Source organism: Pogoniulus pusillus, chromosome 18, assembly GCF_015220805.1.
Source record: "Pogoniulus pusillus isolate bPogPus1 chromosome 18, bPogPus1.pri, whole genome shotgun sequence".
Taxonomy (NCBI): Eukaryota; Metazoa; Chordata; class Aves; order Piciformes; family Lybiidae; genus Pogoniulus; species Pogoniulus pusillus.
The window spans coordinates 23,918,451-24,194,172 of record NC_087281.1 but is presented as its reverse complement, the minus strand read 5'-3'; the positions used below and the strand labels follow the sequence as shown (position 1 = coordinate 24,194,172).

The 275,722-nt window shown below is 52.9% G+C and overlaps 7 protein-coding genes and 1 long non-coding RNA gene across 25 annotated transcripts; 3 read left to right on the top strand and 5 right to left on the bottom strand.

Moving 5' to 3' along the window:
- Nucleotides 1–8,493: 8,493 nt before the first annotated feature.
- Nucleotides 8,494–21,308, top strand: NFKBIE (NFKB inhibitor epsilon). Its single transcript, XM_064158823.1, has 6 exons — nucleotides 8,494–8,961; nucleotides 18,930–19,032; nucleotides 19,511–19,742; nucleotides 19,914–20,002; nucleotides 20,305–20,553; nucleotides 20,843–21,308. The coding sequence occupies exons 1-6, from the start codon at nucleotides 8,627–8,629 to the stop codon at nucleotides 20,906–20,908; spliced, it is 1,074 nt and encodes a 357-aa protein (XP_064014893.1). The 5' UTR covers nucleotides 8,494–8,626; the 3' UTR covers nucleotides 20,909–21,308.
- A 1,592-nt stretch (nucleotides 21,309–22,900) lies between these two features.
- On the top strand, nucleotides 22,901–29,894 carry SLC35B2 (solute carrier family 35 member B2). Of its 4 annotated transcripts, none has more exons than XM_064158820.1 (5): nucleotides 22,901–22,987; nucleotides 23,524–23,716; nucleotides 25,823–26,016; nucleotides 26,317–26,477; nucleotides 27,787–29,894. In XM_064158820.1, exons 2-5 carry the CDS (start codon nucleotides 23,697–23,699, stop codon nucleotides 28,723–28,725), a joined length of 1,314 nt encoding a protein of 437 aa, XP_064014890.1. In that variant the 5' UTR covers nucleotides 22,901–22,987; nucleotides 23,524–23,696; the 3' UTR covers nucleotides 28,726–29,894. The 4 variants fall into 4 exon arrangements, with proteins under 4 accessions (XP_064014890.1, XP_064014889.1, XP_064014891.1 ...); XM_064158819.1 differs by having other exon boundaries at nucleotides 25,820–26,016; XM_064158821.1 differs by lacking the exon at nucleotides 23,524–23,716 and having other exon boundaries at nucleotides 22,905–22,987.
- A 4,640-nt stretch (nucleotides 29,895–34,534) lies between these two features.
- SLC29A1 (solute carrier family 29 member 1 (Augustine blood group)) lies at nucleotides 34,535–70,496 on the bottom strand. Of its 6 annotated transcripts, none has more exons than XM_064158813.1 (13): nucleotides 70,300–70,496; nucleotides 42,705–42,787; nucleotides 41,536–41,617; nucleotides 41,116–41,276; nucleotides 40,762–40,901; nucleotides 40,419–40,553; nucleotides 40,160–40,257; nucleotides 39,740–39,830; nucleotides 39,553–39,644; nucleotides 39,305–39,413; nucleotides 37,979–38,064; nucleotides 36,083–36,282; nucleotides 34,535–35,545 (listed from the first exon to the last, which is right to left on the bottom strand). In XM_064158813.1, exons 2-13 carry the CDS (start codon nucleotides 42,731–42,733, stop codon nucleotides 35,434–35,436), a joined length of 1,335 nt encoding a protein of 444 aa, XP_064014883.1. In that variant the 5' UTR covers nucleotides 42,734–42,787; nucleotides 70,300–70,496; the 3' UTR covers nucleotides 34,535–35,433. The 6 variants fall into 6 exon arrangements, with proteins under 6 accessions (XP_064014883.1, XP_064014881.1, XP_064014886.1 ...); XM_064158811.1 differs by lacking the exon at nucleotides 70,300–70,496 and adding an exon at nucleotides 58,575–58,666; XM_064158816.1 differs by lacking the exon at nucleotides 70,300–70,496 and adding an exon at nucleotides 58,314–58,376.
- A 1,438-nt stretch (nucleotides 70,497–71,934) lies between these two features.
- LOC135183612 (uncharacterized) lies at nucleotides 71,935–91,299 on the bottom strand. Of its 9 annotated transcripts, none has more exons than XM_064158802.1 (33): nucleotides 90,470–91,299; nucleotides 87,438–87,545; nucleotides 86,005–86,160; nucleotides 85,178–85,309; nucleotides 84,871–85,062; nucleotides 84,706–84,789; nucleotides 84,472–84,590; nucleotides 84,246–84,360; nucleotides 83,887–83,973; nucleotides 83,464–83,579; nucleotides 83,163–83,307; nucleotides 82,849–82,955; nucleotides 82,660–82,741; nucleotides 82,364–82,492; nucleotides 82,161–82,292; nucleotides 81,654–81,910; nucleotides 81,370–81,493; nucleotides 81,001–81,213; nucleotides 80,561–80,716; nucleotides 79,859–80,079; nucleotides 79,376–79,553; nucleotides 78,938–79,084; nucleotides 78,332–78,730; nucleotides 77,851–77,970; nucleotides 75,323–76,771; nucleotides 74,869–74,949; nucleotides 74,559–74,645; nucleotides 74,352–74,443; nucleotides 74,040–74,125; nucleotides 73,402–73,471; nucleotides 73,115–73,278; nucleotides 72,704–72,838; nucleotides 71,935–72,482 (listed from the first exon to the last, which is right to left on the bottom strand). In XM_064158802.1, exons 1-33 carry the CDS (start codon nucleotides 90,890–90,892, stop codon nucleotides 72,247–72,249), a joined length of 6,342 nt encoding a protein of 2,113 aa, XP_064014872.1. In that variant the 5' UTR covers nucleotides 90,893–91,299; the 3' UTR covers nucleotides 71,935–72,246. The 9 variants fall into 9 exon arrangements, with proteins under 9 accessions (XP_064014872.1, XP_064014875.1, XP_064014878.1 ...); XM_064158805.1 differs by having other exon boundaries at nucleotides 81,001–81,195; XM_064158808.1 differs by having other exon boundaries at nucleotides 82,412–82,492.
- Nucleotides 91,300–97,863: 6,564 nt separating this feature from the next.
- Nucleotides 97,864–111,578, bottom strand: CAPN11 (calpain 11). The gene is made up of 22 exons (XM_064158818.1): nucleotides 111,502–111,578; nucleotides 108,330–108,612; nucleotides 107,676–107,745; nucleotides 105,704–105,822; nucleotides 105,428–105,561; nucleotides 105,083–105,251; nucleotides 104,446–104,529; nucleotides 104,274–104,359; nucleotides 104,007–104,081; nucleotides 103,450–103,610; nucleotides 103,204–103,373; nucleotides 102,969–102,980; nucleotides 102,479–102,690; nucleotides 102,343–102,382; nucleotides 102,006–102,071; nucleotides 101,608–101,665; nucleotides 101,467–101,531; nucleotides 100,283–100,351; nucleotides 100,075–100,153; nucleotides 99,552–99,668; nucleotides 99,418–99,476; nucleotides 97,864–99,189 (listed from the first exon to the last, which is right to left on the bottom strand). The coding sequence occupies exons 2-22, from the start codon at nucleotides 108,573–108,575 to the stop codon at nucleotides 99,163–99,165; spliced, it is 2,118 nt and encodes a 705-aa protein (XP_064014888.1). The 5' UTR covers nucleotides 108,576–108,612; nucleotides 111,502–111,578; the 3' UTR covers nucleotides 97,864–99,162.
- Nucleotides 111,579–115,316: 3,738 nt separating this feature from the next.
- Nucleotides 115,317–164,637, bottom strand: TMEM63B (transmembrane protein 63B). Of its 2 annotated transcripts, XM_064158798.1 has the most exons (24): nucleotides 164,482–164,637; nucleotides 133,645–133,843; nucleotides 132,983–133,062; nucleotides 131,269–131,307; nucleotides 128,068–128,158; nucleotides 127,247–127,284; nucleotides 126,371–126,513; nucleotides 126,081–126,132; nucleotides 125,716–125,824; nucleotides 125,132–125,202; nucleotides 124,003–124,083; nucleotides 123,752–123,875; nucleotides 123,530–123,663; nucleotides 123,266–123,403; nucleotides 122,850–123,003; nucleotides 122,475–122,581; nucleotides 121,629–121,715; nucleotides 120,252–120,317; nucleotides 119,953–120,115; nucleotides 119,684–119,789; nucleotides 119,364–119,531; nucleotides 119,107–119,222; nucleotides 118,790–118,870; nucleotides 115,317–117,768 (listed from the first exon to the last, which is right to left on the bottom strand). In XM_064158798.1, exons 2-24 carry the CDS (start codon nucleotides 133,819–133,821, stop codon nucleotides 117,604–117,606), a joined length of 2,490 nt encoding a protein of 829 aa, XP_064014868.1. In that variant the 5' UTR covers nucleotides 133,822–133,843; nucleotides 164,482–164,637; the 3' UTR covers nucleotides 115,317–117,603. The 2 variants fall into 2 exon arrangements, with proteins under 2 accessions (XP_064014868.1, XP_064014869.1); XM_064158799.1 differs by lacking the exon at nucleotides 131,269–131,307 and having other exon boundaries at nucleotides 164,482–164,636.
- A 73-nt stretch (nucleotides 164,638–164,710) lies between these two features.
- Nucleotides 164,711–175,212, top strand: MRPL14 (mitochondrial ribosomal protein L14). The gene is made up of 3 exons (XM_064158801.1): nucleotides 164,711–164,756; nucleotides 172,306–172,399; nucleotides 174,586–175,212. Exons 2-3 carry the CDS (start codon nucleotides 172,326–172,328, stop codon nucleotides 174,950–174,952), a joined length of 441 nt encoding a protein of 146 aa, XP_064014871.1. The 5' UTR covers nucleotides 164,711–164,756; nucleotides 172,306–172,325; the 3' UTR covers nucleotides 174,953–175,212.
- A 54,758-nt stretch (nucleotides 175,213–229,970) lies between these two features.
- Nucleotides 229,971–230,895, bottom strand: LOC135183318 (uncharacterized). The gene is made up of 2 exons (XR_010305511.1): nucleotides 230,714–230,895; nucleotides 229,971–230,351 (listed from the first exon to the last, which is right to left on the bottom strand). It is a non-coding gene; the product is annotated as an uncharacterized LOC135183318 (long non-coding RNA).
- Nucleotides 230,896–275,722: the final 44,827 nt, after the last annotated feature.

The window sequence follows — 275,722 nt, the reverse complement described above, 5'->3', positions numbered from 1 at the left end:
GGGATGGGGATGGGGGCGCGGCGGGATCCGGTGCCCGCCCGTGTGGGGCGGCAGGTGACCTTGAGAGGCCGGCGACAGACAAGCACGTAGAGAGCCCGGTGCGGCCGCTCCTTGAGAGCCCCACGGAGAGCGAAGCTGCCGTCCGGGCTCTACTGCCGCTCCCAGCCCCGCCTTGGGGAGGGTCAGGCTGCTGACGGGGAGGAGAGGGGTCCCGGGAGTTTGCCTCCCCTCGGGGTGAAAGCTCGGAGGAACGGGGCCGTTGTGCCGGTTTTTCTAATCAGCGGGCAGCTCCAGCTGTCCTCGGGGGGGTGAGGCTGACCACCAGCAGTAATGGCCGCACTCGGGCGAAACCTTAGGGTTGGGGCAGTTTCTGCGCTCTACGAGGCTCAGGGTGCTCGGCTAGGTATTACAGGGCTGACTGCAGCGCCTTGCACCCATAGACCTAACGTGCCTGGCTGCAGGGAAAGTCAGTTCAGAGCCTCAGTCCCAGTAGCATCCTCAGAGGACACACACAATGCTCAGAAAAGGTCCAGACCTGCCTAGACCCGGACACTGCAGGCAGAGCCTGGCTTCCCTGACCATCTGTGAAATCAAGTGTGCCTGCGGGTACTTTCTCAGATCTGAAATGGGCAAAAGCACAAGCTGCAGAATTTGCTGGAAATTGCTTCACTTTTTCTGAGCTCCGAGGCTCAGCCTTGGCGTTGGAGTGAGTGGCTTGCCCTTGCCCATTCTGTTGCCACGGATGGGGAAGGGATGGTCCCTAGCCTGATGTTCTCACTCAAGGAGATGCACCCAAGGGGAACTGTCAGCGGGGATAGGTGTGGCAGCCGGGGGTGCTGCTGAAAGAGCTCGTCTTCAAAGAGGCTGTGGATGCGTTTCCTCTCGCCTTTCCCGTTTCCATGGGAACAGCAGCAAGCAGGAGAAGCCTGCTCTGAATTTCACTGCCTACTGCTCAGGCACCCCCTCCCTGCCCAATCCTTTACACAGGGTTCGTCTGTCTGAGGTTTCAGAACCATCCTCATGTGATGGATCTCATGCCTCCAGGGAGAGCTCACTGGTGTGCTTGTACCATGGCAGATCATAGGCCCAGACCTGCCAGGATTTGTGAGGCAGCACCCAGTGCTATTGCCTGGACACTAACAGACAGTCGCAAATAATTTGCATATGTATGCACATTTCTGCTTTTTATAGTGCCGGGGATTCCCGGAGGCAGTGACCTCGGCTAGATCAAAGGGTACCTGTGGGATGATCACCCTCCAGGAGCATCTCTGATTTTCTCTCAAAGATGAAAATGTCACCCAAAAAGAGCAAAGCAGAAGAGTGGAGGGGAAGAAAACAACGATATGAGTTTATGTCTTCGCATTGAATAGCCCATAGGCTTGTTGTCCAGGGGTTTTATCTATTCACTTTTGAAATCATGTTATCTTTGGACTTGTAGAAGCTGTGTGTGTTCTGTGGCAAGAAGTTCCACAGGTCACCCACAGACTCAAAGGGTGGTTTCCTTCGGTGAGCCCATTTTGGGTTTGTCGTCTAGCAGGACTAAGCTTTGGGAAGCAGGATGCCTCCACCCCTGTGGAGCCAACCACACGGAGCCCTGCAGTTTAATCTCCACCAGTGAATCCAGTAGTTACTGGTGATCCATGAATAGGGGGTTTCTGGTACTGCAGTATTTTTCCTGTGTCTTGGAGAAAATAGTGCCAAGCACATCACCATTTTGGAGCTGAGGTGTCACAAGGAAGACCTGTGCCCTGCTCCATCCAAACTTAAGCTGTACAAATTCTCAGCCTTTTGACGGGAAAAAGGCACCTTTCAGCCCTTGAATAGGAACAGAAGGGCGTGGCTGATAATGTGTTACAAAGAGCACAAGAGTTCTCCAAGCATGGGAGAAATAAGGCTACACAACACATACACCATTGGGAAACTGAAGCAAGAAAGCCAGCATTCAAGATTGTCTTCTGTGACACCATCACAGAGAGGACCCAGGAGTCCTAGTTATACCACAGTACCCTAAACACTCAATCCCTCTTTCTCTTGAGCACAAAGGACAAAACCATCTTTGCTTTAGTATGAGACAATTCCCCCCATTTTTTCATGTAGGTTTTGGGATGCTCTCCTGTTAGATCCTGTTAGAGAGTGGGGCATTGTTAGTACTGGGGCCCTTCTGATGTGACATAATGGTTAGAGGTAGGGAGGCTTTTAAGAAGACAAGGCAACTAATGTAGAGGGGGAGCCCTTACTGGGATATCAGTAGGTTTATCCCTCAGATACCCTTTCTCTGACACCTTGAAGAGACAGTTGTTTCTGTTCCAAGTAGATGTAAAGCACTAGGTCACATTAGTGGTATTCTCCATTCATAATGTGTCAGGCCAGAAAAGGTCTCATACTTCTGCCTCTGGCAGTTACAGAAAATAGCCTTTTAGCTCCTGGTTAAGTATGGGTTTAGCTTTTACCCAAGTAGTAAACCCATGTTCCTTTTTCTGGGAAGATTTTGCCAGATACTGCATTTTAAACTAGATGACCATAAATACCTATCCTTGGGCTGGTAATCATAGCCTAAACATTTAAAAATGGATTTTGAAGACAATTTCTGCATCATCCTATAGATAACACTTGGCTTAGCTTTATTTTGTCCAATTGGCCAAGTGTGACCAAATTTTAGTCTCTGGAAGCAATAACTGAACTCTAGCAGTCTGTTACTTTTTCTCTCTTCAGAAGACACGTAGCAGAGACTCTCCTCATGATGGATGCAGTATTCTCTGAGCTGGGAAACTAACGCCTGTCATATTTATAAATTTCAAGGATATTTTATGCTGGCTGCCTGAGCCTTCCAGAATGTGTTGATCCAATTAAATTACTCCTTAATAATGCAACAAGGGGAGTGTGAGTGAAGGAAAGTGCTTCTTGCTCGATGGAACAGCAGCCCTTTGCCAGTGCTGGCCAGCCACGCTGACTGCACCGGCACCATTCACCCCTGCAATCATTGTCCTCGAGGAGATCTGTGCCATTAGTTACCTTTTCCTGGGCTGCACTCAGACTTCATGTCCTCTGGGAGATCCAGGAGTGCCCTTTTTTTATTGTGGGAAGGAAACTCATAGGGGTCACTAATTTGTGACTGGGGCATGAGTTTCTGTTCAGCATCACTAGATGCATCTTCATGCACAATGTGTCCGTGTGGGGTCCACAAATGTGAAAAGTCTTAATGCTTCATGAAGTGGGTCTGTAGCTCCTGCTCTGAAGTGTGTTTCACAGATGAGAACTGCTACCACTGGAAACTTCTTCCTCCCTGCTCTTATCCTTCCCTCTCCAACAGGCTGCCTGTGTGCAGCTTGCTTGTTTTTCATCCTGCCCCATGAGAGGCTATTTCTTCATCACCAGTATTACTTTTGAGGCTCCACAGAGGTTTCTGGCTCAGGTTAAATTGGTTTTGTCTCTGCAGCAGACCAGCAGGATACCAAGGGCCCTTTCCTCACATCCCCCCTGGAAATGAAAAGCAGATTCAGAGTCACCCAGATATTATTTGACAGTCCTCAGAACTCTCTCTCTTCTCTCTTGTCCAAACCAGCTCTGGAGCAGTAGCAACCACCCCAAGTGCCTGGAAATTCAGACAAATCCTACACTGCCAATTGTTTTGTTCTGCCTGAGTTTTTTGGCCCATCACCCCCCCAGAAAGGAATAAACCATGGAAATTAATGGCTCAGAGAATTTATCCTATCCCTAATCACTTTCCTGGGAGTCACTCTCTAAAAGCAGAAATTGTGGTTTTGTTACAATTTGCCTCCCCCACGCTAAGACACATCCTGGTCTGGAGAAGCACCCAGCTCTCCCAATGGACCTGGGCAGGTGGGGAAAAAAGCCTGCCACATGACTGCATTACTTAGGGCACATCACACTGGCTGGAGCTGAAGATGCTGGGGAATGGCTGCGTTTCCACTTCCAGTGTGCCAGGGGCGCCTGTTACCTGGGCAACATGGATTTGGCCATCACTTATTCATGGCAGCAGGGCTCCTCCATCCCAGAGGACAGACACCTGCCCTCTGCATGCCCTGTGCTCCTGCTCAGCACCTGAATATGTCAAACGGCTTGCTCACCCCCACCTCCCCTCCCTGCCACCCTGGGCCAGTGATCCTGCTCACTCTTCTCTCCTAAGCCGTCCTGGGTTCCACACTTGCTTACAAGAGTGTGACTCCACCATGCCTGTTCCCAAATCACTCTGATGCAATCACGCAGCGACACAAGCTCTAATTCAGTCTGGCAGCTGGGAGTTTTACCTCTCCTGAGAGCCGAGCCAAGCTTGCATGAGTAATACCTCTGGCAGCACTGTGCAGTTTGATAGGGACCAGCAGAGTAGCCACTTGGAGCACTGTTAGGGGGCAAGAGCTGGGCTAGCAGGTGGGCTTCAGGGCTGTAGTGATAGAATGAGGTGAAGCAGGAAGCAACTCAGAAACGAAAATCACTCCATCCTTCTTTCTAGCAATCATCAGGTCCCGAGTGCGATTCTGAAGCCCAGGATGCAGCATTGGCAGCATCTGTCCAGCTCTCTCTGGCAAAGTGAGCTGGTGGATGTTTGGCTGGGTCGAGGTTTTGGTTCTGCCTTAGGTAGTCCTGCTGGATAAACTATGCTTAGAGAATCATCAGTAAATGATGGCCCAGCGGTGGAGCACTGCCATCCACAGCTGTTCTGTGATGTGGCTACACAGAGCTTATCAGAGCCTGAAGTGAGTTTGTCTCTCTACTATCTATTGAGGGAACCCCAATGGTGAGATTTCTCACCTAGGGCTAAGTTTCACCACCTCTTTAAGCATGGGTTTATTACCAGTTAGCTAAGACCATCTGCCATCCTCTCCCCATTCATAACCACACCTGCCATCTCCTTTGGGAGAGCTCTGAGGGCACACAGCTGCACACACACAAACAAATACACGCCAAGGCCTTCTCAGCCTTTTGTTGGCTCAGATGTGAGCAGAGTATTGCTGCTGCAGCCACCCGCTGACAGGAGTTACACGAGGAGGATCTGATTTGAAATGAAACTTTGTTGCAATGTCTCAGGGGTTTGTTTATTTGCTTTGTAAGCTCCAGGATTTTCAATGTGTCTTTGTATCAGCGATCACATTCTGCTTGTGAAAGCCAATACTGCAGACCAAGAACTGCCAATTCAGTTCAAAGAATCAGTTATTCCTCCAAGTCACGCCTCTTAAACCCCATACGCGCGTATACACAAAGAGAGGAACAGAAGGAGCCTGCGATCGCCCTGCTCAGCGCGGGAGCGGCAGCAGCGGGGGCGGCGTGTCCTTCTCAAGGAGCGCACTAGCAGGGCGACCTGCCAGCAACCCACCATCGGCAGACGAACCGAATCTGCTCCAGGTGGTGTTCCCGTATTGGCGCGACGGGTCCCGTATCCAGCAGAAGGGTGAGAGGTATCGAGCATGGACTGCGAGGAGGAAAGCTCCGGCTGGGGTGAACCGCTCAGCGCAGGAGCGAGCAGGCGGCGGGAGCGGCCGCCCTGCAGCGGCTCAGCAGGATCGCCACAAGAGGGCAGCAGCGCCTGCTGGGCTGATCACCCCAGAGGAGGGGTACCGGAGAAGGAGCTGCCCTGCACCGACCCGTTGGGAAGCTCGGCCACTCTTCTGGACGCTGACCCTTTAAAAGACACGTTGCTGCTCCACTCTGCTAGGCCAGAAAGTAAAGTGAGCCGGTTTGGTGCACTGGAGAGCTGATTCACTGTCAGATACGTGAAGCTGCCGTCAGAAGAGAGAGCCCGTTATTTTTCCTCAGACCAGACACAGATTTGGCATAAAGTCCCTTTCTCTATCTCTCTCAGCTTCATCTTACTCATCTAACCCAGTTAATAGCCTGAGGACCAGCAGAGAAGATGCTTGGTGCCAGGCCCAGGCTACAGATGTTACAAGCAGAGCGTGAGACCAAGAAGCTGGGTGCAGAGAGCTGGGTTTCGCTTAAAAAATTAGGGGGCAGTATTTGAAGGCAGACCATTATCAGCAGGCAGGGTCAGTCATGAGGAGCCCTTCCCATTCCCAGGCTCTGCCCTGCTGCTCCAGACAGCACAGTGTGATGGGAGTGCCTTCCTGAGCTGCTTCTTGCCAGAGAAGCGGAGTGGCGCTGGGTGGCACCGAGCGGCATGTGCTGGCACTGACCTCTAGTGGGAACAGATCACTGTCTCTGGAACTTCCCCCTGCAACTTAAACCATTTCCTGACGCATCTTGGAGGGGCATGGGGAGGGGCCAGGATTAGAACGTCAGTTTTAAACTCCTCAAAAGCAGGTCAGAACATCAAGACTGGCCTCCACCATGACCTGCCAATACATTACCTATCTATGATCGATATCTAATGTGTATGTATATGTATGTGTTCAGCTCTATCTAAAGCCTCTGAAAATAATGGAAGTCAAAACCAGCATGGCCAGGCTGAAAAGCTCTCTGTTGGGCAGAGAGCAGGAAACAGAGCCCAAGCCCTGCTGAATGAGTGACAGAAGGCAAGTAACAGGACAGATTGGTCAAGTTCATCTTTCAGACCTTCCAGTCAAACTGTCCAGAGAGTTAACAGAAGCACACCCAGCCAGATTATAACTTGGAGAATTACAGACTCACAGAAACATTCTGCTTGGAAAATACCCTCAGGGTCACCAACTCCAAGTGATATCCCTACTCTATAAGGCTCACCCTAAACCATATCTGCAGGCACTGCATCCAAACAACTTTTACACACACCCAGGCTTGGTGACAACCACCTCCCTGGCCAAGCCATTTCAGTGCCTGACCTCTGAGAAGAGAGGATGAGTGGGTGGCATAGCTGATTGTAGTGGAGAGTGCCTGATCTCCACAGCTCAGCTACAGCAAACCACTGAACTCAGTCCTGGGAGACTACCAGCCAGCTCAGGAAAGTTCAAGGCTTACTTTAGGGAAGCTGCAAGACCACTAGCTTCAGCTAAGCAGAGGAGAGGCCATCTCCAGGGTCTGCTTGGTAGCCAGATGGTATAGACAGCTTGCAGTGCCATGTAGCCCTAAGTGGTGGATCTCAGAACTGCCTTCCTGAAGAGCTGGGCAAGGATTTATTAGCTTAGGCTCTGTGCTTTGGCAGAACTGCTTCTGAACCTGTGCTAGCCCTGGAAGCAGGCTCTACATCAATGCCTCAACTGGAGCAGGACATCACAAGATAATCAAGGAGTGACTGCCACTTGCCACAACACCAAGCAGCAACTAGTTCACAGAAAGGTGAAAAGTACAGCACCACAGTTTTGTGCTGATTTGACCAAGGTCGACTGCTCTCAATACCTGATTTTATCCATACAGGACGATGTTATGATGGAGTCACCTCTCTAGTAACATCTAGTATGTTACTAGGAAAAAAGGCAAAGGCCTTTTGAAAGATACTTGATGGCAAATCTAGTAGCAACTGGGTACAGAAAGCTGAAAGAGCAGAAATTCTGTGTGGGAGTCAAATGCACAGGGAGCTGGGATGCAGCCAGTGCCATGGTACAAGAGTGAGTGATATGAATATATGGACAAGATCCCTGCCCTGGACAGAACTGGTGAGATGTGGAAAAAGCTTATTTCTCTTAGCAGCTGCAGTCTTGCAGACTGACAGTGCCAGGGACACAACTGGAGATATGGAAACAGATCCTGAGCATGGGAAGAAAACTTATGACTGGAAGTTATTGATGCCAACAGAGACTTCCCCTGTCTGCCTCCTGCTGCCCTCACACCCCAAAACCTTTCTTCTTGCCTGGTCAGAAGCACTTTACACTGCTTGGGACACTGTAAAGTAACTAGGTGAGATCCTGAGGAACAGAACTGGATCATTTTGATGTTGGAAGGAGAGAACTAAAATGCAGCTTGGTCAGTTACTCACAGGCAAAGAGAAGGGCTTTTGTTTCAGCTTCTACTTTCAGCTTTCATCTCTGTGTCATGGCTGCTCTTGTGTGAATCCTAGCAGCCACTCTGGGCTTTGGGCTATTTGCAACACAGAAAGGTGGTGGGAAGCAGCTGGACCAGGTGACTTGTACAGCCAACTGTGGTGACTACCTGGCCTTTTCCCTAGCCTGTACTGGCAAGACAGACAAAAAGTTGTCTCAGTGGGTGAAAGGAGTTGAACCACGCACGGGAGGAGCAAACATCTCGTTCATACCTATCTCTGCTACCAGTAAGTGACATCCACCCTATCATTTCCCACAGAGCCTGCAGCTTCGGTCCACACCTGCACACGCAACAACATCCTCGCCCACACACCGCCTGGTTTGACAAGGTCCCTCTCCCGTCCCTGGCAAACCTGCCTGCTGCTTAAAGAACCCAAGCAAGCAAGGCAGTGGAGGAGGCATCTCCAGGACACACCGGCTCGTACTCCCCTGCGCTGGACCTGGCCCACATGTGCCGTGCCCACAAGGAGTTTTTTCTCCCTCCTTTCACCATCGGGCAAAGCCTATTTAGAAGGTGCGGGAGGGGTGGGGAGAATCCCGGGCAGGCGGGGGCGGGCTCGGCTGACTCAGTGCGGGGAGGAGGAGTCGCTGTTGCGGAGCCTGTGTGCAGGGCACTGCCCGCTGCCTTTCCGGCCATGAGACCCCTGGCGCTGAGGCTGGGCTCGGGGTCGCGGCGGGCGGGCAGGGGGCGCTGAGAGATGTCGCGGATGGCGGGCGGCGACTGCCGCAAGGAAGCGGCGGGCTGGGAGGGCGAGGACGGACAGTGTGACTCGGGCATCGAGTCGCTGCGCTCGCTGCCCGGCGGGAGGGACACTCCTGTTGCCGCAGCTGCCGAGGCGTCTCCCGCCGCCGAGACCGAGACCTTCGCCGAGGCTGCCGAGGAGCGGCTGGACTCCAGCTACGGCTCCGGCGCCCTTCCCGAGCCTTTGCCCGGGCCGCCGGCCACCTTCCGCGACGAGGAGCCGCCGCCTCCCGAGAGGTTCAGCCGGCAGCAGCTGGAGGCCCTCACCTATCTTTCGGAGGACGGAGACACGTGAGTAACTGTAGCCCCGGCCTCCCCTCCGTCCTCCCTGGGGGCGGCTGGCAAGCATCGGACCCCCGCCAGCCCCTGGCTTGGTGCCCCTCGCTCGGCCGGTGCTTAGAGGCAAGCCGTGCTTTGTCTGCGCTGGTCCCAGCCCTTTCCCGAGCAGCTCCCGTCCAGCCGGCCTTGAGGGGCTCCGTGAGCCCTCGCCCCAGGAGCCTCCTGCTTTGAGTTGCACAGGGATGCGTGGTTCGAGCGGGCGACAGTGGGGGAGCAGCAGGTCCAGCAAAGAGAGGCAGCGCAGGCAGTGTGACCAGGGAGCCGACCTGCGGCACGAAGCCCATCTTGCGTGGAAGCTGGCCACCGATACAGCTCAGCCAAGCGACCCAAAAGCTATTGGTTCTCGAGTGGAGGTGGCCTTGCTTTGCCGGCTGGCCTGCACAGATGTAACTGCCAGCTTGGTTGCAACAGCAGCCCACTATGGGCCGACTGTCTTGAGCCTCTGTGACAGAGATGAGTGTTTCTGTTAATGAAAGAAGGCATTCCACGTACGTAATACTCTCTCAAGGCAGGGGCATCGTGCTGGTTTGGCTTCTAGTACCTTCCTTCAGCTATTTGCAGTGCTTTCCCGTTGCACGTTTCCTCTTCAGGAGTGCACGCACAGAGCGTGAGTGGTTTGCTCACAGCTGGGAAGGGCAAAGCTTTACCCCGAATCCAGGCTGAAGTTTAACACTGAGTAACGGCTGCAGGAAGAAGAGAAACTAAGAGGCACTGACATGAGCAAGCAAAAGTTCTCAGTAATAGGAGCAGCAAGAAGGCTCTGTCCTTGCCTGGCACAGTGCATTTTCCTCTCTGGAGCCTTTCAAAACCTGCGTGGATGCGTGCCTGTGTGGCCTGCTCTAGATGATCCTGCTTTGGCAAGGGGGTTAGATTCAGTGATCTCTGGGGGGCCTTTCCCACCCTTAACATTGTTATCTTGTTCTGAGGCTGAAGACAAGCTGGAAGCCAGCCCAAGTGTTTACTTCCAGTTTGGAAGGAGCCTGTGCATCTGGTAATTGGTTCATTAATGCTCATTGTAGATCTGCTCTGAGGATTGCCTGGAAGTCTTGTGGCAAGGTTAGATTAAACCCAGCCTCCCACACTCCCCAGCCAGGCACCCGGACAGTGCTTTTTCTAGTCCTGTGCTATCTACAGGCTTGCTCTGGGACTCCTCAGCATGGGTGAGCTTCGTCACCTTTCCCAGCTGTAATGTCAGAGGCAAGGTGCTCATGGAGAGCGCCAGGAGACTTTTAAGGTAGATCTCTGGAAGTTAGTGCCTCAGAAAAGCCCAACAGGCTAGTCTGTTAGAGTGTACCGAGGGCCCCCTGCTTGCTTTTCTATAGCAAGCCAAGCAGCTGCACCTGCTTGGAGATGCTTTTGTGGCTCGGAGCTGTCTTGTAGGGTATCTGAGCCCTTCACTTGTCAAACTTGGAGAAACCTAACATGAGCATCTAATTAACTGAGGAAACAATCAGTGGTGCCTTGGTTACTGTAGGCAGGAGAGGCTCCTGGAGAGCTCTCCAAAGCGTTGCAGTTACTCTCTCTTTTTTTTCTCACTCATAGTGCAGTTCAGAACAGGAAGTCTGTAAAGAACGACAAAGGGAGCAAAGAGGCTGTTGATGGGCAGCTCATGCAGCTCCAAACTGGCCATGTCCTGACATCTGCTCCCAGTGCTTGGAAAAAAACCCGTTCTTGTGGTCTGAGTGGCAAGACTGTGGATATCTGTTTCTGCTATTCCTGTCTCTCTTCCTGACCCTGTGGCAGAGGTAGGCAGCATTTATATTTAGAAATGCTGAATGTCCACTGCTCAGTTTATGCAAATGAGCACTGTAAGCACCCAGTGACTCTCTGAACTACCACCAGTTTCATATGCAAAACCAAGTCTAGGCTGATAGTAATGCTAAATTCTATGGAGCAACTTCTCGTACAGTGACAGGAGGTCTTGGGAGAAGAGGGGTCAGATGGCCACAAGCTGCATCCCTTTCATCTCGCCAGACAAATCCACAGCTGCCTTTTCATCTCTGTCAGTGGCGCATTTCCTGGTGTGCTTTGTTTGAATGCCTGTTGCAACACAGCTCGAGGCTGAGAGTTAGAATCACACTATCATTATATTTCAGAAGACTTGGGCAACAGCACTTTCCTGTGATTGTAATTCTGAAAATACAAAAACTTCAGGGGTTTTGGTCAACTGGTTCGTGTTCCCCTAGATGCCCTGGCTGCAGGTAAGTGGAGCACCAGGCTTGCACTAAGAGCTGGAAAAGGTTTTGGCTCTCCATCTGACAAATATCTTGTCTGTCCATAGTTTCTCTAGCTTTTCCACCCATGCCTTCTTGATGTATGCCCATGAGGGGGTTGTGATTGTCAGCCTGATGCTCATAAGGAAGTAAAGGAAGTGGAGACAGAGGAGAGGAGAGCATGTTTGAGTGATTGGAGCATCAGCAGGATCCTTCCTGCTCACCTCTGTGGGAGAAGAGCATTAACCTGGGCAGGGTGAAGCAATGGGACTAAAACTGACTCTTCCCTCCCTCAAAATTAGGAGTCCTGCTTCTGCAAGAAGGAAATTGGCCAAGAGGGTAGATGTGGGTGTGATGGTCAGTGAAATGTGTGGGTACCACCTTCCAAGAATCATTGCCCGGGTGTTAGCCCTCCTCACACCTTTCCAGTGCCACTGGCCAGTCTCTCTGCCTTGAAGTCAGAGCTGCACTGGACATCAGTCCTTGAGTGAGAGAGGAGCAGAGTTGGTGGCCAAGGATGAGGAATGGGGTGACAGGCAGAAGATGATGGTTGTGCTTAGGGCAGTGATATACATCCAGCTTATTCTGCGTCTGGGTAGAGAGCAAGTCCTGTGTGCTTAAGCGGTCACCTCCGGGTATCTGTCTTTGTCTTGTGAGCCAAGCAATCTCCTCCAAGCATTTGTGTTTTCCTTGTAAACCAGCTCCCTTTCTGCTGAATTGAATCCTGGTGGGACTGCTCTGGGTGGAAGCACAGAGAAGGGCTTTCAAGTTGCAAGCATGGCTAGCTCTGAGCAGACTGCAGGTAGCTTTATCACTGTGCCCCCACCTCTGGACAAGCTCAGGCTTTGTTAGGCTTCAGAGAGGAAACCCCTTACTTCCCTCACCTTGCCAAGCAGATTCATGAGTACAGTATCCTGGAAAAGGGCTGAGCGTAGGGATCAGCCCCTTCAGAGTGGGGTGGGTCTGCTGAAATTGCCTTTTGTATTCTAGCACAAGGGAAAACCTCTTTGTTTGCTTGGGCATGTAGCAGCCTCTGTCAGCTCTGGAGAGGCAAGGTTGATTCATCAGTGTAGGAAATTAGGCAGAGCTTCCTTGCTCTAGAACTAAATATTCTGTTTTAAAACGTTTCACTTCCTCACCATTCTGGTCTTTGTGCCACACACCAGTTTATGTCACCAGTACCTGATGCCATGGTGATGAGTGCCTTGGGCATCTGGGTGCGTGCAGTCTTGCTCTGGGCTCTCTGTCCGTGTGGTGCTGCAAAAGCCACTCTCCTGTGCAGCTCCCAGCCTGTCTTCTGCATGGGCTCTACGTGCAATGCAGCACAGTTTGTCTGCAAGGGGAAGGGTTGGGAGACCCCAGCTCAGTCACAGCAGAGAGATCTCAGCCTCCTCAGATGGCAAAGGGAACCGACTGATTTGGCTCGGGTGCGTGGTTCTGAGAGGGAAAGAGGGAGGGGAGAGGAGGAAGCCTGACTTCCTCCTTCCACCGAGACAAGTGCTGCCCTATCTCCTGATAAGAAATCGCATGCCAGTGACTTGTGGGCTGAGATGCCTTAACAGGGGCTCAGGCACAGTTACTCGAGTGAAGCTGGGGCCCCGTGGAAGCTGGTGTTCTGAGCTCTCCTCCACATGAGAGTAACGAAGGGGCCTTCCCTGCTGAGCTCTAGCCTGTGTGAGTAGGCACAGCATGAAGACTCAGCTAGCAGGGCCAAGAGCCACTTCTTCAGCATGTGCCTGTTGTAACCCTCCCAACTCCTGTAGCCCTGTGCTAGAGATATTCACTGTGCAGAGAGCAGATGTTATCCCCATTCAGGCTCTGGTGTAGCTGCTTGCTCCGTGCTTGCCCTGCTGGACAGGGGCATTGCTGAACCTCCATACCCAGGGATCCCAGGGTGCGTGCCTCAGGAAATGCTCAGCATGTGACAGCCAAAGGAAATGACTATGAAAGAAGAAAAGAAGAAGCGGAAAACTAGCGAGCCCCGGGTTTAGAAGAATTAAAGAGGTCTGATGCAGAAAGCACTCTGTTTGCTGGTTGAGCTTGGAGCTCCCCTGCTCAGCTGTTGCTGGCTGCCCAGCAGCAGGATGGCCATAGTGAATGGGAAGCAGAGGTAGGTGCTCCTGATTTTCCAGGGGAGCTTTAGTCCAACTGCTTGTGCCTGTGCTCCTGGCTCTTTGTATGTGCTCAGGAGTTTGGAGAGAGGGAGGAGAGCTTGGTGCCCTTCCAGATGAGTGCAGGCAGCTTTGCACAGGCTCCTTTGGGATGCCCTAGAAGTTGCTGGCTGCTACAGGAGTCACACATGTACAGCCTTGATGCGAGAAGCGTAAGTCCTGGCAGCCCTCTGAGACTCTGTAGGCATGAAGAGATTTTTTTCCCCCCCTGTTCAGATGACATCAGCCTCTCCTGGAGGAAGTTTCTTCAGACTTTCCACCTTGGAGCTGGGGAGAGGCACAGGGAACTTCAACACAGAGGAAAGGAAAGAATGGCTGGAAATTTCCATGTCCTGGAATGCAGAAGCCTTGATGCCTGATGGTAACAGAGTAGTCGAGGTGGGAAGGGAGAGGCTTGAGCTCTGCTAAATTAACAAAGAAAGTCTTTGGTTTTGCTGATTAGAATATTATTTTTAAATACAGTGTGGGTAAAAGGGGTCAGATGTGACTCTTTAGAAGAAAGAGAGGCTGTGGGATCTGAGCTGTGAGACTGCTTACTGGGTGCCTCCCAGGGAGCTAAGATGTTCTTTGCATCCCGAAGACGGAAAGCCCCTCTGAGGCAGATGCAGGGCTGAAGGGGGGTGCTGATCTATCCTAGACCCACAGCTAATGCCTCATTAAAAGAAAGTTTTGAGGCAGTGAGGACATGTGTGAAGCTTTGAATGTCTGGTAGGGTGTATTGTACAGGCTCTGGCAAAGTCTGGGCACTGTCCTCTTGTAAGAGGCTATTATGACTTCAAGGTACCTCTAGGTGGAAGGAAACTGTGAGAGAATGTGTTTGCCTCCTGGTGAGTGAGAACCTGAATTTGCTCAATTTGAACTGGAGCTGCTGCTTTTACTGCAATTGTTCATCCTGCTTCTCAGCCTGCGACTGGGCCACCCTGGGCTGGGCTAACCTGCTTTCTGGCTTGGCCTATCCCTGCAGGATGGTGGTGTGGTACAGATCCCTTGTTTCACATGGAGCATTCTGCTTGCACTTGATATTTAGTGCATCTGCCGTTCCAGACCCACCATCTGCTCAAAACTGGAACAAAATGCTCAAATGTGTGGGTGCAGAGTCTAGAGGATATGAGGCTGGGGTACTCTGTGCAGTTGAATAGGGGCACCTTCATCTCCCCACCTCCTCCTCCCCCTTTCCACTGAAAAATAATGTAGCCACAGCTGCCTTGCAGTGCTTCCCCAAAGTCAGCCTCCAGCATCCCTCCTCTATCAGCACCCAGACCAGACCCTCTACAGAGCACCACGGGAAAAGGGGAGGCTGTCAACCCTTCCCTTTGGCCCCAGAAGCAGCAGGCTGGGAAGCAGCTGCTGCCAAGACTGGAGGCCAGGAGGCTGAACCCGGTGGCTGAAGATGTTTTGCCCAGGGAACAGGAGAAGAAACCTGCAGAATAGGAGAACCAGGGTGGAAACAAAGGACAAGGATGAGCCCACAGCTTGCTGGGACCTGTTGCTTCACTGGAGCTGCCAGAGGGCAACAGCTTTATGGAGCCAAGTAGTTCCGTGAGGAGGAATGGAGCCAGGCTGGGCTGTTGGAGGGCTGCAGGGCAGGATGGAGCTGTGCTTGCTGAGCCTACTGGCAGAGGTTCACGTTGGTGGCTGAGGAAGTGGTTAACAGTGCAGGTTATAGGGCTGGAACAGGAGAACAGGGTAAGCACAAAATTCCCCTGCTCTTTTCCTCTTCCCATACTTTGCTTTCTGTTGCTTCTGGGGCCATTTCCTCCTCAGAACAAGTTTCTCTTGCGTGAGTTGTTCGCAGGCTTTCCTACTGCTCTACTCGGCCAAAATAAGGAGGCAGGAACAAACAGTTCCTGAAGCAGGTCGGGACCTTAAAGAGAGAAAAATTGTCAAAGCACATTCTGCTGAGTGCAGGATCCCTTGTCCTGTGTGCTTCTGGGAGAAATGGTGAAGGAAGAGGCTTCTCTGCAGACCAGGTGTCATGCTGCAGAAATGGGATGACCTGCATGGTCAGTCTCTTTTCTGGAGGGAGAGAGGGAAGGAGGATAGTCAGAGAACTGGCGGGATTTCATCAGTTCAGCTTGCATGTCACAGCTGGGTGTCAACCTTGCTCTGTTCTCCTGCCTCCCAATTCCTGGGTGTGGACACTTTTCCTACCAGGTGCTTGAGGTCACTCAGTATAGAAAAGGGTGCTCTCATGTGCCTAAACTAGGACCATCTTGGACATGGCATGTTCAGAAATTGAGATGCCCCCAAGAAAAGCTGTGACCCCTCTACTCTATGTTTGCTATCTGTGAGGTGGTGAGTAGATCACCCTGTGCCCATGAGGCCTTTGCAGTTCAGAGCACTGGGTCCTCTTGTGCCAGGATTGAGCTGGTGAGCAAGTGGAAAAGCTGAGAGTGAGCCCAGCAGTCTGTGCTCCTAGACTGGCTACATTTCCCTTGCCCACAGCTCCACCATCCCCTGGCCTTTCCAAAAGTCCCTGCTGACCACTCACCCCCACAGGAGTGTGGTAAGGGAGGGAGCAGGCAAACAGAGGAAGGCAGAGGAGACGCATGCAGGAAGCTGAGGGAAGGGCAAGGGTCTGAGCATGGCAGAGCAGAGAGGTGCTTTGGGGCCATGATTGGGTGAGGGGTGTCTGGGAGCAAGCAAGTATCTGCATCACTGTGCCCTGGCTCTGGGCCTCAGCTGTGAGCACTGTGTGCCAGCATGCAGCAGCCTGTCAGCAGCTGGGTGGTGTGGTGCCATGGCAGAGGCGTGCCTGCAGCCGTGGCTGGAAGAAAGTGGAGACTGGCATGATGTGTGTGCCTGAGGTCACTTGGGTGTGGGAGGTGCCACAGCTTAGCAGGAGATGGTCACACTCCTGCCTGGCATCACTGTCCGTGGCACAGAGTGCTTTGGTACACGTGCTCTGGGGGGCTCATCCCAGCCCAGTGGCTTCTCCGTGTTTCCCCTGAGCTCTTGCAGCCATTTCAGGAAGCTGAGGCCTGGCAATCAGGCAAGAGGGGAATGAATACAGAAATGAAAGCACAGGAAGAGGCTGCACCTAGGTGGAGAAGGAAGAGGGAGGTGGAGAAAGGAACTCTTTGCAACAGGTAAATCCCAGCTTTGAGCTGAAAGCCTGAGCTCTGGCTGGGTGGAGGTGGTTGTCCCATCGTCTCCATGGCATAGGTGCCCAAACTTGCTTGGTGCCAGCCCATCTCTGAGTGGTTTTGCCAACGTGGCTAGCTGCAAAGCCGCCCAGATTAGGAAGAGTGAGGTGCAAGTGGCAGCAGAGGGCTGTCTGGGGTTTCCATCTCCTCTGGGTGACTGCCTCGTCCGTCCCCAGTGTGGCATGGTGTGGGTTGTAGTGGAGGGGCCAGGGAGATTCCTGGGGGTGCGGGGGCTGGCTTCAGCAGGGCACAACCCCGGGCACTGCTGTCTCCCCCAGGAGCCTAAGGCAGCACTGGAAAGTGAAAGCAGCAGAGGTCTAAAGTTCGAGCTGAATGGCCTGGGGAAGTCCCCTGTCTGACAGTCCTGCCTCTGTCATACCTGAAGAAGGCAGACCCCACAGCCTCCTCCAGCACGGGGTGCCATGGAGCCAGTCTGGAGAAAGAGATGCTGCCTCTGCGAGAGGGCAGAGGGCATTCAGAGCAGCTGCTGCCACAGGGACCAGGTGGCTAGTACCTGGACCATCTCCAGGCTGGGGCCAGCAGGAACCCGCTGAGCAGAGAGGTGTTTTTGCAGCTGGTGCCCCAGCTCTGCCATTCACTCTTGCCCCTGCTGGCCTCGCTTGAGCTCCTTGGCTGTGCTCCTGTCCCATGGTCTGCCAAGGGCGGCCAGACCCTGCCCATGGAGCCACCTAGCCCTGCCTTGCAGCCCCCTCCCCAGGGAGTGCTGGTGGTGAGGGGACACTCCGTGGCAGTGCAGAGGCAAGTGTGGGTGCCTCCTTCCCGCGGGGAGTTCCCTGCCGTGGTGTGACCTGGGGCATCCCCAGAGACGCAGCCTCGTCTGTTGGCCCAGCCTCCGAGAGCAGGATGAAGAGGAACTGGCCTTAACTGCCAAAAATGGCAAGCAGCTGAGAGTGCCTGAGGTGCCAGATGCTGGCCCAACCCTCTGACAGAGTTTGGGAAGAGGTGGCTTAAGGATGCTTTGGGGGACTGACCTCTGGGCTTCTCAGCACATTGGTGTTGCCCCTGCAGCTGGTGAGAAGGCAGCCCCAGCCCTGAATCTCAGAAGCAGTGTTTTAAGGCCAGGTCTTGGCTTTGCACCTGCAGAAGGATTCTGTCCATCCCTCACATTACAGGTGGCGTCCCAAAACTGGGCTGCCTGATGAGAGGGGTGTCTTGCCAGGGCTGGCACAATTCTCACCCTCCATCCCTCAGCCCTGCCTGCCTCCACCAGACAGTGTTGGTGGCAAGAGCCCATTTAAAGTCCAGCCTCCATTTTTGGAGCTGATCTCTACCAAAGATAACATCCTACCCAGGGGTCCAAGTGCAGTGTTGAAGAGGTAGCAGGAGGCTCAGCTCATGCTCTGTAGAATGGGAACTGCTTGCCTGCTCCTTGCTGCTGCCTGCCACGGCTGGAGCCTGGCCCAGGGTGTCTGCAAGGGGAGGTGTGAGGGGGCTGTGTCAGGGGGACAGTGTGTCTTCACAGGACAGCCTTGGAGCGTAGGAGTTGGTCAGAGGGGACTGGAAATTCCACCTCGATTCAGGCTGTCATGCTCTCACGTTCTGCCTGCCCTGGGGCCATCAGCAGTCCTCATTGGGAGTAAAACTTCCCCTCGGGCTGGGCAACTCTGGGCTGCCAGACCACCCGATGGCTGCAGGCACCACAGGTCAGCGGACCAGGGCTCATTGCTGGCCACCAAGCTCTGATGGCTGCACCTCTGATTCCCTGCTGTTCTGGTGAGCTGTGTGCCAGTCCTGCCATGGCAGTGCTGAAAGGGAAAGATGTGGAGGGAAGAAGAGTAAATTTGTATGTGCCAACAGATTGGCTGGCACAGAGACTGTGCCCTGCAGGTGATCTTGGACTGGCACTGGGCTCCTGCCTGGCTCTCCTGCCTGCCTTCTTGGAGGGGAAAGCAGAAGTGCAGTGTGCAGCCAGCAGCAGGGAACTGGAAATCTCCAGGCAGCTGGCAGAGCCTAGACTTTGCAGCTGCCAGACTTGGTCCTTGGACTCTGCAAAATGCATGTCAGGCTCTCTGGACCTGCACCAGTTGGAGGCCTGGCTTTGGGCAGTGCTAAATCCACACCCTGCAGATGCTGTGAGGCCTGAGGGAGAACCCTGCAGTGCTTAGTGGAGATGAGAGGGACTGTTCCCCTTGGGGATTAGAGTGAAGGACTGCCCCAGGGAGCCTCAGGCCATGTTCCTGCCTTGCCCTGCTGCTGAGTTTCCCCAGGGAGACAGCAAGATGGAGAAGCTCTGAGCTGGTGGGACAGGGATGGTGGGAGGCGAGGAGGTTATTCCTCCATGCAGCAGTAGAGAAGCTCTGCTCCTAAGCATGGAACTTGGGACTCATTTTTCTTTTTAACTCTCCCCATTGCCTTTATCCCCTCTGCAGGTTGGTTCACCTGGCCATTATCCACTGTGTCCCAGCTGTAGCACTCTACTGCATTGCTCAACTGCCCAGAGAGGTGCTGGAGATTCAAAATGATCTTTTCCAGGTACGTGAATGTGATAGGCAGAAGATGGGAGGAAGGCAGATGCCACAGGCTGCTCCCTGGATAAACACCTAATCCATTTGCTCATTCCCCAGCCCCCCTCACCTGCTTCCTCCAAAGAGTGGTGAAGACCACTTTTCAGCGAGGGGAAGAAGGGTATGGGAGATACCCTGAGAGGTGTGACAGCTCCAGCACTGAAGGGTAAAAGGGTCTTTTGTGAGGCCCCAGGGTGTCAGAGCCCCAGAGGGTGGAGCAGGCACAGGGTAGTTAACCTGGGAGAGTGAGATCTGCCCCTTCAGGTGATCCTTGTGCTGAGGTGCAGGGAACATCAAGCTGTTTGTGCTCCCCAGTGCCAGCCACTCCTAACCCTTGGACAGGGACAGGTTCCTGCACAGCATCCTGTCTGTGCCACCGAGCTGTCTCCCATAGACTCGTGTGGCATCCCTCACTTTCCTAATTACAGTCTTCATCTCTTCTCTAGAGCCCACTTCACCTTGCTGTGTACCTGGAGCAGCCCAGTGTGATCCAGGCATTGATCCACAAGGGAGTGAACCCTGGACTGCAGGACCGCAATGGCAACACCCCTCTGCACCTGGCTTGTGAACAGCAGCACCTGCACTGTGCCCAGCAGCTGTTGCAGGGCACAGCCCCACCAGAGGGCACAGCCCAGCCTCCTGGGTACCGCCAGGACCTGCAGCTCCAGAACTGGCAAGGTGAGACCTGGTGGCGGCTCAGTGCAGAGCTGGTGTCCAGGTTGGTGCAGAGACCATGCACTGTGTATGTAGGGATCTGGGAACACAGCAGTGTGTGCATGGAACAGGAGGTGGCATGCCTTGGAGTGGTCTGGGCTGACTGTGGTGCTCCCTTCTGCCTTCCCACCCCAGGCTTGGCCTGTCTGCACATCAGCACCTTGAAGGGGAACATCCAGATGATGTCTCTGTTGCTGGAGAGTGGTGCCTATGTTGATGTTCAAGTAAGGCAGGGGGCATGGTGAGGTGTTTGGGTGATACTGGGCCTGGTGTGTGGCTCCTTTGGGCACTCCCTCTGGCCTTTGGGCAGGCAGTGCTGGGTGGTGGCAGTACTGCTGCGGGGCTCTGAGGCACAGACCTTTTGAAGGGGAAGAGAGGAAAGGTTCATGTGAGGCTGTTGGGTGCTGTGAGTGCAGTCAAGATGGGGACTGCACCCTTTGAGCTCTGTCAGAAGGACGTGGGGGGGTGCCGCAGAGCCCACGTGAAGGGGCTCTGCACCCATGCCCTTGTGGTCGGCGGGTTGCAGGAAGGCACAAGCGGGAAGACCCCACTGCACCTGGCCGTGGAGTGTCGCAACTGCAAGGCTGTCCAGTTCCTGCTGCACAGCGGGGCTTACGTGGATGCCCAGATGTACAACGGGTGCACCCCGCTCCACCTGGCCGTGGGCCGCAGGGACAGCGACATCGCTGCCATCCTCTCGCACTCGGGGGCTGACACCTTGTTGAGGAACATGGAGAACGAGACAGCTCAAGACCTGGCTGACGGCAACGACAGTGTGAGTCTCTGAGGGGAAAGGCCTGGGGCTCTGCAAGTGTGTCGAGGGGTGCAGCAGTTGGACAATTCAGGTGGAGCTCACAGGAGGAGTCTCTAGCTGTGGACCTCCTCCCCAATAGGGTGCAGACTGTGTGGGTGTGTGAGGTGACTGCCTGTTGCCTCAAGCCTTAGGGAAAGCCCAGACAGGGTTCTTTGGCGCTTCCTTGGGGAGGTGGGAGTCCTTGGGGCTGGGAAGGAAGATTTTAGCCTCTACCTAAACCTGATGGAGACATGATCCTTGACCTTTGCAGCTCCTCGCCTTGCTGCCCTTCGATGACCTAAAGATCTCTGGGAAGCCTGTTGTGTGCACTGAATGAGCGGCTGGACTGCTTCGGCCCGTCAAGCTGCCTCCTTGCTCTGCTCTGCTGCCCACTGGGATCTTGTCTGCCTGCAATTCAGTGGGAGCAGAGCCACTCTGGGAGACTTGGGAAAAGTTTCGTTGGCCTCAGGCTGCCTTTCCAAGGGAAGAAGGTGGCACTATGAGCACTACAAAAGAGGCTTCTTTTTTAGTATTTGTGCCTCGCAGCGAGACTGAATTTCCCCTCCCTGCCATCTATTTGATTTAGGAAGGTCTTCAACTTGCACAAAGAAGGAGCAGGAGAGGACTGGTTTTCACACTGGACAGTGGATGGAGCATCCTCTGTCACCCCCAGATGCCTTCAGGATAAGTGTGGGGTGAAGAGAGTAACGCTCAATAATAAACCTTTGTTCGTGCTGCGGGTGCTTGAGGTCTCGCATGATCTAACCTGCTCCACTCCCTCACGGCAGTGAGAGGCTCAGCATTGCCACGGGCACCCAGCATGTGAAGGCTACAGGGGCTTCCCTGGCCTGCCTGCTCCCTTGGGTCCTTCACATGGCATCAGGTGAGTGTGAGCACAGGGGCTTCCCCACTTGAAGAGTCATTCCAGTGCTCAAGGCTGAGTCTGGAGGGACTGTAGCGTGGCACTATCTCCTTGCTGCCTGTTTAACAACTTGAAGGCTGAAGAAAGAGAATAAGAACTGCTGGAAGAACAGGCTGCAGATCACTGCTTCTGCTCTTGTGCCTGACATCTTGCTACTGTGCTCTGCTTTGCTTTGAGAAAAAGAGGGTGAAATAATCCTGCCCCATCTCCTGGCTTGGGACAGTGTTCTAAGCATCAGAGCATGAGTCTCCCTTGGGTGTTAGATTCCTCCAGCCTGTACCTCCTCCTCCCTTCGGCTCCCCCCTGCCCCGCCTGCGAGCCCCAGGAGCACATGCTGTGCACTGGGGAGCCACAGCCGTGAGTGCTGCGGGAGTGGGGACAGGGACCATGCCTGACCCCTCCTCAGCCAGGGCCTTCCCCGCTTGCTGCCTGGAAGCAGCTGCTGTTTGGGGCCAAAGCTGCATGCATGGCACAGTCGTGTGAGGTGCTCTGCCGTAGCTGTTACTCCCTTGGAAAGACAAAGCGAGACTGCTGCCAGAAAAGCAGCATGGGCTCCCCAAACCCTGGCTTCTCTGGAGCTTGCTCGGTCTTTGCATGAGCCTGAGGCTGGGTTGCACCTATTCCTTTGAGCTTTTGCCTCTCGCCTTCCAGCAGGGCCTCAGCCCTATTGCAAATACGCTGCATTCTGCTTATGGCCCTTGGCCAGTACCATCCAGCAGCTGGTGCCCACTGAGCCTGCTGCAGGGCCACTCCCAGGGAGCAAGTGAGCCCCAGGGGGCGCAGTACAGAAGCAGTGGGCGCTGCAAGGTGGAGCGGCAGGGTGGCACCGGCTCTGAGCCGGGCAGGAAGGGAAGAAAAAGGCAGACGCAGGTGGGGGGCACATTTTTATTATTGTTTTTAATAAAGTATTTTTTTTAAAATAAAAAACCAGTGTCTTGTGAAATGTTACCGGCTGGCCGCCTGCAGCCCCGCCTGGGCCGGGAGGGGAGCGCAGGGCTGCCGGCCGAGCGCAGCCGGGGCTCGGGTGAAGGCCTGCCACCCTCGGGCGGAGCCCTGCCCTTGTAGCCCAGGGCAGGCCTGGGAGTCCCTGGGGAAGGAACGGGGGAGCTCAGGGATGAGGGTCGAGGACTTCCGTACGGCAAGAAGGGTTCTTCTCCCTGGTCAGGCTTAGCTGGCGCTGAGCAGTGGGGCGGTGGGAGGGGCCGAGTCCAGCGCCGAGGCTGGAAGCCGCTTCTGACGCCTGTCCTCGGCCCGCTGCTTCCCGTCCCCGGCTCGGTACCTCCTGCTCCGCAGCACGGGGCCGGACATGCAGGCCGCTTCCCTTCACGCAGCCGCCCAGCCCCGCACCGCCATGGCGGGGACCGCCCCTCGGCCGCGGCCCCTCCGCAGCAGCAGGGGGCGCTGTGGGGGGCGCCGTGCGCCCTGCGAGCGGTGGTGCTGCCGCCGCTGCTGCCGGAGCGGAGCCGAGGGGAGCCGGCCCGGCCCGGGCTGCAGGTGGGTGATGCGGGCGGAGCGGGCGTAGGATGCGGGTCGGATTGTCGCTCGGCGAGGGTGGGTGCCGGTTGCCGCCGCGCTGCCGGCTCGCTCCCTGCGGACGTGGCCGCCGAGCGCGGGGGCGTCTCCGGTCCCATGCTCGTCCCTCATGCGGCCGAGCGCTGTTTCTCTCCGGGCCAGTCTCCGGGTAAAGGCCGCTGGCGCTTGGGCCCTTGGGGGAGAAAAGCCTTCGTGCGGGAAGCGGGGTCCGCCAGGCCCTGCCCGTGGCGGAGGCTGCCCCTGCGGCCGGCAGGAGAGGATCCAGGAGCCCAGCAGCCTCTGCTAGCAGCCCTTGGGTGGAGACGGCAGCTGGCCCGGGCGGACACCGCAGGCTGTCCCTGCGACCCGGCCCTGGGCCGGCGGCAGCGCAGGGGCTGTTAGTGCGGGGCAGTAGACTCCTAAGCTCCTGGCTTGCCTTTGACGTCGACCCTTCAAAGTATTTGGGATGGGCTTCAAGAGTAGCAAAGCAGCAGGCAAGGATTTTTTTTTCCTTTCAGACTAGTCCAGGAGCCACATTTTGCATCACAGGCAGAGGGATGAGGCCCACCGCGTCCCTGGGGCGCTGTTTTTGAGCTGACCCTCCCGTGTCGAGGGGAACAGTACCGGAGCCTGTTCTCTCGGCTTTCAGGCTGTTCTGCAGGCCCCGGACTAAAGCTTCTTTCATGCATCGATGTGCTGCCTGCTCACCCTGTACGGCCTCCTCCTTTTCTACCTGTAACACTGGCAGCCCTGTTCCTTCCCAGCCTCGTTGGGGAGGGCAGGGCCTGCTGCACTGAGTCAGCTCTCGGGGCCTGGGAATTGCCAGGGCAAGCATAGAGAGCCATTGTCCCCCATAGCCTCCTCTGCACAGTCGCTGTGGGTGAGCAGAGATGGTTTGGCTCCCGTGGCAGTGCTGAGTGGGCAGTGAGGTAACAGCAGAAACAGCCACGCTGAACTGAGCTGACTGGCTGTTGGTCTCTGTCACGCTGAAGGGATGCATGGCCATGAGTGTAGCAAGCAACACTGCCACTTATATCTAATGTCTGCAAAAGTAAATGACATTTCTGCACCCTTTTCATGGCAAGAGGGCTACAACAATTGACCAGCATTGCGTAATGTGGGCAAATTTAGGAGCTTATGGTCCCTGCACCAAGCCTTGTTCTTGCTTGCCACAGCATCCCTGGGGTTTACAGTGATGCTTCTGCAGCAAGATTGGTGATGGGTGGAGGTGTCAACTGCCTTTTCTAAAGTGGAGAGCAAGAGCGGGAGTGTGAAATTGGAAGCAGGCACAGAACCCCCCTTGCCAAGCTGTTTGCATTTCTTCTAGACTGGGAATTTCAGGATCCTTTAAGTCACAGAAGGGAGATTGCAGTGTGAAACACAGCCTTGGTTTAGGTCAGGTCCTTGGACTTGGGGTCCTGGCCACAGCAACTGGGGCCAGTGGCTGTGAGCATAAGAAAAGTCCCTCAGGCCTTTCCCAAGGGGACAGAAGGTAATGGGGAGGGCTTGTTCATTAAATGGCAAGGGACCTTCTCACCTTTAAAGCTGTAAGTTAGTAGGTTGGAGTTTCATGTGAGGGCTAACAGAGATCACAGTTGTATTATGTTGGAGCCAGGTACACCTCACAGAGCTTGCATTCCTGTGACTCAGTTGTTTAGGAGGAAGGAGGAATTAATGTCTCTTGCCCTTTTTGTCACAGGAGCCTCTGGTGCATGTTTATGTAGCCACCTCCACAGCGCACTCACCTATTTCTCTAAAGGCAATCAGAAGGCTTTTTGTACTGGAGAGGCTGAGGCAGGGGTGGAGCATGGACCAAGGAAGCCTACCCTGATGCAGGAAGATGCAGTGAGATGCAGCAAGATGCATCTTCCTGAGTGAGGGGAGGATGCAAGTAGCCTTGCACATAAGGAGTTCTTGCCTGCTTGTTCATTCTGTTGTGTACCTGGTGCTCTTGCTCTTTTCACGGCCCCTGAATATCAAAGGTTTGCTTTTGTGAGGCAGTGGACAGTGGAGGGAAGAACTCCTTCGAGGAGTATTTAAGCGAGTTTGAATCTGGCTAGGTTACCACTTTAGGACTATAGCTGAAGAATATCAGCTAATCCTTCTCAGATAGGCCTGGTAAAGTCCCAACCAGCCAGCTGGTAGAAAAGTTCCTTCCCAGCCTTGCTCTCTGGCTATTGCTTGCCAAGTGGTTGAGACCTGGTAATTTCCTCTGAGCTGTGGGGAATGCCTTGGCACAATCCCTATCAAGGCTGCGTGGGGGGTGGGGGAGGCTAGCAGCTGGAGCCCTCCCCATTTCTCACCTGGTGCAGCCAGAGGGGGAAGTTCTGAAGTGTTTATTCTCAGAGGAAGGCTGCTCTGGCCGTAGGCTTGAAACATGAGCTGCTAGGTGGGAGTCACTTTTTCCATTCAGTGACCTTTTCTTTTTCTACCCAAGAGCTGTGTTAAAGTTTGACCTAAAACAGGTGAGGTGCAAGGTGTTCCTTGAATTTGGAGTAAGTGCGTTGTCAAAACCACATGGTTACAGCAGTGTTCAAACATTCTCTCTGGTCCTGGAAATCCAAGTTTCTAAGTCCACGTGTCCTATGCCAGAGCAAACACATCTAGTAGAAACAAACATTAACGTCTGGCATGTGCTTTTCAACTCCAGAGGGCTTTTCCTGTTCTCTGTGCTGTTGATGTTGCTCTTCTCACTGGGATGGGATCTGAGTGCTGCCTGCAGGCATACAGCAGGCAGGGCAGTGGGTGGTACAGGCATGTGAAGCAGAGCTGGCTTTGTACCAGTAGCCCACCACCTCCCTCTTTCTCTCTCAGCAGATTTTGCCTTTCTCTTGTGCTGGCTTCTCTCCCTACGATGGCTACTGGTGAACAGATCCTCCCTGCCCTGCAGGACTCATGGGGGGACTTCTGGCTCTTCCGTTTCTTTGTTAATGCTGCTGGCTATGCAAGTATTGTGGTGCCAGGGTTCCTCCTCATCCAGTACTTCAAGAGAAGGAATTACCTGGAGACAGGTAAGGGCAGGAGCATCCCTTCCACATCCTGCCTCCTTTTGAGCTCTCTACACCCCCTTGGTCAACCATGTTCATCACTGACAGCTTGTTTTGCCATCCTGCTTTGTCAGGTCAGGCTCAAGATACTTGCAGAGCTGCTTCACAGAGCTGTCTAGGTGTTATCCTCAAATAAATTTATTTAAGACCCCTGCACCAGTAGATGTAGGAGCTAGTAAAGAGGGAAGCTTCACCTCTCAAGCTGGTGCAGCGTATGGTGCCCAAGCTGTGGTTAATTCTGTCTCCATGCTCTACCTCGTTCAGGCCGAGGCATTTGCTTCCCTGTCATCAAATCGTGTGTGTTTGGCTCTGAGGTGAAGCCTGTGCACCAGGAGGATGGCTCCCTGCCACCCCGAGCAGAGCCCACAGAGTCCTCTACAACCCGACAGGTCTTCAAGCTGCTCTTCTGTGCTGCTGGTCTACAGGTAGGAGCCCTTTGCACATATGTGCAGCCAACCCGCTCTAGGAGGAGGTGACTGGTGGCTGCAGCACTGTTCTTGATCGGAGCGGGGTTGCAAGTTAAGGCACAGCCTCTCAAGCAGGATAGCCCATTAGCACTGCTGTATTGCCTCTAAGGGCTGCAGAGGTCAGTTTAATTTATGTCCTCTGGGCTGGGGCCATCCTGTCCCTGTGACTGCAGTCTTCTGCAGCCATGGATAGGGATAATTCTGTGATTCAGCAGATTGTTAGGGCTGCTTTTATTCTGGCCCTCATGTCAGAGCAGCAGTTTGTTTGAGTTCTCTTATCTCCCAGGTTCTCCTCTGGGCCACCCTTTGGGGCTGATGCATGCTGCCTTGATAGATTGGATTCAAATACAGGAGAGAAATACTGAATTCAGCTACAGATAAACAGGATTTTTTAATCTGAGCTTCCTTAATTCTCAGCTACAGCCTGAGTGTCACCAGGAAGGGCATCTTTTTGGGTCATGATCACTGTGATAGAAAAGCCCACACCTCCTGCAGCCAGTTGAAGACACCCACTCTCTGGCCTGCTCTCCTAGCCTATCCAGGCCTGCTGCAGGTCACAAGTCCTGCCATCTCTCGGTGCTGCAGTTTCTCAGGAGGGGATGTGTGGTGAGAGGAAATCTGTGTTACTTCTGCGAGGAGCTTGATACTGTGGCACCAGGGCTGGTGAGAGGAAATGTGTTACTTCAGTGAGGAGCTTGATAATGTGGCACCAGGGCTGCTGAAGTAGTGGAAGTGACAGCCAGAACAGTGATCATCCCTGGAGGACAATATCACCTGATGGGTTTGAAACTAGAATTGATTTGGATGGAAAAAATGAGCCTAGGGAGCTGGAAGTGAAAATCAATGCAGAGGCCACTGGGAAAACTGTGAGGACTTGTTGCAGGGATCTGGCTTCTGACCCATAGTTGTGCATCTATAAGGTTCCCTGATCCTGTTGGTCTGGTTCAGCAGTGTAAAGTGTGATTGCTTGCTGCACACCAGGATGTTTGCTTTGTGGGGTTCTCTCCCCTTCAAGAAGCTGTAAACTGAGCAGGTTTTGTTTTGGATGGCATGTTCCTGGTTGTAACCACACAGGACAGTGGGTTCTCTCAGATGGGTGGCGGAGCGGGTTGTGACCCCATCTCCCAGTGTGTCAGGGAAGCATTGCCATGCAGAGGGTGAGGCAATGCTGGGGCAAGCAAGGTTCTCTTGGGGTGTGTTCTTCCTGGGGTTACTTGCAGCTGCCATTGCAGGCCCTGACTCTTTGTGTGCTGCTCCTGTTTCACAGGCCTCCTACCTCACATGGGGTGTTCTCCAGGAGCGTGTGATGACAAGAACATACGGTGCCACTGAAACAGACCCTGGTGAGAAGTTCACGGACTCTCAGTTCCTAGTGTTCATGAACCGCATCTTGGCCTTCACGGTGGCTGGTCTGTACTGTGCTCTGACCAAGCAGCCACGTCATGGGGCTCCTATGTATAAATACTCCTTTGCTTCCCTCTCCAACATCCTCAGCAGCTGGTGCCAGTATGAGGCACTCAAATACATCAGCTTTCCCACCCAAGTGCTGGCCAAAGCCTCCAAAGTGATCCCAGTGATGATGATGGGCAAATTGGTGTCACGTAAGAGTTACGAGTACTGGGAGTACCTCACTGCTGCCCTCATCTCTGTGGGGGTCAGCATGTTCCTGCTCTCCAGTGCTCCTAACCGGCATGTGTCCACTGTCACCACTTTCTCAGGCGTAGTTCTCCTGGGTGGCTACATAATCTTTGACAGCTTCACGTCCAACTGGCAGGATGCCCTCTTCACCTACAAGATGTCTCCTGTGCAGATGATGTTTGGTGTCAACGTGTTCTCCTGCCTTTTCACGGTGGGCTCGCTGCTGGAGCAGGGCGCCTTGCTGGAGTCGATACACTTCATGGCCCGCCACTCAGAGTTCACGGCCCACGCCGTGCTGCTCTCCGTGTGCTCTGCCTGTGGCCAGCTCTTCATCTTCTACACCATCAACCAGTTTGGGGCAGCCGTCTTCACCATCATCATGACACTCCGCCAAGCCTTTGCCATCCTCCTCTCCTGCCTCATCTATGGGCATGCTGTCACTGTTGTGGGTGGGTTGGGTGTGGCTGTTGTCTTTGTGGCCCTCTTCCTCCGTGTCTATGCCCGCAGCCGCATGAAGAAGCGCAGTAAGAAGCTTCCACCAGGCGAGACCCCCGTGCAAAAGGTCTAAGGAACTGGTGCTATGGCATCTGAGCCATGCCTGTTCTCCTGCCTTCACTTGGGGGTACTTGCTTGATTTCTCAGAACCTACTGAGGAGCAGGATGGGGTATGGATAGGCTGGACCAGTGACTCACTTTTCCACCTGCTTTTCCTGGGAAAGGGGCCAGAACAAGCCCAGGAAATACTCTGGGCTCCCACAGCTCCAAACCTTTCCGTTTGCCTTAATAGGTCAAAGACTTCCAGATGAGGCATGGGCCTAATGTCTTGCATCCTGGGGCAAAACCAGCATGGGGCTGCTGGTACTCCTAGCCCTCTTCTGTCTCATAGCTTCTCTCCAAAGTCACTGATGAATAAGGGGAGCTCTTTTCCCTGGCACCGTCTTGCCTCTGGCTAATGCTTCTCCATTTCTATCATTACTACAAAACTCTGCAGGAGAAAAGGGCAAGCAAAACACTGGCTTGCTTTTTGATATGCCTCCAGTGCAGCAAGTCCCTTGCTGAGCCTTGCCCGAGGTCTTAGCACTCCTCCCAGGAGGTGCTCAAGGTAGGACCTCCAGCCTGTCCTACCTCAGGTCTGTATATGCTTTGGAAGGGCATGCTGCAGTGAAAGCCAGTACTTCCCCATTTGTTTTTGTCAGTTCTTGCCTTGGCTCCAAGGCACTTCCCTCCCTGAGCCCAGGCTGATTTTTATGCAGAGGCCGAGGCTGGCTGGTGCAGCTCCCAGGGCTTGCATCCGCTGCTGTTACAGGCCAAAGGCTGCGCTGCCCAGAAGCCCCAGCGTCGCCTTGGGGTGTCTCAGTGCCATGGTTTCTGAGCTTTGCAGCTGCCACTCAGAGAAGCACAATAGCCCCTCTTCTTCCTGCCCACTGCAGGCATCAGCCCTAGCTTTCCTGGGGCCGAGCCAGAGTCCCACTGTGCCTGGAGGGCTGAGAAATGGGGTAGTCTACTTGCAGTGCCTTGTTCCTGCCCCCCAGGCAGCAGGGGATGGAGCAAGTGGGCACCTGCTCCCCAGGCAGCAGAGGACAGCAGTGGAAGCTGCTCCTCTCCAGGAGCCTGGGTTTTAACTGGTCAACCTTTTTCTCTTCAAGACAAACTGGCTGACAAAGAGCAGGTTTTGGTACTTTTGAAAGGCAACATTTTTCTTATTTTATTAAATTAAAAATGATGCTGCATAGAGTGCCCTGGGGGTAAGTGTTCTTGTAAGTGTTCTTTTAAATGTTGGGTTATTTCTCCCACATCCCTGGAAGGAGGGGAGGGAGAGGTTTCCCAGCCCTTCCTGTGTCTTTAGGTTCTCTGTGTCAGGGAAGTTGTCTTTTCTTTCCAAATACAGGCGCCGCTGCTTTTGCCTAGGCAAGTATCAGGCAGGGATGCTCAGGCATACCCGGAACTCCAAAGCCTCACAAGATCCTTATGGCCACAAACGGGAAAAGGAGACAGTTTAATGTTGGTGTCACTTTTCCCTCACAAACCCTAGGGGTCACTGTAGCCATGGATGACAAACCCCTCTCATGGAGTGTGAGCCGAGTGCGAGGGGCATATGAATCCGGGGTTGTCCCAGACGTCTCTGTCATCTGGGACACAGGCAAAAGGCAGGGGGTGGACAGATGCTGCCAAACCCCTTAGGACTGCAGAAACCCAGAAAGGGCAGGGTGTACGTAGGAGAAAGGGAGGAGCATAAAGCACAGAGTCTTGCCCCAGGAGCTGAAAAGGAATAGGTCCAACTCCAGTCCTGAGCTGTCACCCTGCCCCCAGCACTACAGTGTAAGGGGACAGGTGCTGCATTCGCAGCTCCTGCCCTCAGAGGCCCTCTGATTGGGCCATACAGCAGCAACACAAGCTCAGGTCCTGGCAAAGCTTGTCCAGCAGATGGCAAAGGTTTGTTGGTTTGTGGGGCACGCAGCACTCTAGGTGAGGAGCTGCTGCACACTGGAGATCAGCCTACCTGCACAGCAAGGCATGTCTTTCTAGCCAGTGTATGGTGCCTGGGCAGAGAAGGCATAGAGATCACTTAAAGCAGGGCTTTGAAGCACAGGACGGGAGAGACCAGCAGCCTGGTGTGACACAGTTTGAGAACCTTTCCTCCATATGGTAGACGTAAACCACGTTGAAATCACATTCTTCCATGCTTCAATTTCAGTGGAACAAAACAGCAGACAACAAGAAACAAACCTGGGACAGCTGCACTGGGTCCCTCTGCAATGCTCTCAGCTTCATCTTGTCCACAGTCTCCTTTGTGAGCTTGCAGAGGGTCTCAAGCTTGGCCTTGCTCTCCTCCATCTTTTTTTCCTCCTCATCCTCGGGCAGCTCCAGCTCCTCTTTGGTGACTGGTACCAGGGTTTTGCCACCAAATTCCTTAAGCTGCTGCAAACAGTACTCATCAGTGGACTCTGCTATCTACACTGCCTCAAAGCCACCCTTCTGCACATGCTCCACAGAGGCTGAGTCGGCAACCTGCTGCTTGCTCTGTGTTGGTGAAGGGTAGAAATGAGATGTCACCAAGATGTAAGAGCTTGTTACAACCAGACAAACAGCATCAGTCACTTGGAATCCCTAGCACATAAATGGCTGCAGCAAGAGCTCTAAGCCTGGTGGGCTTTCCCCAGAGATGGGCTATGATTCAACACAGAAGGGCCTGATGGAAAAAATGTGCTTTAAGTCAGGGGTTGGTAGGCAGTAACCTGCCTGCACCTAACTAGGGCACGTAGTTCTGGCTGACCTGGTATGTAATAGATACTCCCCTGGGTCTCCATAAAGGACATAGACTCTGAAGTCTGCTTATTACCTGACTGAGGCATGTAACATAGCAGCTCTGAAAGGCTCTTTCAATTGTTTGCATTCTTGTGGATGCCCAAGTAGGGGCAGAAGGTATGTGTGAAGCCTCCAGGACTGGACTTGCAGCGCATTTGGCTGCTCCTGAGGCACAGCCATCTGCCTATCCCCTGATTGTGCCTTTGGTGTAGGGCAGCCAGAAGGGCCAGCTGCCCACAGAGGCTCTCTGGGGCACTCACAAGGTGATCTCTTACCCTAGCACCCATACAAAGAGGACACGGCGCGTGAATGAGATTGCTTCTCAAGCAGATGGGTCACGGCTTCCTCCCTCCTCCAGGTCCAGGGTACTCAGCATACTGTCAGATTCCTGGGAAAGGCCTAATCAGATTTCTTCTATTCTCTGTCCTCTGACAGCTCTGAGAAGAGCTCCAAGCATTTTGTCACAATATGTTCATGGATCACCTGGAGGATCTTGATCTGCTGGAGCATCTCATTGGAGCTACCCAGTCTTCTGAGTCTACTGCAGCCCAGATAAAGGCTGAGAAGGGTAAATGAAAACAGGAGTCAGGGTAAGAGTTCTGAGTTTCATCAGAGGAAGAAAAGTGCTGAGACACTGACTGCTGTGCACTCAGACCAGCTAGCTTCGTACTGGGAGCAGCACCACAGGCTGTGAGGGCCCCAGCCTGTGAAAAATGAGAGACATTGACAGGTGAAGAGACAGGAGATGTCTGTAATGGATTCACAGCAGCGAAGAATTATGTCAGCATGCAAGGAAAAAGGCACAAGTGCCAACAGGCAGCCAGCCCCACCCTCAACTCCTCCTTTCTGCTTGAGAGGTGGGGAAGCACACCTGAGTAGGCCAACAGCTCCCACTGCAAAACAGCCAGGCTACACCCAGTGAAATCCTGTAGCCCATGCCCTAGGGATGTCATGCAGCCAAAGGCAACTCACCTGCAGTGCTTCAGTGAAGGCCTTGGTCTCAGATTTGGCAATAGTGCCTGCATTGTTCATGATCTGCTTTTGTCATCCCAGCACCCGTGTCCACCACGGTGAGCATGAGGCTCTGGGGATTTGGGACCACGTCAATCTTGAGGACAGGCTCTCATATGGGATCTTACCCAGTGTGTCACAGGCCACCCAGGCACCAGCCTCTCCCTGGGCATCCTCCATGGGACCCCATGCCTCCAAAAGCCCCACGGTGGGCCATCGTGTGCTCCCCTGGAGTCCCTGGCAGAGGAAGGTGACCATCCCTGTGGTGCAGGCTCACTTCCGAGGCATTGGAAATGAGCTCCTGCTGCATCTCCTTGCTGGGGTAGAAGGTGTTGCTGATGAGCAACATGAGCTGGGCAACCTTCACCAGCAGCCCCAGCCCGGTAACCTTACCACGTCAGCAGAACTGCACCACTGCAGCGCCCATATCCTTCCACCCTAATCCCCCTCCCAACGCCATCAGCCCTCCCCGCGGGCCTTGTCCAGTCCATTCGCCCTCTCTGCCCTGGCTGCAGCCTCCACGGGTCTGTGCCGTCGCCCGGGGAGCCGCGGCGGGACGCCGTGTGGGGTCTCGTAGCGTTGCCGTTTAACGGAGCGGGTTAGTGGCGCTGCCGCCCAGAGAACTCCTTCTCGCACTTCACAACTCCCCCGACACCCTCTAGCCCAGGGCTCCGGGCAGGGAGCCGAGAGCCGTGCGTCCCGGCAGCCGAGTCCCAGCTTCAGCCCGCGCTGCTCCCGAGGCTGAGCCGTGCTTCGCAGCTCCGTGAAGCAACTCTAACCAGTAGCCCTGTGGATGAGCAGGGTCCGAGATGGTGCTGACAGCCTGTAGAGATCGTGCCAGGGTCCCAGAGCAAAGCAGGCCTGTTTTCTCCAGTGGAAGACAGCACTTGGGTACGCTCTTTTTAGTGTCTTAGGACATTAAGATAGAATAGAATAGAATAGAATAGAATAGAATAGAATAGAATAGAATAGAATAGAATAGAATAGAATAGAATAGAATAGAACAGAATAGAATCGACCAGGTTGGAAGAGACCTCCAAGATCATCCAGTCCAACCTAGCACCCAGCCCTAGCCAGTCAACTAGACCATGGCACTAAGTGCCTCATCCAGGCTTTTCTTGAACACTTCCAGGGATGGTGACTCCACCACCTCCCTGGGCAGCCCATTCCAATGCCAATCACTCTCTCTGCCAACAACTTCCTCCTAACATCCAGCCTAGACCTCCCCTGGCACAGCTTGGGACTGTGTCCCCTTGTTCTATTCTTGGTTACCTGGCAGCAGAGCCCAACCCCACCTGGCTACAGCCTCCCTGCAGGCAGCTGCAGGCAGCAATGAGCTCTGCCCTGAGCCTCCTCTGCTGCAGGCTGCACCCCCCCAGCTCCCTCAGCCTCTCCTCACAGGGCTGTGCTCCAGGCCCCTCCCCAGCCTTGCTGCCCTGCTCCAGACACCTTCCAGCACCTCAACATCTCTCTGGAATGGAAGAGCCCAGAACTGGACACAGCACTCAAGGTGTGTCCTGAGCAGTGCTGAGCACAGGGGAAGAGCAACCTCCCTTGTCCTGCTGCCCACACTGCTGCTGACACAGTGTGCTCCCGCTGGGCGCTCACCTGACCGACCGTGGGATCTGAGGGTGGGATAAGGGAACGCAGGCCCCACAGCTTTCAGCTGTGAGCGCCTGAAGTGCCGAGAGGATGGCTGCGAACGACGTGCGGCGGCGGCCGGGTGGCAGGGGCTGTGGTTCCCCCCAGGAGCAGGGGGTGTGCTCCGGCTGTTTCCAGGCCCAGAAAGGGGCCAGGCCCGCATGCTGCAGGCCACCGCACCCCAAAACGTGCCGGTGCGCCTCCCGTGTCAGACATGCCAGTGGGTCCCTAGCGCACCCCAGAGGCAGCACCCCTTCCCCTGCTGGCCCTGTGTCCACAGAAGAGAGCTGCAGACCTGGCTTTGCTGCCTGATGCTGGCTACGGGACACCCTGAGAACACCCAGGAAGTGCCACTTCCGTCAGCCCTTGCTCACCCCGTAGCCCTTCCTCCCATGGTGATGGAGACACATACCCAAAAGGGCATTTAACTTCTTTTATAGAAAACAGCCACTGTACAGACACATTTACACAGATGAGGGATGGGAAAAACAAGGAAGAGGTCAGGCCCTCCCCTACAACACAGGCAGACAGGGAAGGCAGCCTAGGTGGGGAGCTGCTGCCTCTCGCAGGAACAGTGCACACGGCTGGACCTCCTGTCACACAACTAGGAAGCAGAAATAAAACTAGGGGAAAACTGCAGGGAACAACAGCAATGAGAGCAGGAGAAGGTGGGGTGCAGAGACCTCAACCCAGCCATGGTGTTGGGTAGGACTCAGATGTCCATGTGTCCTTGGGATGCAGTGTGGAGACCTCACTGCCATGGTATTGGGTAGGACTCTGACATCTATGTCCTTGGGATGCTGTTCACCTGGCAGAGTAGAGATGACAAGGCTTGGCTGGAGTCTCCACTGTTTACAAGTTTTACCAGCAGAAGTTGTGTGGGATGATTCCAGGTCCTCTGGAAGGAGAGAACAAGTGTCTGTGTGGGATAGGGACAAGGGTAAAAGAGGGAGTAACACTGGATACCAGCCCTCAACTCTGTCAGAGAGAAGGCCGAGAATGGCTTTTGGCCACAAGCTGGGGAAATAAAGCAAAATGGGAGGCAGTTGGACTGCTGTGAGATGCCAGGGGTCTCTTGCACACACACGACACGGGGTAGGAGAAGGCACATAGGCCTGAAGGCATCACACAGCTGAGCATGGCAGGAGCCAGGCCAGCCCTGTAGAGTGGAACCGTCCCTGGGTGTAGCATCTGCCATGGCAGTGTGACTTCGCAGGGGCAGGTGCGAGGTGTTCTGTCCCCATGATGCAGAGGTGTCCAGGGCTTCAGAGGATGCGAAGCTGCCTCTCAGTGTCCCTGCGCCCTCCAGGCGCCTCTGCTAGATGAGCATGCGGAACAGAAAAGAGATGCCAGCTCCTAGGGACAAGCCCAGCGCCAGGAAAAAGGTCATGACAGCTCCAGCCGTCTCTGCTTCGTGGGCAAGCACTTTCCTAGGGGAGAAACAGGTGTCAGAACTGTCCCTGGGGATGAGTTCAATGGAGAGAAGCAAAGTGGCCAAAGAGGAGTCAGAAGCTGTGCTCATCCACAGCAAGAGCAAATTGACTTTGGCTCCGAGACCCTGCCTCTGCATTAGGGGCTTGTAAAGAAAAAGTGCACCAGATGAGCTGCTCTGTTCTGCACCAGACACACCCTGCCCAGACTCCTGCCCCCATGCACTGCAGCTGCTGCATTGGTCAAGGCTGCCATGCTGTGCTCCCCTTCATATCCCTGCTGTGTCCAGCCCCTTCCCCAGCATGGCAGATTGGGCAGCCCAAACAACAGGTTCATCATCTCTAGGATATGGAAGCAGAAAGCTGGAAGATGGGAAACAGGAGTTGTCTTCCCTGAGGTGGTGTGGTGATTTGGCTCTGCACCTGCATACCCTTCTCCAGATGCCAGAGCTGGGCAGAGCCAGGCTCCAGGAGTCATGCTAAGGCTGGCACCTGGACGTATAACCAAGCCTTCCCATCCCCAGAGCTTTTACTCACTTGGGCCCAAAGCACATGCAAAGGCTGGCCAGGTAGCCATTGGAGATCGAGAAGATGATCATGAAGATGATGTACCAGGCGTCATGAGAGAATACAACAGGCAGGTAGTCACGGGGTTGTACGTTGCACAGCATGAAAAGAGGGACAAAGATGACACGGAGGGCCACCAACACTGGCAGGAGGCAGCTATCCTTCCCAGGCTGGAAGAAAAACACAGCCCTGAGCAACTGAAAAGTGGACACTCCCCATCCCATGGCATGCTGGCAGGGGCTGCACAGAGGCTGTCCCTATTGTGCCAGGGTTGTGGAGCAGCCACAGAGACAGCAAAGCTGATGAAAGACTTTCTGCTACAGCAGACCTCAGTATTACCACCTGCTGTGGTAAAGAAGGACTACTAGGTCTGAATGTCCTGTTGCAGATGACTTGGAGAACAGCAGCAGTACAGCCAAAATACTGAGCTGAGCTTGTGGGTGACTGCTAAGCCCTTGCTGGAAGTAACAGGCAGGCAGGAGAGGCTTGTGCACGCTCATGCAGTCTCCTCCTGCAGTGAACCACCATGCAGGACAAGGCTGGCTGAGGTAACTCCTCTCTGGCACCTCAGAACCTGCAAACTGGGCTTTAACCACCAGCTCTTCAGCCTCCTACGCCACCCCCCAGCCAAGCGGGGAAAGACCCAACAATCTGGGTATTATGTTGGAGCTGTTTCAGATCCTGGTGGGAGTGGCACAGGGAGTTACAGTCTCCTTGGATCCTAAGAGGCCTGGGCACATGAGGCTGGGACAAAGGAGGAGGCACTGTGCCCGTGTTGCCCCTACAGCTGAGACTTCAGCAGTCCTTCATACAAGATGTGCCTGGCTCTGTCTGGGATCCCCTTGATGAGGTGCCAGTGCTGCAGATGACTGTCTCCATGATCTGACATCAGGAGGGACCCACAGCTGCCTTGGGAACTGACAGGATACCAAAGCCACAGTACCCTTTGTGAGCATGGAGGGAAGCTGAGATTAGGCCAGCTGCTGTGCTGGTGGGCAAACTGGCAAAAGCCTCTCCTGCTTGAGGAGGATAAAAGAAGTGAGTGGGGCCCCAACCAGGGAAGTGAAGTTTAAACCACAGGCAGTCAGACTTTCCACACAGCCTTGTTTTAAAAACGTCTCCTGCTGGGTCATCCCACCATAAACGTTGTGGCCTGGACACCAGGCAACATGGCTCATGGCCAAGCCAATAGCAGCCAGCAGTGATGGCTAGGGGAGAAGTGGCTCCAGGCCATGGGGAAGCCAGGCTCCGACACAGCCCACAATGCATGGTGCTAAAAAGCTTCTCTAAACAAACAGCCTGAAAAATACAGGGGGAAATGATGCTTGGGGGACTGGTAAAGAGGCAGAAAGAGACACAGACAGGGAGAACTGCTTTCTTTGCCCACCCCCAACACAGCCCACATCACTCAGCCCCAGTGGCTATGAGCCAGGCAGAGAAGATGGGAGCAAGGGAACAACGCTGTGTCCCATACAGCATGGCTCTGCCCCACTCCCAGGACAACATTCTTCAAAGCAGCTGTGTCCTGTGCAAAGGCCAGACGTTTTATTTTGGGCTGCCCTGTCTTTCACCCTCTTTCTCTGCTGCCATCCTACCTTGCTGTTTGCATAGCTGGAGTGATTTGTTTACAAAGAGGCCTCATCCAAGCCATGGTGAAAGAAGGGCCAACCCTTGGAGGAGGACAGGACAACGTTGTGGTTCTCAGCTCTGACCCATAAATCTCTACTTAGGTCCTAAAGCCAGGGCAGGAGTAAACTCTGCACCTCCTTCCTGCTCCAAGCCATGGATAGCATCCTGAGTGAAAGCCATGGCCAAGGGCCTGAGGATGGAGAGTGCCTGGGCATTTTCTCCCTGTCCCATGCTTACCCATGTGAAGAGGGCAGTGAAACTTCGTCCTGTCCAGTCGCAGACATTAAAGAGCAGGAAGCAGGAGACAGGGATAAAGTAGAGACCTGCAGAAAACAGAGGTCACTCATGAGCCCAGGGTGCCCTAGGCTCTCCTGCCAACTACACAGAGACAGTCTTTCAGGTCTAGGTCCTCCTGGTTTCCCATTAAGCGCTGGAACAGTTTCTCAGCCAGGCCAGTGTCCACACCGAAACCATCAGGCACACTGATTTCCTCTTCCCCTCAGGCGCTGGCTTTGTGTGGCAAGGTTATGGTAGTGGGGGGCTACAGGGGTGGCTTCTGGGAGGAGAAGCAGCTTCCCCTATGTGTGATGGAGCCAGTGCCAGCTGACCCCAGGACAGACCTGCTGCTGGCCACAGCCAAGCCAGTCAGTAACAGTGGTTGTGCCTCTGTGTTAGTGTATTAAGAATGAGGTAAATAACCCAGAACTATGCAACTGCAACCAGGAGGAGTGAGAATACTTCAGAGAAACAACTCTGCAGGCACCAAGGTCAGTAAAGACTGAGGTGGAGGTAGGTGCTCCAGGCACTGGAATAGAGCTTCCCCTGCATCCTGTGATGAAAACCCTGGTGAGGCACAATGTCCCCTTTGCAGCACGTGGGGCTAACACTGGAGCAGATATCCACCTGCCACCCATGGAGAAACCCACACCGAAACAGGTGGATGCCTGAAGAAGAGCGTAACCCCATGGGAAGCCCATACTGGAGCAGACTCCTGATAGGATCTTTGGACCCATGGAGAAAGGAGCCCATGCTGGAGCAAATTTGCTGGTAGACTGGTGGGGGACCCATGCTCTGTTCCTGAAGGACTTCACCCCATGGAAGGAACCCACATTGGAGCAGTTCATGAAGAACTGCAGCCTGTGGACAGGCCTGATGTTGGAGAAACATCAGTTGTGGAGGACATCCATCTCATCTACGCTAGGTGGGGGAGAAGGCAGAGACATCGGGGCTAAAGTTAAGTGCAGGAAGAAGAGAGGAGTTGGGGGAGGTGGTTTTAAGATTTAGGTTTTATTTCTCATTACCCTACTCTAACGTGATTTGTAATAAACTAAACTTATTTCCCCGAGTTAAATCTCTTTTGCCTGTGATGGCAGTTTCTGAGCTCCCTGTCCTTATCTCAGTTCCTGAGCCTTTTGTTTTCTTTGCTCTTCCCTGTCCACCTAAGGAGGAGAGTGACAGAATGACTTTGGTGGGCACCTGGCTACTCAAAGCACCGCTTTCTTTGCTCCCATGAACCTTGGTTTCAGTTTCCTCCTACACTACTCCATCCCTGGCCACACTTACCCCATTTGTTTCCGTCTCCGAGGACAGTGGACACATTAGCTGTGATGGAAGGAAAGACGCCGATGGTGACAGTGAAGACGAAGCAGACAGACACAGCCATGACCCAGAGCTAGACAGGTGAAAGAAGGAAGATGGTACCAAACACAGCGCAAGAGACCAGTGCAAGGCTGGTCTCCTCTCCCCATGCTCCCCTACACCTGTGTCTATCCCCTGATATGAGGGGCAGGGCTTGCTGGCAACTCACAGACCTTCTTGAAAATAGCAATGACCGAGGGCTTCTCATCAGGGCTGTGGACAGGGATGATCTTCGAGTTATTCTGCTCCATCCCATTGGGCTCATCTGCAGAGAGACACACAAACAGCACAGCACACCTCAGAAAGCTGCGACCCGATTCAGTTCTTCTGTCTGCCTCCTCCTCTCAGCTCTTCCCATACCTTTCTTAATCAAGTCTCTCTTGGTCTCCAGCTCTGCGTTGTACACGTGGTACTCTGTCTTGTCCTTCATGGAGTAGTATCGGAAGAAATCCTGCAGAGAGACAGCCACAGAGAACTCTTTCACGTGTGAGGGAAGAAGGCTGCCAGGGGCTGTGTGGTGATAGCAGGTTGGGGCAAACGCAATAAGGACAAAGTGGTCCTTCCACTTATGTCGAATGCTGATGCTTTTCTGCTCAGCCAGTGGCTCACTTCCACAGTACCCCAACAATATTGTTTGAGGTGGGAAGTATCCCAGAGACCTCCCTTAGGACAAAGATGCTCAGTAGGAGCCAAGGCTGGGGTGCTAGTGGGCCACAGTCTGTGGATGTGCAAAGGTCCCACGGCCCCACACCATTCCCCATCAGGACAACAAAGTCTCACCATACGAGGCAGAAGGATGTAGGAGAAGATTGCCAGCACAATTGCCACACAGGCTGTGGTGAAGTAACCAATGAAGCTCTCGGGTTGCTGGGCACCAACTGGAAGCACAGGAAGGGAGAAGACGGCAGGGGAAAAGACAGAAGATGATGAGGGTTGAGAGGAGTGAGGCTCCCTCCTAATGCTACAGCATGGCCCCAGCAGATCCTGTTGATAGCAGTGCTCTGGGAAGGCTGTCACCTGCAGAGCAAGGATTACTCACTTGCAATACTGAAGATCATTGCCAAAGCAGCAAAGGTGCCTGCCAAGCCCTGCCCACTCATGATGGGAGCTGTGTAGCTGGCAGGCAGGAGTCCTGCCAGCCCAAAGAGGCTACTCTGGAGGATGGCACCAAAGGCTGTGAAAAGGAAAGAGGAGCAGAAATGAGGAATTGAAGGCAAGATGGACTGTACCTCTGTGGGGAGCCAAGAGCCCTGCACAATGAGGCAAGGCAGGTCTCCCTCCTCCTTGGCTCTCCCACAGCAAAGTTCATGCTTTTCTCCAAGAGAGATTATTCTTAGGACACGGGACTGTGTCCTTTTCTTTCCCCCTGCTGCCTCACTCACAGTTGATGAAGACAATGCTGATCATGGTGAAGACAAAGAAGGGAAGAGGTTCCATGGCAACCTTCACCATAATGGCAGTGACTAAAAACACCAGCCCAATGGCCACCAGGCTGCCTGATATGCGGATCTGCTGAGGAATCCTGCAAGAGAGGGTTTCAGTAAGGAAAAGTCTGTGAGGCTGCATTCAAGCTCTCCCACAGGAATCCCAGACAAACCCCAGCACAGGACACAGGTGTTTTTGCTTTTCACTTGACGGAAAGGGCTGTGGCTTGGCTTAGTGCTAGGGCAAGAGGATGTGCCAGGGCTGTGTGGCCCTGTAGGGGCTAGCAGGGTCAAGGACAAGGCAAGGCTCACCGCTCGTGGATGAAGGAGTTGAGGCAGGTGAAGATGAGGAGGGGCACCATGGCGCAGAGAGTCATGAAGTTGTCAAAGATGGACTGCAGGTAGGAGGGGGAAAAGGTCGTCTGGTTGGAGGAGCGGCTCATCTCCGGGTCTGCAAGGCGGCTGATGAAATACTGTGAGGGAAGAAGCCTGGTGGAGCCAAGGTGCTGTGAGGCCTCCTCCCAGCACGCTCAGGTCACCTTTGTCCCTGCTCCAGCCCCATGGCCAGCCACCTCAGCACCACTCATCCCACCAAGGTCACCCACACATCTGTCTCACGAGTGCAAACACAGGAGCTATAAACTGCCCTGTGCTGCCACACCTACAGCATGGGCCCTAGACATGAGAGAGGACAATGAGTATTATGGGTGGCAGCAAGAGGGAAGTTCTCACCTCCCTGGCAGTCATGAAGAAATTCCATGGCAGCAGTGTTCCCAGACCAAGAATGAAGAAAATCAGCCAGACAGCCTTGTACCTGCAGAGGGGACAGAACGGTTCAGAGCACAACATGGGGCAGGGCAGCAGAACAGCATCACTTCTGACCAGGAAGGCCAGTGGGATCCTGGGGTGTATTAGGAAGAGTGTGTCAGCAGATCAAGGGAGGTTCTCCTCTGTCTCTACTCTGCCCTGCTGAGACCTCATCTTGAATACTGTGTTCAGTTTTGGGCTTCCCAGTTTAAGACGGACAGGGATCTGCTGGAGAGGGTCCAGCGAAGTGCTGCAAGGATGATGAGGGGACTGGAGGGCATGGCTTATGAGGAGAGGCTGAGGGACCTGGGGCTGCTTAGTCTGGAGAAAAGACTTAGAGGGGGTTTGATAAATGTTTATAAGGATCTGAAGGCTGCCAGGAGAGGGGGACAGGCTCTGCTCACTGCTCCCTGGGATAGGACAAGGAGCAATGGAGCAAAACAGGTTCTGCCTCAACACAAGGGGGAACTTCTTTGCTGTAAGGGTCACAGAGCACTGGCACAGGCTTCCCAGAGAGGTTGTGCAGTCTCCTTCTCTGGAGCCTTTCAAGGCCTGTCTGGATGTGTTCCTCTGTGATCTGTGTTAGATAGGATTGTCCTGCTCTGGCAGGGGGGTTGGACTTGATGATTTCCTTGGGTCTCTTCCAACCCCTAATATCCTGTGATCCTGACTGTCTCAGATCCCACAAGAGGTAACATCAGACTGAGGAAGGAGAATGAAATGTATTGCCCTGTGCCAGCTCTACATCCCCTGCTAGCCTGGGCTGACAAAGGAGATGTGGCACCACAGAGGGGCTATGGGAGGCTTTCCCTGGGAGGGTAGGAAGGTGGGTGGAGGCTGGCTGCTCCTCACCATGTTGCAGCCAGCTGCAGAGGAGCCATTGCCAGAGCTGTAAGTCATGCTCCCCAGGCATGTCCCAGTGCCAGGGACAGCTTGCAACCTGTTTTCTATGGAAAAGCTGATGGAGAGAGCATCTCAGGGATGTTACAGCTCAGCAGCCCAGTGAGCATGTAGGAGAGGGAGTCCCATAGATGCTGGATACCCCTGTCCTCTCAATAACCTAGATGTGCCCCTACACCAGAGCCCAGCATTACCTATCTTGGGGCCCGTCTCTTGCTGTCATCTTGTGTGGCAGGAGTCAGTACAGGTCCCAGCAAGTCTTGTGGCTGATCTCCGTCTGGAAAGCAAACAGGATTTTATGGGGAAGTGAGGGACTCGAGTCAGGCGGAGGCAGTGCTGCTTTTAACCCCCGGCCATGCTGCCAGGTAACCATTCCACAGTACTGGAAGCCAAACAGAACCAGCAAATAGCAAGAGCATAGTGCAGCAGCTTTGGAACCTGTGGCTCAGAGTCCGCTGGCCGTGGCACATGGCCTTATTTTGCCGGACGGGGGCCACCAAGCGCTCGCTCCGAAACGGAAAGCCTTGCGGTGATGCGCAGGCTGCTCAGCGCCGCCTGCCAGCTGCTCCGCAGCAGCTCTTACAGGATTTGTGAGCTCGCAGGTCTCTGTCCCCAATCCAGAGGCTGTAAGCCTTCGCTCCCATAAGCGCAGCAGCCCAGCCTCCCTCCGGCGCCCGGGGCACGGCGCCACACAAGCCACCTTTCATCCAGCAGCCTCTCCGGCCAGAGCCGCGCAAACCCTCCATTTCCGATTCCCCTTTCCCTGGGTCACCTTGGAGACCCAGGGCGTCTCCGGCACCGCAGCCTGCGCCCCAGCACCCGCCGCTCCCTTCGCTCCGTCACCACCTGCCCAGCGCCCTGCCCGCCTGGCGCTGCTCTCCCCGCAGGCAGCCCCGAGAAGGACCCTTCCCTCCCCAGTCCCCCCCAGCTCTTCCTGGGGCACAGCGGGATTAGCTGCCTCGGAGACACCGCAGGCCTGCCTTGTCCTTTTCCAGCCCGAAGGGTACAGCATCGGGTGCTCCGGCGCCCCTCCCAGGGCTTCATCTGCAGCGAGGCTTCCGGCGCTGGCTGCCCGGCGCCCCGGGGCATGCCGTTCGGCTGCCCGCGCCGCGGCCGCGGCTACCCCATCCCGACCCGCGGCCTGCGCCCCGCACGGGCGGGCCCGGAGCGCATGCTGGGAGCTGTAGTCCCCGCGGGGCGCGGAGCGCGGCCGAGCCGCCCCTCGCCGCGGGTCCTGCGCCGCCTCGCCTCCTTCCCCCGGGGCGGTCTTCTGGGAGGGGGTGGCCGTGGGAACGAGCCTGCGGCTAGGATGGAGTCGACACACAGCCGGTGACTGTGGAGAGCGATTTGGGAACCCGTTGGCTTCTTGGCAAAGCCAGAGCAGGAGAACAGGTGTGTCTGCCTGGGACCGAGTCCCAGCGACCTGGCAAGTGCCACCCCATGACTCTGAAGCCGCGTGCAGTGCTTCTACCGAGTGTTGCAGTGCAGCGAGTTCAGGGTGTGAGAGCCTCTGCCTCGAGTGAGGCACTGGAGCTTCCCGAAAAAGCATCCCGAAATCCCCGCCGGGCAGCCCGCCCGTGCCTCCGCAGGCAGGGAACGCCCCGAGCCCTGGCAGCGGTTTAGCAGCGACACCTGCGAGTTGCTGCCGCCACGTTACTCACAGAACCCCCTCTGGCGCACCGCTCGCCCTCCAGCAAACAGATCTCACCCCAAAGCAGAGGGACGAACCCCAGCCTGCCCCACAGCTCCCCAGCAAGCTTTCGACAGTCTGCCCCTTGCCCAGCCAAGCTCTCTGCCCCATCCCAATCTCCCAGCAGGTTACGCGGGTGTCCCAAGAAACCAGGGCAAGAGCGGACCCCACAGACACAGCTGGGGATGCGGGAGCCGCGGAAAGCCTGGCGTTCAGCGTGTTTTATAGCAGCACAGTTCCCCCTTTTCCGCACTGCCCTGCCCTTGGGGGTGAGCGCCAGGCCCCGGCTCGAGTCACGGGGGCTGGGCCATGTGGCTATAGTGGCATCTGTGGAGGAGGTGTCAGGTACCACAGCTGGCACACGGCCCAGGTCCCACCGTCCAGGGAAGGGGGTACGGGAAGAGTGGCATGGGGGAGTGGCAGGCGCCAGGGCCAGCAGGGAGGAGGTGAAACGATCAGAGACTGGAGTGTCCTGCGGAAGGGCACTGTGTGCTGCTTCACCATGCTGCTTTCCTGGCCACCTCCTGCTTCCGTCTGCACAGTCCCCGCATCCCTGTGTCTGGAGCCTGACCTCCTCAACAGGCGCTGCCTGGCTGCAGCCTCCTGCCGGCTTTGTTTGTTTTCTGTCTCACTTCACTAAATGCCTTATTTTTTTTCCCACAAAGAGCTGGTGCCTGCCAAGGGGCGCACAGGTCAGCATTTATTATGGCAGGAAACGTCCAGCTGCCAGCTCTTACAGACAGACTTGCAACAAACAGAAAAGGTCACAGAAACCAGCACCAGCAACAGGCGGCAGCAATGCTCCTACCTGACAAGAGCAGCCCTACCATAAGGGACTGGAGGACAGGCTCCAAACATCAGGCTGGCACAGCACAGATCTAACCACCTCCTGGAGGAGTCCACTGATGTTTAGCCTGGCTACCAGCTCAGCGACAGCACAGCGCTGGGGCAGGGAAAAGGAAGAGGGATACAGAGCCTTGGTGTAAGAACGTTCACTTTGTCCCTAGCAGTACAGCAGTTTTGTATCTCCTCAGAAGCAATGAGTAAATGGAAGGAGCAAGATAACATGGAGTGGGCTTAGCAAACCACAGACTTATCACCTCTGAGCAGGTACAATCAAGAGATGGCACAATTTTAACTGTCCATTCACAATACACAAAAGGCCTTGACAGATGCTAAGTGGATACATGTGGCATTGAGATACATGCAATCACATTGCCAGCCAAGCCCAGGGAGCCCATCTCAGAGCCAGCTGTCACCAAAATTGCCTAACCTCTACAGAAAAACTTGCAGTGCAGGACAGCCAGGCCTGCAGGCAGCCACTTGTCACTGGGCAGCAGAGATTTTGCCACCTCTTGCTTCCCACACGCCACCTTTTCATCTGCTGCTGCTGCCTTCACTGAAGGTGAGCACGGGTGAGCACAGCACACACTTGGCTTTCCACTCCAGAGTGATTTCACAGTGCCAGGTAGGCACGTTACAGGTTTATACACAGAAACCACAGCTCTTCAAAGTACAGACTTCTACACCACACTGAGCATAGCACCATCCTCACAGTCCTTAGATAAGGGGCTGCTGAAAATCTTGGGTAAGCATGGCATAGGCACAGACTTAACTCCTCAGCTACTTCCCCAGCCTCTGAGCTGGGAGGGACGTGCCAGCATTTTGCACGAATGCAGTTTGCAGCCCATGGTAGGTTTCACTTCTGTGAAATCCCTGCTTCCTCTTCCGTGGGAGCCTCTGAGCAAGGACAGCATCTCTCTCTGCATGCAGGGCTCCAGCCAGGGCTCCCTCACTGTCAAAGAGCAGATGAACATTGGAGTGGTTTCCCCATGCCAGCCACAGCTTTACAGGCCTGGACTGTATCCACCCTACAGCACGTTTCCCATTCTATCTCGCTTAGTCATCCAGACACAGCTCCACGCCTTCAGTCCTTCTTGTTGCTTTCCTCCCAGCCTTCCCTGGCTCCCCTCAACCCTTCCAGAGACATGGGGGCTGGGGCCATGCAGGGAACTACACGAGAGTGAGATGCCAATTTGAAAAGCAGTGCAAGGTCTTTCTGCTTTGTCACTCATACAGATGGTTTAATGTGTTTTTCTGCACACCAAGCCATCAGAAACAGCACCAGGCCTTGCTGCAAGTGGTCAGCCAATTTTGTCATCTTGTTTGCAGATCTGGAGCTTCTCCCCACTTCCTTCTCTATCACTTCATATTTATCTAAACTGAATTTCATATGCTTACTGCCTGACGTTCTAATGGTCTCCTGTAGTCTTCTTGGCTGGCATTTGTCCCCATGAACCTGAGTAATCTAATCACTTTGGCAAGCCCTCTCATCCCATTGCTCATTCCCTTTTCTAGGTCACTCACAAACATGTTGAGAAAACATGAGACCCAAGGCAGCAATCCCTTTCCACCAAAAAAAAAACCAACTGACCACTGACTCCTACACCCTCCTTCCTGTTTTCATACCAGTTATGGAGCCATATGAGGACCTTCCCTCTTGACCAGCCAGTTCCCTTAAAAACTGGGCTGAAAGCCCTGGCTGAATGCAAGCAGCACAGGGGCCACAAGCCCAGAGCCCCTACGAAGCGCTGCCTCAGTCTGGGGGCCCCTCAGCAGCAGCCTCCCCATCTGTCCACAGACTCCGTGCCGGTGCAGTCACCCAGGACACGCAGCTGGTCAGCTTTTGCCTGAGGTTCCTCCGGCCCTTAGAAATGAAGGTCACACCTTCCCCCTCTCCCAGTGCCCCGGAGCCAAGGCAGTTGTGGATGAACGACTCTAATCACACATGACAGCCAGGCGGTTCATGCTCCGCTCCTTCTGGTGAAGATCGCCTTGCCCTAGCAACCTGTTGCTGTTTAGCTTTGCTTTCTAACCTCAGATGCTCTGAGAAACCCCCCAGAAGGTGGAAGAAACTGCTCAGGCTTTTCTGGAGTGAAGAGGCAAAAGTTTCATTTAGCTTTTCTGTTATGGCCTCTCTTCCTTTGACCTCCCCATCCTTCCAAAGAACGATAGCAGGCATTTTCCATCAGAGAGCTGATACCTCTTCCTAGAATTCTTGTTCTTCTCCTTCTGAGCCTTGCCTCTCAGCAGACAGGCTAGCTGCATTATCTGCTCCCCCAGTGCTGCTTGTGCCTGTGTCCTGAGCAGGATGGGGATACTTCTGCCTCCTCCCTTGCCTTCCTACCTGCAGACAAGTCTCTCTGCATTGCCAGGGCTTGGAAGGCAGAAAAAACCTCTGTAAGGCAGCCCATGCAGCACCCTCAGCATGCAGAGGTGAGGGTACCTGGGCAACATTTCTGATCTGCTTTACCTTGCCGCTCCCATGGACACCATAAGAGGCAGCTCCAGACTCTTGCTGCTTTCAGGCTTGCAACGAATTCCTCAGGCAGCTGGAGCTGCAGAGGCCGTCCCCACTCCCGGCACTGGCTGCTGGCTGTTATCTCAGCTGCCGGGTGGCACAGGGAGGCACGGGGGGAGCACTTAGCCCTGCGCTGTGTTTTCAACTCTGCATACCAGCCATCTGCGAAGGTCCTTATCTGAGGAGTTCAAGGAGCCTTGAGAGGCTCCCCAGGGGCCCTTGCCCCAGCCAGGTGAAGTAACCCGGTTGAGTGGAAAAATCCCCAGGGCCCGGTGAGACTCCAAAGCTGTCCCAGAAAGGCTTCCCACCAGGGAGAGGGAAGAGGGCAGTGACAGGGCCAGAGCCACCCCTAAAACTACCCCAGGTAATACAGCTGGGACTCTTCCACTTATCACAAAGTCCCATTAGGCTGTAGACATCCACCTCACCACTGGGGCTTCTGAGCAGGTTTTCATCTCTGACATATCACTGGCCAATATCAACAAGGGGCCCCCAGCAATGGCAGCCCCACAATGAACACACAACCGTCCTCAGCACATGGTGAGCCCACACAGATCTGGTCGCCGGCCAGTAAAAAGCCCTCCAGGCACCCACACGACCCTCTCTCTATCCTGGAGCAGACGGGCTTTCCTGCTCAGCATCCCATCAGATGTTGCAGGGGGACATTATAATGTCACAGCAAGAAGCTTACCAGAAAGGCAAGTTGGTCCCAGACCCTTGTTCCTGGTCACCTCAAGCCACAGGGCTGTGGAGGCAGCACAGCCTTGCGAGAAGAAGGAAAAGTCCCACAGATGGCAGAGCAGTTGTCAGTGGTTTGGGGGCGCAGAAGGAGACTGAGCTCCCGGCAGGGCAGGAGGTGAGGGAGGACGTCATTGCTGAGGAGGTGTCGGAGGGGGAGAGATAAGCTGCTCTGGGGAGCCTGTTTGCAGAGGCACGATTAGTAGCAGCTCTTCTGAGGGGCTGGTTGTCCTGATGGCACCCACTCAGGCCACTGTCCCAGAGCAGAAGACCATGGCCTTCAGGCCACAGCCCTGACCGCTGTCTGCCAGGCTGGAGAAGGAGGTGTGTTTCCCCAGAGCAGGAGTGTGTTTCCCCAGAGACCCACAGCCAGGTTCAGCTTCTTTCTGTTGGAAATGTTGAAAAACAAAGATCCTTTCTCCCGAGGGCAAAGGGAGGGATTTACTCAGGGCCACGCTCAGTGCAGCTGTGTGGTGCACAAGCTTCCAAAACCAGGCAGAAACAACCTGGACAGTGCCACCAGGCAGCTTTCAGCACCTCCAGGGGCTGCCTGGAGGTGGGGAAGGGCAGGCTGATGATCTGCTCCAGGCAGACACAGCAGCTCACACCAAGCTTATGTCAACTAGCCATGGCTTCCTATGGGACCACCCTGAGTTTAAGAAGACACCAGGAATGCCTCACCCCAGAGATTCATCTTTGACCAGCATCTTCTGCAGCTGGTAGTCCTCAGTAGCCCATGTCTGTAAGGCTATTCCAAGTCCCTTAAGGTGATGATGGGGACTGAGGCGGGAAGAGGCACAATGGGAGGAAGCCACATTTCCGCTTCCCAGTGGAGAAAACCCTAAAGGACCCCTGGGGAGACCAACCGGACAGCACTAATGTAAAGATCATCTGGGAGCACACGGAGCAGCCAGAGGCAGCCCCAGGCTGGGAGCAGGTCCTCCATGCATAGAGGTGTCTGGGGCTTGGTGAAGTGGTGGCACAGGCACAGAACCAGAACAGCCATGCATGGAGGACAGAGGCAATCCCAACCGCGGCACAGCACAAGGCACAGTGCTGGTTCCTGCATGCAACAGCCCAGCTGTCCCACAGGCATGTGATACTCCCTATTCCCACCCTGGTGGGCTGGGGCATGGCTGCCACATGCTTCATTTTTGCTTTAGCAGATTCCCCTCAAGTCATGCTTGGACTTGCTCAAGAGTAACCCCTGTCTGTACAGATGATATCTTGGGCAGCAGCAGGTTGGAGGGATGGGCTGAGCCTACGGGAGCATGGCCCCGTTTCCTCCTTCATGGCTGCGGCTGCAAGGAGCGAAGGTGAGACCCATAAAGAGAGAGCACACAGCAAAACAGCACAAGAACAAAACAGCTCATGGCCACACAAAGCTGAAGATAAACACTCCATGAATGCATGGGAAGAAACCTAGGGGATAGAGTCCCACAGCTGGGGAATGAAGGAGGGGCAAGAGGAGTTTCTCCATATCCTGCTTCATCCTGGGCTTGGTAGAAGCCATATCTACCAGCAACACGTCTACCTCAAGATCACAGCTAGAGCAGCAGGGCAGGAATGCAGAAAGCCACCTGCCAGTGGCGGCCCCCAGAGCATTGGGATAGATATTGGAGAGCACTTCTCTTTCGTTGCTTTGTGTTTCTGGCCCCAGGACTGAGCTCAGAACTGGAAGACTCAGAAAGGAGTCTGGCCAGGAATGACACAAGGGAGCTGAGTGCAGAGCAAACTGTGGTGAGGGGCTGGGGCAGAAGGATGGGGACAGCTTATGTTCTAGGTCCTCAAAACAGCATTGCAGTGAGGAGCAAGGTGGGAGGGGGCTATGGGATCATTGAAAAGTTCAAAAGCCCCTGTAAATCCTTCCCCATGCTATCCAAGGAGCTCTCTCTATGCACAGATGCCCCTGGCAAAGGAGGCTCAGAGGGCTGAGTTCAACCCCAAACATGTTTGTTTCACCCCAGAAGCCACTCTGCACTTTGCAGTGGTGGAGAGCCCAAGTCCAGGGCTAGCTCACTCATCCACAAAATGGGGCTGCTTCTGGAAGGACAGGAAAAGCTGTCAGTTGATCAGCAGCAAGAGACCTGCCCATAGCAGCAACCTGCCCACTGCTGCCCAGCCACCTCCTGCGCACCAGGGCATGTTTTCCTCCCAGAGGAGAAGCTCTGTGTCCTCAGGGCATGTCTTCCTCCCAGAGGAGAAGCTCTGTGTCCTCAGGGCATGTTTTCCTCCCAGAGGAGAAGCTCTGTGTCCTTCCAGCTCTGGCGCCTTCCCGTATGGAGCTGGTGCTAGATACAAATGCATGGAGCTGGCAGCTGGCTGGACCCTCAGCCTACAAGAGCTGCTGAAACACATCCCTGGGCTAAGCTTCCCCCAAGCCCAAACCCCCTGAGCAGGTGGAGGAACATCCCTGGGGCTGGATGGAGTAAGCTTTGCACCTGCACCCAGGGGATTTTGTGGAGGGGCTTTAGCAGCCTGCCAGCTCTGCCATAGGAGTGGCACAAGGGCAAGCTCATTTTGCCCCCACTGCAATTTTCTGGAGGCTGTTCCAGGCTGCACAGTTACTTCCAGTCTAGAGGAGGGGAGCAGAAGACTGAAAACAGTGCCAGAACAGCACAATCTTTCCCAACATCTCTATATCCCCACCTCCCAAAACTTGGAGGGCCCATTCCACCCCACTGACCAGCAGCCTCTTGGCAGAGACTGGGATGGACATGTGGGGGACAACTATCACTGTGCCTGTGATGGGTTGAGGCTGGCTCTGTCTTCCACATGTCAGCTGTGCCCAGCAGCTGGGACAAAAACACAAGGGCTATTTTGGGTCCCCGCTTGTAGGCCAGCTCAGGAACAGGCACCCAGGCTGAGCACTGCTTTTGGCATGAAATGTCCACAGCCCTAGTGGGAAAGGGATGGCGAGAAGGGAAGCAGGTTTTGGCATCAGCTCTAGTCCTGTGCACTCTTCCTGCCAGCTGCCTGTCCTGCCAACATCCTGCTTGCTGCCTGGATGGCCACAGCACCTAACAAACCCCAGTCTGGCTTCAGCTGCTAAATGAAGCTAATTCACAATGAACAGGAGATGGGGCATGTCTGTCTCCCCCTCACCACCTTTGTCCCAGCCAAAGCACACCCCACAATCCCCAGGAAGGAAAAGGGATGGATGCCCTGGCTAGGTCTGCTTCTGTGGGCCAAAAGCTAGTCACTTCCCAGATCGCAGCAGGACAAAACCATCCCCCCCAAACCCTAGGAGCTGGGGGGGACACTCCCAGAGCCACAAGACGCCTGCACATTTCCCAGCTGATTTTAAATCATGCCTAGAGAGCGATGCTGCCTGCCGAGAGCTGGACTTGCCACATCCCTGCTCCACGGCAGCTCCGGGAGAGCCATATGGGCAGCGCATGGTCTGTGAACTGAGGCAGGGAAAGCCAAGGCGGCAGCATGGGCGTGTAGCAAGCAAAGGACTTGAGTAAACACCCAGGGTGGACACGCCACCTCTGGCACCCTCTTCCCTCCTCCCTGAACAACTCAGCTTCCCCAAACACCCTGACACGACTCAGGTTTCAGACGCGGAGCCAGAGCAATCCCTGAGGCAGACACCTCCTTAGGAGGCGCTCAGATCTCTCGCTTTCAGCACTGGCCTCAGCTAACTCGCAACAAACAGGAAAGCCTTTATGCCAGTAGGATCAAGCAGGGAGAGCCAGCCTGAGAAGAGCTCAACCCTGTGTGTGGCCAAAACCTGGCAAAACGGTTTCCCACATGACTGACAATAATAAGCCCAGACACAAGTCAGGAAAGAGCAAGTCACATCCCCTCCAACTCCCAGCCCGCAGGCACTGCTGCATCTGTGCAACTAACCACCACCTGGTGTGCCACAGCCACAAGGCTGCCTCGAACTATGAGCATCCTCAGGGAAGCCTCAGGGCAGCATGGAGAACCCAGTATGAGAACGACCAAGAGCTCTGCTCATGTGGAAATAGCAGTTTGCAGACACTGACGTTGGCTTGCAGGCTCCACCAGCCTCACAACCTCCCCGGTGTTAAGCTGGGTATCAGAGGAGAAGAAGGCAGATCTGGGACCTGCTCTAGTGGCAGGTGTCCCTGCCTACAGTGGGGGGTTGGAGCTGGATGATCCTTGAGGTCCCTTCCAACTTAGACCATTCTATGAGTCTATGATTCCATGACTACCTGCTGAGAGACCTGAAGGCATCGTAGCCTCTGTCAGAGTGGCAAGACATCCTGCTGCAGCTTGCCCAAGTACCCGAACACACTGGGGTCCTGACATCCCGCTGAAGCAAACCTTTTCTGGCACACCGTGTCCCTGTTTAAAGCCACGAGAGACGGAAAGGAGGATCAGACAACTTGTGTTTGGGTCTGCTCAGCCTTTGTTTCTGGTCAAAAGGCTCCTCTTGAAGCAAGCCCAGCTGCAGAGCCCAGGCAGGGTAAGTGTGGGACCCTATGGCAGCTCCATTCCCCCCCATGAAGCACAGCTCTTCCTCTCCATCACCTGAGCATCCCATTCCTGCTGCCTCCAGGGTAACAACCCCATCTGGGAACAAGCCAAGAGATCAGTACCCTGGTGTGGCTCACCGTGCGGTCACACCGGCCATGTCTTGCCAAGAGCAGCAAGTATGAAACTGGAAAGAAGAAGCTGCAGGGGAGGTTGGATCACTTCTTAATAACTTGGTTGCATTGCTGTTGGTCTGCCTCCACCTGTGGTTGATGGGTAACACTCCTCCTCTCATCAGGACAGCACAGAGACCTACTCAACACCACTGGCCTCAGCCACAGCCCAACAGCTACAAACTTGGATAGGCTGAAAGCTCCTCACATACACCCTGCAGCAGTGGGCTCCCCAAGGGGGCAGAGCACACATCTGGAGCAAATACTATCGGAGTGCTCATCCACAGCACCAAAGGAGGATATCTCAAGCAAAAAAAATGGATCTGCCTCCAACTTGGTCCTGAGGCTGGGAAAAGACAAGGCTTTCTGAAGGCAGGGCAGGCAGCTCCTTCAACCCTGAGCTGCTGTCCAGGATCAAGAAAAAAGCTGTGCCACTAGTCCACCCTGCTTCTCCAGGGGTAATGCCCAGGATGAGAAGGAAGGAACTCATTTCATGGGGTTTCTCAGAAACAAACCTGTAGCAAAACTCAAACAGAGCTTCCCATCTCAAAGCCCTTACTACCTTTGAGCTCCTCCAGGTGAGCCAGCCCTCAGCCATAGGAGTAAATTGTCTCCCTGTCTCTGCATGGTGTTGATGGGATAGGTGTGAAGAACCAGGCAGGGGTGAGGACCATACTCAGAGCTCCAGCTCAGGAAGCAGTGGAAGAAAGCAAGTGGGGGTCTCCCAGATGGGATACCACTCTCCCCAGCAGCCTTGCAGCCATTCAGGTTGATGGCATAAGTTTGGAAGGAGACACGGTCTTGCTGCCATGACTCAGCCTCGGTATGTGGCCAGAGTGGGAGGCTGACTGCATGCACCTCAGATCCCACTGCTACTCCCAACTGAGCCATACCGCTCTCAGCCTTGGTCCCCTCCACCTCCAGCCCCTGCCTGCCTCCTCCCTTTGTGACTTCCTGGACCACTCTGCATTTCTAGCTGGAAATGTTGCAGTGAGGTCCTTCCATCAGAGAAGTGCTAAAGGAAATGAACTAAGGCAGATCCCTGTAGCAGTGGTATGGAAGGGAAGAGGCTCTGTGGAAATCTGCCCGATTTCCTGATGGCTGCTTCTGCATGAGACAGCAAGCAGTCAATAGGTCTCTGTTCCACTATGATCTCCTGCAGATGAAGTCTGACTCTACTTACCCATAGCTTAGTTATGAAACTAAAGGGAATACTCAAGCACTGCACCCAGAACACCAAGCTCACCAGTTTTTGTTGGGGTGATGTATGACAACTGTGCATACCCAGTACTTGGAACCTCCACTTTCTCAGGGATCAGTGAGACCAGCAAAAAGCCTGCTCCAAACTGGAGCAAGATGAACATGTCAGAACAATTACGTTCTTCACATCACCCAAGCATCAGAATGAAGTACAAGGGGCTAGCACTATCACTGTGCAACAGCTTCCCTTGCTCCATGACAGAGACAACCCTCATACACTTTCCTCACACAGCACCACAGCTGCTGTCCTGCACAGGGACCCTAGAGCCCATGTACAGCCAATTCCCTAGCCAAGTCTGTGGGTAGGGTCTGGAGTGGGAGGTAGAGTGTGGTGCTGCACTGCAACCTCAGCTAGGGCAGTGGGGTCCCTCCAGACCGTACATCCTGATGTAACCAAACCTGTACAGGCTCTGCCCTTGCTCTGCACATTTGCTTCCCTGTCTCACATCTTGCACACCTTTAACCTAGGATGCACTTAGTCTTTGTCACTCCTCTTAATCAAACCCTAATAACTGTGTGGCTGTTGAAACCCCAACTCCTGCTCCTGTGCAGATGCCTGCAGCTCACCCTGCACATTGCTTTGCACCTGAGCTTGCTGGCAGCTGAGTATGAGTTAGCATGGAGATGTGACCCCAAGAGCTCGCAGTCCTGCAGCCTCAGCAGCACCACTCATAGGGCAGAGCTAGGTGCTGTGGGTGCTCTGGAAGACACTGGCAAGTGAGCAGAGTTTGCACTGTGGAATCAGTGCTGAACTGGCAAGAACCACAAGCAGATGATCTGAATGAGATGATCTTGGGATAATCTGATGATCTGGACGAGGGGATTGGGTCCAGCATCAGTAAGTTTGCAGACAACACCAAGCTAGGAGCAGGTGTTGATCTGTTGGAAGGTAGAAGAGCCCTGCAGAGGTACCTGGACAGACTGGATGGGTGGGCAGAGGCCAATGGGATGAGATTGAACAGGGCCAAGTGCAGGGTTCTGCACTTTGGCCACAACAACCCCAGGCAGCACTACAGGCTGGGGACAGAGTGGCTGAGAGCAGCCAGGCAGAAAGGGACCTGGGGGTACTGATAGATAGTAGGCTGAAGATGAGGCAGCAGTGTGCCCAGGTGGCCAAGAGAGTCAATGGCATCCTGGCCTGGGTCAGGAGCAGTGTGGCCCAGGACAAGGGAGGTTATTCTGCCCCTGTACTCAACACTGCTCAGGTCACACCTTGAGTGCTGTGTCCAGTTCTGGGCCCCTCAATTCAAGAGAGATGTTGAGGTGCTGGAAGGTGTCCAGAGAAGGGCAACAAAGCTGGTGAAAGGCCTGAAACACAAACCCTATGAGGAGAGGCTGAGGGAGCTGGGGGTGTTTAGCCTGGAGAAGAGGAGGCTCAGGGGTGACCTCATTGCTGTCTACAGCTACCTGAAGGGAGGTTGTAGCCAGGTGGGGTTGGTCTCTTCTGCCAGGCAAAAGCAATAGAACAAGGGGACACAGTCTCAAGTTGTGCCAGGGGAAGTATAGGCTGGATGTTAGGAGGAAGTTGTTGGCAGAGAGAGTGATTGGCATTGGAATGGGCTGCCCAGGGAGGTGGTAGAGGCACCGTCCCTGGAGGTGTTGAATCAAAGCCTGAATGAGGCACTTAGTGCCATGGTCTGGTTGACTGGCTAGGGCTGGGTGCTAGGTTGGACTGGCTGAGCTTGGAGGTCTCTTCCAACCTGGTTGACTCTATGATTCATGATTCTATGATTCATGATACTCTGCTGATAAAAGCAGCTGCTGCAGCTTCCTTGACACTTGCCAAGGACCTTGGCGTTATGATGGACGAAAACAACTGAGATTTACAGCTGTCCTAGAGAAAGCAAAGGAGGCTGCCTTTTAGCTTCCCAAAACAGATAGTCAGGCCTTCCCATCTAGACTGGGCAGGTGGGTGCTCCTAGGCTCCCTCTGGCCTGATCAGCCAGTCTCCTGCCCTGCCTCTGTCAGCAGAGCTGGGAGTGAAGCCAGGCACAAGGAAGAAGGTGCAGCGTGGGAGTGGGTCAACGGATGCCTTGTCCTCTGTGCCCTGGTTTAACCCCCGAGCACAACAAGCAGGGAGACAGGTCAGGCCATGGTAAGAACAAAGCCCATGGTTCATCTTCAAGGAGGAAGGAGGCTCATTAACACCTCCCAGCCCAAGATAATGAGAACAGGGATGCCACGATGGGGAAATGATGCCAGTAGCTAATTACACATCTTGAGGAAAGAAAGAGAGGGACAACTTCAGGTGCCACACCACCCTGTGTGCTGTCACATTTGCGGTTCCAGACCTGGCACAGGATGGGGCCTTGCCTCTCATTTCTGCTAGGTGTGCAGAACAGCCTCTCTGTGAACCATCTTCTGGGCCCTGTGTCACATCCCGTGGTGTCATTGGGAAAGCACCTCTGCTCTGTGAAGTTTTCCACTGAGCCAAGAGCAAGCCTACCTCCTTTGGCAGGAGCAGAAGGCAATGGTAGGAGCAGGAGGACACGTGTGGTATTGGCACTACGCTGGCACTGTATCACAGAACAGAACCAAAGAATCATTTCGGTTGGAAAACACCTTCAAGATCACAGAGCCCAGCCATTAACCCTGGTCTACGAAGTCCAGCACTAAGCCATATCCCCACACATCCAGGGATGGTGACTCAACCACCTCCCTGGGCAGCCTGTTCCAATGCCTGACAATCCTTTCAATGGATTTGGTTTTTCCTATATCCTCCCCTGGTGCAGCTTGAGGCCTGTAGTTTAAAACCATTACCCCTTGTCCTATTGCAAGGGGCCCTGCTAAAAAGACTGTCATGATCTTTCTTACAGCCCCGTTTAAGTGCTGAAAGCTGAGTAAGGTCTCCCCAGAGTCTTCTTGCTGTGAGGACTCCAGAGCTGGACACAGCATTCCAGGCAGGGTGTCACCAGGGCAGGGCAGAGCAGAGGGGCAGAAACCTGAGAAAACTGTATTGAAGGCAGGCCCAAGGAAGCCCAAGGCTGAGCAGCAGCTCAGAGGGGCTGGCGAGCAGAAACGACACTGCCAAGCTGGGATGTGCAGAGAGGAGTGGGATTTCCCACGGCGGCCTTCGCAGAAGCCTCTCAATTGTGCTAACTCGCAACAGGCAACTGAGGAGCTGTTGGGCTGCTTCCTGCTCTGGAGTAGCCAGGAAGCACATCCAGCTGTGGCCAACAGCTGCATAAATTCCTCCTGCAGCCCCTAACCCTGGGGAATCTACTAGGCTCAAGGATACAGGCTCACTTGTCTGTGATCCCACAGCCTCAGGGCTTGGCTGCTGTTGCCTTCCCACACAGCCCACAGCTCCACAGCCAATTCCCAAGAGGCCAATGGGAATGTTGGTGAGTACAGGCAGGGACTGTGTTGGTCTGGCAGTATCAGCACCTAGCAGGGACATGAGGCTCAGATTTAGCTAGACACTCAGATTTAACCACAGGAGTGGGGAGGACAGCACATGGCACTCTTGGTGCTCCCTCCCAGACCAGGCTCTCCGTAAACACAGATGGTTTGCTCAGGAACGGAAAGAAACGCTGACTGAAATCTTCCACAGCATCCCACAGTCAATTGGGAGCATTTTCTTGCGCAGGACCTGGAGCAACCCCCAGCCCTGCAGCGTGCTGCCAGCCAAGGGACAGCAGCACATGGCACCCAGCCCATGCGTCCTCCAGTAGGGCCCCGCGGCGCCCTGCACACACACGAGAGGGGGAGCAGAGAGGCACAGCCCTGGGTGCGGAGGAACTCTCAGCGAAGGCCGGCATCGCGGGCATCAGAGCATCACATCGCCCAAAACACACGCTGGCTGGTCTGCCTCGCATCCTCAACACCGCACGGTCTCCCTCCCGGCACTAGCTGAAAACAGGGGATCTGGAGTTGCCATGAGAGACAGCGAGGAAGAGAACTCCCCCATCCCCAAAAGCAGTAGCGAAGCATCACTCTCCCTGCCCGAGCCGCGACCCACACTGCGGCGCCGGATCTTGAGCTTGCAGCTGCCCCACCGCCCCCGGCTTCCCCCGCGGCTCCCTGCAGCGTGCCAAAGCTGCCAGGTGAGTGGGTTCCGGCACCTCGGAAACGCTGCTGTGAGCCGCGGGGGGAGAGGTGAGGGGCTGCAAACTCAGCGACTTTGAGCCAATACCTGAAATCGGAACGCCCCCGCTTCTTGCCGGCTCCGGCGCCTTGGGTCCCCGACGCGATGGGAAACCGCCTCCCTCCCAGCCGCCCTCCCGGCTCCGCTAGCTCCTCCTCCTCTTTTTGCCGCCTTCAGCACCACGCGGCTCCGGCGTGGAGGGGCGGTACTCTTCCCTCCTCCCCCCTGCCTGTCCCCCAGCCTCCATCTGGAGAAGAGGTACCGCAGCCTCCCCGCGGGCAGCGGTACCCACGGCACGGGTGAGCTCACCTGCCCCGCGCTGCGCCGCGCCCAGCCGCTCACCGGCCCGCGCCCAGCCGCTCACTCGCCCGCGCCCTGCCTCCCTTCTGCGCTTCTCCTCCCTCCCTCTGGGCTCGCCCTCCCCTTCCTCCACCCCCTTTCCGCGCCTACTCTCATCCCCACGCCCCGCAGACGCCGGGGAAACCCTCGGCCCTCCCCTCCTCCCTCCCAGACGGGGTTCGACTGGTTCAGCGAAGCGCAGCCGTGCTGGGACGAGAGAAAAATCCGCCCCCCGACGCTCCAGGGCTGCACTCAGCTCCGGGTTTGCGTGGATACCCCAACATTAGCAAGTATTATAGCTCTAAAGGGAGCTGTACAGTATATTACGGCTCGAAATGGCCTGTAAACTGTCCTCGTTCACTGGCTGCATTCCTCATCCCCCCACGCTGCAGCCTAAATCTGGACAAAATCCCTCTCTACTGGCAGTCACCACTTAAGGGTGTGAGCACACAGCATAGAATCATAGAATATTTTGGGTTGGCAGTCACTTTTAAAGGTCATTTAGTTCAAATTCCCTGCAGCGAGCAGGGGCATCTTTAACCAGATCAGGTTGCTCAGACACACATCCAAGCCAACCCTGAATATTTCCAGGAATGAGGCAATTACCATCTCTCTGGGCAACTTGTTCCAGTGTTTCACCACCCTCACTGTAAAAGTGTCTTCCTTATATCCAGTCTAAATCTCTCCTCTTTTAGTTTAAGAACGTTACCTCTTGTCCTATTGCAACAGGCACTGCTAAAAATATTGACCCCGTTTCTTTTTACAGGCCCCCTTAAATATTGAACGGTCACAATGAGGTCTCCCTGGAGCCTTCTCTTTTCCAGGCTCAACAGTCCCAGCTCCCTGAGCCTTTCTTCATGGAGGAGGTGTTCCATGACTGTCTGTAGATATTTATGTCAGGTTACAAAGAGGATCGATGGCCACCTCTCGGACTGCACAATCACGATGGTGCTACCAAGGATGGCAGGTCATGTGCCTAGCCCTCTGAAATTTTGCAGCTCCTCTGTACCCAGAAGATGTAAGCATCCCAGGAGCAGTGGTGGCCTCCTAAGCTGTTGTTTGTCCTCCAAGCTGCTTCTGCCTCTCTGGAATGGGTGTCTACTCAGCTGTGATAAAAGCTGTTTTGCTTAAGTGCCAAGGTGAAGAGGCACTGTGGGTACTTTGTCCCCAGCAAGGGGAGTGTACCTGAACTCAGCCTCATATCTGGGCAGTTAGACGGTCTGCAGAGCTCTTATTTATGTAGCTGGGTGTTTCAAGGTGCTTCCGCCAGCAGCACGGGGCCCTCCCTCTCCCTGCTTCCCCCATGCTGCGTGGTCACAGGCGGCGGCACCCGGGAGGCCCTGCAGCAGCTTTGACTTTAAAAGCATTTGCTGCATTAATAAGCAGCCTCGGAAAATCAGTTTGGGTTAGAAGTTAAAACCAGAAGTTTGAACACCCCTCCCCCCAGTGCTCTGGCGGGTTCCCACCTTCACGACCTCTCAGCAAGATGATCCCTAACGCACGTCTCTCAGAATCCAAGCACCCCTGTTACGGGGCATTTCAAACTGCCTGCCGCGCCTCTGTCAGCAGAGGTTTGAATGGGCGAAGAGGAAGCCACGAAATTGCCTTCCCCTCCAGGGGAAAGGGTTGAACAGGGCAAGCAAAAAGTGCCCTTCACTTCCCACTCCCACACCTGTACTCACTTGTGGGAAAGCTCACGCTGGAAGCTGGGATTATGATTGGCTGGATCCTTTGCACCCACTGTATATTGGCACTGGACATACTGTCTAGGAAGGACTCTAAATGGAGTGATGAGAAGGCACACGCAGGTCCCTCGGGTCCATTTTGGTCCATGCCAGAGAGTTGCCTGTGCCGGACCTGGCTTCTCCTCGTACCGGCACATCCTGTCAAATTAGACCTGAAAAATATCACTGTGTAAGCCAAAAGTCCCCAAAGTCTAAATAAAAGGCAATGGGGGAAGAGTTGAGAGAGCTATCAGCGCTTTCTGAGACCCAGTAATGACACCATCACCCTTAGGAAGTGACTTTGCTGTCCTGCTCAGTAGCAGCCTCTGTAGCAGTCGCTGCTGCTGGATGTCTCCCTCTGTGTAAGTGGTAGACTTCTGTTGTCGTTATGGGTTTCTGGGCTCAGATAGTGGGATGCATTGACAGCATGAAGCGAGCAGCAGGCATTGTTGTCAGATAACAAGACAGGAGGCAGTTGTCTCAAATGTAAGATTCATATCAGATCAAATTAAATTTAAAAGCTCCCATCTCCAATTAAGCTCCTGCTACATCTAACAGACAATGATGGATCCAAGCCCTGGGCCTGCCTTTCTTCAGCTTACTTTCCCAAAGCCTTTCCAAGCTGGAAAGGTTTTTTTTTCTGAGTGAGCTCTCCCTTTCCCTCATTCCCAGCCTGGGAAAGGAAAAGCTTCACACCTGCTCTGAATGTTGTGAAAGCTGCAATAAGCCCAGACGGGAACAGAAGTCACTAACTAGATGCTTTACCTTTTCCAAGTGAAAATGCAGCCTACTTTCCCTCTCCTTCTCCCTTTCCTTCTCCCTTCTCCCTCTCCCTCCTTTTACCCCAGCATAAATCATGAACCAAGACCAGTTCAAAACAGGCTGGGGGAAAAAGTCAAAATGGAAGAGCAGGTCAACTGCTTTGGGATGTCTCACCTCCTCTCTGGCTTTGCGATGTGCTGTGCTGTCACCTCTGGAGCCCGACTGGTCCCCGCAGCTGTCCATGGGCTCACAATGCCACAACTTGAGTCCTTTGTTTTCCCTCAAGATACACACCCTGACCGCTCAGCAGCATCGAGCTGGAATTTGAACATCCTTACACTTTTGTTTTTCTATAGAAGCTCCAGCTTTAGTGTAGGCTAAAAGCTGCAGGAATTGACTCCTCAGGGACTTCCAAGTGCAGGGTCCAGACTGGTGGAGCCCAGATGAACCACTGCTGTTGTTAGAGAAGCCAGGACAAGGCTCTCAGCACCATTAGGAGCCCCGGCCCTCATCTGGAGGAGAAGCGCCACAGAGTTTGCCTTTGGGTGGATATGCCAGGAAGTGCCTGCTTCGCGATGGGGTGGGTGTAGCTGCTGCCTCACCTCTAACTTTCATCAGTGGGGTGCCCAGCACTTACCATCTCCCAATTACAGGATTAAATGGTCTCTAATTCATAGCTCTGGTCCTGTCCACACAGCCCCACCCAAGTGCTACAGAATCAACATCTCTCGACAGAGCTATGTCTCAGTGGAGATGGGGGTTTGAAATCCATTAGCACCAAGCAATGTCTGACCGCAGGCAGACAGGAGGCCGGCAGATATAACCAAGGGGAGGAGGCGAGGAGAAAGGCAGCTTCCAGTTCATCAGCACAGCATGGGCTGCTGTCTGCTTCTCTGCACAGATCTGTGCACCCACCCACCACCAGCTTGCAAGATGGGCTCTGCTTCCTGTAGGCAAGGAGACCCAGAGCAAGCAAGACAAGACACCGTGGAGGCAAAAAAGTTAAGGCCGGGACAGAGCATCCATTACAATCTAGCCCTGGCTGGTGCGGGACAGAAGACAGTTCAGCTATGGGTCTTGGAGAGGCACTCAGTCCCCTGGGGAGCACATCAGTCCTCAGTCTTTGGTCTGTGTGATGCCAATGCTGGTCTCAGGAGGACAACACCTCCTCTGTGAGGGAAGGTGACAAACCATGCAGCTAGTAACAGCTCACTTATTGCCCTGCTAACACGAGCCTTTGCAGAAGGACCAAACTGTCTTGCTTCATCTCAGCAGGATGAGTTGCCTTTGCAGAGGCCTCTGCTCCCAAGTGCCTCTCATGTTATCATCTTTGCCTTTGTAAGCACAGTAACAAGCCTGTCAGAAGAAGCAAACAGCTACAGAAATGGTTTCTGCTCACATCTGGAAACACCTGGGTCTTTGCCCAGCACTGGTACTAGGTGTACAACATCAGCACAACACACAGACCTAGATGTTTCTCTCTTGTGTCACTTGGGCAAGAAAAAAGGCAGCCTCAAGCAGGGCCTGGGGGCTTCTTGCTCTTCCACCCTCACCATCCCTGAAGCAGCAGCCTGGTGCCAAAATCCGCTGCCACTTCTGGCAGGCTGCAGCACTCCCCAGAGCAAAGGGGGAAGGTGGAGGCAAAGCCTCTTCCTTACCTGGGGCCAGCAGCACTATGGACATGCTTCCCAGGCTCAAGCTGTCCAGCCCTTTGATTTTCTTTCTATCAGATGTATCAGATATGTGTGGTAAGTATCAGATGTGTGCCACAGGCACTGCAGTGCCGTTACCTGGAGTCCAGTTTGTACACTCTGCTCAAAAGCAGCGTGCAAGAGGCAGAGCAAAGAAGCCAAGTGCCCTCCCTTCAGAGGCACTTGCTGCCAAACCTTTCACAAAAGCTGCCTTTTTTTTCCCCCTGTAGTAATCTCCTGCTTCAGCTAAAGCAACAGAATCCAAAAGGGGAAAGCAAACAAACAGCTGGTTTGGAAAGCAAGAGCAAAAGGGAAATTTATTCCAGGCTATGGGTAATGCATGATATGAGCTGAAGGAATATTTTCCATGCCTCTTGGACAATATCTGAATTTTAGAGCCTGAGGATCTAGGCAGCATTTGCAGGCAGCTAGTGTTTACAGGATCCTTTACACTTGGCACCCATGTTCACTGCTTTCCTTGGAGATTCGCAAGCACTTTGCAACCTTACATTAACTAACACACCAGCCCTCCTCTGCAATGAGATTTCCCTTTCCCTCACATGTGCCTGTGCTGGAGGCAGGGGAAGGTGAGGCACAGTGAGGTTATCAGCTTGCAGCAGGGCTGAAGCCTGAGAGCTGCATGCCATCCAGCTCCCTTTTCCATTACAAAACCACCCTTTCTTTTGCAAGCTTGAACGATAGTGAGTGTTTCCCTCCATTAGGTGCTGCTCACCCTGTCCCAGAGGATGGCACAGGTGGCTCAGCTCAGAGGGCCTCTGTGCCAGCCCTCAGTACCACAAAGCAGAGGAAGAGAGAGGCAGCGTGTTTAAAAGGCGGAACAGGGAGGCAGGAGGGGGGTGGCAAGCAGATTAGCAACCATATCCGATTCTCTGCACGTGTGACATGGCAGTGGAACACAGCTGAGTTGGGAAAGGAGGGAAGGGGCATTTTAATCAGTCACATGGAGCGAAACACAGAAGATGCTGGACCACTGTCAAATGCCAATGCGAGGAGAAGTCTACAGACTCCTGGGAACCCAGTTATAAGGAGACTGCAATGAGCCAGGATGATTTGGTAGCATCTCAGCCTTTACTGAGATCAGCGAATGTCTCAAGGAGCAGTTCAGTTTTGCTGTTCCTTCACGGGCCCTGGCAGACCCTGGAGCAGGGCCCTGACTGCAGAGCTGCTGACAGACACCTTTTGGAGTGCGAGTTCTCCAGTCACAGCTTACAAGGTTCCTAATGGTTACCCTGCCCTGTGTTTTGAGATGAGAGGTGGCAGGGCAGAAGTGGTGCTTACCTGATGGCCTGAGCCTGGCTGGGATGAGGTGGGGGAGAAGCAGGCTGCAACACTCTCTTACGTTCTCCCTGTGGCACAGAGATCCAGCTGTGCATGTCACCACTCACAGGGAGCCATGCAGATCTCCCGTGTGCTGCTGTCCCTCTGCTTCATCGTATGAGGTTCCTCCCTCAAGCTGCCAGGATAAAGTCAGGCAGCTGCCTATGACTTCTGCATTAGTAGGCTGAGGGCAGTGGGAGCTAACTGCCAGCAGAAAAACCTGCAAGAGGCCAGGCAGAGGGAGGTACTTAATTGCCAGCTAATCCCAGATCTCCCCATGCCCAGCATCTTCCCTCTCTATTAACTCCAACGGGCAATGGGGTTACACCACAACTCCCAAGGCTCGTATCTCCAGTGAATGAATGACTTGAGGAAGCAGCAGGGAAGGGCCTTGGCCCCAAGCACCTCCAGCCTGGTGGCAGGGCCATAGGTGTTTTCCAGCTGGGCAAGCAGAAACAAATCCCATTGTCTGCCAGGTAGCTGCAGCTCAGCAAGGGGCCTAGGGCACCCACAGTGCTCCCAAGAGCTGGCATGGTGTTGGGGTCAAGTCAAGCTCCAGCCCCTCTCAGACTGTCAGAGAAGATGGTCTGGTGTCCCACGGGGCAGCAGCATATGTGAGACAGAGCATGTCCTAGCTGGCAGGCTGAGGACACACAACCCTACTCAGGCCACTGCTGAGGGTCTCCCATCCCCATCACTTTCTGGGTGCAACCCTCCCTTCATGCCTATGCTTCTGCCTCTCTCTCTGCACCCTGAACATCTTCCCTTCTTCCCCGCACCACTGCTGCCCTCTTTTCAGCACCAGCTGCCCGTTTGCTTGCTCTTACAAGCATTTACTGTCTAATGACACCAATTAGCTGTAGGGTTGCTGGGCGGCTAGTTACTGAGTGACAGCCACAGAACCACTGGCCAAGGGTGAAATGTTTCCCCTAGAGCAGGCAGTTTCCACCTGACAGGGGCTAAGCTGAGATCTGGGTAAATGCAAGACACACAGTGTAGGCTCCTACTCTTACTGGGGAGCCAGGGTTAACCCCTCACACAATGGTGAGCAGGAATGCCCTGCAGCATTCAGAGATGGCAGCCCTGGGACATGCATCCCTCAGAGCAACCAGTGTCACCCTGTCACAGTCTCACACCATGTGTTCTTGGCAGAGGATGGAGCTGGCATGGGCAGAGTGAGCCACACTATAGTCAAGGTCGTCTAACCCACTGAAGCAGTGATGGAAGGACGTCCCACTCCTTGGCACAAGAAGGCACAGCCATTGAGGAAAGAGCTGGCTGGCATCCAGACACTCTTGTACAATGCCATGAGAAACCTGTGGTCAGCTGGGAAAGAAGGAACCTGGCAGGATGAAGTAGGTGAAAGCCGCTGTGTGGTCCTCTTCACCCCTCCCATCCTCCTACAAAGCACATCCATATCCCAGTGAAGCCAGCAGCTTCAGCACCTCCCAGGACCCCCAGGCACCACCTAAAAAGGTGAGAAGCAGCCTTTCTGGAGGTGGCTGAATCACAGCCCCAAGGGATAGCCCCATCAGCCTCCCGTAAGTGGGCAGAGACATGATGTGACTCTCAAGAAGCACAGGCATGGGCAGAGGCTGCCCACCCTGCCTGCTCTGCATACGGGCTCTGCAGCCACCAGCACCACAGGCACCGTGGCAGAGGGCCACAGCAGAGGATGAGGGCTCGAGACACATGTCCAGAGGCTCTCCTGGCCACGCTGGCCCGGATCTGTGCCTGGCCCAGCAGACGCTGGCTGGCGTGGAGGAATTCAGCTCTGTGTAAACGTCTGGCACATCTGACTAAATCCTGCTTGGGGACCTAGCCAGCCTCGTCATTCTTTCCCCCTTGGGCGAAGCGGCAGCGGAGCTGTGGCTGAATGCTCACAAATGACCCCCAGCGAGGTCTGCAGGGGGGCCCTTTCCCACAGCCTCTAACAGTAGCAGCCATTCACCACCTCCCCTCTGTACCAGTCATGCTTCGGCAGGCGCCCAAGCCAAAACGCAGCCCCCGGGCCACTCACCGAAGTGCACCCATGAGACGTCAGAAGAAAAACAGGCCGAGCCCAAGACCCGCAGCTCGGCACCGGGCGGCACCCCAGCGCCTTCCTCCCTCGCCCAGCCCCCCTGCAAAGCCGAGGGCCCACCAGTGGGCAGAACAATGAGCTGACATGGCCCAGGGAGAGGGAAACCCTCAGGAGGGAGATGTCCTGCACCACTCATTCACGGGGTCGAGGGACACCACCAGGAGCCTGCAGTGCCTTGTGCCCCTGCTGCTGGGAGCACCCCGGCAGAACGCCACTGTCCCTGCAGGGGAAGCGCCTGCTTCTGACCCCTGCCTGCTGCTGCTGCTGCACAGCCGTCTGACCTGAGAGCGGCTCCGCCGCTGCCCGCCTTGGGCTGATGGCAGCGAGCCTCACCGGCTGGTGCTGCCCCCTGCTGGCCGCAGCCCCCGCAGCCCCCGCCCCGGGGCCCCACCGCGGGGAGAGCAGGGCCACGGGGAGCCCACGGGGAAGGGCTTAGCCCGACTGCTGCAGGCTTAAGTGGCCCCGCGGCATGCGGCAGGGAGGGTGGGAAAGCAGAGACGGGGCGCGCAGCGCCGGCGTACCCCCGGCTGCGGGGAGCTGCAGGCTGGTAGGAGAGGCTCTGGCTCTTCCTGGCCGGGGAGCATTGCGAGGTGCCCCTCGGGCAGGAGCTGAGGCCCAATCGCTGGGACCCCAGGCACACAGAAAGGACGAGCCGGCAGTGGGCTGGAGCAGGGCATTATGAGCATCACCATCACTGAGAACTGAGTGCACACAGTGGGACCAGGCACCCCAAAGTGTGGGTTTGGCACTTGTCTTGTGCTAACCGAGGGCTGTGCCACAGAGAAGAGGCTGGGGTTTGAAGCGAGAGCCAGGAAATAGAGGCAATAATCAGAGAAGTCCAAGGGCAGAAGCTCCAGTTCTTGGTCTGAAGGCAGAGTAAAGAAGCAGGCCAGCATTTGCATGGAACATACACAGAAATGTGATGCTTAGGGACATGGTTTAGCACCAGACTTGGTGGAGCTAGAAAATGGATGGACTTGGTGATCTTAAAGGTCTTCTCCAGCTGAAAGGCTTCTGTGATCCTATCCCATGCACGGAGAGTATTAGGAAACAGATTTCTGGGTCCTGTTGTCAGCCAGGATGGATCATAAGAGAGCACAATACACTGACAATCACTGAACACAATACCTGTCCTGTGGAGTTGTGCTTGTAGCTCAGATACAGGGCACAAAGAAAGGGGTCCTGGATGGCCCTCTGAGAGTTGTGAATCTTGCAGGGATGGAACAAGACAGGACAGGACAGGATGGGTTGGGATTGAATAGGACGGGATGGGTTGTGATAGAATAAGATAGGGTGGGGGAGAGCACAAGGCATACCTCCTCGGACAGCTCACTTCTCCCAGAACTCTGGGCTATAAGGCAGCCAGGAGCATCCTTGTGCCACTGAGAAGTGCCTCAAGGACAAGAGGGGCTTCTGGTGCTACCTTCTCAGAAGCTCATGACCCAAAGCTGATTTGACACAACCATCCTTAGCTGATAGGAAATCAGCCTGGTCTGCTAACACTGTGACCCACTCCCAGTAAATCTCCTTTCTGGCAAGACAGAGGGCAAGTCAGCCCTGGCAACAGCAGTGGCTAGCTTCCCACAACGACCCTCCTGAGAAGAAGCTGCAGGCATCACCTACTCCCTGCCTTCTGCATTCTTTCCAAAGGATCTGCCATCTTCTTTTGGTGCAACCAGTGGAAAAGCCTCACATGGCTTTCACTAGTGCTCTGTTGTGGGATGGAGGGCAGAGTTGGAGAGCTTTGTGCAGTGCCTGGTGATGCTGTGCTGCTGCTGGCCCTGCTTTGTAGTAGCAGTCATGGAGGTGCAGAGATCCCTGCAAAAATCCAAGTTTCTTGAGGAGGAAAAGAGCTCCATGAATTTCTGCCCAGTAAGTCCTGTACTGGCTCGTTGCTGGCAGCAGCTCAGGTGAAGACTGTTCACTCCAGTGCAGGACAGGCTGTTTTGCTGCTGTTGCCTGCATCCTCCATCCCACTGCTCCTAGTGCCACCCAGCCTGTTTTCAAGGATGCTCTGGCTGCTCTTAGCAAGGATAAGGGGCTCCTTATAGGTCCATGCATGAAACAGTCAATGCAATGCAAGCAGGTCAGCAGCAGCACATGGTCATGCTCCTCTACTGTATCCTCCCTCATCTTCCCTATGTGGGTCTGGGGGGGCATGGCAGATGAAATACCTTTCTCAGCTACTACCTGTCCATGCCAGCTTCCCTCATTCTCTACCTTTCCTGATCCACTTCAGCCTTTACACCATCCACTCCCTCCTTGAGGCAGCACTAGGGCATAGAGAAGTGGCAAGAATCCTCCTTTCTTACCTCTCACACAAGACCTTTATCGAGTCAGCAGGGCAGTGCCCTGACCTGAGAGGCACCACAACTGCAGGAGCAAGGGCCATGCCATGAACTCTAAGCTGCCTGTACCTTCATCTCTCTACCCTGCACACGAGGTCAGGCTCCTGCAAACAAACCTTGGGCTAAGCCACAGGCTTGGGAGCAGCTGGGACCTCTGCACCAGGCCAAGTCATGCTGTGGGCAGCTGGGACACCACGTCTAGGGAAGAAGGACATGGGCAGAAGGTAGACTCCTCGCAATCAGACTACAAATAGAGTCATGGGAGAGTGCCTGGCTCCAGAGTGGATGGGGCTGCAGAAAAAGTCCAGGAAGGGAGACAAGATGCAGCACAGCCCCAGGGCCTCTAGGAACAGGAAGGACTCCCCAGCAGCATCACTTGCTGTGCAGGCTTACCCTGGGCATTACAGGAACATATGGGACTGGCAGGGCTGTGAGGAAGTCGTCGCTCAGAGAGGCTAAGACTGGCACAAGAACATAACAGGGACCAATAAATGGCGGCTATGCAGTCCCGGGATGACATCCCCACAGGCAGGCTATCCAAACACCATACCCAGCTGGCTGATGCTGAGGGTTTGGCGGGGTGGAGGGGAGGTGTTTGCTTATGGTGCTGTCCTGCTGCCAGCCATATCTCCTAGCACGGGTCCCCTGCCCAGCCTCATGAAGGGCACCGGATAAGGAGGGGAAGGCAACGGCATTCACTACATGCAGGAGCACAGGACCGAGCACTGTTGGGGTCAAAGCACCCGTCGGACAGTCTGCCATCTCCTCAGTGCCCCAACACCAGCTGCCCTGCACTGCCACGGAACAGATACCAGGGCTTCCCCGAAGCGCTGCCGGGATGCCCGCTCTGCCCCAGCACCCGCTGACCCCCTCCCGTCGCAGCAGCACCAGCCCTTCACCCCGCGCCCTGCTTCCGCCCGGCCTGCAGTGGCCTCGGGGCACAGCCACGCTCTCTTACATGTGTTTTTTCCGGAGCTGGCAGGCTCCTTCCCGCGGTGCTGCCGGCTGGCAAGGCAGGATCCGCACCGCTCAGGCAGAGCTCTGCCAGCAATGCCTGCCTGGGTCCCGCCAGGTCCTAGCGCGCTGCCTGCCACGTCAAGGACACAGGGCAGAAGGGTGCAGTACAGCCCTCAGCCCCAGCCGGCGACGGTCCCGGTGCCGCCGGCGCGGCCCCCGGTGCTTCTGAGCCTGCCTCGCACTCCGCTCTGCCCCGCTGGAGCACCCGCCGCTGCGAGGGGGGTGCTGCTGGGGCCACCGCGCTGCTGCGCGGCACAAGGATGCCCCCTGCTTTTCCCAGTGTCTCCCCTCCTCCTGGCCCTCTGAGCCGTCCGGGGAGCCCTGCCCCAGGAGCGGGCATCGCCGCGCTGCGAATTTGCCGTGGTAAGGAAATAAGGGTCCCGGCAGCCAGCCCCACCACTTGCACTGCCCCCGACAGGCTCTGAAACCGCCCTGCGGCCACAGGACTGGAAAGCCTCAGATCCTGGTTAGGGTCCCAATGCGCTGCCTCCCCGGAGTGGAGGAGTGAGGCAGCGGGTGACGGCTCCGGGAGCTCAGCGCAGGCCCCCGGCTGCAGGGTGACCTTGCAGCAGGACTGCTCTGCAGCCACAATAGGGGTAAGTCCTCAGCTCAGCAGAGAGGGGCTTGGAGCCGCCTCCCCTGTCTGGTACCCAGGGGGACAAAGCACGACAGGGACAGTGCTTCCTCTGCTCTCCGTGCTGCGCCTGCACTCTGCCTACACCCTGCCCTTACCTTGAGGGTTCAGCAGTTCTGGTGCCAGCTGATGCTGCCTGCAGCCTCCTTGCTGCCTGGTACCAAGCAAGGTGGGGGTTTCTTGCTGCAGCGACACCGGGGTGTGGAGGCTCTGCTGCCCGGCAGACTGCAAGCAGAGCGAATTTCAGAGCTCGGGCGCTGGCTGGGGCCGGCTGAGCACGGCTCCCGCTGGCTCAGCAGGTGGAGGCTGCATGCACGGGCGGATTAGCGAAGGGAGGGAAGTGGCTTCTGCCATAGGAACTGGAAGCACGATTCGTCAGTGAGTTGTAGCAAGGCCAGACCCCCGACGCCGGGAAGGAGGGAGGGTAGGCTGGAAGTTGCTAACCACCCCCAAAGGAGACAACGCAGCCCTTGCAAGGAGGGCAGCCCTGGGCACCAAGAGTGGTGCTGCAGGTGCCAGAACCATCTCTAGGATGAGGACACCTCTCTGGTGGCACACATCACATCACACTGCTGTACTGGACTTTGGCCATAGCGAGATGCTTGCTAAGCCCCCACCCAGGATGGGTTGGCAGAAGAGCCCTCAGCAGGGTGCCCTGCCTCCTCTGCCCCCTCCAGTGGGCCCCTCAGCTGCTCAGAAATGAACTGGCGCCTGCCCACCAGCTGCTCTGCTGCTATGAGTGTCTCGGCCTCCACCCCAGTCCAGCTGGAGGTGGCCCCCTCCCAGGGCATCTCCCCTGCAAGTACTGCCATCCCTCTCGTCTCTTCCCATTAAGGCAGTGCAGGCAGCTGAGCTTTTGCTGCTGGAGGAAAACAAGTGCTGAAGCCAAGAGCAATGGAGCCAAATGAAGGGTGGGAAGGCGCAGGGGGAACACAGAAGGCATATTCCCTGCCTGCTCGGCAGCACCCCTCGCCGGCATTTCCTCTCAGTGGAAGCACTGAGAATGCTCCTCTGCTGGTGCTACTGTTGTGCCCACCTCCACCTCACTGCTTGTCCCCAGCTCCAGAGACTGTGCGGGGTGGGGAGACAGGGTGGTGGGAGCATTTCTCCTCTCCCAGTCCCTGCTGCAGAGCTGGGCTGCAGCCAGAACTTCTATTTTAAGATCCACAGTGTGCATGAGAAGGCGAGGGGTGTGTGTGGCCAAGCCTTGCAGTCTGCTGAGGAGAGGCTCTGCTGCCCATGGGCCCAGAAACTTCCCTTTCCCCCTCCAGGGCTGGTGCATGTTCAAGGCAGCTTCTTTTTCCCCTTCGCAGTGAAGGCAGGCACCTGCCCGGTGTACACTGGCTGAAGCTATGCGAAATGCCTGGGATGCGGAAAGCCCTGAGGGTCCAACCACTCCTGTGACCCTCTCCATGGCACAAAGCACCTGCCAGTGACCTAGGTCTGTGAGAGAGAACGGCTGAGGAGGCCAGGCAGGGCTTCACAGGCAGGAGGATTTGCCCTTTAGGCAGCAGCTTCCCTGCTGAGCTCAAATGTCAGGGAAAAGGGGCTCAGCTGCCTCCTGGGATTAGCTGGTCTGGGTGTAGGCACAGAGGAACCAGATGGCTCAGGCTTCTCTTCAAGCAGGACTGAAGCCTTCTGCAGTGGTCCCCTACATCTGGTCACTTTGCAGAGAGCCCCTCTCCTCCGTCACTGATGAGTGCAACTGGAGGAAGAAGCTCTCGGACTAAGCATCTGTTCTGTTTTTTTAATAAAAACAACCCCCCCCACCCCTGCTTGTGCTGTGTGTTGGCAGGATGCCGGGGGAGCCAGTGGCACCCTGGGAGAGCACTTGGCGGGTGGGCAGGAGTGGGGCTCAGCACCAGGCTGAGGCTGGGGTGTTGTGCAGCCCTGGGGCAGGCTGGAGTGGAGCCACTTGCCACTGCCTGTCTCCCCTGGGGAGGTGGTGAGCAGTGAGCTGGTGCTGGGAGTGCAGATCATGCCAGGATGGCACCCAAGAGAAGGGTAAAGAGAAGGATGGGGCATTTCTCCCCTTCAGATGTGGCTCACTCCTTTTTCCCAAAGAACTTCTTGAAGACAGATTTGTTCTTGGGGCGAGGAGGTGCAGGGGTCTTCTCCCCTGGCACATCTCGTGGGCTCCCTGGCTGGGCCACGAAGGAGTGGCAGCGTGCCCGGGGCATGACTGGTGTTTGCTCCCCAATATACAGTGTGACTGAGTAGCTGCTCCCGGCCTCCACTGGCTCCTTGGGCACAGCCACTGGGGTAATCTTCCGGTAGGTGGCTGCAAGAGGGAGCAGTCAGCAGGGGGGCAGGGTGCCAGAAGGTGCTGCCAACCGCCCCCCCACCCCGACCCCTACCCAAGTGGAGGCAGCAGCTGAAGGTGCAGGGATGTGGGAGTCGGTGAATGGATGCTGGAGTAGCATCGCACCTGCCCTCAGGTTTCTGCAGGGACAGGAGCAGGGGTGCCACCTCCTGGCAGTGACAGTGAAACCAGAGCCATACCTGAGGTGAAGGAGTAGGACCTCCTCTTGTTAGCCACCAGCCCATAGTCATCTTCCGGGCAGCTGCTGTCCCACAGCCCAGGAGAACCCCTGGGTGACCACTGCTGCTTCCTGTGCCCAGCCCCATGAGCATCCTCTGAAGCAGAATGGAGACATATCACAAGGAGGCCACCAAAGCACAACCCCGTATCAGCCCCAAAGGGGACAGGGACATGTGTGGTTACCCGAGTAAGTGAAAAGAGGTAACTATGCCTTCCCCCAGACCCTACGCCTGTTCCAGGACTTCTGGCCCAGACACCACCTAGTTCAGAACTGACAGCTTTCAGCTTCCCCCAGTCAGGTCTCTTGCACCTCTCTGGGCTGGGGAGAAGAGTCGGAGCACAGGAGGAGCCCAGACAAGCAGGACATTCACCTGCTGCTGCCACAGCCCCATCTTCTGTGCCATCCTGGCTGCCCAGAGACCGCTGCAGGTGGGTGTTTGAGCGAGGTAGCACTACGACCTCTTGGCTCTTGGTGGTTGTGACCTGATGTTGTCCTTGGAGGTGGGAGCTCCTGGGGCTAGGGACCTTGCTGAAACTGGAAAGCAGCAGATTTAGCAAACCAGACTGTCCAGCCAATAGCCTGCTGGAACGACACACACCAGCAAGCATGGGAAGCAGCTGTAACCAAGACCCGGCTAGCGGGCTCCTAGCTACTCACCCTCCAGCACCACCAGCGCCCTCAACACACTGTGCTGCTGCTGCCTGGAAGTAATCCACTTCTGGGAATCCTAGGGGCACAGCAAACATCCTGCTGGGTGCTGATAGCACACAGGACTGTACATACCATAGAGCCAGCCCCAGTTCTGGATGCCTGTCCTTCATGACTAGCTCCCCTGATCTTCTGCTGTAGCGCCTGCTCTTGGTCATGAGAACCAGCCTAAGATTTCATGGTGAAGGCTACACACCTCTGAGTATGGGCAGAAGAGCAAGAAGGCAAAGCAGCATTACAAGTCTTCCTGCCTAGAGGGCAGGCAAGCAGTTTCCAGACCCCACACAGCAGAGGAGGGAAGACCAAGGCAGAATTACAGTTTTCCTGACACTGGCTTTTTGCTGCTGAAGCTCCACTGACGTCAGTCGTGCTATTTCTGATAATTGTGTATGTGGTGTGAAAACAAAGCCTCCCGATCCTGCCTGGCAGAGAACCGTGGTTCCAAAGCAGGTTAGGAGGATGTCTCTACCAGACAACGCTGTGCCACTTCTCTCTTGACCCCCCCCCTCCCAAGTACCAGAGGGCTTGGCAGGGGCTGTACACCCACGGTGACTGTATAGAGCCATCTGCCAGCAAGGGCTGCTCACCTGAGTTTTGCTGCAGCTTGAAGACCCATTCATTCATGAGGGTCTGGGAAGGAGCTCTCAAGAGGTACTCAGAGCCATCTCGCAGCCTGTGGGGATAAGAAGTCAGCAGTGAGACGGACATGAGGTGCAGACACCACAGCCCTGACCAGCTTGGGGATGAAGGGATGCAGGTGAGAAAAGGAAGAAATCCTCATCTGAGCACTCAACCCAGCTAGCTCTGGCCGGGGGTACTGACGTGTCTGACCCAGCAGGGGCAGATTAGGGAGGGCTGTGGCTCTGAGATCCTGGCTGCCCTAGGTTGGCATGACTTACTGAAGCCTGAAGCAGTTGGTCTTCTTGGTGTATTCAGCATCTGGGGTGCAGACCGCCCCAGAGAGGTTCAGGGGAAGGGCCACCACGGAGCTCTGTGCCACAGGGAAAAAGTAACAGTGAGGCCAGCAGGCTTTGTCTTCCCTGGCTGCTGAGGCAAGGGTGCCCCTGCTGCCAGTCCCTCGTGTCACCCACTCTCCTCCGCTGCACCTTGAGGCTGTCCCTGCGGTCCTGGTAGAAGCACAGTGTCTGTCGCATCAGCACAGCATGAAAGAGGCCCCAGGCCCTGCAGCTGGCCTGTTAGACAGAAGCAGGGGATAGCTGTGATGCCAACAGGTTTGGAAGAAGACAGGCCTGTCACTCAGGATGTCCCTCAGCTCTACCCACCCAGCACGGCTATCAGCACTGCTGTGCTAGTGTCGGCAGTGAAGGGAGGCTTCACTGCTGCCCCAAAATCTGGATGCCCCTTGCCACGTTCCAGCACCTCAGCCCCAAAGGACTCGCACAGACACACATGTACCTTCCTCCCTCCTGCCTGCAAGACGTGCTTCCTTTCCAGTGACCCCTCCATCATCTGAAACTCTGCTTTACCAGGAGGGACCTGCAAGAGGACAGAGGGGAGTGAAGCAGTGCTGGGGGCTCAGCCCTGAGACACACAGGGCCCATGTGATCTGTTCCCAGCAAATGATGCCAAAGTGGAACAGGAGAACAGGGGCTGGGCTGTTTTCAGGCTTTTGGGGTGAAGTGCTGCCTTGCTGAGGCTGAGGGCTGGCAGGGGAGTGCACGCTGCAGGATCTCCCAAATGCAGTACCTCACTCTGCATCACCCTGCCAGCTGGAGCAAGAGGGCCACTGGAGTCAGTAAGTCCCCAGACACAGCTCATCTCTGCTGGAGCAAGGAAGCCAGCTGCTGCCTAGCATGTCCCCCAAACCCCTGCCTGACCCCAAGGATGTCCCCCAGCCCCTGGCTCTCACCTTGTTGTGCTCTCTTTCCTCTTCCCCATGCCTCCGTTGATCCGAGGAGCCAGGGCCATCCAAGGGGACTGTGGACACCAGCTCCTCCACGCATGGGGACACGACTTGCCTGCTGGGGCTGCCACTACCACCGTGCCCCACACGAGGGCTCTTGTCTCCCAGTGGGCTGCGGAGGAGCTGGGTGGTGCTGGGAAGACTGAACTGGGCTACTAGCATGTTGTTGGCTGAGGAGAGAATGAGGGGCCTGCTGGTGGTGGCACTGGGGCTGCCTGCTGGCGGCCTGGGTATCTGTTGCTCCACTGCTCCATCCCAGATGGCCTGCAGCTCCTCCTCCTCTTCCTCAAACTGCCGGTGGGCAGGATGGCAAACACTCTGGGTGCTTGACTCAGGGCTGGGAGGCTCTGGGGACTCCAGTGCCCACTCAAAAACAGAGACCTGAGTGGGAGTGTCAGGGGACACTGAGGACCCTCCAGGCTGGCTGCTGCCATTTGACTGCTGTGTGCAGGCAGTGCCGAGAATGGCTTCTGCCCTGCCTGGGATGCCAGCAGGGGATGGACCAAGCTCTATCTGAGTGGCTTCATGATGCCTGGCCCTGCCATCCCGGCCCAGATGGGCAAACAGCTTATGCCCTTCCTGCTCGTGTGGCACACTGACACAGGACAGCTGTCTTGGCCTGAAGTCCAGGAGGTTTCCACTGGCACATCTGGGGTGCTCCTCCTCAGTGCAGTGTGCCCTTTGCTGGCTGTAGCTGGGGTTGAAACTCACCTCCTCAAACCATGTCCCTTGCCCGCTCTTGGAGGACTTTCCCAGCCTCTCATCAGGCTGTGGGGAGCTGTGCCCATCCACATCTACCTCCTCCTGCCATCTGGCTCCATGCTCACCTGTGGGCTCCCATGGCTTCACTTCCCTGCCCTGCTTCCACTCCTGCCCCTCCACCTCCTGCCACTGGGCCGTGGCCTCTTGGTGACACCCCAGGACCACTATGTCCCGGGGCAGCTCCAGGCTGAGCACAGAGCCCAGAGAAAGGTGGGGACAGGTAGTTTTTGGGCCAGGGACATGGGGACCCTGGGGGGCTGCCCCACACTCAGCATCGATGTCCCGCACCAGCGGGTTCCTGATGTAGAGCAGCAGCTCCCCAGGCAGAGGAGCAGCAGCAGCCGGCCCCTCTCTCCTCCGGCCGCACTTCTGCGGCCACGTGTTGCTGGGACCGCGGTGCTCCTCCAGCGTGGGCTGCGCGGAGCTGGCGCCCATGATGCCCTGCAGCGTCAGCAGCTGGGCCTGCTCAGCCCTCGCTCGCTCCCGCCGCTGAAGGCTGTTGAAGAGGGAGCCGGCGCCAGGCTTGGGCAGTGTGTGGGAGGCAGCTGGTGTCCCGCTGCTGGATGCTGGGGCTTGGCGGACAACAGCAGGAGGCCGCTTTGCACCGCAGCTTTTCCCAGTCTCTGCCTCTGCCTGGGGACACAGGGGAGAGAAACGTGACTCCCGCGGCCAGAGCCTCTGCCACCCCGCAGCAAACACCCTCCATGCTATGCCAGGGCCTCCAGGGAGCCAGGGCTGGGCTGCAGTCAAAAACACTGATGCACATGCAGAGCTGGAAGCAGCATGATTTCACCTCACCCCCGCCAGGAGCTGCTCCCACCTCAGTGCAGGCAGGGAAGAGGCAGACAGGCAAGGAAACCACTGCTCACGGTCGAGTCGCCTAGGTGCTCCCCCTGCCTGTGCCACACAGCTCTCCCCTTGGAGACACCGCTTGAGGGTGGCTCCTGACACAGCAGTCACTACTGCCCATCCCTGCCAGCCTTGCACCTCTCCAAGGCAGCACAGCAAGAAAATGCGAGGGCAGGGTCTGAGCGCAGTCCCTTCCAGCACTTTCTCCAGTTCAGTCACAGCCCCTCTGCTGCAGCTGCAAGGATGAAATCAAGGAGCTTTCCCTGCAGCCATGTCCCACTCTACCTCTGAGGAGGACTTAACCAAGCTCTGTTAGACCCTCACCCTGCCTTGATGTCCTTGAGCCTCTTCAGGCCCCTCTTGTCTGCCCTGGGCTACCCATCCTTGATGCCCAGCCACTGCTGCCCTCAGGTATTCTCATACACAGCCCTCTGTGCAGGCTCTCAGGCAACAAATGCAAGCCCCAACAAAATCCTGGGCTCTCAGCCTCAGGGTTATGAACCATGCAACCCAGAGTGAGCCCTCCCCTGAAACATGCACTCTCACAAACCCCCTTGGACCCTTCAGTTGGCTGCACAAGGAACTGCAGCTGTCTACCAGAAATGGGCACCAGCTCACCATGCCTCCCATGGGCACCAAAACCACTTACTTGAGGGGCTAAACTGCAGCCAGCCCTGTCTTGAGCTCCCTCCTCACATGCCCCATCACCCACACTCTGGAGACCACAGCACTGGGAGGGTTTTCCCTCTCCCAAGGAACTACCATCAGTAGGGCACAGTGGCACACCCAGGAGGGTTGGTAGCAGGCGGGTTCACGCCATGCAGCCGCTCTGCCCGGCATGCAGCCTCCACTGAGGACATTACCTCTTCCAGTGGCTGGTGAGGTGGCTTTCTCTTTCGCTTTAAACTACCCCAAGTGGTTCCTAAAAGGCCCTGGCAACGCTTCCAAAATGTTTTACAGCCTGAGAGTTTAGTGGAGGGGAGCTGAGCAGGGCGAGAGAGAGAGAGACAGAGAAAGTTGAAGGCAAAGTGAGCAAGAAGCCAAAGCAGGAGAGCACAGGCAAAAGGGATGGTACAAGCTTGTCCTCCGTCCTTGGGCATCGCTTGGCACTGGCACAGACAAACGTCTCTCTCCTGAGATTGACACAGCCCCATCAGATTGCTTGGAAATGGCCTGGGGAAGGTCTCAGTATGAGGGCTGCCCCACACTCCTCAAAGCCTGCTGGTCTGCATGGAGGCACAGCTCTGGGAAGCTGCCTTGGCTGCACAGCAGTGGCTGGCCCTGGGACAGGCACTAGGTGCTCCCCCATGGTTCTGCTCAAGGCACTTATCATGCCCCACGTACCGTCTGCAGTGTATCCTCTCCTGGCCACCCACTGCTGGCCACTGGCTGCACCTTTTTCTTCTCCCCCTTCTTGCCAATGCTAAGGATGAAGTTGACTGTCCCTTCCAGCCCACTGGGGCTCCGTGGGGCCAGCAGCAGCCTGGAGGTCTCAGCAGGATGCCAGATGATACCCTCCTTGGGTGGTTCCACACTGTGAGGTGTTGAGCTCCTGGGCTCCCTCCAGCTATGCTTCACCCCCGCTGGGCTGTCTGAGAGGGGTGACGCTGGTGGGAAAATAGCCGTTCTCACTGGCAGCTGTGACTCTGGTCTTTGCATGGGCTTGAGGAGGGAGCAGGCTGTGAACTCCACTGGACTGTGGACACTCTCCAGCTGCGGCTGAGCACGTGGGGTATGCTGCTCCTGAGGAGCAAGGCAAGAAAGGCAAGGTGGAGAAAAGGCTGCCAGAGCCAGATGCTTTCTCAGAATCATCTTCCCTTTGCCCTGCCAGAGCACCCCAAGGTAGTGGTACACATTCCTCCCCTACTTCTGCACAACCCACTCCACCTGGTGCCTCTGCCGCGAGACTGGTGCTGCTCCTCAACAGTCTTAACGTGGCTGGGTACTTACTTGCCTGCTGAGGGATGCACCCAAGGGGCTCTCTGTGTTCCTTCTGTCATCCTGCTTGCTTCCTGGGTCACGCTGGTACCTCTGTGCTCGCCAACGCACCAGCACCCAGCCCAACATGTTCTGCAGCTCTTCCAAGCGCTCCTTTATCTGAGGAGAGGAGAGATGCTGGGCATTTGAAAGGACTCCTGGCCCAGGAAAACTGGTCCTATCAGGGCACCTCTCTATTGTAGGAGGCTGTTTGGAGTGGGACACAGTCGACTGACTGACAGGATTCAGCATCTATTGCTGGGTGAAACCCCTTCCTGCCCTGAGCAGCTCAGGGCAGGCATGGCTGGGCTACTGCTCTGCATCTGCCCTTTGCTCCTCTCTAGTGACTCTCCCTAGAGGATTCTGGTGGGGTGCTGAGAGTTTCCCTGATTCCATTTCCCCTGTCCTTACTGTTGCACTCAGGTAGTGCTCCTCAGACACCAGCTGCTGTCCCGATGCTGCCAACATCTCAAACTCCTTGAGTTTCCCTTCAATCCTCCTCTCCAGCTCTTCATGTGGAGTCTCTGTGAGGCCGTGACTGCTTGGGCTTTCGGAGAAGATCTGAGCCCGTGTATCCTCCGTCCAGGAGCTGTGGGCATGTGAAAGGTGGGCTGAGAGGGCTTAGGAGTGATTCAGCCCCTCCTCAGCCCTGCAGGCCCAAGAGAAGCCATTCTCATGCTTAGAGATGGCTGGAAGCAGCTACTGGGGCAGCAGCAAGTCTGGCAAGATGCTGTGGGGCGCACTACAGCAGACAGCCCTTTGTTCCAGGCTCCCCGTGGTCTTGCCTGCCTGCAGCTCCAGTGCTTCCCATGTACTGGCCAGCAGCCACGCTCTGACAATGCTGTGCTCTTACCAGCTCCCTCCCATCCACCACAAAGGCTCATGGCCACTTACATCATGGCTAAGTAATCCTTGAAGAAGTGCCGTAGCTGGCTGGCCTGCTGCACTCGGGCCTGGGTCTCCTGCAGCAGCTCCTGCAGCTCTGCCCAGGCCCGCAGTGTGTCCTGCACCTCCTGGCTGATAGGGCACAGCTGAGCGGGGCAGAGCTCTTGCAAGTGGGCATCTCCCCTCTCCAGTTCCTTCAGCTGCCCCTGCAGGGTTTCTGACACCATACGCTAAAGATCACAATGCAGAAAAGGTTCAGGAATCATCCAGCTCCTCTGCACCAAGGCTGGGCTCCTGCATTCTAGGATACAGGGATGGAGAGGAGCATGCAGGATGGAGGGAAGTATGTGGGCACAGGGGCTGTGGGAAGCAGGGAGGGCTGGCAGAGTGGAGGGCTGCCTTGTTTCCCTGCTCTGCTCATATGAGTCACCTCCCCACTGGTAGGAAGATGAAGTGAGGTGCTGGCAGCTGGGAGCTGGCACACGTGAGATGATGCAAGCTTGCTCCCGTGGCCTGGCCTGTGCTGGCAGAGTGGAGCAGAGCAGGACAGGGCTCAGCTCCACTGGAAAATTCCAGCCCAGCCTCCTGCAGAATGCCAAGGCTTATGATGCCTGGGCATCCAGGACCCGGTGTCTGCCCAGGACAGCCCTAGCCAGCTGGGACACCTCCTCACCACCGACATGGCCAAGCACTGCACTCCTCAGGTCTCACCTCCATCTCCTGCTGCTGATTCAGCAAGCCCTGCAGCTCCTGGAGGTCCTTTTCACTCTTCACTGCAGTGAAGCCTCTCTCTGCTTGGGCAGTGTCATGAATCAGTGTCTCAGCTCTGCAGCGAAGAGCCTCCAGGAGTGGGGACACCTTTGCTACCTGGATGAGCAAGATGAGGAAGAGAGATAAACCCTAGCATGGGCCCCCCTGTGCCACCACTCACCATGTGGCTTCAGATGCACCTACAGAAGGGCAGGGCAGGGAGCAATGGCCACAGGACAGAGCAGGACAGCAGCCTCACACAAAGCGATCTCCACATATCCCAATGCCCTCATGTGCCGCTGGCACCAGGCAAAGTGCGGGCCCCATCCCAACTAGCCAACACGTCCAGCTCTAGCTGGATTGCCCAAATGCATCCCCAGATTCTCCTCTACATCCCCTACCAGGTGCTCCAGGTTTTCTGCCTCTGCTGCCACCTCCATGACTCGCTCTCGTTCCTTTGCTGCATCGTTTAGCATCTCCACAGCCTCCTGCAGTTCTCCCAAGGGGTGGCTTATGTCCTTGCTGCTTGGCAGCTGTCCAGCCTCGGCTGAAAGTGGGGGAAAAGACCCCTGGAAGCTGCGACGGCCACTCCTTGGCTGAAGCCAATAGAAACACTGGGCATGAACGAGATGGGAAGCAACTGCCTAGGCAGCTGGGCAAGAAAGGGGAACGTATGGGGTCCTCCAGCCAGTCACAGACCAACCCTTGGGCTGATCTCAAGTGCTGGACAGTCCTGAGACCGATGAGAGATGCCAGATCCCTCTGCTCACCGCTGCAGGTCCCTGCTGGCTCCGTGCTTCCTCCTCTTGCAGGTCCTGCAGGAACTCAGACAGCACCAGGGAGTCACGCAGGTCTGCTGCTCGGCGCTGCAGGGCTGTCTGCACGTGTGCCAACCTGTGGGGACACGAGCCTGTCATGGGTGCTGACACAAGCTCTGCACCTCCCTGGGGCAAGCATCCTTCTCCCTGCACCTCTTTGAGTGCATCCTTGGGATGAGCATCCTCTTCCGCACCCACCCCAGGGACAAAAGGGGGAACCTTCCTTTCGGACTCACTTATCCTCCACCATCTCCACCTTCCTCTGCATCTTCCTTGCTCCCTCTGGCTCAGCGGGTGGCTCACCCACCACCTCCTCCCGCAGTGCCCGGAGTCTGAGGCCGCACAGCAAGAGCTGCTTCTCCAGCTGGTCTGTCTCTTCCAGGTCTCTACGCAGCTCCACTGGGCTCCTCATGGTGGCTGGCTCTGACAGCGACTCAGCCACGGCTTGCAGCCACCGCTCAGCTTTATCCAGCTCCCCCACCAGCCTCAGTGCCTGTGGAGAACGTGGGGAGAGCATGGAGCCCATCGGCCTGGCTCTGAGCCACTCACGGCAGGAAGAAGCCATGCAGCCACATCTCTGCGGGTAGCTGGGCCACCAGTAGCACGAGGCCAGGCAGAGATGCGGCTGCTAAAGCTGCAGCTCTGGTCGCCACGGCCACCAGCCTCGCTGGCCTAATTCTCAGCAAGCAGCCACAAGTGGGGCATGCCTCTGTGCCCATCCCACCAGTCCTGCCTCCATGTACCTTATCAATTTCCTGCAGCACGGCACCATTCTCCTGGTGCTTCCTCTGCAGGTCTTCCCACAGCTCCCCCAGCTCCTGCAGCATGGCCTCCACCTGTGGGTTCCCTGGGCCCTGTCCTGGCATTGGTCGCTCCTAGGAGGCAGGATGGGCTGTTAGGACAGGCCTTACCTGCTGTATCCCCGCTCCTTCCCAAGGGGGCTCACCAAGAGCACAGCCCTGGCACTGGAGCTGGGATCCCGCTGTGAACGTACCGCCTCCAGGCTCTCCCCGTCCGTCAGTGGGCACGGAGGTACTCTGGGACCCATGCTCTCCTTGTGCAGGAACACAGTCTGCTGAGGAGCAGGGAGGAGATGATGCATTAGCACCCAGATCACAGATGGGCACGAGTGCACAAGCATGCATGCCCACGAGCAGCAAGAGCAGGTCAGGGAAGGAGTCCTCCCGACGATGGCTCCCCTGGCCAGGCTGGGAGCCAAGGGGGCTCTTGTGGAGACATTACTGTGTTCACTGCCTGACAGACGTCCTGCACCTGGGCCTCTGTCTGCTGCATCCTCCTTTCAGTTTCTGTTTCTCTCTTTTGCCTGCGGAGAGGGGGACAGTCAGGACTGCCATGTCCCCCTTACACAGAAGATCCTCCTTGCCCTCTGAATCCATCCCACTCCCTACAGCCATCTCCACAAGTCAGTACCTTCTGCTGTGGTCACTACGAGGGGGCTGCCCTGATGCTGTGGAGCCAAGGTTGCTCTTCTCCTCTGTCCTGTGCTCCACCATCTTCTCTGGCACATTCTTCAAGACCTATGGCAGGAAGGTTTCCATTCCTCCTTTGCCAGCTCAAATTGTGCATTGCTTTGCCTCAGGCCTGGCACTTATCACCTCCCATAACCAGTGGGGTGAGACATGCACAGCTTGGGCTCTGCCCAGCTACCAGACCCCTTTCTCACAAGCTTCCCCATCTTCTTGAGGCAGAGGCACCAGAGATGCCCAGAGAAAGGCAGTACTTACTGTGTTCCTGAGGTCTCTTGTCCGTTTATCTTTTGATTCCTTCCCCACAGCCCCACAACCACTATTGTCTCCTCCTGGCTCCGCACTCAGAACCGCAGCTTTGCCTGCTGGAGAACTGCTCACCAGTGGTGGGACCTTCTCTGACCTGGGACAGAAGAACAAGGGAGGCACAGGGGAGTAGAGGATGGGGAAAAGAGTGACCTTAAGTAGAGTTAGTGCCTCAGAGAGCCTGACAGATGCTAATCCAGGTCTTTCTCCAAGCCTCCAGCTCTAGCTGGGCTCATGATGGGCCGTGCCCTACCTCAGCACCTGCTGGAGCTGCACCCAACTCTCCTTAACATCTCTGTGCTTGGAAGTGACTTGGGCTGCCAGGCTGGGCTGCAGGCTGAGGAGCTGGGACACAGTCACATCCAGCATCTGGAGGAGAGAGAGCAGCCAGGGAGCAATGACAGGGCTGACAAGGAATGAGTCACTGCGGACATGGTCTGAGTGTGTGATGGCAACCCACCGTCACCCCTGCAGGGCATGAGAGGCAGCAGATGACAAGCTCGATCCCCTGCTGCACCCAGGGAGGTTGCTCCAGTTCATCACACAGGCTTGGACAGCACATATGGCTGTGGGGTGCTCAATGAGCCCCTAGCCCTGCTAGTGCCAGTGCTGACCCGAGAAGCTACACATCCTCATTCAGTTGGGCTCAGAGGACAAGACAGAGCCTTGCACTTACCATCACCTGGCTGGCTATGTCTCTGACATCCCGATCCTGGCACGGCTCACCCTCTCCTGGCTTCTCTACATCACAGACACTCCTCTGCTGTAAGAAGAAACTGCAGTCAGCAACAGAGGAGGACAGGGCCCCACTCTCCCTTCGGGCAGAAAGGGACACTTCAAAGCTGCACTTGTTGCCTCGGCTCCCCTCCTTACATCAGGCTTTATTCCCTAGCTCCCTCCCCAAGGCCTGTGCTCAGGGTGCTAGGACCACAGCAGCCCCCACACAGTGGGTGAGAACGAGGTGCTGCCTGTCTGGTTTTGCTCTGGCCATGCAACTGCCCCACAACAGGCTGACCCTGGCTTCAGTGCTGGTACCTTGGCATTGATGGCCCTGAGTAGGGTATCTGCTTGCTGGAGAAAAGCAGTCACCTCCAGGGCCAGCTGCAGAGCCTCATGGTGCTCCTTTAGGGTGCCCTGCAGCCGCAACCACCTGTGTGTGTGGAAATGGAGAGGTGGAAGGGCAGCCTGTGCAGAGCTGGGCCAAGGGGAAGCAGGTGGGAGGTTTAGTGTCCTGTTCCCAGCCCATGCACCCTCCACTCACGTTTTGTTGAGGTGCTTGCGCCGGGCTGCAATGCTTCGGCCCTCGCTTTTGCCTTGCTTCTCCAGCTTCTGGGCCAAGCTGTTCAGCTCCTTGTGCAGACTCTGGAACTGCTGCTCCTCCTGGCCCAAGCAGAGAGATAGACATCAGCATCACACCTCAGGAACCTGCTCCAAGCCACAGGTCCCATGGGGTTTGGGGTCTGTGGCACAATAGCAGCTTCCAGCAACCTCTCACCTGCTTCAAGTCAAGGATGCGGCGAGTAAGCTGGATCTTGTCCAGGCTCTCCTGCAGAAGGGCTGCTAGAGAGGGCTTCTTCTCCTGGGCCAAAAGAAGGCATGAGAAGGTGGGAGGACAGCCAGCCTGTCCCACTCTCCAGACCATGCTCCCAGCATTCCATACCTGGTGTCTGATCCATGCCTCCAGCTGTTCAGCCTTCTTGTTGAAGTCCTGCAGGCTCCGCAGACCCCCTAGAGCTTTGCTCTGGTTGGCAGCTGTCTGCTTCAGGAGCTGCCACTGGTCCCGCAACGCCAGCAGCTGCCTCTGCACCGCCTCGGCACTGGGGCTTGCCTGCCACATCAGCTGCTCACCCATCTGTGGGGCCAAGGGTTCCACTCAGAGTCAGGGGCTCCCAGAGACCCTCCACTGTGGAGAGCCCGGGGAGGTGGGTGCTGCAGGGAATGAGAGCCACGATGCCAACCAGCCTTACCTGGTTGAGCTTTATCAGCGTGTTCTCGAAGTCCTTCATGTCCCGCTGCAGGGTCTGACCCACCTCCTCCCAGTCCTGCAGGCTGCAGCCGTCCTTCAGGTCCCACAGCTTGCCTCGCACCCAGCCCTCTGCCTGCAGCGGGGGAAGATCCACATGGCCAGGCACCTTTGCCAGAGCCCCAGAGGCACAGCTTCAGAGACCCAAGCCCAAGCCCCTCCAAAGCTGCAGAACGGACCAGAGGAGACCTTTCTGACTGACAGCTCTGCTGCTCCAAGTGCCAACGGGCCAGCAAAGGGGCTCAGGATGGCATCAGTGGTCATGGAGATAGGAAGATGAGTGGCATCTCACCTCTTTCTGGCATCTGCCCAAGCCCAGCAGGAGAAGCCAAGGCCCCCCAAGGCAGGCCAGACTGGGGGTGTCTGGGTGAGATGTCCCTGCATGACACACCTTTTCTCCCTGCTCTCCAGCGTAAGCACCCATGCACCCTCCCCAGCATGGCATGGAAGCAGTCACCCGTGCCATCCCGGTTCCCACGCCGCTGGGGAGGGCCAGGGGCTGGGAGGAGAAGGATGTGAGATGGGAGGAGCATGTGCACGTGGGGAGGAAGCAGGGCCCTGGTGCGGGCTGACCCCCTCTCCCTGGGGCCGACAGCCAGGGAGAGGCAGCCAAACATGATCTCATGCCACAACCATGGCTTCGCTCGGGGCCGGGAGTTCAGCCCTCCCTGACGCACACCCCACCCCAGAGCTCACAGGAAAGGCTGCTTGTGGCCTCCCCCAGTGCACTCCCCATGAAGATCTTTGGGTTGGCAGCCTGGCTGGCCTGACCTGCATCATCTCCCGGTTGAACTGGGCTACCAGAGGGCTTGGGTCGAGGAAAGGGGCTGCTCCCGCGCCGCTTCGCCTACTGCTTCTTGGTGCTGCGGTGGGCTCCTTGCTTTTGGGGCTCTCTTTCCGAGGTGATGGAGCCAGGGGTCCTGCCAGCTGGGGCAGGCAGAGGTGAGGGGTCAGTGTGCCATCCCGGGAAGCCTGCCCGTCGCCTCCCAGGAGCGCTTCACAAACCCAAATAAAGCATGTCAGCCCGCCTCACCCCACTCCTTCAGAGACATATTTGGGCTTCTCTCCCAGCATGCCAAGTCATAGCTCTGCTCTAACAAGACCCGGGTTGCCAGAATGTCTCTCATCCCTAGGTCATTCCAGGAAGGCTGGATGGCACCTGGCACCTAGGCGGGTCCCTGTGCCCACTTTGGAGGTGGACGTGGCACTTGCTGCCTCTACAGCCTGAGGCTTTGTGTCTCTGCAGGGGACAGGGGGACCTCAGGGCAGGTCCTCAATGAACTCAGCCTGTCAGTCCTTCAAGGGCACTTGGAGATACCCATTTCCAAGCAAGTGGTGGTGGAGGGGCAGAAAGCTCAGCATCTCCCCCAGGACTCAGCCTCACAGGTGGCCCGTGCTGACAAAACTCTGCACCAGGGCTCCTGCTAGGGGTGACAGTGAAGGTCAGCCAGTGAAGGAGTTGGCTGCTCTCCAAGTTCAGCCCCTGGTGCAGTAACACAGAGCCAAGGAGACAGCACAGCCATCCAGAGACTCACTTCCTAACCTGCTGCCCAGGAATGGGCATCTGACCGCATAGTAACTGGTGGCAAACAGGAGCCTGACCATGCTCAGGGGAAACCCGAAGGTGCAGGGTTCACTGCTTGCTCTCATCACGCAGAAACTGCTTGTGGGGATAGCCTAGGGGCAGCCCTCCCACCCCGAAGGGGCTGGGTGTGAGCTGCCCTGAAGGCTCCCAGGCACCCTTGAGCCCACCAGGGCACAATTTCCCAGACGCCTGCAGAGCAATGGGGCTTAGGCTCTCTAAGCACTCTGGCATGAGCTGCCCTGCTGACAGCATGGCAGTTGCTTCTCAAGGCCTTTCTGCCTAACCACAACAACTGCAGAAATCCCCTGTCTCTTCTTTCTTTTTCTTTTCTCTTTTCTAAATAGCAGTGCAGATTCTCAGGCCCTTCTGAAGCTCTGGAGTCTCCAGCCTGGTGCCATGGCCAGGGCAGGGTGAGTCTGCAATCCGCTTTCCTTAGAAGTGATGGAACCTCGGGGGGCTGACCCTGCCGCCCTCTCATGCCTGGCTTCTCCCCTCTCATTTAAAGTGACAAGGTTCCAGTCATGCCCAGGCAGACCACCAGTGGCTGCCCTTGTTTTGTCAGCCGCTTGCTGTGCCCCTGGGTCAGAGCCTCCTCAACAGAGAGGGCAGGGGGACATACCATGTAGGAGGGGGAACCTCTCTCCACCGCAGAGCAGAAACTACCAGCCCGGGGGCTCCCAGCCTCCTGATGCTTGTTCTCCACATCCACATCCTTTCTGAGGAAGACCTAGAAGAAGGCATAGCTGTGAGCCTGAAAGTGTTTGACCATCCCAGCAGCCAAGGGGGTGGAGGAGTATGCATCTGCTTCACCCTTGGCCAGAGGAGGCTGCTGGCAGTACCCAAACACTGCCTGGCCAAGCTCTTGTAAATCCCTCCTCATGCATCCAGGCCAGGCACCTTTGAGCACCATCGGCAGCTCCTGCCATTTATTGAGCAAGAGGCAAGAGCTCCTATGCTTGCTTTGCTCAGCACTTTCTCCATTTTAGGTCACACACTCATCCCCTATCTTCCCCCCTCCAAAATCAGCAGAAACTCATTCAGTAATCACCACTGGCTTCTGGTCATCTAAGGATGCTCAGGGTGAGAGACCTTGCCCTCCTCCAGAACAGCACATCAGAGGCACAAGGCCCTAGGAGGATATTAACTCCACCAGCAAGAACCTCAGTCACCTCAGCTGCCAATCTCTGACCTTGGTATAGCTGGAAGGCAAGAGTTAAGGAGGTAGCTGGCTCACAAGGAAGGGCTCCCAAAGGATGGCAGCAGGAGAAGGGTGGTCCAGGTGATGTAGCCAGGCACAGGGAAGAGGTCCAGCATGAAATCCATGTTACCTTATCCTTAATGGAACTGAGCCCCAGGAGGAGAGGTGCATGAGATTGACAGGATCATCCACAAGGGCAGTCATTCTCATACTCTACAGATGGATCCTTTCTTGGACTGTCAGATATAACTGGCCAGTTTTAGGACCTTCTTCCACTCCCACCTGTGGCCACCTTGTCAACAGCTGTCCAAGCACGGACAAGGCATCATGAAGCAGTGGGCAACATATACTGTTCTGATACCCCCTCCTGTGAGACCATAGCAAATGGGGTGGTGAATCAGCCACAGGCAGACCCAGCCTACCAACACTCAGACCACTTCAGAGTGGGGACAGTGTCCAAGAAGGAACCAACCTAGGCAAAGTAGGACTCCACCTCTACAGGAGTGCAGAAGAGTGCCAATGTGGATTGCAGCCCCAGCACTAGAGCTGCTGTCCCCAGAGAGGTCCACAAACACCTGACAAACATAATCCCTGGAACAGCAGCACCGCTGCACCCTTCCAGGTGCCTGCAAAGCCTGTTGGAAGGCTGCAGGGGACAGACCACCACAGCATGCCGTGGTATCTCATCCCGAGCAGGAAGAGTGGGACAGGGAGTGAGGCTGAGCGGGCACAGCTAGAGCCAGAAGGCATTTTCCTGCCTGACTGCACGTGAAGGAGGTTGAGACGTGTGGATGCCCCTCTAGGGAACAGTGGGAAGCTAAAAGTAAGCTGTTTATAAGGCATAAGACCCTAAGAAGCTTCTCCTCTAGGCAGCAGTGTCCCATGCTGACTGCAGCCCACAAGACCCTGCCCAGGGCCAGCCACGGGAGACACACCTGCAGGTGACATGGAGCTTTATTTTAAGTCTCCATCTCATGATCCATCAGCTGCATGAGAACAGGACTGCTGGCATAAGGATGACTTCATCCTTCCCACAGAGCAGTTCCACTGGGACTGCCCCCACCCCCAGTCCCTCTGACTGGAGTTGGGTCCTCACTCCAGCAAAAAACATTTGCAGAACCCAAGGGCTGGGAGAAGCAGCACTGCCTTCCCGGGGATCTGTAAGGGGCCATGTCAACTGCTTCCCTGGGCAAAGTCACGCATGGAATGAGTACAGCTGCTTCCTCCGGGAACGCTTCTTTACCCTGCTAAAAGCAAAACCAGCACAGCACACATGCTTGCCACGTTCCCATGAAAGCGCAGGTGCCAGTGATTGCCCATCAGCAAGACGAGTGGGGGCAGCCTCCCGGGTTGCACTGTGTTCACGAAGGACTCCCTCACTCCTGCAGGGCAGGAGCCGGGGCAGAGGCTGTGGCCCCGCTTGAGAAAGTCCTCACGTCACCTGCCCGGGGGACAGTATCCCCTTCTCTCTTCTGGCTACCTTCCTACCTAACACACGTGGCCCTACGCGTCCTCTTCCTCCCAAAGCTCCACCTTGCAGCCTGCACCCCTCCCCACTTCCAGCTCTAGCACCCACCCTCCCATCCCCCCCCAGGCCGGACAGGCAGGATGGGCCAATCCTGGCAGCCTCCCAAGAGCCCCGCACCAAACCACTGTGCCTAACCCTCACAGAAAAGAGGGGACCCTCATTCCGACGATGCCCCTTGGGCTGCGCAGGCTCCGACCGCCCAGCGCGGAGGAAGCGGCAGCCCCAGCGAGGCCGTGCCTGGCCTTTATTGGCAATGAGGACGAGGGTTTGGCAGCAGACAGTGAATCTCTCTCTAGCGGCTATCCCGCCGGGAAACCAGCTGTTGCGGGTCAAGGTTAGACCCCAAGGAGTTCCTGCCTGCTCTTGCCAGGAACAGCGAGGTCTGCGAGCTGCCTTCCGCCCCATCCCAGCCACACAGGGGGTCTCCCGAGCGCCAGCACTGACGGATTCAGGCTTTTGTGCCTGAGCGCTCAGATGTGGAGAGTGGGGTGCTGGGAGCCCTGGATCCTGCTCCTAGCCTTATCCCAGCTCTATCTGGCCGTGTGGCCCTTCATGAGTCACTTCCTTTCTCCCGGCCTCGGTTTCCCCTCTGGTAAACGGGAGAGCAAGTTCCCAGCTCCCCGCACATAACGGCATTACTGCAGGCGTCCCGAAAGCTGAGCCTGTCACAGCTGGCTTCTGGGGCAAAACTTTTTTGGCTTATTTTAGCGCCAGGCAAACCTTCAAAGACCTCCTGCCCTCCAGTCTGACGGTACAGAGGAGTGCGTGGGGGGAGGCCGGAGGAAAAGCGGCTGTAGCGAGTGCTGCCTGGAGGGCGCGGGGAGAAGGCAGCAGGGGTCCCCTGCCCAAACGCTGCCTCACCAGGAACGGGGAACTGCAGGGAAGACCGGGGAAAAGCACGGTGCAAGGGAGGGGAAGCACTTACCTTGAACTGAGCTTTCCCTGGCCTGCTGTTATTGTTGTTGTGGTTCCTCTGATCGCCGGTTCGGGCAAGGTCCCCAGGTCCCCCCGCGTCCCCCGCGCCAGCATCCCCATGCCAGTTGGACAGCGTGATCTTCTTAATGGAACGGGCGAGAGAGTTGCGGGTCAGCTGCTCCTCGTCGGTCCCTTCATCGTCGCTGGGGCTGCGGGGCTGGCCCTCGGGAGCGGCAGGGTTGGCGCGGGTTTGAGCCAGGTAGAGGGAGATACGCTCGTTGAGGCTGCGGCGGAGGCCGCGTTGGCTGTCCAGAGCAGAGGCGAAGGCGATGCCAGGGCAGGCGTCTCCGGAGAAGTCAGCGGCACACTTGGGCAGCGAGAGCTTGGTGCTGATGGTGAAGGGCTGCACTTTCCTCGCCGTGCTGCCCGACATCCTCGCCCTCCCGCCGCCACCGACGGCCAGAAAGGCAACCAGGGGCCCCGGCTCGGGTACCGTGGGGCGAAGCAGCAGCGCGGGGTCCCCGCCTCACCAGACCGCGGGTGATGGAGACCGCCCGGGAGACGCCGGCTCCTTCCCCAGGGCGGGCGGGCGGCGGGGCCACCCTTTGCCGCAGGGGCGCTCAGCGGGGCGGCCCCGCGGCCGGGGGCAGCGAGGCAAGCGGCAGCAGTCCGGCTCCCATGGCCGGAGCGGCGAGGCGCGGGCAGCCGTCGGCTTCGGCTGCCTGGGCGGACCCTCCCGCCCCCGCCGGGGCGCGTCCCCTCCCCTGCCCGTGTTCCTCCTCTCGCGGCGGGCAGGGGAGGCGGCAGAGAGCCCGGGTGCTCTAGCCGTGCCCTTCTCCCCTCCCTTCCCCGGCCGGTTTCAGTCGTCCACCTTCTTGCGGAGGTTGAGAAGGCAGAGCAGGCAGGTGAGCAGGGCCTGGCGGCTCTCCCGGGAGCGTAGTCGGCGGCCCAGACGGCGGAGCGGCGGCAGGAGGCGCTGGCGGGCCAGCGGCAGCAGACGGGCGAGCAGGGCGGCCAGCAGCGGGGCGGGCAGCGGCGGAGCGGGCATGCTGCCCCCCGAGCCTGTGGGAGCACCGTCAGAACCCTCCGAACCCCCGCCCTGAGGCGCTTTGGGGGATCGTGTGGTGCCCAGGGGCTCCTCACACTTCGAATCTTTCGACCCGAGTGTGGTGCTCGAGGTGTCCGCATACCTCTGGGAGCGGGGGGTGGGGGTGCGCGCAGGGAGAAGCACTGAAGGGCACCGCTCTCCTCCCCACCTCTTTCCTTGGTCATTCTTACCTTGCTTGGATTTATTCCCGCTCCGGGAGGCTGTTCAGCTCTTTCTTCCAGAGGAGCCTGTGCTGCTCAGCTTCTTCCACGTGGATCTGCCACTATCCTAAATGGCAGGACCAGCTCTAGGGCAAGGGACAACAACAAAACCCCAGCTGCCCATTTAAATGCCCCCTCCTCCCAGGCCAAACACATGCTCCCTGTAAGTGATACTGCTTCGTAGCTCAGGACCCCATTTGCTGGGGTAGCAGGGCTGGACAAAGAAGGGGGGTGAGGGAGGAACAACACATGCCCACCACAGAAATATGGGCTGGCAAGACAGTGTCCTGCTTCACTACAAGGCTTTGCAGAAGCCCCTGAGCAGATAGACAGGTCCAAAATATGCTTGCTTGTCATTGTCTGCCAGTGTAAGCAATTGCCACTCTGCTTCCACAAGGGCCAGGAATGCAGTCCAGACAGACTGACAAGGAGAGTGGGCAAGGGATGCCCCTAGGCATGGAACACTGAGGAGCAGATGGGCATTCCCATGGGGAAGAACTGCAGTCTGGCTCCATGCAGGGTTCCAGAGCAGCTAGTAGCCAATGTCCCATTCTCTCCAACTGTGCTCCCAAGCTGAGCCTGCTGGGGTCAAGTGGCCAGGGTTCTCCAGACCAGCAGAACACAAGCTAGCCAGCATGAGTGGGCAGGCAGGAAGGTCCATGGCTCATGTCTGTGCCCTTCCGTGACTAACCTTTGTTTTGTTGTGGTCCTGGTGACTGTATTAATTTCCTCCCCTTGTTGTTCCCTTCAAAAACCCTGTTAGGGCCCTACACTTGGCTCCTGCCAAGCAGAACTTAGGAGAAAGAACACACACAAGGGACTGAAAGCTGCTATTCTGTCTCCCAGCCTGCCTGATGCAAGCTGCCCCATGCCCAGTAAATCCCACCCAAGGGCAGTTAGTTCAGCCAGAGTGACCTTTCCCAGCCCTGTGGATTCCTCTTGGGGAGCCAGCCATAGACAAGGAAAGTGGGCTGGCTGTGCCTCATCACAGAGACACCATGTACAGAAACCAGAAACAGCTCCTTGAGGGCTCAGCTGCAGACTCAGGAGCTGCAATGGCCCAACACTGATGTTAGCTACTTGAGATAGACCTGCAGGAGCCTCCAGGGCTTTGGGTCTACTGCCACCAGAGGACTTCAGCACAGCTGCACCACTCTACTGAGTGCTGCCACTATGGGGAATGAGAAGAACCTGGGCAAAGGAACCAGGAGCCAAAGGCTTGCTACAGCTCTGTTAGAGTTTATACTTCCCTGGGAAGGAGCTTTCCCCCTTTTATCAGGAAGGCAGTGTCTGGCCTGCTCTTGAGACTCCTGGGTCTGCTGTGTTGTGTTCAACCCTGGAGAAGTTGTTGCCTCATTTAGTACCTCAATTTTCCCAGCAGTACAGACCCAGTGGGAATAGCCTCTCCCTCTGCAGAGGGCTCTTGCAGTGTCCCACCTCAATGGCCGGGGATGAAAAGTGTAGTGTCACTGTTCAGTGATACTGACTGCAGTGATGGAGAAAAGTGGAGATCTTATTCCCCAGGGAGTCTTACTGGTCCTTCAGAAAAGGTCTGGTTGAGCCAAGAGAACTGCATATCCCACCATACCCCTTGGGGGAATCACAGGGAGCAAGAGGTGGTGGCCAGGTGCACAGGCATTTCGGCAGAGGTGTTGCAGCATGTTTCTGGGGGAATTGCATCTGTGCATTTTGTGGCAGAGATGCACAAGGGAGGCGATGGAAAAGTCCCTTGGGAACAGAGGGACTTCACTGTGTAGCCTCTGCAGAGATCTGCTCTTTCCAAGGGAGTAAGCACAGGTAAGGGCAGGAGGGGCTGTCCTGCTGTGAGAGCCAGGTGCTTGCAACATCTCAGCAATGGATGGAAAGCAGGGCAGGGCTTGTTTGCCAAGCTCTCGGGATCCATAGTGTTGCCTGTGCCAAAATGCCACACATTACCAAAGGTCAGGGGTTTTAGTCTCCTTTCAGAGCTGGGCAAAAGCCTAGGGAGCTGAAGTGACTTAACTCTGCTCCTCTGGTGTTTCAGGCACAGAGATGGGAAGAGAATACCACCTCAAAAGAAACAAAATCCCTCCGGTATCTACTTGCAAACCCAAAACTCATGGCACTGGAGTGCTGTGTGCCTCAGTGTTCCCTGGGCCAAGGTCAGTGCTCTGCCTCTTAACTCTTTCTTGCCTGTCCATCTCTCTTCACCAAGGAGTGCAAAATCCCTCACCAGGTGGCTGCTCCTTTTTTTGCTGGGTATGTATCAGGGCCACTTCCCTTCAGTCGTGCATTTGCGTTACTGCACTGATTGCACAACCACATATCCCCTGTCAAACTGCCAGGGAGGGCTGAGGTACACTTCCCAAGGCCAAGCTGGGACTGCATACGCCTCTGTAGCACTTGTGTGGCTCAGGTAGTCAGTCAGCAGCAAACAAGTGGCAGGATACGCTCCCAGTCAGCATAAGGTGGGTGCAGCATCCCAGGAAGCCTGCAGAGCACCACTGACAATGGGAAAGCCTTGGTTGAGGCAGCCGAGCTGCAGGGTCTGTCCTCAAGGTGGTGGCAGGACTACGCAGAGCTATCCTCTTGTTCTCTCCTCCCTACGGTCCCAAACTCTTCAGGATTCGGCTTGCCGAAAGCCCAGCCCCTTCCTCCTTGCTGCTGAGCTGCGGGTGAGCTCACGGGCCACACATCCTCTGGGCAGATCCGGGGGCTGGAGCCGGGGCATCTCTGGGAGAGGACAACACTCTGGAATGCCACCTCAGAGGAGGCACGGCTGGAGGATCAGGCGTCTCGGACCTCCAGCTTTGGGCAGGATACGGCTGTTCTGCCTCCTGGTATGACCCTTGTTGGTTACTGCTGCCTATCAGCCGGGGAAAGTCCTTCTGAGCATCCCTGTGACCTCCAGCCCACAGGCAAAGCTGGCGTGGGCTTTGAGAGTGGGCCAGATCTCTGGCCGCTGCTTCAGGAGCACCCAGTCTGTTCCTAGGACAGCACGTCTGCTTTTGTGGCTGGGCAAGGCCCTTGTGCCACTTCGGAGGCAGGTGCCAGAGACAGAGCGAGCATCGGCAGCTGCCCACGTTAAGTGGCTGTTGTGTGGTGGAAGCTGCCCAGGGCTAGGAGGGAGCTGGCGCGCTGGGAGGAGGGCGCAGCCTCCGGGCATCCCTGCCACAAAGCCTGCAGGATTCGCTGCAGTTCCTGTGCCGGGCGTGGCACTGGCAGCTGAGGGGAGCGGGGCGGGGGCATGAAAGGCAGCCCAGAGTCCTCTCTTGGAGGAGATCCTACCCATCCGGCAGAGACCTGAGAGAGTGGTGGTGCTGGGCACAGCAGTGGCACCTAAGCACCCGTGGCCTCACAGGAGGAATGCACCACTCCTGCCGGGGAGGGACGCAAGTGCTATAAATAGTTTGTTTGACATCCTGCGGCCAGGCGCTGGAAAGCCCCAGCCTGTGCACATTCCCTGCGGCTGGCACTGGGACAGCAGCTGGTGAAAAAGGCCAAAGCCAGCAGCTGCTGCTCAGTGCTCTTGTGCCCCCCTCGAGTCCTCCCACTCCTCTTACACGGTAGCTGAGCCTGTGGCATCTCTCGGCACTCATGCCAAGCCTGGCCAAGTAGGTGCCAACTCTGCACTGGTGTTGGTACTGTTTTCTGGGCCAGTGGTGTTTGCAGGATGCTTCCACTGCCTGACTGCTGGAGCCGGAAGGGCGAAGAGGATGGGGAGGGGTCTTTTGTCTGCGGTGGCCCTTACAGCAGCAGGAGCTCTTCCAAGCTTGTCTGCAAGCTGCGAGGCCATGCTGGTGGCAGCTGCTGTCCATGTACGTGCCCTTGGCTGGAGCTCTCCCCAGACATGGCTGGGGATGCTGAGCTGAGCCACAGCCCCCCACCTGCTGGTTCTGCTCACACAAAAGCTCCTTGTGCCTATGGGACTGACATTCCTTCAGCTTCAGGCCTGGGGCACAGTGAAGCACAGAGGAGGGGGAGATGGGGCCAGGGCCCAGCTGCCAGAGCAGCTGTTGGGGCCAGGTGTGGATGGGCTGCAGTCCTGGCCCTCCCTCCCCCATGCCTGGAGAACGGACACCAGCAGCTGGTGGGAGAGGGGGAACACCCACGGTGGGCAGGTGGCTTCAGGCTGCAGGAGGCAAGAGCATAGGGGATGGAGTGAAGAAGAGGACACTGTGGTACGGGGGAGCAGGAGCAGTGGTGCTGTGCACTCACAGATGCTGCCTGCCCATCTCACGCACGTCCACCCAGTATGGACCTGTGGGAAAGGTGGGAGCTGGCTGGCATTTACTAATGCCATCGCAAGGCAAACTGAATTCAAAGAGCAGTTTTGGTCCTATGTGCCCTCCAGTCCCTCTTGCTGGTATTTAAGACTCTTCTGGACCTCCTCCTTTACAACGAGGGGAACAAGACAGGCTACTCTTTGTGGCATTAGCTGGCAGCTGGGGACCCCTTAGCTGCTACTCTCCCTGTGATACTGGCATGCCAGCAGCTGGGACCAGTGAGAAAGGGATCTGCCAGCTGGTGCCTGGGGCAAGGCAGGGGGCTTCTGGTAAGGCTAGGCTGTGGGCACCTGTCATCCCCAAGCCAGCTTGTCAGTGTGCCCTACAATCAGGCCTGTGTGTGCATGATGAGGCCTCACAGCTGGGAAGCAACGACAGCTCTGCAAGCTTGATCCTGTGTCCCATCCCCACCTGAGCCCTTGTTTACCAGGGTCTTTGGGGCTGTAGGAAGGAGTGGGGAGCCTGAGCTGGCAAGCCTAAAGGTACACCCCATTCCACAGGAGGTAGCTCAGTTCATAGGTAGCCAAGAGTATTAACAGCTCACCTCCATGAGGCCCTGGCAAGCCTCCAGAGGGGTGGCTTGGGGATTGCTCCCTCTTGCCATTGCACCTCAGCTCCCCTCCATGTTCTGAGACAGGTCAGCTTGCCCCAGAGCTGAGTGTAGCCCCACTGTGAGGAAATTGGTCCCAGAGCTGGGCTGGCACAAAGGATGTTACCATGAGGGATACTGAGATGCTGAGAGGGGCTAAGTTGTCCTAGGGCACTCCTCTTCCAAATGCTGAGCACCCCTGGGGCCATCTGGGCTGGTGCTGTCCTTCAGGGGTGTCAGCAAGGGGCAGGATGCACACAGTGACAGGCAAGCCCTGCTGTGAGCCATGTAGTCACTACCTGGCTCTCTGCTTGTTTTCCTGGAAGCCTTTGGCCTCCAGCTGTAACTTGCATGACCACAAAGGAAACAGGGAGAACCCTGACCTCCCGCAGCCCCTGCCCAGGGTCACATACCTCCTGTGGTCCCTTTCCTAGGCTCCAGAGCTCCAGGCTGCCCTCCACTCCCACCTGCCCCATGGTTAACTCCATCCTATCCAGGCAGACCTATTTTCCTGCCCCCAGCCTCCCTAAGATGAAACTTTTCTGTAAAGGCAGGCCTTGGCTCTGCAGTCAGCAGAGGCACCTTGGCAGGAGGCCACTCAGGGCAGCAAACTGCGACCAGTGTGAACCTACCCCAGAGCAAAGTTTATCAGGCCAAACCCAGCCTCACTGGCTGTCTTCAGCTGCTGCCAGGCCACTGGCAAGGCAAGGGGATAGCCAGTTTAAACTCCTCTAGATGTCTGCAGAGCAGAGGCAAATGGCAGTGCCCTGGGGAGTCCTTTGGGATGCTGTGGCCAGACCCAGGGCTGCCCTAGCTAAGCAGGCATATGGATGCACTCCAATTCCTGGGGCACAGGATGGAGTGAAGCTGCCTTGGGTCCCGTGCCAGACCAGCACTAACAGTTCTCTTTCCTCCAACACCATGAAGCAAGCATTGGCATTTTCTTCACTACAGAGAATCACTGGGATCACCAAACAGCCCTGCTAACATCACACTACTTGCTCTCAAGGCCTTGCTCTCTTACCATGCGAGGTGTAACACATCTGTGTGTTGGCATGAAGACCCACTTCAAGAGAGGTGACCTTTGTAAAATTCTAGGACGCATGGACCTGTACCTGGTGCTGCTCTTCCTGTGGCTCAGACTGGGCAAGCAGCATGCCTCAGCTTGGCTCATATCCCATTCCCCCAGCCCGAGCCATGGAGAGAAGGGCACAAACACCAAGTGATTGCCCAGACCACAGGTCCAACAGATCTCAGTTTATTCCCCGAGTGCACAGTGAGGAAAGCGGAGGGTGAGGAAGCCGAGCTGCCAGGCAGGCAGCAGTGGTTATTGCTGCAGGTGTGCCCTCCAGCGATGGCAGGGGCCTGGGGGAAACTAACTGCCTGCCAACCTGCTTCTACAGGGCGAGGAATGGGTTGTTGCCACCACCAAGCTGGAGCATCCCTGTTCCCACAGGTGGTGGTGAAGGGAGCACAGAAGCACAGAGAAGCACTGGCGCTGAAGCCTGTCTGCACTAGGCGAGGAGCCCGAAGGAAAAGGATAGTGCAGTGTAGGGTGAGGGAAACAGGGAAGAACTCCCAACCATGTGCAGAACACCCCCTAAAACCACCTACCCCTCCCTCTCTAGGAGAAGGCATCACTTCTTGGATACTGGCCCCCTCCCATCCCTGCTGTGGGCCATAGGCGGGGGCAGTGGATGCCCCAGGAGCTCCCAAGGATGGGAGGGTACACCAAGCCACTATGACAGTGGTGGCATTGCTGTGCCACATGGAAGAGTAGAGCTTCTGCTGCACTGAAGGATGTCACATGTTCACAAGGCAGGGGAGCCCCCAAACATTCAGTGCTTAAGTTGCAGGGCTTCACCCAGTAGTGGGGCAAAGGCAGGGGCATAAAGGCAGGAGGGATGTGTTGAAGGCCACGCAGAAAGAACAAGTGGGCTCTACACTTTGGTCGTGCTTAGTGGTGCTGAGTACAGTGCAAGGGCTTCGAGAGCAGCTGTATGGCCTTTCCTCTCTCCAAGTGGGCCATTCTGACTCCCCAGGAACCTGCTGCCTCTGCCTGAGCAATGCAGTATGTGCTGATGCTCCCAGGCACGTGCAGAAATAGGCAACATGTTCTGGCAGGGATGGGACAGCACTGGAGCAAGTGATATGGGTACCTCCTCTCTCCCCCTGCAGCTCCTTCCTCTCTCTGCTACACATCCAGCTCCCAGCCCAGTCCTTCACTCCTGCCAAGTTCAATGTAGGGATGCACAGGCAGCCCATGCTGCTTGCCCTCCTCCTCTTCTGGAGTGGGGAGAGAGAAGGGGTGGAAGTGAAAAGAAGCCCAGCTCAGAAAAGGAGAAGAGTAACCCCTGCCTGCCTTGGCCCCTGGTACACCAGAGAGGGCGGTGTGAGGCTTGCTGGGAGGCAGGGCTGGTGGCTCAGCATGTGATGAAGTAAGGAGGGAAGAGTATCCTGTGACCACAGATCCAAGGGGAGGCACTTGGAGGGGCCTGGCCCAGCTGGGTTGTCTCAGCCACAGCAGATCTGTCATGGCTCCTAGCCGCACATTGTTAGCAGCAGCCACTGTGAAGGAGAAGAAGGGATGAGCAGGGACTGCTGCGTTTTTGACACCCCCTTGTGTCAACTTTGACAGCCCTCCAAGAAACAGCAGCAATCCTGCTTCCTCTTCTCGATCTTTTAGGTGTTCTTTCCATACCTAAGGGCCTGGAGGGCTTCCCACCATTCACCCCAAGTGCCCTGCTCCTCCTAATGCATTGTCCCCGTGTCCCTCCCACTGGGCTGAGATCTTACCTCAGAGAGGTTCATGACAGCAGTGCCAGTGCCTTCAGGGTCCATGCTGTAGAAGAACCCTGCAAGGGAGTGCAAACAACATGCGCAGTGTGTCCCCCTGTCCCTGCCCTCCCTGCCCCAGAGCCACCACTCACTGAACATGGCCTCCAGCTTCACAAGGCAGCAGACAAAGTTGTCGAAGTCCACACCCATGTCTGCATCTGCGTAGCGGGCCACCACGACTTGCTGCAGCTTGTTGTTCAGCTTGAAACCTGCAAGGCAGAGAGCACTCAGCACTCCAGGGAGGCAGAAGAGGAGGGTCATGCCTCTGCCTGAAGGAACCACCAACCCACCCAAGCAAGGACACCATGTCCAGCCTCATCAGGAAGAGCATAAGCTCTCCCTGGAGCCATGTGATTAGTTATCTCGGATCCACCTCTGCTCTGGCAGTGTGGGATCCTGCAGCTCAGAGAACACATTGCATATATCCCTAACTCTGAGGCTCCAGCAGCTGGCTCAGCTAGGATGGAGAGAGTCCAGCACAAACATAGGCCACATCTCACTACCACATTGGCTCCAAGTGTCTTAATGTAGGCTGGTTTCACTTTTCTCCAGCTACTTGGTACAGGGCTCTGACAGCAGGAACCCCCTCCCCAGCTCCATCCTCTCCAGCCCTACCAGCTGCCTCTAGAGCCAGGCGCATCTCGTAGGAGCTCATGGTGCCCGACTTATCCAGGTCGTGCTGGCGGAAGATCGTCTGCAAAAACGTGGAGAGGGTGAAGGGCAGGCTCTCCTGTGGCTTCCAGCCTGCCTGTCCCCTCACCCTTCTCCCTCAGGAGGGGTGCTGTCCTCAAGCAGTGTGCCACTCTCCCCTGCTCCTCCTCACCAGCCAGTTCCGGATCTTGTTCCACAGGATCTGGAACTCCACCAGCCCAAGGCGGGCACTGCCATCTTTCTGGAGAGTAGAGGGTCAAGGAGAAAGCAGCCAACAAATGGTGTGGTGTAAAGGCAAAGACATCAGATCCCAGACTCCTGGGGTGAGAAAAGCTTGGCCACACTTGGCCTGCTCACTACTCCCCCGCAACTTCAACTTCCCCTCTCTCTTGCAGATCAGAGCCTGCAAGCCAGCAGAGACAGTACACCACTTAAATTAACTGCTGAGCCACCCCTGGGAGCAGCTGCCACGCTCCTCCAGGAAGCACTTTCACTGTGGTGTCCTTGGAGGAAAACTGGGCTGGCCTGCAGCAGAAGAGGATGCTTCCACGCCTGGCTAGGGAACGGCTTGGAGCTGCTCTGCCCTTGCCTGACCCCCTCAGCTGCATGTCCTTATGCAAGCAGGAACATAAGCCATGGCTCCTGTCACTTCACATGCCTCAAAGGCTGGGTGGAATCACAGCATGTCGGGCTGGAGTGACTGCAGGGAAGGGAAGCACAGGCAGCTTCCTTCTGGAAGGGATGGCTGAAGGTGTGAATGGGGCTGGGCTTCTCATGGCTGAGCCAGGGCCCAAAACAAGCATAGGAACCGATGGCCCTTTACAAAAAGAAGGCTACAACTACCTGAAGGGACATTGTGGTGAGGCTGGTTATGGTCTCTTCTTACAGGTAGTTGGAGACAGAGCAAGCCTCAAGCGGACGCTGGGGAGGTTTAGATTGACTATTAGGAAAAAGTTTTTCATGAAGAGAGTGGTCAGGGACTGGAATGAGCTGCCCAGGGAGGTGGTTGAGTCACCCACCCTGGATGTGTTCAAGGGACGTTTGGATACGGAGCTTAGGGCTATGGTTTAAGGTGAATCTTACAAAGTAGGGTTCTAGGTTGGGCTTGGTGATACTGAGGGTCTTTGCCAGCCTGGATGTTTCTGTGTTTTCTGTGAAACAACCTGCTGCTAAAGCCCAGGGGTGTGGGGCAGGTGGGCCTGAAGCCACGAGGACCTTTTTCCTCCTTCCTGCCCCTGGCTGAACAGCCTCAGGAGGGCTAGGGAGCCAAGCCTCAGTTCCCACCGAATAAGTCCTGCTGCTGGCAGGCTGAGCACCAGGGAAGCTGGTCCCTGGCCTGCAGTACCAACAGGATACATCCATTAGGTTGACCATGTTGCGGCAGGAGTCCAGGCTGAACCCATCTGTCTTCAGATCTTTGTCTGAAGGAGAAAGTTGAGCACATGCATCAAAACCCTGGGCTGCAGGCAGCAAGGGATGGGGAAGGGCAGCACTTACGTCTAGCAATGACTCTGTTCAGAATAGTCCGGAGCTCAAAGACGCTGATTTCCATGTCCTGCAGCAGGAGCAAAGTTAGCAGTACCCGATGCCTGCTCTCCACCCTACTTGTGAGCATTCCCTTGCTCCTGCCTAAACATCTCTGCCTTAGTCACAAAACACCAGGGTGCCATTGTGTTTCCTGCATCACCAGAAGAGTGTGGGCCACAACTGAATGCCCCTTCCCCAAATCTGCTCCTATTGCACCAGCCCTGGGGACAGCTGGGCTGAGCTGAGATGGATCTGACTGCAGGATGGGACTGAATGAACATGGAGTGGGCTGCAATTCTTAAGGGCAGGGATCCCATCCCCTTTCCAGGCCAGGAGACCCCCCCAGAGCTTGGCACAGCCATACCCACCTCCCCTGCCAGCTGCTGGAACATATTCTTGAAGCCGTCCTCTATGTCATCCTCAGTTATTTGCTCCTGGGGTGACACAGGCCAGAAACAAGATGTCAGTAGTCAAACCTGGGCTCTGCCCTGATCTCCAGACTCAGCAAACCCAAACTGGAAGGGAAGTTCTTCTTTGTTCTTCTCACCTTTGTTAATTCCCGCATCCCAATCTCCTCAACCCTGCCAACCCCTCTTCAGTCATTACAATGACATCTCAAACCCTGGCAACCACCCCACTGCCTGCAGCTCCCCCTGCCAAGTCCCAGAGCCTCAGCACCAAAAGAACCAAAGCAGCAGCTCCTACCTCATCTGCCAGATCTGCTGAGATCTCCTCATCCAGCTCCCTGGAGGCAGAAAGGAAACCAAAGCAATGAGTGGGGTCCCCACTTAGCAGGGCGCTTGTGACAGGGAAGTGCTCCCTGGCCAGGCAAAGGACTCACGCTGTGTCTGACTGCTTCTCAGTGAAGACCCGCAGGACAAAGTCGGCCTCCTTGTGCGGCTCAAAGGTGGAGGGCACAATGATGTACTCGCCAGGGGGCAGCCGGATCTGGTTGCTCACCTCCCGCAGGTTGATGAAGGTCTCAGACCGTGCCCGCGACTGGTTTCGCAGGAAGAAGTCCTTCTTCAAGTGCACGTTCTGGCTGCCCTGGGCCTGTGAGAGTGCACATGCTTGTGGACCACAGCAACAGGGGGGACCCACAAGGAGCAGTGGCACCAAAGCCAGCTCTGCCAGAAGGGACATCCCTGCCCATCCCAGCAGGAGCCATCCCTCTCTCATGGGGGTGCCCAGCATCTATTAACACCATAGCACAGTGGGAGTTACTGTGCCACTTCGTGCACATGTCCATGCATGTGTGTTAACCCATTCCTGCTCACTCTTGTGCTCCCCTCCAAGAAGGGGTAGGCTCTGGTGGCTCACTCAGGACATACCTCCTCAGGAACCTGCAGGGAGGAGAAAAATTAAAACCCAATAAAAATCAGAATCCCAATACCTGTCCCCATCCCTTACAACTGCAGCGAGCATAGGATGTGTGGGACCTTAACCCACAGACTGGCCAAAGCAGGTGGGAAAGGTTTCCTTGAGGACTGGGGTGTCAGGTCAAGGTGAGACTGGCAGGGCTGAGCTTGTTCCCAAGCAACCATCACTGGGGCAGGCAAGAGTTACCTCGTAGACAGCAAAGCCGATGGTGTGCATGTCACCCCCAACCCGCCGCTCCCGCCGCCGGTGCTTCTGCATCAGAGCCACCAGGAAGCTGCAGGCCACCTCATCGTCACCGGGGTCATCATCCTCTTCCAGCAACTTGATCTTAAACTGGGGGTTGATCCAGAACGTGGCTGCGAGGAAGATTTGTAGATGAGACACCTGGGTCAGTCACACTGCCAACAGTGGAGACGTGGAGAGGAAAAGTACCTGGGTGATTCCTGCAGCCCCCAGCAGTGCTTCCCCGGCGCCATGTGCCCTCGAACACTTGTGTGTGCCATCTACTGAGCTCATCCTTGGTGAGGGCATCAGGGGTCAGATTGCAGATCTCCAGCCTGGAGAACTCCCTCATGAAGTCCCGGAAAGACATCCTGTGGGAGGCAGGCAGGGGCTGAGGCCAGGGCACTGCTCAGGGAGCAGAGCGCAACCAGCCAGCGGTTTGGGAGAATTAAGTGACAACAGGGGCTTTTACCCTGAGCAGCTACAGCTCACTTAAAGCCCACTGCTGGGTTTGGGGAAGAAGAAATGTTTGCTCTCCCTAGAAGCTTATTTAACATTCAGTTGGGCTCAGTTTCCCTGAAGGGAGGAAAATCATTAACTCGGTCAGATGAGAAAACACTAGCAGGCTTGCCGGTGCTGGAAGCCCAGCTCATAAAGCCAGGCCACGCGTTTCAGGTGAAGCAGGACTTTGAGATCTCTTCTCAGTGCCTGTGCTTCTTCCCAGGCTGGATGCTGAAACAGAACCCCCACTTTGCTCTGGCACTCACCAGAACTCTCCGTCCTCCATCTTCAGCTGGAGCTCTTCCCTGTCACTAGGATCAATGTTGTTCCACTCAGAAGATCTGGAGTAGCAGGAGAGAGGTAATTAGATGAGAACTACTCAAAGTGAATTCAGAGCAGTTCAGAGCTGGCCCTCAGCTGCTCCCCTTCCCGACAGGAAGGGCACTGCGTGCAGCAAACTTCCCTCAGTGGTGCCATGCACTCCACTGCTGGCCTGCCAGTGGTGAGACCGAAGCCACAGCTGTCCAACTCACCCGTCACTCCAGGCGCCAGTCCACTCCACCTGACCCCAGGGGTTCCTGATTCGGATGAGTTGTTCCTGCTGGCCCCGGTAGTTCACCTGCCAGTCACCAGATACAAGAGGTTTAACCCATGCCACTGACCAGGCTATTTTATTGTTATTAAAATCTCACACAGCAAACTCACCTCTCTGAAGGCTGTGACAGAATAGGCATGGCCCTTCACCAGCTTCTTGAAGGTCACTGCTTCCATATCAAAGGCACTTGTGATCTGAGTGACATGGACAAAGCTCACAGGAATATGACTAAGTTCACATGGAGAATTTCCCTTGCTTTGTACTGCTCCAGCCAAGAGAAGCAGCAGATACCAGCACCCTCTGCTAAAAGGCTGCTGGCTGAGCACAATGTAAAGACAATTTCCCAGCCAGAAAATCCTGAAGATCCATCTAAACCAAGGAACCACCTAAACTTCTGAAAGCGAGAGAAGGAGCTCATGAGAGAACCCTGCTCCAGATAATCCTTTGATGCTGACACAAAACAAGGCCAGAGCTATAGACAGACCCTTGATCAACAGCCCATGCTTGGGATGGACATTCCTGCTCCATCCCAAGGATACCATTCACAGCAGCTGGGCTGCAGTCCCATGAGCTGTGCACCAGGGCCACCATACTGGCTCTAGAAAGCGTGCTTTGCTAAGAAGAGAAAGGAACAACCTCCCATCTGGTATCCCAGCAAGGGGACTGCTGATCTAGTCTGGTGCTGCAAGGCCTTACTTTGGCCACCACTGGGCCATAATCTGTGGCTCATCTCAGTACACCACTTACATCAATGGAGCAGCCCAGCAGGGACCCCCTCTCCAGAGCCTTGCGGATGATGTGGCCCATGTTGCGTGGTGGCCGCTTCAGGTCGTACATCTCTGCCACCCCACCAGTGAAGTCTTCAAAGCCCTCGGTGGTACTGCCCCCTGAAAGTGCCTCGTAGCAGCCATTCAGCCTGAGTGCCAGACAGCAAGAAGGGTACACGAGGTGACAAGGACGCAGCACACTGCTGCTCCCCAGACATACAGCACAAGCAGGGCCAGGGACAGAAAAGACCCTCCCCGCTCTGCCCTGCACAGTGAGATGCCTTGTCCCATCCCCCACCCACATGCCCATCAAGACAGTACCCACTTGGCATAGGCCTTCTCCAGCAGAGCACTCCAGAACTCAGTGCACTCTGCTGAGTGCACAAAGAGAAGCTCCCCGTCTTTGGTGGGCAGCTGGTCATCCACCACCACATCCACCCACTCTCCAAACTGCCAGATCTGTGGGGTCAGGACAGAGTCAGGTGAGCGCAGAGCATCACACGACTTGCAAATCCCTATCCCAGAGGGATGCCTTCAACCCCCTACCCACCCTCCCACCACCAACCGACCATCTGTGGAGGGCCAGGAGCTCCCAGCACACCTGAAAGTGGAAGATGCCAGCATAGTCCTCCTGGAAGCTCTGCCCATGGGGCACCACACGATGCAGGAGCTCCTCATTGAGGGTGAGAGAGCCGATGGCAGCTAGCAGCCAGCAGTCACCTGGAAAGGAAGGCAGTGTAAGCACCCTCCCCCCTCCTAGTGAGGACGCTAGTGGGGACAGAAGCTACTCCAGCCCTTCCCAAAGGAGCAGAATGGAAACGCTGCACAGAGGACTGGGAGCTAAATGGAAGCACTGCTGACAGGCGCGCCGCAGTGCGGAGCACACAGCTCACCTGCACCCTCGGCCTGCTCCTCCAACCTGGGCCCTTCCACAAACCTCACCAGGCCAGAGCCTTCCAGAACCCTCCCCCAGCCAGGCCAAACACCAGGCCTCAACACCCCCCTTCCATGCCTCCCTGTTTCCCCCCCATACCAGGCCTGAGTCGCACAGCAAAAGTTAGCTTTGCCAAGGCTGCAGAAGGCTGCAAACCTCCCCCACACTGCAGGAGAGCTGGGACCAGAGAGAGGGAGAAAAGGGCAGAACAGGCACTGATGTCCCTTTATACAGAGGTGCAGGCTGATGGGAAGGGAGTAACAAAGATTACCCTTTCCAGTGGCCACCCCTTGTACTCTCTGCTACTTCTGGAGGACTTAACAACCTCTATGCTTCTTAAACACATAACACCTAGCTAGAGAGGGGTAGGCAGTAAATGTGTAGGAGCCTGCAAAGTGCTTTCCTTGCAAACATTTTGGGCTCCTCAGATCAAAAAGCACATGGAGAAAACAGCAGACAAAAGGAGCTCAGAGAGCCAGGCTCATTCATTCAGCCTTGTAGAGAAGTATTCACTCAAGGATCCTGGCTTGGAACCTGTACCCAGACCACCACACACAGTCACCACCAACAGCTCCCTCCTGCAGCCATTTATCTAGACCTGGGACTCCTTTGTATGCCTGCTCTCTGCATCTTGGTGAGCTCTGCAGCAGAACTACACTTTGCACTAAGAAGCCAAACATTCTAGCAAGTGAGAGGTTTAACGCTGCTGCCACAGCTTCTCAAATTGTGAGCAGCGCCACCGCACTTTTCCTTCCAAGTGCTCTTAACCACAAGCGCTGCTCCAGGCCACCACTGTGCTTTAAATTCTTTCCCTTGGTTCCCCTTTCTCTTTTGCCTTTGAAGCCTGTCACACCTTAGCCTTGAGCCTGGATAACCCATACGGGATGTGGTTTGCCAAAACATCATTTCAGACTTTTTAATAACCAGATGAACACAATGCTCTGGGCTGTTACATGCTCCCATTGCCACCTCAGATTGTGTTCTAATTACTGGATGCACTAAATATGGTCAGCCCTGAAACCAGCATGCCACGTGTGCTGAAGTACAGGACACTCCCAAGCAAGTGCCCGATTCCATTTGGATCAGTTAGTACTCTTGGGGGTACCTAGATGTGGTTCTGGAGAAATGACAGATCACCACTTGTACTCTGCTAACTCTCCTTGTAATTCCCTCCTGCCAATCCATGTTACTTCACAAGCACTTTGTCAGGACCAGCATATCCTGGCTTCATTTTATGTTACTGTCATCCAGCTGCCATCCCTCACCATTTACCAAAGCAGGGAGCTGCCTGGAGCAGCTCTTGGCATTGCTGTTGACATGTACCTGACATGGATCCATCTGACACTACCCCTGATCACCATGGCCAAGCTGGGCATGTATCAAGCCATTTTCATGAAGCCTTAACCAGGATGCACAGGGGTCCCCTGCTCTCCAGTTTTCACCTCACTAAATGGGAAGGGAGCCTTTGATACAGAGAAGCTGTGCAGAGTCTGGCACGACGGTGCACTGCACAGGGGGAAAGGTGATGTGAAACTGGTCCACCCTCAAGCTTACACAAACATCTCTTCTCCAGCTCTGCTAGCCTTCTCCAGCAACTGCTTTCCAGACCAAGGTCCAGGGACAGAGTTCCAGCACTCACCCAGAGCCCCCTGACAGATGTCTGTTCGGGTTGCACCGCCAACAATGAACTGAGGATCATCCACTAATTCCTGCAGGAGGAGAAGAGAATTAGATGCTGGTGCTAGATCTCAGCGTGGCCTAATCTTCTAGGGTGATGGCATCCTTTGCAGCTCTGACTTGGAGGGAAGATAGGTGGTGCCTGAGAGATGCACCACACCTCCCCTCTGCCAGGGAAATCTGCTTGATTGCAACCTTAAGACCGTAATAGTAAGACAAGGCATGGTCTGCTGTTGTAGCCGTAGCAGGACACATCTAGACAGACTGTGCATGCCCTTGCACTCATGGCCTCAAGGCTCTGAGGTGCAAATGCTCCAGTGACCAGGGGTGACACATCCATGCCACCATGCCTAGAAGCAGTTGCATAGCCCACCCACTTTTAAGTGCATGATCTGCTGCCCAGAAGGAGCAGGGTCTGATAGACACAATCCTTTTTTTGAGCAGACAGTCATGAAGCATTGCTCTAGACCCTTGGGAAAGAGGGCTATGAGGCACTTGAGAGACTTTGAGCACTGAGATAAGCAGAACAGGGACAGGCTGTAGCTGACTAACCAAAACAGTGCAGACATTGCAAGGTGGGGATGTCAGCCCATGGAGAACCAGGCCTAGCACTTACTGATGGACGCTTCCACTCCACCCCCCGTGTCTTGCTGGAGTGTGGCCCCAGTTCCTTGAATCCAAGGGCAGAGGGTCCAGCGGGGAACTGGGGGTCCCTAAACAGAGTGCCACTCTCAATGCACTCCTGTTTGAGGGCCTCATAGTCCTGACCGAGGTACTTGATGGCGTTGTTGTGTTGGCCAACCCCCTCAGCTCTCAGGCGGTCTCTCTGCAGACGGGCAGCCATCCCACCAAAGGGCATCATGGCTGGGCACCGGCAGTGCTACCTCCAGCTCTGCTCCCTGCAACAAAACAGACACGGCCACGCGTGAGACAAGGCCTGGCACCTGCGTGCCCTGCTGGGGACATCGGCCATTTCACACAATGCAGACTCAGAGGCCAGATCCCCAATTCCTCACCACCTCCACAGCAGGAACTTTATCCCTCAGCGCTGCGCCAGGGGCAGCAAGTGCAGCTGGCACAGAGAGCAGCCCCAAGTGTGCGCCCATGCACCAGGAACACCTACCCTAACCTCCACCTCGGGCAGCAGCCCCGCTCTGAGTCCATGGTCTCCAGCCCGGCTGTCTTTAGGAGACACTGAAGGCGCAGAGCGGCTTGGGGGACAGCTGGAAGGGGGCAGGCTGTGTGCGGCCAGACCGCAGCTCTCCCGCCCGGCTCTGAACAGCCCTGGGGACAAGCAGGCGCTTTCCGCCCCCTTCCGCCCCCGGCCGCCTCTCCTCCTTCTGGGACCTTCCGTGGTCCTGGCTCCTCCTCGCCCGTCGCAGCGCGGAGGGCGTCAGCGGCCGTCCCGCGGCTGCCTGAGCCCTGAGTCAGTGGGGCCGGGCAGGGAGCGGCGTGGCGCGGCGCGGCGGCGCTGCCTGCGGGCCGGCAGGGCACGGGGGAAGCGAGGGGGCAGGACGGGGCGGGACGGCCGTTCCTAGCGCTCACACGCAGGGTGACTCGAGCCTCGCCGCGGCCAGCGGAGCCGCCTTCGAGGAGGCACCGGAGAGGGCATGTGGGGTGCAGCGTTGCACCCTGGCACCAAGGGACCGCCGCTGCCCTGGCCTCTCTTCCGCGGGTTTAACCGGCAGCTCCCCGGCGGGCACTCCGAACTAGCACGACACTGCTGCCAGGCATGCTGGGCCCTGCAGCCCAGCCCCGCAGCAGCGCTGCGGCAGGACAAGCCTCAGCTCCCCGCCCTGCTCAGGCACCAGTGCCAGGAAGCGGTGCTCACAGCGACCGCAGCAGCCCGGCGGCGAGGGGCTCTGGGGCTTAACTCCCCATGCCAGCAGGGTCACCTGCAGCACGGCCACGGGGCAGGAGCTACGGCCATGGGCCCATCGAGTATTTGCAGCTTACTCTGCCCCACTTATCAATCTCAGCTCCTGCTTGGCAGGCCTGATGCTAAATACTGACAGTCTTTGTCCATGCAAGGCAGCAGAGCAGTCTGTGGGTAAATATTTCAGAAGTCAGCAACCCACTCAGGGCATTGGGCTAGAATGCCAGTGCTGCCCTGCTGCCTCCCCAGTGCCTAGTCCCAGGGAAGCAGGGTGCAGCCTGGTTCTGGAGAGGCAGCTCTCCTTGTGCTGGTGTGCAGTGACAGCTAAGGAAGGCAGGCAATAGTGAAAAGGTTGCAAGCACATGGCATGTACAAAGGGCATAAACCTGAAAGCTAACTCAAGGGGCTGCCCTAACCAAAAGCTTTTCAGGAAGAAAATCCCCTCTATATCACTCTGCCTGCCCTGCGATGCTATAAACCTACAATCCGTCTCCAAGGCAGTACCAGCCCTTCTCTACAAAGGCCACAAACCTACAGAGCTCCGCCCTTTTTTTATCCTCTGCTCCCTCCAACTCCAGCCAGGCAGCCTCTCCCATCATCGATGCACTCGGGGACTGCAGAGCTGGCAGCATGTTTCCTCTGGTCCAAGCCAATGCCTGGAGGCCAGGGGGGGCTCCGTGAGAGTAGGAATCCCAAATACGACAGCCTGCAGCTCCTGCCTTGCCACCACCCCAGCACTCACCCCACAGCCTGCCAAAGTCTGGGGAACTCGCCCTGTCTGCAGCCCCTGCCAGGCTCCCTGTACCCTCTCCCACCCTGCTTACCGCCACGGGACATGGCTGCGGACTCGGGAAGCTGCCTCCGACCCAGACACAGGCACCATGTGAGTTATTATTAGCTGTGTGGCTCAAAATACTCAGGAAGGTTGTGCTTGGTGACAGATGGCTGTCACGCAAGCGCAAAGCGAGAGAAAGCACTTGAGACCCCAGCATGGGACAGGAACAGTAAAGATCCTTAAGCAGTGGGGTGGCTGCTGACACCTTGCCTCAGGCTGATGTTGATGGACTCTGCAGATCTTCCACGGAAGGAAGGAAGGAAGGAATGGGTGTGTAGAGACTGGTCAAGCCTCCCGGGCAGCTTTCCACATCAGGCAACATCCAGCCACGATATGATGCTTTCAGGTATCGGAGGCACCTTTGAGCCCTCCCAGGTGGGAGCAAAAAGATATGCAGGTCCCTGCGGGGTCCTTGATACCTCATGCACCATAGTGCATAATAAAAAGCCTCATGACAGCATCACTGCTGAAGACCTGCCAAAAAAAACCCCAGCTCTGCAGACCTCTAGCTCTCCAGCTGCTCTTAGAGATCAAAGAGGGATCCCCCTTCCTTAAAACCAACCAGGCCGAGCCCAGATGCTGCATCCTGCCGTGTAGTGAGCTCGAGGCAAGGAGCCTAGGGTCCTACACTGCACAAGCATCTCTCAGGCCCATCCCAGCCCTCCAGACAATAAAGATCCTCATTTCCTACTTCCTCCTTTGTATGTTCCTGCATCTACTAGACGGGAGCTTGGCACCGCATCCTGGGGCCGCTGCGGTACCCACTTTACTTGCTGCCCTGATTGAGACGCCTCTGGGATACTCTATGATTGTGTTATCCAATACAAAAATCTCGTCAGACAAAAAGGAGATGCGGGGGGGACAGGAAAGCCTGGAGCAGCTCTGAACCCTGGGTAAGCAGCCGGGAGGAGCTTTCGCCGACGAGCGGGCGGGGGACGCCGCGGCGGACCCCTGCTCGTCTGTTGGCAGCCTTCCCTCTCCTCCCTCGCCCCTCTCTCCCCGCTTCCCGGTGCTAACCTCATGCTGAGGGTCAGATGAGGGTGACGATAGGGATGAGGAGGGAGAAGATGGACTTACGGAAGCTGCCGTTACCGCCGCCGCCCTGCCCGCTTCAGCCCAGCCCAGCCCGGCTCGGCTCGGCACGGCCCCGGGGAAGGTGGGGTTTGGGCGGGCAGGATGTGCTACCAACGCCTGGAAGGGCGGTAGGAGGGGGAATTAAAGGCGCAGCGACCGTTCACAGCTGGGGAGGGGACGTTTATCCTGACTCCTGCCACCCCCTCGCAGTTTTCGTCACCGAATTCCTTCCGCCTTTACTCCGCGCAGAAGGATCAGTGCACATGGACAGGGGGCTGGGACGAGAAGGGGAAGCAGCTTTCCCCTGGGAAAAGGTTTAGTGGTGACACTGCACTGCCCCACGATGCTGGCACCCCAGCTCACGTGGGTGAAGTTCTGCACTGAGCCTTGTCCCCGGGCTTGTTGCCCTGGTACCAGGGCTGAGAGCATGGCGATCCCAGCTGGTAGCAGTCACTCCGGCGTCTGTCAAACAAAGGCCGAGGCTGGACCAGCCACGAAGCTAGGGACAGATACTCTTTAATAAAAGTCATCTCCTGTCTCAGGAGGGGAAGAGAACGGAAGCACAGAAGAGAGACTTACAGGCTGGAGAAAGTGCCTCTGAAGAGTTTTAATGAAACAGTAACCATAAAAAGACATTAAATATATACAGACCAAATATTGACCCCCCCCCAGTCCAGTCTGGACTCAGCAGAAGAGCTAACTGGATTCAGAAAATCACAGACAGGGATTGAAGACAGAAGAATAAGCAGAGTCCTGTTTGGATGCCAACCACTGAAGATGAGAGCTCGACCCTTGTGATGCCTCAGCCTGACACTGTTTATAAATGCATATGGAATGGATTACCTTGTTGGTCAGGTTTGGGGCACCTGTCCTGCCTGGTTCTTCCTGCAAGTGTGACTTTTTAAACTTAGGACTCTTTCATTTACAGCACCCTAATGTAAGATTTAGCAATGATCGTGGCTTCTGTAGGAGCAAATATGAGCAAGAGCCTTTCTGCATGCCAGTCCTAGAATCAGTCAGGGTTGGACAGGGCCACAAGGATCATGTAGTTCCAACCTCCCTGCCATGGGCAGGGACACCTCACACAAGATCAGGCTGCCTAGAACCTCATCTAGCCTGGCCTTAAACACCTCCTTGGTAGTAACCAGAAACATCAAGTGCTATTGCTTCTAGAAGCAGACACTGCGTCAATGTGCTGTTAACTTCAGAAAGAGCAGTCACTTAGAAGAGAGTGAGCTGAAAAGTATAATAATTGAACAGAGAATTGGTTCTGGTTTAGCTCAAACAGGGACAGGGTCCCTGCTCCTTTCCTCATGCCTCAGAAGGCTGTGCCTGCACCTCAGTCCTGCTCGCATCCACCCCACCAGCTGCCCCATGCTGCTGGGTGCCAGCAGGGCCCACTTCAAGCAGGTCCTACTGCCCTGTGGCTTCCCAGAATGGGGCTGCCCTTACATGCTCTCCATGACTCATGGTATGGTTATGCTGGGTGGTGCTGTTGCCAATAGGCACAGCCACAGTGGGGCTTAACATAGTTCTGTGCAGCCCAGCATGGTGCAGTGTGGCTCTGTTTGGCATGGCATGGCCTGATGTGGCTAAGCCCAGCATGGATCAACACTGCACATTGTGATCTGGCGTGACTGGCTCAGCCCAGCTTGCCATGGCTTGGCCCAGCCCTACAAACTCAGGAAGAAGATCTGTACTGCCATCCTGGTGCCAGGGCTGAAGATGGTGATCCCAGCAGATGTCACCGCTTGTGGGGCTCCTCCTTCTCTCATGCCTGGCTGAAGGGAGAGGCTGTACTCATTCCACCTCACTGCAGGAGCTGGCTTCCAGCTGCTTCCCCGGGCTTCACAAAACACCTGCTTTGTAATCCTTTCCACCATGCCCGGGGGGAGAAATAATTACTAAGGAGGGAGCAGGTTACTGGCCGGGTTAGGAGCCCCTTGCCTGAGGGAAGGGCAAACCAGCTGTAGCGTGGTCTTGCTGCCAGACCCACCCAAAGGGGAACACTCTGGCACTAGCCGAATCCACCCCGAACCCTTTCCTGCATAGGAGAGCCCACTGCAGACAGCCTGTGCAGAAGCTGAATAGCAAGTTTGTTTCAGGCTTCTCTGCTCTCCTTTCTTTGTGTTCAAGCAACCATGACAGACTGCTCCTTGAACAGGACGTTGTGATTCAGGCACCACTTGGGTGCCTACACATATGCCGATGGAAGGCAGCTGCTGCCACCTCCACACCTGATCCTGTGCCAAGGTGAAGCAGCAGACACCTGGAGTATTGGGGGTGCTTGCCATTTTGTGGCCACCACAATGCCACATGCAGGTGCCCCACGAATGACTCAGCTGAACTGGAGTCCTATCGAAACAGCAATGTGGATCCACTCTGCTGTAGGACCACCTCTAACAAGCACCCTTTGGTGGGGAATGAAGGGGAATTTAGGAATCAAAGGCAGCAGAGGGCCCTGCTTTGAGCTGCTTGCAGTGGCTGCTCTACCTTATCCTCATCCAGAGGGCAGCTGTGTTGCTGCCTGCAGGCTGAAATAGGGGCATCCCTCTGGCATCACCAGCCAGTTTTGAAGAAAGCTGCAGGCAGCAGAATGCTTTCAGACTAGGAACAAGCAGATTTGCAACGCCAGGGCACCTTCCTGCTTTGAACTTGTTTGTACAGCTCTGCCACCTTTTCCTCTGGCCTTGGCCACCACTGACTGCCCTGCCTCCTCAGATCCAGCCATTGGCCTTGCTGTGACCCCATTCTGTTAATGAAGTGAGAGATTATCCCGCTGTGGCTCTTAAAGCCGCTGTCACAGCAGCCTTGGCGTAGGAGATGGTTCCTATGCAGCCCTGTCACATAGGCTGTTCTCTGTCCTGCCCCTTCTGTTTTAGTGCAGTTTCCATCAAACCTGTACAATTTTCTTGTTCCTTTTCCCCAAGCTCCTTTTTGCAGCCATGTCTGCAGGGGCTTGGCAACAAGCACCATTCTTCTCTCAGCCTTTGTTTCTCTGTCTGGGCTCAGGCACTGCCTCTTTCTGAGAAGTCCTTTGGCTGCGGACTGTTAGGGAGAGACTTTTTATTCCCTGCCTGTGCTATGCTGCTGGCACTTGAAGACACAGAGCCCAGACACAGCAAGGTAGGAATGGAGCAGGGAGCCTGGGCTCACTTGTCCATCTCTCAAAGGCCTGCCTCATGCCTTGCCTCAGTCATGCCATTCTCTGAGCAATGGCGACCATACACTAATGAGCATGCAGCAGCTGCCTGAGAGCCATCCAAGCTCCAGCCTGGAGGACAGTTCCCAGGGGAAACTCAGGGATAATTAGGAGACGACTGGGCTACAAGTGGCATCACGTGGTAGGAAAGCACTCCAAGTCAAGCTGTGTGCCAGAGGTGTCACCTTTTCCCAAAGGTTTCAATCCTTCACCCAGACCAGGCTGGGAGACAGGTTCCTGGATGGAGATGGCAGGAGCAGCCACGTGAACTGCTACCAGGACTGTAAGCTGACATCTTCCGAGGCTGCCCACAAAAATCCCCCCGCACCCCATTCCCAGAGCATCTTCCCACATCCCAATCTCTACCCTTGCAGCTCCCCATCCACTTCCTTTTAGCAGAAAAGCCTTTGGTGCTTCTGCAAGCCAGTGGGAGAGCCCCCTCGGGGCCATCTATGGGTTCCCAGTGGCAGGACAGAGCTTGCATTCACACAGGAGCAGCAGGCAACCCCCCGCTCCTTGTGTGCTATGTGTACTCCTGTATACCTGCTGCTGCTGGAGTCTACTCCCAGCTTCCAGCCCCCAGCCCCCTCCACAAAGAGGCTGCAACAACAACAGCTCATTTTTTTCCCTTTTTTTTTTCTTTTGTACACAAATATATACAGGGTATTATACACATCTCTACACAGACAGTGCCACTCAGAATACACAGCTCTCTGCAGGCAAAGTCCTGGCAGCTGCGGAGGCAGCCCAGGCCACGACTGTACCTACAGTCTGGAGCACCCCAGCCCACCAGCTGGACTGGGGACAAGGGTAGTAGGTGGGTGCAAGAACAGGGAAGCAGAATTGCCATCCTCCCTGCCCCAGCCTGGGAGCAGGCCGGGAGCTCCCATGCTCATTTCATTTCTAGCCCATCCCTGGAGGGGACAGGTGACACTCACTGTGCTGCTCTGCACCCACATGTGCTCCAGCCCCAGTGGAGCCCTGGGAGCTAGGGTGGCCTGCCCTCCCCATGCATCAAAGACCCACGTGTCCTCCCTGCCATCCCCCTTTAGACCTAGGATTCCTATAGAGAGGTGTACAAGAAAGTCAGCTATGTCCTCCCTAGAGCAGCCCCTCACCTGCTCCGTGTCTGGCTCCCCTTCTCTAATGGGGGACAAAGGGGAGAAAAGCCATGGGATGTGACCAGCCTTCCCAGAGCACAGCTGGGTAGGGTTGATGCTTCACTCGTTCAGGTCTATTAAAGTGCTTGGAGCTCCAGGGCCAGCATGGGTGATTGAAAAGGTAAAGGGCTGCTCCCTTCCCTCTGGATCCATCAGGCCCTGGAGGGCACGGCCCCAGCGAGCCAGTGCAGCACCCACAGATGACAGGCAAAGGGAAGGTGGTAGTGTCTGCAATGAGCACCAAACAGCATGGTGGCAGGGGCTTGAGGGAAATAAATATAGTTCAGTAGCAGGAGAATTTATTATTTTCCTTTATATTTTACACAAGGAGACAGGGGAAGCAACTGAAGGCAACTGATCCTGACTAGAAACATCCTCACAAAGTCTCTAAACAGGGTGAGGCCTCCTTGTAGATACTAGAGGCTCCAGTCCACTTCTCCCATTTATCTGGTCCCCTGCCTGTCTCTAGAACAGATATCACCAGGGAGAGGGTAAGGGCAGAGGCAGAGGAGAAACAGTCCCCCTCTTTCATGCTGGGTGAAGCCAGGGGAGCCTACACCCAGCCAGGGCAGGTGAAGAAAGCAAGCATAACCCCATGAGGCTTTTGTACTCCTGAAGATGGTGGGCTTGCCTGGACAGGGCTCCCCAGGGGCCACTCTCACAGGACTCCCTCTCACTGCTTCAGATGGGGGAAGACCCTGCAGCAGCTCAGGAAAGGCAGCCCATGAGGCCCCTTGTAGCAATCAGGCAGCACCACCCCTGCAGGGTGCTGAGGGTCTGCAGTCCAGGACCTTTTCTCCCCTCTCCCTAGCACCCAAGAGACCCCCCAGCACAGTCCCCTGCCCCAAGCCTGCTGTGCAGGCACAGGGCAGCAAAGGAGGTCATGGTACCACATGGGGTCAGGTTGATTTGTTTGAAAGGGGAGAAGAATGTGCAAAATTAAAAGCCACTTACGATGATGCTGCAGTCCCCTGCCTGTGCCCCTGGGGGAGGAGGGAATAGGACCTGGGGGAGAGGCTGCCTGCGCCTCCTTTTGCCCTTGAGGAATGCCCTCAACATCTCTCACACCCTGCAAGGGGCTGTCCAGCTCACACCACCCTTGCACCCCTTCCTCAGGGTGATGCTACCCCTGTCCACAAAGCTAGATTGTCACTTGCCCTGTGGGAGTGCAAGTCTCTGTCACCAGCCCCCATGCCTGACCCAGCTCCTGGCATGTCACAGCATATGGATGCTACAAGAGGAGATGCATGGGGAGAAGGTGCCCCTCCCTCCCTCGGTGGGACTTCCAATACACTGACTAAAGCTTTTCCTTTATTACCTTCCTGTAAATCTAATAAATTATTAGTATTTCTCACCAGGAGGACAAGGGACAGAGAAGGTTCCCCTTGTGCCTCCCCCCACCCCTCTCCAAAGCACCCAGTTTTCCTCCTCCCTGCAGGTCCAGAGCAGCACCATGGGGATCACAGTCCCCCTCTTCCCCAGCCCCCAGCATTTTGGGGTCTAGAGATGCATTAAAGAAGGTAGCTAGTAAAGAGCATGCCTGCCGAGCTGCTGGGGCAGCGCAGGGGTGGAGGGACAGGGAAATGGAGAGCTTGGGGCAGGACCTCTGCCCTCACTGAAGACAGCGGCCCTGGAGAGCGAGCGGGGCAAGCAGCTAGCACTCTCAGGTGCCTCTCCCTAGGTCTCCATGTCCACAGCCTGCCCTTCTCTTGGGCCTCCTTTCCCTCCCACCCTCTGAGGTCCCTACTGGTGGATCTCATTCTCTATCAGGCTGTCTTCACATGACTGGAAATCCGTGTCATTCATGCCATCTGTGTTGATGAGCTCTTCATCCTGCGACCCCTGCTCCTCTGACTCTGTTGCTTCACCCTCTGGTGAGGAGTCCTGCAGCACCTGGGCGATGTACTTCTGCCAGGGCCAGGCACAGGGTGGGTGAGGGATTTGGAGAGAGGAGAAACACATGTGAGTCTGGGGGCTTCTCGTGGCAGCGGAGCACAACATGTAAAGTCCCACGCAAGAGGTTGAGCATGGGGAGGGCAAGGAAAGGTCCAGACTCTATGGGATGTACCAGGAGAGTGGGTTAAAAGCAAGGATAGCTTGACCTTTGACACTTGCAACAGTGGATGTGTCAAACCCCAGCAACCTGGGATGGGCAGCATGCCCAGGGAGTCAGGGCTGGGAAAAGTACAGGGCTTCTCAGCATTTTGGAGCCCATGTGGATGAGAAGACTGTGGTCCCATTTTTGCCAGCTGGATGTGTCTCTCTGAAGCTGTGCCTGCCTCCTATAGGGAATTACCTTTTGGAGAGATGTTGCTGCCCTTAGTTATACAGAAAACAGGAAAGCCTGGATTGCATGCTCACACTATAGACTCACTCTCCCAAGGAAGTGGGAGGCTCTGCTTTACCCCATCTCTGCATGTAATGCTCCAAACAGCTCTGCACAGACCCTGAGCAGCAAAATCTAACGTTGGAAGAAAGCAGCTGGAATGAGCCAAGCAATTAAAAAAATAGGTCTGTGAGATCTCAGAGAGTTGGGCAGAGGAGGTGAGTCCCCAAAGTACTTTCAAGGCAATGCTCAGAGAGATCCCTTTTGCACTGGCATAGGGCCAGCCTAGTGGACAACAATCTTTGCTGATGGGTAAGTGTGCAAAGATGCAGACTGAGAAGGGAGACAAACCTGGCTGGACTCACTGCCCCTGTTGAAAGAGGCAGGAAGTTAAGTGCACAGCACCTGAGGAGCACTGGGAAAGGGCTGCCGTGTGTTTGGGGTGACTACACCTCATTGTCCAGCTCCAGCGTGGCACACAGCACCCACACTTGCATCCCACCCTTACTGGGAGACCCCAGATTCTCCCTCAGGGAGTTACCTCCCCATTCCAATCCCAGGTAAGGAGTGTGCCAGGTCATGAAGGTGGGGACGGGGACTCACAGCTGATTTGGGAGCTGGCAGACTGGTGGCAGCTCTCCCGTTCTGCCTGTTTTCTACAGCGTCCACCTCTGTGTGGTCAATCTGGAGAGAAAGGAGAAATTGAGAGACTTAATGTGGCAATGTGTTTACTGTTCAACCACGGGAGCAGCACAAAGGCAGCAAGGATGGCCTTGGGACTGTGCCCTCTGTGCAGCCAGGGTTGAGAAGGTCTCTGCTGGGGAGCAGGTTGGGAGCCCCACAGAGCCCCTGCTCTTTTGTGACTGAGCTGTGTTCCCAAACAGAAGAGTCCCACACCCCTACCCAGCACTCCACCTCACCTTGTAGTTGTGAGCGCTGAGGTATTTGAAGTGCCCGAAGCAGACGTGACATAGACAGATCACAATGGTGATCACAAGGACCACAAAGGTGAACATGGAGGTGGGGGCCAGGAACCCTGGGGCGAAAGAAAACCAAAGTGGAGATTCTCAGAGGAACTCTGACCATACTCTGTGAGTGGGAGCTTCCAGGACCACAGCTGGGCTAGGGAAGTGGCTCTGAAGGAGGCCAGGGGTTGGCACCTTGGCCCTGTGCTCACCTGTGCGCATAGTGGAGAAGAAGAGAAGCCAGAAAAGGCAAAGGATAGGGGCTGCCACCACCTGGTTTACAGCCCCTGAATGGATCTTCTTGTCCAGCTTGGCAGGCAAGTAAGCATAATACAGGTTGTATCGGTCCACCAGATGCTTCAGCAGCATGTACATGAGCCCTGAGAGGAAGGAAGTGATGCCAGCAGAGCAGGAAAACAATTTCTTTGCCAGTGCCTCTGACAGGAAGTATCTCCCCTACACTACTCTTCTTAGCTCCCTCCTGGAGCTCTCCCCAGCCTCTAACCCAGGGAAGCAGAGGGGTGTCACCTACCAAAAGGGACGATGATGGGGCAGGTGATGCTGTATGTCATGACCACAGTGAAGACACACATCATCCAGGCATAAGCAGCCCCGAACTGGAACTCGTAGGCCTGGTGCTGCAAAAAAGAACAGACGTCTGTCAGCATGACCCTGGGAGCTGAGCAGGGGTGTGCAACACACCCAGCTGCATGCGCAGCATCTGGCCAGCCCATTAAGGTCCCCTTGCTGCACTCCCAGCGGCAGGAGGCCACAAGCCAGCCCCTCGGCCTCGCTACGCACTCGTTTGACGTTCCGCCGCTCGGCGGCCGAGCGGGCCAGGCAGAGGCGTATCATGTACATCAGCAGCCCTGGGATGCGCAGCAGGTCCATGGCGTTCCCGATGAAGGCAGAGGCGATGACGTAGTTGACGAAGAAGGCACCGTTGTCTGGCAGGAACACGCATCTGGGGAGGTGCAGTGAGGGAAGGCTGCAGGAGGTGCTTCTCCCTTGCAGGGCAGCGGCTGGGAGGTCCCAGTACCTTTGGACACCAACGAGAACCTCCCCCCACTGCAAAGAGCCTTCTGCCCAATTCCACTTACTCAAATCGCACAGCGGCTTCGGCAAGGAACTTTTTGTCAAACAACCATCGGAAAAACACATCCAAGCTGTGGAAAATGGGAGTGAGAAGAGGAACAGTCAGAAGCAGCAACAGACTGACGTGCACATGAAAACACCTGGAAGCTGCTATAGTACGACCCACAGCTCTGACCATAGACTGTTTTGTTCCCTCTTGTGATGTGTCACCAGCAATTAGGTAAACCAGGCACTGTGAAAAACAGTGCAGAACCAAAAAAGTGATGCAGAGCTTCCCACTCTCATGTGTGTTCTTCTCCCTTTGCCCTGACCCTATCAGCACAGTGTTTTCCTCTCTTCTCTGCTGGGGCACAATGCCCATGCAAGGAACAGGTGAATGATGACCCTATAGAAGAAACTGGTTAGTGACAAAGTACCCTCCAATACAGAGATAACAAATCATTTAAGAGAAACAAATCTCATTTCTCATTCTCCTAAGTTCTGATTTTTCTTCAGCATAAACCCATGCAATCCTCTGGCAGTAAAGTACACAGCTCCAGAGGCAACAGCAGTGGGGAGACTCAGTCCTCCCAACCCTGTGAAGAGCGTTCACCTGCCCAGGTCACAAGGTTATACATACAGCGCACGCTTTCAGCCTGGCTTGGAAAGGCTGCTGTGGTTACCCACCGCGGTGGAGAGGGCTGCTATTCTGCCTCTGCCAGAGGGTTGCTTTGTTAGCAGGAGCCACCTGACTTCACCACTGAGGGGCTGTATCCCAAATGTTAAATTTAGGAGGGTGTAAATCTCCCCACTCTGCACCACGTGGGTAACAGCTCAGCAGTGAGGACCCCCTGCCTCACTCCCACTCCCCACTTTTGCCTTCCTCACAGTCTCCCTGTTTGATCACTCCAGTGCTGGGAGCCTGCTCTGATGGCTGGTAGCTGATGCACCACTGTTCGCCAGAGGAGATTTTTATAACCAGAGGAGCACTGATGCAGCCTACACAATTGTCGCACCCAGCCAAACACTGCAGCCTACTCAGTTTTGGCTCAAATGGGGAATTCACTAGTTTTGTGCAAAAGGTGGAGTGTGCACTGAGCACAGAGAGGTGGGAAGTGCCTCCTTCACATCAGGAGACCTTGAGTAAACTTTTCACAGGCATCCAACCATGGCAGTCTTTGCTGCAGTATTTATAACACCATGGCACCTCTCAATGCTTCTGGAGAGCCAGACAGGTATGGTCTGTCCTGGCCCCACAGCCAGGACTAAACACCAAGGGGATGATGGCCACAGCACTTGTGCAGGGGGGAAAGTACATAGTGTAAGGGAGCAGCCAGGGCTGCATATTAACTCTTCCCATGCTCCACGTCTCTGCACTTACTTCCCCTTCCCGTCATCCCTACCTGCTCAGGCCCAGTGATGGCAGCAGCAAGACCATGAAGATGAGGAAGGTGTAACACTTGTGCATAGTTGTTCTGTTCTCTCCAGACCTGAGGGCAGAGAGGAGGCTATTAATCTTTCACTGTCACCCTGCCAGCCCCAAGAGCAGCATCCCCATAGCTTGCTCATCAGAGAGCAACACGCAGCGTCTAATCTGAATTCCACTAGGGGTACGTGAATATGCTCCCTTTCCTTCAGAATGTCTGAGCTGCTCTTCAGTCCCAGCTACTCCCAGCTTGTCTCACAGGCAGTATCTTTACAGAGGACTCTCTGCAGTTACCTCTCTTAACCTGCAATCCTCAAAGCTGATGACATCCTTTTCACCAGAATCTAATGCAGAGCAGAAAACAAAGCTTACCTTGCACATGCTCTGGGAAAGGTGCCTCACAAACAGCCTATTTCTAGCACTCTGCACGTCCGACTCATTCCCTATGGCCAGAAGCCACAACGGCTACAGTGATTTTCTCTTGGAAAAGCTGTGACTTAAACATGGATACAGACACACCACCCCTGCCTGCTCATCTCAACCAAGACTTTCCTCACTCCTAGTATTTCTCAGTGATCAGTCCAAACTCCTCCCAAGCTTTCTTCAAGACCTATGTTAAATTCTGTTCAGAGAACTGTGCCACACAACTAAGGAGCAGCAGAACAGCTAATCAGCACACCACAGGCGTCCAAGACGTGCAATGGAATGCTGTGCTTGGAGCAGGAGAAGATCAAGCAGAAGGATCCATCCAGGAGCTTTACATCAGCGAGAAATGTCTAGTGGCACACTGGCATGACAAATAACAGGTGCAGGCTCTCCTTACCTGGTCCAGTGCGCTTCAAAGAAGGCAGAATAATAGACGATGGTGGGAAGCAGAGCAGAGAAACACCACAGCAGCAGGGTGGGGAAGAACTGGGTGATGATGGGGTTCTGCAATGAGGCAGAGAAGAGACTGTGTGTTACACGGTGTGGCAGCTCTTACATCAGCCACAGGTATAGCTGCCTTTGCTGACACTGAGTTTCCAGCATTGCAGCTTTCACTGTACCCTAGCCAGGGTAAGCATCTCCCTCACAGTCAGGCTGACAGGACCTGAGGAACACCAACAATCTCTTTCCCTACTCCCTCCCTTGCAGGGCCTGTTGTTTCTCAGGGTGGTTCCCATGCTACCCATCTTGCACCAGTCTTCAAAAGTCTTACATTGAGGTACTCCACAGGCTTAGTGACATTGAACTTGTCCATAGTGGTGATGATAATAGCAGGGGTGGTGAGGAAGAAGAGAAGGATGAAGAGGACCACATTGATCACAAGGCAACGGATCCACCAGATGAAGCCCCTTATGGAGAGGTGTTCCCTGAGACAGGGGGAAAAAGGAAGACATTGTGATGGCTACATTAGGAAGAAGAGCAGGTCTGGTGCCTCAGGTGCATACTGCAGCCCAGCCTGTATTAAGAGCACTTGGAGTGTCATACCAAGACTGTTCCCCTCCAAGTCAAGTCAGACTTTCAGCTCAGCCAGGCTGGGCTTCAGCTGGAAATATTCATTCAGCTATCAGAGGAACAAATGAGAAGGGAGGGTGCACTCCTTTCCTCTTGGCACCCCAGAGAGCTGCTCACCAGTAGATGTTCTGTGGGTCAGGGGCATAGCTGACAGTCCAGTTGGAGACATGAAGGGACTCACTGCAGGAAGAGGCCCTGGGCTCCCCACGGCATGCACAGCCCTGGCACTTGCAAGCGTTGAAATCTTTGAGGATTCTAGAAAAGAAGAGAAAGAGGGAGATGCTGACACACAGAACTGTCAGGGACAAAGCTGAGGGGGATGCCCTGGTACTAGCATTCTTCTGATTAATGGTGAGATGAGACAGGACCCTTTGCACTCACATGGCTGTGATGGTCTCATTGTGGAAAGTGACAAAGGCCATCCCCAGAGGCTTTTCATTCACCTTCTCCTTCTCCCGCTTGTAGTCATCTTTCAGCTTCTGCTCCAGCTTGGTATAGTATTCAATGGCCTCCACCTGGGCAGGGTGACAGGGATCAGAGCAAAGACCTGGGGACCCAAGCCCTCATTTGCCCTGCTGTTCAACACTTCCAGCACTTGCCCACCTCCTCACAACCCCTGATGACGCAGCAGCACAGGTGGCCACACGGCTTGGGGTTGATCATGGATGGGGTGCTCTCCTTGGTCTGCAGGTTGGTGAAGTAGATTCGCCCGCGCTCAGCTTTCTTCCTGAAACAGAAGAATGCAAGAAAAGGAAGGAAAGAGAGAGTATGACTCAGAAAAGCTCCTATGGCACCAGACATGAGGGAGAGCCTGTGGCATCACCCACCCTGCCTTCTCTCCCAAACTAGGTTACCTCTCTGCATCTAGGAACATCAGTCTGGCCACGTCGTAGCAGGGACGAGCCTCCAGGACAGTGCAGTTGGCATAAGCCTCCCTGCAGACAGGAAGCAGCAACTCATCACACCCAGCATCAGAATCTGTACCCTCGAGCAAACCAAACACATCCAGGACTTCTCTGGGCTGAGCATCATGTGCATAGCAAGAGCTTGCTGGGGGCAGCAGGGGAGCCTGCAGGCTTTGTCTTTTATAGTGAAAGCAATAAATGGGCCAGATGCTACATTCTTGAATCATAGCATCAAAGGCTTAGGTTGGAAGGGACCTCAGAGATCATCTGCTCTGACCCCCTGCCATGGGCAGGGACACCTCAACTAGAGTTGGTTGCCCAAGGCCTCATCCAATTTGGTCCCCCCAAGGAGGGGGCATTCACAACCCCCCCAGGGCAACCTATTCTAGAGTCTCACTACCCTCGTACTGAAGATCTTCTTCCTAAGATCCAGTCTAAACTTCCTCTCCCTCCACGTAAAGCCATTGCTCCAAGCTCTAGAATGATAAGCCTATTTGGACTTTCACCATGTGGTAGCAAGATACCCCTCTGACCCCACACCCCCTTTCTGCCTCCACAGACCACGAGGCTTGGAGTTAGAAAGATGTGGAAGGTTCTCAAAGGGTACAAAGCATTTCTTGTCACCCCATCGAGCTTCTGAACATGGCCCTGGCCAGTATGTTCACCAAGGTCCTGATGGAAGAGGAATTTCATTTGTTAGAGAAAAATACACTCTTCTGCATGGACTGTGACCAAGGCAGAAACAGCAGCACAACATCCCATAGTCACTGCTTGAACACCTGCTGCCTGAACTCGATGTCAGCCAGGATGTACCCTGCTCAGTACTTACAGAGCCATAGGGGTCAGCACAGTAGGAAACAGCTAGGCACTTCCCGAGGCACACAACTAAGGATACTGCACATTCAGATGAAAATTCGTGCAGAAAGGTAACAGTGAGATGCCCAGAATAAAAGTGTGCACTGATTCTGGCTCTCTTTTCAGCCCTGAATGTATTATTGCCATTCCAGGTAGCACTACCCCAACAAAAAAACATCCCTGTTTCAGAGCAGTCTTTAATTAGGGACACAACGAGACTCACTCAAAATGCTTCTTGATCTTCTCTGGCTCAGCATATTTTGAGATGCCATTGATGAAGAGAGTTCGCTTAACCTGGAAGATAAAAAGAGAATGAAAAGGTAGGCACTGATGGTGTGCAAGACTGGGTTGCACCAAACCCCCTGAGGCTTGAGTCAGCAATAGGAAAGGGCAGCCCCGTTACTTCTAGCACCCAGGGCTCCCCTGCTTGACTATGATTCAACCAGTCATTGGCATCCTGGCGCACTGCAGACTGACAGGCAACTTATACTGCAGCTGCCTGAACAGAAATGGAGGGCACCCTAAGAAATGCAGAAGCCAAAAGCAGCTGCAGCAGCCTCTGAGGAAGGCATGGGGTTCCTCTTACAAGTTCACCCAGCACAGACCTCTCCCATTTCCTCACAGGCAGTCAGGGCTGATGCTCTGGAGGAGATCTGCCTTTGGCCAGGCAGAAAAGCAGAAGAGCCAAATCGAAACAGCTCCAAATTGCTGTGGGAAGGGAGGTGCTTGGCACTCCCTCCAAGGCCACCTGACTTGACAGAAGGGCACAGGAAAAAGTGCTTGGAAGAGTGGCCAAATCCTGCTCACCAAATCATCCTCTTTGTAGCGCATCTTGGAGGTGTGCCGGCGCATGCTGTACACGGTCAGCAGCAGGTACAGGAAGGCAAAAGATGTGTGCAGCCACAGTAGGTTATTCCTGTCACAAATGAGACCACAAAGGTCGCTGCAAGGTTGCCACTGTCAGCCAAGCCCTGAAGGCACCGAGACCATGAGCAGCATAACCAGCATAGTATCCACAGGCCCCCACAACAAACGTCCCAGAGCTCAGCCTGGGAACTGGAGCAGAGAGCACCCTTCCAGCAAGGGCAGATACACAGCCTTGGAGAAGGGGAGGCTCTGCACACCAGTGGGCACTTACAGAATGCCTTCTGAGGCCCTCTGTGCACACATACCCAGAGTTCAGGTTAGCGATAGTTGTCCTCCCAAAGCTGTAGGCGTTGTTTTCTGGGGAGAAAGAGGCAGACACAAGCACGTTCAGGTTTACTGAGTGGCACCACTGGGGTGGGCTTCAGCAGGAATCCCACCTGTACAATACCCAACCTGCTGGATGGGTGATGCTCAAAGTGGGGCAACGGTCAGGATTTCTGTCAGACTCATCCTGCCCCCCACTGCTCCCCAGTGAGCCAGGACACGATGCTGAATGCATCTCTCCCCAGCCTAATCAAAAGCTCCCTGTTCTCACCTAGTAGGTCCCCTGAGAAGTTGACGGGTAGCACGATGCCCACGGAAAGCACACCCACAGCCACCAGCAGCCCGATGATGTGCCTCTGGAAGGACAGGTAGTGCACTGCATCACCCCCACACTTGTCCCGGATCTCGTCATCCCTGCCGGGGAAAGAAAGGCCATCACGCAACCTTCCACATTCCCTCAAGTGACAGAGAACAGTACAGGGGCAAGGCTGCCCTCCTGGTTTAAGCCCACACAGCACCCCTGGTTCTGACTTACAGACCTGTGGCCAGGCCCTGGGATAGGGAGCTCAGTACCCAAACTTGAACACCAGTAAGCAGAAACCAGACTGGTGCAACGTTTACGCAGCCCCATGCTCCTGCCCTCTATCTTCTGTGACAGGCAGCTGGACACATGCAAACACCACTTCATGCTCTTCTGGTGGGCCTTGCCTCCCCTGCTGAGATACAGGATGGCTGACGCTATGCCACAGTGCTCCTAGGCAAAGAAGTGCTTAGAAGACTGCTCTCAAGCACCATCAGGCTGGGATTGTCTTCCTTGCATCCTCCAGTGCCCCCTTTGTAGTCACTTCTTGGTCAGTAGTACCCATAGAAGGAGTCCCAGGGAGAGGAGCATCTCTGCAGAGTAGCAAACTGTTTCTGAGGTGGAAAATATGCAGAAGAGACCTGGGTTGGGTGCTCTTCTCTGCCATAGACTCGCTGTGACCTTATTTTTTGCTTTAGGACTCCTCATCTAGTCTCATCTTTGCTTGTCCTCTGCCAGAAAGTGCAGCAAGTTCACACAGCTGTACAGCGCTACGTGTCCAAGCACCCTGCACTGCCTCTCATTCTTTCCCATGTGGGTCCCTTGTGCAGATCCTGGAGCACTTACTTTATCCTGAAGATGGCTGTCAGCCAGGAACAGAAACCCTGTGCAGAAAAAAGACAGGACAGTCTCACATCACTCAGTGCTCCCTGATCCCTGCTCCATTCTTTAAAGGCTCACAAAAGCAAGTTGGTGTCCTTGCACCTCCACAGACTTGACTCAGGGTGGGACAGACCATGAGCACCCAGACATGCAGAGCCATGGATGGGCCAAGGTGAAGGAGATGGCAGTGCTACTCCATGGGATGTGACAGACTGGGCTCAGCCATGTGGCTGTGCCCTACCAACTGGCAGCTCAACCTCCCAGTTGACCCGTGGGCACCTGGCTAGCATGGAAGATATCCACAGCTAAGAGACATTAATAAAATTCACCAAACATACTTTAGCCATCATCCTGGACAAGAGAAGCTCTGCAGGGACTGGGAAGGCAGGCTGGGCCAAGCCAATGATCCCTAAAGAGCACCCTGAAGCAGAATAGTCCCTGGGAGCTCTACATCACACCCTGTTATCGTACGGAACTCTACCTCTTCTTTAGAGAGGATAACAGCTGTAGAGGCAGAGTAGCAGGAGGAGGTGCTCTAAGCATTGTTTGTAATGTTGAGATGATAGCTTGGACAGCTGTTAAGTCACAGCACTTAACACCTACTTATTTCAGCACGTCTGGTAGCGATGCATTTCTGTCTCCTTGAGCTCTACACCACAAACACTACAAAGTGTGGGACCTAAGGCCTGAGAAAGCAAAGTGTTTCTTCTGAAGAGCTCTTGGTTCAGACAAGCTGTGGGGTCCTGGTCACTCAAAGGCAAGGTGTTTGACTCGATGCTACTCACGTTGTCTCTCTGGTCGAAGTCCACAGAGCTGGAAACAGAGGTGAGACGCTCATAGCGGTCATGGTTGTCGGAGTGCAGGGCGGAGGCTACGCTAAAATGACAAGCAGGAGGTGATGGATAAAGTTAGAAGATGCAAGGAAGCAGCCTGGCTAGGAACCAAGAAAACCCAGAAGATCAAAGGTTAATTCAGGTCAGTTTGCCCCAGGTGAGAGGAAGAGAGACAAAATCAGAGAGCAGAGGTAGCAGCAAGCACAGAACCCCTCCTCAGCTGGCACTCTGAGACCAGCAGCCCCTGTGGCTGTGGATGCTACTCGGTCAGCACCTTCTGAGAGCCACCTGCGTTATGCAGCAGCCCCTGTTAAGGGGGTAGCAGCTGCCACGGTGGGGAGATGTAGTTTGTTTAGCATAGGGTTTATAGAGAGGAGAGGTGGTGGGAACCAGAGGGTGCCACAGCCCCTCTGGCTCTGGTGTGGCCACGAGGTGGCAGCCCTGTCCTGAAGGGCCTCACTCACCTCTGGGAAGAGGAAGGCTAAGAGTCTGGTGGCTATATTCCACTACACCAGTCCTCCCTGCCCTTAGTGCTTCAGTGCACGGAAACCCAGGAGGAGCAATGCAGCTCAGCCCCAGCAGCCCTGCTGCCTGGAGCCAGGCTCAGCCCAACTTGCTCTACAGCCTTGGGATGGGCCTTTTGCCTGGAAATCTGTTCAGCAGGAGCAGGGTAGACATCTAGAAGTGAATGAGCATAAGCTAAAGGTCAGGAAAGAGGGAGGTGAGTATCCCAGACTGCTTTTTACTTCAGGCACAGGTAGGGACCTAGATGAAGAACCTGCAGCAGAAGCATCCAAGGCAGACAGTAGCCCCCACTACATGCAGAGACAGAGGGCAGCTGGCAAAAGAAACAAGGAAATGGTCCAGAGACCTAAATTAAATAGCACTTGCAAAATGACATCAGGCCAGGACCTTGAAGGTGCAAGAAAATATATGGCTGAAGGCTAGAAGCAAAGGAGAAAACAGAGGAACACATGGTCTGCCCTGCAACCAGTACAGGCTGAAGGAGGATCAGATGCAGAAGCAGCAGCTGAAAGGAGTGCTAGAAATATAGTGGGTGACAGTATGGGAAGGAAAGTGAGTACAGACCCTTACAACCCTGCCAAAGGACAGAGGATGGAATATGTGGCACAGCAGCACCTGCCGAGTCTCTAGCTGGAACTAACAGACAGGAGAAAGGAGATTATCTGAAGGTCATGGGACTACAGGAGTGCAGATTAGACAGCGGTGTGCAGCTTTGCAACTATGCAGCCCAATACTCTGCTCTGCTGGAAGGACAGAGTGAGCTCCAACCAAGCCTTCAGCCCTTTAAAATGCCAGAGATCTTGCAGCTGAGAGCAGGGAGCAAGGGTGAATTTCTGTTGTTGACAGTGCCAGGGAGAGCCCAGCACAATGACATGGTGTGCTTTCAGCTCCTCAGCACAGGAGGCAATGCTGGAGAGAACAACTGAGAAGAGTGCCATGTTATGAGGTTACCAGGCTAAGCTCCATTCAGGGAGACGAAGAGATGACAATAAAGACTACTGCCAGTCTGAGAAGACAGGAGGACAAATCTTGCCAGAAATGCAAAGCTGAAGAGGAAGCTACAATCACACCTTGCTGCAGGTTTTCATTCAGCAAAGCATTAACAAAGTAAGTGGGGGGAGGCAAGGTTGCCCTAAACTGCAAAAAGATTGAAGTGGGACCTTTTCTGCTGCCCCATGTTTGGTGCTGGCCCTGTCATCAAAGGAGAAGGATAGGGTCTGAGGCATGTCTAGCCTCGGGCCAAGAGAGCTGAAGAGTCGGGGTGGGGGGGACAGGCATGCCTTGTAAATGGCAGAAAGTGGTGATATGTGTGACAAGGCTACATTATCACAGCCCTTACACAGGGAGGTGCTATACGATTCCACAGTCTCCTGGTGCAGACTGAGTCTCCAAATGAGAGTGCTGATGGCTACCACAGCCCTGGCAAAGGACAGGACATGGGCAGCACTTTCAGGTTTTCAGGCACATGGGCGTGTCAGAGGAGGAAGTCCTCCCAAACCAAGAGCAATGCTGAAAGCACTGGGAGCACCAGGCAGCATAAACGAGTCCCCTAACCCAGCACCTGTCCCTGCCCCCCAGCACACAGAACAAATGAGATGGGAAGGTGCTGTACAGCCAGAATAAGGTTTTCTTGCTGGGCTGTACAAGCTTTTAGAGTTTCTGGTGAGCCACACTTTCCCAGCTCAAGCTGTGAGGATGAGCCAGTTAGAAGCACTGTGTCAGTAGAGGGCTTGAGCGAGCAGAGATGAAGAAAGTGAGCAGAAAGAAGCATCTCCTGGACAGAGACAAGCACTTGTGAGGATAACTGAGGTGGCCACTCTGAAAAGCCTCAGAGCATGATGGCTCCTCTACCTCTCTGCCTTACTCCTCCCACAAGGTGAAAAGTTGCCAGACACACCCAAAGCAGGGCCCACCACTAATGAAGCACTCAAGCATGAGTGAGGGGTTCCCCTCTGCCACGTACCACAGTTGCCACCACCTCTGTTTTTCTAGCTCCAGCTGTTTTGACCCTTTGAAGTCAAGGAGCAACCACAAAAACATGAGCATCCCTGTTCTCCCACAAGGCAGTAGCAGGCCACTGCTTTGCAAGTGAGGGACTGTGAGCAGTGAAGCTGCAGCTTGCTGCCCCAGCCTCAGCCATGTGTCAGCCTGGTTGGAGAGAGCATCACAGACTCTGCACTACTGGCTGATCATTTCCTCTGTGGTGTGTACCACCTAGCAAGACACAGAGGGCTCCTAGGCCTAAGCGCCATAAGAAAGAGGAAAGGGCAAGGAGGGAGAATATGTGCAGGATTTAATGGGCAACACCAGGCCAAGGTGCTGGAGGATGTTCTCAGCAGCACTGAGGCAGGAGGTTTGATTCTGCAGAGAACAGAGGAAGGTGCTGTGCTGCTGGATGTGCTGCCAGCTGAGGGTAGGTGGCAAGTGCCTGCCAGATGCTTTCTGTGTACCTGCCTGCTCTTGCAGCTGGCATGAGACAAGCCTCACAGCACCCTGGCACGAGAGGAACCAGGCAAAGGAGGCTCCCTGCACCGCTGAGAACTCCCAGCTACACAGATTAGTCCGTAAAAGGAGAAAGTGAGAGTGGAGCAAAGAAGGAAGAAAGCAGACCCTGAAGAAACGACATACTATTCCCGCTCCTCTCGCTCCCTCGGCCAGCGTCGGCGCCTGGGGGCACAGAAAGACAAAAGCAGAGGTTACAACCACAGAAGCAGGTGCTGGGGCTCCTCCGTCGGTGGGAAACTGCACTCGGCCGGGATCCACGCCGTCCTGAAGAAGAGAAACCTGCCAACGGTCAGGCTGGAGCACACTTTCCTTCCAGAGCCCAGTGTAACCCCAAGCCACAAGAGCCCAGAGCCCCAGCTGCTCCAGGAGCACAGTGCTTTGTTGTCAGCTAAAAAGAAACTGGCCTTACTGGGAAGGTGGCCTGGCTCCACACATGGGTGGGTGTCTCAGGGAGCTCCTGAGGACAGGGACAGGTGGGACAGCCTGCCAGGGCAGCCCAGCTGCCATCTGAGCTCCCCTTCTGTGCAACTCCTTCCCACTCTCAAGAAGCCCACTTGCACCCCACCCTCCCAAACTGCGCCCCACTCCTTGGATGGGTCAAGCAGCACACAATCCTCCCTGGGATGCCAATCCTGGTGATCCATTGCTCTTACCACTGCTGTGCTGTCCCTCTCCTACTGCTTACTATCTCTCCTTTGCCAAACACCTTCACTGGCACCCCTCTGCCTTCCTGCCTACAGCCACTGCTCCCATTTCCTTGCACCCAATGTGCTTAGAGTCACCTCTGAGAAAGGCTAGCCTCTCCCCACACTGAAGACTGGCTACTCCTTCCTCCTTGCCAGGCCAGGAAAGGAGGAGAGGAGCCACATGGATACAGTTGCTTATCTAACATTATATCCAGGACTGCGTGTCTGAATCAGAAGAGTTCTTGGTTCAGTGCTGGGAGAGAACAACTCTTAGTCCTTCAAGCAAAGCATCCTGTTTGAATCTACATTACCAAAGAAACCAGAGAGGCTGGAGCTCAGCCCTATCTAAACCTTTGGGTGTGATGAGCTCATTGAGCTGATCAAGCTGAAGAACCACCTACCATAGTCAGCCTTCAGAAGTCACACTTCGACTTCAGGACATGACAAAGCTCCATGGGCACAGTAAACCACCCCTGGAGAAAGGCATGTCACTCACACAACCCCTCTAGCTTAATCAAGATTTCCTTCTTTTGCACTGGAGGAAAATAAATGTTGTTCTTCCTGCAGCTGACAGCAAAAATGAGAACAGCATCTCACTCTGCTGTGCGCCCTGACAGACACCACAGCTCACAAATGCATTGGGCAGGAAGGATCCATACCCAAACCAACTCATCAGTATCTGGGAAGGAAACCAAACTCACATTAGCACAGCAGTACTGCACCTGGAAACGCAGCCTACCTACCTACTGCTTTCAAGTGCTCTTAAGAACTGCATCCAGCAGAGCCACAAAGACACCTTCAGAGGCTTAACAAAGCCTTCACTACGGCAGCACTCAGCCTTCCTGTGACCTCTTTTCCTCTCTCCTCCCTCCATCTGCTGTTCCTCTGTAAGGGCCTCTGTGCACCTCTGTAACTGGAGGGACTATAAGTGGTATGGAGCCAGCATGGATCACTCCCTGTGTTGGATGAAGGATGCTGTAATAAAAAAGTAGGTAAGTGGGAATTTTTCCTGTTCCTGAGGCTCAGGAGATACAACTAGCACACCTTCCTTCCCAACTGCCTCTGCAAACACAAGGGGATTTATCCTTGCTGCCCCACAGCAAAGAAGGGCAGCAGTGTGCCTTGCTTTCCTGCCCCTCTCCCATGATTACCTGTCAGCATCAGTCACCAGGGCCAGGCGTCCATAGTCCCAGGCAACTTTGCGTAAAATTGAAAAGACAAACAACAGTGCCTGGAAGAGAGCAAAGGGAGAGCTGTGAGATGAGGCATTGTCCATCTCTGCAGAGCCGCAGCAACGAGTAGGGTAGGAGGGCTCAAGACTGCTCAGCTAACAGCACTCTGAGGCTGTGGGACAGCACAAGTTCCCCAGGGCTGTTAAAGTCAAACTATCTGGGTGGCTGCAGGAAGCAGAGGTCCAGGATGTAACATATAGTAGCTAAGTTAGTCATGGGATCGAAAGGTACTCAGGTCCCAAGGAGATGAGATTATGGTTACAGTGTCTGTGGTCCTGCAGTTCCCAAGGAACAAAGCTTTTGGGCAGGCAAAGCTGCAGGGATTTGGCACCATAAGCAGGAGTTTTGGGATGTAAGACTGATCTAACCTGACCCATGTCCTTCAGAAAATCTGCAACACCCTTCTGTGGGCTCACTGTGGTGGTACTGGAGTTATGTCAACAGCAGCTAAGCAACACAATCCAGGCCATATAGTCAGCCAGCAGCACTTGGGCCCCTCAACTCTAAATCACACCACTCCAGTCCTCTCTTCACAGGCTAACTAGCGGAGAAGGTGTTGAAGCAGCAGGATGCAGACTTACAAGAAAGCACATAAAGTCAAGGGCCAGGACAGTGGGCACCCCACCGAAGGGCAGCCCTTGCAGCACAGTGCTGCGGATGCGGGCACTGTAGCAGTAGTCCTTGGTGCTGTTGTTGCAAGTAGAGGCTTTGCAGGTGGCCCCTGCTGAGCCCAGGGTGGCGATCACGTAGGGAAGCATCTCTACAGCTTCATGGTCTTCCCTGGGGAAAGGAGAGAAAGGCCTGATTAGACAGCCAGCAGCTGGATGGAAGCACAGCTCTGTAATCAAGAGGCCAGCCTCGCCTGCCATCTTGGCTGCCTCTGCTACAGGATTTCCCTGGGAACCAGTGGCCAGGGGCAAGGGCATACAGAGAAGCCTTCTGAGTTTGGGGGTGCTGGAAGAGCCGAGGTGCTTTGGCAGTTGCAGTCTCACCACACAGTGCCCAGACTCCCTCCACTCACACGATTTAAGGGGCACCTCTTTCTCACAAACTACTTTTCCCTGAAGACACAGTGTATAAGCTCCCCCCTCTCAGCAGGGAGGACATTCAGACAGAGGAGAGAACCACCGAGATGGAGGCATGAAGTCGCATCAGCTGATCTCACAATTTCTTTTGCCTGACTTTGTGCCATGAGCTTTCTTAGGCTGAACCATGACCCTCTGTTTGCTGTGGACCTCAGCTTCCAGGGTATCCATCATGGTGGTTACACCTGCTTGTTTGCTTTCCTTCCTTTGGCTTGGATGCATTTAGATGCAACCACACAGGACACAGAGGAGGCTTAGGCTCTACCATTTAGCCAGTCAAACATTTAATTATTTCAGTACCCTCCTTGAATTGCTAACAAGACTTGCAGTCAGGCTCAGCTCAGCATCACTGCTTGGACATAGCAGATCCTCCTCCTGTGTAGAGCAGCTCCACTGGAAACAGAAGACACTGCTAACAATAGATAAGTGTGAATTGAATGTCGCCAGCATAGGCTAGAAATGACAAATCAACAGCAGAAACACAACCACTTTGTGGAGCAGGGCAGAGGAAACCTCATCAGATGCAGAAGGAAACAGTGATAACAGACTGAATGATCTACCCAGGCTGCTGACCCAATTTTCTTATCCAGCATCCACCAACCACCAGGTACAAAGGCTGGCTGGCACAGTGTCACTTCTGTTCAATGCTCAGAGGATGCCTTCCCGAGCCTAGAAATATTATCCAGGTGAGCTGGGCAAAAAAGCTGTCATTCACCCACAGCATGAGAAAGTCACCACCACTGTTCTCTGCTGGTTTCAGCCTCTTGTCCCAGAGACACCACCTGCCCTCCTAGCTCTAATGGTGAAATTAGAGAGGGCTCTATCCTCCAGCTCACAGGTATATCCCAACCATCTCCTGCCTGGCTGCAGAGGTGTATCTGCATCACAGCACAACGCAGGCCAGAGGATGGCGGCCAAACCATTGGATGCAGTGTCTTAAGAGACCTCAGCTTCAAGCTGATCCCTCCCAGCTCAGCTGATATGGATACACAGCTGCAAATTAGCTGAAGTCCCAATGACAAAGGTCACCTCGATTAGCAAAGCCCCAGCAGGGTATAGGCATTGAGGGGGCATCAGCCAAATTGTAAATAACACCAAGCAGCCTGTTAAGGGATACATACAGGTAGAGTTGGAGCAGGGCTGCTGGGAGCAGAAGAAAGGGAACAGAAAAGCAGAAGAAAGACAGGCTACCAGATCACAGCTGGTAACCAGCTGGGGAGTTAGGCAGGATAATGTACCCTAGCTAAACCAACAAAGAGACTCAGAAGCTCCAGGTAATGGATGGAATAAATGATGAGATGAAGCTCACCAAAGGAAAGTCAGACATTCTGGAGTGTGAATGGTTATACTCCTCTGTTTTTACCACTGAAGTGCCAATCTCAATGGATTTACAGCAAAGAGAAATAATACCTCCCACTTCTGTTTTTGGCACTCTTGCCAACTTTTAGGTTGGAAATGCTATGTTGCAGCAACAAGTTCCAGATGTTAAGCAGATGACTATGATCACTCTGCAACTCCTCAATCTTCAGTTCTCCTTGCATAGTGGGAAGAGGCAAGGAACAAAAGCCTTTGCTTTTTCCAAATCCATGAAGTGTCCTCTCCCTCCCACGACATGAGGCATCCTCCAGCTTTAACCACGCTCACCACACATGCCCAGGATATCCTCTCTCGACCCTACAGAACGCTGGCCAGAATCGCATATGAAATCCTGCACAGGGAAATGACCTTGACAGCCAGAAGAATACCCTGAAGCTCTCAGCACCTCTCTCCTTACGCTACTCCTTGTGTAGCTGAGCATGATTTATTCTTCCAAAAGCATCACTGCACATGGTGGAAAACCAACTCTGTAACCAGGCTGCAGTGCTGCTGCCCTAAGTAGCCATGGTAATTTAAAAGCCTGCCATGTCCCAAACAAATAATTTCTTTCAATACTCCCAGCTAAATGTTCTCAGTATTCACTTTCCCATTACATCATAACCACTTTGCTTTACATGATGCCACTTTGAGCCACTTCATCTTGACAAGTTACTTCAGGGTACAGGCAGATTTTGGTTACCCTGCCACACATTATCTTTTCTCTGTCATTAATTGTGAAGGACCTCATTCCTTCTTCTCACCACACTGAAACTGATCATTCACCCACAGATTCTGTTAGTGGACCCTCAAACAGATTTTGATCTGGGACTCTACCTCTCCTGCAGTGGACACTTTCCTTAGCAGTGCTTTGTGGGGCATTTCAGAGGCTATGAGGTGGCTAAATATTAAGTATTATTTCACTGATGTACCGGAAGACTTGCAGCAGATCAGAGAACTGTGATTTTTCCTCTGCAGAAACCAAGCTGTTTACTTCATTCCTGCATGTTTTGTAGCCCCATTCTCTGGTCATCTTTCTAGGAGGAATGAGGCTCATAGGCTCCCTGTTGGCCACAACCCTACCATAATCGTTATTTACACAAACCATTACACACTGCAGACAAACTTTGGAAGCCTATGGGTAATTTATCACACATTTCACAGAGACAAGTCCCAGAGATGGATTTTATTTTCTGAAGTCCAGAGAAGGGACTTGAACCCTCCTGGCTTCTCCAGTAACCCAGTCAGAACACTCAGTAATGGAAAAGCTGTGGCATATACTCAAGGCTTAAAACTTTTTTTTTCATCAGCTCAGTCAGATGGCACAGCAGCAGTCAGCACCATCCTTAGGTAAGCACACTCCAGCCTGGCTGGTAAGCATAAAGAAGAGGCTTAAAATGTAGACATAGGTGCTTCAGGTGTGTGGGAATGCTAAGACTTGCAGGGATGTCTGAAACACTTCCACCCTTTCAGCTCCCTCAGCTGCAGACACATCAAGCAGCAGGCGACCTGCTGTCACACCAGGTCAGACCCACCACGCTGTGCTCAGCTTCTTCTGGGGCTACAATACAAATTAGGCAACTAAGAAAAAGCTTGGTGACAATCTCAGCAGGCTTGACTGACAATGCTTACCTCTTACCCTTCATCCACAGACCTTTTCCAGGAGCTTGTTAGCTAAGCAGGAGGCCGTCTGGCTGTGAAAAGCCAGCTTAGAAAGACTTGCCATAAGGCATTTTCAGCTCTTATTTAGCAATACTGGACTCCATCCTCTTCTAATAGCAGCAGGAAGGGAGAAATTGTAGCCTCCCTGCTTCCCCTATCCCCAGAGAAACCTGCTGCTCTCTGCCCCACATCACAGCCTCCACCATTCCCAGCAGGACTGGCATGTCCACGTTTCCCCATGTGTCCACTCCCACAAATCAGGAGCAGAGGCGTCCTGCTCCCCAGCTGAAGTCCCTAAAGCACATCCCACCAGGTGCTGCAGTGCAGAGAGTCTCCAGCTCATCTCCCACCTACTCAGCCCCGTGCAAATGCAGCCCTGGGAAATGTGGCTTTCCAGAGCCTGACAGCACCATCAGGCCTGGCCCATTCCTCTTCCTTGCCTTTAGCTTGCAGGTCAGGAAAGCTTACTGGGTTTTCCTCTTGGATAAGCACCCATGTAGGAGCCAAGCAAGCCTCTGCATTCCCCATAGAATCATAGAATCAACCAGGTTGGAAGAGACCTCCAAGATCATTGAGTCCAACCTATCACCCAGCCCTAGCCAGTCAACCAGACCATGGCACTGAGTGCCTCATCCAGTCTTTTCTTGAACACCTCCAGGGACGGTGCCTCCACCACCTCCCTGGGCAGCCCATTCCAATGGGAAATCACTCTCTCTGTGAAGAACTTCTTCCTAACATCCAGCCTATACCTACCCTGGCACAACTTGAGACTGTGTCCCCTTGTTCTATTGCTGGTTGCCTGGGAGAAGAGGCCAACCCCCACCTGGCTACAATGCCCCTTCAGGTAGTTGTAGACAGTAATAAGATCACCCCTGAGCCTCCTCTTCTCCAGGCTAAACAGGCCCAGCTCCCTCAACCTCTCCTCATAGGATTTATGTTCCAGGCCCCTCACCAGCCTTGTTGCCCTTCTCTGGACACCTTCCAGCACCTCAACATCTCTCTTGAATTGAGGGGCCCAGAACTGGACACAGTACTCAAGGTGTGGCCTGACCAGTGCTGAGTACAGGGGAAGAATAACCTCCCTCATCCTACTGGCCACACTGCTCCTGATGCAGGCCAGGATGCCATTGGCTCTCTTGGCCACCTGGGCACACTGCTGGCTCATCTTCAGCTTACTATCTATCAGTACCCCCAGGTCCCTTTCCTCCTGGCTGCTCTCCAGCCACTCAGTCCCCAGCCTATAGTGCTGCTTGGGATTATTGTGGCCGAAGTGCAGAACCCTGCACTTGGCCTTGTTAAATCTCATCCCATTGGCCTCTGCCCACCCATCCAGCCTGGCCAGGTCCCTCTGCAGGGCTCTCCTACCTTCCAACAGATCAACACCTGCTCCTAGCTTGGTGTCATCTGCAAACTTACTGATGCTGGACTCAATGCCCTCGTCCAGATCATCAATAAAGATATTGAACAGGACTGGGCCCAGCACTGATCCTTGGTGAACACCACTAGTGACTGGCTGCCAACTGGATGTGGCACCATTCACCACCACTCTCTGAGCTCTGCCATCCAGCCAGTTCTTGATCCAGCACAGAGTGGCCATTTGAAAGGGAAAGAGGGAGGGAAGCAGTGTGAATTTGGGAAGGCCAGGATCATATAATCATAGAATGGTCTGGATGGGGAAGGACCTAGTTCCAAATAGATTCCATTAGATCAGGTTGCTAAAAGCCCTACCCAGCCTGGCCTTGAATAGGTAGTGGGCACCCACAACTACATGCCTTGGCCCTTCCTCCGGTGTGCCTGCAGAACATGCATCAGGATGCTCATGGAGTCATCCTTCAGCCTGGGCAGGGACATAAAACCAGCAGAGGCCCAAGGGACCCTTGTAGGGCAGGAGGCCAGGAAGCACCCATTGAGGCAGCTGCCTGCCCCATGTTAACTCCACTGCAGCACAGTGTGGCTACAGCATGCAATGAAATTAGCACCACAGGCCATTCAAAAGGAGCAGTTCCCATTCTCTTGCCAGCTTGCTCTGGCATCTCTTCTCCTCACACCCAGCACATGCATCCTCTGCCAAATGCTTGGCACCAGGAGAAAAGAAGAAACAGCACTCTGCTGGAACTTGGGCAGGAGTGATGCAGAAGTCAGGACAGTCTTCTTACAGATGTGCCAACATGGGCAAGCATCTAGCTGTGTTCTTGCAGTTGCACTACTGATGTCACCCTGACATAAGCAAAGTGGCCTGAGAAATGCCTGCAGAACAATGCAGATCAATAAAGCATATGCCTGTGCTTTAAGAATGATGTAAACACACCAATTATGTTCATTTGTCTTCTCACTGGTAATGGTAACAACCTCATCTATAATTAGAACAGCAAGACTGTGCTCTGGTAGAGACAGATTAATTTATGGAAGTGAGTCTCACAACAGGCTGGGGTCACAGAGACAGGCAGCTGGATACTGGCACATCTGGTGTTAGGGTTTCCAGATCAAAAAATCCAAACGATCCACCAACCCAAAACTGCATCTCCAGGACATGACACTCAGGGAAGTGAGGTGTGTTTTGATTCCAGGCCCCTGAGCAAACCTGCTCTGCTGTAGCCCCCTTGGTCTTGCAAGCACCACTGGTGATCCATGCCATGATGTCAGGAACATGAGCCCAGAAGATGTGCCACACTGAGCCTGTGCCTACCAGGCCAACACAAACTTGCCTGAACTGAGCACTTGGGGACCTTCATACAGCAGCTGGCACCCAAGGCTGAGGAAGCCTTTTCACCTCCCAGACAGCTACCTAAGGTTACCTGCACCTCAACAGCAAAGCCATGAGAGCTCTGTGCAAATTATTTGCAGTCACAAACAGACCACAGGAAAACTTGGTAAGCAAGCAGGGAAAAATCTCAAGAGAAATGAGGAACAGGAGGTTTGCAAGTCAGCTGAATGCCCTTCCCAGAGTACAGCAGCAAAGGGCTAAGTAGCAGTGTTGCCACAGACAGAGCAGTAGGAAAGCTGCCCTGTGCCATGCTTCAGACTTGGCCTAGGGCTTTCAGGCAGCAAAGGGCTGCTGACATTCCAGGTGCAGCATGGAGCACAATCTGCAGACCAAGAGAAAAGGTATCGAGAAACAAACGTGCTGCCAGTGCTTCCAAACAAGCCTGGGCAAAGCACCGATCAGTCTACCGCAGGGAGCAGTCCTGCGCCGCCAGGAAGGAGGAGAGCCTGCCAGAGGCACGTGTCCCTCTCCATCTCCTCCAAGCAACCTACAAAGCTCCTCAAAGCTTTGATCTAGCAAGTTCAGCTTCTTCAAAGCAAAAATTAAGTGCACCCTTGCCCTGGGTCCGAAGTCCTTCAAGTTGGCTTTACACCAGGCTTCAAATACCTACCAGCAAAGGGTATCATCTTTTCTTTGTGCGTACCAGCTCCCAGTCCTAGTGCTTGCAGGTACTGTCACAGCCAGCCCCGTGCTGTTCTGCATACTACTGGCTGCAGGCATCCCATCCTGCTGCTAAGATTGCAAGTCCTGCTCCCACTACAGCTGTAAGCACAGCCGACCATGTAAGTGACTCATCTGTGCTGGGACAGTCCGGCAGAGATGGAAGTAGTCTGTAACAGCAGAGAGTCTTTGGATCCATGAGACACCTGAATTTGATTTTATCCTAAAGGTAATCAAGACCTACAGAATTCACTTGATGAGCAAGGCAGAACAGAAGCTTGTGTACTCCACCTAAGAGGAGGAGAGGAGCTCCTCCCAGCATTCTGCCCTGAATCTGCTAGAGGGTGATCCGCTCCTACTGCAGAGCTGAGCTTACTTTCTGCGGCTCAGTACTGGGCTGCTCATTCATTTCAAAGGCTTGAAACAGGGTTGAAGAACTCACTTCCCTGAAAACAACAACAAAACAAAACACACTGCACAAGCTAGAGAATCTCAACGTCAGGGAAACCTTCAAGTTGAAGGTGAAACCAAGCCATTTCCTTTCTACAGTTTCATCGTGACAGTCCTCTCTTGACCAGGTCACACAATACCTCTTTCTTGGAGGCTGCTCTCTTACCCATGGTTTTCAACAAAGAGAAGACAATTTGGGCACTAGCTTCCATCAAGATCAGGAAGCTTGTCCATGTCACTACTCTGTCCCTTTCAAGATGACCCAGGGTAGTCAAGCACCCCGGCTTTAAACATCAGCAAGCTTCTTCATGCTGCCTTCAGCAACCGTGGTCTGCTTTGCCAAGCAATACAGACTTAGCTCCAGGCAGCTAGCTCCTTTCTGTGCTTCTTTCCTACGGGAACTCCCCCCAGTCTGCTGCAGTGTTTTCAAGTTGTATGGTGCCCTGAACATAATGTATCATGCCAAAAGAGGCTATGCCACAGCTCAAAACTCTAGTACACTGTGCTTCATGCTCCTCTCATCTCGGCTGGCTCAACTGCCCTCAGCCTAAAGGCTCTTTGGTCTCTCTGTCTCTGTGTTTTGCACTCACATCACACCTTGCTGCCCTCCTGCCTTAGGGTTTTATGTCCCTGTGGTCTGGGTGCTCCTGGGCAAAGGGGTGTCTGTCCCTGCCCAACTGTCAGGGAAGGGGTGATGGTGTTCCCTTTCCCTCCAAGGATGTTTGGTGGAACAGCAGCACTCACACAAAATCAGGCTGTTGCTCTGCTGCCAAGAGGTAGCCTGACCACCTCCATCCAGCTACAAGGAACCAACACGGTCACAGCCCCTGGCATTTCCATGCCACTAGGGAGACATCCTCAGCCCCATCTTGTCTGCTGCTTGAAAAACACTGTGGAGACTTAATGCCTCATGGACACCCCCAGGGTCCCATCCACATATCCTCTCCTAGCCTGCAGCAAGGGCTTGCCTCATCCTTTGGCGTCAGGAGGAAGGCCAAACCTACCAGACAGTTCTGTACATCAGCTTTCGTTCTGCACAGCAGAGTCACAGCCAGTCTGATCTGCATTAAGTTTTGTGTGTTGTGTTTCATGAGTCACTGAATGGAATGTTTTAGTTTCAGATATATCTACCTGTCACTGTCCCTTCAAGCTCCTGGGCTGTAAATCTACTTGAAAGAAAATCGAGTTTGTGTGCCAGCTCATACTTTACAGTCTATAAAGAAACAACCACTGACTGATTTGCTCCCCTTGTTTCCTGCAGGCATATGCTTGTAGTGACACAGCAAATGCAGCACAACTAGGCTGAGCGGTGAGACTGACAAGGTGCTGGACTTCATGACATACAGCTACAGAGCAGCAGCCATATGGCAGCCAAGCTCTGCTTGGGAGAGAGTCCCAGAAAACAAGACTTCCTCACCTATCACCCAGCACAGCAGCAGCAACTCTACCAATTCCCACTGGACAGTTAGTAAACCAAGGACAGACTCCACCGTCCCTCAATAGCAGTGGTTTTCAGCTTCTGGGGTTGTCTTAATTACCTCCTGCCTGCCTACTACCAGTGCTGACACTGCTTGCACATGCTCTACACGTTCCTCACAGAAGACTGGTGCTCTCACACTTAATTTTTCAGGTGACAGTGGCTATTCAAGCAGGATCCTTATGGTGCAAATAGCACTTTGGCTTTCCAGCACGGTAAAGCAGAGCTGTTCAGGTGCATGACATCTGGCATGACTGAAACACAGCCCAATCTTCCTGGTGATTCCTTATTTACTCGGATTTTTTCCATGTTCTCCTCCATTTCTTAAGTGATCAACTCTAGTCTTGTCCACTTTGCACAGGTACACTTTTTTAGAGGGAGCTTTGCACCTCTCCCAGCTCCTGTCCCTTTTTCTTTTATCAGTAAGCTCATTTAATCTCAGAGCTTCTTGTTTATCGCTGATTTTAATCCTCTTGTGCATAGTGGGGTATTAACATACCTGACTTCCCTCAGGTCCCACATCTCTCTCCACTACAGTGTTCTGATCTGCATCCAGCTTTTCCCCCGAGCGAAGTCAATGTGCATATCTCATAAAACCAGGTCTCTGAGCTAGTCTCAAGGCCACATTCACAGAGTCACAGAACATTAGAGGCTGGAAGGGACCTCCAGAGACCATCAAGTCCAACCCCCCCGTCAAGGCAGGATCACCTACAGTAGTTCACACAGGAATGCATCCAGGCAGGTTTGTAAAGTCTCCAGAGAAGGAGACTCCACAACCTCCCTGGGCTGCCTGTTCCAGTGCTCCATCACTCTAACTGCAAAGAAGTTTCCCCTCATGTTGATGTGAAGCCTTCAAAGTTCAAGTTTGTACCTGTTACTCCTCTTATTACTGTGTACCAACAAAAAAAATTGGCCCCATCCACTTGACAACCAACCCTCAGATATTTATAGACTTTGATGAGATTCCCTCTCAGTCTTCCCTTCTCAAGCCTAAACAGCCCCAGGTCTCACAGTGTCTCTCCACAGGGGAGATGCTCAAGTCCTCAAGTTCCTCAGTCATCCTCATGGCTCTCCACTGGACTCTCTCCAGCAGACTCTTGTCTCTCTTGAATTGAGGAGCCCAAAACTGAACATAATATTCCAGGTGTGGTCTCACCAGGGCAGAGAAGAGGGGCAGAAGAACCACCCTAGAGCTGCGGGCCACCCTTTTTTTGATGCACCCCAGGATGCCATTGGCCCTCTTGGCCACAAGGGCACATTGCTGGCCCATGCAGAACTTGCTGTCCAATGGGACTCCAAAGTCTTTCTCCACAGAACTGCTTTCTGTGGAGGCTGCAGGGCAGTCCCCAACCTGTACTGGTGCCTGGTGTTTATTCCTCCCCAGATGCAGGACCTTGAACTTCTCCTTATTGAACTTCATGAGGTTTGTCTTCACCCAGCTCTCCATCCTGTCCAGATGTGGATGGCAGCACAGCGTGATGGGGTGTTGGTCACCCCACCAGTTTTGTATCATCAAACTTGCTGAGGGCACACTCAATGCCCTCAATCAGGTTACTGATAAAATACTGACCAAAACTGCACCTGGTACTGATCCCTGGGGAACACCACTGGCCACATGCCTCCAAGTTGACTTTGCTGCTGATCACAACCCTCTGAACTTGGTTATTGAGCCAGTTTTCAGTCCACCTGTGCCACACCTCCTGAGCTTCTCTACGAGGAAGTTATGGGAGACAGTATCAAAAGCCCTGCTGAAGTCAAGGTATGAGACATCCACAGCTATTCACTGACTGTTTCTTCCTCATCACTTCTGCAGGACAGGAGTTTTTACCTCCTTTCTGCACAAAGACACGGGAATTCTGACCACTGGGCATAATTACAGTTGCTTAACTACAGCGTGGTCAGCACTTCCCACCAAGGAAACCTTTGGTGATGCAAGTCACCATGCAGCTGCAAGGAGCATCTCTCAGAATTGTCCAAGCTATCTCTGAGGCTCTGCAGCTGGTTCCTCATCAGGGGCTGGTTGTGTACCCTACTGCATCATCCCTGGGGAGCATCCCTGCTCCTTGTTCTGCAGCATGCAAGCTGCTCAGTCAGAGGTTATAGTGGGTTCGCTTCTCTATTGTCTGGCCTTTCTGCTCTAAGCACTGACAACATCACACTCAATGTGCAGAGGGCTGGGGCAGTATCTCTCAGATGGTCCTTCAGAAAAAGCTGCATACTGCTACTTTTAGCAAGTGCTCTGTATCACAGAAACATCCAGGCTGGAAAAGCCTCTCAGGATCACCAAGTCCAACCTGGAACCCTACTCTACAAGGTTCACCTTAAACCATATCCCTGAGCACCACATCCAAACGACCCTTAAATACATCCAGGGTGGGTGACTCAACCACCTCCCTGGGCAGCTCATTCCAGTCCCTGACCACTCTCTCCATGAAAAACATTCTCCTCATGTCCAATCTAAACCTCCCCAGCCTCAGCTTGAGGCCATTCCCCCTTGTTCTGTCTCCAGTTACCTGTGAGAAGAGATCAGCAGCAGCCTCTCCACAATGTCCCCTCAGGTAGTTATAGACAGCAGTGAGGTCTCCCCTTAGCCTCCTCTTTTTCAAACTACCCATCCCCAGCTCCCTCAGTCACTCCTCATAAGATTTATTCTCCAGGCCCTTCCCCAGCTTCCTTGCCCTCCTCTGGACCTGCTCCAGCACCCCCACATCTCTCTTGTATTGCGGTGCCCAAAACTGAACACAATACTCGAGGTGTGGCCTCACCAAGGCCAAGCACAAGGGGACAATCACCTCCCTGCTCCTCCTGGACACAGCATTTCTAATCCCAGCCAGGATGCCATTGGCCTTCTTGGCCGCCTGGGCACACTGCTGGCTCCTATTCAGCTCCTTCTATTACAAGCCCCAGATCCCTTTCTGCCAGGCAGCTCTCCAGCCACACTGCCCCAGGCTTGTAGTATTGCTTGGGGTTGTTGTGCCCCAAGTGCAGGACCTGGCATTTGGCCTTGTTGAAACTCATCCCATCAATGTTGACCCATTGATCTAGCCTATCCAAGTGCCTCTGAAGAGCCTCTCTACCCTCATTCAAAACAACATTGCCACCTAACTTGGTGTTATCTGCAAACTTACTGATGACACTCCCTGTGCCTGAATCAAGGTGGTCAACAAAGATGTTAAACAGCAGTGGTCCCAGCACAGATCCCTGAGGAACACAATTGGTGACCAGCCATCACCTGGATTTAACTCCACTGACTGCCACTCTCTGGGGCCTCCTGTCCAGGCAGTGCTTTATCCAGGAGACAGTGTGCTCAGACAAGCCATGAGTAGCCAATCTGTCTACAAGACTTTTGTGGGGAGCAGTACTAAAGGCTTTTCAAAAGTCTAGGAATACAACACCAACAGCCTTTCCCTCATCCAGGAGCCAGTTACTTTGTCATAAAAGGAGATCAGGTTGGTCAGGCAGGACCTGTCCCTCATAAACCCACGCTGACTTGGCCTGATGCCCTGGTTGTTGTCTATACGATGTATGATGGAATTTGAGATGACCTGCTCCATGACCTCCCCTGGTACTGAAGTCAGACTGACCTCTGTCTATAGCTTCCTGGATCTTCCTTTCTACCTTTCTTGTAGGTAGGCGCTACATTTGCTACCCTCTAGTCCATTGGCACCTCGTCAATTAGCCAGGACTTCAAAGTGGCTTGGCAAGCACATCTGCAAACTCCCTCAGCACCCCAAGGAGCTAGGAAAATTGACAATGTGCATCCATCCAGGAACGGTGGCAAAGCAGTTTCATGGACAGCTTGGAGCAGCATTCCTGGAGATGATGCTTAGGACTGTACAGTAAAACCTTCCTTTGTATCAAAAGGTGAGGAAGCTTGCTACTAGCAAGGAAAGGCCCACCAGCCTAGCTCTCTTATCCAGGAGGAAACATATGGGACATGAAAGCAAGAAATCTAGAGGGAAATTCCTTCCCCTGTAGGCATTGAGGAGTAAGCAGCCAGGATGCTGCAAGAACAGCCTTTTGGTATTGCTCCTGCAACAACAAGTAATCTACTCCAAACCCTGGCACCTGCAACTTTCCTGTAACAAATAAAGCCTCTTTTTTAAGGTCCTTGAAAAGGTTGCAGCTTCAAGTGTTTGCTTTTGGCAGGCTGGGGATGTTCTCATGTTTTCTTCACACTCCTTACAGCATTCCTAGGGTAGTGCTTAGCTTTCAGGGTCAGTGCTTCAGCAACAGCAGCGCAGCCCAACCCACAGCACTAGGGCACTACACATAGGGCTGGCACAGCATCCAGGACAGCCATGAGCCCCCTTGGCAACAAGGATGTCCAAACTAGGACACTGCAATGTTGGAAAATTCTTTACAGCACATGGTTCCCCTTACACATTCTGTCCCAGAAGCTACTGAACTCTAGCAAGGGAGAGTCTGAGCTCCTGCTGAACACTGCATAAATAACAAAGGTCACAACTGAGTAAGATGAACATCAGGCATAGCCTTGAGGCTGTCCTTGCTTTCAAGCCCTCATCTATGCTACACTGAGAGAACTGCTGGGTCTCACTTGGCATACAAGTGCACTAAAATGTCCCAATTCCTTTTCTGCATGATGTTTGCTCTGATGCTGCCAGAAGGATCTAATTTAGAGACAGCTCCGCAATATCCTTTGGAAGAATGAGGCTTTAACACTTCATTTTAGTTTTCAAGGCAGATCTGCCTGCCTTCAACAGCTGGAGTTTGTGGGCAGAAATCACTCACACACACCAGGCTGGGGATCCTCAGATCTCTGCCACCAGCACTTGAGAGATGCTGATTGGGCTCTTCTTTTCAATGGTCTCTCCCCACCCCATGGGGCTTGGCAAGCAGAACTTGGCTTGGCAACACAGGGATTGAAGCGCCAGCCAGGCACTGGGCACAGAGACGATGGAGTCCAGCTGGGACCAGGAACACCAAAGTGGTACTTCAAGGCAAGCAGCCCGGCTCCTAGACCTGCAGATGAAGGTGTGTGTGATAAAGTGGCTGCTTGAACTTGAAGGAGGGCACTGAACTTTGGGTAAGATGGCAGCAGTGCAAGCCTCATGTCATCTGGACTTTATCTCAATATTAGGACAAATAAAAAAAGCAGTACTTTTAACAGGGCAAGGCTGCTCTGAGTCACTCTTTACCTGTGGAGCACAGCTCCACAAGAGCACATACCACATCTATGAAAGTGCAGCTGATAACTTGGGCTCCTCTTGAGCACTGCTGCAGCTGAAGCCAGGGTGATCACACCTACCAAAATCCCTAAAATTCTGACTTGACATGAAGAAGATGGCTTGGAGGTAATTTCAGAAGCAATGTGGAGAACATCAAATACTGTGTACCAAGGGCTGCTAAAGGTGAAGTCAGAAAGGACCCTCCTGCCCAGCATCACACAGAACTAAGACAAGGTACCTGGCAGGCCCCATAGGTATGTCTGCCAGGCAGCCACAGCAGCTTGGCTCTGCTCCTCCAGGCTGTCGCATTGAAAGGAAGACAGCAGCGGGTTCTTTCTGTGGGCTTGAGTCTGGAGAACACCCAGGAGCAGCTAAACAGCTTGGCCTGGAGCTGCTGTAAGGCAGCCTGAACACCTGAAGCACAACACTGGCAAGATGCACCAAAGTACATCACAGCTTTCTGGAAAGAAATCCCACTCCTGGCTTGTCTCCTTCGATGGAGGGGGGATCTGGCTATCTGTGCAGAGGTGAAGTGCAGCACTGCAGTGGTGGGCAGGATGGGGAGTACACCACAATGAAAAAGAGACTATGGACCCCACAGACTATCAGGGTACCTTTGGATAACAAAACTGTTATGTACTAGTTTATGTGCTGGGAAGGATGAAGGCACTGTTTCATACCTCATTTCTAGGACAAGGTATGACATATCTTGCATGAAAAGACTAATCACTCATTACAACAGTGACTGAGACATCTAATACAACATGACAGAAGGTCATGCAGTTCCTCCAGAATTTTCTTGTTAGGTGTGAATTTTACCTGACCTTCCCAGGTAACACCACAGGAGAAGGTCTAGAAGAACACTTAGCAGAATGCAGCACTCTGAGACTAATTAATAACCCAGGTGAGGTTACCACTTGACATTTCTCCCAAAAGAAATCTCACCTGGCTAGCTTTACGGCCTAATGCTTGCTAAGGTACTTCCCCAATGATCTTCACAAAAAGAAATCACCCTTGCCTCAGAAAGCTCCTAAGTACATACTTATCTTGAAATGCTCTCACTTTAAATATATGGCTAAATGAAGGTGTGTACCTAAAAAGGAACAGACTCTGCTTCAAGCACCAGATCCTTTCCAAGACCATTCTTTTAAATGCAAGTTATGAGCACCAGTTATCAAGTCAGCCCCAGCTGAGCATGTCAGGCTAGAGGCAGCAAAGATCGAGTTAGTATTTTTCTCTCATGATGAGAAACAGGTTCCTGCAGTACACTCCATAATGATTGCTTAAATAAATAATCCTAGACCAGAAAGCCTTCCTCTCTTCGTGGGAAAATGGTACTGGCTGGCTTGAAAGGCATGCCATTCCTCCCAAGTTTCTTTACTTCTGCTTCTGTCTGCTCCTCCAAAATTTCTGTTCTCCCTTTTCAGTAGATCCCTTGCTGTCAGGAGATGTCTCATCTAGCTGTGCTCTCCTTAAGCTAATACCTGTACACCTGCCATTTTTCTAAGCACATCTTTCCAGCCTCCAGCCATTCCTACAGCTGATGTGTCTCTGTGTGGTCAGCATCTTTCTAGATGTATTGTGCCTGAACGTCCCAAGCAGTGATATGGCCAAAGCCAGAGGGAGAACGGTACTGCAGTCTTCTTGCTCTGCGGCACAACTTTGCATTCACAGCCTGAGAGGCCAAAGTTCTCTTTCAGTCACATTGTGACCAAATATCTGAACCCCTGCACCCTGTCACCCTAGCTTGTCCTCTCACCTCCCACGTCTTTCTGGCACAATCTGCCTCCCATGGTGTGCAAAGCTGTCCGCAGTGAGATGGGAAGGCAAGCTTCTAAAAATCTTTACACAGCCGCTGTAGTTTGCCAAGTACCAACCCTTCTACGGCACGCTTCAGTCCTCCCACTTAGATGGGCAAACACTGCAAGATCCCAGTTGTCCCAGATTTTACGTAGTGAACCTTGTTGCCACACTTGCCACCTAATCATCAGCATTAGCATGAATGTTTGCCCAGCTCTTGGCAAACACTACCACACAGCCAACGAGGCCTTTGCACCTCCATTACTGTGATAAGGCATTTTGAAAACGTCTCCTGCATTAAAGCACTCAAATATCTCAGAGCTTCCTCAAGCAACTGTATGATCTAGGGTCTCCTGCCCTCCCACTAGGGCATCTACAGATGCCAGATGCCAAGGGCAGAGACAAACTCCATTAACATATGATGGAGGAGGGGCTCCCCAACACTCGTATTTCAGATCGTGGTGTGTGGACGTGCCACATGCTGAAGATAAGGCAGGAGCCTTACAGAGCATTTTGCTTTTTATCAGTGGAGAAAGCATGGCCACACTGACTCATCTCACATACTGGTCAGTCTGCTCCTGGGATGTCTTTTGCCTGGCTTTCCCAGCACACCCCTATCAGCTCATAAGAGACAGTCAGATACTTCACAGGTAAGTACTAGGCAGTATTAGGTTTGGAGATCTTAAAACCCAATCTGGACAATGTAGTGAAAATTCAAACAGTGCTGCTTATCTGAGCAGCAGACTGAGCAAAGCCTCCACTCCTCGGACTGGAGAGCTTTCAGATTCAGTTTGCACTTTGCAAGCCATTACCATCCTTCCAAGAGCTCCCATGCAATGTCCATCTGCTCCTTCCCCCAGTCATCTCCCCATATGATAGAGGGAAATCCCACAAAGTCATTAGTCTCCTGCCTAAACACCACCCTAACAGGAGGTATGTGCCAGCTATGCCAATTCACAGCTCCTTTTCAAATCAGTCATCTGCGGTGTGGGCATCCCTTCTCTATGCTATGCTGCTAGTGTGGGGAATGCACCTCCCATGCCAGCACTCAGAAGTGAAGTTGCCCAGCTGCCGCCAGGGCAAGTGTGGCAGCCACATCTAGCTCTTTCAGGGCCTGAAATGGGGAAGTACAGGGATACAGGAGGGCAGCATCTGCAGCCTCTTCCTCTGACAATTCAGTCCCACCACTGCCACCCTGTCCACCTGTTTATGCCCAAGGTTTGCCACAGCAGCCCTGCCAGTAAGCAGAGAGGTTGGAATTTCACCCCTGGCACACTGCCCTCTGCTTATGCCACCGGAGTCAAAAGCTCCAAGGAACAGCAGTGCATAGAAATCAGGTCTCCACTGTGTCTGCGGTGTCAGACACCAGGCATGGCTGCAAGGGGCTGACTCCTGGGTCTAGTGGCAAGCAGACATCTCTCCTATCAGGGTTAAGGTTGGGACCTCCAAGATCAACCCGGCCACATGTGGCTCTGCTGGGCTGCACACAGGACACATACTTGGGAGCAGATTTACTGCAGCGAAATCCGCGGCCCCAGCAGAGCCCTAGGGCCTGCGCTTGCTCTCCAAGAGGCACAGGCATTGGGACGTGCACTTGTTACCCAGCAGCCAAAGAGAGATCCCCCATCTGGTGCACCCAGTGACAGAACAAGAGGACCCAGGCTCAGACTGCACCAGGGCAGGTTTAGGCTGGACTTTAAGAAGAAATTCTTCATGGAAAGAGTGACTGCCCATTGGAATGGGCTGTCTGAGGAGGTGGAGTCACCGTCCCTGAAGGTGTTTCAAAGGAGGCTGGATGAGGCAATTAGTGCCATGGGTTAGTTAATTAGAAGGCTTAGGTGATAGGCTGGGCTTGATGATCCTCGAGGTCTTTTCCAATCTGGCTGATTCTGTGATTCTACCCAGCAGTCCTGGACAGGCACTCCTTTTCAGAGTCTCACCTAGATAATGCATGTATACATTCTCCTGAGCCTCTTAACAGGAGAAAGCTGACAGCTACCAAGCCCCACATTTTATCCCACTGCTGCCAGCTGCAGTACTTTTGTCCCTACATAAAACACCTTCAGTCCCTCAGGGACTACTGGAGCCCAATACAGCCATGCACATGTCACTCCTTGCTTCTAAATCCTACCTGCTTTCATGTCTCCTCTCTAATGTCCCCATACACATGTCAGTAAGAGTTAGAGGATGTGGGTGCCTTCCCAGGGACAGAAGTGGCTTTCCCCTCTAGCCATGCCCACAGCATCCCCTTAATGAGGGGTGATCAGTGTCTCTGCATGCCTGCTAGCCAAGCTCAGTTTCCAAGTTCCAGATTCACTATGCTGCTCTCCAGCAAAGAAAACACCTTCCAATATAGCATCAGGTGCCTATTAATAACACGATGTTTACTAACACCAAATATTCTCTCGTTGGGAGTGGAGGAGATGATGAGTCAAGGGAGCATGAGCAAGGGACCTTTCTCTTGTCATGGGAAGACAAGGGAGGGAACTGTGGGAGGATCACTTAGGGTTGGGTGCTGCAGCATGGCTCATCGCTTGCAGCTCCCTCACCAATGCAAGTGGACTAGAGGATATGCTCAGCACTTTTTTACATCAGACCTGCAAGCTCTTGAAAGGTTTTCCTGTTAAAGGGTAAGATCAGATCGAGCACACAGGAGTGCAAATTGCACCAGCGCCCCCTTGTAGCTGTCTCTGGGCTTGAGAAGCAGCAAGCACCAGCAGATGTTGAACAGACTTTACACAAGGTCTCCAAAAACTTCTGGGAACCTCTTCCAGCAGCTCAATGAAGGGCTGCTAATTCCTACAATGCTTTGACAGATCTTCTTCAGGCAGTGCCCATCTCCTGGGAGAACCACAATCCTGCCAGCCAGCAACACTCTGGCAAGTGGGTGAGAAGACAGCCCCCATTGCTCATCCTCACCCAGCTTTCACTCTGGATGGTCACCACCATTGCACAGTGCCTCACTAAGAGTTATATCTGAAGTGGTTGATAAAGCAAAAACATCTGGCTGCTGAGGCACCTACGACATAAGCCTTCAGCAGTGGGCAGAGATGAGTACAATGAAGTTTGCTATAGGTTTCAAAAGGGGGTAGAGGAAGAGATGGATTATAACCAGAGGCCTTCATGGCAATGTATCATGTTTGGGATACTGTTCAGGAACACACTACAGAGCAGCAGAAGGCAAGAAATTAGTACCTGCTAGGGCTCCTTAAATGTCACAGACTTTCTCCAGTGTCCAAGCCATACCCTCTCCTGGGTGGCTGGAAACAGACCCTGCATGAGGTTATTGAACTGCCCACCCATATGGTGGTAGAGTCTTGAAGCACATCCAGGCAAAACAATCAGTGCCACTTCCTGCTCCTCCAAGAACCAGCCCAGCATTTTCCATCCCTCTCCCCTGACTGCACCCAGACATCTCCAGATGATAGGCTCATTTTCAGAGCCTCACATTTTGCTCTCCATCTTCGAGAAAAGTACTGCTTTCCTGCCCTCACATAGCCAACGTCCCACCCTACCAAACTGGTAATGGACCTCCTGGCTCCATTCCCCTCTGCCATTTCCCAGATCCATCTCCTATGCCATTGCACTTACCAGTACAAATGGGCTGGTGAGAATGCACATTCACGTTAAGAGGCTGGATCAATTTCTGAGTTTCAAACCTTTCCTAATGGGCACAGTGAGAGCTGTACTGGGGACTTTGGCAGAAAGCCTCAGTTGAAGCTTGGTGTATCTTTAGCCCAGACTAAAGCACACCATCTCTGCTGCTGGAACATGGTACATAGTCACAGGTAGAGCCGAGGAACTGCTGGTAAAAATGAACGAGTTTCAGGTATAAGCTGTCCACTGAGCACACCAAGTGCTGCCCCTTTGGCACAGCTGCTTTTAATTGCCAAGCCACAGGCTCAGTGGGCATGCAGACTTCTGTACTCTGTGCTGGCCATCCTCATCCATTCCCTGGCCAACCTGCTCCTCCTGACACTGATTCTGATTCACTCACACCCAGTGCTGACTCACTCCCCGACACTCACGACTATGCAACCAGCTTGACTCTGTCATCCCCACCACCCTGAGCCACAGGCCAAGGTGCCAGCACTGTTTGAGTGGTAGCGAGGCATGGACAACCTGGCTCTGCTCTGCACCTCACTGGTTGCATGACCACAGGCATGCTGCTGACACATGCCTCTGCTTCTGCCCATCAGAACCACACACAACATCACGCTCAGGAGATCTCTTGGGCAGTTCCCAGGCATTAGGAAGGAGGTACGTCACTTTCCAGGTTAGACATACCAGCAGCACAGAAGTATTTCTTGCCACTTCCACTCCCACCTACAGTCAGATGAAGTCCCTCTTCAGTTACAGGATATGGCTCAGAGCAATGGCCCTCTGCTCCCATTGCAAAAGTGCAGGGAAGCAGCACAGAGCTGTCACTGGCCTGCTGCCCCTTCCTCTGCTGGAGCTTCTACGTTTACCCCTCTCCTGGGTAAGCAATCCCTGTCCTACACTTGATTGAGAGTGGCATCATCCATAGGATTAATGCTGAAGATGCATTTGGATGAATTCCCAGAACAAGCTTCACACCTTCATCAGCTCAGGTCAGCTCCAAGCAGTCAGGGAGATGCTCAGGTGGCCAGTAGTGCACCTTATGAAGTTTAGCCACTGCTACTTTAATCTTTCAGAAGTGCTTAGGCTCTTCAGAACTTGGTACACTCCCTGTCCTTGAAGGGGGGATGGGCAGTGGCATTGAGCAAGAAGTCTGTCTCAAGCAGAGAGAAAGGAGGAACGTGCTCCCTCCTTACCTGCGGCCCGAGCCATAGGACATCCACTAGCCCTGGCACCACCTTTCTGGTCTGCAGGCAGCATCCACCTCCAGATACCTGTGAGGTGCTCCCAGCTGCTATTCCTCAGCCACGGGGCTCTTCATTCTGCATCTTGAATGGCTCCTGCATATTGCTTCATGCACATCACCTCCTGCTACTTCATACTGTCTCCAATACCTTTTCTCCTTTAGTTCATTCCTACTTGGAGGAAACCTTGAAGTTTACACTAGAACTAGGCAAATCCCCAGCCCTACAAGGGGATCCCAGCAGGGACAGCACATACACCTGACCACTTTCTGTAGCCTGCTCTTCTCCTTTGCATCCAGTCACCAGATTAGAAACCACATCTTGACTATTTCCTTTGGTATTCATTTTGGTACATGACTGGGGAAGGAAAGTGAGGTTCCTTCCCAGACATGGTAGGAAGCAGCAGCATACCCCACAGCAAGGCCTCCTTGCGAGCCTTCTTGCCTGCTGGATTATCAAAGAACGGGGCAGAAGTTTCTGTCCCACCATCCCCAACACCCCCCCACACTTAAGAAGCAGAGGCAGATTTAAAAAACAAAACACAACAAACAAACCACAAACCAACCAAACAACCCCCCCCTGCCCTAACCACTCCCTTCCAGCCACATTTGAGTCTCAAACCCTCACTGAGCCTGAAACCACCCAGCATGAGGCTCCTGTAGGCAGAAGGGCCATGAAAAAGTACACATATCCATGGAGGGAGGCAGAGTAGGAATGACAAGGCAGCAGAGCCCCAGTGCTGAGGTAAGAGAAGAGGTTGCTATCTTAGAGCTCTGCTTGGATTCTCCAGAGCCAGCTCTGAAAGGAAGGGTCAGTAGTAAGGCAGGCTTTGCCATCAGATGCACATTGCAAGTCAAGGGATGCTCTGAAATGCAGGGATGGGCTGCGAGGCAGTTTGAGATCGATCAGGATGACTGATGGACTGGAAACAGACAGAGATAAGGGAAGGGAGCAGAGGGATGATCAGTCCTTGCTATGAGCCCTGCAGCAGCTTTTCAGGACTAGACTGGGACTTTCCAGTTCACACACCCATTCAGCAACAACACACACTTTTATCTGCACCACTGCTGGGGTGGCCTGGAGTCTACCTGCACTAAACGGGCTTAGAAATCTATTTTCTTGCTTCTAGAAATGCAGTGAAAGCATCAAGAGACAGAGCATATATGCAGCAGTCCAAATGTCAAACCCACCTCTCCCCCAAAACCTGTTTGATCTCTATTTATCAGTCAAACTCCCAACACTGTCTTCCTACTCTGACATCAACCACTCCCATCTATTTTGAAAACAGGCTCATAAAACTGCACAACTCCTCTACTTGGATTGCCTCATCTATTCTCTCTTGCCCAGATTTGAGCTCCAACTAGAGATCCTATTTGATCTTTCACACCCATCCAGCCCCACAGATATCTGTGAGCACAGCTGTGTCAGACAGTGACAAGCACACAAGTGATCAACATGCCTCTACAGGAATAAGTCTGCTGCAGTTCTACTGGCAAAACTGCTTCTTGGTGTTTTGAGGTGCTGCAAAATAATTTATCAGCAGAGTGATCAAACCTACACTTCAAGCAGGCTAGAAGCTGCAGCTGTTTTGAAGGACACACATAATGCACCCTGCAGATACGACCCACACCATGCTCAAATACTGCTACCGTATCACATTTTTATGTCTTTGATTTGCAAAGGTAAATACCCAGCAGAGCACAGCTGAGGTATGGCTGCTACTCCACAAGGCTCTTCTGGAACAACTTGGGCTGCTTCACCCTATAGCACTCCACTCCCGAGAGGAGACACAAACACTTACTGGGGTTATTCCATACAGCCCAAAGCTCTGTTCCCATCAAATGGAACAAATCTTGAGGGAAAAAAAGAAAAGAAAAAGAAACACTGTGGGGGTTCCCCTTCTCCCTTAAAGTACATCAAAGCATTTGCCTTCCCCTGACTCAAAACCATAGTCACAATCTCTCCACTAGCTTTGAAATTCCCCTCCCTCCCTAGGCAATAACGAAACATGAAGACACGAGAGTGCGAGATTCCAGGAGCACTAGGCAGCAGGGATTTACAAGGGAAGCATCCTGTCAAGCACACTGGATCATCTTTATTTTTAACAGCATTACAGTGTTAGTGGGTGAAAGGGAAGTGGCGGATGCAGCAAGATTTTAGCAAGCCACCTGCTATAGCATCTCGCCCAATCTCATTCTCAAGGTTTGTTCATTGGGCTAAGACAGAGACATCACCTCAAGAACTTAAAATATGTGTAATGACCCTAAGTAAACCAGCAGCTACAACTGGCAGCGCTGGACTGCAGGCTGGCAGGAACCAGAATCCAGGGTGACATCTGGTTTCATTCATCACTAGCCAGGGCGCTGAGTTTGGAGAGGTGGTAGGTGCTGGCTGCTTCCAGGTAGCTGTATGGCAAAGAAGTTGGATGCCATAGAGGAAGACATGCTCTAAATCACTCAGGAAGCAGAAATAGGCTGAAGCAAGGAGATGCAGGGGAATTTCAGAGGAACATGGATGGAGAGTAGCCATAGATTTGTGAAGGCATCACTCTACATTAGCTGGGGCCAAGGTTTTGCTTCCATTTACTGGAGATGCCTCCTCATAAGGTAGAGGAGTCTCAGGGAAAGGGCTTACACAGGTCTCAAGAAATGAGCAACAAAGAGAGGTTTGAAACAGAGAACAGGGATAGTTTGAGAAAGTGGCAACAGGAAAAGACAGGGACCTCCACCCACGCAAGAGAATGCAGAGCTGGTTGCATGGCTCTGAAAGTGATCACAGCCCCAGCATTTCACCGTGGGTTTTTCGTGCCACTCTTCATGGCTTGGCATGACTACCCTACCAAGCTAATGATACACAGTCATAAGATACCTTATACTTATGCAGGATAACCAAGTCTCACCAACATCATTTTTCCTTTGATTAAACAGATTGATCTCCTTATGTTTCTCACCATAAAGCTTTCTCTGCAGTATTCAGTTATCCTATAACTTGTCTGCATCCTCTTCATTTTTCAGCGTCCTTTTTTTGAGCAATGACACTGGATTTAGATAGCATATTTTAGAATCATAGAAGTGTATTTTAGTATCAGTTTTCCCAGGACCTTCTACAGCAGTAAAGTTTAATTCTCATGGCTACTCACTGCTGCTTTTTCAGGTGTCAAGTGTTTCAAGTAACTGCTAGGCTTGAACAGGCCTTAATAGGTTATCTGTTAGGATCGCTTGCAGCACAGCCAGCTGCAACTCATCCATATTTACCAACTTCTGGCTACTTTCTTCTAAAAAAAATCCACCCCAACTTCATAAAACACAACCCTCCCTGCCTTCAAAATATCTTCCTCTTCTGCTTTGTCCATCCCAGCAATATGGACATAAAGTCTGAATTCCCTCATTACAGGTAAAATGACTTCCTATCCTGTCTTCTTCATGTCTAGTATTCTAGAAGTACATAGCTGTAACAGCCTCAAAGACCATGAAGTTCCTTCTTCCATTTTTTCTTCCTCAGGCTACATGGTCCTAGTTCCTCTCATCCTTTCTCCCATACCATATTTCTAAAGACCTTAATAACTCCTCTTGCTTTCTTGGATATTCTCTTGTTTGCTCACATACCTCTCCCAAGGGTTGCATTTACATCTGATCCTTTTGTGACACCTCATCTGTACTGAGGAGGGCACCAACTTCTTCCTGGATGTGCAACTCCTTATACATGCCTGGCACAAGGCCTGCCTCAGGTTTTTATCCTCCACAGCACAGGACTGACTCATTCTACTCCAAAAGTGTGCTAATATCAACATTTTCCCCTGCCTTGCCTAGACAGAGTCTCCTTATCAGATAGGATACCTTGTGAGTACAGCTTTTCAATTGGTTGTGGGTCCACCTGAGGGATGCTTCCTATCTCCTACCCTTTCTTTGTTCACGAGGCTGACACTTGGGTCAGTCACACAGAATGACAAGCCAAGATCTATTACATTCAGTGTGCCTGCACAGCCACCAGGCAAGCCATCCTTTCAGGCAAGTTGATCAACCTGAAGTAGTTTGTTTCAAATAAACACATACTGTTGGGTCTTTGATGAGCATATTCTCCCACTCCCAGCTGAGTCCAGTCTGGGTATTACTAAAGTATGGGGGGGCGGGTAACACCTAAACCACCACACTTCTTAACAGGATAAATACCTGCTTAGCTCTATTTAGGAGAATTCAGACAGGCTGGCTGTAGCCCCATTCTTCCCCCCCGGATTCCAAGGGATCAAACTCTGGGATCTCCCTTCACTAGATATTCTCTAAAGTGACTGCTCACCATGCAAAAATTGCCTTAGCCTCTTTTTTTCAGACATTTCATAAGGTTTTGCCCACATGACTGCATCTGATTTGCCTAAACAGTCTCTTCACCTTTTCTGACTTGTGTTTGGACTGACCTTTTAAAATTAACTCCTTTAAGTATCTTATCACCACAATATCCTTTGTAAGACTAAGATGAGAGCTCTTACTGTCACATTTTACTGTCACTCTTCTCCGTGCAACCAGCAACCAATTCCATTCCTTCTTCTATCCAATAGCTGAATCAGCTCCTTCTGCCCTTGCTGGGAGTTCACACTGGGTTTCACATCCACTGCAAATCCATTTCCTTCCTCCCAGATTTAGAACTTTGCAATTCACGCCAACTCAAGCTGCCTTTTCTGTGCTGTAAGCAACAGCAAGCTCCTGTGCAGCTACTGCAGTTCAGCAGACACAGAGCCATTAATTCCCAAGTCTACACATCAAGCATAGATATACAAGAGCCTCGCAAAACCTAATCACCAACTTGCACACACAGTCACCCTGGAGAAGATGACAGCTTCACTGGCATCACCTGAGTGCTTCCAGAGTCCAATGGTTTCACACTAAGGGAATCTAGACCATATGCACAGGAAGCTGAGGGACAAATCCCTTTTAAGATCTTCATTAGGATCTGAAAGCACTACATTTTTGGTTCAAGTATTGTAAAGTCTGCTGCAGAGATGCTCCCCAGTCTGTGCCATTGTCAGGCTCTTCCTGACCTCCAAGTAGAAGACCTCTGATGTTGACAACTATTTCAAGCAGGAGAGAAGCCCTACTACCATCCAAGTTTCCTCTAAACACAAGATCAAGTCATTCCCTGACTTGGAAGGGACCTGAGACAGGGCTTAGTAAAGGCCATTATCTAATTAGCAAAAGTAAGACCGGGCCAAAACACTCCTATAAGTAACAGCACTTGTAAAAGCAGCACCCTCCCTCTGATACGTGTCAACGACACATCAGACAACAGTTGTATGCTCTGAGGGAGCTTGTCAGAACTGCTCTTCATGCAGGTCAACAGGAGAGAGCACAACACCTCTCCCCACAAGCAACATCAGGTGGTCTCCTTGTTGACATGACAGAGTCAGAGGTCACATCTGCCTGTCTGCAGGTCAGTGCTCTGCACTGAGCTGGGAGCAGAGACCTGAATGGAAGCTAACAGGAAAAGGGAAGGGGATCTCAAAACAACTAATCGCTGTGCACACAGTATTACAGGGTGCCGAGGGAATGAGCACACCCAATGCAGGGACTCACATGAGTAGCTCTGAGGACATACAGTCCTTCTAGGGAGTGACAGGCAATGGTCAGACCGGAAACTTTTGCAGCAGCTGCTCTTCTAGCCAGAGAAAGGCAGGGAGGCTTCTTGGCTTGCTGCTCAGAGGCAACACTGTAGTGGTGGCTCAGAAAAGCAATTGCAGAACATATTGAAAATATGCAAACATGAAATATGTCTGCAACTGCTATCTCCTGATGCTGATGCAATGTGCTGCCTTTTGAATACACAGTCCCTTTCTTTAATGCACCAGCACAACTATCTTCACAGATTGGGCAACACGAATGGGAGTCTTGCTTTAAGCCAGACACAAACTACCAACTGCCAGTTTCTCTGGGGAAGAACACTGTGCATAAAACAAGACACCTCTCTGCTCCCAGCACAATAACCATGCGAGCAGAAGCTACTAGCATCAGCAATTAGACCAAAGCACATAAAAAACAGGAGATATTGCTCAAAAGATGAGGTGTCCTATGCCAGCAGAATCTGCATTTTGCCCATATAAGCTGTACAGCCACTGTAAGCGCTTGGCACAAGGAGCACACAGGATGTTGGGAGTGTATTCCCATCTCCTCACCTGGCTTTATGAAGGATGGGGAGGAAGGAAACTGAAAGAAGAAGAACGGCAGGCAGGCAGTAGCAAGACGCAAGAGTCATGGGGAGCAGAGATTTCCAGCGCTGCTTAGCTATCGTGCAGAGAATGCACAACAAGCGTACAAAGATAACTCCGCAAAGGGCAGCAAGCGCTGCACAGAGGAGCATGGAGAAAAACATTCTGCATCTAACACGTAGCAAGAAAATCTTGGGCTTCCTGCAGTTAATCTGTATTTGGAGCAGAGGGCACACTCCATGCTGGAAGGACATGAAATGAGAAGCCAGTGCCAACCACAAGCCTGCAGGCTCAGAGAAAAGCCATTTCATACTCAAGCTTTTGCTCTATGAAAGCCTGGCACCAGCTTCGTGAATCCTTGTCTCTGTTGCAAAGTGTGTATGCACATGCATGCTTCTTTTTCATTCCTTGATTTGTTTTTCTCCCCTTGACCAACTTTCTAACCAATACATCAGGCCTACCCCTCAACTCACTCCTCTGAGCAAGCCAGAGAGCTGCTAGCAGGACAAGGGCTTCAGGCAGGCAGGTGCCTCCTGAGGCGGCTACACTCAAGGCAGATTCTTTACACACCAACTCTTCATGTGACTGTTGAGACAATGAGTCCTTCCAAGCAAGAGTCTGAGCTGCATGAGGCATGGGAGAGGCTGAGGGATGCAATCTCAGGCAGTAAGCATTCCCATTACGAATGCAGAGCTACCTTCAGAGACACTAGCTGCCCCACGACATAGTCCATCAAAGCATCAGGCCTAGCAATACATTTGCTAAGATCAAAGTGGCAGAAAGGCAGAGGGAATTCCTCCCTCTCTCCCTGCCTGGAAATCTGCATTTCAGTTTACCAGCTCAGCCTGCAATCAAGCGTTGAGCTACCCAGGCTCGTTCCCAGAGCCAGGAAGAGGAGACAGCTTTGCTGAGACCAGACACAGGCAAACCTTCCTCTGACTCATTCAGCAGCCCAGAGCCAGTGGCCCATTCGAGGCTCCACAGTTCCCCCCTCAACGACTCCTAAGACATTAAGCAAGACCTGGGACCCTGAAGAGCCAGTTCAGGCAGTAGCAAACCTGCCCCTACACTTCAGGCTCCAAGTGGGGCCTCCAGTTGCTGGTGTGAGGGGCAGTATGAAGAATAGACAGCAGGTGAACTGGTCGCTTGCTGCAGGAGCTGACAGCTCTGGGGATGGCTACTAGGCTTGACATAATGGGCTGCGGGACAAGCTCTTCATGGAAGAAAGGATGTAGAGCAGAAGCAACCTCAGGCTCTGCCATCAAGGATCACCCCTAACCCTTGGTTCCCACACCCTGGGAAAAGCAGCTACTAGATTAGAAAAAGCCTTTATGCACTGTCATTAAAGGACATGGAGTCAATCTCCATTTTCCACACATCCCCATCATCTTCCCTCATCTATGAGCCACAAAAAGCTCTGGGGAAGATCAAGCTCCAGATCTAGCTTCAGCTCTATCCAGTGAGCTCTATCACCCCTGCCAGCTGCTTCCCACCGCCGAGCTGTGAGATGCTTTGATATGTAAATCAGCCACAGGATCCATAACCAGCATCTCTGCAATTAACAGCATGCAGAGTATCCTACGCCCAGGGCCTCCTCCCGGACAAAGCAGGCACCCCACGGCTGCGCAGGCTCCACCTAACACAGGTCCTGGCTGCCTTTTGTGAGAGGTCCCCAGCACAGTCTCACCCTGGTAGCCAGGATGGAGACAGGTTGGTTACAGAAAGGACGCAGACTGGGATAGAGAGGGCAGCAGAAGAGCCATTACCAGGACAGGACTCCTGAGGCACTCCAGCTACTTAAGGTCCAGGAATGCATAATAGGCAAAAAGCAGGCACTTGGCACTACCAGCTCTCATGCTTCTATTGCAAATGTCACACTACCTGGGACTTCCTTAAAGTCCTAGATCCCAGAACAAAGCAATTCCATGAATTTTTTTTCCATTAAAATATATATATAAAAAAACCACAATGAAGATCCTAGATGATGTTACTGCTGAAGAAAGCTAAAAATTATGACAAACAGTATTTTAAAAGCCCAGAAAGAAAAGAATAAAAATCAAGTAAGAAGCAAAGTACTCAGTATTTTTCTTCTCTTGGCTCAACTCATGGCTTCAGGACATTTCAGGATAGTCACACCACACTCTGGTCAAAGGGGAAGAAAATAAAGCACTGCAAAGCCTCATGGCAGTGCCTTGACAAGAAAACTGACACTCTCAGAAAACACAGTAGCTTCAGTTCCTTCCAAGGTTACTGAAGAAAGGAACAGACAAAAATAGAGCAAACTTATTACAACAAAATATACTCATGAGCCAAGCTCCTGAGTTTTTTCCCCAACCACCTCAAATATACTCATGAGCCAAGCTCCTGAGTTTTTTCCCCAACCACCTCAAATATACTCATGAGCCAAGCTCCTGAGTTTTTTCCCAACCACCTCAAAGGCATCTTTTGTGTTTACCTTGCTCCTGTGGTATGCAGGTAAAGATTACAGAAAGGTCTTCCATCCCTGCAACGACAGTGTATTCCCACCACTAAAAGGCCTGAGATAAAAAGGCCTTTCCTAGGTGGATACCAGCTAATTACAGTCATTAGAAGCAATGTCCTTAATGCTTTGTTACTTCTAGCTTGAACAGAAGCCGTCTAGAGTAGGTTATGAGCTGAATGGTCAGTTTCTGTTCTCTCAGAAGCATTAAGAGAATAAAAGGCTTTTAGAGACCCTACAGTATGGGTGTCTGGCGAGGAACAGTATCAGTCCTTACAAGGCACTTTCGAAAATCCACCTGTGAAGGCATCTGCAAGCCCATCCAGGAAGCACTTCTGCAATGCAACCCTATAGTGGCTTTGTGATGACGGCTAATGGGATGCTCCTGCTCTGCAGCCTGTGGCTTTCTGTATGTGCTTACTCCAGATGATGACACCACGAAGCAGGTCAGCTCCACATTAACAGACAAATATGGGCAGCTCCTTGTGGTCTATGTAAAAATCAACTGGCCATCCCCAGCATGCACTGATCAGTCTTTTGCTTTCAACTCCTACGATCAAGGAAGAATAGGAAGGTAGGTGCTCAGAATCCCAAATTCCCAATAGTCTCCATCCAACTGAGCTACCACAGGCACCGGGCTGACTGCAGCCATGTCACAGGTTTTTGGTGTAATGCCTCCAGCAGGTAGCTACCTACAAGGCAAATTCTAGCACAGGAGGCAAAACCATGCTTTGCTGATTTGGGGGATCTGGTGCTCAGAAGCGGAGAGGGACTGCTTGGCTACACGTCTGTGGACACAGGCCCAACCTGACAGCCTTCTATTAAAGGTCTGTGGGTACAACAGGCAGGCTGCACACATCTGCCTGTTGTTCTCATCACTGGAACATCCCTTCTGTCCCTCCGTTGCTCTTCGTCCCAGTGGGGCCCGAAGGAGCAGGCGAGGAAGAGAGGCAGCTCTTCAAGGCCAAGCACGCACCAAAGCGGCCTGAGCACCTCCAACGGCGCTCGCAGGTGAGACAGGAGCCCAGTGCTACCCGGCAAAAATGGGTCCGGCGACCTCCCGGCGTGAACGGTAGAGCCGAGGGACGACAAAGGACGAGCATTCGGCAGACGGGCGAGAAACCCCCGACCATCCCGCATTCGGGCAGCCCCGACTGCCCTTGAGGGAGCAGGCACAGGCCGCTCCGCCAGCGCCGCACCCGGGCGCGCCCCTCGCCCCGCACCGCCCCAAAATGGCAGGCGGCGCCCCCCACCCCAGGCCGCTCCCCGCTGCGGCTCTTCGCGCAACGGCCGCCCCACCTGCTCCGCCCTCCCGAACGCCTGGGGAGCGGTCCTTGCCTCTCCACATCCCGGTAAGCACGGGGTCCCCGGGCTGCAGTCCGGGCCGGCCGGCCTGGCCTGAAGGACCCGGAGAAGCCACAGCTCGCCGCGCCCCGCGCCGCCGCACCGGCCGCTCGCTTACCCTATGTCAGCGCGGAGTAGCTCCCCCGGGGCTGCCGCTCCGCTTCGCCCCCCGGGTCGGACCGGGGCGAGCGCTGCGGTACCGCGCTGCGATCCGCTGGGCACAGCAGCTAGCAGCTCCCCAGCGGCTGCGCTCGGCTCGGCGGAGCTCGGCGCTGGGCGGGCGCTCGGTGGGCGGGCGGCGGAGGCGCCGGCGCTGCACCGCGGCGGGCGGGCCGCACGGGGCTGCTGCTGCTGCTGCGCCTGCGCGGGCGGAGGTGCGCGTCCCCCTTGGAGGTGCTCGGGGGTGCGGGGGGAGGCCTGTGGGAGGCCTGTGTTCTGTGCGGGGCCGGGGCGGCCTCGGGAGTGGCGGTGGGCAGGGGCGGTGCGGAGCGGGCACCGGGCAGGGGCAGCTGCACGGCAGAGGGGCACCGCCCCTGAGCCGCGGCGCCGCCGTGGCGGGCCCTAGGCCGCGTGCGGGCGGCCTTGCCGTGTGACGGGTCCGGTCGCTCCCGGCACACTGCCGTGCTCTCGGAACCGGCTCCAGTCCCCCTCTGGGCCTCGTGGCAGAGCCGCCCGAACTGCGGCAGTGCCCTTCAGCGCCCCAGCGCCGGGCCTCGGTGCGTGTGTCGCTGTCGTACTCGTGGGTGGGCCCTGAGGTGCTTGGGCTGTCCCGGACCTCCCTTCTGCCAGGTACTGGCTCGGCTGCAGGCCCCTCACAGCTAGCCGTCAGCAGGATCTGAAACGTGTAAACCTTGAGCATGCTTTGGTGCTCCCAAAAGATGGAGAAATGGTGGTCCCGGAGACGGCAGGAGTGGCATGCAGCAGGGCATATAGCTGTAATATCTTGTGCAAGCAGACAGGAGATAGTCTGGGCCGCCTGGTTACTGTAGCCTTTGTGTTGCATGCACGCAGGGCATTGCAGATGCGGCTGGCAGGATCTTGCCTCTGTGACAGGCATCACCCTCTGCTCCACTGAGCCCATGCCCTAGCAGTCTTGCCTGGGGAAGGAGGGAAGTCGTAGAGTCTACTCTGGTACTCTTCATGTGTCCACTATATTTTTTCACTTCAGGTTTTGTGCGAGGTTGTGCTGCTGGGAATAGGCTTGTATAGGTATGAATAGTCAGGGAGTGAAGTTGGACCAAAATTCCCGTGTCCTGACATGGGTGGCAGTTCCTTGTGTGTGTCATGGGCACTCAGGAAGTGTGGGTGCTAGACTTTACTTTGTTGATTATCATCAAAAATTACTTTAGTGGTCCAGTGAGTAAGGGGAGGCAATTTGGGGAAGAAGACAGCATGACAGGTTTCTTGGAAGCGTGAAAGACTCAATTCTTGTGGTAAAGCCAGACAAATACCCGTGTCAGAAGCAGGATGCATGTGCTCATTTATGGAGCTGTGTGTGCTTGTCTCAGTTGAGAGTTCTCTAAGTGTACCTAGGTGGTTTTGTTTGGAAGGAGAGAAACTGAGTTAAGGGAAGTTTTTGAGTGAGAAGCAAGGCTTATTCCATCAAAGCTGCAGGTGGCTCTGTGCTGGCTTGTGGCATGAGTGTGTCTTTTGTCTCCAGGTCAGGTTTCTAGCCCGAATTCTGTTAGGCATCCTTTTCTGGTGCAGCTTTATCAGGCAGACTTGGAGCCGCTATTGTTCTTTGTTCTGTGAACAACTAGCCTAGGTCAGTGGTTCCTGACATCTTTTTCATGGTCCAGCCACAGCTCCCCGGCTCCTCTTTTATCTTGTTTCTGCCCTCCCTGCCATGGCCTTCCCCGATATAGTTACTGCTGTCTGGTTTGTGATCACACCTTATTGGTTGAGACCTGGTCACTCAGGTCAGGGTTGGAAACAGAATCTGGTCTTGTGGCTTGCTGCTTATTGTTGTATTCCTGAAATGTCAGTAGTGTTAGAAGTAGTAAAGATATATTTGAGAGGTGGCAGCAGCATTAAGTTACAGGAGCCTGGACATTCTTTTAAATTCACATGTAATTCCAGAAGGCACAGGGACCTCACTGAGCTTCATCTCCAGCCTCACAGACCAATCCAGAGCACAACTTCTGGGGTTAGGTGCCTGCTTTACAGTTCATTTCCTATGGCCTCACACTGTTCACTGTGTATCCTAGTTTGCTGCTGCCGCAGTGGGGATAATCCCTCCTTATTTTAGTATAGTGCTGTGAATACAAATCTATAGAGTGGTTTAAGGTGCTTGGATACTAGAGTGATAAGAGACATAAGTACCTTAGAGTTGGGACTTCTGGATACTTAAAATGCGCAATGTAAGTTTTCCATTAAAGGTATTCAGCTTTTTTTCACTCTGCTTTTCCTGATTGTGATCTGGAAAATGAGGCTAGTGTGTTTTGCTTCAGAATTGTTAGCAGATGTACCTGTAATGAGTTTCTCCTGGTAACTTAGGTCAATAAATATCCTGTTTAATAGCTAATCCTATTCAGAAACAGAATTAGAAAAGGCTTAATTCCTCTTTGTGAATCCTGGCCTTTCTGGCTGTCATTAATGTGAAAGCAATTATGTCTTGGTAATGAAGATCTTGTGTATTTTTAACACACGCGAGCCCTTAATCACATTGTTTCCTTTATGGGGAGATCTGTGAATGGATGGAGGCCCGTAGTTCACAGTTGGCTTTTGTAGCTCACCCTGGCAGACAGTCTATAAATAAATCAGTGGCAGAGTAGGGGTTTAGGTACTTGCATCACACACATTGTCTTGGATTTATTTCCTGCATTTTAATGAAGGCTGACAGATGCAGTTCAAGTCTTTGTGGTGCCCTGATCACGTCTATCTTAGTCTCTTAGAAGAATAAAGGGGATGTTGGCCCCCACTGTTTGACTCTGCAGATCAGGTCACTACGTTAAAGGTGAAGAACAGTTTTCCCTGGTTTACTTTGTATGTAGGACAGCAGACTTTGGATGATAGGCCTCAGCATTTGCTTTGCAACATCCGTTGGGTTTCCCTGGAGCCTACTTGTGCAGATGAGTTACTAGCAGAAAGAAAAATACTGTTTGTGGAACTACAGACATTGGGCATAGAGGGAGCAGGGGTAACTTCCAAACTTTGTGATTAAAAAGGGCAAGTAATGCTGGATTGCTAAGTAACAGCACTGTTTGAAGGTACATGTACACCAGCATGCAGGATACAGGGTAAGGATGGCATCTCAGCTTTTTTAGGGTATGCAGCACTGATACAGACATGATCAGAGATGTCGCACTGGCCTCTCTAGTGTTCAGGTGCAGACATTTGTAGCTCTCCCATGGTCATGTTAATAACGCACATTCATACAGACCATTCCTGTGAAGCACACTGGTATTTTTTCTGAGATTAAAGAGGTCTTTTCTTGTCCAAAGCCCCCGGTGTTTCTCTGCAGATACTACCACAATGTAAGTCTGAATTGGCAGTGAAAGGAGATGTCTCAGTCTGTCTCTCACCAAGTTACCTCACACCATCCTTCATGCAACAGTGGGATGAGTTGGATCAGGCAATTGATTTTGCTGAAAACTGTGATTGATTTATATGAATGCTAGAGCCAGCATAGGGGAGGTAATGAAATATGTGTTGGGGGGTCACAGGGCTTCTTTTCTTGGTACTGTGTGCCCTGAGGTTTGTTTAAAGTAAGTATGTAATCCTGTCCTTCTTATCTGGAAGATGCCCTTTCTCTGTATCAACTCTCTGAGGTGATCTACTCATGAGTTTGCCCACGTTTGAAGGAAATAACTTATGTGGCTGCTTCTGTTGGCTGGGATGAAATTTTCCAGAATGAGTCCATTCTAAAACCACTCAAGTATGCAGTAAATATGCTGGTTCTTTGATCTCCAGGAAAAGCAGTGAAGGTGGTAGCTTTAGTATGGCACTTGAATATGGTGGAGTGGGTAGAACTTCCAGAGGTTTATAACTAGTGAGGAGTTGCTTTGTTGTGCCATGTTGGAATTTGATGTTGATCTGCTGCATTGAATGGGGTAAAACTGAAGTGCTCTTGAGAAGGGAGTGTTTGCAGCAGTAGATTATTGATGTTCAGACTTACTCAGTGAAGTAGAAATTGGGTCATTTTAGTGAATATTTAATTAACAAACTCCTCTCCCATCCTGAATCGTACTCTGAGGCCTGTGCTAATGTTTAACAGGTATATGGAGCAGAGAGAAGCAAAGTGTATCTCTGTGGTTTTAAGAAATGAGTTTCTCTAACCATGAAATAGTTTTCTAGAGTACAGGGGTGGAAGAGTAGGAACTAGCAGAGAGGTTTCTCTGCGTGATTCTTTATTGCTGCTTATGTTAAGTCAATAGTTAACTTTGTGTTGGACCTTTTGTTTCAGGATAGCTTCTTTTTAAATACTGCTCTTGCCTAGCATGAGCAAGTTGGAAATTAATCTTGCTTGATCAGGAGATTGGACTAGGTGACCTCCAGAAGTCCGTTCCAAGATAATTCCTTGGTTAGGAGTGTACTAGTGGCTAAGTACTAAGCATTGGTGGTGTTTTGCTGCCTGGGGTGTTGGGTGCATTCCTGCATCAGTTGAGCAATACTGATAGCCACCTTCTGGGAGTTTGTGCAGATGTTCCCGTGCTTGACGGCCAGGAGGTACTCTTACTATACACTTCTGAGCACTGCCACCTGATGACCTCGGGGAAGCCACTTCCAGAAGCAAATTTGTCACATGCTTTCCCTATTTCCATGCTATATGCAGCCTCTTCTGAGCCTTTTTAAGGCCTACCAGTAGAAGGCATCATCAATGCTGAGGAGAGGTGCTGGGGTGCTTGGGGACCAATGGCTTACATTGCTTTGTAGAGGTTCTTCAACTCTGGCAGCAACTTGAAGCATTTGTGTGTGTGGTGGTTTGGCCTCGGCTGGTGGCCATATGCCCACCAAAGCTGCTTTTTCACTTCCCTTCTTAGATGGACAGGGGAGAGGGGAAAATAAAACAAAAGGCCTGTCATAAGATAGAAGCAATTTAATACTGTGAAGCACAAGCAAAGGCCAAGAGAGATGTTTTTCTCTACTTCCTATCAGCAGGTGGTGGTTGGTCACTCATAGGAAATAGGGTTCTACATGTAGCCATTTCTCTGAAGGACAGATGCCATGGATGAATATCCCCACATTTCTTCTTTCACTTAGTCCTTATATTTGAGCTGACATCATATGGCGTGGAATACCCCTTTGGCTAATTTGGGTCAGCTGGCCCAGCTGTGTCTCCTCCCAAGATCCTGCCCACCATTTGGTGTCCTCTTTGGGTGAGGAAATGCTGGAAAAGCAGAGCCTGGGTGCTTGTTCAGCAGTATCCAAAACACTGGTGTGTTATCAGTAACCAGCTCAGCCAGACACCCCAGAACTACTGTCTACTTGTTTCTAGAGGGAAGATGGCATGTTAGGATAGCTGAAAATGTCCTTCACTCTTTGTGAACCTGCTTGCACCCTTGACTGCTGTACTCCATGCCATGTGTTCTTTTCCCTCCATCCTGAAACTTCCTGCTAGCTGGAAGCATCCCCTTTATTTACTCAGTTACTAACCGGATGCTTCATACCAAGGAATCGGTCCTACAGAGTTGCTTAGCTTGTGACACATCTTAATGCGCCGAGGAATAAGTCTTAGTAAAGAAGTGTGGTCTGAGTCATCTAGAAATATAAACAGCCCTTCAACGCTGAAGGCTGCTGATGCTTCTGGTGGTTTTGTAACTTCAAACCTTCACTGCTGCCAGAGGGTAGAAACAGTGAATCTCCCCAGAGTAAGGAGCGAGTTCAGGGTTTAAATAGTGCCTTAGGACTCTTGACATGTGGCCTTGAGGACACCTAGCCATGCTCTTGCTGACATTACTGTCCCTCTGACAGCTGGCAGAGCGTGCACCTGTGCCTGCCTTGCAACAAGCCAGCAGACTTCTATAGGTCTTACATAGTGGTGAGGATAATCAGGCCTTTCCTGTTCTGCCACTGAGGTCCTTATGCTTGCCAGGGGAATGGAGACATTGACAGTGGCAGCTGTAATCCCCAAGAAGCATCCATTAAAGAACACAGGCAAACTTGCTACTGCTGCTCTTTATTTGGGTGTTCTAGAGGGATCCAAAGACTTAGTGTGATCCTGGAGAAAGTAGGAGCAGTATTACGCGCCGAGGTTGAGTTCATGTGTGGAAACTACACCCAGTTGCAGGATGGGACACATGCTGCCTTGCCTGCCAACGCAGAGTGTGGGCTTACAGCAAGGCAACACACCTGGATTCGCCTAGAAATCTTAAGAGCATCAGGGCCCAGGTAATTGGACCTTGATTGCCAGTGGCCCTGTAAATAGAGGGCTTTGTTTTCATTAAGATCACACAGCTAGGTAAAAACACAACCTTCTTGGAGTCTCATTTCAGAGAAAGGACAGTCCAGGCAAGTTCTGAAGGGAAGCACTGGACTCATTTGGAGATGATCTACCCCACTGAGAAGTGGCTTTGTTTAGCAAAGAAGTGTAAGCTTTGGCCGTTAGGTGTTCTCTTTCAAACCTACTTGTTTGCCAGGCAAGAGGGTTTGCCATATATCCTGTGCTTTGCTCAGGGAGTGCTGCTACAAAGTTGCTGTGGTTCACATTGCCAGGGCATTTTCTCTTGTAGTCAGGTGACACTTGCTCTGTAGGACAACCACAAACCCTGAGAGTTGCATACATCCCCAAACAGGCAAACATACCAAGGAGAAATAATAGACAGTGAAGATTTAGCCTGGGCTTTACTTGGTTATGGTGAGAACTGTGTGATCACCTGTGGAAAGGCTTCATGGGTATTCTTTTGTCTTGAGAAGCTGGGTCAGCTTCGTTTTTAAAGTACAAGTTATAAAATGGCTTTACAATGTACCGCTACAGTTTGGCTCTAAGCTTATGACAAAGTTCCCTAGCAAAGGGAGATGACAGGTCAGTGTTTCTTTAATGTTTAATTTAGAAAGCAGAGAAACTGAACGTGTTGGTTACAGAGCCAAGGTCTAAGCAAACAGTGTCACACAGTGGTAGCTGCAGATGGCAAGCCTTAGCTCCACCTGACCTGGCTTGAAAGAGAACTGGCTCTAGGTCCATGTTGTTTTTTGCCTTCATTTGAATCTGCTGAGTAACTAGCCAAGTCATTGCTTCCTAACTGATGTCTAGCAGTATGACCTGGGTTCAGATAAGCCTTCGTGATTGCATGTGCAAATTGGTCCTCATCAGTCTGACAGAATAGATGTAGTCAAGGAAGAGAGCATGGTAAACTCAGAGGCTGCACTTGTAACCCAGCTCTGCTGTGGTCGGGGTGGAATTTCAGTTCAGGCTGAGCAAGCACTGCCAAGTTACAGGGCACTCTTTTATCTGCACAGCCTTAAGAGAGTGAGATTGGTAGAGATGTGGTTCTGGTCTCTGAACACAGGCTGCTGAACATCTTGTCTATGCTAAGAGGGAGAAGCATGCTGTCACTGATGGAGCTTTGTCTTGTTTCTTGTCTGTCAAATTGTTTATGATGCCAGTCTGCAGGGTATCTCTGGCTCTTTGCTTGTTTTTGTAGGTAGCATTGGTAGTTTCACTGGTCACTGCAGCCTCCAGCTAGCTCACAGATGAAATTCTCAGGCTTGCTTGTCATTGCATGGTTCACAGTGCACGCAGATTAGCCCTTGTCTCTGTGTACAGGAAACTGAAATGCAGTGATCCTGAATCCAGCTTTGTAGTTTAACATCCCAGTTCTGTTGTCTTCTGAATTCAGGCAGGGGTTGTTGATCTGCTTTGTAGCATGCTGCAGATGCTGGTATCACTCTGAGTGCTGTGGATCGCAGCGTCTGAAATGATGCTAAGGCTCTAGCGTGTGAGTCACATAAGAGGAAGGACACAAAACAAATTCTGTTTGTAACTGTCTTGTTCCTTATGCAGGGCAGGTTACCAGAATCTAAATGGCTCTCTGGAGTGGGCAGTTTGGTTTATCTCTAACCAATCTGGGCAGCGCAGTGACCCAGCGACACTTCAGGTAATTTTTTGAATCTTGCTTTTGTTTGTGTTTTCTTGGGAGAGTTTCTTGTTTGAAAGAGATGCTGTGAGTAGGTCAAGCATAAGACACAGTAGTTCTAAGGAGGTGATATAATAGCAAAATACCTCACAGTTGTTTTTCTGCATGTTGTAAAGTAAACCCAAAGCCAATAAAGTATGCAGGTTTCTGCCCATCTGACTGTGATCTGAACTCTGCATTTTCATGTGTATAAGGAAGCTTTTAGGCCTTTGAGGGCAAAGCAACAGCCTGCAAGCAGGAGTTGGAAGTATTTGTGTTTCTCAGCCAAGTGCAAAAGACCAAAAAAGCAACAGCCATCTCCTGCTGTTGCAGAGTCAAGTACATTTAGAATTATTCCAGAGCTTACAATTTAAGTTATTTAGATCAAAAATAGCCTGCAAAATAATTACTTTCTTGTACCTTAACAGTGTCCATATTGTTATTTTAATTTAGGTCTTTATTCCAGGCTCAAGACATTTAAAGCTTCTTAAATTTATGGACTCATATATTTTACAATGTCTTGCACAAAACTTAGAGCCTAATCCCACAGCACACTTGGTGCAGGTATAGGGCATCTCTAGCATGTAACTCTTTGAAGCGTCAGGGCCTCAGTTTAAAGTCATTTGTACCCAAGAATGACTATTCTCTATGTCTAGAGAGGGGATTAAGACAGTGCTGAGGGCTACGTTGTGTGATAGTTCCAGGAGCTATCTCAAGGAGGTCTTACTGGCTTTATCTATAAATGGGCTGCATGAAAGCACTGGCCAGTAGGCATTTAAAGGATATATTTACACTGACTGGGAAAGGGAGGCAAAGTCCACAGAGGTCAGGAGTGTTACTGCAGGATATCAGCAGTCTTAATGGGGAATCCTTTACTTTGTGGGGTGGGTCTGCTTTGGATGTGGTGGGGTTTTTGCTCCAAGACTGTTCCAGAAATTAAGAAATGAGAGGGAAAAAAACCTCCTTGTCCAGTTTCTCTTGTCTAGTGGTGCCTGGGCAACCACACTTACGTGGTGGTTTCCCCTTCTCCTTCCTACAATGCTATTGTCGCTTTCCAGCCTTCTTTCTTCTGCCTTCCCTGCTCTGCATCCACAGCTGGGAGGCAGAGGACAGAGAGTGTGGTATACCACAGTCACCACTGTGGGATGGGTGGCTTCTTGCAGAGGTGAGTGACTTCTGAGAGAGAAAAGAGGTGTCTTCTTGTAGGGAAAAGCTGGCGTACGCCTCTGCTGCAGGAAACAAATCTTGGAAGGCAGCAGTTAGACTAATGCAGACTGATCCCAGCCTGTTTTCACTTACTGCATGTAAAAAGGCCCACTCTATGTCCATCCACAACATGTGGATGTTTGATACCCAGGGGATGGCTTGCTCTTCTTAAAGGCAGCATAACAAACACAGGTCCTTTGCCTTCAAAAAAGGGCCTGTAGTCCCCGTTGTTCTTTATTGCTGTTTCTGCTCTGCAAAACAAGGTTGATTCCATATGCTGTCTATTTGAGTAGTTCAGCTGATGCCTGCAGCTGTCTGGCCAGCACATTTATAGTACCTTACTGGAAAGCAGTTGTTAGCAGTAGAAAGGATCTCTTCCAATGGTCTGTGTATAGTGTCCTGTGAAGAGGAGCAGCAAATACCTTGGTCCGTTAGAGTCTAGCTGGTGGCAAATTGACACAGACCCAGCAGGATGTCAGAGCTCATAAGAGCAGAATAGGACGGGAGGCCCTCACATTGTTCACTGAAAAAGAGGTTGGTCAGAAAAGCCCTTACTGCTGGGGCTTGTATATGAGACTGGGAGAGCCTGACTTGACTCAGCTTCCTGCAGCAGCAGAAGCAAGCACACCTTCTCTCTTGTAAATTGAAGTTGGATGGAATCCTCTGCAGTCGCTAAAAAGCCCAGTAAATGTAAGCCACTCTTCATGCCATCTTTTAGTCTTGTTTCAGAATAACCAGTCATTTCATGTTAGGCATTTAGAGAAGAGTGTGCAAAGCCCAAAGACCACCTGGCTTTCAAAGAGCACATTAAATACAGTCAACTTATCATCCATATGGGATGTATTTGTTGCTGGCGCCTTCCAAGTAGTTTGTGTAATGTCAAGTTCCTGTGCTGTGTTTGCCCTTGCTCCCCAGAGACTACTGAAGAGATCCATCTCTCATTCTTTTCTGTCTTATGTTAGTGTCACTGGAGCATGCCAAGCAATACAGAAACTCACCCGTGTGCGAGTGGTGGACAACAGCGCCCTGGGGAACACGCCCTACCACCGACCACCGAGATGTATCCACGTGTATAACAAGAATGGTGTTGGCAAAGTGGGAGATAAGATTCTCTTGGCTATCAAAGGAGAAAAGAAGAAGGCTTTAATTGTAGGGCACAAGATGCCTGGCCCCCCCATGACGCCTAGGTTTGATTCCAACAATGTGGTACTGATAGAAGACAATGGAAATCCAATAGGGACTAGAATAAAAACACCAATACCTTATAGCTTGCGACAGAGAGAAGGAGAGTTCTCCAAAGTACTGGCTATTGCCCGTAACTTTGTGTGAAAGCTGGCAATCTTTTCATACAGTAGCAGCTGCGGCCCTTTCCTAGAAGCTGGTGTAAAAGTTGAGGTTCATAAGAAGTCTTTTCCTGTTACAGAATTAAAAGCAACTATTTTAAGTGTTGAAACATCTTTCTCTTTTTTAATTCCAAAAGAATGTTGATTTATTTCACAGAACATCTACAGAGTGTTTGGGAAATGGTCCTTCACCCTTACTGCTACAGTGGTCTTACTGTCTCTAATTAAAAAGAGAACATGAAAATCCTTCTTGTTTTATATGGCTTATGCTTTTTTCCCCCTTTTCCCAGTTCCACATGAACAAGACACAAAACACAGTCTCTGTCCTAATAAGACTGGTTTCTACGACATGGATTCATATCTAATAGAGCAAGAGAGATACACAGTGAACTTTGGCCACAGTCAATAGACGGATTAGATTCTGTGGTTTTGTCTGAGAGAAGTCTTTAGGGGGAATGAAAATTGGGAGGTCATGATGGACTACAGCTTCAGTGATAATTGAACAAGGTATACCAGAGAATGGGAAGCAAAAGTAGGAAGGGGAGATGAAGAAATTAGGCTCGAGATGGCAGCCTACACTCTCCAACCTGACCAACATCAGGAAATTATGTTCTCCAAGTAACACAAGCACATTGCTTACTGCTTTTTTGCCCTCTGGTGGAATTGTGCCTGGATCACTGTGGGATGTTCCAGGTGCTCTCCTGGGATGAGCACTGTTCTGCAAGCTGCTTCTTGTCCCTTTGGTGATGCTTGGTGCTTGCCCTGCAGGTTCACTGATGACTGGAGCAGGGTGGTGGATCTCTCCCATCCCTCCTGCCAGCCCACATCCCACCGTGGCTTGGGGGCAAAGTCTTTATGCCTTCTGACAGCTCTGTGCTCTTGCTTTAGAAAACTTTCCACACCCCTTGAAAGTCTCCTAACCCTGATAAACAAATACTTATTTTCCTCACCAATAATGTTAGTTGCCATGTCTGTCATGCCCTTCCTGCAGACAGAAGAAGCTCAGACTTTCTCAAAGTAAATCCTGAGAACAGAAAAACAAGATGGCTTCCTTTAACATAGGGCTGGAAAACAGCTTCAAATTGCACTTGTTTGGGGTATTTAGTTTCTGTGCAAAGGCTGTGGCTGTGGGCACAGTGAAAGCAGGGTCTGTATCAAGCTGGAAGACCTTGGTCCCAGCTAACCTGGTTTCTAGCTGATCTGAAGGGCTGTTTTACTGTTGAGTTTTTTCCTTGGCAACAACTCCAGCCTCACAGCATCTCCCAGTAGGACCTGGGGGCCTGCAAACAATTCTTGTTTCTCTTATCCTGACCATGAGGATTATGAGTCTCATGGGATGTGCAGAGCCTGCTGTTTGGATGTTAAATGTTTCACAGAATAGTTGCTGATAACTGCCCAGCATTTTGCTGGGAAAGAGATCGTGGGGAGAGGGCATGAGAGGAAGTGAGCAAGACAATGCAACATACTTGAGACTGAAATGTGAAGTGGTGCTTTCTTTCTAAGTGAACTGATACGTGGAACTAACTTCTCAGAGCTTAATAAGCAGAACTGCAGGCAGCTAAGCTAAGCATATTCCATAGTGTCTCCTGCAATGTTGACTTGTCTTTCCATAACGAGAAACGTGGCCTCGGCAGAAATTCCTGGCTCACGGTGGCAGCTCTGTGCTTGGCAGATTCCAGCCACTGCCTATAACATCATCTCAGGGATGAGCCCTGAGCCTGCTGCCATCTGTGCCACTGAATTTGGCCCCACCGTGGCTGCGGGTTGGCGAGCCGAGGCCGCCCTGACGCTGCCCTGGTAGTAGAACCCACACAGGCAGGAGAAATGCCTTGGGGAGGCCCAGGCTATGTAGATTCTCTAGGCTTTCTCTCTTCAAACACACCTTGTGTTCTAGGGTCTCCTGCTTGCTCGACTTCCAGGCTGTTTCCCACTGCTCTGGACATGCCAGCGCCTTCTGAACAGGCAGAAGGTGTCCTTGGAGCAGCTGCTGGTTTTCCTGGGCTCTGGGTGGCAGCATCCCTCTTCGGGATTTGCCTGAGTCTGAGCTGTCCCGAAACGGGAGGCATTTCCTTGTGCATCCATCCTTGTGCATCAATCCTGTCAGATTTCCTCTGTGGGTAAAAACTCTTGCAGGTACTTTTCTGGAAGGATGGCTGCAGGCAGGTGAGGTGATTCCCTCAACAAAGGAAGAAAAACCAGAACATACCTACCTCAGCTACTGTCAGAAGGTCATTCTCCCCTTTCTCCCTCTTTATTTTTCGGCCATTCGCATGATTTCATATGGTAAATGGGAACGTGGTGCTGAGGAGGAATTCTGACATCTCCCGTGCAGCCTCTGGGGGGGCTGTCACCCGCTGCAGAAGGAAGGGAAAAGGCTTCCCAGGGTCTTCTTGCCCTTCATTGTCAGCTCGGGCTGGGTCCCTGGGATGCCAACCATGCCCGTGTGTTTGGATGTGGCATTTGCAGCAAATGAAACTCCCTAAGAGGGAGCCTGTTCCCTGGGAAATGGTTGGGACTTTGTGCCCAAGAATTTTTCCATGGGAGTTGGAGAAGACAAGTGTATTTTTAGGGCATCCTGTGTGGGTAGGGAGAGATGGCCTTTGGGGAGGTGATTGCCCAGGAAGAAACATACAATGGAGCTCTCTGGTGAGGGCTAGGGACAGGAAAGAAACAGGCGAGCACTGGGGATTATCTGGCTGTGAGAAGGGGGTGTCCCTGAAAGGGAGTGAGATAGATCATCATGAAAGGATGCAGAGGAAAGCTGATATCTTCCATCTGCTTGGAGACTGGGGCTGGGAGACAGGCCCTGTCTTGTGGCCCTGTGCCAGCAGGGTGGATGGACTGCAGATCTAGGGGAGGCAGCTGTCACCGTCTGGGGCTGGCAGGAGAGGGAGATGGCCAAAACCCCAGCTGAACCAAGAGCAATGCAGCCAGAGGCCAGACTGGTCCAAACTGGGTGGTGCTCAGTTGGCAGAGGTGAAGGTGGCAAGCTGCACATCCCAGAGCAGGAGGCTAGGTGGCAATGTGGGCATGATGATGTGCCCAGTAGCCTGCTCCAGCTGCCCTCGGTGCTGCTCGGCCGGCCCCGTGACTAACGCTGGAGCTGGAATCGCACTCTGCCGTCGCGTTCCCTAGCCACCGGCACACAGCAGGGCTCGGGAGCCACGGCCAGCAAGCAGGAAGATGAACACCTCAGACTGATGAAGCCTGACCTGATCCCTTAGGGAAAGACTTGACAAGGGAGCACAAGGAACTCTGGCCAAGGCTGAGCCCTGTCTCCATGGAGAGATGTTGAGTGGCTGGACCACATCTACATCCTGTCACATTTTGGTGAGGGCAAGCTAGACTAGGGAAATCAATAGACAGGTCTGCAAGCAACCCTGTGACTTCCAGAAGGCTGGTAACTGCTCATGACAGAGAGAGGAGGGACACATTGCCCTGCCAAGGTGCAAGATGTTGGCTTTTGGGTGGCAGGGGGCTGCAAAACGGGGCAGAGGTGGGCAGTGGGGAGGTGCAGCCCAGCTCTCTTGAGGAGATTGGAACTGGGCCACTCTCCTAATACAAAACAACCCCTCAAGATGCATTGAAATGCTCTGCTGGGGCCTTTTCACCTGGAGGCTGACGCCACATCACCTTTCCTGAGGGAAAGTTTTGCCAAGCTTCAGGCAGTGAGTGATGTTTGCAGGCTAGGCAGCATTTTCCACCTGGCTATGGGCAGAGAGGTAGCAGGAGGACCCTGCCAGGACCTGATAAGACAGCTGGGGGTAGTAGTTCTCTTCAGATGTCTGCTTCTCATCTGGATGTGACTGTACTGTTGAGGATTCACATGACCCAGGGAGAGCAAAGAGGACTGGGAAACAGCTGCACCCAGGGCCTCGCTGTTTATATTTTGCAGCTACTGTTTGAGATAGACAAAGGCAGGGAGAAAGCATCCATCAGGGAGACTGGTATGAGCTGGACACTTGTACTGGGAAACTCAGAGGGGCTGAAGGGTGTGAGGGGGCTGTGGCACAAGCCCTATGAGGAGTGGCTGAGGGAGCTGGAGTTCTTCAGCCTGGAGAAGAGGAGGCTCAGGGGAGACCTTATTGCTCTCTACAACTACCTGAAAGGAGATTGTAGCCAGGTGGGGTTGGTCTCTTCTCCCAAGCACCCAGTGACAGAAGAGGACACAGTCTCAAACTGCACCAGGGCAGGTTTAGGCTGGATGTTAGGAAGAAGTTCTTCATGGAAATAGTGATTGGCATTGGAATGGGCTGCCTGGGAAGGTGGTGGAGTCACCATCCCTGGGGGTGTTTAAGAGGAGGCTGGATGAGGCACTCAGTGCCATGGGTTAGTTAATTAGAGGGGTTGGGTGGTAGGTTGGACTGGATGATCTCAAAAGTCTTTTCCAACCTGGCTGATTCTGTGATTCTGTGAAAAGCCCAGCGTGAGGGTAGGAGTGCTGCTAGGCTAGAGTCCTGAGCTTGGAGCCTCTGGGGTTGCTGCCCAAAGGGTTCTCTTATGAGCGAGTTAGCACCAACTGCAGCTTTGTCAGCTCATTTTGTGAGCAGCTTCTCCTAGTCTGCAGCAGAAGAAGTGGGGCAGTGAGCGATACTGAATTCACCTTGACGGTGTTGTGTGAGTCACTGGTGGAGCCTCGAGTGAGCTAGTGTGTGCTGGGCTTGGTCAGCTTATCTCACAAGCTGTCATCGGGGTAGGATGGGAATTTTCCTAGGCCTGCTGCAGGTAGAGCCTTTAACAAGAAAAAGAACTGGAACAGTTGGCAATGTCTAGCCTGGAGAGAAGATTAATGAGGGCTCATGACAGGAGGATAAAAGGAAGGATGTGGAGGAAGCACATCAGGCCCATGCATTCACCCTCTCTGGGAGTGCAGCAGAGGCGATGCTCAACCCAACAGGCTGTGGGGGGAAGTAAAACTAGCTTTCCCCCCCTCGGTTTTCATTTTCCCTTTCCCCCAAAGCACAAGCTATGCCACGGAATTCATTGCTCCGGGGCACCAGCCAGCTTCACTGATTAATGCAGCTCACCTCTGTGCCAGCTGGGGTGAGCCTGCTCGGCACGGATAGCACAGCCCCTCCCCGAAGGCTCGGGAAGCGATGTGCCCGCTTACAGTGGTGTGGACGCCAAAGACAAGCAGTCCCTTGGGCGTCTGACATGGGAGCTTGCTCTGAAAACGTCTGACGGCTGTAAACTCTCTGAACCTCATGTGCTCTTGGAAAATAAACACACAAGTGCTGAGATGTAACACGGAGCGAGGCAAAGCCTGGGAAGCAAATCCAGTCTTGTGGTACAAGAGCATATCCCAGATCTTTCTTGCTCTCTAGAGGCATGACAGGGTGAGCTCTGCGGGCAGAAGGACTGCGTCTCTGGGGATGGCTTTGTGGACATCCTGTCCCGGGCACCAGGGTGCTTTCAGTGGTGACCTAACAGCAGCTGTACCCTAGGCTGCCTGTGAGGGGCAGGAAAGGCAGATGAAGTTGCATTCAAACCCAAAGAGCTGTTTTTTCCCTGCCAGGATCTACTAGGGCAGGGCAGATAAAGGAGTGAGGCAGGACTGAGCCGTCCCAAGGAAATTCTCATCTCCTGCACCTTGTACAGCAGTCCTCCCAGCTGGGGCTGTCCTCATGCCAAAACCAAAGGCAGCTGGCATTTCATGGGCTTCCTGCTGCTCTGACTCCCAGTATAAATGTGGGTGGTGGCTGACCTTCAGCCCTGGAAAGCTGAAATCTCCCATGCATGGTAGCATCACACTACAGTGTCCATCCCTGGCCAAAAAGGGCCATCGCAGAGCTCTTAGCTGTGGCCATGTGGCTCAGGTGCTGAACCAAACCTCCTCTGATGGACTCCAGTTGTGACCATGGCATCTCAGTATGGTTTCTCATATTAGATACTTCTCTTGGGATGAGAGGATTTGTTGCTCTAGCTTGTGAGACTTCGGGCTGACCATGGAGGAGCTAAAAATAAACCTTTCTCCCCTTTCTGGGACAATATGAGGCAGGGTTTGAAAATCATAGAAATGTCTTCTCAGTGCTGAAATGAGGAACACTTTGTGGGTTGAGTGAGCAGTGTTCAAGCATTAGAGCTGGTATGTATGCCTGGGAAGCATGTTCTACCTCCTGCATGTGGGAGGTAGGCAGAGATCAGGTGTTCCCTGATATCCTGGTACTGCCAAGCCTGGTTCTGCTCACCCAAACAGCCACCCTATGCTGAGATAGAGTGGGAAGAGATAAGATGGGTTCAGTGATAGTGAATCCACACTTCTGGCCCAGCAGCAGGTCCCTGGAGGCACAGACAACAGCAGACCACTCTTGGCTGACCAGGGGTGGCAAAAACTGAGCAGACCAGAGTGTGTTTCTTATCACCATGCTTCAGTTCATCCTTAAGGGAGCCCTGCCTGGGTTCCCCTGGATGCTGACCCTGCCCTGTGGTCAGGTCCAAGCTGTCTGAGATGCACAGGACACTTGGGACGGTGGTGCTGTTCCCCAGTGCAGGAGAGGCTGCTGCTTCTGCACGGTGAGCTTTGGGGCTTTTGCATTCACATATGCCTAGAGAAAATTCTTCTGTGCTGCCCAGCCACCTGAGCTTTGCTTGTAAGTATGTCTACAGTCCTTTTCAAAACGAGGTCCCAGATCCCCCATGTGTGCCTGAAGCGTGGTGGGAAAGGCTCCACTTCACTGACGGCACAAAACTCATTGCTTGGAGGGGTAAAGAGAGGAGAAGAGGTGGTAGAATGTTTGATACTATCTTTGCTCTTGTTTCCTAAGGCTGATGTCTGGCTCTTGGCCTTTCTCTGGGAGGCCCTAGACAGCTCTAGGAAGCCTCACATCTTCATTCCATGATGCTAAAACCAGTAAATAGCTGGTTTAACTGGCTTCACAAGTCTGCTGCTTCCCCCTTGATGTGCCTTGTGGAGGAGAAACAAGTCCTCAGGAGGCCTCGCCTGCAGTGGAGTGAGCTGAGGACACAGAGATCTCCAGGGCACCAAAACCAGACCCACAGAGGCAGTTCTGGAAGCTTGCCAGCTCAAGCGCTGGGGCGGTGGGTAGAGGAAAGTCAGACTGGCCTCCTGCCTGCGAGAGAGGGTCTCCAGTCACCCATTGGGCTCTGTGGGACAGGATCCATCCTTCCCCTGCTCCCTGGGCTTCTTCACTGACGACATCTCCACTTTGTGTGCCCACAGCAGCCTGTTCTGCTTGCTGGCAAACTCAGTGGCAAATGCCTGTGCCACCATGAGTGGTGGCTGGCAGGTGGTATCCTGTGTTTCTGCAGACCGTGAGGCTTGTGAGAATGGAGAAACGTAGAGTTCATGGGTTGTTCTGTGCAAATTTTGGGACACCTGAGGCTGGGCTGAGCTCCCTTCTACAGATCCTTCTTTGTGGGAGGGTTGGAGGACGGGGAAGAGCCCTGAAATACCCTTGACAGATGGTATTGATTGGGCATGAGAGGGGCTGTAGGGAAGACCCAAGAGCAGATGGGATGCATAACTGGGGAGGCACATAACTATGGGTTTAGGTCAGGTGTTGGCTGCTGGGGCACTGTGCAAAGGCTGGGCACTGCAGAGTTTCCTGCACTTCAGGAGCAGGGCTTTTACTGACTGAGAGGACAGCAGTTCCCAGCTGAATTCTTCCATAGCTCTGCTTTTTCAGCCATGGCTGTGTGAGGTGGATAGGGACTGTTTGTCATGTCTGGAGATCATAATTACATAGCTTATGGTAGGGGTGCTATTGTGGCCTTTCAAAGGATGCTCTGTAGAATGGGATCAAGTATTTGTGTAGTCCTTGGGCAACGTCTCAAGCGTGCTAAGAGAGAGGGAGATCAAAACCAGACTGCATTTACAGCTCCACCATCTTCCACCTTGTCATGGGGTGGTTAGTGGATTTTAGCATCTGAGTGAGGCCTGGTGTGTATCTTTCTCCATCACTTTACCTACCCCTTCCTTTGGTTGCTCTCTCACGCCCGTCTCATTCAGCAAGGAACACACTCAAACCAGGCTCAGGTACTGGTGGGACCACCAGTCCTTCCCTCTCACCCCTGCTTTTGCTAGGCTGTGCCTCAAGCTCACTTCAGTCTCTCTCCCTCCAAATCATCTGTATCTAAGGGTCTGTTCAGGCCAACAGGACAAGTCTGATGAGTGTCATGCAGTTACCCTGAGACAGGTTAAATTTCAAGACAAGATGAGGAACTGGACACATTTCAGGGCATGTTAAAGTATATACTTCAGCCATGGACTTTCTGTTCCCCGAGAGGGCAGCCAGAGTGCTGTGCTGCACTTGGAGCAAGGCTCCCAGGGCTGAGCTGACTTAGTTTCACACATGCCTGACACTAAGCATGTGGAGTGGATAACTTAGCTGGGGACAACAATCTCCTCAGTCTGGGGGCTGAGTTTGTCGGCACAGTATCTGTAAGGTCAAGTACTTACCCTGTGGTGTAATGCAGCCCCACCTTGCTGACAGCACAGCCCCCAGCCCTGCCTGGGCTCTGCCTCTAAGCACTACTCCCTGGCCTGTCTTTTTTGTTTAAGAGGCATTCTCCACATCCAGGTGTTGGAGGTATGAACAGACTTTGGGTTGACTTTCTGCCAAGTGTCAACCTGGCTTGGGTGACAGCATGTAGGTGCTGGGACCTGGTGGGGCTGCACCAGCCTTTGGCTCTGCTGCACGGAGATATCAAACCCACGCTGAAAGCCCCTGGTGCCATGCAGAAGGGTTAACAGCCACTTGCTCTCTCTCTGCTTCAGGGAGCTTTGTTCATTGGAGTATTAAATTCCACAGCTGTAAATAATCTGCACCAGGAGAGATTATCAAGGCCTTGGGAAGAAGTAGCTTTTATTAATAAGATCATTTCTCCCTGAGAAGCATCACGTAGTTGTTCTCCACCCTTTCCTTGCTGCCTCAACAGGCATTGCTGAGAGCACCTCCATCCCATGCCACCCATCCTCCTGCCATGCTCCCTTCACCTTGCTGGCACTGACCAGCAAATACATCTCTTCATAGCCACTGGTGGCATGGGCTAAAAATGCTCCCTACACTGCCTGCAATGTAACTGTGGTCTCATGTAGACAGGTTGCGACTAACTGAGGCTGGGAGGCTGCAGGACACATTCTTGCTGAGACAGGAGTGTAATGCCACTCAGCATCATGCACCTGCCTCTGTGCCAGGTTGGAGTTTGCTCTACCTCTGACTCTTGCCAACAAACAGCTGCAGGCAGGCACAGCAGGGATGGCCTGGTTGTTGGATTCCACAACTGTCTGGGGGCAGAAAATGGGTCTGGAGAGTGCTTAGAGGGAGACAACCTGATTCAGAGCCACACAGTCTGGTGTCTGGGAGCTTTTTTTCCAGAGCAACCCAAGATGCAGGTGGAAGGATCACAGCTACCCAGGGTAAACTATGTTCTAACCAAAGGCCAGCTTGAGAGATGCTCCTTAGGATGGACACCAGGGCTTGGCACTCTTTCAAGCCTCTCAGTTCCAACAGATCCCATACTTGTATGTGAAGAAATTCCCTGTACCTAACTCCTCCTCAAACCCTGCTCTCCCTCGGAATTTGTTTCTGATATTTTTAGCATAGCCTTGGCTGAGAAGGATCCCCTCTGCTGCTTAAGATAAGCACACAGTGGGGCTCTGCACCTCATCAGGAAGGATATAAGACCTAGTAGTCATTCCCACCTCCAGAAGGTGACTGTGGTGGCTCCCACCATGCTACAACGCCCTCCGTAGCGCAGGGCCACCCTGAGCTTCTGTCTTTCTTTTGTGACAGAGATGGAGAGCCAGCATGAAGCCCAGACACTCAAAAGCAGCACGCAGATATTCTCCTCTGCCAGGAGAGGGATTGGTATTGAGGAGCAAGCAAATGCTTTGAATCTGGGAGAGGGAGTTCCCCAGTTTTCACTTGGCTTTCAAGGCACTCTAAGCATTGTGGAGAACATCAGCCCCATGGTGGGGCCAGTGGGAAGTGAGCACCAGCCCCTCTTCCCACTTTCTCCTGTTGAGTCCAGAGCTAGCCCCAAGCAGGCACATCTTCCCTCCACACCACCTACCCAGCTTGCCGCCTCCCCGTGTCCCCGGAGAAGCTCGTGCCCCGCTGGCTGCAACATTTCTTCTAATCAGAATGGTTCCCTTACAATGCACCATCTCCATGCCTCTGGTTCTGCCCGCTGGGCTCAGGCCAGAGGGCTGTGCTGGGGCAGAGTACCGCACTGAAATCTCCCACAGCTGCAGGCATTTCACAGAAGCCAAGGTGGGAGCCGAGAAAGCAGCTGACAGCAGCACCACACTGCTGCTAACAGGCTCTGAAGTGAGAACAGGCTCTGTCCCAGCTCTGAGAACCCAAGAGCCTTGACTGCCCATCCAGGTGAAGGCCTGGGAACGAGCAATGTTCTCTCTCACTGCAGAGGTGTGCAGGGCTGAAAATGCCCAGAGGAGGCTGTAAGCACTGTGATTAGTGTGGCAGGGTTAAGGGTCACTAGCTCCCTGGGCACAGCCGATAGACCTGCAGGAGAGCTAAGCTGGGGGCCGTGCTCAGCACTCAGTGGGATTTGGAGGTCTCTCTCCAGTTGTCCAAAGAGGAGTAAGGGTAGGAGAGAGGCAGATAAATAAGGTTATTGAAAGGATCCCCTCCTAAACGGAGATAAGCTTTTCCATGAAGGTTTCAGGGCTTTACTTGGACACCTGAGCAAGCTCCTGGATAAATGACTGCCTGCTCCAAGGTCGCTTGACTCTTGAAGCCCTCTCAGCAAGCACTTCCCTCTGCCTCCAGCATCCTGTCCCCCTAACCCACACCCTCCTGCAGGGACAGCTGAGCTCTGCCTTCATCTCTGGAAAAGGAGGTTGTGCTGAGGGCCAGTAACTCTGCTTGGATGAAAATTGGAGCCATGACTCCTGCTTCCCCAGGAAGCATGATTTCCAGACCTGTCCCCAGCTGTTGCTGGACCTTCCTTGGGCTAGTCCTGCGTTGTTGCAGCCGTTGCTGGTGCCTCAGGCATGCGGCAGAGTCAGCTCTACGCAGTGGGGATTTCTGAGGAGGGTATGATACTTGGCACAGGCACCATGACCTGTGACAGACGTGCACCACACGGGGCCACTTTGACCCTCACACTTTCACAGGTGGGCACAGCGAGCAAGCACACCGTGGAGCTGGAGAGTTTACTTTTGTGCAGCCTCTGCAGAGGCTAAAGCTTTTGTGCTTCAGGAAGTTAAAACTCAGCCTTCTGGCAGGAGGTAAGGAAACATGTGGAAGGGCAGGGTAAGGCCCTGCTCTACAGTGCAGAGGACTCTCTGAGGGACTTGAAATCCATACAGATGTTCTTATGGGCCTCTTGTCGAGGTGTTATCACAGCAGCTCCTGCTGTCACATGTTGCCCACGGGGAGAGAGGTCTTGTATGCTCATACGAATGTGGGGCCCCAGCTAGCAGTACACTGAAACTCTTTTCCTCCTGGACACGCTGGGCTGAATCCGTGGGCGCCTATGGAAGCCGCTGGAACATGTGTGCTGCTTTATTCAAGCATGCAGCATTCCCTCCCGCGATGGCGGCTGGCACAGCCAGGCATGCCTCTCGCTCTGTAATTTACCCCCGCTCCTCTTGGCTTCGCTCTTCCCAGAATCAGTCCGGATGAGCCTCTGTGCCCACTCTGAAGCAGCCTCCCCTGCCTCCCCGGCGCCGCTTCGCATCCCTGCAATTCGGGCGGCGGCCACACGGTGTCAGGCGGGTGCCGGCTTTGCCGCCCAGCGGGGCCGCGGGGCCGCTCGCCGCGCCGCTGGGACCGGCAGCGGCTGGCAAACCCGGTGGGCCAGGGGAGGAAACCCTGGGAAACAGCACAGAGCGGCCCGGTGCTGCTAAAACTGACACCCCTGCGCCCACCCTTCTGTAGGCGAAGGATGGCTCCTGCTTCTTTCCCCACTGCACGTGGGGAAGGAGCTACATTGCCCAGGTGCTGTGTGAATCTGCCGGGAGAGGAGGTGGTCTCCTGCCCGGAGCACTCCAGGTGAGATGAATTGTGCTGAGCCTTAGCCTCCCGCTGGAACACAGAGAGGAAGGCTGCCACTGCCAGGGGAACAAAGGGACTCGGGAAGCGAGAGCCACACTTGCAAGCAGGGAGTGCTGGCAACACGGCTGCTGTTGCTCAGGGAGGAAAGCGCCTGAGCAGGGGCGTGGGGAGAGGCTGAGCTCAAGGGTGTGTGGGTTCCAGCAGGAAAAGGGCATCAGGGGGTTCGTGTTGTTGAACAACCCCTGAAACCGGGGCAGGCACAAGCTCAACCTTGAATGAAGTTCCCTTGTGCCACTTCTGGCCCTCGGCTTTGTGGCTGCACCAAGTGTAGGGGGGAACCCATTTTTCCTGCTGCATTTTCGTGGTGGAAGCAGAGGAGCTGGTACAGAGAGAGGCACGGCCGGGGAGGATGCATCAGTGAGTGACGTGTGATGCCGGAGCGAGCACGGCCCAGCCTCGCTCAGGTGCAGCTCTCCGTGCCGTGCCTCACGTACAGGGATGCTGTCTGTCCTCCAGCTATTTACCGCCAGCTCATTTTGCAAACGCTGCGCTCACAAGATTTTTTCCCCTCGCTCTCCCTCCCTTTCTCTCTGTCTTCCCTGTAGAGATGCTCAGACAATGCTTCCCATTCAGCTTCAAGTGTGAGGTCTCCCACCTATACATGCACTGCACACACTGACCTGACTGCAGGTTGCTCTGTTGGGCTGGATCAAATTCACCTCCTTCTCTCATTCCCCTCGGGTTTTAGTCTGGGCAGAGGGAGTTCTGGTCAACAAAGAGGGAAGCTGGTGTCAGCTGAGATGCTGCCAGGGCAGGGACTCAGTCAGGGAGCCCACTGCTCCTGCTCACTCATCCATGAGCCTGAAAGAAGGAAAGGGAGACAAGAAAGTAAATGGGGTCTTGGAGGGGTTTCCCTGATGTTGGTGGGAACAGGGCCTTATTTCTGTGAGCGACAGTAATGGATGTGGAATAAGACCCAACTGGCTGCCCCTGAGTGTCTCCTCTTGGAGGGGGCTGCTTGGCCCTGGGGGTGTTTCTTCCCAAGCAGAGCCCATGGCTGATGACTAACACTCTTCTTCTGGCAAGCACATGCTACTTTCATCTCTTTTTTTTTTAAAGCCTCAGGCCCATGGCTCCTTACAAGAGAAGCTGGGGGTTTATTTCTCCTTGCTGAGAGACCACTCAGGCCTTAAGGAAGTGCTTGAAAACACGAGCTGCAGGTTTTCCTATGGGGGAGAGATCAGACAGTAGAAGTAGGCAGCCGCTGTCTCTGTCACCTTGATCTCTAGCTGCTTGGTCGAAGCAGTGGGGCTGGCAGCCCAGCTCTCAGCTGCAGGAAGGAGACCCTCCAGCTGCAGCCTGAGGCACAGAGGAGCTGGGGTAGGGGCTGGATGGAGAGGGCCCATCTTGACAATCAGGGCAAGGATGGAATTGCTCTGACAGCAAGTGGGAAGTCTTGTGGGGACGCTGAGAGTGCAGCTGGGATGAGGGCGTGATGGGGTCACGGGCAGTGGTCAGGGGTGCAGGCGTGGCAGCGGGCTCGGGAGGCTGCCCGTGTGCCAAGCGGGGCGGTGGGGTTTGGGGACTGCCCGTGTGCCGAGCAGGGCGGTGGGGTTTGGGCGCTGCCCGTGTGCCGAGCAGGGCGGTGGGGTTTGGGCGCTGCCCGTGTGCCGAGCAGGGCGGTGGGGTTTGGGCGCTGCCCGTGTGCCGAGCAGGGCGGTGAGGTTTGGGCGCTGCCCGTGTGCCGAGCAGGGCGATGGGGTTTGGGCGCTGCCCATGTGCCGAGCAGGGCGATGGGGTTTGGGGGCTGCCCATGTGCCGAGCAGGGCGATGGGGTTTGGGCGCTGCCCGTGTGCCGAGCAGGGCGGTGGGGTTTGGGCGCTGCCCGTGTGTCGAGCAGGGCGATGGGGTTTGGGGGCTGCCCGTGTGCCGAGCGGGGCGGTGGGGTTTGGGGGCTGCCCGTGTGTCGAGCAGGGCAGTGGGGTTTGGGGGCTGCCCGTGTGCCGAGCAGGGCGATGGGGTTTGGGGGCTGCCCGTGTGTCGAGCAGGGCGATGGGGTTTGGGGGCTGCCCGTGTGCCGAGCAGGGCGATGGGGTTTGGGGGCTGCCCGTGTGCCGAGCGGGGCGGTGGGGTTTGGGGGCTGCCCGTGTGCCGAGCGGGGCGGTGGGGTTTGGGGGCTGCCCGGGTGCCGAGCGGGGCGGTGGGGTTTGGGGGCTGCCCGTGTGCCGAGCGGGGCGGTGGGGTTTGGGGGCTGCCCGTGTGCCGAGCGGGGCGGTGGGGTTTGGGGGCTGCCCGTGTGTCGAGCAGGGCGGTGGGGTTTGGGGGCTGCCCGTGTGCCGAGCGGGCGGCTCGTTGGCCGACACACGCTACGGTAGATGGCAGTGCCGCCCGGATTTATGAATGGAAGAGGAGGAGGGGAGGCAGATGGATGAGGGGAGGTGGTGATGGAGAAAGGAAGGCGGGGGGGGGCGGAATTTGCTGGCTGGGCTCCGGCCTCCACCTCCGTTCCCCCTCGCCCCTGCGCCAGGCGCCCTCCCCCAGCCATTAGCATAGGCCTGCCCGGGTTTACATGTCAGGCTGCACGTTGCAGCGGCCGGATCCAGCAGCCAGCAGCGCTGGCAGCCGCCCCGAGTCAGCTGCTTCCCGGCGAGGAGCGGGGCGGCGGGGAGGCGGCCCGAAGGCACCGACTTTAAGGTGTCCCGGTGGAGATGCCGGCACCGCTGCGCCCCCTCCCCAGCCCCCAGCTTCCCGCCAGCTCCGGGACGGACTGGGCTCCCTGGTGGACCCCGCAGCAGAGCCCGACGAACATAGATTTTACACCGGCACCTTGGGCAATGCGGTGCCCCAGCGCTGCTCTCCGTGTGCCTCTTCAGGAGGATCAGGCTGCTCCGGGGTGGAGGTGCCGGACCAGTCCGGGAGCAGGCTGGGCTTTGGCGGCCACAGCCCCCAGCTGCTGTCGACAAACTCTCATCTGCCCACTGCCCATTTCTGTGCCTGGCCTTGCAAGGCAGTGCTGGGGCATTCTCTTCCCTGCAACTTTCCTGTGCAGTGGGGGGGTGTTCGCAGCCTCCCATGCCACTCTCCCATGACCTCCTACTTATACCAGAGGCCTCCTTTGGTGGGAGAAAGCCAAAAGAAAAAGCTGCCGCTTGTGGGCAGAGAAGCTGGCATAGCGAGTGCTTAGTGTTTTGAGATAAGGGGAGGAAAAAAAACCCTTGTTTTGTTTTTGGGACCTCTGAGACACCACCTGGAACTGCATGTGTTGGTCACTTCCAGCTGCATATGGGATTTCCCGCTGTAGGGAGCAGGACATTAGTATTGGTAGCTACTGACTGAGCGGCAGAAGTGACTACACACAGCCCCAGACCCTTCCCTCTGACCCACGGACATGTGTGGGTCACGCCTGCAGCATAGAACAGACAGTCCTTGCTGTTCCTGGGAGGCAGTGGTCTGGAAGAGCTGCTTCTTTCCCACCCACTCTGCCACACGGGGGATGAAATTTCCTCCAGAGGCAGCTTCGACTCCCTGTATTGGTGAGGCTTGAGTTACCCTCTGGAGAACATTTGAGGTGTAGAGGATGCCCAGGGGGAGCTTTGAAGGAGATCCTTGAGAGCAGTGCCCCCCATGTGGGAAGTGTGATGTGACTTTTCCCCACAGCATGTTGATCCGGTTCCTGTTCGAGGCACATCCCCTTGTGCTGCCCCCGTGTCACAGCGCTGCAGCAGAGCCACCTTGCAGTGCGGGCCACGGACCCCGCAGAAAGCCCAAGCACAAGGGCTGGATCCTGTCAGCAGTGTCCACCTGTGATAGAGTGGGTACTGAACCCTATCCCCAGCATGGCTGGCCATGCCTCCAGGGTGGTATCCTGCCTTTGGCACCGTTTTGGCACTAGCTGCTTCAGCCTGGACGATCCCACCGCCGGATCCAAACCCCGCATTAGTTCCAGCAGGACACACCACCCCTTTTCTGAACCAGAGAAGTGCAGTCTCTGCCTGTCGGGAGGTGCTTGCTGTGTGCCGCTCTAAAGTAGTCTCCACACTTCAGCATCCTGGATCCTGCAGGATCCTTTGTCCAGAAGACAGGTGAGAGGAAGGCTCTCTAGCCAGCCACAGCTCCTGGAGCCAGGAGGTGACACGAGGGCAGAAGACAGCAGAGCCTACAGCTACGTGGGTGCTTCTACCTTGTGGTCAGCAGAAGGTGCCTCCCAGGCCCAGCATCTTGCAGCACTTTGAAGCCTCTCACAGCACAGGCCTTCCTGGGGCTTAAGTCCAGGGAGGACTGGGGCACACTTTGGCACCCCATGTGAGTCTGGCTTGAGCAAAGGAGGGCAGCTAAACTTCAGCGAGAGCATGAAGTAGAGCCTAGCCTGGGCTAGATTTTCTCACCTCCACCCTGCGAGCAGCACTGGCTGCCACAGCTTTCCCTGTGCCCTGTGTGTGTGCCAAGCCCTCAGCTGGTCCCTTACTTGGAAGAGCTGACAATCCAGAGATTTTTGTTTGTGTATTAAATGGGCTAAGTATTCGGCATCGGCTCCAGCTACCGCCGCGAGGGAAGCAGCTCCCAGATACAGAGCTCCCTTCCAAACCCGCCTGCACTGCCCCTGAGGCAGCAGTGCTGGAAGCAGCTATGTGGCAGGGCTCTGACCCACTAGCTGGCACTCAGGCAGTGTCTGGCCAAGCTCACAGGGAGAGCAGCTCTCTGCAAAGACACCAGCGGGTGCACAGGGAGCTTGCCTCACTACCACGGTGTGGAGGGGCTTCCAAACGTGTACCTTGCTCTCAGCCCTCAGGAAGCAGCTCCCTCAGGCTGCTCTCAGCCTTCATGTCTGAGGCACAGGGGAGCAGGCTGGAGGAGTGGGTGTACACCCCACCATCCTGCACCTGGGTTGCTGTGGCAGTGGGTAAGAGAAACTCACTCCACATCCATGCATGGAGCAGGATGAGACCTCACTCAGTGGGACAGTCATGCTCTGGCCATTTGCTCTGTGCCTGGCACTTCGTCTTGCTGGTTTTTCCCCATGTGGTTTGCGGGACCTGGAGTTGGTTGGCCTGCTGGGCATAGCACACAGCATATCCCTTTTCCAAGGCAAGCTAGTCTGGCTCTCCTGGTCCCATTTTGGAAAGCAGGGATCAGGGGAGTATGCCCTGCCCAGCACGTAGGCCATCCTTGGGTAATGACTGTGTTTGGCTGTTTTGATGCAATGAACTAATTAGGAATTTGCTGTCACCACAGCTGGACTAACCTGGTTTGTATGCTGCAGCTAGGTGATTCTTATTCCATGTGACAGTCCTCCAGCCACCCTGATGACCAGGAATAGCATCAAGGGGATCACATGGCCACTCTGGCTGTCCTCTTCTGTGTTGTGCCAGCCTCTTGGCAGCCACGCGTGCAAGTGTCATGAGGTGGCTTCAGTGGCCATGGAGGAATGTGCTTCTCCTCATCAGCCCTGGGGACAGGCAGATGACAAGTCTCCTGATGTGCTGGCAGCACATGTGGCAAGGGCACAGCCTTGGCAGGGTGGAGAGGATTTAGCCAAGATAGCCAAGGATGCTGGGGTAACCTGATGCCCCTGGAAATGTCTCTCTGATGGTTTGCACAGCTCATCCTCCCACACAGAGCAGAATTGACTGGGGAAGCATCCTGCTGCCTGCCTGAGCATGGCAGTCTGCTTGTGCTGGCCCTGCTGTGGGAGTCCTGTAGCTCTGAGGTAGATTAGGCACAACAATCAAGGCCTCCACAGCCCAAGTCTGGCGCAGGTAACACAATGCAGAGAACCCATCAATACCAACAAATAATTCTAACACCTATTCAGGCAGCACAGGTTGGCCACTGGGCCTTCAGTGCTGAAGCCAGCTCATTGTATCCCAGCATCTCCTTGGTTTTTCCACAGGGAATTCCTGAACAGACCCCACTCTTGGGCTGGGATTTGTGAGTGGACGTTCTGAGAGCCACTTTTGTGACCATGAAGGCTGGGGGTACTGGAGAAGACATGCTGGGTGCAAGCAGAAATCAGCTGCAGCTGCTGGCAAAGCCTCCAGAAGGAAAGCTGTGAGTCCCACCGAAACAAAATAGTGCTGATGCTCACAGAACATTTGTTTAGATGAAGCAATATGGCCCAGAGCTGCTCAGCGACAGGGAACTGGTCACCACAGCAATTAATAGAGGCTTTTTGATGTTACTCTTCATTCCACTGGCCAGGTGGCTGGGTGGCAGCCAGGAGAGCTGGTCCTATCCTTGTGACCCTCCTCCTCCCTACTGCACCTTCTCTGCCTGGTTGCTCTTCATAGCCAGAGTTGAGCAAATGTTAGCTTCCCTTCCCAGAAGTGGATGCTCTAGGTAATGCCCTCTCTCAAAAGACATAATCTCTTGCAGCACTTGCACGGAGGTGGCAGTGGGGACACCTGGTGCAAGGACTTGCCACACTTTCCCATGGATGTGGGTGCTGGAGGCCAGGAGGTGACAGGCAGCCTTGCTCTGGCTCTGCCCCAGGTCTGCTGAGCTGGTGACACCGGAGTCTCTGCAGTTGTCAGGATATCAGCTTTTCCACCAGCTCCCAAGTGCAGAGTTTAGAAAGGGCTGTGGCCAGGGAGTATGAGCTGTGCTCTGCTTGTACCAGCACCTTGTAGCTGCTTGCCCGTGCGGCTCTGCTGGCTAGGGGTGTACATGCACAAAACACCACAGAGGCACAGAAAAAAACAGACTTGTTTCCAGAAGACCTACACAAATTGGAACCATCTTCCAACAAGAAGCACTGAGTTTGGTTCCTGATGTAAAGTGGCAGCTACAATGAATGAAGAAGACACAAAGAAGGCTGGACCACCCACCGCCTGGGGACACAGCACCCTGGGCCTCTGTGGCATTTGGGGGGGGGGAACTGCCTGGGCTCTGGGGTCTCTGCAGGTGGGGTGCCTGCTGCCTGAAAAACGCAGAGAAGCTTTCCTGCAGCCCTCCCCAAATCCAAGGGAGCCACCTTAAGAGCTCTCCCTCCATAGGACCAAACGGGATCTGCCAGGCGTTTCATATACCATATTCTATAGCCAAGGAAACCCTAACAAAGAGCCCTACGCTCTCACGTTTCGCTTCAGGCTTCTCTCTGCTGCAGCTGGGGCTGAGGTTTTTAAAATCTTTGTGTCATTATTTCGTTCCCCTTTTGATTCAGCCATCGAGGGACAAGGAGATGCCAAAGGAGAAGAATGGGCATTTAAACAGAGCTGGATTGAAGAGGCAGTGTGTGTGCCGAACAACAAGTCTTTTTACGTTTCATATGATCTTATACATGGGCTCCATTCAGTATATTTCCCCTCTGTTTCATCTGAATGTACAGAATTAGCCATTCACATCCTCTGGAATTAGGGCTCTTTAACACGCCCGTTCTGAGCTGCCTCCATATTTTGGGGGTTGGGAATGTTGTTAGCTCAACGGGGGAAGCACAGGCTGAGGCCAGAGTCGCTCTTGCAGGTTAGAAATGAACTTTCTGTGGCTTTGAAAAGTGCAAGCTGTAATGCTCGATGGCTGAGGCCAGAAGAACACAGGAGCGTGCACATGCATGCAGATCTGCTGGAGCACAAGTGTATCTGCTTTCCCTGGAGGAGGATCTTCCTCACCTTAATCCTGGTGGAGTTTTCCTTCCACAGGAAAAACGAGCCTCAGTTTTCTAATGTGGGGTGCACTGGAGTACAGCACAGGCTGTGTGTGTGCCCGTGTCCTTGTGCATGGCTGCATGCTGCTGCCTCACTGTCCTTTTGAAAGACAAACACTGAAAACAAATGTTTACTGTGTTATTTACTAAATCTCCCTGCATACTTCTACAAATTCGGAAGAGTTGGCCCAGAAAATTCAGTTATATGGAGCAGGGAGTCACGAGAGGAAAAGCAGGAGGGATGTGCCTGTGCAGCCAATCCTGCTGAAAAGCTCTGGGGCCAGCACCACTGTCTCGAGCAAGCATGGGACCATGTGATGCCATCGGTGCATCTTCAGTCCACTGTGCCTTACCAGACAGCCTGGCACCATCAGCACAAGGAAGGATACCAGAGTGGAATATTTCACTTCTGAAGCTCCCTTTTTTCTTGGCATTACTTGTCTGCTAGTGTCTTCAGTCCAGTGTCCTGTCTGGGGATGTCCCACCTTTCCCCAGCAGCCACACGTGGGAGGGTTTCCCACAGAGAGGAGAGTGGGACAACATGATTCTGCCACTTCACTCTGCTCTGGTGAGACCTCACCTGAAGTACTGCGTCCAGATCTGAAGCCCTCAATACAGGAAGGATGTGGACCTAATGGAGCAGGTCCAGAGGAGAGCCACGAAAATGACCAGGAGTTTGGAACACCTCTGCTACAAAGATAGCCTGAGGGAGCTGCAGTTGTTCAGCCTGGAGAAGAGGAGGCTCCGAGAAGACCTAACAGCAGCCTTCCGGTACCTGAAGCAGACCTATGAGAAGGATGGAGAGAGACTGTTTACGAAGGCCTGCACTCATAGGACACTCAATGGCTTCAAACTAGAGCAGATTTAGATTGGATGTTAGGAACAGGTTCTTTACCATGAGGATAGTCGACTGCAGCAGGTTGTTGGGGCCCCATCCCTGGAGATACTCAAGGTGAGGCTCCACAAGGCTCTGGGCATCCTGATCTAGTTGCAGGTGCCTCTGCTTACTGCAGAGGGGGTTGGACTAGATGACCTTCAGAGGTCCCTTCCAACCCAGACCATTCTATGATTCCATCTCTGCTGGCCACTGCAACACCTACATGCTACAGAGATGCTTCCCTTGGAGGACCACAAGGCTGTGGATGAAGTCAGGGATCACTGTCCCCAAAAGAAGCCTCTACCTCATCTCCCACTCTTTCTTTGCTGTATTTTGGACTTTTTCTATCTATGGCTTCTGCATCATCATTTCCTCAGGCTATCTCATCTGGTGGTTGTGGAAATGAGGACAAGGTCACAAACAACAAACACAGGCTCCCAACAAGGCAAGGAAGCCTAGCAAGGTTGAGTGTGGCACAGAAGACAGCAAGACTCTCATCTCCCCCCTCACCTGGCTTTCTGCAGGGCAAGGTATATCTTGCCTTACAGAAGGCAGCTTACCTTAAAAGCAGGAGCACACACCTGGGAGCTGGAATATAGTCATAAAACCAGCCAGGATTGGAAGGGACCACAAGGATCATTTAGTTCCAACCCCTCTGCCATGGGCAGGGACACCCTACCCTAGATCAGGCTGGCCACAGCCTCATCCGGCCTGGTCTTAAACTCCTCCAGGGATGGAGCCTCAACCACCTCCCTGGGCAACCCAGTCCAGGCTCTCACCACTCTCATGGTGAAGAACTTCCTCCTCACATCTATTCTGAACCTACCCACCTCCAGCTTTGCTCCATTCCCCCTAGTCCTGCCACTACCTGATAGTCTAAAAAAGTCCCTCCCCAGCTTTTTTGTAGCCCACTTCAGATACTGGAAGGCCACAAGAAGGTCACCTGGGAGCCTTCTCTTCTCTAGACTGAACAGCCTCAACTCTTTCAGTCTGTTCTCATAGCAGAGCTGCTGCAGCCTCTGAGCATCCTCCTGGCCCTTCTCTGGACACTCTCCAGCATCTCCACAGCCCTCTTGTCCCAGGGGCTCCAGAGCTGGATGCAGTACTCCAGGTGGGGTCTGAGGAGAGCAGAGCAGAGGGGCAGAATCCCCTCCCTGGCCCTGCTGGCCACACTGCTGCTGCTGCAGCCCAGGCTCTGCTTGGCTTTCTGGGCTGCAAGTGCACACTGCTGGCTCCTGTGGAGCTTCTCCTCCAGCAGCAGCCCCAAGTCCCTCTCCTCAGGGCTGCTCTCCAGCCATTCACTGCCCAGCCTGGATTTGTGCTTGAGATTGCCTCGACCCAGGTGCAGGACCTTGCACTTGGTCTTGTTGAACTTCAAGAGGATGGCTTGCACCAACCTCTCCAGCCTGTCCGGGTCCCTCTGGATGGCATCCCTGCCCTCCAGCCTGGCTGCTGCACCACACAGCTTGGTGTTGCCAGCAAACTTGCTGAGGGTGCACTCAGTGCCACTGTCCATGGCACCAACAAAGACTGGTTCCAGGACTGATCCCTGAGGGACTCCGCTTGTCACTGGCCTGCACTTGGCCATGGAGCCATTGACAGCCACTCTTTGGGTGCAGCCATTAAGGCAGTTCTTTATCCATCCAGTGCTGCACCCATCAAACCCCTGTGTCACCAGCTTGGAGACCAGGCTGTGATGCAGGGCAGTGTCAAAGGCCTTGCTCAGGCCCAGGTAAATGACATCAGTTGCTTGCCCCTCATCTATGAATGTTGTGGCCTGTTTGTAGAAGGCCACCAGGTTTGCCAGGCAGGATTTGCTCTTATCATGCTCTGCAGGTGATCATGGTCAGTTGTCTTTGCTTTAATATATGGCTTCTGCAGGGGACAGCTCCCCTGGGCCTGGCACAGACCCCAAGTCTCCAGCCAACCACCTCTGAACTGGTCAGACACAGTCAGGCTGCAGACTCTCCCAGGGATCACTTCAAGCACAGTCTCTTGCCTTAGTTTAACTCTTTTACTTCTACCTTTACCTGTGTGTGTTCAGTTACAGGAGAACCTGGCAGTGCTGCTGTGCTTAATGGTCTGTTGGCATTCTCATTATGAGGCTAGACTGGAAGGGATTATGTAGCCTGAATGTTTGAACTGAGCCTCAGACAGCGACTTGGCAGCCTAAATACAAAGATTTTCAATTGGCTAACGGAAGTTTTGAAAAGAGAACATTTTCCACATGCTTAGACTCTTCCATTTGCTCCAGCTGCCTTCCTCTGTTTTACACTTAGCAAGGAAGGAGCTGTAATTCAGGCTGCTACAGCAGTGACTCACGTTCATTGCACAGCAATGCTGTAACCAGCCAAGGCAAGGCCTTCTGCCTCGGGAGGAACTGCGCTCAGGAAGATGGCTGGGAAAAGTCACCCTTTTCACTCACTAGCACCATGCCAGCTGTGCATTCAAACTGCATCTGCTGTGCCCAGTAGAAGCTGTCTGACCACGTCTGAGGCTTTGCAGTGGATACATCTAACGTGACCGAGATGTCCTGGGCTTCACAAGCAGCCACCAGCACTGACAGGGAATCTCCTACTTCATCCTCAAGCTGACAGCTCAGATAGGTTAGTATGACCAAGTTCTAACGATGCTTTTTCTTCCCATCAGCTATATGGGGAGCCTGGGACAGTATGGGCGCAAGCCCATACTATGGGGATAGTCTGATGGGACCAGTCCCACTTGCAGGGAGTCTACAGTCAATCCCATAGCAGGATGTGGGTGCATAAATATATCTCCACAAGTCCTTTCTCTGATAGCATGGAAGGCAGAGCAAGAACAAGGGAGAAGCTATGTCCTTTTTTTTAGTGCACGGGAATCTTTGGTACAGTAGCATCAAGTTATTTCCCCAAGATCTTGAGGGAGGTCTAAGTAAAGCCTTTTTTGGGAGCACAGCTGTATCTGCATTGCACACCCATGCCTCTGCGAAGGGCCTTCTGACATCTGAAGGTGTTAAATAAGCAGGCTGAAGAACTGTAGGACGAGCTGGCCAGGCACCAGCAAAGAAAACTAGCCAGCAAAGTCAGAAAGAGCTACAGCAAATGGTGTGGGCTGCAAACAGCCCTTCTCTCCAGACAGCTTGGCTTTGGTAGTAGCTACTCTGTGTCTGTGTCCCAGGGAAAACAGGTTCATCGACTGCTGTTGTCACCATTCTTTTGCCCTTTGGAGGCGGCGTGGAGGTAAATTCCAAGTCCCATACTTGGCTGGAGGAGAAGCAGTAAATCCCATAGCTGCTGCATTTGCAGAGTGGTCCTGGAAAGGTTAAGGCTATGAAAGATGCCCTGGCTGCTGTGCCCCAGGGTGTGTTGGAGCTGGGTGCTCTTAGCCAGGCTGTGCCAGGTGGCTGCACCCCCTGACCCGTGAAGGGCTAGTGGGGACCAGGCAAAGGAGACAGCTTGGTTCCTACCAGGACTGTCACCATGGGAACTTTAGGGACCAAGGCCATTTATGGCTGGTTGTAAACCCTAACTCTGACAGCAAAGGCTTTCTTTGCCTCTTCCTCTGGCCTTGGCCTTGGCTGTGTCAGAGAAAGCAGGCTCACATTTTACCTCCGTCTGGCTCTACGCACACAGCCCCTGGCACGCAGTGCTGGCCTGCTGCGTGGGAGCTGCTCGCACCCAGGGAGCTGCCCTGGCTGTGTCTCCAGAGAAAGTGGAGCAGACGTCTGGGGCTACCATGCGCTGTGTGCCTGATGGCTCTGCAGACACAAATGTGGGGAGAGAAAGGGTGGGCTCAGTTTTCTCCTGTGGTGCTGTTGCCCCTTGGAGGAGTTCTCAGTTCCATTTGTGAGGCTAAAGATCTCTGCTAAAGGTCTAGCTCGCTTCAGCAGACTTCTACGTTTGAGGCTGGAAAGGCTCAACTTTTGGCTTGGCTAAAGCTGGCAGTGTGGCAGTGAAGAGACAGAGGAACAGCTGGCAGGAGCCAGCCTGTGGAGGAGAAAAGTTGAGGGCAGAAGGACTCCAACAGCCAAATCTCATCTGGTCCTTCCGATGCCAAATGCTGCAGTGAGGACAGTTCTACTGTGCAGGTTTCAAAGACTACTCTTGTTTGAATGCCTGCCTGGCCCTCCTCTAGAGGGAAGTTAAAAAGCAGAGCTGGTTGAGAATTGCTTCTCCTCCAGCTGCTCGGCTTCTGTCAAGAAAAAAAGTCACACTCACAACTTCTTGAAGCTGCTCTGTCTCCTGGGAGCATCAGTCCCATTACCCCCACCCTTTCGCAGTGCCAGCACCCTGGTTGTACTTCCACTGTGTGCCAGGATGTCCTGCTAACAAAATGTGGTGGCATGACCATAGTGCTAGATGGCAGCAGGAGAGCATCGCAGGGTGGGGGACAGCATAGTAAGGCGGATCCTGGAGGGGCAGAGGACAGCATGTGAGGCAGGGCTTAGGGACGAGGAGGCAGCTCTGGTGCTTTGGGGTCAAGGCCTGGGGGTGGGAGGGAATTTGGCCAAACTCCCTGGCTTCTAGGAATTCAGGTTTGTTTTAAAAAGTAAAAGCTCCCTGCAGAACACAAAACCTGCTGTTACAACAGAAGAAAAGACTGAAAGCAAAGGAAAGCTCCAACAGATAACCTCCAGCTGCTCCACATAGGAAGCACTTGAGTGGAGATGCCCAGGGACGCTCCCTTTCTCGAAGCCATTCACACGCACAGACACTCTGTCACAAGTTTCCCCACAGCCTGAGGTGCAGCTCTGCCCATGATGTCTGCCAGAGCCTGTGACCCTGTCTGCAAGGGAAGACATCTCCTGGCAGAGTGACGCACTTAGGACAGCATGGACCACTGCTTTCTTCATTCTTCTGCTTCATGCTGCCTGATTTCCATCGCAGATGAGTCGCTGGCTGGCACCCTGGCTGGCAGATGGGCAAGTCACCCTCATGCCTCCGACACAGCCTGAATAGAAAATTTCCGCTCTCACCTAGGCATGAAATGAGGAAGAGGAGGTGTTGTTTCCTGAGAGAAAGGGGCAGTGTTTGTCCTGGGCTTCATATGGGATCCTGGGGGAAACGTGAAAAGATTTTGCTGCTCTGTGACTCTAAGTCCATTTTTTCTGCTCCTCCTTTCCCCCACCCCCACCCCTTTTTTTTTCCCTTTAATTTAAAAAAATTATACATTTTAAAGAAAGTGGCAAGAAAATGTTCTTCCTTAAGGGGAAAATAAAGCAACTGCAGAGACTGGTAGCACTGACTGCTGACCTGTGGAGAGCAGCGGTACCATGAAAGGCCAGCTAACGTCCACAGAGAGGCTGTTTGCGTTGGTGTCTAGAGCTAATGAAGTATGACTGTGAAGGGAGCTCTTAATGCTGCTGCAAAGCAAGGCTTACATGCAAATGTTTGCCTGGATGGTCTCCAAACCTTCTGCCCTCCTTTGGGCTGGAGCTGAGGTTGGAGACCTTGGAGCTGCGAAGGCTTCAGTGCAGCTGCTTCCAAGCAAAACCACAGCATCACAATGAAAACAAATAAACAAATTGAGCTATTCTGAGTCTCAGTCACATTAGAGGGCTTCAACTACACCATACCAAGCAGGATGTGTCTCTCTCTGTTTGGAAGCAATGTCCCAGTTTACAGTTTATTACTTCCCAATGAATTCCCCTCTCTGTCTTCACAGCATGGAGCCTGCACCTCTCTACGAGATCCTCAGCTCACACTTCCAAAGCTCTGACGATTTCTTCTAGCAGGTCAGGACCCTGACATCTTGGTGCATGACCAGTCCACTCCCTCCCAGGATGGGCACTCACAGTACTATTTCCGTGATATGTGGCTCCTCCTCCATGCCTCATGCTGCTCCTTGCAGATGTGGTCTTATACTAATGCCCTCAAATCTCAGCTCTTATGTTTCCTGTGCACCTTTTGGCTGTCACCTCTGCCTGCAATGCTGTCCCTGGTTTTGCAGGGCCCTTGCCTCCTTAAGTGCTGGTGACACTCAGCAGCTAACTGCCCCCTTTCTCCCACCTTGCTCTTCATTTCCTCTGGCTCCCAGGATACCCAAGTTTTCTCCAAGGATGCATCCTTGCAGGACCCTGTGCATCCTTGTGCTGTGCTCTTGGCTGGTCACAGTTCATGCTAAGTCTTCATGGAGCCTCATCTTTCTTTTCCTTCCTGATCCAGTGTAGTTTCCCTTCAACCAAATCCCCACCCCAAACCCTCTGTCCTCCCAGAAGTTCCTTTCAGTCCACTTGGCTCTTTTCCCCACCTGCCTGCTTGCGTGTTGCTCATGCACTCTGGGCCAAGGCAGGGTGTGTGAGGGGGTAGGATCTGCCAAATTTCAGGGAGGGACTGGACTTGTAATCTGGATTGCAACAATCCACAGCTTTGCTTATCTGGAAATCCTGCTCGGCCCCTGGCTAGAGTTCATCCTGAAAGGGGAAAAGTTTCAGGGAATTTAGCTGATGAGCACTGTAAGGCTATCTTAAGGGAGCACATGTGAAGGGCAATATTTCAAAGACTTGGCTAAGGTTTGTGGCAGCAAAGGGTGCATCTGGACTAAACCAGAGGCCTTCCTCGCTTCTCTTTTTGCCAAACTTCAAGTTTGCATGCCAAAACCATGCAGCTTTGAGAGCTCTTCAAAGAAAAGGTCATCAGATTTCTCTGTAGCAAAAGCAAGGCAAACCAGAGCATTTCCCCCTACAACGTTCTTGGAAGCAGATGAATTATTTTGGCTGAAATGATGTATTTTATATCTATATTTGTATAGATAGTTTAGCATTAGGCAACCAACCGGCAAAACAAAATCCAACCCAAATGGTTTAATTATGGCCATGTTAAGACCAGCTGAAAAACAGTGTGTGGCACTTAGAGTGCTTGGTGGGAGCATACCTACCTGCAACACCTGCTCCTTGTATCTCTGCTGTCAGAAAGCTGCTGGAATGGAGGTTGTGTTTGGCCAGGGTAAAGGAAGTACAAGAAAACCCCAAACCCTCCATCCTTTTCTGCCTTCACTTTCTTTCTTCCCCAGACTGGAATGGTAGTGGCAAACCTTTACCTTGTGAGTAGTATCCAGGCTCCAGCTTTTATTTGGAGATGGAGCCTGGAGTGGACAGAGTATGGTTGTTTATGCACAGGAGAGCTGGTGAACTTATACCAATGCTTTCCAGCTTCTCTGAACTTAAACCTGATGACAACTCTGAATAGTGATACAGCCTGCACACTCAGTTTGTGACCCAGAGCTGCTCCAGGGAATCTGTGTGGTCCTCATGGCAGGACGAGGAGGGGAGCCAGGCATCATGGACTGATGTGCTGGGAAATGTGGCTGTGCCAGAAGAACTCAGAGAAAATGAGAGCTGCAGGGGCAGGCAGGGCTGGGTGAGGCTGCATCACTTGCTCAGATCTGCACAGTATTCTCTCCCATTTTTTGCAGTGTGATGGAATGGTGGTTCACTGCTCCTCTTCCTGGAGCTCTGTGGCATGTCTGTGTTCTGTCAAGCTGGGGAGTCAGCATCCCAAATAAAAGTGATGCTGCCCAGGACTGGGAGGAACTTGCACTGCAAGGAGACCAGCACTGGAATGTACAGTCAGGCCACAGCAAATGCGCAGAGCTGCATCACAGCAAGGAGGCATTAGCGGATGGCAGTCCTCAGCTGGCACTGCCTGCTGCATCGCCACGCACCGGAAGGTGGGTCTGGATGCTGCATAAGTGCAAGGCCATTTTTCCTCCTCTCTCTCCTGCATTGCCACTATGGCATGAGTCACTATCATCTCAGACAAGGCAAGTGAGAAGCTGTCCCAGCTGTGGTGGTGCTGTGTCAGGTGCAGGCGAGGCTGGGGAGCAGTGCTGCCCTTTGCAAAGGTGCTGTGTGTCCTCAGGGGTGCCTATTTTGCTGTCATGACAGAGTCTCCTGTAAGCCTGCTTTTTTCTTTCTGGGAGACTAAACAGCCCCTGAGCAAGAGGAATCTGGCAGCCATTGCAGGCCCTGTTGTGTCCCTGGGGTGTTTTTGGGAGGGGAGAGAATACCTTTAGAGCAGAGGCTCACGGTGTGGCTGCTGCAGCTTTCAAGACTGTCTCATTGCCCCCCACTTACATCGTGTGCTCTCCATGTCTCACCAGTACTCAGCTAGCAGCAAGCTGCACTTTCCTTCCTGTCCATCTGCCAGCTCTGTGACACCAGGCACTCTCCCACTTAGGTACCTCTTGCCACTGGTAATATGGTCAGTTGGACAAAGGAAGGGCATGGGAGGGAGGGAACGTCAGGACACAGACCAGAAAGTAACTACTGAGACTCAGATGCGCAGAAACTGACATAGTGCTTCCCATCTGGCTGTCACCAGCAAGCACTGAGCCGTCTCCGAGGCCCAAAGAGTTTGCCCACCCTTGACTTGAGTGGCCAGAGGGTTCTTAGCATGGCCCCAGCATTGTGGTGTCTCCTGCCAGCCTCAGTCATCTGCTCATGTTCCTTGGTCTGAAGCTGATGGTGGCTGGGGTGAGTCACCGTCCCCTGCTGGCCTTTGTCCACAGCTCCATTTGGTGCTGCTTTGTGTGTGTGAGAGCACTGCCCTCTCCCAGCTGTGTGTGCGTGCCTGCCAAGTGCATGCCTGATCGAATCTGCATCTGTGCTGCTTTCTGCCTTTCTTTGTACTTCTGAGAGTCTTGTTCATGGATTAGAGGGAAAGAAGGAGGAGGAAGAGGAGGAGTAAGGGAACACAAAAAATGAATCTATAAATCAACAGAGGCAGAGATGCCCAGTGGAAGGGCATGTCTGCTTCCAGAGCAGTGTGGTGTGCCCTCCCCACGGCACCGCCGTCACCAGCCAGCAGAAGATGCCACCGCCACACACCCTCCTGGAACAGGCTGGGCTCCCTGCTGGAAATCCCCTGCTTTGCCCGGGGGCTGTGCCCAACGCCACCTTGCTTCCCGAGAAAACATCAGCCACTGTCTCATGGCTCTGCACCCACCTCTGCTGCTTCTAGGCCTGCTTCTGCTCTCTCCACTCTCTCCACGTGGAGAGGGGGCCACCCATCCTGCAGGTAGATGGACTGCACCTTCCTCAGTAGGCACCACCAGTTCTTGACCAGAGTGCATGGCCCATAGAGCACAGAGGTGGTGAACAGAGATCGAGCTGGCCTCTCCAGCTAGGAGAGCTAGGACATAGAACCTCACAGCCCTACCTCTGACAGCCTTCTTCATTGCAGGACGTCTCCAGCTGTGGCACCTTGAAGGGAAGCCATGAGACATCCCAATGGGGAGAGTCACACATGTGAGGAGGTTTTTGGAGGTAAGTTTTGCTCTTTGCAGAAGAATGGGGAGGGCCTCAGGATGGACTGTCCAGGACCCTGGTTCTTTTATCATCTTGTGGACAAGTTAACCCCCAGAGGGTCTTGTGGGTCAGGAGATGAGCTAAAAGACATTTTTGAGAGCTTGAGTGCCATCCTCCTCTCTACACTGGCGTGCTACAGGCTTGGGGGTGTGAGTCTGAAGCTTTCCTCTGTATATCACAGCAGGCTTTGCCAAATGATCTGTACCCTGACGTGCCCCATAAAACCTGGCACTGGATCGTGGCACCCATCACATGTGGTCTTCAAAGGATGAGCAGGACTTTCAGAGAAGAGGTGGACCAGCTATAATGTTATGGGTGGTGCTGCACACTGTCTTTTTTCCCTGTATTTAATCATCTGTTGGTCTGAGGACCACAGCCTTCAAAATACTGTCCCTCCTCCCAGGTCTTTCCTATAGCAGACCCAGTTTCTGAAACAGCCTAAAGGTTGATTGTGCTTTAGCTGTCATGGATGGAGATTTGTGGGCTCCAAGGGTTGCTCACCTGTGGGACATCTGTGCAAAGGAGATTAGAAAAGGCCCTGGAGATGCAGGTCAAATGGGGACAGAGCAGTGGCTTCCCAGCAGTGGGCTGGAAGGGCTGTAACTTCCTTAGCAACTGTGAGTCTGCAGACATGATGGGGAAGGCACTCAGAGGGTCTGGACCAGTGTTTTAAGTCCTGAGCATAGCCAGGCTGATTTTGCAGTTTATGTCTGAGGTGTACACTGCAGGCTGCAGAAGGTGTTTTCCCAGTCTTTCTGGTGATCCTCACTCACAGATGGAGAAATGCTTTGGACTTGACTGTCTCCTGGTGAGATCTCATCAAGCCTATGCGTGCTATGGGCTGTGCTGAGATGGATGCAGCAGCTGCAAGGACCTTAGTGCTTTTCACTGAGATACCCAGGGCTGAGGGGGGAAGGATCTCTTCTGCAATGGCCTCCAGGCTAAATCCTCACCCCCAGCCCTTGCTTGTCTTTGTAGTCCATGGACTTTCCCCAGCTTGCAAAGACCAGGAGTGACTGTGGCCAATCTTCAACTGGGCACTTTGCCTCTGGGTCCTGGTGCAGGAAGCACGTGGTGCTAGCTCAGGCACAAGGTGCTCTGCTCTGGCAAGGCCAGCCTGTTGGGTAGCCCCCACCCCAGGACAGCAAGCAGGCACAGGGAGTCATTTTAGATTCCTCGCAGCATGTTTTGCTGTGCTGCAGAATAGGGAGAGGAGTGTGGCCCCTGTGACACCAACCTAGGAATAAGAGTGTGGGTGAAGAAGGGTTAGATGCTGCTGTTGGGGTGGGTGGTGGGGAAGTGGCTGCAGAGAGGGCATCCCCTGAAGCACTCAGCTCCAGAAAGAGCTGCCGAGTGCCACAAAATGAGCCCTCGAAATCCCAAAGGGTCTTCTGTTTCCCTCGTGTGCTGCATCCTCAGCCATTGTTCTGGAGGCAGTAGTCTGGAGGGTGCTTCCAATAGGGATCTTGGGAAGGAGCATGATTCCCTCAGCAGAGACGGCTGCTGGGGTGGTGCGGGGAGATACTGCCAGCTGGGGTCAGGGTGGAGGGAAGCAGCCAGAACTGTTGAGCTAGAAGGCCTAGGGAGGCAAGAGGACAGAGCAGCATGCAGCTGCCCCGGCTGGCTGGCAGCACGTTGCTGTGCACAGAGGCCAGAGGGGCAGTCAGCGAAAAGGGAAGGGGACACTGCAGCCCTTGTCCCGCCACCCTCTAGCCATTCGGAGGCAGTCAGGGGAGTGGAAGACATGTCCTCACCTCCCCTTGCATCTCTGGATGGGTTAGTGAGCACATGGCAGCCCACGGGGCGGGGGGCAGAGACGGCAGCCGCAGGCAGGAGGCAGGACTGGGCGCTGCCTGAAGAGCCGGCCCCGGGCGGGCGGAGGGGCAGCCCCGGGCAGCCCTGCTCCCTGCTCCCTCGGGCCGCCTCCCGCGGAGCAGAGGCTGGGGCGGGCCAGCGCCCACCTTGGCGTCCTCGGCGCGGGGAAGCCCGGGCAGCCCTGGCGTCCTGCCAGCACCGCCCCCGCGCTCCCCCGCCGGCCGCTCCGCCAGCCCCGTCCGCGGGGGTGCGGGAGACACCTTCCTCACTTGCGCACTCCGCCGGCGGCCGCCCCTCCTCCCCACCTGGGAAACAGGCTCCCTTCTCTTCCCGGCCCGCGCTGCACACACCCGGCTCTGCACGTAGCAAATGGAGGCGATTTCCTCCTCAGCGGAGCACATGGAAAGCACTGAGCCGAGCGTGGGTTGGCTTTCGTTCCTCCTCCTCCCTTTTCTCTTCCTCCCCCCGCCGCCCATCCCCCGCCCCCTCTCTTGGCCGGCGGTGGCAGCGGGCTGTCGGATGCCGCGTCCGAGCTCCCACACTTTCCCCTCCTGTGCATCTGCTCCTGGTCACCTTGCGCAGTGCTGAGTGTCAGGAAATGACTGAATCATCCAGCAAGCGCAGCCGGGCTGACCCGGCAGGGCCAGGGAGGGAAAGGTTGGGGCGCACTGGTGGGAATATTGGGAAGCAGGAGGTAAGAAAGAGGGTTTTGGGAGCCATAGCTTATCTGAAATCTCTTGCACTGCTCTCTCCCCGCAGGAAGAGCTGCGAGGGTTCCCCTGTGTCTCTCCCCTCCAGTCTGGTTGGTGTCTGGCATGGGTTTGCTCACAGAGGGGACGCAGAGGTACTTAGTCCCTCCCTTTTCCAACGGTGTATTGTTTCCCAGCAGCCAAAGAGGGTAAAGCTACCAGGCAAAACCTGGAGAGCCTTTTGCTCACCCTGCTTCCAGCTTGGGACCAGAACAAATGCGCTGTGTGTATTGTGTGAGATGCCCATCAGCCACTGAGGCTGGGATGGCCAAGGAAACCTCTCTGCACTGGCTGAGAGGTCTCCTGTAATACCCACTGCTTAGTGTAGTCTGCACTGACCAGGAAAACAAAATGACAGGGATCCGGGAAGGACAGGGGCTCTGGGACACGAACTGAGTGTAGCAACCAGCTTAGAATCAGTGCTTGCGGGCGGCTTTATGAGGGCTTCTGCCATCACGGTTGTCTTGAGACGGAGCCATCTCCCCTGCAGACTGGCTGCAGCATCAGGGAAAGGAGAGCTGGGGCATCAACAACACAGCTACACTGCCTCTTGTCCAAAGCGGCATAAAGGGGTAGGACGTGTGCAGGGGACTGTGTTAGGAGGAGACTTGGCTTTAGGAAAGGAGAACAGCTAGGTATGTACTGAACATAGACATCTCTGAGCAAGCAGGGCCAATCCTTAAGTCACCATGAGGACATGGTCCAGGCTCCCTGCTGGAGGTAAATGACTCATGTTGGTGTCTGTAGGACCAGAGCTTCGTTACTCTTGGCACTCAAGGCAGATAGATTTAATGGTAGGTTGGGTACATATTTTAGGGCTGGTAGAGTCCCTCGCAGCATGCTGTGCTATTTGCTAGGGCAGGACATGTGCTCTCTAGAGCAAACATCCTATGACATGACCCCAAGAGCACGTCTCGGGCGTCAGTAGCCTGCCCTGAATTTGAGCGAGGTACCAGAGAACTGCCCCATGTTCTGGCGTGGCATGGGGAGAGGGGGGCGGTTTTGCACCGGGCAGCGCAGCAGCTTGTCTCACTCCCTGTGCGTTGTCTTCAGCCCTCATATTGCACACGGGCTGGACTGCCTGCTGTGGCCATGGTGAGGCCATGTGCAGATGTCACTGGAGGGCAAGGGGCATATGGTGGGCAGAGTGTTCAAGGCTGTGTTCACAAGTTTTGTGTTTGGGCTGCTGCTTTGTCAGTCAGTACGACTAGGACCTCCCGTGCTTCTGTTGATCTAAGCTGGACAGGTGGAGCAAATCACTTCCCCTGATGGTGCTTCTGGTTCCTCTTGGAAGAGCCTGCAGTATGTGAGGGCCAGAGCAGTGTTTCAGGAGAGATGGTGGAGCTTCTCTCTATCTGACTGTCTGGTGTTCATCCTCTGGACATTTTTATTCCTCTAAGTGCGTGCCTGTCTGACTCACGATTGAATCCCTTTCTTGCCACTGCTCCAGGAGCTCACTGTACACAGGAATTGCTGTGGGTGTGCAGATTTTGTGTTGTACCCCCACTTGGAGTACACCCTCCCATGAGAGTCCTGTTCTCCTCTGATCTGCTCTCCCTTAGCTGATTACAAGCCTTTTCTCTTCACTGGGGTATTTTACATGCAAGCCTATATTTTATCTCCCACGATTGTAACACTATTCAAGTTCTCCTTGTCATCCAAATTCTCTTCTGCTGCAGCATGGCCAAGGTTGCATGCATGCAGAACATGAGGTGCTGCAGAAAGCTGTGGGGCTGCCTGTGTATCAGCGATGTACTACGTTCTCGTTGTTTCGGTACTGACCCTAGAACCCTTGGTGGGGTTCTAGGAGGGGAGAACACAGCACAGGGTGCTGTTTGCCAAACAAGCTGCAGAAAATGGCTGGATCTTGCTCAGAGTCAGAGAGATTTTGCTCTCGGCGCATATGAGAGATCTCTGGGAGGTGGTACAGGGTTTTCTTTGTTTGCAGCTTCTTGGTAGCATCCCCCGATGGAACGGCCTAGGACGGGCTGATCCTAACAACGCCATTGGTGACCAATGGTGGAAGAGGCAGACGTGGGGTGACAGGAGATGCAGCCCATCAGGAGCCAGGGGAGGGCCCAGGAGATGGGGCTAGCCTGGGGGAGGTACCCTGCATCATGGGAGGTCTGGACTGGGTTCCCCCACCCTGTACCACCTCCGTTGACACAGGAACTTAGTCCTGTTCTTGACACTCATATGCTAACTCTGCTGGGACATACTTCAGTGGGGCTAAAGCCTTTGGAGGGAGAAAGCTTCCTTCAGCGTGGACCTGACAGTTGGAGAGGAACAAACCTGCCTCAACTTCCAAGCACGCCTATCAGGATGTGAATGTAGCCCTGCCCAAACATCTGGCATGCAAGGCCACTGCTTGGTCCTTGGGGCCCCTCTTTGCTTTGCTCTACATCTGAGAAATGCTGAGGCAGGTCCTCTCTCCTCCACCTCACCTCCTGAGACATGAACACCAACTGGGCACTCAGCAGCTACCATCCCACTCCTAAGAACTTCCCAGCACACTGGTGTCCCCCAGCTCTGCTCAGCTCTGCTAGCCATGGTCACCTGCAAGGAGCTGGCACCACCTTGGAGCAGGTCCTATGGGTACAGGCTAGAGGCACAAGTGGGTGGCTGCCACTCTCTCACCTGACTTGCTCCACAGCTCTGCCCTGCCTGCCAGGCTCAGGAGTGAGCACCCAGCCCATCAGGGCTGGAGCTGGCTGGGGTGTGGAGATGGAATGGAACAGCCTAGGATCCCTAAGCAGCCTTAGTCAGAGCCTTGCTACTGTACGTGCAGCCTGGCACTGAGATGGGGTGTGAGCCTCTGTGAGAGGCAGGGAGGGAGAACAGTGATAAGCAAGCCTGGGTAATTAATTCCCACTTCTGATGCATGTTTGCTTTCCGAAATATCTGTATTGGCATGATTCTGGGCAGGGCTTGGCCTCGCATCCAGCAGACACCTCCTTTTATCTTGGTTATTTCATCAAATCTGTTAGTTGTATCTATCACAAGCCCTGGGCTCAGGATGGAGATTTCACATCAAACAGCAACAGCTCATAAAGTGGATCCCAGCCGGGCACTGAGCTCAACTCCGAGGCTGCAAAGAGGTCAAGAGACCTCCCAGACTGTGATTTCATCCCAGGCTCTCTGCAAACAACCTCCTCGCCCTTCTGGGGCAGACAGGGTCTGCTGAATGTTGCCAAACCCTGGATTTAGCAGGCTAGGCAGGGAAGCAGTTTCCTGCACTTCTGAAGGATGTCCCAGCCCTGCCTACAGCGGTCAGGAAAAATAGCCACCTGAAGCTTGGCAATGTCACATCTGCAGTGGTGTGAAACTGGGAGCAAGTAACCTCTGCAGAATCCTTATCTGTGAGTCGGGCAGCGAGGCTCATCCCAGAATACTTGGGCTCATTGTCAGAGCTCCTTGTGTAGGACTGACACAAGATGTCCATCTTGCAGGACCTGGCTGCCCAGCTCCAGGAGGCTCATAAGGCTTCCAGTCTGTCCTGCACATGCCCTGAAGACAGCCCATGTAATTTCCATTTCTCTTTTTCCTCTGACACAGTTACTTCAAAGCTTCTTTGCATTCCTCCAGGAGTCCCAGCCTCTCACTGGATCCCCTTTTCACAGTTCTCTCCAGCTCATCTCCAAAAGACTTTGCCCTGAACCTCCCTTCAGAAGATCTTCATAGCTGGGGCCTATGGTGGAGACATATGGAAGACCACACAAAGTCTTCCTGGCCTTATTGCCCAGACCTGTAGCTTCAGGCAAAGATGTGAGAAGCCCTTTAAAGCTGCATGGGAAAAAATGGGGCCAGTGCCTTGATCCTAGGTGAAAACCATTCTGGCCTGTGCTTAGAAAGGGCAGCAACTCAGAGATGCTCCCAGGGCTGCTTTTGGATGAGAGATTTTAGGACAATAAGCCAGGTCAGCAAGCACAGGCTTGCTGGTCTTCTGGAGTGCCTGTCTCTTGGTGACATGAATAATAATAAAAGTCTTTGCTGCTTTTGGTGTTCTGATCCTCTGGGCCACACCTTGTGTCTGGATTGCAGGAGCTGATGAGACCATTTTTGACCTCATGTAAGCAGAGTTCCTGGGGAGTTTGTGTTCTACTGAGCCACAGAACTACAAAAGACAGCTCCTTCCCAAGGATGTAGCAGAGCAGGCAGCCAAGCAGCAGCCCCAGCCATCAGTCACCAGGGAGGTGGGGAACACCAGGAAGGAAATCCAGCAGCATGGATCTTTAGCTGGGGTAAAGCAAATGGTTGCGCTCCCTGCGCTCTCCAGCAACACAGTGGAGGAAGTGGTTTGGAGGAAATGTGCAGGAGGCCTCCCCTAGGCACAGCTGGGTGAGAAGGAAGAGAATGTGCAGGTGTTTAATGGGAAAGCAGGTGAGCAGGTAGTACTGACCACCTTACAGGGCCAGCAGAGCAGAAGCAGGACCTGCTTTCTCCCAGGAGCATAAGAAGATGGGGAGGGTCCACACTGATGCTGAAAGTGGAGGCGCTGCATGTGATGGGTGAGGGGAACGGCCAGCATCTGGCAAAACTGCAACTGCTTGCCATCGTGAGATATCCCACAGGACGTTTATGGCTGTCCCATGGGATCACAAATCACTTCTCAGCTGGCCAGTGCTTGAATTGCTCCGATAGTGCAGCAACATTCTGCACAGCTTTATCTTCCCTGCCCAAACAGGAGCCATTCCCTTCCCTCAGCTGCCCTGCCCACCCTTGCTGAAGGGGAGCCTGGTCTTTAAACTCCTGTCACAAATTCTGGAAATGGTCGTCAGGCTGTCCTCACTCAGCCCCACCAGACAGCAGGCATGGGACAGTTTCATCCCCTGTAATTAATGGTGAGCAGGGCTGCTTGGCTCTGCAGTGGGCAGAGGAGAAGCAAGTGAGAGGTGGTTGTAGCGATGCCCCCCCTGCCTCTCTGCCCGGCTGGGAAAACTGCTGGACCAAAAACAAGGGCAAAGAATAAATTAATTCATGGCTAAAGGTAAGAACAAGGCAAAAGAGTTCACCAAAGAACTGGGCAGCTCCTATCTGGGAAAAAAGTGGAAAATAGTGCCGTCGGGGCAGGGGGGCAACGCTGGGGCAGTCCCCTTCACTGATGCGCAGAACTGTGCTTTGTGTGACTGCCGTTGCATCCCCTAAGGGGCCTGGGAACTGTTCGGCCCATTTGTCCCTTGTCCCTTCCCAGGTACCCAGAGGCAGCTGCCAGCTCCTGCCTGACAGAGGGGATGTCAGCGTCGCACCGGCAGCCTATCCGTAGTCACCCGCAGCCTTTGTTTCCCCTGCTGCCTGCCCCTTTCCCAGGGCGCTCTCTGGCTCCCGGGAGCTGCCCGTTTGCCAGCTGCCTAGCGAGAGCTGCTATCTGCCCCGTGTGAATGTCGCACATCCATCCAGCAGCCTCCCAGCCTTCCACTGAAACGTCTCATTGTGCAGCTGGCTGGACTACGTGAGCTTGGCTACATGGAGCCTGTTTTGCTTTGAAGCTAACTCTTCCTTTTGATTCAAGAGCTGTGTGGTGCGATTGTAAAATTTCCCTTCACTGGCCAACCTCCTGATGTTAACAAAAGCTCCTGCTATGTGCACGGCCCAGATGCTGTGGGACGCTGTCTGCAGCCTCACGTACCCTCCTCATGCTGCAGGAAATGCTAGACTCACACCTGTGGGCTCCCTGAGCCGGACAGAGAGATTTCAGCTGCTGTACCTCCTGGCTGAGGCACTGTCACCACTTCCCTTGTCCTTTAGCTGGTAACAGGAGATGAATCTCTCTCTTTCTTCCAGATTAGCTGTCCTGGCTGAAATCCTCTCTGCAGTGGTCTCAGATGTGGTAGTAATTATCTTACAAGGAAAGGGTGAGGTTTCAGATGGGTAGGGAAGAGAGTGATAGCACCTGTTCTTAAAAGGAGTAAAGGAAATGGAACTCTGGGACAGGGGAGCTACCACGCTGCCTTCAGTGCCAGCAAGGGCCCTGGAGCAGACACCCAGGTTGTAAGCCTGACCAAGATAGCAGGGTGAGAGGTAAGAGCCAACATGAATTTGGCAATAGCCTCATTTCCTTCTATAACCGAGCTGTAGGGTGAGGCTGTAGAACATGGCAAAGATGCATCCTGGCTCTAGTGCTGAGAGCTACTTGCAGGATCAGCCTGGGTGTTTGTTTCAAAGGAGCATATTAGTTTTGCTGCTAATGATCAGCCCCGTGATGGCTGCAGACACTTTGGAGATGAGGATGGCAGTTCAGGCAGATTGTGACACTGGTGAGACGGATATAAACAGGATGCAATTTGTAAGGACAAATGCCTATTGCAGGACAATTTGCATATACAAGGGGACAAAAAGGCCTTCAGAAAAAGATGTGGGTGGTGGTGATGGGCACAATTACTGACTTGTGGAAAAACTCCAATTGTCCCTGCTAGGCCATGTAAGCAAAACTGCCACAATCACCATGTGTGCTGCAATCATTCCACTTTTTGCAGCATTAGGAAAGCCTCATACCTTCTGGCTTCATCCAGGTTGGGGCAAGGCACTTCAAGAAAGGCTTATACCTATTAGAGTCTGTGGAAGATGATCAGTAGCCTAATAACTATGATTTGTGAGTAAAGGTCAAAAGAACTTAACTTGTTTAGTCTGTGTAGGAGAAGAGGAGAGGGAAAGAATGATAACCTTCAGGTTTGTAAAGTGTTTAACCAAAGGAACAGAATGGATCCTTGTCCTCTCCAAGAGGCAAAAGGTTAGACATCCACAAAAACTTTTCAGCTCCTTAAGCCCTTCTCTCCTCTTAAGGTAGAGTGCCTTGCACAGATTGCACAATCTCCTTCTCTAGAAAGTTCCAAACCCAAGGTGTAACAAACATGCCTGGTTAGATAGGATTATTCCTCCGTGGCAGAGATATGTCTAGATGAAGTCTCAGGTGCTCTGTTTTCAGCCATGCACTGTTGCATGCAGCTCCTAGGTGCAGCTACATAGTAGCAGCGAGAGCAAGTCGGTCTTCACAGGCTGCTGAGAAGGGCGTTGTTGAAAACCGCTAAGCAGCAGTCCGCTCACATCCCCGTTCCAAAAGCGGACAGCCTTGCAGGGTACATGTCGCGATGCCAGCGGCCCTTGGCTGCCCAGATGAAGCTCACCCCGCTGTTCAGACAGCCCTACCCAGCAGCTGACAGAGGACAGCAGGGCACTACTGCTTTTTGCTGGGCAGTAAGGGTGCTTTGGTTGCACTGTGAAGGCTCCCAATTCTGCAGAAACGGAGTCAAGCAGAAAGGCTCATTACATCCTTCCTGTCTGCATACATCCAGTGAGAAGATTCCCTGAATGGGTCCCTTGTCTGGTGCTGTGCAGATAACAAGGAAAGGTTTAGACAGTAGTGGACGAAGCCTACCCTTTGTCGTGGCTGAATTTACACCTCTAATCCAGGGTAAACTGCAAGTGTGGAGTAAACACCAGTATTTAAGTGAGCTTTCATGATGGAAGGAGAAAGAGAGCCTAGTCCCCACCAGACCCCACAGCAGTCCTTCAGGAGAACACACCGGAGCTGTCAAGTCCTCAAGAGGTCAGTGGGAAAGCAAACTCACAAGAGTCCTTTAGGGCTGTGCCAGGCTGTTCAGGGCAGATCTGATCTACCTTCCTTTTCGTGCAGACGTGGTGCCACAGTCTGTATGGAATATCCTTGCATAGCTGTGTTGGTTCGGCCCCGTGCTGAAGCTTACCAACCACTCTAGAAATCACACAATCATAGAATCAACCAGGTTGGGAGATACCTCCAAGATCATCCAGTCCAACCATGCTGTTCTTGTTAGCTTCACTAGAAATCAGGGCTTGTTTGACTGCCAGGGGGTGTTCCCAACCAACAGGAGAAGGGAAACTCAAATGCTCTGTGAAGTTTGGATCAACAAAATGGGTGCCTCTACCAGAGGGTAAGTGTGTTCCCAGGGGCTGGGTGAGGCTGCATGGAAAAACTAGACCCTAGACTTCTTGACGCTGAAAGGCCAACCTACTGCACACACTCAAGGAGGCACTGGCAGTGAAATGCCTGACCAGTGCCTGGATTACAACACTGAGACAGGAGTGGCCACTGTGGTTTAAACAACTGTTAGGAGCAGATCAGAGTTGGAGCTGAGATGTTCCCCACAGGTGCATAACATTTTCAAGGTCTTGAGGCCAATGATCTGTTTTCTGCTCCTCAGTGATTCCACAGATGAGTGACCTCAGTGGTCTTTAATAAATAATTCCTCCAAACAACTTGGCTGAATTGTTCCTTTGTAACACTGCAGGATGAAATCAAGAGCAACAGTTTCTTCCAAGATTTCATATTACAGGTCAAAAGCATTTGATAAGACCGTCCTGCAGGGAGTACAAAATGCCCTGTGCTTGGGAGGGAGGAAGAATGCGTCACACTGGATAATACAGCTGGAATCTTGGAAGGTGCCTTCTCTGACTGTCCTGCTCAGCTAAGATGAAACTGCCTCAGCAGCCAATTCAATTCTGCTGGGTAAAGAGGTACACAAGCTTTCCAGCAATGCTCAGAAGTTGCAGCTGACCCTCCAGACATCCCCATCTTTTACTGGAAGCCAAAGGGGATTGCGTCTACACTATTGATTTCTACCAGGCAGCATGGCTCTGCTGCTTGGGGGCGTGAATCAGGGAGACCGGCCGCACCAGCCAAACATCCCATAACATCTCATTTTGGTATCTGGCAAATTTGTTCCAGAAACTGAGCTTGGAGGTGTACCATGACCTCCTCCCCTCCATGTCTGACTGTGGTTCTCAGGAGAGTGAGTCACCCATCTTTCATGAGGAGCTCCCCATCGTTCCAAGGGAAAAGGCCACGCTTCCGGCATCCCTTGGCATGTGGGGTCCCATTCATGTGTGGATGGCCAGGCAGCATGCCACCTCCAGGACACAGTGCCTGCTGCTTAGTTCCTCTGCCATTAGTGCAGCCCTTAGCATTCTGTTGAATTTCTGCAGGATCTGTAACTGTCTCTTTGGACAGCCTGTCTGAGTGGAGAGCACTCAGCATCTGGAGATTTCGGTGTCAATCCCTCAGTGCACTGTGGCCAAGCCAGAAAGGCTGCCCCTTCTTTTCCATTGCTTTCTGCAGGTCCTCTGCAGAGCAGGAGTGAATTGGATCTTTTGCTGCTGCAGCTCCACAGTTTAAGGTAGCAGAAGTGCAGCTGTCAGCGTGGCTTGTCAACAGGCTGTTAGCAGGAGCCCTCCAGTAAAAGGTTAGCAAACACAGTATCTTCTCTCGGTGGGGGGAATGTCTGATGAATCGAGCCCATGGCAGACCAGCCAAACCAGGCCTTCTGATATGGAGAAGTCAGACAAAGCAGGCTGGGTGGCCATCAAGCGATGCTCTCACTTTGGGGAGCACATAACTCATGGCTTCTTGGTGGATCAGCTAATTTTCTCCTTGGTGTGGACAAAACTCCCCTGTTTCACAGGAGGTGGTAAACAAGCCCTGGACCTCATCGCTTGTCTCCGGGGCACATAGTTGCAAAGCTACTCTGATCGGGAAGTGCCTCCACCCTCTTTATGGCTGCCCTGTAATGAGCCCCAGATGTACGCCTCTCCCTTCCATGCCTGGAAGCCCAGACTGGCCTTGCAGGGTGGGACACTGGCTGTTTAACCCATTTTCTGGATGGATGGATGGATGGATGGATGGATGGATGGATGGACAGACAGGCAGATCCTCTCCAGCTGCTGCTGAAGCACTAGAAGCCTCTCTCTGCTGAGCTGGCTGGCCAAGTTGCCAGAAAGGTACCAAAAGACTGGAGATGCAAAGGTGCCTGGGTTTGTACACTGTGGGTACATGATGGCACACCAAGAAATGATCCCTTCCCTGGGCTGCACCTAAGCATGGCCAAGAGGTGTGGGTTTTGGCAGAGGTATGGGCCATCCCCAACAATTTCTTCACAGAACTGCTCCTGGGGGCTTCTACCTGCATGCATATGCAGGCACAGCATCCTGCAGGCAGCATCTGGCAGGCACATGGGTCTGTGGGTTTCTACAGGGTGCCCTCTCTTTCCACAGCCCTGCATCCCAGCAGCACCTGGGGCTTTGGCTCCTTATTTTAAGCAGCTTTTGTCCCTTAGAGAAAGTCAGTGGCAAGGAACCATCTCCAGTTGGCTCTCCCATCCAGGCACAGGCGAGTGGCCAGGCTGCCACTGGTGTGATGCCTACGTAGCACCACGCCACGGAGACAGGGCAGAGGATTCCTGAGGTGATGGGGCTGAAGCATGAGAGAGGAGCAGTGCTGGATGGTGAGAAGCTTTCTCTGCTCATATAGCTAATAGACTAATTAGCACTGAGCTTGAAACTTGGCTGTGTTTGTTGTCAGATGTAGGCCCCTTTCCAAGTAATGTTAACAGCCTTCTCTTTTCACTTGGAGTGTATTGTACAGCCAGGGCTTTTCTGCCACTTCACAGAGGATTCTTCATTTAGCCATGTATATAGGCTGAATAGCTGGTGTAGCTATAGGTGACACCAGGGTCAGGAGCAAGGGGTGGCTGGCAGGGGGCAGAAAGGGGGCAAGGTCCTGGGTCTGGGAGAGGGGATGGAGAGGGCACTGACCCAGCCATGTCTAAAGCAGGGGCAGTGGGGGGGATGCAGGCATGCTTCCGAGTGCTGGGGAAGTGAGTAGTTTGGGCAGCTGAGGTCCCTGGGGTGGAGGGGGTGCCTATTGGCAGGAGAGGAGTGCCTGGGCAAAGGTGTGCTCCTGAGTGCTGCCATTTGCCCACTGCTAATTAAGATGCCAATGTATAAATGATTCATTTGAAAAATGCTCTCATTTCACACAAGAGACAAAAAGTTCACAGAGCCGAAAGGCTGCTGGCACTGGCAGGATGCTGGCAGCATGTGGGCAAGGGGCGGGCAAGCTTCCCCAACACCCTGCTGCCAATGCAAATCTCCCAGCGCAGCTGACTGAGCCCAGGGGAAACCAGGAGAGCTTCCGCCAGGTTCCCACAAGCGCAGGGGCCGAGGCTGTGCCTGCAATCACGTCTGCCACAGGCAGCAGCCTTTGTGGGCGCTTGGATAATGGCTATTCACTGCCGATGGGAGTGGTGACTCCTGTCCTCTTGGGCTTGCACCTCCATCCAGACACTGGCATTTCAGCTCCCTCCAGCCTCCTGACTACCGACTACCTGACTCTTCAAATTCGGCTTCTCCTCAGGAGCATTATCTCTTGGTTTCCTCTGGGGTGCCCGAAAGCAAAGTGGCCAGGGACTTCTGGGGATGCCCTGTCATGCCATGCCGGTGCTTTCTGCAGAGAGGGCAGGCAGGAGCTTGCCAACAACCAAGGCTGGAGGCAGGGGAGATGCCTGCTGTCCCTCAAGTGCCCTGCAGTGCCTGAAACAGGGTATCATTCACACCTTAACCACACACTCAAATGCTACCCCAGCCAAAGCAAGGTGAGCACCTGTCAGCCACACAAGTATTATCTGAGTGTCATGGCAAATATTAAGCAGACAGCCTGAAGTGTGCCCAGCCTTCCTCCAAGCTCCATGAAGGCTGCTTGCCTGTGGCGGGCCTGTCTTTCTCACAGATACTTGCAATGCCATGGCATTGCTGCTGCTGTTTGATTTGGATCAGGGCTGACTGCTTATGAAAAAGTAGCCAAAGCAGGGTGGATGGCAGGCAGTGGAGAGCCAGGGTTGGGGCTGGGGTGCCCTCTTGATGCAGTGGCTCATATCCCCAGCATGGCACAAGTGCCCAAACCTCAGAAGTAGGATGGTGGTTTGGCAGAGTCATGTCTCTGTGACAAAAGCCATAACTGAAAGCGTTTGACATAGCCACACTCATTCATGTGATGCTTGGAGCCTGGAGAGACTTGCAAAACCAGGTACTCTTCTGCTGCTGGAGAACCAGGAGCAATTAACTCCCTTTAATAGCAGCCAGGAGACATAGTATCAAGCCAGGCATTTGAACCCACTTACACTCTTGCCACTTTCTGCCAGGCCCTGGTAAAGTCTGTTTGAATACCATCCAATGAGCAAAGCCAAGGTTAACCAGCTCATGGACTGCCTGGCAGCTGGCTGTGGAGTACAGCCTGGCACCAGGTCTTGCTGGCTATCTATGCTCCTCTTCCCCAGCCGATCCACCAGGCAGGCTGCAACAAGGCCGGCTAGGCTTCAGAGATTGCTGTGCAGCTTTGTCAAGGTGTTGAACCCTGGCACTGACAAGGTTGGGATCTTGCTATTTGAACCTTGGTGCTGAAGTTTTCCATGGACGTCAGCTTCTAGGCTGGAAAATAAGTTTGGCAACGGGGTCAGGTTTCCAGCTGAGGAGAATGAACGACCTCACTACCAAGTGGGCTATTTCCAGAGTGGCATTTCCCAAAGCAAGTGCCCCAGTGCTAAGCTCCTGTGAAGCAGTGCTGGTGATACATGGTGGGGCCAGTCTGTTTCTAGTGTGCCAGCTTAGCTTCATCATTTCCAGAGGCTAGACAGTGGCCTGATACAGTGAATAACTGAGAAATGACTGAAATATTTACAAGGGCAAGTAGTGTGAGCTCCAAAGCTGGCATTCTTGCTCCCCGTGGCATTTGCCTCTCCTTGCCTAGGGTGCTTTTCATGCTACCCATGCAAAGAGATGGAGCCTACCAGCAATGCCCCGCTGGCCTGTCCTGCAAGTGATGCCCAGCAAGGGAGGTAACCTGCTGCCCAGGAACATCTTGGTATCCTGGAAATGTAGCAGTCATCCCTCACAACCCCATGTGCTGCTGCTTCCCCTGGGGTTTATCAGCTGCAGAGTGAACATCTTTCTCAGAGGATTTCAGTGAGTCTGCTTTACTCTGAGGAACAACTGAAAGGCTGGATCAGACGACCCTTGAGATCCCTTCCAACCTGGCATTCTGTGATTCTGTGAAATGGGTCAGTTATACCAAAAGTGAGCAAACACAGCTGCAGATGGCAGTGAAATACAGCTGACAGCCACCAACATGAGAACTGTCTGCAAGCTCTATCCCTGCATAACTGTGCTGCTACTACTTCCCCAGAGAGCTGAAGTAATATATGTGCTCTGGGACATAGGAACACCTTGGTTGCAGTGTTGATATATTCATAGTCATGCCAAGAATGGATTTCAGTAGCCAAGTTACTATGTGCCTATTGTCTGGTGATGATATTACAGGGACTTTCCTACCCCAGCAGTGTCACCCATATGTGTGTAACCATTACTGACAGCTGCCGACTCATGGATTCAGCACTGCTCCAGCTCTGGAGACTTCTCTCCAGTCTCCAAAGCAGCTGGAAACCTCATTCATTTTCAGGACATGAGGAGGAGGAGAAGGAGAATAAGACTGAGTTAACTCCCAGCCCCTTATGCCATAGTGCACAAAGGTGCACATGAAGAAACCACATCTTAGAGAATGCTCTACTGTATCTGCCCCCTCCCATAAATTTGGCACAAATGTGTAGGGGAAATTGTGTCTGAGCATGGAATACGTATTTTGTGTGCATGTGAGGAGGCAGTTTTGAGTGGGGAGTGCAACTGAGACCTGAGTTGGTGGATGAGAAATGGGAGTAGGGCAGGATGCTCCTAAAGAGGAGTGCAGAAGCATGCCCAGGCTGCCTGGGGCTGAGTGGAGGGAAGGAGAGAGCCTCGGTGCTCTGTGGGACTCCTCACGGGTGGTGGAGCCATGCCCTCCCGGGAACTGCTCTGAAACTGCAGACGAAGGCAGGAGGGAGCAGCCATCAGTGTGATCCTCAGCGTGGCATCGCCTCTGGGCCAGTGGGAGGAGGTACGCGGCCCTGGGATGGAGGAGGTCGCAATTCGTCTCTTTTAGCTCAAAACCATCAGACGGGCTGGTGTGAGAGAAAAGCACACCCACCCGCCTGGAAACGTGCGGTCACCCGGGTGGCGCTGCGCGGGGCGGACGGCCGCCGGAGATGTGCGCGGTGGCACATGCTGCCCGCCGGGGCTGGCTGCGGGAGGGGGCCGGGGCCGAGCCGTCAGCTGGCTGCCAGCCGCCCCGCTGCCTGCCAGCTGATGGGGGCTGCGTGCGGGGAGGCGCAGCGGACGGGCACCGGGCTGCCAGCCGCGGGCACTTGGCGCAGCAGCGCCTGCCTGCCGCCCCGGCGCGCACTGCCTCGCACGTTGCTGGCCGCACGTACAGGCCCCCGGCCCCGCAGGCCTGGCAGCGGCCGCCTGTCCTGGGCTCGCAGCCGCCCCGCTGCGCTCCGGTCTGCCTGCCAGCCAGTGCCCCGGATCCGCTTCCTCCCGCTTGCTTCCCCCTCCCCCCGCCTTTCCCAGCTGCAGAAGCCAAGGAGCAGGTGAGAAGGAGGGCACGCCATCAGTGAATGGGAGGCGAGAGGGTCCAGCGGGGACAGCAGCGTCACCGCTCCACCTGCCCGGGCAGCGATGGGTGCTCATCGCAGTGCTGCAAGCACTTCCAGAGAGGCACTTCCTTCCCGCCCTCTGCTCTTTGTTTCATGCCACAAAGGAGGAGAGAACCGACTCCTTGCCAGGCGGGGAGCATGTCCTGCATGGGGAGGAAGTGCTCTCTGAGCACTGCTGTGCCTGGCATTGTGTCTTGGTCCCTACTCGTTGCTTAAAGCGGAGTGGTACTGCTGCTGGGTGGGGCTAGGACCCGACGGGCTCTGACTCCAAGTCTGAGGGGAATCTGTGAGTGACAGGATGAGTTGTGCTTTTACTAACCTATGAATCCTGCTCACAGCAACAACACATTTGGCACTCTATCTTTTCCTCTCTTTTTCTTTGCATTCTTTTCTCTTCAAAAAAGTCTGTCTTCTTGAACTCTCTTTCTGAGAACAGTGAGCCACCCCTCACGGAGGCAGGCTCCATGATTTTCATGGTCACTGCCCGAGACTTCCTAATAATCCTACTGCTCATAGGCACTCTCTCCCTGTTCATAAGCGGAAGGGACCTTCTCATGGTGAATGCCTGTGTGATGTGCCTGATGGAATAACCCTTACTCACAGTGTCTGCTCACATCCACATGCCCACGGATGTTAGGGGACAGCTTGCTCCAGTGAGACCTCATGCCAGAAACACTTTCTTTGCCAGCAACCTCAGTGTGCCCAAAGGACTTACTTCATGAGCATGTCCTCACCAGCAAGTTTGTTCTGGCCATATTTACAGTGCTGGCTCCTGCAGTGGACACCTACCATGGTGCTTGTCTACAGAGGCTGGTTACTGACCCTGCCCATTTTATTCCTAACTTGTTTAGGAACCTGAATGACTCTGTTTTCCTAGACACATGGCCTTGTGCTAGCACAGCAGTCTTACATGCACACCAGTACTTATGAGTGCTGTTGGACATAGTCATGTGTCCTCAACACAGAGGTACAACCCCCCTTTGGTATTTGCTTCTTAATTTTTTTAACCCAGGGACTTTTCCTGTGGGTTCTTTGCTGTTGATCTGTCACCCCCCAGCATCATGAGCTTGTATTTTGCCTACACCCAAGCAGCTGTGTCACCACTGATAGCAGGAAAGGATGAGAGTTTTGCTAACAGGGACTAATTATGAGATTGTGACTGTGCTCAGACCCCCTAGTTAAAATGTCCCTCCACATGTGGGTAAACATACAGTGGTGACCTTAGCAAGGCAAACCTCAGACATCATGGGAGGTCTGAGAGTGCTAAGCAAAGAAGAGATGAGCTTTAGCCAGCACATCTCTGTGGAGCTGTGAAGCAGGCATTCAAAAATAGCCTTCCACTCCACTGCCAAGAGCAGCAAGCCTTTGATAAACAATTTTAAAATAACCTCAGCAGGGAAGATATCTCAGGTCCCTCCATCAGAATTGGATCTGTGTCATGTTTGCCTTCCTGTGCCCCTGCCAGCTTGCCACTGAGTGTATTGCTCATGTGATGCCCACTGCTGGCAGAGATTGTGGGTAGCCATGAGAGACTGGGAGGGTGATTGATTATATTTTACTGCTGCAGCAAGTGTTTGTCCTGGTGGGGATGTACCTTGTTGGTGCTAGAAGGTTCTTTTTGTGTTGTAGCTTCCCTCCCTCCTGTTCACACAGAGGAACGACTTGTGTGAGTACCAAGGAGAGAGGGGAAAGCATGGAGAGGTCTGTCACAGGAGACTGGAGCCAGGCACAGCGAGGGCCAGCATGTTCCACAGAAACCTTCCTGGGGAAGGGTGGCACTGGAGGCCCTCTGCTTTGCATGTCCTCACTCAGCACTTGGACGTGGAGCAGGGGCAGAGAGAAGCCCTTCCTGCATCCCCTCCACATGTCTGGGCTAACAATTCAGGCCATAGCCAGGAGATCATGCTGGGATGCATCCCACCTGGCTATCCTGGGACATCTCTCTCTAGAGAAAGTGGAATTGTGTGGATGGAGTCCCCCAGGATGCTAGGTTCTGCATGGGGACCTCAAAGCTCTGGTCACCCATGTAGGCAGTGCTGGCAAGCAGCAGAGCAGCAGGGCTCACTGCACTGACATATGCTCTGGATCTGATGGTCTCAGCATTATGTGAAGGAAAAACGCTTGCACCCTCCTCAGCCCAGTGCCACACTGCACACACTTCTGCAGATTTGGAACACAGACCCTCCTTGCTCCTCTGCCCTGGCTGCTTGACAAAGCCCCCTCCAGAGAAGGTGGGAGCAAGGCCTGGAAAGAAAAAGTCACACACGGACAGAAAAATCTCCGGCTTTGGAAGGTTATTGTACTGCTCTTGTGGGTGGGGAAGAGCAGGAAGGAGGTGGGGCAATGCAGGGCCAGGCAACCCTTCTCCCAAAGTTGTCACTCCAGCAGAGCGATCCTTGGAGATCCCTTGCCATTCCGCTGCCAGCAGGCAGGAGCCAATTAAGGGCAATTAGGGTGGAAGTGGAGAAGGCGCCCCTTTAGCCGCCGCCAGAGCAGCCGCTGGGAGCCCTGGCAGGGCTCCACACTGTAAGGTTATTAGAGTTCTCCCCCGTATTGTCCTTGGAAGAGATGCTTCAGAGCCGTCTGCTTCGAGCAGAGAGATGAAAAGGAGACCTCCTTTGATGTGTTCAGCCAGAGCCTCTGCTGTGGCACATGTAATCAGCCGTAGTACTTCTCCAGCACCTTCCACTGTTGTTAATTACCTAGGCCAGTTACACCAATTTCTGAGGTCTCCCAGGCAGAGCAGGACCCCCCAGGGTACAGACGTGGCCTCTGCCACACACAATAAATCCTTTTCCATGAAGCAAGATGCAGCAAGCAAGGGCAGTGAGCAGAGAGGATCTGGGGCAGAGGGCTTACCAGTAAAGAGAGGCACAGACTAAGACAAGGTGCTCGCTTGCAGCTACACAACACGTGGCATGAACCCAGGGCTCTTCCTCTGGGCCTGCATTACAGCTGGATACTGATGATTTCAAATCCTCTCTCCTATCTGCACACACTGCCACAGGACACCAAGCCATATGGAATGGCAGTGGTTGAGCTTGCAACAGCTTCGTTGCTTGTTTTGTCCCAGCATTTACAAAATCTCCTTCCTTCTTCAACCCTTCCTCTCCTACAGCTGGACAGCTGAGGAACAGCAGAGGCAGGAGATGGGGTGAGTCTGTTATGCCTTATGAAGATGTCCCTCTGCTCTGCTGGAGATATGCTCTCTCCAATCCCTGCTCTGCAAGCCTGGGTACTAAGTGACTCTGGGCAGCAGTGTCCTGCCAATACAGAGATCTCACCACAGCACAGAGTTTCTCAATATGTTGCCCACAGCACGCTTATTCCTTTCCCTCTCCTCATTCTGCTTCTTGAATAGTCTCCCTCCCTGGAGTTCACAGTACCCCATCCTTATTCTCATCTTTTACTACTCCCAGTGTCACTGTGTCATCCTGTGCTGCTCCCTTCGGGCAGAGCTTAGTGTGCTGTCCCACACTATTCTCCCTGCCGGAGGACCACAGTAGGGAGGAGCTGGGAGAAGAAAGAGGTGCAGCTTTAACCACTTGGCGTGGGCTGTGATGGGAAGAAGGTCTATGGTAGCTTGCCATCCTCGCAGAATCTGTACTCTTCCTGCATCCAGGAGCTGCTGCTGGATGGGCTTCTGTATTTTCTTGCTGTGGAGAGTAGGAATGTTGTCAATTCCAGACATTGGTCCTTCCATCTCCAGGCTCTGGGCATTGTTAATTAGGGTCAGGTTCCCCACAGTCTCTTGCAAACCAAGTGACCTTACCTCGGTGACCCATTAGGTGGGTCCTTTGTCCTGCCACTGCCCTTTTTCAGCTGGATGGCTGCTCGTGTTTCTCAGCCAGGCAAGCCTGCTGACTAAAGTTGCTCTCTCCAGCACTGTGCACAGTAGCATGTTGCAAAGAGCAGACTCTGAGCATGCTGCCTTACCATATCCAAAGCAAAGGTGGCCTCAGGGCACCTCCCATGGGTTTTCCATCCATGGGTGCCACCACCCATCTGGAAGGAAGCAGTCAGTCTTGTTTTGAGCAGCTACCTTGTAAATACATTCTCCCTCAGCTGCACATGGCTGCCTGGCACAGGACAAAGCAACCTGTGGCTTCAAGAAGTGAAATGCAGTGTTAAAAACTCAGTGCTGCACACAGACAGAGAGATCAATGCTCTCTGCCAGGTAAGTGCCTTCCTGCTTTCCAGTCTCTTTCAGGATCAGGACTGATCTCAATAGTTTCCTTTCCTGCCTGATGTGCCCTTGCAACTACTGTGGAGTGGAAATGCAAGCAAATAGATGCAGACCTTGGTCTGCTTTGTGAAAACACTTCTAGTGTCATCAGGTTTGGCAAAGGTCCTACCCACTGACCACAAAGCACCTGAGATATTCTCAGAGATTTTGACAGCATCCATGATGCTTTTGTGTAGTTCCAACCAGGCTATAATAATGCTCTTGGAAAAGCTCTTAGCAGCTCCAGAATGGATCCCTGGAAACTTGGTGGGGTAGTAACATTGGAGAGCTCTTCCCACAGAAGACATGCTCTTCCCACACATGCTATGTCTTGGAAGCCAAGAAGGCATTCCTAGGGCCAGGAAGAGAGAGTGGATGCCACCATGTGGCAGCAGATTCCCAAGCGTGATGCTCAGGAGGGCTTCGTGCAGGCCTTGCTTGTTGCTCAGGCTGAACAATGACATGATCTTCCATATGCAGAACTGCAGCAGAGAATTATGACCTTCTCTGCATTCACAGGGAGGTGCCAGAGCTTTCCCAAAGATATCATCCATCTACTCAGTGGAGGTAAGATTTATTCTGCAATTCAGCAGCCATGGGATTTACCACTCAAGCCAATAGTCATCTGAGAATTGTGTTTAGCACCAAAGATCCATTACTCACAGTGACAGCCTGGAGAACCGAAAACAAACAAAGACCAAAGTCGAATCAAGTAGCTCTGGACTTAAACCATCCTGCCTCAGGGCAGAAGACAACTTCTAAGCAAGAGAGAGAACTTCTAAGGGAGAAACTCTTTTGTCAAGCACATCATCCCACTGCTGCAAAGCTTCTTGCCTTTCTTCAGAATCCACCAAAACAGACCCACCAGAAGATGCTAGACCAGACGCAGGCTTAATTCGATCCAGACAGCCCATTCTTATCTTCTGCATTTTCACTGTGAAACAGAAAAGGCTTCATGTCCTTCTGGCAATGAAGGCAGCCCTAAATATTTGAAGCTAATACAAAAAGATGCAACCACATTGCTTGTGGTCTGAAGTAAGATATAACAAGGGCTCTGAACTGTCATTCATATCGAGAGGCTGTTAACTCTAAATTCAGCAGCAGCAACTCAAGCCTTAGCTGTCTTCACTACAGCATGACTGATGGCTGAGAATGTGCTTATCTCCTGTGCTCTTTACTGCCCTCCTTGCTATCAAAACACCAATTTCGGCTTCCTCAAGAGCCCTTCCAGGGCATTGCTGTGCTGTGTTTTGTAAATACAGCACTGTCAGGTGGAAATATATTTGAATATCAAAAAGAACAGCATGGGCACAACTACCTCGTTGGATCACTTAATTGTGTGTCTCATCTTGTAAGTGCTGCACTCTGATTTCATAGAATCATGGAATGGTTTGAGCTGGAAGGACCATAAAGGTCATCTATTTCCAACACCTTACCACACCCCCCCCTGCCCCCACCCCACCATGGGCAGGGACACCTTCCACTAGAGCAGGCTGCTCAAGGCCTCATGCAACCTGGCCTTGAACACCTCCAGGGAGGGAGGTCATGGATGCTCAGCACTGTTACAGTGTCTCACCACCCTATTGTAAAGAATTTCTTTCTGATATCCAGTCTATGTGTGCCCTCCTCAAGCTTCATTCCATTCTCTCTTGTCCTATCACCACAAGCCCTTGGAAAAAAGTCCCTTCCTGGGATTTCTTGCAGCCCCCCTTCAGGTACTGGAAGGCCTTTATAACGTTTCCATGGAGCCTTCTCACACTGAACAGTCCCAACTCTCATAGCCTGTCCCCATAGGGGAGGTGCTCCAGCCCTCTGATCATCCTCATGGCTCTCCTCTGGACCTGCTCCAGCAGTTCAGTGTCCTCCGTATGCTGGAGGCACCAGAACTGGACCCAGCACTTTAGAAAAGGTCTCACTAGAGCAGAGGACATGGGGAGAATCACCTCCCTTGTCCTGCTGTCTAGTGTGGCTGTGTCTGTCCCTTCAAAATCGTTTTCAGTCTTCCTGACATCTCACAGACCATTTGTGGCCCACATAGGCTGAGAAACACTGAATGAGTGATGATGTGGAGTTGGTTCCCAACCCTTCTCTCAGGTTCTCTGAAACACACAAGAAGAAGCAGTCATTGTCCTGATAAAAAGCACTGCCTTGAGCAGACAGGCATGGGAGAGGCAAGACAAAGATACCCCAACCACCCTGCTGGGTTGCAGGCCTGTGCCTCATCTCCAGCCCAGGGATCTGGCCCTCCCAGTGATGCTGTCTGAGCAGCCCAGATGAAGACATCAGGGGATCTCACTTGCAGTTGTGCTGTGACACAGGACAGGGAGGTTGGCAAAGGGCAGGCAGGTAAGAGAGGCACAGCTGAGTCTGTGGCGGGAGGGAGTGGAGGGGGAGGAGAGAGCTTTTCCAGCCCCACCACACTCCAGCAATCAAAGTCCAGCCTCTGTAATTAATACTATTTAGCCCAGGTTAGCGGCAGAGGAAAATGTCTCTTGTCAGCCTGGCTTTGCCCAGTGGCCCTGATTTAGCAACATGAAAGCATTTTTTCTGATTAACTGTTCACTGAAGGAGATAAAAGGGATGACCATGAAATGTTTTCTTTAATGTGATGAATGTAAAAGGACTGGTAGAGCTGGGAAGGGTGAGAGGACAGAAGAGAGAGTGCTCAAACGGCAGATGGGGCTGGTGTGGGAAAGGGGTGTAGGACAGAACTGAGGGGCTGGGGCTGGCATGGAAGCTCTGGGGCTGGGCTGGCGGAGGCCATGGGGCAGGAATGAGTGGGCATCCAGGACAAAGGAATTGAAGCCTTTCTGAAAAGAGCAATTGTGCAAGCAGCTGCAATTGTTACAGATGTGTGTGTGTGTATGAAATAAAACCCAAGCTTTTGTGCAAGTTGCAGTCTGAATGCTAATTTTCAATGCTCATCTCTAATACTAAGCTAAAAAAAGTCGGTAGCTAGGAAACAAAGTGAAGTAGTAAAGCTCTGTTCTAACACGAGGTGGTTAGGATGTTTTGGGGAATGGAGATGCCGCCTCTACTCTGTAAAATCATACCAGGAGGGTGAAAAACTAGATTTAAAAGCTAAGTACAGTTTCCTACCCGCCTGTAAAAGACATTTTGCTGGCATGTAGTCCAAACTGTCTTCAATGACTTCCAATGTGCTTTTAATTATGCATTCTTGATAGCTTGAATTTTAAACTTTTCTCAAGCTGGACAATGAATCTGTTTGAGCCTCAAGGAGCAATTGGGGAAGTTAATGGGTTCTGGCAAGAATGAAAAAATAGTGATTTATAAAAGAGAGGGAGAAAAATCCAATGAGCATCCCCAGTCAGGTTAGTTTTTTGCTGTTGTTTGCAGAAAAGTTTTTGCCCTGATGTTTTTTAGGTACTCCAGGAAAGAAAGGGAGAGTGTCTAAACCAAAATGGTTTCAGCTGTGAGTATCCTGTTGAAAGGTGACTGGGCACAGGGTAGAGGAGAAAAGTCCTTACAGATAAGTACCAAGTCACAGAAACAGACGTGTCCTGTAGAAACTGATGGTGCCAAGGGAGATGCAGCTTTACAGGTAGGCAAGCAAGCAACCGTGTTATCATGCCAGCATGTGCAGTGAGAAGCCCAGACGTGCACAGAAGCACTGGCAGCGTTGGGCACCATGCTGCCTGGTCTGTAAGCAGGTCTGATGTCTGCTCACCAGACCCAGGTCCCGAGAAAGCAATGGAAATGATGGAGAGGAGGTGAAGCCTGAATGAAGGCAAGAGGAGTGAAAACTAACTGATCTGAAAAAGCACTGCAAACGTGGGTTATAAAACAGTGACTGGGAAGCCTCTTTTTTACTGTGAGGCAATGATAACAGAGGGCAGATGCTAACACTGAAACGGTGACATTTGAGGGCTCTTCAATCTAGCACAGAGAGGTGTAACACGCAGCAGGGACTGTAATTCCAAGCCAACCAAATGTAAATACAAGATGAGGCTCATTGCTCGGGGGGTGCTGGCACACAGTGAAACAGGGGGGAGGGGTCTGCGGCTCTCCACCTCTTTGCGGCCAGACGAGCGGGTTTTCTGGGAGATAAGCCTGGGCTCAAGCGCAGCAGTGGCCGCGCTCGGTGGCCGCGCTCGGTGGCCGCTGTGCCTGGCAGAGCGCGGCTCCAGCTGCCGTTTGCCGCCTCTGCTGAGCGAAGCGAACGCCGCTCAGCCGCACCGCAGGCACTGTCCCGGGGCAGCGGGCGGAGCGGCCGCTCCCAAAGCGGCTGCGGGTTCTGCGTGGCTAAGGGCAGAGTATATCCTTTCACTACCCACTGTGAAATAGGCTTAGTCTGCGCTGGAGCAGCTGCAGGCAGTGGTCTCTGAGCGGAGGCCTGGGGCCAGGAGAAGCCATCGCGCTGTCTGCAGGGACGCGCCTGCTGCTTACACACGTCCACCTGGAGCCACCCTCTGTGAGATCCGTCCTGGGTGCTGCCTCCTGTCCTTGGCAGCTTCACGTTCTGTGAAAACAAAACGCTTGAGTCTCCACACTCCGCAAATGCTAAGAGCACCTCAAGTTGGGGCTGCTCAGAGCCCCATGTCTGACCCCTGGGCAGCCTTTCCTCCAGGCTCTGTGGCCCTTTCAGCACAAGCCTCTGCCTTGCTATCCTCTCTTCTCCCTGACCAGAAGTGTTCCCAAAGGTTGTCAGTAGTGTCAGTGCATGTTTCCCTCTATGGTCCTTTTTGGGATCCCCTCTGTTGTGTGTTCCCGAGGGCAGAGGCCTCCCTGTGCTCCCCCTGTCTATAACATGCTGCCTGTTCCCATTTCATCTCTGTGAAATGCCCTAAGCTCAGTTACTGCGCCGTGACCCACGCTGCTAACCTGCAGCCAGCTGCCCAGGCTGCCAGCGCCGTCACCAACGCGTGGCCGAAAGCCCTTCCTTGCCTCTGGCCGGCAGCGTGCACGGCAGGCAGGAGAAGCACCTGCGGGCGGTGGTGAAGTGGCCGTGCTTTCCCAGAAAGCAGCAACTCCGGCAGCCTGCCGCTCAGCCTTGTAAAGAGGTTTCGTTTAAAAGCGAGCAAACGATCCGGTGAAAGTCGCCCAGCAGCAGCTGCTGTCTCTGTGCTAAGCCCAGCCCTGCAGCCCATCATTCGCAGCTGTCTGTGTATTCTATCTATTACTTATAGCTGGTCAGAGCTCTCCATCCCACTCTGTGTTTCCTACTTGCTCTACCTTCCTAATTAATGTATTTGCTCTGAGTATTTTAATAAAACGAGCAAACAAAAATCGTCTGAAATAGCCTGTAGCCAGGGTGCTGCAGATGTGAGCTGTTTGCAAGGGCACAAGCCAGCCAGGGAGTGTGCCATGATGGGGGTTGGAGAAATGATGAGATGGGAAAGGAGATGGCATGCGTAATAAGTGAGGGACAGAACTCAGGAATCACAAGGCAGGGTTTCTCCTTGTGGCATGAACTGCAGTATTTTCACTGGCTTTGCCTGAACTACCATCCATGTAATGTCAGCTTGAGAGGTTGTCCCAGGTCCCAGTTAAGGCAGCTCTATCCTGGATGTGGGAGGTTGGCCCCCGGCTGGGTAGGGAGAGACAGGCACGGGAAAGCTGGCACTGTGCCATTCGAAGGGGAAGCTTTATAATGAAGAGACTGGTCATGCTTTTGGAGGAGCTTGGCTGGGGTGCAGATACTGCAGTTGATTGCAGGCTGTCAGCCATGACTGCCTGGTGAAGGTAGACTGTGACTTTGCAGTTGAAACCATGATGAAACCCTGGGGCATGGAGAGCCCTGCCGAGATGTGACACCAGCCAACATGAAATAAATGGATTGAACAAGCTGTGTGTGAAAAAGTCTCCCACGTGCCAATAAGCCTCGCTTCATTCTCTGCTCCTTTGCAGATTGCCTTCTCATGATCCAAGACTGCAGCCACCTTGCTGTGTCAGCTCCATGTTTTCTTCAGGAGGCTTGAATTTCCTTACATATGTGCAAGTTTAGCATTGCATTATAGCCTCAAGCAGACGTCAACCGTGCCTGTCCTACTTTAAATTCATTTTACCTGCCAACATGGCACAACATTCTGTGAGCCTTGGATGTCACTGAGCCCCTGCTTTACTGGGAGGTGTTTTGGTCTGTTATGAACTACACAGCCCCTTGTTGCCCTTAAAATCCAAAGATTCAGCATGCTTACTGTCACTGCCTTTCTGAAAAGAGCAGTTTCTTTAATTTCATATAGGGTCATTTAGGCAGCAGTCTCTCAGCCAAAAGCTTGCTTCTTTGTCATGTGTAGTTGATAATAAATACTTGTTCTGGATTTTCACAGAATCACAGAAACACCCAGATTGGAAAAGCTCCTCAGGATCACCAAGTCCAACCTAGAACCCTACCCTACAAGATTCACCTTAAACCATATCCCTAAGCACCACATCCAAACGACCCTTAAACACATCCAGGGTGGGTGACTCAACCACCTCCCTGGGCAGCTCATTCCAGTCCCTGACCACTCTCTTCATGATTTTTTTTTCCTAGTGTCCAATCTAAACCTTCCCAGCCTCAGCTTGTCCTGTCTTCAATTACCTGTGAGAAGAGACCAGCAGCAGCCCCTCCACAATGTCCCTTCAGGTAGTTGTAGACAACAGTGAGGTCTCCCCTCAGCCTCCTCTTCCTCATGCCTCTCTGTGGAGGGAACATAATCCACCAGATTTTTGGCTGAGTGGCTGTTTTCAGAGAAGATGGTACAGTGATCTTGCTACTCAGCAGGAAGGCCTGGTTCACATCCCCTGAGTGACTGCAAAGATGGCTCACTCCTTCCAGGAACCTCTGTGTCTGGAAAAGAGCGAAAGCCTTGTGGTGAAATGATGAGCGTTGCTATCTGATGGGGCATGTCTCTGGTCACAGAAAAACCTAGGTAGGCAGTGAATTGGGTATAAAATCTAGACAGAGAAAGTCCAGTGAATTTTCCTTTTTTGAGTGGTTCTCAACCCAGGATGCAAACTCTGAACCCTTAAAAAGGCCAATTGTGACTGCTTGTTTATAAAAATTAAGCAGCTGATCTTAAAGAGGAGGTTTAGGAGCAGTTTTGTTACTCTTACAGGGCCTGCACTAACTGAATCTATTGCATTATTTTACACTGGGTAAGTTTCAGGCTGTTTGTTTTTGTGTGGGCATTTGTGGTTCTTTGGTGTTTTGGTTTGTTTTGTTTTACAGGGCTGATAATATAACAATAGGATGCAAGCAACCTGTTAACACTGGCACTGGCCAAGGAGTCACCGAAGTATTTCACTTGTACCACAGCTGATATTTCTGTCATTTAGCATGCCAAACTGGGACGTTCAGTGTCTGGGACTCAGCTAACTCCCCGACAGAAAGACACTTGGGAGGGGCTGCAGCCTATTTCTGGGCTCCTTCCTTTAAAAAAAAAAAAAAAAATCTGATTAAATTAATTAAGTTTCAAAAACAATTTATGAGATGTCAGGAGAAAGGTAAAAAAGGCTTTGGGAGAACATGGCTTGGAACAACGGATTCCTGCCATCTTAGCTGTCTCACCTTCCTACTGGCTCAGCTGTATTTACATTTTGATGGATGAAACAATCATTCTGATGTGAAACAGCTCTGCAAATAACCAGAGCAAAATCCGTGCATCCCTTCACAATATCCTAACTCCATATTTTAGTAGAGGAAGATAAGAAACTTGAGACATCTGCACTTAAAAAAAGCAGCATAAAACCTGACAACAGGTGAATAAGCATTTGATAAGTGATGAGCAGTCTTCCCCCTGCTTGTGATCTAAATCTGCTCTAGTTTGAAGCCATTGCCCCTTGTCCTGTCAGTGCAGGTCCCCTTCAGCTACTGGAAGGCTGTTATTAGGTCTCTCCAGAGCCTCCTCTTCCCCAGGCTGAACAACCCCAGCTCACTCAGCCTGCCCTTATAGCAGAAGTGCTCCAACCCCTTGAACAATTCTGTGGCCCTCCTCTGCACCCTATCCATCAGGTCCATGTCCTTCCTGTATTGAGGGCTCCAGATCTGGACACAGTACTCCAGGTGAGGTCTCATCAAGGCAAAGTGGTCAAATCACCTCTTTGGATCTGCTGGCAATACTTCTTTTGATGTAGCCCAGGATGTCATTTGCCTTCTGGGCTGCAAGCTCACACTGTCTGCTTATGTCTAGCTTCTCACTCATCAGCACCCCAAGTCATTTTCCTCAGGGCTGCTTTCTGTCACCTCATCCCCCAGACTGTATTGATAGTGAGGTTTGTTCTGGCCTAGGTGCAGAACCCTGCACTTGTTCCTGTTGAGCCTCATGAGGTTCACCTGGGCTCAGCTCTCCTGCTTGTCCACGTCTGTTTGGCTGCCATCCCATCCCGCTGGCATATTGACAGGACCACTCAGCTTGGTGTCATCTGCAAACTTGCTGGTGGTGCACTCCATTCCACTGTCTGTATCATTGATAAAAACATCAAACAGCACAGGTCCCAGCACAGACCTCTGGGGGACACCACTTGTCACTGCTCTCCAGCTGGACTTGAAGCCATTGAGCACTACCTTCTGCATGCGACCATGCTGCCAGTTCCTTATGCACTGATCACTGCAAATGTGCACATGGGATGAATCCCACCATCTACCTCTTTCTATCCCACGATCAACACTGGCCAGCACCAGTGCTTCTAGGAAAGATGTCAGGGCTCAGAGGAGCCAGTGTGGAGTAAGCACATTGCTGACCTTTAACCCTCTGTCATGGGTATCCATTCCAGCTAAGCGGTTCAGTTAATGAGCAGCCAAAGCCAGTCCCTAGAGCAGGGTAACTCATAACCATTCTGACATGTGGTTATTATTTACAGTGTTCCTGGGCCTTGCTAACTGCCTTCGAAATTATAGGAGCTGTCCTGATGGTACAAGAATAACTTAAGCCAGCCAGAACTCACTCCACCTCCTGAGATGGAAACTCGTTGAACTCCCCAGGACAACTCTCAGAAGTAAGCAATATGAATGAGAAGAAAAATTGCATAACTTGATGCAATTTGCAATGGCTCTGTGCCTTCTAGGTACCCGGGCTCCTTCTGAGCACTGCAAAGCTCGTGAGTGGTGCTAGAATGTGTGTTAGGCCACTGCAGTTTCCCCACCCTTTAACTTCTTTCCCTCCACCACTTCTGTGGTGATGAGGCAGGTGTTTCCCAGATGCCCCCTGTGAGACCACTGGCACACTCATATTAATGACCCCCTTAGTCTTCTTTGTGAGGCAATGTATCTTGGGACTTGCAGGGTCTTGCCAGACTGGAGTTGGCCCACAGTCGTTTCAGCTGTGTTATCTCCTATGTGATGGGCAAGCGGACCAGTGGCTGGTGCTGTGTGCTGGCTGGTGGAAAGGTGCTGGGAACTCAGCAGTGTGCTTTCCCAGACCCTTTTACACCCTGCCCACAGTGACATTCTCCCCTTTCAACATTACTACAGATCACTTGCAGTCTCATAAAGCCCACAAGTCAGAGAGGGGCTCCAGTCTGCCTTGTTTTCATAATCCTGGGCTTTCTCCTGTAGTGGGAATCCCTCTTTGCTGAGGCACTTGTGAGGTGTCTCCCTCAGCTTCTTCAAGTCCTTCTTGTCCACCAGGCATCTGCATCACTTTTATCTCATTATACATGTTCCTTATCTCATTACACATCCTTCTTGTATATTTGTACATCTTCCCTTCTAGATTGTTAAAACACAGGCACATGGTAGCAAAGAAAGGCTGCTGACCAGTGGGGCAGCCTTGCCAGGGAAGAAGGTAAATAGAGAAATAATTGTTGAATGAAAACGTTTCTGGGGAGATTTAACATTAATGAACAGTTTTCATAGTTATTAACAATCTTTGCCTGGGTATCAAAATGAATATTGATTATTAACTTTGCATAATTTGTGACAGATCTGAGAAGCAGGCTAGGGCAAGGCCTCAGTACAAACTTGAGAGCCTTCAGAAAGCACTCTCCTCTTCCCTTGACCTCCAACTCTCTAACCCGTGTGGGATGAGCGGGGTAGCACTGGGAATGCTAGCAAGGATTGCACAACACGCTGTGTTAGAATTGAGGCTTCGCTGACAGACGCTGTACATCCGAACAAAGTGCTGTGCTGGCTCTGATTGAAAGTCCACCTAGTTCATCCTCCTGCCTTTGACAAAAGCTAAAGCATAAAAACTGGGCCTCAACAGAGGGATCTTTTCCCTTGTGGGGCATCTTAACATTTGACAGCTGGCACTGCAGATATGCCCAGGATGGAGCTTTGGCTGGATCATTGTATCTGACAGTGAGAGGCTCCTCATTGTCTGCTTTCTCGTTGAGGCCACTAAGATAGCTGTTTTCCACAACATCCTGCAGCAATGAACTTCATGGGGTGGTCATGTACTGTGTGAAAGGGGCGACCATAGCTGGGTTGACAGAGAGGCCAAGTGAATGCACACGGTGCAAAATGCCCCCTAGCCACTCCTTTATCAACGCACAGAGAACTGAGGACTGCAAATCTTTCTGTCAGTGTTTGTGTAGAAATCCTACAGCTATACCATACAGAAGATACTGAGGAAGTCCAAGTTTGAAATGGGTTGTTGGTTAATGCTCCACGAGGGACATCTTGGTGAGAATTCTGCCAAGTAATTCTAGCTGTGATGCTGTGGAAGCTTTGTGTCACCAATGTTTCTGTGATACATGTGGTGCAAGTTATTAGGAAGCCATGAAAGAGCTCAGAAAGGAGAAATCAAAGCACAAAATGCTCCGTGACGCCAGAACACCCTTTAGATATCAGTTTGCAAACCACGGTGTAAGTTTATGCCCACAATTCAATTGACCTCCTGAAAGCAAAGGGAAACAGGAATAGAAGAGCAGGCGTCTGTGGTTCCCTTTTCCCTCCAGAGAAATCTATTCTCGCTCAAGCTCTGCCCTATTTCACTGGCATCTGCTCAAAATACCCAAAAAAGTAATTCTAGCGTAGGTGTGCAGGGAAGGGGGCCTGTGAGACATGCTTGGCAGTTTTGAGAGCAACCACGTAGCTCCCAAATCTAAAAAGGTAAGCTGACACCTATCCCAAACCCCACACAAACCAAACCAAAGAGATGGCTTAAGAAAGCAGTCTGTTCCAGAAGGCTGCGCTGTCGCAGCAGGAAGTGTCTGGAGCAAACACCAGCTGGTCGCAGCTGAGAAAAGAACCTGCATGTTATCTGTTCCCAAACCTTGCAATCAAATGTTGAGCCCTTTGGCTTGGCAGAACTAGCTAGCTTCTTTTCTTTAGATGTGGTCTGGCCACAGAAGAGTGTCAGAACAAGCTGAGGAAGCATGAGGTGTGTCCAGTCCCATGGGTGAGGCAAACTGCTGTGCTTGAGGGCTGTTGCAGGAAGGCAAAGTCAGTTGCCTACACCATGAAGAACTCTCAGGAGTAAGCACATGTTTGTTTCTCCTCACTCCAGTGGCTGGTGGTATGAAATGCTGCTCTTTTGAAGAGAAATCATACCTGGGAGCCATTCACCAGTACCTTTTGCCAAGCAACAATTACCTGCTGCATAAGCTGTGGCTGTACCACAATTATACAACCCTGCTCCTTCACTGGGTTTACTGTGTTAGTACCCAGATGTGCAAAGTCTAAGTAACAACATTAGTGGGAAGAAAGGCAAGTTCTAGGATTAAATTGCTCTCCAGGATTAAATTGCTCTCCAGGAGTTGATACTAAATAAAGAAAAGTAACCATGAAGAAGGTAAAGCTGGAGCCCACCAGCCCTGATACCTGATTCAGCTCATGTTCTCCCATCCACAGACCCTATTCTGTTCCTGTTGCACATTGGTGTCTCAGGAGCCAGGCTAGAGAAGAAGGAGTAGGGCTGCTCAAATGTGCTAAGGGCCAGATGGAAAGCCAGAGATCTGTTTTTAACCCACTTGCTTGGGATGCCTCCAGGAGATGAAGGTCCTTGGATATCACCCTCTTACTTCTGAGGTTCCTGCAGGCAGGAATGCTAACACCCTGATGCTGTCAGGCTCCCAACCCTCAGGAGATTCTCTGAGATACTCTCTAGATTGCAGAGGGAGAGGAAAAGGTCAAGTGGAGGAAGACAGCTTGGGGGTGGCTAGTTTTCATGGTCACAGAAGTATTCTGTGATGCCAAAAAGACTATGGCTTGGGAAGGTAGAGTGAAGAGGATGTGCTGACAGCTCAGCCAAACTGATAGACGGTCACAATGTGCAGTAAAAAGCCACTGTCAACTCCCTAAATTAAGTTGTCAGCAGGTTTGGGCCATCAGTGCAGCAAGAGGTATGTGCTTTTCAGCAGTACATCCTTGACATTTTGAACTCGGTGTGTCCTGAAACATCAAGGCCACTGCAGAGCTGGGCTCTGGCACAGGACAACATAGCTCAGCTTCCATGGACCTGAAGTCCCAAATTTCACATCTGCTTTATGATAGGATGCAAGTTTGGCCATGCCTCCTTCTAGAAAGAACTCAGGGAAACTAGGGAGAAGAAACACAGTGAGACCTGAAAATGGAGAGCCAAGGGGGCCTTCAGTAGAGCCCATTTTCCCTCTTGGAGCACGGAGATTGGCAAGGGCACAGCAGGGCGAGAAGCAAGCATGGTGGAAGGCAGATGGTTGCAGAGGTATCTCATTGGCTTTGCTCTCTGTGTACATGAGTTCACATTCACATTTGCATAAATCTCTACCCAGACAGAAGCTGAACTGGAATCAAGATAATATGAAGTAACAGAGTGGGATTTCCCATTGGCACATCTGATCTGAGCTTCGCCCTGTGGATGCTACTCACATAAACCTCACAATCTTTCTGTCACCCTTTTCCACTGTTCCCTGTCTCCCTGCAGCCAAACCCTCTTTTGTAAAGCCTCTGTTTGCTGGCACCAATGCAGCATCCAGTTCTCCCACGTGGGAACACTGGCCTGGTTTGGTACTCCCCAAGGCATCACCTGCAGTACATGCTAGTCAGAGGACGTTGAGTAAGAGCCCTGTCAGTGCCTAGGAGGAACTGCTGGCTGCATCCTCACTCCCTTAAAATGAGATGTGCCAAGAGGCTTGTAGCTGATCAGCTCAGAAGGCACTTTTCTGATGCAATTAAGATAGAGATAAATTCAGACATATCTTGCCAATCTTCTGGGACATATGTTGCTAATTAAAAGTCAGCCTGCACATTTAGGATCAAGGACAGGGAGATTTACCCTGGTAAGATCATCCACTCCAACCTAGCACCCAGCCCTAGCCAGTCAACCAGACCATGTTCTTGTGATACTGTTGTCTGGATCTACAGAATGTGGTTGTAGCTGGCTGTAAGTGAGAAGATTCCCTTGTACTCTTTTGATTCACACTGCACTCTTGCACTAATATAAAAGCTTACAAAATCAGAAAGGCAGCACCAGTTGATTGGATAGGGCTGGGTGCTAGGTCGGACTGGATGATCTTGGAGATCTCTTCCAACCTGGTTGATTCTATGATTCTATGACTGTCCCACAGGTCAGGCGCAGGAGTGTTTGGCTTTGCACTTGCATCAGCTGGATTTGAAGCATGATGTTGGGAAAGCCACCTCACTTGTGCACACATCGTACAGGGCAGGGAGCACAGAGCGCTTTCTCCAGTGGGACCCTGCCTGAAGCAGTGAGACTTTCAGTCAGGCACCGAGGCGTGCTCCCAGCATGGCGCAGGGCAAGTCCCTAGTCTCTCTCACCCTTAAGACATCTGTGCCAGTCATCTGATTTAACTTCTTTTTTTCTCCAAATGTGAATTAAATTTTAACTGAGCATCATTTTCTCTGCAGCTGATGAACATTTCTGCAGGAAGTTCTGTGACATTAGCAAGGGAGCAGAGTTCATGCCCTGACAGTTATTAAAAGAAAGACAGATTCACTTTTGGGTTGAGGAGAGAACATGTGCTCTAGAGTTGTCTGTCAAATCCAGAAACAGTGGCACACAACTGAAAAGACAGCTGGAACAAAGGATTTTACAGTGAGACTTTTACAGCTATGGCATTTTGGGATCATTTGATCTGGGTCCAGTTCCCGGTCACAGCTTTGCACCGTGAGGCTTTAGAGATCCTTAGCTGCATAAAGAGAACAATACTCCATCCTCTCTTCATGGGAAGGCTGTGAACAAATGGGAATCTATCTAACAGGCCAGTGCAGCCTCCAGCAGAAGGAGCCACAAGCACATGGTGAGACCACATACCTATCTTGATAGTTTTCTGTGTGATCTCAAGAGAATAAAACCTCTTCTCCAAATCATGTGAAATTGCAAGCTTAGGAAAGCAGAAAACCCAGGGGCAAATAACCTCTTTGAAAATGGGACATGAGTTATTGTGTACAGTCAATATTTGGTATGTATTTATTTGTATTTCCCTCTCCCACCTTCTCTCATACTTCAAATCAATTCAGAAACAAGCTAAAGATGTGTTTCACACCAATTCCTTCAGGTTTATGATCAAGTAACTTTTTGCCTCCTTCATCTGTTGAAGGAAGCTGATTGCCAGGAACTGCCAAAAGAGCAGATTAATGTCTGCTGAAAGTTGCCAATTCCTCGGACTGATTGAATGCCAGGGAGTACCCCTGACAGCTACCCCACAGCTATCTGTGATGACCACCCAACTGTTACCCCACTCCAGCCTTCAGATTTACGTTCTGTCATGGCTCACAGCTGTGAGCAGGACTTGAACCGGGCCAGCCTGCTGTGGTTGGAAAGATTAGCCTTCATTTCTAGGGGCTGCCACCTTGCTTTTCCAAAAAATCTGGGCATTTCGAAGAGTGAATAAACCCACACAGTTAAGTATTCGAGCAGATGGGTCCCAAAGCAGTGGATCTACCCTAAGCATGCAAACAGCTCCGTGGAAGGGCATCAAGAAACACAGTTGTGCCTTAGATATTTCAGAGGACTCTTTACTATTGTTTGGAAGGCCAGCGTGTCCAGCTGTTCTGCAGCTGCTCCAAATACCCAAGAAGATTTGCTGCATCACAATTTGGCTGTTGGGAGGAAGACAGAATCCTTCATCAGATCACTCCTTAGCCTTGGGACTATCCTCCAGAATACTGTATGTTAATGATGATTCTTCAACTCTGAAAGATCCGACTGTCACTTGCCAATTGCTGTCAGTGTACACAACTGATCTGAGACTTACAGTAAAGCTCCCTTGATGATGGCAGGCTGATGACTCTTAAAATTCCAGGAAATGGGTGCAAAAGTTAGGTGTTGTGGGTTTGTTTGTTTTTTTTAATACTTCCCAGGTGGTTGTATTCAGTCCTGGGTCATGTAACTATAGGAAGAGATCTGGAATCAGCACTGGAGCATCACCTGCTATTTCACCTCTAAGCCCAGGCACACCACCATCCCCGACGAATCCTCAGAAAACCAAGAGACTCCTACAAGCCCTCAGACTCCAGCAATGCCCTGCTTAAGCAGCTTTCCAAAGCATGGCCAGTGTTTTCATGCCTTTGTCACACAGGTCTCCTGAAGGCTGGGTGATGCGCTCTGAGATGCTCAGCCTGGGACAGCAGTGTAGGGACACAGTATAGCCTGGGGACGCCACACCACCATCACCTCATAGAGCTGCAACGTGGTCTCACGGCCTCGGAGCCTCTTCTCACTAACAGCCAGAGGCTTGCTCACCAGACAGTCTGGCATATTGATTTTACCTGGTTTCAAATTCCAGTCCACATTAATGCTCTCACACTGCTGTGCACCCAACCCAATACATCTACAGGTTGCTGGGGCATTCTGGTGCCCTTGCCCTTCTCAGTTTGCCAGGTCTTTCTCTCCCTGCCTTCATCTCTAAGCTCTCTTTTTTTTTTGTTTGGCCGGGAGCAGACTCTTGGAGTCACTGCCAAGCTCGGCATAGGGCTTGCAGTTTCCCCTTTTCCTGCTGCAGGGCTCTGCCAAGCTCTAGAGTCACTGCCGGAGGAAAGGGTGATCCTCTGTAGTCATTCCCCTCCACCCAAGTGCTGGGAGCTGCTTTAGCTCTTTCTCTGCTTTTATCCCTCACAGGAAAATTAACCACTAATGAGAACCATTTGGCTTGCAAGTTCTCACTGCTCTTTCATATCAAGGTTGCTTGAAACTACTCCACTAGCTCGGAGACATGGAAAGTGCTTGCTGTATAATGTGTGCTCCTCAGATCCAAAAGCTTTAGACTTCACAGCCAGCCCAGACTCCTATTTTCCCTCTGGTCCAAACAGAGAGGCTATTGGCCTGTGTGTGGAAATGCTGCAGCTGCTTGGGACTCTCCTCAACATTTTCTCACACCATCGGGGCTTTGCCAGCACCTAAATTCATGAAGTTTCTTCCACTCCCTGGAGCTCCAGGGTGCATCTCCCATTTCTGAGCTTTCTGCCCTGAGCAGAGATTCCTAAAATTCCTTAAATTAAGAATTTGGTTAAGTAATTGCAACACATAATATCTGAGTTGTAGTGTCTGTCATTCCTAAGGATCCCTGCAGACATCCCAGATGCACTGGGCTACAAAAGTGCAGCCGTTTCAGAGCAGTGTGTCCCTAGCTGGGAGCCTCTCGCTGTCTAGTGGTGCTCACGAGCTTGCTGTTTGCTTCCCGGAGCCGAGGCTGTGTCCCCACAGCACTGAGCAGAACAGAGGCACTGTTATAACCCTGTCAGAGCTGGGGGAAAGCTGGGACCATTTGGTTGGAGCTGAACAATTGCATGGTGTATACAGGATGACTTAGATGCTGCGGTCCCGAGTGGGACCTGTGCATGAAGTCAGACATTTGCAGTGGGCAAGACCACGAGAACTGTATGTGTTGGACCAACCATGGATAGCTCCAGGACCATGAAGCAGGTTGCTGGGGAAGCCTGGAGCCTTGCCTAGTGGGAACAAGGGTGGCTAGGTGGGCAGCACCAAGCACTGTTCTCACCAAGGGAGCTGCATGAGCACACTCTGGCACTTGGGCAAGGGACAGAGAAACTTCATTTTCCTTCTAAGAGTGTATACAGGGTGGGGTCTTGGCCTTTCAGAAATGCTGGTGGGGAAAGGCATGCTTCATGCCTCCTCTGCTCTGCAGGGCCAGGGAATGTGCGGGGTCCCCTCAGTCCAGGGTTACCATGCATGAGAATGCTCTTCAGGTTGCTCCCCTGAGGATCAAACCCAAAGATGTGGGAGGATTCACAATAATGACCCTGTGCATGTGCACTCTGGGGAATTACTAGGAGTAGCATCAGGCCTGGTAAATACTCCTCTGTGTGTCTGGGCCCTGTGACCATTCCTTTAGGATCACAACTGGGACCTTCAGGGAAGAATACAGGCACAGATTGTTCCTTCAATGCCTGAAGGCCCTTCCATACTGCAGGGAGGCCTCTCTGGACAACGGGTGAATCATTTTGACCCAAGATACAGCCAAAATGAGAAGAACTTCGAAGATCTTGTGCTGCCTCAGCAGGGCCCTACTTCCCTCTTCTCCTTGCAGCCAAAACTCTTGGCACCATTGACAATCCGAGCTTCCCTTAATGGCTAATGGCTATCTTACCTCCCACGGGCCCTGTAAGGACTAATGAGTTAACTGCTTTGGAAATGTTTAAGGGATTAATAATAATAGGAGTGGCAAAAATGTTTTGCAAAGCAGCCTGTCAGATTCGGTCTCACTCTTTTCCCTGAACAGCACTCACGATGGAGTTGTGCTCTCCTCTGGCTGCAGCCATGGCACTGCTCTGCCGCCTGCGCTCTGCGAGCAGCTGGGCAGCGCTGCTGGCGCAGACCGCCGGAGGATGCTGATTCTCACCTCTTGCTTAACTTGACTTGCTCCTAGGTTATGTTGCTGTGTGAGGGCTGTGTGTTGTTAGGTAACCCTGAGGCACCTTGGTGGAAGTGGTGGCTGTGCCTCCAGAGGAGCTGGGCACCTCATGGGGCCCTGTGAAGTTTTAAAGCTCAGACAATGCTCTAGGGCTGCATCCAGCTTGTGTAGTACCTTGTCTGCCTCCCCCACTGTGAAACCATATGTTGCTGTGGTGACGCCGGGATGTCATCGTTGTTTCCACAGCAATGCACCGTGATGTCATAAGGAGAGGATTAGGACGACTTTGTGGCCAGATCAGGCAGAGCAACTGCTGTCTTCAATTACAGCAGCAAGCAACAGCGCATCCAGGGACGTGGTCACTTCTTTCTCTGGCTAAACTCCTTCCCGTCCTTGCTCACCTCCCATTTCCACTGCCATCAGATCTCTGACAGGAAGGTCCCCGTGGCAGAACAAAGGCCAGCAGGTGACATCCTTTCTCTTGTTGACCCAGGCAGGGTTGTTGCAGGAAGGATGCAGAGCCAAGCCCTGCCGGCAGTGAGGAGGAGACAGGGAGTAGGTGCTGGTACCAATTAGTAGCCTGAACGGGGTTATTACAGGACAAGCTCTGTTTAACTTAACTGCTAACAGACTGGCTCTGTCAGTTGGAAGAAATCACAGGCAAACAGACCTAATGGGGGCCTGGAGGAGTGGGGGCAGGGAGCATGGTGGCTTTTTTTTCTCTCATGAACAGCGCATTTTGTAAGATACAAATGTAATTGTCCATCGAAACACATGTACACAGGGTGGGGAGGAGGGCAGGAGACAGCCAATGTCACTGATCAGCTCAAATCTGAGGAGCAATCTGTGTCCTGAAGAGCCCAGACCTCAGCATATCTGTTCCAGGAGCTTTGTTCATCGACAGAGAACAATGGCAAGGCTTTCACATGCTGCTGCACAGCTCAGGCTACTCCAGCATCACCACCAACCAGACCTGCATGCAGGGGAAAGCATCTGTACCTTCCCCTTTCCTGCAACCCTGGCACTGCCACAGGCTGTGCACAGTGCACTCTGCTCTTCTGTTGAGCCCCTGGGTCCATTTCTGACCTCACAGTGCCGTACTGTCCAAGCTACAAGCTTAAAGCAGCCAAGCCTGACTCCAGCTGTGATTTGAGGCATGACAGGGACTTACAATTCTCATGGAGAACTTGCATGAGTAGAAAATGGACTGAAAATCCTACATGCAGGTGGAGATGCTGTCTGCAGATTTGGCCAGCCCGGATTGGCCTTCTCCTGAATGCAGGATAGAGAAGAATAGATTGAGGACCATTATTTCCTTGAGCACAGGACTCTGACACAGCCTGGAGATCCATGGAGATTCCTACAGAGGTTAGGTAGCTCTGATGTGACCTCTGAATCCACAGGTCTCTTCTGAACCAGGAGCCCTGCAATCTGTTTCTACAAGGGGAGGCATGCCACTGACATGTCGAATGGATGGTTGGGTGGGGTTCTGGAAAACCCATGGCTGTTACCTCAGCAGCACTGCTCACTGCACCAGGATGTACTGGCTTAGCTATGGGAACACTTTAAAGATAAAGAAGAGCTCTCTCTTCCTGGATTCTAGATGTTGACCTCTGGGAAGCTGGATAGGGAGGAGGAAAGCAAGTTAGACATGTTGTGTGTGCAGACATTTTGAGTCACATGCCTTAACAAAACCTTGACAGTTCCTCCTGCCCAGACTGGAGCAGCTTTTTGGTCCATGGCATCTCATGACAGCATCAGGTGCGGAAAAGTGAGGGGTGGGTGAGTAAGAAAGCCCCTTCCTAGTGGGAGGTAGCAGGGGCAGCCTGTCAAACAATGAGCACAGACTTCACCTTCTGCATTGTGAATTTGGCCTCCAGGAGAGAGATCAGAGCTCCCAGCCCCTCCTCATTCCTCAGCATTCAGCTGGAGTTGGGCCCTGACTGCTTCCCTCGGAGGGCAAGATGCTGCTGATCAGCTACATGCTCACAGTAGCTTAGGACAGGAATTAACAATGGCACTTGTGCTCTTTCAGACACCGCTGACCCCCTACCCTATGCTACTTAGTTACTGCTTCTAAGTAGGCATTTGACATGGCTTGTTTTTTGTTCAGTGTCAGCCTGGTATTTCTCGTGGAAGGTGGCAGAAGAGATGAGGCCACTGCAGTGAATTAATTTAGTAAAGATTAAACATTTGCAATTTAATAAAACTACAGCAATGGAAAGAAAAGGGCTCTGGCAAAGCTGGAATAAGGGCACAGCAGGGACTGCAGAGCAGTAGCAAGGTGCAGGGCAGAGATGGAAGCCAGGACTAGGCCAGTGGGGAGGCTGCAAGGCAGGTGTGAAGGTGACAGTAAAACTGTGCAGTCCTGGATGGCACTGGCATTGTGAAACCGTGGCTTACAATGCTACACCAAACACTTCTCCACAAGCAAAGAACTGGTTACTTCAACAGAGCACACATGGGCTCCTCCTCAGCAGCGTCCCTTTGCGTGGCTTGGCCTTTTAACGTGTGCCAGAGGGAGTGAGTACAAGCAGCACGCACACACTGAATGGGACACAACAGAGTAACAATACCCAGAGAACGCTGGAAGGGCCACAGAATTCATTGAAGATGCCCCAGCTCCCCCTTAACCTTTGTGCCAGGAGCTATTATTATGGTTGTTAATAATGCCTGCTAATAATCAGTGGCGTAACTCCAGGTCCCTGTAGACCAGACTAACGGCATTGGACTGGAGCAATGTAATCAGTACCAGAGCTCAGCTTAGACTTCCAGGCTCGCTCTTTTTGACACTGTGTATCACAGATAGAAAAGAAAAAGCACCAAAGATAGGCAGGTACTGATAAGTGCATCTTTCTGCACCTCCTGTTGCTGGAGTTCAGAGCATCCTGCAAGAAACCAGGCAGTAAAGGACCCTGTGGAATCATGCAGGCTTTGCCCCTGCACCCAGTGTAGTGCTGGTTGAGCCAGTGAAATATACGTGGCTAAGAACATGCTGTAGAGGGGAGAGAAGGAGCTTTTCCCTGCCAACCTGTGTGAATAATGTCCATAAAGTAAAGCAGACAGAGCCTCTGGACAGGAAGATGCTTTCATCCTGTTTTTTAACCATCCCTCTGTGATGTTCCAACTCTCTGCTTCCCTTTTGGACACATCTTCCCTGTGTGGATGCGGGAGCCTGGAAGAGCTGCTGACTGAGGTGGGATGGATCCAAATATTTCAGCACAGATATGCTCTTTTAAACAGGAAACTGGTCTAGCACTGTGTGTTGGTAGTCCTGATGGGGCAGACATGGGCTTATCCATGCCCAGACATGTTTGCCTTCCCCCCACCCTGCTTCTGTGCTGGGGAAGTAACCTTGGGAGGGGAGGGCGAAAGGCCTGGCTGTGCCTCATATGGTGAGGCCTGGCAAAGTGCCATTCTGATTGGCTAATCGATGCCCTCTGCCCCTCTAGTCTCAGGCTGGATACTGGTAAAAGGGATGAGCAGGTAGCACAGGGCTGCTGCTGCCTCATTTTGCAGCCCGAATTTGCCTGCAGAGCTTACCAGGAACAGGCTCCAAATGCCTGCACGCAGCTGCCTTGCATAGCCCCCAGCATGACACTGTGCTGAGACTGTGCACACCTCAAGACACCCTGCCTGCCCCTGAAAGGCTTCCTGCTAAGACTACAAGTCCTGGAGACACACAGATTGTCCAGAGGAGCTGGGGACGAAGTCAGGGATTGTCTGCCCCCTTTCCAGAAGCCTGGGAAGAATCAAGTCTCAGTGGCCAATGGGACAGACTCCCACCTGCTTTGGGTACTGCCTGTTGTGAGTCAATACTTAAAAGCCTCTTCCAGTACAATATTCACGTTTGCCACTTGCAGAAATAAGTGCTCGAGTTCTGCCTGTGCCCTGCCTGTATACATTTCCAACCTGTGCACTGTTTTGAACCTGTGAATAAGTTTCTGGTGAGTTTTAATGTTAATAAACAGTTTTCATAGTTATTAACAATCATTGCCTGGGTAGAAAAATTAATGTAGATTATTCATTTTGCATAATCCTTCATACACTGTGATACTCACATGATAGGGCATGGCCCTCCATGTGAACAGTTTGGACTCCTTGACATGGCAAAGTCAGTCTCTGGACTGGGGCTTCCTCCCTCTACACACTCATCTGGGAGTGGACTGAGAGAGAAGAAAGGGGTTAAAGTCAGTGTGGCCCTGATGATCCATCTGCCACCTTATCTCATGTGACAGGAGTCACTGGGACCTGCTGGAGGAACCTCTGGTTAGGATTTCTGCGCAGTTCAGGAGGTGGCATAGCACTGTGCATCAGCTGGGAGGGGCTGCTGAAAAGGGGGCCTCTCCCTTTCTTAAAGGAGATGGTTCTCACAAATCCTTCCCTGCACCAAGTAAGTGCCCTCTTCCCAGGGAGCCTTCTCCACCAGGGAAGGACCCTCACAGAGCACCAGCCCACCCAACCACCTCAGCTCCAGTCCTGGGAGCATTGGGCATTGGGTTGATGCCTCACCAGAGATGCCTCTCAGGGGACCAAAAGGGTCTTTCTGTGAAGGCTGGCAACCAGAGAGGCCAATTAGCACCAATTACAGCAGCGGGTTTTGAGCAATAGAAGCACTCAGACTTGAGGAACTGGTCCAAGCTCTTCAACTCATTTCACACAGGTAACAGCAATCAGATGGTAACAGCCGTGGGCCACTAGAAGGTGACCTCGAGGTGAAAGGCTCCATGGGTTACTGAGCTACCAGCCTGACACATCTCTGCAGCACTTTGAATCAGAAGATGATATTGAAGCTCTCTGAGAAAGCCCCTGCTGGCTGGTGCTCAGCGTTGTGCATGTCCCAGCAGACATCTGGGAAGTCAGATGAAAAGCCTTCATGGCTACTAAGCACTGAGACCTCACCATTAGTGTTATGTGACTAGGCAGGAATTCACTGACTGCTTTCTTGAGCTGTGCCTGCTCACAGCAGACATCAGTTCTCATTCTTCTCCTGCTTGATTATGTGTATGGATGTGTGCTCATCTCACTCCAGCCGCTGAACTGGCCATTAGTTTCTGCTGGCATTCTGTGGCACGTCGGAAGGGCCTGAGTGGGAAGTATCATCCCATCCCTGCTCTCATTTCTGTCACATCTAAATGGATTGCATCCCACAGCACAACAATCCAGTCAGCTCATTTATCCCACCCAGGCTGGGTAATTCTATTTCAGGTCTCTTGAGGCATCACTTTCAGTCACATGTTTTTTTAATCTTCATCCTCACAGAACCCAAGAGATTTTTTCTGGACATTTGTGCCCTCTCTCCCCATCACAATCAGTTTACCTGGGGGAGGGCTAGATGGCAAAGGCTAACGGCCCTTGTTTCTGAAGCAGCACTTTCCACCACATGGTACATTATAGGTTATGTGATGTGCAAAGAGTTTCTTTGCCCTAGTCCCCTCCTGTGTGTCTGCATTTCTGCCTGTGTTACAATTCTGGTACTCATCAGGAACTTAGGGCTTGCTTCATTCATCTGCCTTCTTCAGCAGAGGACTCACCCTGGCTCCTCTAGGGAGCACAGCTTTCCCATGGCACTAGCAATAACACTGCTGCAACCACCAAGCCTGAGGTGCTAAGAAGCAGCTAAGGCTTACAGAAAGGGGCAATTTCTTTTGATCACATGACATAATTGGAAAAAAATTGGGAAACCTCTCAGGCATAAAAGTCTCCTCAAGTCTGAGCCACTAACATGCTCTTACAAGTCACTGGCTAAGAACAAATGGTTTAAGTTTAGTTTGGTTGTGGTAATCAGCAGAGCACCTTGAGAAAAAGGTGTTTAGCACCTGTGACAGGGTAAGGGGTGAGGAGTGAGGTGTAAGCACTAGTGTGTCAGAAACCAGCATAGTTACTAAGTCCATAAGGTTTACCACTCAGAGGCACTATGAATTCTAGATCCAAGCACCTCCCTTGAAAGCATTTTGTAAACCTCCCTGGGATCAGGTTAGGAAGTCAGTGGCTGAATAGTAATTTCTGTGGAGGAAGCCAGTAAGGTGTTTCTGTCCCTCTACCAGATGCCAACGTGAGCACAGCTGGGGCTGTACTGCTTGCTCAGCAGCACAGCTTCCAGGATGTTTGGCGTGATGAGGAAACATCACACTGGGAAATGGGATGTATATGTAAATATATGACCATATATACATATATGTACACATGTGTTCTTCTGCATGGAATGGTTCATGTCCAAACCCTAGATAGCAGCTACTTCCTACATCAAAGGCACCTCTCCTTTCAAGCCTCTATCACTCCCTGCCTCTCCTGGCTCTTGTACCACTGCTCCCAGAGGCACATGTGCTGGAGACACTGAGGGGAGGACAGCAATTTCATCCTGCAGCCTAAAAAAAAGGTGATTCTGAGGGACTGCAAAACCCAGGCACACTGGGCTGAAGGCCATCATCACTCCCCGGGGTCATCTGGCTCCTTTGTAAAGAGAAAGAGGAATAAGGAAAAGGAGTAGATTTAAGCAACCTCCAAGAGTAATCCTAGAAGGATTTTCTAGATGACCAGCAGACACTTACAAGGCTTTTAGCCTTTGCCTTTTGCTTCTCCTTTCTAACCATAAGGGACTGTCCCTCCAAAATAACCCTGAGAGGGTGGAGATGGCTCTGGGACCAGTGTCCCACGTGTTAACCATTTCTTTCCTGGGAGAAGAAGCCTCAAGGTGTATCTACAACATTACAGTGCTGCAGGAGGTCACCAGGAGAAAATGTTACTTAAGTGCTATGCAAGTGTCAGGGCTTAGGAGTGGGACAGTCATTTATATATTGTTTTAATTCAGTAATTTCATTCTACTTTCTAGCAGGCCTCTTAGTTTTTGGGGGGAGAGGGGGCAGGAGGGCCATGATCATCCAGGTGAATAAGTACTACTGAGCTATTGTACACTTGAAGAGAAAGAAAGTTAGAGAGGAGAGGCAGGTCTGGGGAACTCAGTGGTACAGGATAGGAGGAGGTGACAGAGAAGAGGATCAGAAGTCACTCACTGGCCTTTAAATACTACTCATCCGAACAGCATTCCCTGTGCTGGATGTGCAGCCTCTCCATGCTTGGGAGTGTCAAATGAGTTCCCTCTCACAGAACATGACAGACTTTTTGCCTAGTGATAGCTGAATGTTTTATGCTGCTGCTTACCCAGCAGCTCTGCAGATTCCCATGGCAGCTCTGAAAAGGCTGACAGAAGGGGCCAAGGTGTCTTGTTACGACTGGGAACTTGGAGAAGTAACACAGAACAATAATATAGAATCATAGAATCACACAGGTTGGAAGAGACCTCCAAGCTCAGCCAGTCCAACCTAGCACCCAGCCCTAGCCAGTCAACCAGACCATGGCACTAAGTGCCTCAGCCAGTCTTTTTTTGAACACCTCCAGGGTCAGTGACTCCACCACCTCCCTGGGCAGCCCATTCCAATGCCAATCACTCTCTCTGCCAACAACTTCCTCCTAACATCCAGCCTAGACCTCCCCTGGCACAGCTTGAGACTGTGTGCCCTTGTTCTGTTGCTGCTTGCCTGGCAGCAGAGCCCAACCCCACCTGGCTACAGCCTCCCTTCAGGTAGTTGTAGACAGCAATGAGCTCTGCCCTGAGCCTCCTCTGCTGCAGGCTGCACCCCCCCAGCTCCCTCAGCCTCTCCTCACAGGGCTGTGCTCCAGGCCCCTGGCCAGCTTTGTCGCCCTTCTCTGGACACCTTCCAGTATCTCATCATCTCACTTGAATTAAGGAGCCCAAAACTGGACACAGAGGCCACCTAGTTTAACCCCTTTGCAGTTAGCAAGGACATCTTTAACTACATCAGGTTGCTCAGAGCCCTGTTCAACTTAACCTTAAATGTTTCCAGGGATAAGGCATCTATCACCTCTTTGGGCAACTTATTTAACTGTATCACCACCCACATGGTAAAAAACTTATTCCTTACAGTCAGGCTAAATCGACCCACATTTAGTTTAAAATTATTAGCCCTTGTCCTGTTGCAACAGGCTTGACTAAAAAGATTGTCCTCATCTTTCTTATAGGCCCCTTTTAAGTACTGAACATCTCCCCAGAGCGTTCTCTTCTCCAGACTGAGCAACCCCAACTATCTCAGCCTTCCTTTGTAGGATGGGGAAAGCTTGTCAAAGCTAGAAAGAATTTTGTGGGTAGTGCATGCCTTTCAATAACAGCACAACTTCCCTCCAGCCACACCAGCGTTATAAGGAATTAAACACGAAGAGAACTTCTCACAAGGTACTGTAGCCCAGGAGATATGTGTTATGCAGTTAAGGACTGGCACTGCCTCAAGGGGCATGACTCCTTAACTGGTGTAAACAAGCACATATTCTTTGGAAGCACTGGAACTGTGCCGGTTCATCCTAGCTGAACTCTGCACCTAAGGCGTAGTATTCCAATAAGATCCCGTGGGAGAACTGCTCCCTGGTAGAGGTGAACAGGCATAGCAATGCCTGAGTTTTACTCAAAGACCAGGGTTCCAGCCTTCATGACAGGGTGAAGGAGATCAGACAGTAATGAAAGGATTATGACTGTAAAATTAGCAGGGAGTGGATGCTCTTGACATAGTGTGGTGGTAAAATCTCCATGATAAATTGGAATGGAAAGAAAAGTTAGAGCAAAGGACCATGAGAATATGCAGAAGACTAGAGCAGAGTGCTGGTAAATGTTTGGACTAGAACAATGGCTGGAACATGGGTGGACCATAGAAGGATTTAGACCAAGCTCTGACTTGCAAACAAAGTTCATGTTTGGATTTGACTCTGCCAATTGTCATGAGTGTTGCAGAGTGCATAGTTTTTCTCACTGGGGAAGGAATGCTTAGGGACAAGAGCAGTGAGATCAGGGGTGCCTTCACACTTCTGGTTTGGCAGATTCTCCTCTCTGTGGGCTTTGGCAGCCTCTGGGAAAGTCCATTGTTGCTACATCCTCATTTACAATAATTTCACTCCTGATTCTTATTCATGCCCAGGAGGATGCAAAATTTGCAGTCAGTGAGAGGAACTCTGGCAGTGCTGTTTGTCAAAGACAATTACAGCCTGGAATTGCCTACATGCTTGGTTTTATTTTATTGAAACACGTTGCTTGTACTGAGGTATGTCCAGGGGTGTGCATGGAGTTTCTTCTCCTTTTCTTCATTTCAGCAGCACTGGTTCTAGTTACCTCCTGGATTCTCTCATCTTCTGCAAAAGATATTAGGATCCAGAGATGCCAAAGAATAAGCACTCTTGACCCTATCCCCTCTTTCCCTTAGGTCAGCTATCATAAAAAAAAATTTACTGTAACACCTTTGCTTTGGATGTGAATATTCACCAGTAGTTCTCAGGTGCCGTAGATCCACTCTCGCCCCGGAGGCAGTCATCGGCTCTAGCAGCATATTGCAAGCAGCTCCTGATGTTGCCGCTGAGCTCTGCTGCACAGCTGTTCTGCAAAAGCCTGGCACAGATGCACCACAGTACCATGTGGCAAGTTAGAGTGCCTGGCAGCAGAAGAGGGGCCCAAGGCTTCACACTCTAACTGCAAACCCACCTCTAGAAAAATGTGTTGGAAAGGTGAGGCAAAGATTGGTCAGGGCAGAAAGAGCAGTGGAGATACCAGTGATGTAACTCAGGACAGGGGAGTCTGCTGCAAAGGTGAAGACTTATGGAGTACTCAGGGAAGCTAAAAGAAGATGTAAGAGGCTGATGTCGTAACTACACAATCATAAACTGAGAGGGACCAGACTGACAGACAAGTAGATGTTGAAGATCTGTCCTAGGTTGCAAGCAGAGAGAACAGTGGCCAAAGGGAAAGAGCAGAAAAGCTGAGAGAAGGATGATTAAGGAGAGGTTTTATTCAGAGTTGCACAGACTTAGGGCAGATCCATCAAGGGAGGAGAAGGAGGTGTATATAAGAGAGAAGGGAATGGAAAGAAAAGTCATCAAGAGATCAGTGAGTAGAAGCTGTTGTCTATGGAGCAGTGATAGCCACAGCTGCAGTGAAACATGGATGTATTCATGGTGGTATTAAATTAGACAGTGCCTGTACTACCATGCTTACATGGTAATAGTACTGTGTAGTACCAACACTACTCATTGTGTAGCTGTGGCAGCAGGAGTGCCAGCAGTCCTGGCAACAGGCCAGTTAGTTACATCTCCATAAGCTCAAGAAATCATTTTGGAAAGAGAACCCGAGCTGCTCTGTGAGGCTGCAGCTAAAGAGAATCACAGCAGCCCTGTTTTCTGTTCACAGTGGGTCAGATACAGGCCTTAATTCTCCTCATTTAAGTCTTAGGGCCTGTTGCCTCCATGCTGGCAGATGCTCTTCTCCTGTGCAGGGTGTGCCACTAGTCATCTACACTGCCAGTATCTGCCTGTGGCATGAAGACCTCCAAAGGCTTTCAGGTAGTCCTCTTTCCCTCCAGTGACCAGAAGCTTCAGCACTCACAGGGTACAGGGGCTGGAGTAACCTTTCCTTCCACAATGAAAATGAAATGCAAGAGCCCTCTACCTCCTCCCTACAAACAACGTCCTGACCTATTAGCTGGGAAAGAGGGGAGGGGGACTCTAAAGCAGGGGAGAAACATATCTTTGTGTCTGCCTGACAACTTTGTAAGAGGCAATGTTACCATGGCAATGGGTGGTCTTAGCAAGAAGGGAGTGAGCTATAGTCTTAGGGTGAGCAGAAGCAGAGAGCAATGCTACAAGAAAATCTAGTGGGAAGGGAGAGAAAGGACCACAGAGCAGGAGAGAGAGGTGATGCTCAGAGAACCACCAGCAGCAAAGAACAAGTGGCTCTGACAGCAAGCCTGGCATCTGGCACGGCTGCCTCACAGCATGGGCTCTCTCCTGAGCTGCTACAAGATGGGTACTTCTGGACTGAGCCCACATATTTCCACTGAGGCCACTGCCCCTGGAAAAGAGGGCACTACAGTTGGTTCTAAAAGCCTGCAACTAGACTGAAAGTGCCCACCTGGAGGTGCCTGCTCTACTCTTCCCAGTCCTCACCTCCAAATCTTTTGGTGTTTTAGAAGCCCTCTTACCCAGCCCACAGCATGGCCACCAGAGGACGGTCAGCTGGCAACAGGAGTGGGAGCCTGGGTGGGAGCCAGAGAGATACTCCAGCATAATAGAAAACCAGCACTGCAAGCCCAGCACTGCATGGGAAAGGTCTTTCATCCGGTGGGGACGGGAGAGGAGTTTCCTCGGTCTGGTGTTTTTTAGAAGGGGAGGGGCTGAGTGGTCAGAGCTGTGCATGCCTGGAACAGTCAGACGATTGTATGGTAGGTGGGGAGGAGAGGGAACAAAGAGCCAGCGCTGACAGCACAGCACTGCCAACGACCGCGGAGGGAAACTCCGGCATCTCCCACCCTGCTGCCTCTGGGGGATGCTCCTCCCTGCTGACCACTTGCTCCAGTGTTTTGGCCTTCGTCGGGCAGCTCTGCAGCTTTGTGGGTTGGACAGCCACAGACAACCTCAGCAGTGAAGGGTTAGGAAGAGCCCTGGGGCTCCTGGGCTCTGAGCCTGGCCATGGAGGAGCAGACCGTACATAGTGGCCACGGAGGGTGAGGATCTAGGTGGCAGCTGGTGGCCATGGAGGGTGAGGATGCACACGGTAGCTGGTGGCCATGGGGGGTGAGGATGCACACGGTAGCTGGTGGCCATGGGGGGTGAGGATGCACATGGTAGCTGGTGGCCATGGGGGGTGAGGATGCACACGGTAGCTGGTGGCCATGGGGGTGAGGATGCACATGGTAGCTGGTGGCCATGGGGGTGAGGATGCACATGGTAGCTGGTGGCCATGGGGGGTGAGGATGCACATGGTAGCTGGTGGCCATGGAGGGTGAGGATGCACATGGTAGCTGGTGGCCATGGAGGGTGAGGATGCACATGGTAGCTGGTGGCCATGGGGGGTGAGGATGCACATGGTAGCTGGTGGCCATGGGGGTGAGGATGCACATGGTAGCTGGTGGCCATGGAGGGTGAGGATGCACATGGTAGCTGGTGGCCATGGGGGGTGAGGATGCACATGGTAGCTGGTGGCCATGGGGGTGAGGATGCACATGGTAGCTGGTGGCCATGGGGGTGAGGATGCACATGGTAGCTGGTGGCCATGGGGGGTGAGGATGCACATGGTAGCTGGTGGCCATGGGGGGTGAGGATGCACATGGTAGCTGGTGGCCATGGGGGGTGAGGATGCACATGGTAGCTGGTGGCCATGGGGGTGAGGATGCACATGGTAGCTGACACAGCCTTGCAGACCAGGCAGGCCGGGGGCCCCTTGCCGAGCCCGGCCATCCTCCCGGCAGGGCCTGCCCCTTGCTCCGCGGTTCCTGACCCTAGTGGGGCTTGCTGACGGGCGCCTGCAGGGCGCGGCAGGGTGTCCCCGCAGCGCCGCGGGCTGCTGGCCGGTGCCCAGGCCCGGCGGCCCCGCACGGACCCCTGCGGCCGGCAGGTGGCAGGGCAGCCCCGCGCCCCGCCGCGCCCAGCGCCGCCCCGGCCTGGCCGTGTGGCGCCAGCCCTCCCTGCGCCCGCCGGGTGAGGGCAGCGCGACGCGGCCGCCCAGGCCGGCAGGGCACTTCTCCCGGCCCGGGTAGGGACCCTTTTTTATCCACAGCCTCGGCAAAGACCTGGGCTGCTGCCGCCCTGCCCGCTGCAGCCACAGCCAGGGAGGAGAGGGGTGTGCGAGCTGCCCGGGAGACACCTGCTTTGAGCAGGCCCTGGCGAAGGCGAGGCCGGGAGCCGCACTCCTGTCCGGAGCTGCTGTGGTGAAGGGCGGGATTCTTGTTATTAACGGCAGCGTGTTTGCGCCGAGGTTAGATTGCAGCCCCATTGTGCAGAGCTCCGCACAAGCGTGGTCAGAAACACTCTGTACTCTGGGGAACAGGCAGTCCGAACAGGGAGAGGCGGCAGAAAGAGGGCAGGAAAGGAACAGCTCAGCGAGAGAAGTGCTTCTTGCCCTGCTTTATCCAGCAGGCCAGTGGCAGAAAGCAGGTTCCCTGGGCTGCTCTGGGCCCCTTCATCCTTTGGACTGCATGGGTCCTCTTGTGCAAGTGGAATAAATAATCTGTGCCTGGCCAGGTTTTGGCGTTTCAGCATTTGTAAATGCTGACCATTTACCCCCTAGTTAAACCTAAACCTGCCTGCTCTTAGCCTGGCTGTTTAACACAGCTACAGGGGCCTGGAGCCTGTGCTGACGTCCTGGGTGCTCTGAAGGTAATTATTAATCATCAGGGCTGCTGGTGGGTCCTGCTGCCTGCCCTGCTGGTAGCGATGGGCTGCTGCCAGGGCACCGTGTGCCACCCTGCCTTGTGGGGCTCACCTTCCCAGGCCCATCTGAGCCTAGGGTAGGCAGCCTCGCAGCCAGCTGCTCACTGGTTGCCACTCCAAGCCGATGAACTTTTCACTCCAGTTTTAGGACCGATTTTCAGAGATGCTTTGAGCAAGGGGAGGGCATGGGAAGCAAGATTTGTAAGGGGGGCAGCCTGGTCTGTTTGAATTCAGCTGCATAGCTGGTTAACAGAGTTGCAGGTTCCCATTCTCTTTTTCTCTCTTTCTTTGCCAGGTCTTCCCCTCCCTCCGCCTCTTTCCTCAGTATAAATACCCTGGGGCGGTTTCTTTTCATTTTGGTATGAATGTGATGATCTCTCAGGGCTGTGATTGGCTGTGAGGCTTGTCATCAGGGACACACCTCCTGGCCTGGGGCCACTGCCTCCCCCTCTTGTGCAAGCTTCCACTTGTAACAAGTGAGCGTAATTACATCAGTTACTCACTAGAGCACAGGCCTGCTTTACATTTTAGCTCCCGGAGCCAGGGAGCAGCTGAAGGACTAGGATATGCAGAGTTTCAAAGGCCTGCAGCACTACAGGCCATACAAATCATGCTGTGCTCTTCCCTCCCAGGAGTTAAGGCCCCCAGTCACACACAAGGAGCAATGAATATCTGTACTAGTCGTGGAAATGGCTACCTGTTAGGAGAGCAGAGCTGCCAAACCAGAGGAGGGTTTGTGCTTTGCTAAATCCTGGCCCATCTGAAAAAGTGACACATCAGAACCCCTTTGAATTGGGCTCTGATGTAAATGACCCAGAAATGGCCACCCTTCAGGGCCTTTAAAGAGCTCCGGGGGCTGTGGGTGATCACTGGAAAAGAGCAGAGCCAGCTGAACAAAGGCATGTGTGTGCCAAAAGGAAACGCGTTTCACCCCGCAGCAGAGGCCTGCAGGAGTGACAGACCTGTTGGAGGGAGAGGGTGGCCCTAATGACTGTCTGTCGTTTATCTGCCGTGTGGATCTTGTAGCTTGACACATTTCGGAAGGGTTTGAAATGTGGAAGGACTCAGAAAGGGCTGAGCACTGGGATGGGAGCATCCTTGCTGTGCTCCAGAGGCCCAGATTCTCGGCATAGTATGGAGGAAGGTAGTGCTTTTGGAGCCAAGAACCTGCTCCACTCTGGCATGGCAGAGTTTGACTGATGAAAGTTTCTGCACAAGAGAAAAAAAGAACCAGTGCCCTGACAGGGCAGGGTGTCAGAGCTGCTATTCTGAGATGGGGAAAACCCAGGCCTTTTCAAACGTGTCTTGCAAAAAATGATATGAGAGAGACACCTTCCTCTCTGTCTCCTTTAGCTATTCTCTGGCACACAGGTGTTTGCTCAGAGCACACAGCCGAGCAGATCCAGCCCTGGTTCTGAACCAGCCAAAGCACAACTTGAACTGGCTTTCACACTGCTTGGACAGTGGATGGAATATTGTTGTAGCTTGTTCTCCTTGTCTGTCTCCTTCGAATCTCTGCTCTCTCCTCAGATAAAAATAACCTTCTGCTTTCTGCCTGCTCAGAGAAGCTTTTTCTGGAAATGTCATGAAAACTGATGTGCCCCATGAAAGTATTAGATTTTGGTGATGCAGCGTTTTCTCATGGAAGAGAAAGCTCCTTTGTTTCTCTTACCAGCCCTCAGCAAATGGCTCGAAAGGTGTGCAGCCCACATTTCCTTCCAGAAACCTGTTCTTGGAGCTGCTGAGAAGCTTCCTGGGTCCTGGCCCATTCAGTAGGTGGCAAGTGTCATAGGATCAGAGAATTTGATTCCAAGCATACACGCTCTCATTCGTTCTTACAGACCTGAAACCCATAAAACCAGGGTCGGTACTTTCTGTAGTATCAGGTATTCTCTGATCAGATGATCTTCAGTGACACCTGGAATCTGCATGATTTGGGGGAATGCTCTCAATACAAGCATCTCTGCCATGTCACTGAGCCAAGGTTGCAGAAAGAAAGGAGCACTGTATCCTGGGAGCCAAGGAGAGGGCAAGAAAAGGGACAGCAGGATTGTAGTTCTGAAGGATGAGTACCGGCATTAGTAGCTTGGGATTTGGTTACCTAAACCGAAGAGGTGAGAGTTGCAGGGTGCCTAGCACCTGTGTGCCTGCAGACAACACCAAAGTGATATGCCAGAGAGATGGGATGTTATCCAGAGGTGCCTGGACAAGCTGGAGAAATGGGTCCAGGTGAATGTCGTGAGGTTCAACAAGGCCAAGTGCAAGGCCCTGCACCTGGGTTGGAACAATCCTCATTATCAGTACAGGCTGGGGGATGGTGTGATAGAGAGCAGCCCTGAGGAAAAGGACTTGGGAGTACTGGTGGATGGAAAGCTGGACATGAGCCAACAATGAGCACTTGCAGCCCAGAAGGCAAATTGCATCCTGGGACTGCATCAAAAGATGCATGGCCAGCAGGTCAAGAGAGGTGATTCTGCTGCTCATGTCTGCTCTGGTGAGATCTCACCTAGAGTCTTGTGTCCAGCCTAGGGTCCTTCAACACAACAAAGACATGGACCTGTGGGTCCAGAGAAGGGCCACCAAAATCAACAGAGGGCTGGAGCACCTCTCCTGCAAAGACAGGATGAACTGAGATTGTTCAGTCTGGAGGAAAAAAGGCTCTGTGAGCCTGGAGAAGGCTCTGTGGAGACATTATTGCAGCTTTCCAGCACCTGAAGGGAGCTTACAAAAGAGCTGGGGAGAAACTGTTTACAGGGGCATATAGCAATAGGACAAGGGTCAATGGTTTTAAACTAGAGAACGGTAGATTTAGACTGGATGTTAGAGAAAAAATCATCACATTAAGGGTGGTGAGACACTGGGACAGGTTGACCAGGGAGGTGGTGGTTGCCCTGTAGAATCACAGAACTGGAAAAGCCCATCCCTGTAAACATTTAAGGTCAGGCTTAATGAGGCTCTGAGCAACCCAGTCTAGTTCAGGATGGTTCTGCTTACTGAAGGAAGGTTGGACTAGGTGGCCTTTAAAAGCCTCTTCCAACCCAAACCATTCCATGACACTGTGATCACTCCAGAGAGACCTTCCCTGCCCCATCTGTTTCAAGGGCCAGGGAGCTGGGACAGAGTGGGCAGTGTTTAAAAAATGAAGCTGGATTTCTGGCACAGGAGAAGCAGTAAGAACAGAAAGAGATTGTGACAATGGGACAGGTGTATCAGCAAGCCACAGGCTACTTCCATGTTCCTAGAAGTCATATCAATCTTTGTGCTGACCTTGGGCTAGGGTGACAGTGTCATCTGCCAGCACTACTCCACAAGATCCCAGAGGGCATTTGTCCATTTCTCTTGCCTATACCTAACTGCCAGCCCACCCTTTTTTATATACCCTTTTTAGGTGAATCAGGCTTTTATCCTGTTTCTATGATCCCTAGCATTCCTTACAAGCAAACCGTTGGCAAGCTATGAAATTCCTTATGTAGAGACTGAAATGCAGGGATGGCAGGAGCAAAATAATAATGCTAGTCATAATAATGAGTAACAGCCCAGTTTGCTTTAATCCACAGCTTGCAAAACAACAGCCCAGTCCAAATTCTCATCTGCTGTGAAGATAAAGAGTGTGATTTACTCTGTCAGCTCTGGAGAACAGATACACCACAAGGCAGTTATCTCTGGCCATAAACAAACTGGAGTGGCTTTGCCTTTTAACAGGCTCCCTTCTCTCTCCTCTGGAGTGCTACTTTCCACCTTACGTAACCCTCTGGGCAACTCCACTGACCTATTTTGTTTTAGTAAACTTGAGCAGCTTGAGTTAGGCACCCTCCACTTCTCAGGCCCTGTTGCCACTCCATGGGACTCCCGTTCTTGCCCTGCTCTGCATTGGTAGTGTTGTGGGAGAAGCTAAATAAACATCTTCCAAGTTCCAACACAACCCATGTGTGCCAAGCTTCCTTTTGAATGTTAGCCTTGGAAGTGAGAAGGAAAAACTGAGTTGACTAGGGAAACATATAACCTTCCCAGAACAGGTTTTTATCACCTTCCTTATTGCCCTTTTAAGATCATAAAGATTATGCCAAAAAAACAATTCAAGTTTGCTAAGATTGCAGAACACTTTGTCAATTGCTAGAGATGAAGCATGCAGAACACTTTATCAATTGCTAGAGATGAAGCATGCAGAATACTTTATCAATTGCTAGAGATGAAGCATGCAGAACACTTTATCAATTGCTAGAGATGAAGCTTGCAGAATACTTTATCAATTGCTAGAGATGAAGCATGCAGAACACTTTATCAATTGCTAGAGATGAAGCATGCAGAACACTTTATCAATTGCTAGAGATGAAACATGCCATTCCACTTCTCAAACTTTTTTTTCCTTTACATTTCCTTTTGTGTTCAGGGATTGGATCTTAATCTTCCTTCTGCACCTTTCTGTTTCTGTACTGCTTGGAGGCAGTCAGATGTGGTTAATGGTTTCTTCTAGCCAGAAGCCCACATTGACTTGCAAACAGAAGACCTCTCAGGTATTAAGACAGAGTGGACATGGAAACTATGAATGTGGGCACCATTGTTTTTTAACAGACTGAGCTTCTTGCTTTTCCTTTTGTTGTGGTAGCCAAGATGGATGTAAACTTCTGGAGAGCAATGACTGACAGCAGTGGTATTCCACACTGCCTCATCTGTTTGAGTTGATTTTAGGAGATAAGTTATGATCCTGCACTAGAAAAAAATCCATGAAACCCTGACACCAGAATGGTTCTAGTGGTCTGGGGTCTGGGCTGAAATGGCTGCCCATTGATGTCTCCACCAAGTTATTCCAGGGAAGAAAGAGAGATCAGATACCATAGGAAGCCACCTGAGATTCCCTTCCCCACATGCTGCAGTGGAGGAGCAGATTAGTGTCCTGCTCATAACGCGTCTTGCAAATCCCATGCTGCAGAAGGATATCCAGAGCTTTGGAGAAATGCTGAAAAGAGGCTCATGAGAGGCCCAGTTCTTTTCACTGAACTGGGAAGTGTTACAAGTGGACTGCAAAGCTCTGCTGAATATTGAGTTAATCCAAGATTTGCATGCCATAAGCCTCCAGAAATTGGGCTGTGGTGGGGCTTTAGCTAAAGCAGTGTTAGCTAACCTTTTAAGAAACCTTGTTTTCCCTCCTGTGCAGTCTGTCTGATGAGCCTCGTTTTCCTGAAGGAACAGATACTCAGCAGGCATAACACAGATTCATCTCAAGTTGGTAAAGCTGGAGGATCTGACCCAAAGCAGTTCCTCTTGATGGTGACATGTTTGTCACTACCAGGCGGGACAATGGACTGAGTTCTGGTGATGGAAGAGTAGCAGACAAGTTTCTGACACAAAGGTCCTCCATTTGCCCCTCCTGTGACATTTGCTATAAAGAAAGGCAGAAGCAGGAAGGGGAGTCACTTAGTGGAGTTGACATGGAGGAGAGAGGAGTTTTACTCAAGCTGAGTTGGAGTGGTAAAGCTTTTATCAGGGAAGTGCCAAGTACAAATCACTATCAGATTCCTTAGCTGAGATGATCAGAAAGAGGACGTCAGTGAGCTAATTAATGTCAGCTGTCATGAAAGAGAACAATATCGCAACCTTTCAGGTCAGCATTGTGTCAGCCTTTTCACGTTCTCCCACAGGGAGAGGCTGTCTCTTTCCCACAGGAGTAGACCTCCTGCCTGGAGTGGGCCAGGTTGGAGGATCTTTGAGCTCTCCTTTCAGGTGCCTTGCCAGTCTGAGCAGGCATCTCAGCATCGATTTTGCTGTGCTCATTTTATGCGGTTCTTTCGCCAGTCATGCAACAGTACATCCAGACTTCTCCAGTGATTGTAAAAGAAAGAAGAGGGCTGAGTAGAGGAGGATAAAACAAATTGAGAGATATGCCTGTTGTGATAGCTCTGTCCATCCTGAGGGGACCTTGTAATTCCCAGCTGGAAAATTGTTCTCTGGGGCACAGTCTCATAGTGGCATCTTAAAACAGCTGGTCACTGAGCAGAGAAGGTGAGGCCCATGCTCTTCTCATCCACCACAAATGTACAAGATCAGTCACAGGCTTTCAATAATTTGGATTATTATTTTAAGCTAAATAAACTTCTTCCTTTTGAACTAGAGCTATTTACAATTAAATATGTTAGGAATTAAGCTTAGCCTATGTCATAAAAAGGTTATTTTTATCTTGTTTTGTTTTCAAGATCAAGATACAAGTGCTTCCTGCTAAAATATTTCAGAGAGTTGGACCAAATCACTGCCTAAGCACCTGGGGCCAAAGCTTGGTAAGTCCACTTTTGATAGAAATTGCTCTTTCTTGTGTAGAATATGATTTAAAAAGAAAAAAACCCCAGTTTATTCAATAACTTAAATTCAATGACTAACTCATTCAGAGTTGAGAAACTGCATGAAGTGTGGAAAGAGCAGACAAGCTTGTTTGTCTCCTCTGTTCTATAAGGAAAATGAGGATGAGATGACAAGATCCATCAGGTCTCCAGTGTTGGGGTATATGATGTCCTGGAACAACCTGTTTAACTCACTGGCTACTAGCACAACTTCCTTTCTTTAATACTCCTTTTTATTCTCCCTTTTGCAGTCAAGCTGTTTTATTTGGGTAGTAAACTAGTGTTTGATAAAACTGCTTTTATACATTTTTCATTGTGCTAGTGTGAACCTAGCTGGGATATTTTGGTGAGAAGAATTAGATCATAGGCTGTGAAAAGGAAACAGTGGTGATGTCTGCTTCACTCATAGGCTTGCTGAGATGTATAAGAACAAAACCATAAATATAGATAAGGGAGTCACTCTCTGTCTTTTGGGGCTGCATGAACTTCTCTCCAACCTAACCTGCCATCTGTGTGACTAATCCTTATGCTTTCTAACCCCCCTGGCTGACCCTTCAAACTACCTTAAGCATAAGGCAAAGTCTGGGGTAAGGTAGAGGAGTGGGAGAAGGTGGAAGGGTGGTTGGGAGCCCCTCCTGAGAAATCAGGTTTCTGGGAGGGGAGTTGTGTTTCTGTATTACCTTTTAACTTGTCTATTTCTGTATATATTGTAAGTATCTGCTTGTATATTGTGCCAAGCTGTAAACAGAGCTTCATTCTTCAGTTTCCAGGTCGACTGAGTCTAGTCTGGATGTGTGTGGGGTGGGTAACACTCAAACCATCACATTTGTGGATTCAAACTTTGTTCTAAATGCAGCCTGATATGAATCAAATATCAAGTCTCAAGCGACTGGACTAGAGGAAGTGGTTACAAGCTGCACCAGGGGAGGTTCAGGCTGAATGCTAGGAAATACTTCTTCACAGAGCAGGTTATCAAACACTTTAATGGTCTGCCCAGGGCAGTGGTGGAGTCACCTCCCTGGAAGCATTTAAGCAGCCTGTGGACCTGGTGCTTAGGAATATGGTTTAGTATTGACCCTTCAGTGCTGGGTTGAGGGTTGAACTGGATGATCTTTGAGGTCTCTTCCAACCATATGTTTTGTGTGATTTTTCTGTGAAGTTTAAAGAAAAACAGTCATTCTGTAACAAGTTAAAGCTGCATAATTCACTGTTTTACAGCATAGACAAGTAATAATCAAGACCTAATAAAAGCATGTGAATCTGTAAGAAAAGATATGTAAATGAAAGTGTCTGCTGTGCCTAAGTTAGTAGACAGGCTGTGTGTGGTTTTAAGACAACTGTGGTTACAGCCTGATAAGTATCAACCTTTCTGCAAGGAAAACAATTTGAAGGGGTAAAGGGAAAAGAAGTTGTGATTTATTTTTTTAAGTTCATCTGTCCTCCTTGATAATCTGAATGGGTCATTTAATCTGTTTGCTGAGAGGTAAATTTTTTTAGTCCAGTTTCCTTGCAGTTACTGCATGAGGGGTTTGATGCATCCGAAGTTTCAGGTTGTTCTCTGTGAAGCTGAAACAAAACCTTGCTGAAGTCAAAGTGGTTTTCCTCACCAGTTTGCCAGGATTCTGGAGCAAGATTTCAGGGGTCCAGGTTGGTGACTGTTCAGTCACTGAAAAACAAAGCCTTGTGCCGTTCCTCACCGGTAGCTTCTGTTGCTGACTGACAGGTAAGTGTGCTTCTAGCATTCTCAGCAGAGGAGTGAAAAGCAAGGATGGTAACATGCTAGCACTTTGTAGTGTCCCTGCCAATGTTGTGCCTCCCTTTCAACCTTCTGACTGTTAACTGGATCTTTCCTAGCTCAAATGTCGCTTTGTTGATAATGTCATCAAAGCCCTGGTCAGTACCTTTGCAGAAGCAGAAAGCAATAGCCATAAGGCAGATGAACCCAAAAAGAAGTCATGATTTGAAAAATACAGGCAGAGTGAGAACATCTAGTCTGAGATTGGAGGAGAATGTTGAGAAAACAGTGAAGTCGTGTCCATAAATGAGGTAACAGTAGACTGCAATACAACTGGAAGGGTCTGTCACTTGCTAGGAGTTCTTCTGCTTCCCCATCCTTTGTCCCCTTCCCTTCCTTTCTCTCTCAAATATTCCATCTCAACCTGTCCCATTCCACCCTGTGCTATTCAAGGGAAGTTAAAGCTCCATTTATGTTAGGCTCTGTGGGAAGACTCTGCAGCCAACCTGACATGGAACTGTGCTGTGCAGGGATTGCTGAACCAGCTCTTCACACAGCTGCAGTCTTGTTCCTTTTGTGAACTTGTTCAGACCTTGATGTGCACCTCAGAGCACTATTCCACCTGGGCCTCTGCTAAGTGAAAGACTAAAGGCAAGTAACAGTGACAGACTGACTTGCAGTGAGTGATGTCATGATGAGGTAAAAGCAAACAGTATGTAGAGCAACTCTACTACATCACAAACGTTCTCAGCTGGTTTTGCATGCAGACAGTTTCTCTAGTGCAGGCTACACAAGGCATGTTTGCGTTTCTGCCTGTCTGTTGATCAACTCCTCTGTTCAGCTTCTCCATCAGGGAGAGGCCTCTGGAGAGACATGTGCCAGCTATTTAATACATTTATTGCAATGTATTTACTCTGATTTTATTGCAATGTATTTACTCTGTTTGTTTAACTAGTAGAGGCAGAATTTGTGGGTCACTCCCTCAGGGAAAACATCTTCCTGTATCCCCTGGCAAACATACACACAATTACCCAGCTGGGCTCCAGAACTCCCCATTATTGTCATCCCCAAATCAGGTTCTGTTTTCCAGCCCTCCCCACCAGTTTTCAGTTCCTGGTCTTGAGCTCTTTCTCTGGCTGTAGATGCCTATCAGCATAACTGGAATTCGTGGCATGACCTTCAATTCCTTCTGTCCTCATGCCAGACTCCAGCAGGTCTCTGTTATCAGATGCTAAAGCCTTATTATAATGTGAAGTGCATGCACAAATTTACCCAGGCAGGTACGCTGGCATCCTTGCCTGATAGTTCCTCCTTCCCAGAGGAGCACAGGCCTCCTTAGGGCCGCCAGGGCCTCTCTTTACATAAGGAAAATATGTTGGCATGAAAGGCAAATGGTTACACATGCTTCTGCTATTTCCTCTGTCAGAGGGTAAATGCTTGTCCATATCCCATGATGTCATCTTTTGATGTGGCACACTGATGTTGTGTCAGGCAAAGGTGGTGTTCTCATCTGCTGTCTGCCTGAGCCTGCAGGGACCCTTTTTGCAGGCAGACAGTGTGGAGCCCAAAGATATGTCCTCATTATTCTCCTTCTAAGTAAAAGGAGCAGCATTTCCCCAGGTGAAGGCACAGACAAGGCATGTGGCTTGCCCAACATCACCTTGTGAAGGCTATGGTGGAAATGGGAATAGAAATCAGGCCTCAGAGTCCCAGACCTATCATCCTGCAACACTGTAGCTGGTTTCATGACATACACGAGTTCTTCCAAGCAGTCCTGTCTTCTGTGCAGATATCACAGTCATCAGCAGGGATGCGTCCTGGACCCTGGAGTACTGCAAGGTACATTCCATCTTGGCCTGATGTACAACAGAGGTCAAAAAGCTGCAGTACCAGGAGGTGACTCTCTCCTCCTGTGGTGGATAGTTTGTCAAATCCTGAGTCATGTCACAGTCTCTGGAAGGCTGTCCCTGAACAGCATGCAACCAAAGCAAACCTGGCAGAGACAGAAGGATTACCCCAGCTCACCAGGGTCACATGTCTATGCAAAGTCATCTCTTTACTAGTAGCAGGTGGGATGGAGAAAGTGCTCCTGGTCTGCATATTTCCCAAGATGCTTCCTAGGACCATCTGAATGACAAAATTAATTCTCATGTCCTCTGAGACCTTCATACACCACCTCCAGCTGGTCCCTCATGCTACATTCCTCTTGTGTGAGGGCTTGGCTTGCCTTTCGGATGCCTTGGCCTGCCGTCTGGCTTTAGTTGTTCTGCATGGAACTGTCTCATCTGGTTGTTCTGGCTGTGCTGTGCAGTCTCCCTGCCTCTGCCTGGTGCTGCAGACGCTGGCTCTGGCACGTACCCCAGATTTGGGCACTCTAGCTGCAGGCAAACTCTGTTCTCCTCCAGCAGCATGCAGGGTTTGTCGGAGGGTGTTAGGAAATGTTCCCAGGGTGGGTGGAAGCATGTAGTTCAGCTGAGGTGGTTGCTGTGGCTGGGGCCAGGCCCACACGGTCTCTCCTGCACAGGTGATCTCCGTTGCTGTTTGCAGTAGTGCTGCTGGGAATACTGTTCATCCACAATGGCCTTGTGTGACCAACCCAGTTGTCAACCTGGAGTGCCTCAGCTGATGCAAGGGAAATTTACTCAAACCTTCGCCCACTGTGAGCGGATGGTGGTTTCTCAGGCCCTGGTGACATCAGCTGGTGCTGGAGAGTGCAGTGGGTTCACATGCATGTCGTCTGTGGGAGTGCAGAAGTGCTTCTTGCTCAATGACTACATGCAAATCTGTGATCATTAAATGTAGGAAGTGCCTTTTGTGCACACAGTAATACACTGTTACAGTCATCCTGGAGCTGCTTCCCCTTTTGAGCCAGTGTCTCTCAGCTTATCACACAGCAAAAGTTTTTCATGTGAGAGGAGTAGGATGGAGCCAACAACAGGCTTAGCAAATCCAGCTTCAGCCCTCTGAGGTCCATAGCTCTGATGCCAGGTCCATAGACATAGGGAGCTCCCTGTTAAATGTCCTCCCAGACAGTCTCCATACAGCATGGTATGAGCATGTCTCTCTGGTAAGAGACAGATTTAGTACTAATTGGATCTTAGGCAACTTTGTACAGCGTGGATTAAAACCAAACACCCAGAAGAGAAGTGTCTTAAGTTCCTCTGTGATGTGCTAGGCCCTGGAATGGGCAGGCAGCTGTATACAGAGGTAGCTTCAACTTGGAGTCTCCAGATGCAGTCCCTTAAACAATGGTGTGCAGCAGCACAATGAGGCCATCTTTTGTGCTTGCTGCTTGTTCTCACACTGCTGATGTGTGCTGTTCTCACACCCAGCTTCACGCTCCCTGGTTATACATTAGCAATGACACATTCTTTAGCTCAGGTTTGAGTTGGATGTAGATTGAAGCTTGATACTACAAAGTACAGTTGGGAAGAAAGAAAACACTCAGGGTCAAATATTTTCTAGGCTTGGGTTAGCAGGCAGAGCATGTGACAAACCACTGAGCACTGTTATTGATCAGTATTTCTTTGGTACTAGTGCAGAAGCTTAGCAGAGCTGGAAAGGACACACAGGCATAGGTGAAACAAGAAAGGACTGCTTTGGTGTGACCTCAACGTGGAAGATAAATTGAGAGTTGCATAAGCAAGGTTCTAGACTTCAATCTTCTGACCACACTCTCCCAATCTCTGCTGTACCCAGAAAGCACTGATCATTCAGAAAGCTTGTGCTTCTCTCCTGGGGTCTCGGGAGCCAAACTGAAGCACATGTGAGACAGAGAATCGGAGCCATTGCCTTTGCTAACCAGCTGTTCATACCAGCCATTCCTGCTCCAGAACTGAGAGTGGCACCATTGTGTGTTTGCGGGCTGGCCTTTTGTCCTGCCCCTCTCGCTGCATAATCCACCTAAGCAGAGCACACTGCAGGGTATCATGGTGCTTGGAGAGAGGCCTTCAGTGTTTGTCAGTGTTGGAGGACCTTCCACAACTCCCACGTCATATTTCACTCCAGACTCACCACATGCGTTCTGATAAAAGTCTCCTGTGTGGTTCAGCTGGACCTGGGTTGGGTGTCATACCCACATAACTGATTGCACCTTTTGTGTGCAAATACATCTGATCTCTGAGGAGGAAATGAAGACTAACAGCAACACAGTCAGATCCCAGGGTTAATGCAGACCCATTGCCAAGGAAATCCAGTTGTTAATAATTCAATAATTTATGAGAAAAATGCAAGTAGGGAGAAGAGGAGCAAGTAAAGCCAAAGTAGGCCAAGGCAGACAGCTCCAGCTGTCTCACTGGCTGCCTTTGACTACTGACAGCTCAGTCTAAATCCTAATGTAAGGGGCAGAGGACGGATGGTGGCAGATCACATTGCCTCTCTTGCTGCCTTGCATGATCACAGTGACAGTTCTGCTAAACCGTGGCAGGACAGGTTGATGAAGAATATTAGCTTCCATCTCATTTTCCTCTCACTTTCGTGCTGTGATCTTAGGCCCAATGCATGTAACCCTCCTGCAGCCCTCTTTTATCAACATATTTGTGCCAGGGAGGGGAATGAATGCAGAATTGGTCACTGAAAGGGTTTTGCTTGTAAATCTCTTCAGCTATTCATCAGAGTTCTCTTTTGCCTCCATTTACTTCTTATTTCCTAGAGCCTTTGTAGTATCGTGGATCAGCAGGATGCAGAAGGAAGGGCAGAAGAGGTAGAGCTGTACTAGCCCACTGAAAAATGTAGACTAGAAAAAAGACATAGACATGTCCTGCGTCTGTGCCTTTTTAATTGCATGCATATCACAAGGGCTGTGGAACTTGCAGCAGACCTCTGGTTTGCTGCCACCTCAGGGAATCCCTGGGGGGGCTGAGCATGCTCGGGAGTCAGCAGCTGGTGGACTTGGTCCAAGGACACTCATGTAGCTTCAGCTGAGCCCTGGCCTGTTTCAGGCTGAAGTGGTCTCAGATATAATAGAAATTTAGTGATTTTCCAAGAATCCCATAAAAACTGGAGCAGAAACAGGACCAAAAGTAAGACCTTCACTGCAGGGCCACCCATGCCATGGGACAATAATTGGGCAATTATTTCTAGGGAGAAGATGCTAAACTTTGATGCCTAATGAGATCTTTTACTGTATCCCCTTACATAGTCTCTTGGCTAGCCCTGGGCAGCTGGGGCAGGACAAGAATGCAGCAGTTGTCTCATTAGTCAAACCAGGCAGTGACTGCACTCCCTCAGGTAGGTTGGTGCAAATGTTGCTTTGGTGAAATCAGTGTTTCAGATACCAGAAGCGAACATCTTGACTTAGCAAGGCAAACAGGGAAGGGATGCACATTTGGACAAACCCAGTAACTGCTGTAGTGACAGTTCCTTTAGATTGTCTGCTAAGTACAAGTGGCTCATGCTCAGAGAGCATTTCTCCCAAACCTCTAGTGCTGGTTCCTCTCTACAAAACTCAGTGCAAAGCTACAGCAGCACGCCAAGGGCATGGTTTTGCTGAGGAAAGAGCACTAGCTTTCCCCCATGTTTCCAAACAGTTGTTCTGCCAGTGGGAGGTACAATTTCAGGAATGTTAGTGTGAATAAACAACATTCTATGACATCCACATCTACTGGGCCTGCTTCCCTCCCTCATCTCCAAATTTCTGACATAAACTTTGATAAGAGAATGGCTTACTGGAATGACACTAGATTGCTAAGGAGCTCTTGTGAGACAACTCCTTATCAAAGGCCAAGCACAGCCGTGACCAGTGTGGAGTGCCAGTCCAAATTTACCCAGCCTGCTATGTTGGCATACATCCCTAAATTCTCAGCTTCATGGACTTTTATCTTCCCCTGAGAAACAAGGGCATTATGGGCTCCCCTTGTAGCTGCCACTAGTCTGTTTGACACCACGGAAATACACCCCAGTGTGAACATGCTCACCTTCCCAACCTGTACACAGGGCTCCTCTCCCCAAAAACACAGAAAGATAGGTTTAAAAGATGTGTTTCCCAAGTACAGCTCTGTTTACTCAATAGTGATTGTCCAAGGAGGTGGTTTTGGCCTCTCCTCTTCCATTCTTTGGTCCTCAACCTAACAAGGGCTGTATTCTTGTCATGGTGTTTATTGAACAATGAAGGAGAAGTAGCAATGGCTTCCTGATGCCAGCTGGCACCAGGCCATGTGATTGTTGTCAAATGAGGATGTAATAATTGTAATAATATGTTCTTCACTCAATTCAAATCTCTCCTGAGATGCTCTTTTTGTTTGAGGAGAGGAGAGAGAAGGATCTGTCTGTGATTCTGTTTGTCTTATTCTGCTGCTGCTGTGTCTCTGTGTCCTTCCAGTTTTACCTGTGGCAAAACCAGGTGCCTCTGGAAAGGCTGAAGTTATTTTCACTTTGGTGTGCTCTTTGGCTACAGAGACAAGGCACCCTAAATGGTCTCTGAGCTCCAGGAGGGCAGGTGGATCCCTGATCTGCCTCCCACAGCTCTCTGTGTTGTCTGCTCTCTGAGATGTGGAGAGCTAAGAGTCTGCTGCAAGGCACAGGAGCACCAGGACAGCATGTACAAGAGGAGAGTGGCTCTGCCTCAAGTCTTCCCCTCTCATTTTCCTGCCTGTCTGGCTGTTAGGAAGTAGAAGGGTGCTCAGTCATTAATAACCTTTGCAGCTTTTTGGCCTCTGTGCTGAGTCTGTCCATGAGAGACCAATTATAATTGTGTTGTGGCCAGAAAGCTCAGTTAAATGGCCAATGTCCTCAGATGCTAAGAAATTCTCTGGAAGAATTCCTCTGTGGAAGGAGAGAAGACAAGAAAAAAAGAGGATTTTCTTGGACACATGACAGTCTGCAAGTGAGGCCAGAATTTCATACAAAGCAGATTGCTGTGGCTGGCTCCCTGTGCAGAGAACCAGCAATGTGCCACTTCGAACCTAACACATCCGACTTTCTCCATGGGATTGAATGTCACCCTCCAGCCATCTTTACAGGACCACACAACTGTCCTGCCCCTTCCACCACACGCCTCTTGGTAGTGGATCCTTTGGGAGAGGTTGGACAGAGCACCTTGCAGCAGGGAGGCTTCTTGTCTCCTTTCTTGGGGTCTGAACTGCTGATTCCCTGGTGGAGAACCCTGTCCTCTGGGCAGATCTGCACTGCATGTTTGTACCCATGTAACCCATCATTGAAATGAACACCTTTGCAAGGAGCACTGCTGTTCTCATCACACTGAGATCTAAACCCTGCATTTCCAAAGCAAAAATGATGACCAAAACACTGACAAAATATATTAAAACAATTGGGGGAAAAGATTTAAAAGAAAGTAAACTCTCTGCACCAAGGGATTTATTCCTGAGCACAGGACAGGTGTGTAGAAGAACACAGGGAGGGAGTTGTGTGAGGAAGGCTTTGCAGGTTTAAAATGTGTAACCACTCTTTGGGAGACAATCCCAGGTACAAGAACACTTTGCAGATGCACATTGGGAGTTTGGCTGTGTTCAGGTGTCGATGCAGAAGGGGAGCAGTCTCCTGCACAGTGCATACTGTACTTCTGCTTGCTGCAGAGCATCGGGTTAGCATCAAATGTCCTGCGCATTTAGTGAGTCAGAGGATGAATAGGGCTGCAGTCTCTTCTCTGCCGGGACACTGCAGTACTGTCAGCCTCTCCTTACCTGACAGTCACATATAGAAATGTGTGTCTGTGGGGGGTGGTTGACAGATGCTCAGACTTTTATTCTTACCCATTCAGTGAGGTATATGCTACCAAAAGCAGGGAGTGGCCAGAAGACACACATCTGTGCTGGCGCAACCACCCTGAGTTTAGAATCGCTGTAGCAACAGGAAAGGACTCAACGTTGTGCCATAAACCCTTCTGGGAAAGTGTGTGTGGAGATGTGTCAGTCTTGAGCATTTTCTGAGGGAGCAGCAAGTACCCCTTGTCAGTTTTGACTTTTGACTCCTTCTCAGGAGTCTAGCTGATAATCAGTCAAAAGTGGTTGTTCTCTAGGGGGTGAGGATTGTGTTTTGTTCTCTTCAATATCTGTATCAATGATCTGGATGAGGGGACCGAGTGCACTCTCAATGAGTTTGCAGAACATATCAAACTGGGAGGAAGTATTGGTCTGGTAGGAAAGCTCTGGGATCTGGAAAGACAGGTTGAGCACTAGGTCCTGTGCATCAGTTACAACAACCCCATGCAACATTACATGCTTGGGCTAGAGTGGCTGGAAAGCTGGCCAGTGGAAAACAGCCTGGGGGCATTGGTTGACAGCTGGCTGAATATGAGCCAACTGTGTGCTCAGGTGGCCAAGGAAGCCAAGGGTATCCTGGCTCGTTTTAAAAGTAATGTGATCAGCAGGATTAGGGAAGTGGTTTTACTTCTGCAGTCAGCACTGGTGAGGTCACATCTTGAGTACCATGTCCAGTTTTGGGCCCATCACTACAAGAAGGATGCTGAGGTTCTGGAGTGCGGTCAAAGAAAGGGCAAAGGTCTACAGCACAACTCCAGACCTCTAGAGCAGCTGAAGGAATGGGGGTTGTTTAGGCTGGGGAAAAGGGAAGCTCAAGGTAGACCCTATCGCTCTCTACAACTACCTGAAAGGAGGATGTGGCAAGGTGGGTGTCAGTCTGTTCTTCCAAGTAACAAGTGATAGGACAAGAGTTAATGGCCTCAAGTTGCACCAGGGAAGATTTAGGCTGGATATTAGAAAAGAGTTTTCCCACAAATTAGTTGCAAAGCACTGGAACAGCCTGCCTGTAGAAAGGGTCAAGTCACCATCCCTGGAGGTCTTCAACAGATACACAGATGCAGAGCTGAGGGACATGGTTTTGTGATGACTTGGCAGTGCTGGGTTAACAGGTGAACTTGATAATGTTAAAGGTCTCTTCCAACAAAAATGATTATATGATTCTGTTAGGTTAAGAATAGGAACCTAGTAAATGGTCCCAGAGTGTTTTTTTTTCCACATGCAGAAACAACTGAGAAGAAATGCTGCTTTCTCCAATGCTACAAATGCCTCCTGTGTTAGCTGTGCAGTGGTCACAGTTTTGGGCTCCCCAGTTTAAGAGGGACATGGATCTGGGGATTTTTAGTCTGGGAAAGAGAAGACTGAGAGAGGATTTAATAAGTGTCTATAGGTATCTGAGAGCTGGATGTCAGGAGAGGGGAGACAGGCTCTTCTCACTTGTTCCCTGTGATGGGACAAGGGGCAGTGGATATAAGTTGCAGCACAGGAGGTTCCACCTCACCGTGAGGAAGAATTTCTTTGCTGTAAGGGTCACAGAGCACTGGAACAGGCTCTCCAGAGAGGCTGTAGAGTCTCCTTCTCTGGAGACTTTCAAGGCCTGTCTGGATGCATTCCTGTGTGACCTGAGCTAAATTGTGTGGTCCTGCTCTGGCAGGGGGGTTGGACTCGTTGATCTCTTTGAGTCCCTCCCAATCTCTAACATCCTGTGATCCTGTGAACTTTGGTAGTGCTAAACTGTGTTGGTGACTCTGGACCAAGAAATCTCTTTGTAGAAGCTGTTCAGGAAGCCAGTGTCCATTACTCTCTGCCCCACCTGTTTGCTTCATCTTTTGTCCTTTGCTGCTTTTATCTAAGAAATGTCTTGTAGTGCTTATCGTAGTGTGGATTCCTGTTCACTAAGAATGTGGAGGAGCACATCAACCCCCAGAAATTCCTGTCCATAGGAGAGGAAGCCCTTCAGACCTCTTGATACCCTGTCGGGTATGAAAAGATCAGATTCCTGAAGGGACATCTGTTAACACTGGAGCAAAAGGCTAGGACTGGGTGCTGAGACAGACTAGGTAAGGTTTAAAAAAGCTTCTTCTTCTTGCTCTCCTGATTGCTGCTTTGATTGCACAGCTCCTGTATAGTTCCCTCCATCTCTTCATCAGGCATTTGTGCCTAGATAAAATTAATCTCCACAAGCTTTGTATTCTTGATCACAGTCCGTGTTGGTTGGTGCCCACTTCTCTGGGATGATGGTCTGGATTATTTGTGGTTGGCCAGAGCAGGGCTGTGCTCTGTACACCCCACAGCAAAGAACCAAAGTCACAGAGTCATGGCAACCCTGAGAACACAACTCAAACTAATCCCATTATAACGGCTCAATGTACTTTGCTCAAAGTTTTAATAAGGTAGCATGTACCTGAATAACTAGATTTCCTCCTCATGATCGTGGTCCTGCTCTTGGTGGTGACTGGAGAGCTATGATAACATAATCTTATTTGAATGGCCTGTGCAGGCACCACCTGGTAGCTACTGATATCAGGTTAGGAGAATGAAGATGAATGGTCCAGAGGAATATTAGATTGTATAGTTTCCTTTACAAAGTTAATGATCTGGTGAGTAACAAAGTTACTTTACTTTTGTTGCTGTCACCATCTCTGTTTCCAGAGATTTTTATCTAGTTCTTTTCATTTTTCTATTCAGCACCCACCTGGAGATGGATGGGTACTCCCTCTCTTTCTGGAAACTGCCACTGGAGAGTCAGCTGGCTGTGTTGGAATATGGCAGTGATACCCAGAGTGAAACCATGGCTTCTAAAGATCCTGTTAGCAGGAGTGCTGGGAGACAAGTCCCCCTCAGCCTACCTTGTTGTGCATTTGAAATCTGCCCTTCACCCCCAGCAAAGAGCTTCAGCTCAGACATAAGGGAAAATAAATCTTCCCTAAGTGACAGATAAGTGAAAGCGAAGTCTTTCTCATTCCATCTTCTCTAACTACACTGGATGCTTAGGAAATGCTGGAGTTGTCCAAGACAGGATGAGAAGGCATAAAAGGTTTTTATAGAGACCCTGGGAACCGTTACCGTGTTTGAGAAGCAGCTCTAGAGCCTTATAATCTCTGGTTTGTGA

Coding starts and splice junctions, on each gene's coding strand:
- NFKBIE (XM_064158823.1), top strand. CDS start 8,627: ATGTCGCGGATGGCGGGCGGCGACTGCCGCAAGGAAGCGGCGGGCTGG. Junction 8,962..18,929: donor CTTTCGGAGGACGGAGACAC/GTGAGTAACTGT, acceptor TCCCCTCTGCAG/GTTGGTTCACCTGGCCATTA. Junction 20,554..20,842: donor TGGCTGACGGCAACGACAGT/GTGAGTCTCTGA, acceptor TGACCTTTGCAG/CTCCTCGCCTTGCTGCCCTT.
- SLC35B2 (XM_064158819.1), top strand. CDS start 23,697: ATGTGCTGCCTGCTCACCCT. Junction 23,717..25,819: donor ATGTGCTGCCTGCTCACCCT/GTACGGCCTCCT, acceptor TTTCTCTCTCAG/CAGATTTTGCCTTTCTCTTG. Junction 26,478..27,786: donor TCTGTGCTGCTGGTCTACAG/GTAGGAGCCCTT, acceptor CCTGTTTCACAG/GCCTCCTACCTCACATGGGG.
- SLC29A1 (XM_064158813.1), bottom strand. CDS start 42,733: ATGACAGCAAGAGACGGGCCCCAAGATAG. Junction 40,258..40,418: donor AATGATCTTCAGTATTGCAA/GTGAGTAATCCT, acceptor CTGTGCTTCCAG/TTGGTGCCCAGCAACCCGAG. Junction 39,645..39,739: donor GAGAGACTTGATTAAGAAAG/GTATGGGAAGAG, acceptor GTCTCTCTGCAG/ATGAGCCCAATGGGATGGAG.
- LOC135183612 (XM_064158802.1), bottom strand. CDS start 90,892: ATGTCGGGCAGCACGGCGAGGAAAGTGCAGCCCTTCACCATCAGCACC. Junction 83,308..83,463: donor CAGCTCCAGCAGGTGCTGAG/GTAGGGCACGGC, acceptor CTTCTGTCCCAG/GTCAGAGAAGGTCCCACCAC. Junction 73,472..74,039: donor CAAGCTGCAGCAAAACTCAG/GTGAGCAGCCCT, acceptor CTGTGCCCCTAG/GATTCCCAGAAGTGGATTAC.
- CAPN11 (XM_064158818.1), bottom strand. CDS start 108,575: ATGATGCCCTTTGGTGGGATGGCTGCCCGTCTGCAGAGAGACCGCCTG. Junction 105,562..105,703: donor CTGGCATCTTCCACTTTCAG/GTGTGCTGGGAG, acceptor CTGACCCCACAG/ATCTGGCAGTTTGGAGAGTG. Junction 100,352..101,466: donor ACATGGTCAACCTAATGGAT/GTATCCTGTTGG, acceptor TCTACTCTCCAG/AAAGATGGCAGTGCCCGCCT.
- TMEM63B (XM_064158798.1), bottom strand. CDS start 133,821: ATGCTTCCCTACGTGATCGCCACCCTGGGCTCAGCAGGGGCCACCTGC. Junction 119,532..119,683: donor CCCCATCATCGTCCCTTTTG/GTAGGTGACACC, acceptor CCTTCCTCTCAG/GGCTCATGTACATGCTGCTG. Junction 118,871..119,106: donor TCAGCGCTCACAACTACAAG/GTGAGGTGGAGT, acceptor CTTTCTCTCCAG/ATTGACCACACAGAGGTGGA.
- MRPL14 (XM_064158801.1), top strand. CDS start 172,326: ATGGCTCTCTGGAGTGGGCAGTTTGGTTTATCTCTAACCAATCTGGGC. Junction 172,400..174,585: donor GTGACCCAGCGACACTTCAG/GTAATTTTTTGA, acceptor GTCTTATGTTAG/TGTCACTGGAGCATGCCAAG.